General features: G+C 40.8%; 9 protein-coding genes and 1 long non-coding RNA gene across 25 annotated transcripts; 6 read left to right on the top strand and 4 right to left on the bottom strand.

The window, feature by feature from the left end:
- Positions 1-21395: 21395 nt before the first annotated feature.
- On the top strand, positions 21396-24260 carry socs1a (suppressor of cytokine signaling 1a). The gene is made up of 2 exons (XM_085784682.1): positions 21396-21604; positions 22726-24260. Exon 2 carries the CDS (start codon positions 22783-22785, stop codon positions 23509-23511), a length of 729 nt encoding a protein of 242 aa, XP_085640808.1. The 5' UTR covers positions 21396-21604; positions 22726-22782; the 3' UTR covers positions 23512-24260.
- Positions 24261-30210: 5950 nt separating this feature from the next.
- clec16a (C-type lectin domain containing 16A) lies at positions 30211-70317 on the bottom strand. 4 transcript variants are annotated; one of them, XM_085784676.1, is made up of 23 exons: positions 70064-70317; positions 69281-69409; positions 67947-68080; positions 67117-67265; positions 64990-65095; positions 60568-60691; positions 60017-60191; positions 59207-59257; positions 58777-58896; positions 52334-52661; positions 50936-51047; positions 50745-50845; positions 49751-49870; positions 49535-49644; positions 46873-46917; positions 45791-45841; positions 45514-45642; positions 44965-45085; positions 38241-38392; positions 37565-37769; positions 36825-36995; positions 35755-35892; positions 30211-33629 (listed from the first exon to the last, which is right to left on the bottom strand). In XM_085784676.1, exons 1-23 carry the CDS (start codon positions 70135-70137, stop codon positions 33046-33048), a joined length of 3429 nt encoding a protein of 1142 aa, XP_085640802.1. In that variant the 5' UTR covers positions 70138-70317; the 3' UTR covers positions 30211-33045. The 4 variants fall into 4 exon arrangements, with proteins under 4 accessions (XP_085640802.1, XP_085640804.1, XP_085640805.1 ...); XM_085784678.1 differs by having other exon boundaries at positions 52409-52661; XM_085784679.1 differs by lacking the exon at positions 35755-35892.
- A 536-nt stretch (positions 70318-70853) lies between these two features.
- Positions 70854-71394, top strand: dexi (Dexi homolog (mouse)). Its single transcript, XM_085784675.1, has one exon. It carries the CDS (start codon positions 71109-71111, stop codon positions 71376-71378), a length of 270 nt encoding a protein of 89 aa, XP_085640801.1. The 5' UTR covers positions 70854-71108; the 3' UTR covers positions 71379-71394.
- Positions 71395-76337: 4943 nt separating this feature from the next.
- ciita (class II, major histocompatibility complex, transactivator) lies at positions 76338-95425 on the bottom strand. 3 transcript variants are annotated; one of them, XM_085784672.1, is made up of 22 exons: positions 94170-95425; positions 87911-87973; positions 87574-87615; positions 87382-87441; positions 85310-85414; positions 85143-85226; positions 84544-84591; positions 83468-83647; positions 82567-82617; positions 82353-82466; positions 82209-82268; positions 81449-81666; positions 79929-81277; positions 79206-79742; positions 78349-78528; positions 78170-78235; positions 77996-78076; positions 77804-77887; positions 77551-77634; positions 77369-77452; positions 77105-77188; positions 76338-76902 (listed from the first exon to the last, which is right to left on the bottom strand). In XM_085784672.1, the coding sequence occupies exons 1-22, from the start codon at positions 95365-95367 to the stop codon at positions 76827-76829; spliced, it is 4848 nt and encodes a 1615-aa protein (XP_085640798.1). In that variant the 5' UTR covers positions 95368-95425; the 3' UTR covers positions 76338-76826. The 3 variants fall into 3 exon arrangements, with proteins under 3 accessions (XP_085640798.1, XP_085640799.1, XP_085640800.1); XM_085784673.1 differs by lacking the exon at positions 94170-95425 and adding an exon at positions 91964-92151; XM_085784674.1 differs by lacking the exon at positions 94170-95425 and adding an exon at positions 91853-92043.
- Positions 95426-97504: 2079 nt separating this feature from the next.
- On the bottom strand, positions 97505-97994 carry LOC146983205 (uncharacterized). Its single transcript, XR_015036356.1, has 2 exons — positions 97686-97994; positions 97505-97653 (listed from the first exon to the last, which is right to left on the bottom strand). It is a non-coding gene; the product is annotated as an uncharacterized LOC146983205 (long non-coding RNA).
- Positions 97995-98716: 722 nt separating this feature from the next.
- nubp1 (nucleotide binding protein 1 (MinD homolog, E. coli)) lies at positions 98717-109670 on the bottom strand. Its single transcript, XM_085784681.1, has 10 exons — positions 109446-109670; positions 108412-108516; positions 108109-108242; positions 105401-105469; positions 104804-104836; positions 104625-104715; positions 104374-104528; positions 101859-101969; positions 100278-100464; positions 98717-99795 (listed from the first exon to the last, which is right to left on the bottom strand). The coding sequence occupies exons 1-10, from the start codon at positions 109474-109476 to the stop codon at positions 99743-99745; spliced, it is 969 nt and encodes a 322-aa protein (XP_085640807.1). The 5' UTR covers positions 109477-109670; the 3' UTR covers positions 98717-99742.
- Positions 109671-124943: 15273 nt separating this feature from the next.
- Positions 124944-137849, top strand: emp2 (epithelial membrane protein 2). Of its 2 annotated transcripts, none has more exons than XM_085784670.1 (5): positions 124944-125144; positions 133756-134086; positions 134170-134278; positions 134360-134500; positions 135325-137849. In XM_085784670.1, exons 2-5 carry the CDS (start codon positions 134009-134011, stop codon positions 135492-135494), a joined length of 498 nt encoding a protein of 165 aa, XP_085640796.1. In that variant the 5' UTR covers positions 124944-125144; positions 133756-134008; the 3' UTR covers positions 135495-137849. The 2 variants fall into 2 exon arrangements, with proteins under 2 accessions (XP_085640796.1, XP_085640797.1); XM_085784671.1 differs by lacking the exon at positions 124944-125144 and adding an exon at positions 125195-125283 and having other exon boundaries at positions 135325-137224.
- Positions 137850-138885: 1036 nt separating this feature from the next.
- atf7ip2 (activating transcription factor 7 interacting protein 2) lies at positions 138886-146254 on the top strand. Of its 6 annotated transcripts, none has more exons than XM_085784665.1 (13): positions 138890-138940; positions 139668-140023; positions 141859-141931; positions 142099-142230; positions 142592-142660; positions 142894-142931; positions 143047-143087; positions 143167-143222; positions 143733-143778; positions 143968-144032; positions 144482-144640; positions 144726-144913; positions 145985-146254. In XM_085784665.1, the coding sequence occupies exons 2-13, from the start codon at positions 139803-139805 to the stop codon at positions 146193-146195; spliced, it is 1299 nt and encodes a 432-aa protein (XP_085640791.1). In that variant the 5' UTR covers positions 138890-138940; positions 139668-139802; the 3' UTR covers positions 146196-146254. The 6 variants fall into 6 exon arrangements, with proteins under 6 accessions (XP_085640793.1, XP_085640794.1, XP_085640791.1 ...); XM_085784666.1 differs by having other exon boundaries at positions 141856-141931; positions 143170-143222; XM_085784664.1 differs by having other exon boundaries at positions 138897-138940; positions 141856-141931.
- Positions 146255-155576: 9322 nt separating this feature from the next.
- Positions 155577-161326, top strand: LOC146983201 (protein NLRC3-like). Of its 2 annotated transcripts, XM_085784661.1 has the most exons (10): positions 155577-155687; positions 155828-156064; positions 156630-158514; positions 158647-158814; positions 159001-159165; positions 159365-159538; positions 159624-159797; positions 160068-160241; positions 160365-160414; positions 160743-161326. In XM_085784661.1, the coding sequence occupies exons 2-10, from the start codon at positions 155884-155886 to the stop codon at positions 161264-161266; spliced, it is 3495 nt and encodes a 1164-aa protein (XP_085640787.1). In that variant the 5' UTR covers positions 155577-155687; positions 155828-155883; the 3' UTR covers positions 161267-161326. The 2 variants fall into 2 exon arrangements, with proteins under 2 accessions (XP_085640787.1, XP_085640788.1); XM_085784662.1 differs by lacking the exons at positions 158647-158814; positions 159001-159165 and having other exon boundaries at positions 160743-161285.
- A 910-nt stretch (positions 161327-162236) lies between these two features.
- Positions 162237-168870, top strand: LOC146983200 (NACHT, LRR and PYD domains-containing protein 3-like). Of its 4 annotated transcripts, XM_085784658.1 has the most exons (13): positions 162237-162277; positions 162386-162475; positions 162565-162879; positions 163361-163413; positions 163577-163819; positions 164057-165944; positions 166076-166243; positions 166423-166587; positions 166777-166950; positions 167042-167215; positions 167447-167620; positions 167749-167798; positions 168132-168870. In XM_085784658.1, the coding sequence occupies exons 3-13, from the start codon at positions 162623-162625 to the stop codon at positions 168647-168649; spliced, it is 3864 nt and encodes a 1287-aa protein (XP_085640784.1). In that variant the 5' UTR covers positions 162237-162277; positions 162386-162475; positions 162565-162622; the 3' UTR covers positions 168650-168870. The 4 variants fall into 4 exon arrangements, with proteins under 4 accessions (XP_085640784.1, XP_085640786.1, XP_085640783.1 ...); XM_085784657.1 differs by having other exon boundaries at positions 162252-162277; positions 162386-162879; XM_085784660.1 differs by lacking the exon at positions 167749-167798 and having other exon boundaries at positions 162250-162277; positions 162386-162879; positions 168132-168366.
- Positions 168871-209053: the final 40183 nt, after the last annotated feature.

Here is a 209053-nt window from a genome sequence, read left to right as displayed (position 1 = left end):
TACAATTCCTCTGTACTGATTCTTTTTCATGTTAACTTCATAACACCATTACACATTGCTCCTAGGAAATACCCACATATTCATCTTGACAAAATCTCTCACCCTCCACCCACTCAGCTCTTATAGCCTATGTTATCCAACTTCCAGTCTTATAAATGGAAACATACAACCTTAAATAAAGCCTTGAGGATGAATCCATTCAAATGTTTTACAGAGCAGCCACAGTTTGATTACCATTATGTTAAAGAGTTTCTGGGACTGTAATTGAACAGACACAGTGTAGCTAACCAAATGATGATAACTGATAAAGTTATGAACTGCTGCCATTACCTTTGGTTGTTTATTTTAATTTCACATAAAAATTATGTGTTCCTGTTGAGAACAGTTTTTTTCTAGATGTGCTCTTCTCACAGACTCTATGAATGGACTACACTACACATTGTCTGCCATTTTTGTACTGTTAACAGTCATCTTATGAATGGTAAAAGGTGGTACTATTTTGACTTCACACTTGAAAATGTTACCCAACTATTTCATCAGTCCAGTGATCTGGCTGATAAGCTTCCTCATTCAGTTTGGAGAATGATTTTGCACAAAGTGCTGAGAGAAAACCACAAGTGTGTGTAGTGTCAGGAGATACAAACCTTTATCTGGGCCCTTTTAGATGTCGACCTGAGACTGGACCACTCACCTGACCTTGTCGCCAGGTGGCAAAGTTTGTAGCTGTACATTATGCATGTTTAGAATAAGATCACAGTGAAAGATTTAAAAACACAGTTACAGTTAATAATGAATTCACCAGTGGCAGGGCCTGCTGTCTGGAGCTCCACCTGGTTTTAAAAAAAAATGCAAAACACCACAAAGTAAACTACACACTTACACATATCACAAACAGAGGTTCTCCCTTCATTATCATCTCAGACCAGGTTGGGGGTGAGCACAAAGGTTGGAGATAGCTTAGCAGCACATCATCCAGCGGAGGATGGATGACGACTGCATGCAGGGGTGGACAGGTGATGAGATTCTGGAGAGCTGTTTCCACCTGAACACTACATAATGCACTCTGCCTTCTTGCGCGTGAGTGGTGCTTGTGTGTTTATAAATCCAGAAAGGGCAAAGGATTTAACAGGAGAGACTCACGCATCAACATGCACATGTTGCCAGACCGGCTATGAAGACAAAGAACAGAGAAACTCAAGATTACAACATACAGAGAGGACATGTGGCTCACATTTCAGCTCAGGATGGTATCAATCCACTATATCTCCACATAAAAAACAACTGTTTCTGTGATATTGTTGAAAATCTTCTCCATTTCATTTATTTTCTGAGAATATGCAATGGAGAACTGACAAAAACAAAATTAGCTTGGTGCCTCTACTCCACTTTCTTTCTTACAAAATGCATTATGGAACCAACACACTTGACCCACATCTCAGGATCAATGTACAACAATGAGATAATCAGTCTCAACAAAACCTCATCCAACACACACTGATCACAAACAACGAAGCGTTACAATAGTCTGCCATATAAGTCATTGGGGAATGAAATGAGATGCATCCCAGTTCATGCACTTTTTCACCTTTTTCTTTCAGTTCTTTTTAGAAAAAGCAAAATGGGGGAAATCACTGCTGGGTTTAAAACTTAAATTAAGCTGTTTTTCAAAATAGTAAACATGGGAAATTGATTATGTTTTGCTGGTGATTGAGTCTCAGTGAGAAAACAAATCCTGAATCCTGAAATGTGGTCACTTTTGTGTTCACTGAGTAAAAATTTGAAGGACTACTCTAGAAGCTGACTGTACTCAACAAATCAAATGATTTACTGTAAACTTGCTGAGCTCTGCACAGCACTCATGTTATATGATCTCTGTCATAAACATATACATACAGTAGACACAGAGACAGATTTTAACCTTTTTACTATGTTTGCATTCAAATAAATCATTTATGTAATTATGAGGCACATTATAAGAAGAAATAACAGCAGCTGACAAATCAATTTCCTGATACACACATATGCACAGGTGTTATTTGCAAAAGGTAAATGAAGAAACCGACTAAGCTTACAATTAGCTCACTTATGTAACTCTTGTTTATCCCTAATAATTAACCAAGTTCCTCTCTTACTTTCGGTCTCACTCACTATCGCTCCTCCTACTAGTTTTCTCTCTTCCCTTCTCTGCACCCCTCAACCCCCCTCTCTCATTTTTAAATTTGGCAGCTCGAACATCATTCGTCAGAAAAACCACAGAGAGTTCATTCTTCTGCTTTTACGCTGCTGCATTTGCATATACAGTAGCTGCTCTTCACTCCATCTCTTTCTTCTTTTCTTTCTTTAGCTCTGTGTGGTTGCATGAATGTGTTTTTTTTTGCATTACCTTTGAGTTTGAACGTTGTGCGATTGCTTCTGCATGTTTGTTTTATGTTTTAACACCTTCGGTATCACAGGCAGCTTAGGGCTGCTTACAGTAAGTGACTCTAAACTACCAAATAAGGAACCAGCATTTTATCTCTTTGCACTGAACTTTTACTTTTTTCTATTATTTTTTTGTGTGCAAATGTTGGCAACAATAATGCATTATTTAATTGAATTTAATTGAATTCAGTTTATTTGACAGGGACAATGCAGGTTAACATAGTGACACTTCCACTCGTTACAAACAAGTCAATGTGACTGATGTTCTGCATACAGAGATTATAGCTAATGCTAGTTTCCAACTCCCGTCCCTAGTTAGGCTTTTAGTAGAAAAAAAGAAGGTAAGAAGAAAGACATCAAAATTACATAAATATATGTTATACAACCTTCGATGCACTTAAATATTATTAATACTAATCCCTTTTGTCCCATTAACACACTTGGCACTGCAGCTTTGAGGAATGTCATTCATGGTTTCAGAATGAATTTAATGGTTTGGTAAATTATGATTTGCAAAAATGACAGTTGTGCATTCCCCAGTTTAGATGAATTAGCAAAGGATGACGGCTTCATTGCTAATGAGGTCAAAGGAATTCCTAGAATTCTTGCTGGCTCCCTCTGGGCAGCACAAACAGGTCGCTGTGGATCTGTACACAACAATTCTGAAATCACTTCATGTTTCTTGTCAGATAAGGTACAACATGAGGGATGGTCATTCACACACACACACACACACACACACACACACACACACACACACACACACACACGCACGCACACACACACACACACACACACACACACACACACACACACACACACACACGCAGAGAGAGAGAGAGAGTGAGTGTGAGAGAGAGAAACACCCAAACATGTTCATGCAAGCACACATCAAACCCAAGTGAGTGACAGTTCCACTCAGTAAGGACAGGGATGGTTTGTTGCTTATTTAGCTACTTGCATACAGAGTATTAAGTGTAATTATTAAATTGAAAATGTTACCATCTCAGAGAGTGTTTGCTTTTATGGTATAGGAAATTACAAAACTTTTCAAGGCAAATTACAGGAACTGCAAAATTGCAAAACTGGTTTAAAAAAATATCTTACACAAATAAAGTTAAGCACATTAGGCGTGTTTAGGTTATGAGTCATGATATTACCTTTGCTTATATAACAACTGTCTTTATGAGGGTAGGAGCCTGTTTCGAGATACTGAGTGATGCGAAGTGAGTATATTCTTCCATACAGGAGGCGTCATTAACTCTAACCCTCTACAAGAATTACAATGTTGTGCCATGTTTAATTCACTTAAGTTACACCACCCTCCCCATTGTTTTCCAAGCACAACATTTACTACATATAACATCCACAACAACAACTACTAAAAAATACAAAATTATAAATGTTGATCCTGTTACGCTCAGGAACTGAAACCATATTCTGTAAGAAACAAAAAGACAATGGGGATTTGACTGAATAAAATAAAACCAACAGTTAGTGATAGCTATTTGTGAATGTGTGTACATCTTAATGTTTGTGCACACCTTGTTGTTGGCAAACCTGGTAAAGCTAGAAGCAAACAAAGCAGTTTCTTAGAAGAGGAGCACATCTCATGTTTACCGTATTTTTCAGCATGTTTTCCCTTTTTGTCCCACAGTGGAGCAGCCAGTTCCCCTCACACTGTAGCTCATGTTACTGCTGACTCCCACTGTTGGCCCGGGGAGGGTGTAAACACTGTTTTGCTTTCTCTGATGCACATGGACCTCAGCCAGCTGCTTGTTTCACCTGTTGGAGAGAAGCTTCACCGGGAGAAAAATAACATGCACATTGTACTAGTCAAAAGTTTTAGATATTCTTAATTCTTACAGCTGATAGGGACTTTCAACAGCTTGTGACAGAAAAAAATAAAATAATAATAATAATTTTTTGAATTTCATAAACAACAGGCCTTTTTCAAGGATTAAAAAATGTACAGCTTCCCTTCAGAAGTGAAGGTAAATTATGCTTTATAGTTTACACAATTTCCCTCAGTGCAGATGCTCCAATCAACCTGTAGGAGTCGCTACTGTAATGAAGATCATTATCCCTCATTGGCACTTCAGTGTGATACACTGTGACCTTTTACACACCTTGCAGAGCACCCACATAAAATCTAAATGCCAGAATGGTTCATCTGGCCTACAGGGCTGAATAGTTTTACAGGAAGTGATATTTACTTGTTACCTGCAGATCCTGGCGAGTAGATTTCTGGCAGCAGCTAGTTGAAAAGTAGGGATCATAGGCTACTCTGACTCACTGTTTGGTTGGGATGCCTATGTGGAGAGGGGACGTGACTGAGGGAGAAAGTGTGAGCCATGTATGCTTCGTTGTCAGCCTCTGTTGTTGCCAAGCTAGCTAGTGCAATGGTGCAACCTATATGTTACCATAAACTCAGCCTTCTTCAAATTTTCCATCTTAAAATCAAAATGCAGATATTTCAGAAAGACAGTGTTACATTAACTGCTTATCTGACCACTTAACTTAGGAAGAGGTCACTGCACAATGGTGGAAGGCAAATCTTCCATTACATCATTTAAATATATAAATGTGCATGCTAACATAATTACTATGCTGAAGAAATCATTTATCCTGAACATCAAATAAGCAAGAAACCAGGAGAAAAAGACTCATTACACTGTATGCAGCACTGCTATTTATATATGAAAGATTGTATCTCATGGGAGACACAGAAGAAGAGAGTGAGAGCTGTAGATGGAGGGAAATAAAGTAAGAGAGGGGGAGCAGAGGAAGAAAATTGTGAGAGATTTTCTACCTCCAGCCTGGTGGCGATCTCCATTTCTCATCTAGCAAAACACACCCACACAGCACCTTGTTATGACCTCCCTCTCTCTCTCCTCCATACTCACTGTCTCTCACTCATCTACTGCAAGTCCTTTTGCTTTCTCTCTCCAAAAAGCACATGGAGATTGAAGCAAAATGATAAAATGGTGAGCTCTAGTGGCTGTAACTTGAAGTTGTTTTTTTGTTTTTTAAATCTTCAAGTCACTGTTATTTACGTTAATATAAATTTTCATATACTGCAGCTTTTTGGTGTTTTTCCCACCATCTTTCTCTTTCAGTTTCTTTAGTTTCACACTTACACCATGCGCCAACACTTCTTCCTGTTGTCCTATCTGTTATGTATGTATACTGTAGTGTGATTCTCTGAGAAGTGCTGTGGATAAGTCACAGCTGTAAAATTTCATAACAAGAGAGGAAATAAACTTAACTGATAAGTGTGTATATTAATATATGATCTGATAAGAGAGAGCATAATGAGAAGCATAATGCTACATTTTCACATACAATGACTTTTTAATGACTGGATTTGATCATATTTATTGTTTTATCATGTTTATTTTTGATGAATCACAATTTTTGAGACCAGTGCTTAGATTATGAGCTGCCACTAGAGGGTGGCAGAACTATGTTGTTGTCATTCCTGATGCTTCACTGTAAGCTAACACTGACTGTGCTCACTGACCTGCCAGCTGAACTGGCGTATAGAGTTGAGTCTTCTTAACCTTGATGTTGAGGAAACACAGGGGGTTACCCCATAAGCAGACTGACAAACTGACATTTATTTAACAGTGTGATAAGTTTCAGCAGTAACACTCCTGTATAAATCATTGGGGGCTCCCTCCATTATCTTTAACACAATCATATCAGCTGTAACATTAACTTTATAGCTCCATGAAAGACATATAGAAACCAAAGCATCATGGTCTGTAATATAATATGATGAAATAAGAAAAAATGTAAATGAGCAAAATGGCTTTTACCTTTGGCTCTGCAGCTTTTCTATTTATTTATATTTAGCACCAGAAAAAATACTGATGCTTCTTTCCCAGGGCTCCACCCAAACTGTGAAGCATTAGGTGTGAGTTAGTAATTGTTAAGATCTATTTTCTTTTTTCCACCCAGTTCTAATTGAGGTGACTAAACAGAGTAGGTAACACTCCCACTGCACGTGTGCATGTCTGTTCTCAGAAATATCATCAGTATTGGATATCCCCAGTCTGTAATGTTCAAAATATTTTAGAGCTTGTTTTGTCTTTGGCTGTAATTCAGCATCTTTCTCTCAACCTGTTTGTTTACTTTTACTCTATTTGACTTTGGGATTTCCAGCATTAATCAGAGAGCTGTCACTCAGTGTACATCTCAGTATTTTTTTATTTATAAATGCCAGTCTCTTTTTGTCCGCTTCACAGATCATTTCATCACTGAGAACAGTGATGTAACCTTTCCTGCTATTTGACAACTGAAAACACACACACCTATGCACAGATTTCCTTTGTAAAGGATTTTTTAACACACCTCAGTGGGGTTATTCTGCACTGACCAGCAGCACTGACATGTGACCACACGTGAGCAAAGATAAAGAGCCTGATTGTTACAGACCTTGTGTTGTCATTCCAACAAACTAGTAGAGCAGTTTTGATACCGCTGCTCTCAAAATGAAATCAAACCATAAAGGTTTATAAAATGTTAATTTTTATGCCTATTTCATCAAAAAAGAAGGCAAAGGTGGACTACTGGTTGATAGAATAAAACAAAACAAAGTTGAGGCTCCTAAAAGAGCATGTGTTCTGTTCAATCCAGAGCAACAGTGACAGGTGTTCACTTACATACTGTGTCTGTGTCCATGCTGTGGCACCGAATGACATGTAGCTGTATGTGGAGAGGAGAAGTGAGCTTTGTTTTGTTAGGTTGTCAGGTGATTGATACAAATTTGTTCATTATCACGGGACTCTCATTCATTCACCATTAACTGGATCTGTATTGTGTACAGCTGCCATATGCAGTTAATGAGGTACACATTGTAACACAAGTGTTTTGTGCTTTGCTTCGAAGCAACATCTTAGCTAAGCACAAAGCAGATAACCCCAGGGTCATGCAGACTGCCACAGTTTCCATTGGGTTTTCTGGCAACCTCATGGTGACTTCAGGAAACAACTGGACTCAGCCAAGAAATAATGCGACAAAGCTGTCAAAGATGCCCGAGTTTCGTTTTAGTGTTAGTCAGGATAACTCTCAGTATGCTTAGTTGGGAGAGAATAGTCTTGGGAGATTTTAACATTGATTGGTTGACTAAGGCCTCTGATTATTGACTAAGGGGATTTCCCTTAGCCTCAATTTACCTCAAGTGATCAATGAGCCCACCAGGCATGATCTAAAGAACCCTTTATCTACACTAACTATCTAGTCTAATAAATTAAAGTTTCTCTGATACGCGTAATGGAAAATAGATTACACTATTGTGATTTTTTACTGTCATCAACCACTCAACCTGCTTCACACTACAGACACCGCCCATGCTGTGCTCTTCTACCACAAACACCTGTGCTACATAAGGGGCCACCCCGGTAACTCAGGAGGTAGGGTTGACAAAACAATTGTAAACAATGTTTTAGAAATTAGTGATCACACAATTAGGAACACACACACCTGGAAAAAAAAATACATCAAAGGGTATTATTATAAGTAAGCTTTTCTAAACAGGGGCGTTTCTAGACACTGTGGAGGCCCCAGGCAAGAAGCACCTGGGATGGTCTGGGTAAAAGATGATGTGGCTCATTCACTTCCAGTTTCAAAGTAAATGCACATTCCCTGTGTGAAGAAATGTGGTTATTACTACTTGGTCTCTAGCTATTATTATGCAATCCTACAAAATCCAGGAATGTTTTACCAGCCATGAACACCACAAACTCAAAGTTCAGGACCATGTACAACAGTGTCTCTTACCATCTCTTACCATCTTGGTTGTCATTGATACTGTCGTTGCCTAAACAAAACATGGTACTCCCATCCGATACAGTTTTAACTGATGAGGTGAAACTGGGGAAGTGATGTCTTAAAGATGTCATATTTCTATTATAAATTGTAGTTTCTGTGTGTATGTGTGTGTGTGTGTGTGTGTGTGTGTGTGTGTGTGTGTGTGTGTGTGAGAGAGAGAGAGAGAGAGAGAGTCAGCGTCTGTACTTACTGTAAATGGTTTGCATAGATCCTCTTCTTCTGAAATAAAAAATAATTATAGAGAAGTCCCATTTCCTTCTTTCATGGCTCCACAGACCCAAACAAACTCTAACACACTGAGTATGAACAAACATGGACATCAGAAACATGATCACTTTAAAGGGTCATTGTTTTAGTCATTGTTCATTCCCGTTTTTTTCTAACATGACCAGCATTGACGCTGACTTTACTTTCATTTCATCATTTTGTTTCTTTGAAAGTGAAAAGTGTAATTCCAGAAGCATTACATGTAGGTTTCTGTGCAGACTCTTTTTTAGAACAGGACATCAAGTGGGTTCACATGATAAAACCAAAAGTGGGTGTCAAGTCTGACACCATTGTTTAACTATAACCCCACAGTCAGTGACAGTGGTTGACAGGATGACATGAGCTAAAGGCTAAAGCAAGGGAAAAAACCTTCCATGATGTAAATGAGAATATGTATCTGTCTGTCTGTTTTTCTTTTAACAGGCTTGAATGCAGAGATATCTATGAACAAACTGCTAAATATGACCAAATTGACAGGACGTGACTTCATAAAAATGAGCCTCCGAAAGAGGGACAACCACAGATCTGTGGTGTGTGTGTGTGTGTGTGTGTGTGTGTGTGTGTGTGTGTGTGTGTGTGTGTTCGTGTGTGTGCATTAGCTTGTGTTTATTAAGGGTGAACTTATGACTGTTTAGAGGAAAGATTAAACTGACGATTAGGACTGTCTACGGTAAGCATGTAACTTGTGTGTGTTCCTGTAAGTCACTGGGTTTGATAGGTTTGGTCAGAGGCGGCGCTTGTGAATGCTACAAGATAGATCTCTGTCGTTATAAAATAACTTAGGTCATCATCCAGCGATAAACACATAAAACAGTAGTAGTAGGATTCTTAGAAGTATTGTAATAACAGCCTGAGTACATGTGGTTGGTAGTGCACTAATATAAGGAGTAATGTGTAACAAAGTTATCACTTCACATTTACTCATTTGACACTTCTTATCTCGTATAGTACTGGAACTAATAACCTGGTGGAGACTTTGCTACTAGTGATAGCAGCACCACCTCCTGTCACTGATGATGTGACTGACGCGATGCTGGTGGTGTGAGCTGATAATGCTGGTGGTGCACGATGGCACTGACTAACAGTCGCACTTCAGTCTGTGCATCTCGTAGGAATAAATTGCCATGTATTTTGTGTGAATTAAGACTAATTTTAAACTGGGAAACACACAAACCTAATCACCTCCATTTATAGATAGCATGTGTAACAGTCAACGATCGTTGGTGTTACCTTTCCCTCTCAAACATTATTTCACTCACCCACATCTCCATTTTAGTTTTATTGTCTGGACTCCGTGTTTGATAAGCCCCTCCTCCAGTTATCTTTTGTTTATGTCATTAGCTAAGGGATTCACATACTAATTCCAGCCTACATGGTGAATGTATGCCATATTCAGTATGGACAAGAACAGTACAATGATTTGAATGTATCACTTAAACCAACACTAAGTAACTTTTCAACCTTCATATACACTAATATTTTCATAACTTTTATGATACATCGACTTACAACAAGTTGAGTGACACCTTTGTCATGGCCTGAGGGGGTCTGTATCGCTTTCTCTGGCACTAAGCAGCTTTGAGGAGCATGGTAGGACACCAGCTCTCACTTATAAGTTTCACTTTCACTTTCACGACAAGGAGGGAGAAGGCAATGCGGCACGTTCCCGTCGGATTGTGTATGTGTGTTTACTGTGAAATGATCCACTGGAAACAGAAACTTAGTTTGGACATCTTGTGTTAATTTCCATGCACCAGGAGATCAGAATGTTTACAGCGCTGTTCGCTGGTGCTCATGGGAGATGGAGTCTCCCTTCAGGCAAAACACTACCGCTTTGGTCCACTGGCGCCGCCAAACTCAACCATAACTGAAAGTTCTTTAGTACTGCTTTAAAACAGATAGAGTTTTCTGATCATATTTTAAGTAATGGCTGCAGTACAGGCAGCAGTGGTAGATTTCAGTAATAATAGATGATAGTGATGACTGAGGTGGTAGTAATACAGTGCCAATAGCACTGGTATTAAGTAGAAGAAATTGCAGTAGCAACAGTAACAATGGGGTAGTGGTATACTGGTTGCCACTAAGGAGGGTCAGTTCTTCCACTCACAACAAACAAAATTAAAGAGAGTTTATCTCAGCAAATTACATTAGACACTCTTGGCAGGATGTTGACCATGATATTTGCAACTTCAGTGCTGCTATGACATAGCAGAGGTCAGAGCAGCAGCTTACAGCAGCACCCAACACCTCAAGACTGAGGGGCTCAGGAAATCCCCTGACCCCACTGCCATCAACAGCTCGGCCAAAGGAAGTGGCTTATGACCTGGACTAATTTAATCTAAAAAATATTAATTATAAAGTATCTGTATCTCCTCTGTTTGTGCTTCTCCCTTCTTCCATCACACAGACATGCAACCACAGCCGTTACAATGGAATATAACAAAGCACCTCACGGGAAAACAGGAAGAGGGAACTGCAACTGTGGTCTTGGCTTTGTTACATTAATGTAAATCCAATCAAACTGAATTTAATGTGAGCCACTGAATAATACCAAGACAAAAGTGAGGAAACTGATAACATAATAACTCCTGGATTTACCATGTAAGCAGGATAAAGACCACAGAACATGCACCATGGCTTTGGCCACTTATTCTCAGTTTGCTGGAGAAACAGGAACATAGGTCAGGTTCCTGCTATTAATGCATCTACCTCAGTAGGATGGTAGTTCATGTAAAACTAATAATAACCTACATGCAAATTGCTTTCATTTCCATGAGCGAGCCTGAATCAACCAAACAAAAGAAAATTAAAACCAAGACGGCAGACTGTGTTTATGACCGTGCCCTCTTATTACAGATGAAGTACTTCTCTTTCACAAACTCGAATGTCCTCATGATCCATTGGCAATCAGTGGAGCAGATCCAGATTTGATCATGAGTGGGACTGTGTCCTTGTGTGTTTGCATGCATGTGCTTGCACGGCAGGGGACAATGCGTTGCAAAGTGTCTGGCAAGTATCTTATCGTGTTATCATTCAGACAAAGCAATGCAGGCAGCACACACACACACACACACACACACACACACACACACACACACACACACACACACACACACACACACACACACACACACACACACACACACCTGTATACATATACATATTCAATATACTGTATACTATAATGTTGGCAAGTTAAAGCTGACTTAAATGCCACATAGTCAACTGCATCTTGCTTCCTTTTTCTCCAGCAGCGATCATTTGACGCTGATAAACTACTCAGAGGTTGTCATGAGTAGAAATTTCTGCTCCAGAAAGACACTCACTCTTATTTAATTTAATGTGGGTGAAATGGGTAGGAGTAAATAACTTTTCCATTCTTTCCACTCCTTTTCGTACATGTTATTTATTTGAAGTATCATGATTATTTTGAGTATTAGGATTCCAAGAATTGGAAAAGAGGAACTATGTTGTTTGTTTGTGCTAATGAATTTTTTCTTGAAATAATGTTTGATAATGTTTTTTTTCCCCTCATTTAACCTTTTTCTTCTGTTTCCCTTACTCCTGAGTATTTCAAATGAAATGCAGTTTCAGGACAACTTTGCCAAACTGAATTCCCGCCCTGTTCTTTGAACTTTTGCGCAGACGTGACAAATCCCACAAAACTACCTCACTATTCCAGAAAAGACAAAAAGAAAATGGTCTTTTCAATAGAAACAGCATTTCCCTTTGAGTCATGTTCTTAATACCAAATAAACAAACTTACACTGCAGAGGCAAAAGAAATGGCTAATGTCTCACCCCTGAGTCCGTTGTTGCTTTATTATCATGCATATCCTCTGTGCTTTTGAATATTGTATGTAATTTACAACCCTTATGTATTTGCCTGTCTGTTGAAGGCAGCATAAAAAAGGGGGGCCAATCAGTGTCATGTGTCCTCATACGCTCCTGCGCTCCTGCGCATGCTTTCACTTTCACATTCCTAGAAAAGAAGTGTTTCTAAGACAGCGCGGCTACTAAAATCGACACAGGCCATGAAACTGTCTGCAGAATGTGCAGGTGTGTCACATTGTTCTTTAAATATCATGTTTCTATATCATTATTATTTTTATGTTTGGGTGTTTATCCTGGTTAGAAGCTGTAAACAACAACACTCCTCCCAACAGTGCTGCATGGCTCAGTGCCAAAGCTGTCTTCCCAGAAAGTGGAGGGAGTACAGGAAACTACAACTCACTTGTTCTGGGCTCCTTATCACAACAAAGTGACAACCTTTGACCCACAAACTTGTCAGCTAGTTAGTTTTCAGTTTCATTCTGAGCAGCACATTGATTACAGATGTACACACATGTGTATTTTATGACTGTTATGTGGCTTATGTACTGTAGCTATGGGGGAAATATCGCATTTACAGACAAGAAAGGAGGCCAGGTTTTACAAAAATAAAAAACAGCAGTGCTGCTGACTGACCAGCCCAGCAAAACCCTACAGGCTGAGCTGTTAGCAAGAGGATATGACTGCGAATTACTGCTGCTCCAGGCCTTTCAGAATTCCCATTGTGATGTAAAGCGTGAGCTGGATTGAACAGGACATTACGTATAAACCAGAGTCGGACTGGTTTGTTTTGGGATTCATTGCTGCACTCACTGCTAGCCAAACACAGCCTAGTGAGGATTAACCCGTGGTGGAGCAGACTACAGAGCTTTGTTTTTCCACAAGAGCACTGTGCCATCACTAAGGAATCAGATGTTTCAAGTTGCCTTAAACCAATTATAACACCATTTAGCGATAGATTTATTGTTGTGTATTACTGCTAATTTAAAAAAAAAGTTTTCTGGAATTGTTTCGTAAGATTCAAGATGTTTATTTGTCATATACATTGCATTGCCTCCCTTCACATTAGAAAAAGATAAGTAAAAAGCAGATAACCAGAAGTTTTAACAGTAGCGGGAGGATGGATTTAAGAGCTGTGGAGGTGCTGGCACACCGTAGGAGTGGACTAATGATGAGCAAGGAGCTGGCTGAACATTTGGAGGAGTAGGCTACAGGAATAGTACAGTAAGAAACTTGACCAAGTTACAGGGAGTGGTCGACACATTGCTTTAAATAAACTGGAGCATTTGGGTGCCAAAATGTTTCTACCAGGACTGAGAATGAATGTCATCGTTCTATCTTTCCAGAGTTGTACCCTGTTACTTCATACTGTAACTTTATGAGCTGCTTTGTAATGTTTAGCACCTATACTAAGCCTTCAAAAAATATGGATTCATGGCTCAAACCAGGACCATCCAAGCCAAGAAAAGTTAAGGAGAAAATCTCAGTAGCTTTAAGCTGCTAAGGCACCAGCCATGACTGTAGGCCTGGAAGGATTAGCTGTGGACTCATGCCAGTTAACCTGGGTGATTGTCTGAAAGACCTGAAACACTTGATGACCCTCTGTTCTATCACTGCATTGATGCATAGTACATGTAACTGTCCAAGCTCTACAGTCATAATTTGTGATAAGCACAAATGAAACAATCATCATAAACACGGTGGGTGTGGTTTTCACTTCTTCACAATTCATTATGATTGCACTCATAAGGAAAAAGATTTTGCACAATGAGCAAAGGTTAGGTTTAACGCAACACTGCCACAGTATTATGTACTGTAAAGTTAGCAATGTGGCCAGTCACAATGAATCAGATGCCTAATTTATGATCATACCACATGTCATTTCTTGCTATTACGCAGAGAACATAATTTAACCCAACTCAATTAAAATGACATGGAGAGGGTGTCTGTCCCCTGGATACTGGATGATCCAACTGCCACTAAAGTGATGCAATGTTTTAAAGCAGAAGTAAGTGATCCGGTCGTTTTGGCTAATGCTGCGTTCCAGGCAGGCTTTTGAAACCATAAATTACAGCTTCAAGTCACGACTTACGACTTTGTAGCGTTCCAGGCAACCCACTCGTGTTTTTCCGACCTGTTTTACCTGTGAAAGTCACTATAACGGCCACTCGTAACTTCCGACCCGTGAACTTGTACCAGATCGAACTGGTACGACTTCACAGGTCGGAAAAACACGAGTTACGGGTTGCCTTGAACGCACCATAACGTCTTGTCAGCCGATGGAGTTAGCAGCCCCCGTCCTCGTCCCTACGTCACCACATTCAGGCGCATCCCTTGGCCGCACACACAGCCCTGCATGCCATTCTCTCTCCTCATTGGATAAAACTTGTAGGATACGAGAAAAGTTTTCTCTTCGGCTCAGAGCAGAGCAGAGGGACTGAGAGACCCGTGTTTCGGTCCAAACACTCTATGTAAGTGATTGCTGTCGGAAGATAGAACTATTTAAGACTTATATTAACACAAAAATATCGCTTACTTCTGCTTTAACAATATATTTGTTAAATCAGTGTACTGTATATATATCAAAATAACAAGTGTTAATATATTAATATTAACACTTGTTATTTTGATAATACCTCTTTTCTTGGGTATATGGTTTAAAATGTAGAAATTTTTACTAGGAGGGTTTTACAGTATGGTAATGGCACTAACTGTAAGTAAAGACCTGAGCACCCCCTCCACGAGTGCTGTTGTAGAGACCAAAAAGTTCAAAATGAACTGACGAAATAAATTCATGTGTATTTCGGGCAGGATCACAAAGTAAAGTAAAGTGTATTAAAATCTTCAAGCTGCAATGAGATGGTTAATTAAAGTTCCATATCAAACACGTCTTTCCTCTGATTGTGTTCTCCATGATTTGTAATGCTGATGTCAGCCTGTGTGAACCCAAACAAAACACTCAGTGTGTCTCCTCGACAAGTCCAGAGCTGTTCACTTGGTTTTTCTTTTCTTTTCCTTGCCAGATGTGTCGACTGATTCATGCAGATGAACTTGGCAAACACAGCAATTAGATATTCCCAGATCATTGAATGGTAATCTTGAACCTTGCCAGCAGAACCAGTGCATATCTCATAATGTGTGAACCACATTAGAAAAGAAATGAATGAGCTCAGTCAGTGGCTGTGTGGTTCTCAAGTGGATGGTTGATCAGAGGTTTCATATCTTGATGGGGAAGCTCCAGTCAGACCTTTACCAAAACAGCTACTAGACTGGTTTTACAGAGACACTCTGGCTGTTCAAGGAAACATGCTCAATTGTTTTTACTATAAACTGTTTGACATGTTGAATGACCTTTGTATCTTATCGGATAGGCTGCGCACGACAGCTCAGATTTGATTGTTTCAAAAACTTGAATGCACTTATAGTAAAGGATATGTTGTGATTTCATGACAGAGAACCAAACCCAAAAGAGTCTATGGGCAGTTTTCCTGCACAGAAGAGTAGAACAGTAAAATGTCATTGTTCTGTCAGAGAACATAAGAAACAAAGAGCCTTCAGTTACTAAAATGAATGAACAAATGAGAACAAACATAGTTTTTGACTGAATTGGTTTTCAGAACTTGAAATAAATTTGTTTAAATGATAGACATGGTGTTAAAAGCATCTAAAATCACTAAATGAGGCAGAAAAAATATATGTAAATAGCAAATTTTAAACGTTTTTTTCTTTTGTTTTTTTTGTTTTTTTTTTTGTTTTTTTTTTAAACTTTTTTCATGGAAACTACTGAAGCCAAACAGAGTTCCATAGCTAGTAGTAAATCTGAAATTGCTGAAACACTTCCCGTAAACATCAGGGATTCATGCAAGAGGTGTATACTTTCACATTTAGATGTGATTAAATTCAATGGTTCTTATCATACCTGCATATAGTCCAGATTGTACAACAGATAGCAGGTTTATTGGACTGTGTTTTCCCCTCTGTGAATTAGAGATGAGTCATAAGTGCCCCCATGTGTTTCTAGAACCTCCTTATTATAAATCATAAAGATTCAGTGAAACATATTCCTCGTTTCACCTCTACTTCCACTTTCATTCCAGCTCATTGTGTTTTGACAGAAGGAAACAAGAATTACTGGATTAGATTGACTTGGATTGGAAATTAGTCAGGTGCTGCAAAGTTCCTCCTGGTCACACTATATCGTTGAACCATGAGGCTGAATTTGATAGGTTCAGGTGTTTGGGTGGCTTGTCAGGATTTTGGCCCACTTAACAAAGAGACCAGGAAATGGCAAAACAAATAATCATTTACTCTTTCATGAGGCCTATGGAGGTTCCTTATGACAAAAAACACAATATGATAGGGGCACGAGTGGCGCAGTAGGTTGAGCAAGAGCCCCATGTGTAGAGGCTACAGTCCTCGCTGCAGGCGGCCCCGGTTCGAATCCCGCATCTTGCAGCCCTTTCCTGTATGCCATTCCCCCTCTCTCTGCCTCCCCATTTCCTGTCTCTCTTAACTGTCCTATCTAATAAAGGCATGGAAAGCTGAAAATATATATATTTCAAACAAACAGATAAATCTAATGGAGCAAAAGCCTAATTTAACAATAAAAGCACAAAACGTTTTATTACAGATTTATGGTGAGAGATTACACATTATGATCCATTCATGCCTTATCAGCTGCAGTGATCACAGAAGAACCAGAACATAAAAATGAAATGGAAAGTGAAGACAGAAGACATGGCATGATAAAGAAATTCTGGATACATTCCCCTTTTTTTCAGATTGTCGTCAAATTGAAAGTACATTCTGCTATGGAGCAAGGTCTCACGACTGCATGACTGCATGACTGCATTGTGGACTTGAGTGTGTGTGTGTGTGTGTGTGTGTGTGTGTGTGTGTACACCTGTGTCACAGCATGGGAAACTCAGTGGGGGTTCAAAGTGAACAAACACCACAGGCATTACTGTGGGAAACAGAAGACAGACAGAACTATGCAAAGGTTAGCACAGATAAATTGCCATAAAACCATATAGATGTGATGTATTGAAGAACATCAGGTTCCTGTTTTTCATAAAGGGAAATGCAGAAATCTCTTTGCAGACGGTTGTGGGTTGATATCATGCCAAAATATCCAAATTCTTCTGGGATGCAAAAGTTTCAATTTACCTGTAACAAAGTCACACATAAGGGCACGCACACAGACACGCAACCCCTATATGACCACTGGAACTCCTCGACTCTGCCTGCCATTGTTTGCCATATAGCTCCAGCAACCTGCAGTCTCACGGCTGATCACAATGTGGATCTACTGTACTGAGCTTTTGTAACTGAATGTTGAGGTTTCCAATGTAAAGCCAGTCGAGGTGATATCATAGTTCCATTGCATTGGTGCAGCAGAAAACTCACCCTGAAAAAGCCTCTCATCCTTGTATTTCCAATGCATACATGTAGAACCTGCATGACCTGGGTTTTCAGAAGCAACAACAATTGGAGACAATATCTTATCCCTCTTGCGTTTTTCCTCGATAATGTCGTGCGTTAGCTCCTTAGTCCATAAAGGTGTGATAGGGAGTGTTTTCAAAGATTATAAGAGTGAGTAGCAAGAGCCAGGTTGTTAAGTGGAATGTCCCTTTGCATGAATACAGTCTTACCAACCCCCTCTCACCAGAAATGTAATAGTAGCAATAGCTCTGCACATCCCGGAGTATAAATAACCCCATCAAAGCATCAACATGCTGGTGCAGAAACTTATTCAGTGCATGTGTTGTGTTGTGTCATGTTCATGTTGTCAATCATCTATTAAAACTACTGCTAATAATCAACAGTCAAGTCTCAGGATGCTTTCGAAGGAGTAACCATGCAACAATAAAAGAAGTCCAGACAGATTCCAACCAAGTTCATGTGGTTTACTATAAAAAGGACTAGAAACAATAAAAACGGATTTTCCCTGCTCTGCATTCTTCTCCCATCTGTAATCAATTGATTGACCGTGCAACACTGCACACTCTCGTGCAAAAAACAAAGTGAAAAGCATTAAGCAACAGTTACCAAAGTTCTCTGTGGTTATTGCAAAAAATAACCAATAATACCGTAATTGAAACTGACATAGTTAGATGGACATACTTTTGAGTGTTTGACAAATTAAGTGCTGCATTCTCACATGCTCGCACATTCTATCTAACTATCTGCAGCAGCGAGGCACAACAGGCACTCTGTTGGGTTGGCTGAGTCTCTGCTCTCTCTCCCTGTTTCACAGAAATGAAACTCATGGAACGTGCGCACACGTGCAAACAAATACCCAGTGCACAACAAAATGCACACAAGATTCATGTCCACAAACTGCAAGGTACACTGATTCAAACTACAATACGCAGTATATGACGACAATGTTATAGAATATGCACATAAGATATGCATGCACGTAACAAATGTCAGACGCACATGATGCAACACAAGCTGAGACAACAGTGGCAGACATCCAGGGTTACAATTAGTGTGTTGATAACGTAACCACATTTTATTGTTTCTCTGTAAACTGTGCTTTAACATCAGAGTGGAGCCCATCAGAGCAGTAAACATTGTCCTCCACCTCCTGTCATCACTTGGATCAGGCCACACTGATAGAGTTCCATTCATTACTTCAACAGCCAAGTAACAGAAAAAAAGATTATATTATATTATATTTCAAAGCCACCCACAAAATACACAGATTAAAAACCATTTATATAAAAGTATAAACAAAGTGTCAGTATTTAAATGCTCATATGTGACAGATATCCTGCTGCCCAGTCTGCAGGACATTATGATAAAAAAAAAAAAAGCAAACAGTTTGTTCCACATAAACATGACATCAGCTCCTAAAAACAACTGAGTAGCTGAACCAAAATGAAAACACGTTGATGGTTTAGAACATAACACACCTTCAACTCCAGGTCACCACTTGCATACAGCACGTTTACTATCTTAACAATGATCAGTTATGATAAACAATTCTCACACATGCGTACCGCACAACAACCACACCCATGTTTTCAGGCTGGAAATGGGAAGAAAGGATGTTGTGTCTATCAGAAAGTCCAAGTTGGCACAATCAGCACCAGCAGCAAATACACATAATGGAACCATCGGGCTACTCTGAGTACAAATTGAGTCAGACTCGTCCTGCTAAAAATGAAACTAGCATGATACAACCTCTGACCTCAAACAGCTATCACCTGTCTGCCTGTTTGCTACTGCTACTGTTTCCTTAACAGCTGTCACCTGACCTTATGTCTTTCCTTAACTTTCATTTTATCTGTCCAGCCTTGTGTAATCAGGCTCCATCGGTCTCTCTCTAAATATGCTATGCTTTTTTATTTACTTGAGCTGTGATGCCCACACTTGCCGCCAGCAGACTGTTCATAACTTTCATTTCCCCTTTATAAAGCTCTGTAAAGCTCTACTGTTGGCAATGCCAGCACGGTGTGTGTGTGCTCATGATTACAGGGCAGTGAACATGTGCAGATATTTTTAGGATTGGCTCTTTTTGTCTTTCATAACACCTGTTGCACAGCTATGCATCGAATACATGAACATTTGATGCACTGAACGTAGCATAGTCACGCTGCAAACAGAGATGTTGTGGGCATTGTGCACACAGCTTTGTCAAATTCCGATGAAATGTTCTTGCGTCACAACTAATCACAAATCTATGTCACACATATTACAAAAATAAATAAATAAATAAATAAATCAAGCTGAAGTGAGAAAATACCAACTTGAATGAAGCGTGCTAAATTAGTCTGCCGTTGTGACACGACCTGATTCAACTTGATATAATTAGAATTCACCATAATAGACTGGAGTTCATTTGTAAGCGCTACTGACTAACAAAAACAAACCTTCGTTATATTCGTGAATATAGTGAAGATAAGTCATGTAGCCACCACCACACAACCACGGCTTAATAAGAATATGATATATACTATGATTAGTCATCTGAATGCTATTAATATTTCACACTATATCATAAAAATGGGATTCGTGGTGGAAACGGCGGAGATGGAATAAAGTGTCAAAAACCAAAATAGTGAAATGACTGTGAGGAAGTTCTCTGATCTCTGAGATGAATCACCCCCATGAAAAACATTTTCTGCAGAAGAGCAGGCTACTGACAACAAATAAAGAAGTGCCCCTAGAGGCCCGGGCTGATTTCACTCTGATATGCTCACTACTGCTTTTTTTCCCTCTTCTTTAAAAAACAAAACATACATTTACTGTAAATAGAAATTTAACATTTCCATCAAATGCCATTTAATATTATGCATAACTGCTACCTGATAGCAACCATGGCTGATCCTTTCTCAACTTCTGTGTAATTGTTTGGCCACATAATCTCAGATGGAATGAAGATCGTTATCTTAATGGGACTTGCCTGATTAAGTAAAGGGGAATTAATGTGGTGAGGCTGATCTTTATCAGCAACGTTATCTGCTTGTCAATCTGAGACAAAGGTCAGAGGTAAACAAGACAGACATTTAACTTGATGCCATTTGATTAAAAACTGTGAGGTCATCCCACATTAGCCTATAAACTGAGCTCAACCCTGTGCTGTTTTGCAATGACTGACATTTGATTGAACTTTTCAAAATGTTCCATCCATTAACAATGGATGAAAAAAATAATGAAATGAGAGTGAAAGAGTTTCAACTTGAAATGTAAAGAATTCAAAAATAACAACAAAATAATAATATGAAGGATATTTAATAAGTGGCGCTATTACTCGAATCAGCCAGCTATATTTCTGTAAAAGTCCTATTGTCATGTGGCTTTGCGGTTTTCTTGTAATTCTACAAATTATAGATGACTTCAAAGGAAGAAACCAGAGGGGACTCGTCATTGCAGATCTCTCTCTCTCTCTCTCTGCTAAGTTTCACTTTCGATTCATTCATTTATGAGAAACAGCAGCACTGCCGCGCAGCCTAGCTGAGAGGGAGAAAAGGAGGAGGGGAGGAGCTGTAGAAGGCTAACTATAAAAACGGTGTTTACCATGCTCCAGACAACACACAAGAGTATGATCTGACCGGTGGGAGTCACAGACAGCGGGTCCTACAGTCACCTCGGCAGCTGTCAAACACGACCTCACCGCCCTGCACACCGCGCTACGACAAGGATTTATCTGCAGGAGACTCACTGGTCTGAGATCAGCGTCCGCGCTTTGGATTTAACACAGACGCGGATCTTTAAAACGCCGCTGCTGTTAGAACAAAACGGTAAGAGGAAAAGAAAAAGAAAAAAAGCTGCTTTGCAACAGGCATGGCTGTTTTTTTTTTTATGGTTAGCCTAGACCCAGGCCTTGGTGTAGCTGAAAAATAGATTTCTGGATGAACTGTGTTGAATAATGAATAAGGATAAGTGTGCTGTATGTGAGTGCAGGGGCTGTGTTTTTGCACAGGGGGGATTATAGGAGGTGGTGTCCAGCTGATAGCTCAACAGCATCTTGGTTTGATTAGAAGTGAAACTTAAAGAGCCAGTTTGTAAATGGACCCTATGGAGTTGATGTGGTCAGAAAATCAGATTGTATTCTGAATTGTAGGCCTATCCATGACGACCCACATGAAATTGAAAAAAACAAACAAACAAAGAAACAACTTAACAGAAATCAACCCACGTCATCATGACATGTTAATCATGACTGTCTTAGGGGAAGGGGACCACAACTGTTCCTGGAATATAAAGCATTTCTGATAAACTTGTAGAACAAGTGTGAGGTAATTCACACTGAACTACATGAGTGAATCAGCACAAGGACACGCAAGTCTGTTGACATTTCCTCACCTCAGCCTATTCTCTCAGGCTCAGTCAAGACACCGGGGGTCACATCAGTTTAGTATTTCAATCACCTCTCACCCAAAAAGTAAGAGAGCATGGAGTGTGCTTTATACGCTTGTTAACAACCAGGTGCAGCGGTCATTAGAATATTTGCACCATAAACTTCACTGTGTGACTGCGGTACTGATAGTGTGTAGCTGCAGCAATTTGGCTGCGGCTGACATCAGTGCTGAATTCCTGCCAAACCACTGATTCCAGTAACATCAAACAAAGAACCTCTCAGTGGAAACTGAAATGAATTTCTAACGTGCCCACCACAGACATTCTTTTAAATCATGCACACTCACGTACGCAAAACCTTGTTAGCCTCTAATTTTAGACCTACAAGGCCTTACATGGTCCTTCTCTTCCACTTTCATTTCTCGGACAGTGAGGAGATAAGGAGACTGTAAAGTGTGACCTTTGTTGAAGCTGATTTAAAAGTGAAGGCACTGGCTTAAATAGTAGTAAATCGATGGTTGTGTTCCAGGTACTAACGTGTCTTATCTTCTTTGTCTCTCAGGATGACAGTGTGGTGGTTAGAGATGGGAGAGGGTTTGGGGCCTCTCTCCCCTGTAGGATGGTAGCCGACAGCACAGTGGAAGGCAATGGCAACGAGAAGACTTGCCTCTCAAGCACATCGTCAGCGTCGTCATCCTCCTCCTCCTCCTCCTCCTCCTCATCATCATCATCTTCATCCTTCTCCTCATCATCTTCCTTGTCTTCATCATCCTCCCTGTCCTCATCATCGTCACTCCACGCGGAGTCTGAGCGGCTTCAGCAGCGAGCCGCCCCGGAGCCCAACCCGAGGCGGGTGCCCTCCGTCTATCTCACCCACTTTCCCATCTTCTCCTGCAAGGAGGACTGCAAGATCATCACGGAAACAGCAGCCAAGCTCGAGCGCAGCGGCTTCTACTGGGGACCGCTGGTAGTGGAGGACGCCCACCGCATGCTGCGGGACGCTCCTCTGGGCAGCTTCCTCATCCGAGACAGCCGGCAGAAGGACGTGTTCTTCACTCTGTCCTATCACGCCAAGAGCGGTCCGGTCAGCGTGCGCATCGACTACAAGCGGCAAAAGTTCTCACTGGCCGGCAACCAGCGCTCCTTCCCGTCGCTCTTTGCCCTGTTGGAGTATTACAGCACCTCTCCCAAGAAGAGCCTGAGCATCCCGTACAGGAAATGGGAGCCAACGCTGCAGGAACTGTGCAGGAAGCGCATCATGGAGTTGAGTGGCGCAGGAAAGATTTCAGAGCTGCCAGTCACCCATGTTGCCAAAGACTTTCTGATGGAATTCCCTTACAAACTGTGACCGGCTTGCTTTGCGAACTTCTGGCAGTTTTGTTTTTCATATCAGTAGGGCCGTTTTTACCAAGTAACAGCCAATCAGAGCGGTGGTCAAAGTCCGTCCCCAATGTACTGAAGGTTAAAACTGCATTTCCATTGTTGCCTACCACACCAGCTCCTTGTTTTGAGCTGAAACTGGAAGAGGAGGCGGTCTCCAGTTTGACAGGATTCACCCATAGAATTTCAACATACCTTACCTCTAGAGACTCAACTCCCACTTGCACATGGAAGGGGCAGCTATTAGTTTTGAGGACGCATGAAGAGTTGGAAAATGCTGCATTAAGAGAAAACTACAGAAGGAATGGAGCTATTACAGAGAGAAAACTGGAGGGATCTGCTGGTGCCTGCTTGTGGCCACTAAAGGCCCAGAAATATTTAAAAGTGGATTGTGGGACTATGAAAGCATCAACTGAATGGACTTATAGAAATATTAGAGGATGGAGGAGGGTACGGTTGAAACCACCACAATCGCTGGTGCCAGAGGGATTTACTTTTGTAGCAGATTTGAATACTCTAATGTTGTTTAAAGTTTACATCACACATGAATGTTTACCAGCACTGATGGCTCAATACCGGCTTGCATTAGAGAGCTCTGAAGTCATGCAGTCTGGTGTCAAGTTGTACTGTATGTAGACATATGTCACCTCACAGAGTTATAGATTTTTATATTTTATTTTGTGACATTATTTTTTGAATAAAAAGTATTTAACTGAACTCTCTGGATTTGTATGAAGTCACTTTTTTTTTTTTAACTCAGGTGTTTCTGTTTCCCCAAAATCATGACATGGTGGGAGTGTAGGGGTGGAGTGAGGGGGAGGTACAAACACAAACACACACCCTTACAGACAATAGGACAGACAGACAGACAGACAGACAGACAGACAGACAGACAGACAGACAGGAAATGTGACGAGGTAGTACAGTACTGTCGCCACAGTGAGTCATCCGTGTAGGGTAAAGTGAGAGGTGGGTGGGGTTACTTTGGTTGTAAATGGACTGTTACGCTTAGAAACACACACACTTACCAGAAACAGGGGCAGAGATGACACATAATGAAGCATGTGACTGTGTGTGTGTGTAGAGTTCTTATCTTGATGAGGACCCAGCACAGATTAAAATTTCTTAAAGAGGAAGTGGGAAATTCTTTGGGTTCGTGGTTAGACATAGGATTAGAGTCATATTTAACATTTAAATGTTGAGTTTTAAATAATACATGAGGTGTATGTAGCACAGAAATAAAACAGTGATGTAAACAAGCAGAGTGGAATATTACAACAACAAAAAAATCAAGTAAATGGAAAAATTACAGCTTTGTTCATTCATTCATACATTGAACTATCACCTGTCAGTATGGGTGCGGCAAAACTGAATCAGATTTGTATACCTAGTATAAGTGTGTGAGTCACACAGTAGAAATTTGTGTTTGACAAACATGCAGTACACATATTTTCCAAGCTGATGATAGATTTAGTCTTCATTGGTAATGAAGCGATGCTAAAAGTGTTGTAAACAATTACTGAACAGGAACCATACACACCTGTTACATTCTCTGACCGGGCTGGGTGCAGTAACTGCTGTCTTACACTTTCATTTTTGAACCATAAACAAATGAAATAGATTTTAATAACTTGTGAGCTTGGGGCGCTGTTTAGCTCAGTGGATTATAGTGAGGATATGATATATTATATATATATAGTCCTCGCTGCAGCCAACCCCGTATCGAATTCCGACTCGGGCACCCTTTGCTGCATGTCATTCCCCCTCTCTCTGCTTCCCCGTTTCCTGTCTCTCTCTACTAGACTACCAGTTAAAGGAAAATAAGCCCAAAAAATATACTTAAAAACAAAACAAAGAAACGAGCTTTAGATGTTTGGCTCCTCCCAGTCTTCATGGCAAACTAAGCAGTAGCCACTAGCTTCAACAATAACTTAGCACAAAAACATTGGAGTGGTATCGGTCTTTCCATATAAAGAACGGGAACGTGTTTGTGGACTTGGAGAAGTCATTCGACCGTATCCCTCGTGGCATTCTGTGGGAGGTGCTTTGGCGGGAGTATGGGGTCCGAGGGCGCCTGCTAAGGGCTGTACGGTCTCTGTACGACTGGAGCGGGAGCTTGTTTCGCATTGCCGGCTGTAAGTCAGACCTGTTCCCAGTGCATGTTGGATTTCATCTCTGCTTTTCTTTCTTGTGGTCTTGTTCATGAGTGAGGGAAGGATGGAATGTGAGAAGTAGTGAATGTGTGTTTCCTTAATTGTGTCTTTTTAATTCAAACTTATCAGTTTGTATCAGTAAAGATTTGAATGCTGGTAAGGAAATGGTAAAGATAAGAGATTGAAACGACAACAGATAGTACAGAATGTGCAGCAACTGTAAACATAATGGTGACAGATGAGCTGTGACTCTATCTTTAGTGAGCATCATAACTTGGTATAATTTTGCAGTTTCATGACATTTGTGAGAGTATGCGTCACTTTTTCAGGTGGTGTATGGTGCGCTTCATTTCTACTCTGAGGTTGTAACCTGAACTAGCCTCCAACCCCTTCCTCAAACCTAACCAGAACTCCAACGCAAACAAAAACCAAACTTTACCATAAGGCTGTCTGATGTTAGTGGGGATTTTTTAAATTCTCTTGGGTCTAGACACATGTGGCTGCAAACACACAGCCTACTTGTACAGTACTTATATCTTTGCGAGGACACTGGTTGACAAAATGCAATAGCCCCTTACTCTTACCTTAACCATCACAACTGAACATCTAAGCCTACATCTAACTAGAAGCCAATGACAATCCTTAAAGTCTTAAAACCCAAACAGCCCGAGAAGTTAGTCTGTTGGGAAAATACTTGGTTCACACTTGGTAGCATTTACAAGTATACACACGCACACGCACACACACACACACAGAAAATGTTGAGTCATACTGAGTATAATACCCTCATCTTGATTCAAGTAAACCTGACTAGTTAGAGAATATATTTATCTCAGCTAGAGCAAGAAGGTTATGAAGGTGTGGAGAACACACACACACCATACATGACATACCACATGAGTCAGTGATACAAACACTATGATTATAATAACATGTTGGGTGTTATCTATTCTTACTTGGTGAAGTTTTACCTAGAAATTCAGATCAGACAGATGTTGTGTAAGTGTGTGTGTTGAATCATATGTAGCAGTCTCATTCATAGCTTCTCAGTTTTCAGTACATTCCCAACTATTTTGAGAAGTGAAAGGTGAAGTGAGGTGTTTTGTGACTGTGTGCTTATCAGCTGATTTCCATAGAATCCTTAATTTGGAGTTTTCTGTCCTTTGTGTGTGTTGGGGGGTGGAGGGCAACAACACACACACATACACAAGACACAGGATAATCACATAAAAAACTTGCGACTCCTCATGAGAAGGATAAGAAGAGGACATATTTGGTGTTTGGATAGATTCCGTGTTGTTTGGGATTTAAAGTGAAGATGACTGTTTTTGGCATTTTCTTTTATTTTACTACAGTTCATGACTCCTGTGGGGAAGACAATGGATTCTCCTCAGACTACTGGCTTAAATTGCAGCCCAGCTGGTTGCTGGTGTTCTCTTGGACAAGTCTTTCCTGTTACCAAAACTCTGGTTTGTGCGATTCTTGTAAACCAGTTCTCATAGAGATGTGATGTAGTGCACTTCCCTGAATCCTGTCATTAGTCACCATTTCTCTTTGTTTAGTTTTCTCGTTTAATCGCTGGATTTCAATTTCCACCAATTCTTCCCAGTGGGTTTGTCAGAATTTCGATCACAACTGATTTGCAGGAAATTTTGTGGAACTTGGTCATCGCATAAAAAGCCTGTATCAGTTGCCAAATCAGTGCTGCGCCAAGAGGGTTAAAAAAAAAATGTCGCAAAAACATCAAACAGCGTTTCTTTTTCTTCAGTGATGTGGAGGACAATAAAGCCGCCTTTCCGCTTTTGTCCAATCCCTCCAGGATTTCCCCAACTATTTTTAAACTCTGACATCAATATCCCACACATTGTAAAACAGTTCATGTTCAAAGGAATAATTTGACATTTTGGGAATTTTGGTTTGATGTTTGTTGTTTAAAAGGCTATAGCCTGTCAACAAGACTGGATACAACTGGATAACAATTAGCCTAGTAACCTAGCTCTCTGAAATGGCAACAAAATGGGCCCCTCAGCTTTCCCATCTACCTCACACAATTTAACATGTCATTTATTTAAAGCAGAAGTAAGCGATCCGGTCGTTTTGGCTAATGCTGCGTTCCAGGCAGGCTTTTGAAACCGTAAATTACAGCTTCAAGTCACGACTTACGACTTTGTAGCGTTCCAGGCAACCCACTCGTGTTTTTCCGACCTGTTTTACCTGTGAAAGTCACTATAACGACCACTCGTAACTTCCGACCCGTGAACTCGTACCAGATCAAACTGGTACGACTTCACAGGTCAGAAAAACACGAGTTACGGGTTGCCTTGAACGCACCATAACGTCTTGTCAGCCGACGGAGTTAGCAGCCCCCGCCCTCGTCATGGATCTATCGGTCCTCGTCCCTACGTCACCACATTCACGCGCATCCCTTGGCTGCACACACAGCCCTTCATGCCGTTCTCTCTCCTCATTGGATAAAACTTGTAGGATACGAGAAAAGTTTTCTCCTCAGCTCAGAGCAGAGCAGAGTGACTGAGAGACCTGTGTTTCAGTCCAAACACTCTATGTAAGTGATTGCTAGAATAGATATAACTATTTAAGACTTATATTAACACAAAAATATCGCTTACATCTGCTTTAACTAGGCTATTGTGTTCGCCATTTTATTGATGTGCCCCTCTATTACTTGCTGGCAACTGCTCCCAACCAAATCCAAATGAAAAAAAACACAATGGTTCACAACCTTTTTTGGCTCGTGACCCCATCACACATTTCTGGCGACCCTCTCTTCTGGCGGCCGTCAATCAAGATGCGCCAGCTCAGATATTTTTATATGCTGCATTTTATTTGAACTCGATAATAATAATTACAATAATAATAAGGGTCCCGAACCCAAGGTTGAAAACCACTGATCTAACATGATCTTAACATCTTTGTTGACAAGCTTAGAGGCAGTTTAGGCCTATACCCTGCCAGGCAGCTTAGTGCTAGTTGACTCAAGCTACAGTAGTTGTTTTCCTTTATTCAGTGTTTGCCCTAAGCTATTCTAAACTTTGTCTTGTATTTACTTTTTTCTTTTTTCATTTTTCTTATCAAACTGTCTAAAAGTGTATAACTTTTTTTTTTTTTTAAATGTAAGGTCTTCCTAACATATTCCAGGAGATAACAGAGGTAGCCGGTGCAGCTTTCAGCCAGCGGTGTCACTACGGAGTTAGTGTTTTGATCAGTGAACCTCGTTTTGCTTTGTTTGTATCTTTGCTATCACGTGGACCAGGATGCACATGCATATGCACGAGCATTCAAGTGAAGCAGTACACAACCCTGACAAAGGTTTCATACAGGTGGTGGAGTCCACACAGCCAAAAAACAAAACAAATAAAACAAAACATAACAAGCAATGCACATAGGAAAATGTCTAGTCAGTGTGAACATTTACTGCATGTTGCAAAACACAACAAGAACCTCTAACACAACTATAGATTCAAATGTTATGAGTCTAATATGCAGAACTAACACACACTGGTTTTAAAATCTTCAGTGATCGTGACACAACTGCAGAGAGAAATGTTCAAATCCATCTACGATCTGTACCGTCAAAAACTTCAATTTGTTGCTGTGACTGTGGTTTGGTGCAGAAAAAAAACATCACACATACACACAACTATTTCGGTGTCGTTGCAGTACCAGGAACCCATTCACATGTTTACGCACACGCAACCAGACTTCCCTGAAGAGAGGAACCGCGATAAAAGAAACACGTACCGACCACAAGATGACAGAGGGCTCCTGCAGCAGCCACAGGAAAACAACGCAAAGGTAGAAAGTGTAAAGGCAACGTCATGATGATCTTAGCCTTTAGTTCTTCTGACACACACAAAAGAGGCTTTTAGGCCTGAGGCAAAATGCGTGCATCATATTTTACACTTGAGAAGTGCTTTCAAACTCAGGTCTGCACCTGATTGTAGAGCAGTGCAGGAAGTAACACATTCTTCTTCACAGAAATCCTTTATGGTGCAGTTTGAAGGTCACCATGTGGGTGTTTGTTCACCTGAGGCAGCCTCACTGTAGATCAGGGTCTTACTGCTTTCTTCTGTTTCTGTCTTCCATTCAACTTCCATAGAAATGTGAAGGAAAATATAGAAATGACAGCATTTCCAACCCATTTCTATTGTTGATGAAATTCCACCAAGCACCATTATCATCCTTAAAGATCTGTGCAAACCTTGTGAAACTGTGAAACACTGGCCATCGAACACAATCAGTAACAGCCTGCACAACCTGGGTAATAATGAAGTAAACATGAGGCTGTGATGTGGGCCAACATAGCTGGGGCGTAACAATGGGGCTGGCAGCTCTTTTCTAATATTTCCTGTGGTTTTCTTGCTCGAACACTAAGGAGAACCTCCTCTGCTGTTACTACGAGGGCGTGATTCTGTGAAGAAAGGAGAAAAAAAATCACGAGGGGAAGAAAAAAAAAGGTGCAAACACAAGAACAAAGCAAATGCAGAAGTCTCGATGTTGTTATGTAGAATAATTTATTGCAGTTCTTTATTTATTCCTCTGTTTTAGTTCATTAACAATAATTACAGGTTTTAAAAGCCAAAAGCATTTACAGAGCATACAAACATATTACATACACACACACTACAATCAGAGACTTAATAATGGAAGCTTGTGATGGCATGTTTTGGTAGAGGTTGCCATGGTTATCAGGAACACGGTGACATGTCGTCTTGTCATGGCGGCGTGCTCCTCCAAACCATCACTACCAGCTCTACACATTGTGCCAAGCCTCTTCAGCATGTCAGTGATCATCGCTATCATTCTTCTGCTCTTTACAGCAGCAAGATGGAAATACTAAGAGACAGACTCAAAAAAAGAGAGTATTGCTCTGAATTTCTCATTTATAAATGTGTGGATGACTGTACAGAGTTAAAATATAAGAATGACCGAGCATTAAGACTTGAGCTGTGTGGCCAATGGCACAGAAAAGAAGGGAGTGAGTCGGAAAGCAAAGGGAGAAGAGAAAAACAGCAAGAATAAAAGCTTTAAAATTATTATTAGGACATGTGGAGAAATAATGATTTTAACTATCTTTGTGTGTGTGTGTGTGCTTTTTCCTAAATCAAGTTGAGGTTAAAATACACTGATCCCATTTTCTCAAAATGATCAAACATCACGGCTGTTTGGAGTGATAACTTGTCTGTTACATTCGTCTCTCCCCTCATTGGTTAGCTCTTAAGATTATTGCAGCAGTAAAAACTTTACTCAGCTGTTGAAAGGAGGAGGGGGGTGAGGAGGGAGGCTGGCCTCAGGACAGCATCTGGTCTCCAAAAACTCAATAGGGATCCTAATGTTTATTGTTCTTTTGGATTATGACTGTAATAGTTAGAGGTTTCATCTCACTAAGACTAAGATAACACAACTGAAACTTCATGTGTTGCCTTTAAAAAAAATGGTATCAACCACATCACCGTCCTTCTATTCTTTCCTTGTTCCATTGTTGTTTTTTTCATCCAGCTGCTGGTGAGTCACCAGCAGCTGGATGAAGCAGAAAAACAAAAAACAGTAACTTGTCTTTACAGGTATCAGCTTATCAAAACTCAAAGGAAGTTCCCAATAGTTGGGGGGGTGGGTGGGAAACATTTAAGTTCTAGACATAGAGATTAAAACTGAGCTCAGGTACTGACCTGAGCTCAGTTTGGGAAACCACTGTGGTACATTCGACCAAGTGTTGCTGTGGTGATGTGCAGACCTGAAGACACACATGTGTTGTCATATGAATTCTCATCACAGATCACTGTTATTCTGCATTACTATGAAGCAGACAGTTTTGTTTTAACCATGCAAATTAACTTTTTGATCTATTTGTCTAAATATATCAAACAATCTAAAACACCTTTAATTCCTAAACTGGTAAAATAGCATGTTAGGTTTGAGTACAGCTGTGTTGCCATGGGCTGCAATGCTCAATGTGTAAAAAGAGTGAATGAACGGATCAATACATCGATCGACTCAAGATACTCACTTACAAACACTCGGTGAATGCTCTGCATTATGCATAACTGCTACACCCTGCTCGGCAGCCTCTGCTCCATTCAGACCTTTCCAACTGTTTACTCTGTGAAAGGTGAATGACTTCTGTGAATGAACGCACGGGATCTGATCCCCACACACGTCACTGCAAAATGTTTGGGAACTTTGAAACCAGGGACTGATCCGTAACGGAAGCCTGGACTAAAAGCCTGAATTTATTGATTTCTGTTGCATATCTTAAAATAAAACGCCTCTCCACGCTGCATTCAAGTACTGTAATACATTGACCCAACTTTCCTAAACTGTTAGCCCAGGACATTTACAACAACAATGGAGACTATCTGTGTGCTGGTTGTGATTGCAATACTTACTAATATACATTATAAAGCAGCTTTCACACTCCTCATGGATCAACCCCACACCAAGTCATCTAGATATTTACCAGTAGGGAACGAGATGAGAACTTTATAAAAACAAAAGGTTATGATTAAATGAATGTGTATAGTTTGACACCGGGGTGATTTAATACATATTATATTATCAGAAAATGGGAAATGAAGGGATTGTTACTTTAAATGTGGAAGAATGAAAACCAAACCAAATAAACAGAACACACACACACACCCCTACCCAGTGGCAGTTAGATTCGGCAGTAGCTGCTAATGGGACTCACATGCAGTGGTTAAAAGGCTAGTGCAGCTGACTCGGTGTGTGTTTGTGTGTAAGCACAGTAGTGACCACCATTGCAAAACAGTGGTGAACTGTTATGTGAAAGAAAGACACGTAAATAGGGCAGGTCATTTCAAACCTTACAAGAAAGAGCTCACAACAGCAGCATGTGTGCGTGAAGATGTGTGTGTGTGTGTGAGAGCTGAGAAACAATCGATCAGAATGAGTAAAAAACGTTGCTGGTTGTGCGCGTTGACACACACACACACACACACACGTGCTAAAAACACTTGCATACACACATGACCGGACACACTGGAGTGCACAAAAAAACCCAAATGTGCTTTGAGCCTTCCTTGAGTTGGACCAGTGTCTGTCTCGTCCTCTGTCCTCTGTCCTCTGTCCTCTCTGTGCGTGAGAAGAGTCTTTCTTCATGTGCAAACACAAATGTTGAGATGCCTCCAAAAGCCTCTGGGACTATCCACACCACACACACTAACCTACAGCTCGCAACATGAAAATATACTGCAGCCAAGCTGGATAGTTTCACTATCACACTTCACTGTCCTCTGTGTCAGTTAGAGACGACTTTAAGTGCATGAGCATGAATGTGTGTGTGTATATATGTGTGTGTGTGTGTGTGTTGTTTAATCCAGTTCGGGTGAGTCTGGTGTTTCAGTGTGTGTTTCTGTGTTTTCTACAGAGTCGTCTCTCTCCAGCAGGTCAATGTCCGCCTGTGGAGACGCGTCCTCACCCTCTGGCTCGTCTCCTCCCTCTGCTTCCTCCGTTGCCTCGTCGGTGGGCGTGATCAACTCCGTCGTCGTGGTTTCCTCTTTTACCGTCGCATCCGTCTCCGTTTCATCCGTCGGCGACCCGTCCTCCTCCTGCAGTTCCTCCTCTTCTCTTTGTCCCGCTTCCCTGTCTCCCTCCTCCTCCTCCTCTGCGATGGAGGCGTCTGGTCTCTGGAGGGAGCGCGTGGCGGGACTGTGGCTGGCGCAGGGATGCAGGTGCGGCGAGTCGGACGGGGGCAGCAGCGTGAGCGACTCCACGGTGAGGGTGTCGGCGCTGTTGTCGGTGAGGAGGGAGATGGTGGGCTGGGAGGCGGGGGTGAGGCTCGGGGCCAGGGCTGGAGTCGAAGGAGTAGAGGAGACGAGCGTTACTTCTCCACCTCCTCCTTCCCCTTCTCCGCCCGAGGAGGAGGGCGGGGTGTGCTCCAAAAACGTACCGTCATCTAGTGGAAGGAGAGGACAGAGTGAGGCAGGTGAGCCAGCGATCGCCATTGTGGCCTGATGCAGACTTATCTTAAAGGGATAGTTCAACATTTTTGGCAAATTGGCCCATTGCCATAAACCCTATAGTTTTTAGGAGTAGGTTTGTTACCTTTAATTGTCGGTGCAAGCTGTTTTTAGAACGGCGGAGCAGAGCCGCGAGCTGCTCAGAGCTACGCTACGGAGGCTAATGGGATTTCTTGGTTTCCCTCATCAAACTCATCAAATACACAATCCAACAACTCCAAAACACTCTCATGGACAAGTTGTGACCTGCACATTCACGAGTTGTTTTAGAGGTAAATTCATGCAAAACTGTTGATGTGCGTTGCCTTCAGGGGCAGTTTTTCAGCAAGTAGCCTCTGCATTTGCTTAGAAAACAACTCTGTCTCGTAATGTTCACAACTTGTCCACAAGAGTGTTTTGGAGTTGTTGGATTGTGTATTTGATTATTTTGATGAGGGAAACCAAGAAATCCCATGAGCCTCCATAGCGTAGCTCTGAGCAGCTCACGGCTCTGCTCCGCCGTTCTAAAAATAGCTTGCACCGACAAATAAAGGTAACAAACCTACTGCTATGACTAGGGATCATGGCAATGGGCCAATTTGCCAAAATGTTGAACTATCCCTTTAATACAAACCCCCTTTACTGATTTTTCTACACAAACAACATCTTTGAAAAAGGAAAAAAAGTCTGCTTTCCTAATAAATAAATGAAAAATACATAATATTCCCTAAACTCAGTGGCAAATTTTATTACAGGAGAACTTTATGTAATACTAAGGATTTATGCAGGTAGGAGGCGACACACACGTGTTTAGACAGGTACATGCAATGATTGATGAGCAACAGTGCTTTCTATTCTCCGTGTACCTCCCTCTGTTTTTACTAATGACGTAACAAAGCTGAGCTTGTGCCAAATGTCTATTTGCTGCAGAGGGAGGAGAACACAGAGGAGGTAGAGGATGTTCACACCGCACAACTAGCCAGCGAAAACAGCTTCTAACAGTCCAGGGAGAACTACAAACTAACTAATAGTACGTCATACTTACATTGTAAGATTGTAAGAGTGCAGTGTGAAAGATGAAACATGTATGAAAAGTTAGACTGAATCCTGTGCTGTTCATTCTATAGTGGCGTAAAACTGAACTCATACAGTTCAATGTATTCTGAGTCAAATGGATAAAAACTGAGGGAAGAGTTTCAAACAATCCACATCAATTTACCTGTCATCCACAAGTCACACAGGTAATTAAATAAATTACATAGAATTTTGTAATGGGCAGTTATTATCATTGAGGGTGGAGAATAAATGACGGTTACAAAGCCATTCAGATGAGTGACGCTGTGGAAAATCTACACATAGACACAGATAAAACCCTGAGTGAGTCGCAACTTCTCATTTTAAATTAGTTTCTTACGCACTTAGTGCTGCTGGTGTGCAACCATTGAGTATATACATTTGTGCCATTATGTCAAAAGAAGACATGTTAAAACACATGAAACCATAGGAAACCCCTTACATCCTCATCAGAACGATCTGACCGAGAGCTGAACACTCCCTCAATGCACATTCCTTCTGGTGTAGCTTATACCTTCAACAAAGCCTGCTTGGTATACATCCTGCACCAATGATATGTTGTTCCTCTAAAACCAGCTGAACACAACCCTGACACAATGAAACGACCCACCCAGTGACCTCTATGACCTCGTCACAGAAGGAGCACAGGATGCAACCATATATACGTGCCCTATGCTACTTCTTAGATACTCATCTGACACCACTGCACGTCATTGTGGCTTTTGCGGTGTGTGTATACATGTAGTGGCGCTATAGCTGTTTTCAATCCTCTACACACGCATGTACGGTAACTGTAGTGCAGACATCGCTACGGTGATTTCACATGATTTCATGACTTTTTGCCTGGGAGTTTTAACGCTCCGTGTATTACTGATTTATATCACAGTCCAGAATCTGTGTATCATAATGCACAATTATGTACGCTGTTCCTGTTTGTAAGGACTGTAGATGTAGTGAGCGTGCATGTGTGTATGTGTGTGTGTGTGTGTGTGTGTGTGTGTGTGCTACCTGTGGGACTCTGAGCTGATATAGTGCTTGCAGTAACAGAGTCACACCTTCCTGTGCTTCCACTCCCACTGGAGGGAGGCGAGGGGGAGGAGAGGGGTGAGGGACTGTGCTGCGACACACAGTGAGCCACCGCAAAACCTGGGGATGGTGCACACGCACATAGACACACACACACACAAAAACGCACACTTAAGTAAAATGTGTAACAAATTTGTGTTTTTAGAGTCTGCGTTGACCTAATGAAAGCACCTTCATTTATTAACCATTTATAACCTGATGTAATGATGTAAATTCCACCCAAAGAAAGGCAGTTACCATAGAAACTGGATACAAGGAAATACATGGTAATTTTTTAAGTTGCTTTGAATAAATTTCAATAGATAACAGCACAATAAATCCCATGAACATTTTCACTGTGCTGGGACCTGGATTTTGGTGAGTTTCACATGTTAAAGCAACTTTCCAAGGAAACAGTTTCCTTGCTGAGACAAACAAGGAGCTCTATTCAGGAGCTGCAGCAGGTAATATAAACCTGTGACAGACAAGCCAACAGGAATGAACCTAACGTACAGCTATAGCGATACAACAAAGCACCTATTCACATTTAAAGCCTTTAGCATTTAAAAAAAAACAACACCGAGCAGAGTCAGCAGAGTTTTCGGATGTATTCTGACAACGTCTATTCATTTGAATCCCCTGGTAGAAACATGGCTGACTTACTGTCACACTGTCATACTCTCTAGATCAAATCACAAACCCATTTCCACCGCTCAGACTCTATCATGAGTTGGTTTGAAGATAAGGACAACTTTCTCTCTAAATTTTTATCTATTTCACGTTCTCCGACTTTACTATAATATTTCCTCGTAAAGCATCCAGTGTGTGTCAACCAGAACTCAGACCCTTCGGCTACTTTATTATGATCACAACATGGTTTGTGTATTGTTAGGGTGAACCAATGAAAGTACAAAGTATAAAAAATGTGCTTATACAGTAGATCTCTCAAGCAGTGCATGTGCTAAAGCAAAACTGTGTGTGTATGCAGTGGACTCTGGTCAACTCTTTGTTACCTGGAACTTTATCAACGGTGGCAAAGACGGATCTATTTGCGGTTGGGTCGTTGGGAGCCCGCCTTGACTGCTCGTAGAATCTGAAAGGTAGGCCGCTGGGTGACGCGTTGGCTGTCTGACCGAAACCCAAAACCTCTGTTGCACTTGGCTGCACCGGCAGGTCCAGCAAAGCTGCATACACATGAAGCACAGAATTATAGAGAAATGACATAGAAAAATGTCTGCAGTATGTCTACAGTAACTGGGTATCTGGTTTGACTACAGTATGACTGAATTCCATAGAAGAACAATTATTGACTGTAATGCGAATGACTGATGTTTGTGAGTGCAGTGGCTATTTTGGCAAGGTTCACATCCACTTTGACTTGGCCGCATTGACAAGACTCCAGTTATAGTATATCTCATTACTTCTTAGTAATTCTAAGGAATCAGACCAAGAGGAGGGGGAAGTACAATGACTAGTGGGTAAATACATCAGAATTTACAGTAGAAAAGGATTCTCAATTATTTTGGTGTGCAAATGTACATGGGTGGACTGGACTACAGATTCGCCAGAAGTAGCTGTTGAGCTGCAGTTGTGTGTTACACGTCATTGTTATATTTCATATATATTCTGTTGTACATTCTTTCACTTTCTGTGATTTATACCAAATAATAGTTTTGATGTACCGGTAGCTTCTGTAACACTACACACTTAAGGACCAGTGGTCATGTTTACGGTTTCATTCCTCGTCACTCACCGGCGATCCTCTGCATCTTCATGCGTCTAGCCTGGATGCGCCCTTTGGCGAGCCGCTGCTTGGCGATGATGCAGCGGATGTGGTCGGCGAAGATGAAGTTGGCCTGCAGGATGGGCAGGGGCTTGGCGTGGGGGTTGGAGCTGGGCTTATGGATGACGATGTTCAACGCTCTGCTGTCGTCCTCAACGCCAGACACTTGCATGTCCTGTGGAAAGAGGCAAATAGGAAAAAATGGAATGAACGATGCACATGGACTGTAACTGAGTTGAAAGACACATAAATAATACATGAGTTTTAACGTCAGTTATGATCATAAACTTAAACTCAATAACAGCAGTTCACATTACATTCATAAGGAAGAAGGATACCTTATAATTGCATAGTTTCACAAGAACATATTATATTGTATTTTGCAATTCAGATTTCATAATTTCTTCGAAGAACGGAATGTACCACCACTGGAACTAATTTAGACATTGCAGAACACACAGTATCCTGTTCACATCACAACCACAGATGCTTATCTGAATGAAGTAATGGAGTTAAAGAGAACAGGAGAGAAACAGAAAGGAAATAAATGTGGTACTGCAAGGGGGGTGAGGTTAGGAAACATACGGCAGCAGAAAACAAAGAAACACACAGACACAGACACACAAACGTGCAACTTTTCTCTTACTTGCAGAAGTCCAGCAAACTTGACGACACCCCATCCGAGGCGTTTGGTTTCTGGTTCGACCAGACTCATCTGGTACACATCTACAGCGAGGAACCTCTGGGCCTGGCCTCCATCTTTACTGACTACCATACAGGCTATTAGGTCACTGTTATCTGAAAAAGATGAGTAACATGAAGGTGAATGTACTGCTATGTAATGCTATTTAATGCTGGTCAGGCTTTGCCCATAGGGGCATTTCAAGTCGTGTACACACCATGGATGAATGTCATTTTTTGAGCTGTCCTAGTCTGAACATAATCATTGGTTGCAGAGATATACATGGTGTAACTGAGAGAACTTGCAAAGTATAATACATAATCAATATACGATACACAGTACACATAGACAACATATCCAAAACAACATAAAAGGAGGATTAATAGTGTACTTCTTCGTCTGTTACAAACGGAAGACAAATTATTCATCTTCATCAGAAAAACGGTGCAAAACATAAAAGTCCAGTATGACTAATTTAGATGAAGGAGAAAAAGGGACGCCGCGTAGCGGTGTTACAGGCTGTTGGCATCAACCTAGTAGGAAGTTGCATTTATTTTGTGATATAGTGACTGAAACTCCGCTCAGACTACGTGTTAACCAGCAGACACTTCCAAGACACGTTCAAGCTGAGCTGCTGCTCTGTGGCTAAAATTCATGGTTTATATCGTCGGACGAAATCACCCAGCGCCAGGCATCGTGATCTTTATGAAGTTGTTTAGACTGCATTTGTTAGCTGGGTGTTATATAAAGAGTATATATATATAAACATAACACTGTATACAGGCAGACACAAGTCAGACTAGACACTGCAACAGTGATGAAATGCTGAGCTCAGCATTTTCACTTTACTTTACCACAAAACGGAATGGGAAGTAAACATGAAATATGGAAGTGATCATGATCTGATTTGACGTCACCAGTTTTGGTTGAAATTATCTCATAGCCTGAATGACTTCAGTGTAAAGAATTAAAACCACACGGACGTACAACTCTTGCCTAATCCATTAAGTTCACTCTTTCTCTCAATTTTTCTTCTTCTTTGTTCCATAACAATCCAGCTTTAAACCGGTGATCCACGGGGACTGGCTGGATGTGTGTAACTGAGTACACTCAGCTCTTTGTTTGCTTAATCAGCCCCTATAGCAGTGTGTGTGCTTTGAGAGAGCACCATTCTTACTCTACTTTCACTATTCTGCGTTCTTCCTAAGTGTCAGACAGATGTTGGTGTACAGACGGCTGCTCTTGGTAAATCATACATGTGGTTTTCTGTTTACAAGACTTTCTTTCTAACCAATATTAAAAGATCAATGGGGGTTACCAGGAACTTGACTCTACACACTGAAACTGTGAAGAGTGTAAAGTACCTACAGGTGGAAAGGTAGTCCCCAAACCTGTAGCAGCAGTGGGGCGTCAACTGCTAAATGGTCAGAGAAATTAGGGGAACTTTTACAGGCTGAATCCCCAGGCCAGCCGGGAAAAAACCTTCCCACCCCCAACTTCAACTAAACTTCTGATCAACTTGTCTGGTCAAAAAGTGAGACAATAAATAGATAGTGACATCAATCCCACAGCACCTTTCGTGATCACTGGAGCAGTGACAGTTTCAGCCACTGAATTTATTTTCAGACAGACACATTGTAGAGAAACACATTTCTATGAATGATTTGGTTTCAGGATGTAGTGTGTGTTTCTAAGTATTAGTCAGGTTTTTAAGAATCACTCCCTTTCCCAGAGGACGGATGTTGAGAAAAGACATCTTTGTTTAAGCAAACAAATTAACACCAACATAAGAGTGTCAGGAGTCTTATAAGGTCAGCTTCTTTTTAGCTTTCATCATTAAGCATCGTTCATCATTGAGCAAAGTCATTGAATGTTATTTTTATTTCATGAGGTCGTAGAAATAACCTATTAATAAATGTTTGACCTACTACCCCTTCCCCCGCTGTTATCAGCGCCCAAACAAGCCAAGAAGATGAGATACGAACAGTGTTCAGTGACGAGCACCGAACAACAGTGCAGTGAGCGGCTGACTGCTCTACCTGCCTGTGTGCACTCAGCACTACGTGTCCCTGAAAGTATGTGACCAGCAAATTCTCAGGAAAACAACAACAAAGTATCTTGGCCACATGCTGGCTGATGAGTTTTCTCTGTAGGACTAACCGCTTCATAAAATCTTTTATCCCCTCTGTTATTCTTCTCTTAAATTGCTTGTAATCATTCATTCATTTGATCTCCCTTGCTTTTTTTTCTTTCTTCTTTTACTGTATTTATCAGACCCTTGATCCCACTTAACTATATTCCTCGGTATTTTACACTATTTTATTGTTATGGTACTCTTTTTATTGTATGCATCAACTGCTTGAACCAATTGCCCCTGTTGGGATCAATTAAGATGTATTGTATTGTATTCCCTAAAGCTAACAGTGTCCCTTGTTAAGCTGCCGAGTTCCAAATGACTCACTGCTGGTAGACAATGTGCTGACTTTATCCACTGGTATAAGAGAAAAACAAGACCAAGTCAAAACCTGGTTGAGACTGGAACGCTTCCCCGCTCCTTTCTGTCCTCGCATATCCAGTATTTTGATACTCTGCATCAGAATTGAATCTGATTTGCATGTGTGAGTCCAAGGAGGTGCTAATATATTTAATAATGTACACGACAGCCACTGTAAAAAGTTTGTGCTGAAAAATGTCTGTCGTGTAACATCCAATAAATCAACCAATAAATATAAATACAGACTTCTCATGTCAAGGTATCACTGTGCATTACTGTTTCTGCTTCTTTAAATCATGTGTATGCAACCAAGACTTGGTGAACTTGCTCAAGCACACTTTCACAACAGAGGCCAACCACATATTGACTACTCTGTTGAGCCAATGTAGAGGTACAGACATTAGCACATGCTTTGTAATTTAACCATCTTAGTACAGAGGCGTGGTGAAATGGAGGCAGTGAAAGCCCAAGGGTCAGAAATAGGAATTTGTGGGTGGCAGGTGGCAAATTTAAATCCCCCAGCCAATGAGGAAAAACCCTCCCTCTCCCCACAGTTACCCCGTAAGAGTGTGTTCTTAGTCAACCGTCCTTGCTTAAATGAAAGTGACAGTGACTTTGTTAAAAAAGAAAGAAAGGGGGAGTAGGAGCAAGAGGAGCCGTAGTTAAGTGAAATACAGATAATCCTAATTACGAAACACTTTGTTTTAAATGTGCCTTTTTAAGTGGTCTAAAATTACTGGAAGCCCCGTCACGCCTCATATGACAGCTCTCAAAGACTATCATTTCCTCCATCTGCAACAGAGTCTTTCGACTGGCATTTGGAATCATGAAAACAGTCACAGTTTCAACTACTGATTTAGATTTCAGAGTAAAGCTGAAGTGAGACATTTGGTTCCCCTCTCTTTGTCAAGTCATTTCTTTTTACAGATGCCCACTCCCCCTCCTGGAAGAGGGAAATTGAGAAGACACAGGAAACCTTATGTTTTCATTTCATGCAGTCTAATATTTTAGTAAAATATAAAATGAAAAATGAAAGTGCCAATATTCGGATAAAGAAACAAACATCTGGGGGCTCAGACACTAGTTTGTCATGGTTTTGATCAGGTCAAATAACACTGGGTTACATAATCAATTCTTAGGTTTTCAAGAAGTTATGAAACTGCAGCCCAGTCATCACAGATAATATGATAACTTTAAGGCTACGATTACCTAAATTTGCCACTGACTGTACAGTCATCACTGCTACGTTAACAACTCAGTGGAATTTAAAACCAACTCCTCGGTTCATGTGTTATTCTCAGAAGGGGTTTTAAAGGTGGACTACCCCATTTGAAACATTTGAAATGATGCAAGGGATAAAACACATACAGACTCCTACAGTGGCACAAATAAAATCAAGTGTGTGGTTTTAAAGGGATATTCCGGCGTAAGTTTAACCAATGGTCCAACACACCGTGACACCGAGTTAGACCCCTCCCCCCTCGAGACATGAAGTCTGCTAACCGCTAGCTTCTCTAGTTGTAGCAACTTTAGCAAAGACCGCAGCATAACAAACAGCGCCGTCTATTGATCCAAGCGCAACCGATCAAAAAGCCACTCATAGCCACAAATAATGCTCGGTGCGTTGGACCATGGGTTAAACTTACGCCAGAATATCCCTTTAAAATGTTCATCCTGACAATTGTCTCCCTAGTCTATACAAAAGTAGGTGAGATGGTGACAGATGGGGAGCGTCACAAGGGGAGCTAAGATGGTGTGAAAGAGGAAAATAAAACAGACTTTCTTTTCTTCCATCAAAAGATAGGACTATGGCTGTGGGGAATTTGTGGTGAACTTTACTTTCCTTCTTATTAAAGACAAATCTGAAATAAAATTTGGGGAACAAGCTCATTTCAAATAGAAAGGTGAAATTTGGGTCTGCTCTCCAACTCTCTACTCTCAGAGCGAAAGCAGTGTTTAATTTGAATACATTACACTGGAATCATGAAACACTCCAATACAGTAATATAGTGCTGGATCATATCACTTAAATACACAGTCATCCAGTGCAGGGTGATGGGGGCGTTGAAACGTACCCAGGCTGACACTGGGTGGGAGGTGGGGCACTCCGCTGACTGGTTGCCAGGTTGACACATTTAAACTGCAATTCACACACCTACAACCAGGCAATTTAGTCTAACTGGAATCTGGCATCTTTAATCAAAGAACAGCAACCTGACTCCAGAGATCCAGAGACAAAGAAGAAGACACTGTGACTGCTTATTTCATTGTTTTTGATAAACACTACGCTGAATCACACAATGACAGCAGAACATTAGGTCTATGTCTTTCCTCTGTTCCAAGAAAATGCTATCTCTGTATCTGATGATTATTATTTTGAGAGAGTCATAGCAACAGTTGTTTCCTGTTAAATAATCAAACAGTAGTTATGGTTATGTTTTCTAAAAACTAGCAGATATTTCTGTCTTCTAATCCACACAAGATATTGTATCTGCTGTGCTACATCATTCTAAACTTTCAAGTCTGACATGGCTGCTTTAACTTCTTTAACTATTTCTGCTGCTATTTCAGACAAATAAACCTTTGTACACATGTTCCACAAGATCACTGTACAACACATCTCGATATTTAATGTTGATCAATGGATCGGATATCCTCTGCTCCTGCCAGTTCTGAACACAACGTGTTGAGTTTTCATGTTGAAACTGTCTTTACAAATCTTGTTAGGTAACTTAACTTCTTATTCACTGCAGCACTGTGCAGAAACTTCTCATAAATTATGCAGTAATATCAGGAAGGTGTCTGATAAGAGTGCAGTGACCTCAGATTTAAGATCCAATAACCATCTTAGCAACAAGAAGGGTCCTGAAACCTGACACAGCCCAAATTTCAACAACCACTGAGGGAACATGGAACAACCTTCCTGCTTGTGAGCTTGAAAATCTGTATGCATGCTTACTGAGGAGAACTGCTGCTGATGTACAGGTGAATGATTGCCATAGTAGGTACTGATATGATTTTGTTTTTTGGTTCTTTTCTTTACATAAAGCTGACTGAGAATAAAAACTATTCCTGACATTATTTTTGGAAGCATCCTCGTTTTATATTTGGTGCTTAAAACCCCTGCACATTGCTGTATTTAAGCACATGGTGGCACTGGTCATTGTGGCTGTGTCAGTTGTTTCCTCTTAAACCTTCTGCTTTTGCCCAACCCTTGGATGCAGCCCAAATTGTTTGGCAGTGGAGCCGTAAAGCTGTGGTAGACTTGGCCAACAATATAAGCTAATTGGATAGAATCAATGTTAGTTTTGGTGTTTTTGTGGGATTTGTTTGTTTGTCTTCTGTTACAGCAGGAACATAATGCCCTCTTCACCTAAGCACTGCAGCTGATGACACCAAGCTGCTGCAGAGAAGCAGGCGCATGCGTTCACATCAGCTCTACCTCTCTCTACATATACAGCTTGTAAGGTTACTCTATTGTAAGGTTTCTGTTATCTATTTCAGTTCAATGCACCAGGGAGCCAAAACTGCTTACATGCACACGCACACAGATTCAGAGTTTTGCAAAAAATAAAAATTGAGCGCAGCGTTTGTGAGACAGTGTTGACATTACTGTGCAGTTGTACTTGTGATATCCTGCCCGGCAGCAGTAACCACGTGCAAGTTTCCAAAACATCAACACACCTGTGTAGATTAACAGAGGATCGTTCAGGTTATCGTGGTGTGTGGGAAGCTGCGCGCATAGATGCCTGTGAGTGTGTCCATGTGCTCGTCTCGCTGTGGTTGTAGGTGCTTGCATGTGCACATTTCTTGTTTTTTTTTAAGATTGTACTCATAGGTCTGTGTTTTGCACAGAGAGAGAGAGAGACAGAGGGAGAGCGAGTGTGTGAGAGAGAATCCCTAATATGTGTCAGACAACTATGCTGTAATTGTAGACTGATAGACGTTCTTTGTGAGGAATTATGGGAGTGGTTGTTCCTGTTTTCTGTCACTGTCTTTGTTTAACCTTCTTAAGTTACAGTTTTACTGAACTATTCAGATTTATTGTGTAACTCTTTGATGTTGTTCTTACCGATACAAAAGTTGAACTCTATTTCCCATGAGGGTAAAAATGATAGCTCAGCTACAATCTGATTTTGAGACATTGTTTTTATGACAGTGCAGTGCGGCCGTGTTCCTCTGTGTGGGACTTACTGAGGTCTAAGACGTCGTCTGTCTTGATGAGGTCTTCTGGTCTTGTCAGAGGAAGCTGTGTCTCAGGTTCTCCCTGTAGCTGAAGTGACAGCGACCGCAACATGAAGAACACACGGATCGCCTGTGCAGACATTGGAGAGGTCCCACACAAACACACACCAACACAAAAATGATATGTTAAATGGATTTCCTGTCTGAAACTGACAGTTACAGCAAACAATTGAAAAAGAATAAAAGATTGACTGTGCTGCAAAAAATGCAAACACAACATCAACGTTCTTATCAGTGTTAGAAACTGGGGTAATACATTTTGTCTTTCATCTGGAGTTAGGAGTGCTGCAGAGTAAAAAGGCAGAAGATGACACCTGTAGTGTGATTGCATGGGACAGTTATTATTTAAGTAAAAAGTAATTTAGATTTTTTAAATCCCATTAAAACTCAAACTCTCCAAAGGAAGAACACATTTCAGCTACACGATCTAATTTTGCAGGAATCTGATAATCTGTCCTGACATGTGAGGCCTGAGTTCAAGCATGTGAGTGGACGCACCCTGCGTGTCTTCTCCACGTCTCCACACGGCAGTCTCTTGACAAAGTCGATGCCAGTCAAAGGGGTGCCGGTTGGTGGAAGCAGTACCGAGGCATCCATCATTAGATACTCCACATTCAGAGGTTTACTCTGCAACATACACACGTGTGCATGAGTCCAGATACAGCCACCCACAACCACAAACAAATTAGTAGCAACAATTTGCAAGCTCAGGTTGATCATGTTTTTCAAGTTATATGAAGCAGAGAAAAACCAACATCAGATCAAGCCAACTAACCGTCATGCTCCGGTACTCATCTTCAAACATGTCCAGGAAGATCTCCTCCCCCTGTCATGGCATGAGACATGAGAAATGAGTTATAAATAAGCCGAAGAATTGAGCTCTGGCCCCTTTATTCATAAAGCCTACGCCTCAAAATTCAACAGGCCAGACACACTGATAAAAACAATAGTATGTGTGTGTGTGTGTGGTCCAGGTATAATAAAAAACAATATTTCATGGTTATTTTGTCACTATTTTCTAGAGTGAAGACTTTTTAATGTTAGGTTTAATGAATTTAAGTCATTGTAATATCCAATGAAGCAAAGCAAACACATCCTAAGAGCCTTATCATTTATGTTTGTGTTGGGCTAACATCGTACAGCTTCTGCTAAAACAGTCACTACTACAGTAAAATCTATACAATAATGATCTTGTCTGTACATTGTAATGACACATTACAAACTTAACCATCGTCTGCATATGTATATGTTTTTATTGACATCATATATAGGCCGTAGAGAAAGAGAGAGAGAGAAATAAACAGGATTCCATTATTAAGGTTTTTCCTTAATTTTCTCACTTGTCTATACAAGCATGGACCGGAGACTTGCTAAACAAGGACAACTTGTTTACTGGAAATACAAAAATACGACAAGCTTCCTCGTTTGCTTTAAAGCTGTAATTAAAATACGTGACAATGCAGGGATAATTTCCCTAATTGTGAAACTGACCATTTACACAACTGGACAATGAAGAGTCACCTAAACCAAACATCTGTGACTGATTCCAAAACTGATATCCAAACGCACTCAAAGAGAAACAGAAAGCCCAGACTGACCACTAAGCATATGCTTACGCATACAAATCCGACATTGTATAGTCTTATCTGCTTTCAGTTTGACCTGTAACAACTTAAGGGAAATGACTTCATTTATAATTAGTGGATAGTGAGTCAGGGTCTTCCTGCCTATTGAGTTCAAGAAGTTTTTTTTTCAAGGTTTTTCATGCTATGATGCCGTCAATCTGTTTTCCCAGTGTTTTCAGTGTGTTTTAACTTGAAAGGCTAAATGTCAGGTTGTGTTATTGTCTTCACTCACCTTGTAGAATCTCCTCAGTAAATGCAGACTTTCTTCTCTCGCACCCTTCAAGCACAAACAGAATGCAATGACACCAAATACACAGTCTGAACCAACACTCATGTAACAGACACATTCAAACTGAAATCTTCAGAGTATCTTCGCTAAATATTAGCATATTCTCAGCAGAGAAGCAGGAACACATTATCACATCGTCTACGTAAACTTAACTCCCTGCTCATTCTGCTGTTTTTTTATATATATATATGCGCACAAAGGGTTGAAGTTTATGTTCTCCACTGAATGTGAATCACATTGTACTGTTTGATTCCTTAAAACAAAACATCAACTCACTGATTAATGTGTTACGTCTCTTTCGTTACATGTTTTGATTTGGCTCTGACTCGCTGCCAGTCCATAAGTGGCCTCCATGGAAGCTGTGGACTGTTTGTGGACAGAGAGTGATATCGAGCTTCTCTGCTTGAATGTAAATAAACACATTTCCCATCCTGAGGTGCCATTCCTTTAAAGGCGTTCGTAATTCCCATGACAGGAAATAACAGAAAAATGTCTGTGGGCTGTGGTCACAGACTCATTGAGCACCAGGTTCATTCACATTATAGATCCCCTTCGATGGGAATTGTGTCTTTCATGTTGTTCACATTTTCATGTGCCATTTTACTAATGTTACAGGACATATCAGCAGAAAAGTACGTGTGAAATAGCATTTCTGAGTATTTCTGCCTTTAAATTGCTGTGAACCAACAGAAGACGCTAGCTGGCAGTTTCAGGCAGACCGAGGTTGTCGCGGGGGGGTGGGGGTGGGGGGCAGAGCAGCGCCGTCTTCGCCCCCGACTCTGAGGTGCATTGCTAATGAGCTACTGGCGCTCTGCAGAAGGAGAGCCTGAGCAAATGCCACATGTTTTGTGATTTTGGCAAAAAAAACCTTCATAATCACAATTTAAAGACCACTGGGAACTATAATATAACCAACACTAAGGAACTTTTCAACCTTCATATAATATTTTCATAACTTTTGTGATGGTACATCGACTTACAGTACAACAGGTTGAATGACACCTCTGTCATGGCCTGAGGGGGTCTGTACCGCCTTCACTGGCACTAAGCAGCTTTGGGGAGCATGGTGGGACACCAGCTCTCACTTAAGTTTCACTTTCACTTTCGCGAGTCACGACGAGGAGGGAGCAGGCAATGTGGTACGTTCCCGTCGGATTGTGTATGTGTGTTTACTGTGAAATGATCCGCTGGAAACAGAAACTTAGTTTGGATGTCTTCTGTTAATTTCCATGCACCGGGAGATCAGGATGTTTACGGCGCTACGTGCTGGTGCTCATGGGAGATGGAGTCTTCCTTAAGGTTTCATTCCAAATGAATGAGCTGTCGACCAACAGCTATTCCTCAGAAATTCTGACCAGTCATATTTACTACTACTGAATCCTTCACTTAATAGGAAACTGATATGATCTAATTCATGAGTACAATAACGTAATGAGTCACTCCAGTATTTTTATAGGAGACAAGGAAGGCCCAGTTATGTGAAACAAATGTGCTTCCTGCAATGGCCACAGACAGTCAACTAAAGTACTTTTAGATACATTAGTCCTTGAACAGTGATGCAATATGTGATTTCCACCTAACAAGTTGAAACCTGGAAGTACTGGTTTGATTTCCAGTCAGAGGTTAGAAACACAGCATGCCAGTTATTTCCCCTAAGCAGAACAGGAAATAAAATAATCAGTGGCCAGAGCTGTCCTTGTGTTATATTAACATAGCCATTGTTTGACTGAGGCCTTTTGTTTGTGTTGAATATGACAGTGGAGCCGGGAACCAAAGTCACAAGATAACAAAATATTAACAGGATTATCTAAATATATGGGAATACCCTCAATGTCAATATTTATGTTTAATAAGGAGCATTGCGTTAATAGACAGACACTTGTCATTAATATTTAACAGTGTCACAGGTGGGAAATTCTCCCAGCAGAAACTCCCAGCCATGTCAGACCTCTTGCAAGAGATGCTAAACAAAGATCCATGCAAAATAGCCAAGGGAATGTTTTAATTCACTTTACAAATTGTGAATTTCTTTTTAATATTAAATCCTGGAATCACACAAGCATTAGCACAACACCATATTCTTGTAAGTCCGTGGAGTAAGAAAGAGGGAGGGTGTGGGGGGGTTGCCCTGAATTAACGGAAGAGGAAATTATAAATGTTGCAAGTACCATGCAAACCTTGGTGAGTTAGCAGGAGAGGGAGTCAGAGGGAGTAAATGAGGAAGGAGAAGACAGTTAGTGAGTTGCCACGTGTGGTTTGGACAAAGGGGAGGAAAAGGGAGGTCTAACTTGTCAACGTTTTCAAACCATCAACTGAACACCATCTGCTGAAAAAAAAAAAATGTTGTGGTTCATCACCACAAATGAGCACTCACTAAGAAACTGTTTTCCTAAGGATTCTGAGGAAGCGATCGTGTTAAATGGAAAGAAGCTATTTCATGGCAGTGGCAGAAAAAAAATATGTCTGATCCAACTTTCCACCTGCCTGATCTGATACCTGAGATTCTAATTTTTTTCTGAAATGATGGCGTCTCTGAGTGTCACATGTTGACGGGGTGGTATGTACTCTATGAGGGGAATCGTGCACATGTGTGAGTGTGCTGTACCTCCAGGCAGGCCAGATGAACGTCTTTGATTATACAGTGGATTCCAGACAGCACGGACTGCTTTAATAAGAGGCAGCTCAGCTCCAGTGTAGCGAGGCGCACTTTACCGTCTAAACACATACAAGAGAAATACAACACATACATAAATAATGAGTATAACGGTCTAATGGTTCTCTAGTAGTGACTTTACCAAAGCAAAGTGTGTGTGTGTGTTACCTGGCTGTGCTGCCTGACTCATAACTCTGATTAGTCTCTCTACCAGCACTAAGCTGTAGGAACTCCTCTCTTGGTCAGGAACTGGCAGCTGCAGTCGCTCCAGGAGATCACGGTTTATACCTGCAGACAGAACAGAGCTATGGAAGTTGTAGGCACATTTCCTGGCATATACAGTAAAGGTGCATCTCAATAAATAGGAATATCATGGTTTATTTATTTCAGTAATTCAATTCAAAAAGCGAAACTAATACATTACATAGATGATAGATCCATTACATACAGAATGAAACAGTTGTAAATTATTATGGCTTAAATTTAATGAAGCCCTAAAATTCAGTATCTCAAAAAAAATTGAATATTACAAAGAACCAATTAAAAAAAGGCATTTTTATCATGGAAATGTTGGCCTTCTGAAAAGTATGTCCATCTATATGCACTCAATACATGGTTGGGGCTATCTGACTTAAACTACTGGGAATAGACGTTTCCACTATATCCAAATTTATTGAGATGCACCTGCACATAACCATTGTGACACGTTGCACGTTTGCTCATAACTGACGTCAGTGCGATGCACCTCATCTTTAGCCCTGGTGTGTATAGGTTGATTATCATGTCAGTTAACCTGGATTCTTGGAGTTAGCGACCCTAGCTAGCTGGATATTTGAACATATTATATGTTCAAGTTTCAGTTCCTGAAAGGTTGACCTTCAAAAAGGCAAAATGTTTACAACAGTACCACAGTGTGATTACATTAAAAGTGGTGGTTGTTACCAGCAAAGGAAGAAGAAATGAAAATAGAATAGAAATAAGAAAAGCGATACTGCCTTATTTATAGTGCTTCAACTGATCAGAAGATGACCTAGAAATACATGAGGTGCCTGAAACTGCAACTTGAATAAAATCAGTGTCAGTTCTGTTCAGTCACTGAGACCTCTAACACGCCCACTGTGTAGCTTCATTTCAAAATGTGGAGATGAACAGAAGGACTCACCTTTGCTGTGTGAGACAGCATAGAGCAGACAGAGGACGAACAGGGCGTGGTAGTCGTCGCCGGTGCAGTCGAGAGCGCTGTACACCATGTCTAAGAACGGCCTGCAGATAGAGAAAAGGGGTCATCGGTCCAGGCTTGTGTCTTTCCCCGTCCACACTAGGCTGAAGAGTTTAGAAAATGTGCTCATTTACCTGCTCCTCTGTGCGTGTGTGCGGGTGGCTGCAGCAGTCTTCTCCTCATCAGTGATGTTCTGCTCCGTCAGCTCTGACACCATACACTTCTCCATCACCACCATTTCTATCTCTATGTGCGCATGTAACACAAAAGACAAAAGGAAGCATGCATGAATGTGGAGTTTTTTGTTTCCTTATTCTAAACATATTGTTTTTTTATTCTATACATCTCAACGTCACAAAAAGAACGTCAAAAATTAGCTCTTTTCACCCGTGATCGTGAATGTACAGTCTGATGAGTTTCCTTCTCAGCTTTTACTGGTTTTTAAAGTGATGCAAATGTACTAAAGGAGCAAAGACGTGCAAACCATGTGTCTCTTTGTTATTGATTAGAGAACCACACGCTGATTTTCCATGCACAAAACTAACTATTTGATAGCATTATATGTAGATATGTTGATAATGTTTCAACCAACAGCCTGCCGCCAAAGTTAGCAGTTATCATTGATCATAAAAAAAAAGGCTTCTTAATTTATCACCTTTTAATTTATCTGTTGACATCTGTAGGTGTCATTTTTCCACCCTAAAGGGTACATTGCTTATTGTGAAACCATCTGTTCCTCTGCAGCCCACAATGTTTTTGTTAAAAACCCATGCCGTCAAAAACAAGTCTGTGGCTTTGATCCTTCAGATGCATCAGTTTGTGGAGATCATGCACAGAGACTCCTGTGAGTCCATCCAGTCAAAACACAGAAGGAATAATCTTATTTCTACTGAACACACCTACGCCCAGACACAAACAAACACGTATGCACACAGAACAAAGGTGAGAGACAGGCGGAGAGGTGAGGAGCACAGGATGGATGGTGTGTCACCGTGGAAATGGACAGTCAGCTGCCATGGAGATTGTTGGGCATGTGTTTGAAGGTAGCCATGGTGACCATGGGGAAAATTAAAAGGTGCTAAACAAGGGGAGCAGCAAAAAGAGGGAGGCCTCATCTCAAAACTAGCCAAAGAGGAATTTTGAAATTAACTTCCTTAACTTTCACTACCTTCTGCAATCTCTTTTAGCCTCAACTTTAACATGTTTTCCTTTTGACAACTTAAAAAAAAAAAAAACTGTTCATAAAGAGCCAGAATAGCCTAATTTGAATTTGGCAATGCAAGGGAAACGCAAGGCAATGGTCGCACTGGATTTGGATCACTTAAAAAGCAAAAGTGGTAGTAGAGCATTAGGCTTTTATGCTGTTCTGTGAGACTCTCTCTTTTCTGTTTGGAGACGAGGGCTGCTGCTGTGGTGCTGCTGCTGTTGGGTAACCAGGGTGCATCATGGGAGACTGTGTCTGATTGATGGGAGTAAAGGAACACTCACAAACACAGTCCTGTACTGCTGTGTCCAGTGAGACACACACTCACCTTCCGCCGTCTCCCCACTCGCTCTGCTTCCCTTAGAACTCCCACCTCCTCCTCCTCCTCCTACTCCCTCTGTACCTTTTCCCTTCTCTCTCTCCCGGCCTCCCTCCCTCTCTCCTCCTCTGCCGTTGTCATCCCAGCTCTCCTCTTCCCTTCCGAGTCCGCCGCTTCCTCCCCCTCCCCCTGCCCTTTCATCGTCCTCCTCCTCGCCCAGGTTCTTGTAGTTTGGCCTTTTCTGGGTCCTCTTGCGGCCACGGTGGCGGGACAGTTCCAGGGAGCGCTCCAGAGACTCTGGGGGCTTGGTAAACCGACGTACGCCTCCCGCACTGGCCTGGAGGGTTGGAGGAAGACAGAAGACATGATTCAGAGAGGTAAAAAACACTGCATGACTGGAAGTGAGCATCACAGGCTAATCATTTTATCATCTTATCATAAAATCATCAAAGTGTTCAGTCAGTTTGCGCTTTCAAATGTGTTTTGGTGCTGAATACACATAGGAGATAATGGTTAAAAACAGATGAGAGAAAAAAAAGGGATCGTGTTTTTTCACCAGGTAATGAAAAAACGTAGAAGAGACCAACTGTTGTGTTTCCAGAAAGCAGTATCACTGCTAGCCTTAACTGTTAGAAGTGCATACAAAGAGACACACAAAAGAACTTATCGAACACAAGCGACCACAAAAACACAGATATAACTGATGTGCCTATATCTGGTCACACATGACCATAAACACCATGCTTTACAGTAAATCCTTCTTGCATTATCGTGCTGATCAAAGTCACTTCCTCCCCGATACGCTTTATCAGAGTAGAGACTGACCACTTCATACACAACCACACACAGACACTGAGGCAAAGTGTCAACATGACCCAATAAACTGGTGCAGTGTCTCCACTATGCAACTATCGCACAACATCAACTGTGCACACACACACACACGGCTATATATTATAATTAGTAAAAGTGTCAAAGCCTCTCCCCCTTCCAGTCCAGTCTTACCATGGTGACAAGTCTTCACAACTAGTCAGCAGCCGTTTCCTTCACAATAGGTGTGAGCAATTATTGACAAGCTGACAGCTCATTAGTCTGTTTCCACAGCACTGGCTCACAACCTCTGTGGTCCTCACCAAGGAGAAGGAGTTTTTCCTCATTCCTCATTAGAGTGCAGAGACTATAAAGTGCTCTGGGGAAATAATGTACAGCAGAATTAATTGCAAAGTTAATACAAGCAGACCTGGGAGAGGGAGGATGTCTGTTTGAATTTTCCATTGTGGTAAAATATGCTTTAATCCCCACTTGAGATAAAATCTGAACTTAAACAAAGGTGCTAAACCATGAACAAATAATTCCCTCAGACCACGTCTATGCATTAATCATGGAGCTAGATCTTAGAATCATCTGCTCAACTGTTCCTGCAGCTGGAAACTATTTTATAAATGCACCTATGCACCTCTGTGCTGGCTGCCTTGATACCAAGATGGCAAAAAGAAGGTGAACTTCTTTTTCCCAAAATGCTGAATTATTCATTTTAGAGCCTTAAATGGAAAATCTTAACTGCAGCAATTAGGATGAGTGGAAAATCTGACTCAAAGTTCTGGAGGATCATCTGAAGGGCAGAATACAGGAGCTCCTCGGAAAGAGTAGAGTGGCTGAATAATGGAGGGAAAAAAAATACTCCCAGGGTAAGACCGATTCAGGTATGTCACCTTCTGATCTGGAAAAATTACATAGTGGATTGTAACAGCTTGTTCATGGTTGAAACCTGGATTCTAACAGTAACTACTGAATACACAATAGGGTCTAAGACCTCTCAATGGGAACAGGAAAGTGGCCCTACTTCATATTCTGCGTGTTTTTTCAGTAGCTTGTCCAAAAGGTGGACAAAGAGAGGGGTGAAGAGGCAAAAGAAGAGACAGAAAAGAGACTGAGATGAAGAGGAGAGAGACACAGGTGATGGAGCAGAAAAGAGAAAAAAAAAAAACTTTTTAAAAATTGAGTAGGAAAAACTAAAATGAGACGAAAGAAAATGAGTAGAGAGGGGAGATGGATATGAAAAGACAGACAGGGAGGAGAAGAAGAAGAAAGAAGAAACCCTGTTCCTCATTCCACCCTCAAATTTCCTTGAAGTCCCCTCTCTCAACCACAGCAGCTGCTGTCTGATGAACAATGATGTCTGATTGTGACTTAAAAACAAGTGTTACTGTGGCAGTAAAAACTAGTAATCATAATGACACATTATAAGTTCTAGGAATAAAAATACTGATCTGGAGCATGTTAGATCACCAGACAGTTCCTCTGGTTAATTAACTACAGACTGCCATCAACAGCACTGCACTGAGTAATGTCAAAATTTGACTGTTCTACAATTCAAGCTATTTCAGTCTTATCGGACCAAGGCAAGAATCGTGTTAAATGTGGACCAATCAAATAGTTACCATAATGTTCACATCTCAGGTGAGGGTAGACCAGGTGTGAAGCTGGGGTAGACTAGAAATGCTGATGGTCAAATGGTTCACGACAGGGTGACCGATGTGTGTAGTTGGTTGCACTTACCACCCCATAATGACAGCACAAGCCCAGAATTTTAGACATTTTTGTGAATTACCTCTCCAACCAAGGCTCTTCTCCCCTGACTGTTCAGTTTGGCCAGACAGCCAGCTCTAGGAAGAGTCCTGGTTGACCCAAACTTTTTTGCATTAAAGGATGATGGAGGCCACTGTGCTCTTACAAACAATAAGTGCAGCAGATTTTTTTGTAGCCTTGCCCAAATCTTGCTCTGATGAGCTGTGAAGCCTAATTTAGACAGGTGTGTGCCTTTCCAAATCATGTCCAAACTACTTCATTCAACACAGCTGGACTCAAATGAAGGTGTAGAACCATCTCAAAGATGAATAAAAGAAATTGACGGCACCTGAATGACCTGTGTCACAGCATATTAAAATTCTGGGTTTGTGCTGTCATTCTGGGGTGCAGAGTTTAGATTGATGGGGGAAAAAAATAATTTTATTGATTTTAACATAAAGCTGCAACATAAGAAATGGTGAAAAATTGAAGGGGGTCTGAATACTTTCCATATGCAATGTATACATTTATATGCATGTGACACTCCCTTTCCCACTTGTGCAAACCCCTTCATCAGGGACACATACCACTGAATGAACACAGAAATACAGTAGAAAGTCCAGTGGTGTTGCAAAATAGGAGGCGATTGAATTTCTGGATAATCCTGCTTCTGTCTAAGCCTGAACTTTGTTACAGAGAACAAAGAGGAAGAGGATCGGGTCTCTCACACTGAGAAACTAGGTGGCCCTATTTCACTGAACTTCTTACGCTAACACAAACCACTAAATAGACAGATATGCAGGTGAACACGTAGGCACAGACCCATGAACAGCTGATGTACTGTAGTCAGAGGCTTTAGAAACTCGTCCCCCTTTCAAATTCAAATTTTTTTGCCAAGAACAGACCCACTTGCAGTTTCTCAGCATCTGTCCTCACCCTGCTCCAGATGAATCAAAACCAAAAGTTAACATTGAATATTTAACTCAGTTTTTCTTGCTAAAAAGATTTACTGTGTGATGTCTGTGAATATCAAAGTGTGTTTTCCTCAGGAGGAACTAATTTGAAGTTTCAGCTTCAGTCTGTACAAAGGTATTCACAGAAATACTCTTTGATAGGACTGTGAGTAACAAGAATGGTTGGTGGCTCCGATTAAGTCAGTCCTATTTTTTTTTTAGAATTATTCTGTAGCCTACTAGAGCCACAAACTGTACCAACCCCGTTCCACAGAGTAACCAGAAATGTCTTTTTAGCCCTTCTTGTAGCCAGCCACACTTAAAAAGCACAGGTATCTGTATCATCTCTCAGTATCACTAGGAAGAACTGTACTGTAGCTGCTGCTGAAAACACTGTGTGTGTGTATGCTGTCAGGCAGAAACCACAAACTAGTATCAGTCAGATCAGTCTCTGTGTGTATGTGTGTGTGTTGCACCTGTTAGCTGACTATGTTCTGGTAAACCACTCACACTCAGAGCCAATGCTGAGAAATTAATGGAGGTCAGGGAGCACACAAGACAAACCTACACACACACACACACACACACACACGCGCGCTCTGGCAAACTCCAACACACCTGGCAGCAAATCAAAATAGAGCAACATTTTATGGTTGCAGATACATTTATAAATGCACACAACTAAAACAGCTGTATGGAAGAAAAAAAAAAAAGACTGCGGTGCACGCATGCAAATTGACATCATGTCACTAACTGGTGCACTTGCAAGTTAACACGGGTAGGCTAGAGGGAGAGAGAAAGAGAGAAAAAAGACTTCTTTCTTCCAGGAAAGAGATCTGGGTTAGGTGAGCCAGCTCAGTGTTCCATCATGTGACCTAATTTCCTGCCACATCACAGACAAACAGGAAGTGCCATCTGACCACCTGTGCAAAGACAGCACCCATGCCTCATCTGTTTCATCTACAATAAATCAAACAATAACAGAACCATACTTCTATCTGATGTGGCCGACACAAGAAAGCATTCACACCGGAAAAAAAGAAAGAAAGAAAGAAGTCTGTACAACCCCAACAATCTTTTTAAAAACTTCAGTGCTAGAAGTTAAAAATGCAGCTTTTGCAGCTTTAATATCTACAAAACACAGAGTGAATGGATGGCACAAACTAAGTCCGGGTCTGGCTGCGTCCTGTTGTGGTAGACCGACATTGCTAAGACATCACGCCTCAACTAACATTCACTGAAAAGGTAGGCTGCTTCTTACAACAGCTACAGGTCTAGGAAGCACACACACACACACACACACACACACACATACACACACACACACACACACACACACACACACACACTTGCACACAAACACACACACAGCACAGAGAATAACCACAAGGATTCTCAGAAACGCTCACTACCTCACACCCACCTGACTTAACACACAGATGGTCAAAAAAAAAAAAATCAAGCTGTGAGGTGGGAAGAGGAGGGGGTTAGAGGGAAGAGAAACTAAATCATAGGAAGAGTGAAAATGAGATGACAAGACAATTAGGGGACTCAGTTGGGGAAGGTTAGGGGGAGAGGAGGGGAAGAGGAGAGAGAGATAACATGATGATACAGACACAGATGGAAAGGGGTCACTGAGGGGAAGACTTTATAAAACTCTGCGGGATTGTTTCAGTCCAAAGCCTGGACAGTAAAAAAGATGGAGATGAGGAAGAGTGTTTCAAAAATGAAAGATGAAAGAACAATGTTGGTAATTTGCATACTGCTGCCTTGATGTGGGTGAATCATGGAGAAAACCATGACCTTGCCATCTCATAACCACCTACACGCACTTCTGGAACTCCATTGAGTGTGTGTGTGTGTGTGTGTGTGCGCGTGTGTGTGTGTGTGTGTGCACATGCACGCAGACATGTATCCATGCGGTTGCTCGCGTGGGTTTGCTTGTGTGCATTTCTTGTTTATGCGCTCTTCTGCCAACCTGTGTTTGTGTTTAGTCTATATGACAATACACAGTAGACTGTTTACATTAGTGCATAGTGCTTTTTAAATAATGTTTCTCCAAGTGCTGTTCATGTCAGATAATCCAGTGTTTCTTAGCATATTTGTCAGTACAATGTGTTATTAAAGGGATAGTTCACCCTAGAATGATATTTCGCTCATTATCTACTCACCCTCATGTTGACTAAGGGCTGGAAGAAGTTTCAGATTCCTCCGTGGCTTCTCTGAGTTACAGGGGGTCTCGGCATAGCAGTGCATGTCCATATAACGGTTGCAAAGGGACACCGGAGCTCTTCGTAAAAAAACACACACAAAAAAACATCCAAATACCTCCATGATGCTCGTATGTAATGTCCGTCTTGTGCTGAAGCCCCAAATTGCGTAATTGTCCCGAAAAAAATTAAATAAGTCTATATTTTAAGCTTGTTTGTAGCGGAAGCTTCTCGAAGCTCCTCTTCCTGGTCCGTCCAAATCTCGCGTGATTCGCAGTAACCGCACTGACGCATGCTGACGCCGGCGCAAATCACGCGAGATTTGGACTGACCAGGAAGAGGAGCTTCGAGAAGCTTCCGCTACAAACAAGCTTAAAATATAGACTTATTTAATTTTTTTCGGGACAATTACGCAATTTGGGGCTTCAGCACAAGACGGACATTACATACGAGCATCATGGAGGTATTTGGATGTTTTTTTGTGTGTGTTTTTTTACGAAGAGCTCCGGTGTCCCTTTGCAACCGTTATATGGACATGCACTGCTATGCCGAGACCCCCTGTAACTCAGAGAAGCCACGGAGGAATCTGAAACTTCTTCCAGCCCTTAGTCAACATGAGGGTGAGTAGATAATGAGCGAAATATCATTCTAGGGTGAACTATCCCTTTAAGATGATGAAAACATTTTTTTTTTTTTTTCTGAATGTGAGTGTGTATTTTACCGTGCTCTTAAGTGTGCTGCTGTGTATGTCCATCTGTGGGATGAAGACGGACAGGTCCCCGTTCAGAATAACCTCGGCCAGAGCGTTGACCAGTGGCTGATAGTGGATGATCAGGAACACCTGGACAGCACACAGACAAACTGTGCGCTTAGCATTTCTAAAGCAAGGACCGTTAAATGAGAATAAAACTGCACTTAAACAATATGGAAAAAATGCACCGCAGAGTTATCATATGCCAGAAAATGCATTTGAATAATGCAAAACGTTTTCCTCTTCCTCTGCAGCCTCCCATCAGGCATATTAAAAGGTTAGACCACTTGAAAACGTCACTGCACGGCAGTGGTCTACTTGGATTGCCATGTATTCCATCTTCTTAACATTTCCCGAGTGACTAAGCAACAGGCAGCAAGTGTCAGTGTGGTGTGCTTACTTGAGACAGCAGGTAGAGGGACACCTGAGGGTTGATTTTTCGCTCCTCAGACTGAAACACAGGAAAAAATAACAGGCCGGTCAAGGTCAGTCATGTATGTTATGCGATGTTGAGTAACTACAACTATTAGAGACTAATCCAGAAAACAGAGTTTCCAAAGATTACAACAAATGCAACGCTTCAATATGTGAATGCAGCATCAGGAAAGACCCCATGATTTTAACATCCTCAAATCTACATAACTAATGGAAATCACTGTGGACGTGTGTTTCATGATGAATCATGAGCTCTGCTGAGAAAGTTTCGGACACTAAGTTAATATTGATAGTGTGCAAAAATGAAGTGAAACCAGTGGGCCAATGGAAGGTCAGGAGAACACATTCTGGGAAATTGCTGTCAGCAGTGTGTGCAGTAATTGGTTACTAAAAACTGGACAGCTTTCTGCTTCTGTTGTATGTTTGATATCTTTAGAAATGCTGCTGCATCGTAAGAGATAAATTTAGACTGGGCCTTTTTTCACTTTCACTCACTTTTCTGACATTCAACATATTAAACAATTTAGAACTGCAAAAACCACCACCGGATTAATCAACTGTGGATTTATAGTTGGGAAAAAACAGTTGACACATCAGCACACAGTTTCTTTGATGTGTCTTTAACACATTAGCACACATAGGTACCAATGTGTCACAACACCTCATCTACTTAGCATTTAGTGTTAACATGGTTGGCTTCTACACCACAAAGGCTTTCTGCTTGTTCAACTCTGGGTAAACCTAAATTCAATTACTGCGCATCAGGGCAACACACCGTCTCAGGGATGACCAAAGAGTACACATAGAGGGGCAGGAACAGACGGTTGAGGAGGTGGTCCGTCAATACGTCGTTAAGGAATTCACAGTTGATTATGAGGATGTCGTTTAGGTAGTGGAGGTGGTCGAGGTGCTCTGCCACCAGGTCACTTAACTTCCCCCTATTCTTATGTCTGAGGAACAGCAGAGAGAGACAGAGAGATAAGATATTATTAGGTTAGTACAACTGGTTTGTTCTAAATAGAAAGTAACACAATAGGTATCATGATGTACATAGAGATACATAAAATAGATGACTTTTCTTACTATAAATTTACATAAGAAATTAACATTCTACATTGACTGGTTTCATGAATCAAAGAACATCCACGGCCAACAATATAAGCACAACTATGTAATAATACAGTTTATACAATCAATCACGATAGAATTATACATTAGGTCCTTGTATATACCCATAGATGTCATGTACTAGGATAAAACCAGAGACAGCCCTGACCCCTAGAGGCTGAAGGGAGAATTACACTGAAGAAGATAGATGGCACTCACTCCTCATCTGTCTGCACACACTTGTCCAGTTCAATGACATGGCTGCCAATGAACCACACCAAGTTGCTGAAATACGGGACCGCTGTCTTATCTCGGATGTAGTGCAGCATGTGCTGGTTGTCCACTGGAAAAAAGGGAGGGGTAAGGCAGAGAAGTTGTAGCCACCACAATGAATAAACACTCACACTCAAGACATACTCCTGATCCTGGACAATTACCAAAATGTGACACTTAAATATGATTTAAAGAAAAACAAAAAAGCAACAAGCAAATTAAGAGACAAATTAAGATAATCAATAAAGCACAAGGTCAAATTAAACACAGGACTTACTTCACTTAATCAAATTTTGTTGACAAAAAATAAAGGGTAGGCTACTGTGGAGTGGGATTAAGAGCAAAGCCAGTCCAGTTTTTAATTGAAACAACAGCGTGACCAGTGTGACTGGAGCCTCTCATCCTGTATTAGTTAAATAAAAACTACTTTTCTTCTCTGTCCATTTAATCTGCACCGGATATTTCAGCTTTTTTGAAGTGGGGTTGTATGAGCTACAAATGCCCATTAAGTACAATCGATGCAGTAGAAGGGTCTCTGCTGTCCCTCACTGAGAAACGCAGAAGTGCATTGCACCTGTGTCTCAGTGCAGCGCGATGTGCCGGTGTTTCTCAACCCCACTTCAAAAAAGCTGAACTATCCCTTTAAGCAGAGTTGTCCTTAAAACAGAAAGAAGACCTTAGCTATGTTCAGAACAAAAAAAAACTTAACAGGTCACATTACAATTTGTAAGATTGGTTGGAGTGCAAAAAATGGGATAAAAGTTAAAAGATATACAAAGGTCGGCAGTATGAAAAGCCCTAAACTGCAAAAATAGTTACATAAAGGAAGGAAACTACTGAACAGAAAAATCAGACACATGCACAGTTCAGTGCATTTCTGGAATAAAAGCTGACTGAAGCTTAAAGACTCATATCAAAACCAGAAAGTGTTGAAAATCACAGGAGACATCTGAGAGCCAGATTCTGACACTTCTGCTCTGTGTCCCGCGGTTTATCTGACCGGAGCAGTGGCCCTTTTCAACCGCAAATAAAAGCTGGCTGTAATATCACAATGCCAGTCCACGTAGGTCAAACAGAGACGAGTAACAATTGAGCCAAACCAAATTAATGGATTATTTAACAGCAGAAAAACAAATGGTCTCTTAAAAGGAAGAACGGAGGATTGACGCATTGGGAGTTACTGGCTCAGTGACCAAAGCATTAAACCCATCACCAAAATAACAAGCGACGTGTGGGGCTAAAGTCTGTGGGACAATTAACCCAAGAAAAACCAAATTAAAGGGCATGCAGGTTTTTCTCCATGTATGAAGGTGGCTGATACAGAATGGTCAACAAGAACAAGAATCGCAAGGATATTCATACCAGTACACTTAGAACAAATACACCATTAGGAACAAATAGGGCTGGGTATCAACAAACAGACATGTGATGCTTATGCTTATTAATAATGACTCATTTGAAACCAGCTTTTAAATTTGAGGCATTTAAACCAATCCACATGACAGCTCCTCTAATAAGTTAACTTGTATTTTATCAGCCAACTGGGCAAAACGGTGACATCATTTAGGCAAATGTAGATATTGTATTTGCATATAACAACAAAACATGTTTTTTACAATACCAAGCCCTAAGAAAAAGACTGAATGAATGGAACCAACTTACATGAAACTGGAGTTAGGCAGATGGGGCGCGCAGAGGGAGGAGGAGAGAGACAAGGAGAGGGAGAGTAGGAGTGGTTGTTGAAGAGGAAGAGGGAGAGGGGGAAACAGACACAGGGTTAATGTGAGTAAAGGGGGGTGGCTGTGGGGGGTGGAAGGGAGGGAGGGGGTGTGGTGGTTTGGGGGGGGGGGGGACCCTGCAGGTATCTTAACAAATAAACTGCAAACAATTGGCAGACAAGGAAAAAGAACACACATCCTGATCCAGGTCGTCATTTGTTGCAGTGCATGTTCCAAGGAATCAGTGGGAAGCATCAAAACAGTGACATGCTCAACATGATGCTAAAAAAAAGCCACAAATATAGAATAGTTTCCATTGCAACATGCTGATTCATTTTCACTACTGTGATACATGGATCACTGGTAAATTCTAAAATGAGATTTATTTTTCTTCATTATCATAACACTTATGCATTAAATTGAATTAGAAAGGGCTTTCAGTACAATAAATGACATCTCTGATGCTGTTGAGAAGAGCTTCACAAACAAACTTGCCTTTCACTGCATAAGTGTAATTACTATTCAGCATGTTTACAGTATCACCACCAGCCACAGTTGTTCCAGGGAGTTGATGCTTCCCTCTTGGTTAGATTCCTTACTATAGCATAGCCCATGGCCAGCACAGCAGTAATGGTCAGTATTCCCCACACGACTAAAGTTCCTTCATTAATGACTTGTATCTCTAGTGTGGTTCAAAGTCAGCTGAGCCAACTGTAATGACGTCACTTGTGGGAGAAACAGAGTCAAGACTTCATGGACGATGTAAGAAAGCGAAGGTTTTACGGTACAAAGTGTTACATGCAAGACAAAACACAAAAGTACCGACGTAGACGGGGAGCCACGCAGTCGATGCGCTGCAGTGATAGTATGTTGAGACAATGTAATGTTATGTATAGTGAGGAGAAGCGTGATGTGAGAGAAAACCCGTCCGAAGCACCACCCCCCCGCCTCTCCCCTTGAGTGACAGCGACCAGCTCAAGGGGCCCAGAGGCGTGGTGGGAGGGAGCAGCCGAGGCTGACACAGCACAGTAGCACGAAGCAGCGCAGCCATCAGAAACATCCTGTCGCTTACAGTCTGAAAGCTGCACTCTGCAGACATTTAGCCTCAAAAAACCTGCAGTGCTAATGTAAAACAGATTTACTGGTGAGGGGATTTCACCATTTGCATGCTGGGTAGCGCAGCTAAAGAATTACCTCATTTACAGTTAGTAAATACGTCAATATGTCATCAGTGAATGATGCTGAACGTTGTGTGGTTTTGTTGAAATAACAAAACTGAGTTGAACTGCTGATTTATGTCGTTGGATTGTTTTATTAAATGCAGTCTTAGTAAGTAGCGTTGCTGCTCCTGATTTTCTCTATCTGACTTTCACATACTTTATTATTTATTATCAATATCATCTATTATTTATCATCATAACATTTTTATTATTTGATATTGTCATTTTGTTTGGTCATTTGTTTTATGTACTGTCCACCTTTGGGCTAGATTACTGCACATTTTCCACTGTGGGACTAATAAAAGAATAACTAAATCTTAATTTTTTGACATAAATATAAAAGAGAGCAATAATGTTGGTCGTAAATGTGTGTGATGTGTTAATAAACTTAACATATTTAGTACTTCCAAATACCTTTTATGCGTTATATATTTGATTGGGGGAGCATATATTTGATGCTGGCTGAGAATCCTTATGACTGCACTCAGAAACAAAAGCAATGGCAAATTAGTAGATGTTACTAAGCTAACAGCAACTACTATGTAGAATAAAAGTGATTGTTTTCATTGAAATTTGACATTATGGAATAAATAAAAACTTGTTATCCAGAAAATGAATGAATGAACTGTAAATATTTCTGCATATTTTCTGCTTGGGGTTGACAGCTTTCATCGGTTGAGCTATGAGCCAATATTTACTGGATTCCCAGTCTGTGTTATAGACCCGCTGTCTTAGATCTCACTTGAACAGGACCTCTACATTATGACAGACATTTTTTTAAAAGAAAAAAACAAAACAAAAAACTGATTCACTTAAATCAAGGGCAGTTCTTTGACTCTTACCATTTTGCTGTGAATATTTGGTTTAGATAATGGCTAAACAGATCAGTTGCAACACCCCTGGAAAACTAATGAGAGCATGTTAAATGATGCCTTGAAAGGTTGTAATTACACTTCTTTTAAACTGATGTTTTCTCACTAGTAGTAAAAGCCAACAACACATTTTAGGCCAAAGATTCAGCAGACTGTGTATTTGTGTGTGCTTGTCACAGCATTACCTGTTAGTCATGCTCATGCACCAGAAGCAGCAGCGAGAAGAGGGAAGTACAGAGAGAGGCAGCAGGCAGTCTCAGCATCTCGTGAGTAGGTTTGTGTGTGTGTGTGTGTGTGTGTGTGTGTGTGTGTGTGTGTGTGTGCGTGATTCCATCGATATCAAAATAAGCAGACACACGCAGCAACGTGTGCGTGCATGCATGATTAACTTCGTAAATTTTGTTATGCGTGCGTTGTTACATGCAGATTGTATATTTGCGCACAAATTTTGCGACGTATTGACCGGCATAGTGTGTGTGTGTGTGTGTGTAGGTGTGTTTGTGTGTGCGCACGTGTGTGCATGGTTAGCATGTGCGCATGCGAGTTCCTGGCACTCACCTTTGTAGACGTTGAGTGTGATGGTGCGGACTGCGATGCGGACCATGCTTTCAGGGTGGTTGAAAAACTTAATGGCCTCGGTGTACAGGGCAAAGTCATTAGTGTGCTGTGTGTGGGAGACAGAGAGGGGGCGCCGGTGAGCAGGGCACGGCATTGTGCCACCAGGGGCTCAGGCCATAAACAACCAGAGAGAGCGAGAGAGGGAGCAGGTAGCTGGCGCCTCTGGGCAGTATCACATTTTAAAGAGAAAGGGCTTAATCCTTTGGTACAAACATACAGATTGAGCAAATACATACAGGTCAAAATTAAGGAGTTAGAGAATTAGTGTGAGACATATTCATAATTTTAAAAAGCCTGACGGTGTTCACCAACTCAGATCCTAGGGGATTCATCATAAATCTCTTATGATTCTTTAAATCTCATATGGATTTATTGAGCTAATCAACCAATATACTGTCCTAGTGGGTGGACAAGAGAGCATGTCCTGTTCCTGCTGACAAAGAATTGCATATAATAAAAACATTACACACTGTAAGGTAAAGGTGTTAACTAAATAACAGTATTCATTCAAACAGCACTAGGTGGTAAAATCATTCCTAAAGAGCCAGAATAAAGACTTAGTAATCTCCCTTGCTTCCATGCAGCTTTGAAGAGACGTGTTGGCCAAATTAGTGGATGTAAATGTAAAGGGACATTTGTTCCTAACAATCTAACAACACTTAAGGTTGTCTTCACGTATAAACATCGCCCGATGCTGCATCTCTGGCAGCTCTGCATCTAACAGTCATCTCTCTCTGTGCCAGTGCCCAGTCCTCTACACAACCATTCCTCAGTCGCTGCGACCTCCGACCAATCACAGCTGAGGGTCAGTGAGTTGACAGTCACCCAGAGGTTACGGCAAATGAGGAACTCTGACCCTGACACCAAACCCAAACCCACTCCAGTTTGATGTGTACATCTGAAAGCAACTGAAGAGACCAAATTCAGGATTCACCTATCCTATGGCGCCCTCTAGGGGGAAGAATAATAAATCACCAAATATAAATTAATCATAATAAATGAAATGAGAGATGAATTACAAATATAAAAGACACTGACTATTTAAATACCAAGTTACTTTGCTTCCAGTAATTACAGTGTGCACACTGCGAATAAGACATGGAGAAACACATACTATCCTATTTGACCCCATGTCCAGATATATCATCCTGTTTACTCCAAAAAGGCTGAATGTGCTTTTATTTTTGATAAATGACAAACATTCAATTATCAAAATTAATAAAATAAATACTGTTAAAGTTTTTTTCAACAACATGGGTTCTCAGATGTACAAGTTGGGTCTGGTTTTGGCTTCAGGGGGGTTACGCTTCCATCAACAGTACACCAATAACTTTCCCCAGCACACACAGGCCAATAAAAAAAAAACTACAAATACTGCTGAAACAGTGAAGGGCAGAAACATCAGTGATTATACAGGTGTCAAGTACTCTTTGGTATTGTCATCCTTTACCAGAAAAGCACATGATTGATGATGAAGTTATAGGATTATTTTTCAATTAAGAAACACACAGTGGGCATTTTTATGCATAACTATAATAAATAAAACATTCCCTCATGTGAAAGTAACGTCAGCGAGACTTATTTGTTTGTTGCAACTAATGCAGAGAACAATGCCTATCTGCACAATCAACCAATCTTCACAGGAAGCCAAAGTTTTGACACAGGAAGTGTGCAAGCCTGATGAGTATGAGCAAATGTTGCCTTGCACAAAATCCAAGTGACAGATTAACCTGTGGATTTTTTAAAACCAATATAGTGTATGTAGTATTTTTTATGAATGTAATTACATGTAATATGATGTAATAAAGTGATTCTGTATGTCACTTATTAACATATTACAGTTGCACATTTTCAGTAACAGACTTGTCATTTCATTTTTACTTTTACATCTCAGTTCAAACACTAACTTCCTTTGGTCACGCTCTCATCTTATCTTTCGTCTCTTCCTTCATCTTGACTGTCACTGAGTCTGAATGGTAAGTATTGCTGATACTGAATGATAGATTCTCTATGTTTCCCCATCCTTTCCAATTTACAACCCCGCCCCTCCCCTCATAGAGGCCTCACCTCATTGTAGAAGAAGTGCACTGTGTGGTTGTTGAGTTTGAGCGACAGGGTCTTGAGGAAGGAGATGTAATAGGCCATGATCTCCTCGTCTGAGAAGTCAAACTTGTGGACGATGATGGAGTTCACGTGGTTGTTGGACAAGAGGTAATCTGAAGAGAAGAGAAGAGAAGAGAAGAGAAGAGAAGAGAAGAGAAGGGAAGGGAAGAGAAGAGAAGAGAAGAGAAGAGATAAACAACCGGATGATACTTAAGCAGTGCAAGTCATTCAGAAAAAATAAAGTGTCTGAAGCTCAGACTGGATAGCTTCACTGCGCTTGTTTCATTTTTTCTTTAGTGTTGTATCAATAATATAGCTGAGCAGAACCCCTATACAGTATATACTGGAATATTATTTCTGTTGACAGACTATCACAACTGTGGAGTGTGTCGACAATTAATCTAAATGCAAATCTCATTTTACAGAATATATCAGCCCATTGTACTGACAGCAAATCATCTGCTGAGTTGTCTGTTATCCAGCAACAACAAAAAAATGCAGCAGGCTGCTTTGCATTGTATATTTCAACAAAGACAGGCAGTGCAACCCGGCTTGCATTGTTCAGTCTGCAAAACTCATCAAAAAAACATGTACATATATACAGATCTACACACACTGGAAAAACTATATTGGAAACATATAATGGAAGTGGATTACATTGACAAGTGTTCATAATACACAATATACAACAGGTTGACCAGGTAAAGCAGCAGTCTCAAATAAAACCTCTGCATTGCAATATATATCATACCTTCATATTTTTTCTGCCAGTCAGTGTAGAACCAAATACTTACATAAGGATGTCTCATGGCTAATGTTCTCAAACAGGATGTTGAGGGTCTGCAGGAGCTGGACGCAGACATAGCGTCCCGACTTCTGACGCAGGATGTTGAGGAAGAAGGCAAACATGTTCTTCTCCAGGAAGAAGCTGGACACATGCAGGAGTGCACACACAAACACATACAGGCTTCATCATTACTTCATCTTGAAATGTATTATTATGATATATAATTCTCAAAATGAAGATGTTTCTCTTCCACAGCATCACAATGGATTAGTAGTTCAGACAAACACAGTATACACACACACAATGTTCCTTATTTGATTCCAACAAATGAACAATTTCTCATTGTCTTTTTATATCCCTCTGTCACAATCTAGTAAAGGCAATGTGCCAAACACTAATCTAAAAAAAAACTGTAATTACTGTTCATTGGCCTGGCTTAAGGCATGCTAACTCTAGCTACTCTACAGTAAAAACTAAATTTAAGAGACAAGAGATAGTACTTAGACTAAAGAATGAAATGTTTTCTTTTAATGTCAACATCATTATTGTAATGTACCAAATAGGTGGCAGTTCTGAAAAAAATGGCATAGCTCTACAGTGAACACATTACAACATGCCAAACAGCTACTCTCTAAAAAAATATAACTATCCATTAATGTCTATGTTAATTCTATGGGTTTACTGATAACACCGACACATCCTCTGTGGCTTTTCTGCTCTTCAAAGCCTTTTCCGGTTTCAGATTATCAGCCAGACATGGCAACTTCTGATTAAAAATAAAACAGTATAATTTCATGTGTCAGAGTCTGATGTTAAAAAAAAAGTTCAAGAGTGTTGGATGAATCATTTTGTACATTTTGCAGTGCTTTTTGTGGTAGCATGTTATGCCTGCTCAAAACGCAATGTAATGACTGTGTACAGAGTCAGCATGTCGGGAAGCAAATCAGAAATGGCTTTGATACACCCATAGTTTTGTTCAGCTTTGAATGGTTTGCAGTCAGAGGGTAGGGCAGAGTAGTGGCACAGTTGTGGGCGTAGACCTGTAAAATTTCCCTCATGAGTAAATTGGAATATGATTATCTATTTGTCTTGGCTCTAGTATTGAAGAAAAATGTTTCCAAGTCTGTTTGTTCAAAGACATATTCTTTTTAGGAAGAGCAATCTCCCATGGTTGACATCAAGATGCTTTTTGTTCGTTAGTGTGCATCTGTTCAAATGCATAGATGTATAGATTCAATTGGAAGTAAATCCACAGCTGTAAATTTGATTCCCATGCACATCACATCTGCACTTTAGGACAAATCCTAGGGATTTGGCTTGAAGACACTGACTGGGACTTACTCAAACACGGAGCTGTCATTCTGGTCCCCCCAGATGAGGATCTCTGTGATGGAGCGAATTGTTTCCACCAATAGATTTCGGTTGTGGTCTGTCACTGTGGTGTTTTTGGTCAGGACTTGGTACATATACCTGAAACACAGGAACAATGTGTAGAAGAAAGTGTTTAATATGCAATTCAGGTTTAGTTTCTGAATAGGTACAAATCTGTCCTTAGTCTCTCGAAAACAGTGGAAAGACATAGTTCAATCACACATATCTGGAGTGGAAGCTGCTACAAAACAGAATAAAAACCAACTTAGAGGACATTAGCAATTACAGTGATTATTTTGCTGAGCTATGAATTGGTCCTGTAGTAGGCGGTGCGTTCAAGTACCACCATACGAAAGTCACTATACTGTACACCCACACATGTATTTCCCCGTATTCGGCCTGGTTAAACGTGGGAGGGGGGGCGTATGCACGCTAAGCTTTCCTTATATCAACCATTCTCTGTCATTTCTATGATGCACCTGTTGGGGTGGGTCAACACTTCAGTTTTAAGGAGGATTTCCACCGAGAAGCTAACAATTACAAGCTAGCTCACACGCCTATGTTCGTGTCCGGACAGAATAGAGACGCCACTGCCATAAAAAGACATTTTATCTGACTGGACCTGTGGACTGTTACGGTGCTCTCTGCTGTTGTTTTAGCTGTTTATAACAGGACTAATGTTACCGCTGACAGTAGCTCTCAGCCGGGTCATCATACAGGCTAACCTCCGCTAACCTAAAGCTAGCTACTCACTTCAGATGGTCCAAGGAATGGATGTTTTTCGTTCTTCCTTGTCCTCCAACCCAACTCCGTGACCGGCCAAACATGGTTGAGGTTTCAAGGGGGCTGATGTTTTAGCCAGGCACGTTATTTCGCTGTGGTTAGTGTCCGCATCTATCCATTACACCCACTTTCCCGTGCAGATAGCTACTTAGCAAACAGAAGGTGATAGGCGGTGATAGCAGCAGCGACAGGGGCCGTTACGTAACAGCTTCAGTGGGTAGGTTGTGTGGGAGTTGTAGTTTTTTGTAATATATATCCTCAATGGTGGCACACAGGAGCGAGTGGAGAAAAAACTACATTATTTATTTCCTACGTTATTGGTGACGGGTAAATCACGCGACATGTGCTGCGAGCGAAGGGGGCGGGGCTCAGTATGTTGACTGATGGCATTAGGGGCCAATCACAGCGCAGCCTGCCGAGCGGCGAGCCAATCACAGGCTGAGGCTTCAGGTGTCGCTTTGTCGTCAGGACTGTTTTGATGCAGTTGTTGGCAAAATTGTAAGAAGGGACGTTTAACTGTGGGAACATCGCCTGAAGCGTGTATTCATGAACGCTATCCCAGGTGCGGATGAGTATAGAAGAAAACTGCAAATCCTTCTCTTTCGGAGATGTTCGCGTTTGTCTCTGCTAGCACCGCATGTCACTGTTTTTAGCCATAGCCAGCTGGCAAGGCGTGAATTCCGCAAACCCAAGAAACCAATGTCAAGAATGCGTCGAGCTAGCTAACATGATATTTTGATACTGTCCGTCGGTGTTATTAGCTATGAACGTTAACTATTCAAGTCCAGCTTTTCTTTTGTCGTTTTCCTCTGGCCCCGTCAGATAGAAACCACTTATTAGCTGCCACCCCCCAAAACACTGTTTGCAGGACGGGCACAAGGCGAAATGGACGCCCCAGCCCCATCACCCCAGACACATCTCTAGCGGTGACACCAAAAAACAAACAAACTCGAGTCCGCCACATCTTGGCCTCGCACAATCACGAGAACCCAAACCGTGGCTGTCTTTGTTTTCTATGACACACCAAATTTATGCCCAGCTAGATTCGGTGGAATCGCTCCTGGACGATCTCCCATATATGTTTTATCTGGGCTTGTTCTTTGTGAACGTCTTGATCCTCTACTATGCCTTTCTGATGGAGTACATCGTCCTGAATGTGGGGATAGTGTTTCTGCCTGAGGACATGGACCAGGCGCTGGTGGACCTCGGGGTGCTGTCCGACCCTGCCTCTGCCCCGTATGACACGGACATGGAGCTGGATGTGTTTGAGGGCTATCTGGAGTGACACGACGGGCCCGGAGGGAGGGGGGAAAAGACATTTGAGGAGGAGGAGGAGGAGGTGATGATGATGATGCAGAGTTCCAGCACAGGTTGGACCAGCCTGAACACTCCCTGGTCAGTGATGTGGGGGAAACGTCCTTCCAGTTTGATACTATTGTTGCCTTTCTGTCGCACAGACACATCAGTGAAAAAGTAAGAAACAAAGAAGTCTACTTGTTTTCTTCCATGTTCAGAAATTTAAATGTTGCATGCACTAAATAAGTGACATATTTTAAATTTGATCACCTTGTATAAGCCTATCCCCAAAGAAATTTAAGTCAAAAGCAACTGGTTATTTGTCTAGGAAGACGTTTCACCTCTCATCCAAGAGGCTTCATCAGTTCATGCTCGCATCTGACCAGGCTGGGACTGGTCCAACTATCTGATGTGGAGATACAGGTATTTAACCTCTTGTGAGGGCGTTCACAAGGCCGATGATGATGTCACTAGAACCCTTTGTGCTCCATGTGCCAACGACTGTCAGATGCGTACATGAACTGATGAAGCCTCTTGGATGAGAGGTGAAACGTCTTCCTAGACAAATAACCAAGTCCAGTTGCTTTTGACATACATTTCTTTGGGGATAACGATGACCTGGACAAATGAGAATATTCACAGGCCCCTTGTATAAGCCTGTTTTTTGTGACTATATATATTATTTTGTGTCTCCAGGTTGTCTCGGCTCAAAAGAAGGTAGCCTGTGCAAGAGATCCTGCACCACTAGCCGCATGATGAGCGACTCTCCCATGGAAAAAGCACTCTGCACTGGATAAGCTATCAGTCAGTGCGCGGCCAGTCTAATAGCTATTTGACTCTAGTTGGACACCAGGGGATTCACACTGGCATCTTTGTCGTTCACTGACACAGTGGAAGCTATATGGGAAGCACAATGTGCTACAGGTGCAGACTAGAGAGACAGCTGTTCCCTACATGGAAGTTAAAAAAAAAAAAAAAAAAGAATGTTATAAGAGGTGTGGACAGGTTTCAGGTTGTCGGCATTGTAGCCAGTTCAGACACAGCAACCTGGCAAGTACACCCAACAGTTATCCGGATTGTGTAAGATCTGGTGGCTGACTGCAGAAGAAAATGAATAAAACACCCGCCACTGGAGCCCCAGTGTGGCAAGACATCTCAGAAGAACTGGCAAAGTGCAGGAAAACACTGTGCACTGTAGGTCTGTTGCAAACTTAACAACTCACAGAGCAATTTGTTTAACTTTGACGTTTTCAGAATACAGAATGCATCGCTGCTTTGCAGGCTCACTCATCCCTGAGGCAGAATTTGAAATGTCTCTCCTGAGGCCATCCATATTGTGTGTGTGCTTCAGGGATATACACACTCTCAGGAGCACAGTCAGGTACTGGCAGGATGTAACACTGACACTGGACACAGGCTGTGAAACTATAGGATACAGGGGAGAACTAAACTCTTCAAGCTCTCTTATAAATCAGGAACACCATACTGCACTTGTCACACTCTTTCACTGTAATGCAGAAAGTTTTTAAGTATTCCCTCTGTGAATTCATGTCACATTAGATAATTGGGGTCATATGCAAATTCAGTTTCCAAAATAATTAACAGTAATAGATTAGTGATTAAAGCAGGCCAAATGTGCCTAAATCATATCAGTATGAGTTGTGTCAAAGGCTGAGACCTCACACGGAAGAACCTTAAAGGATATTTTACATGTTCACCCTCTGTTTGTCGCATACTTCTTTGTTGTCATAATTCTACAAACATGTGTTAGATACATAGAGGCGACTCAACGCATGATACTGGCTGTGTTGTTGTTGTTTTTAAGTTGTCAAAATTGAGTTTTATCGCACTCCCTTCTGTTTACCTTCTTATGAACTTTGAATTCAGTTCATAAAATGTGTATTCTTGGCAGCAATAATAAACTGTATTTCAGCAGCGGGGCAATTAAATGGTCATAGAATCAGGTAATTATTCCATCCGTCTTCTAGGTTTAGTTAGGTGGTGGAAGAAAACCTCATGTCAGTGACACTTGTTAAGGGATACTTCACTTGATTTACTAAGCTCTGAAAGTTCTGTATGTACTGTTGATCTGAGCACTTCCAGCCCAGCTACTTTGAGCTAGACATTGATTTTTGGAGGCAATACAGACAAACCAGTATTTTTCTCCGAGCAGACTGTACCTGTCTACCAGAATAAGCAACTTGCGCTTCACAGTCATTGCATTGTGGTTGTTCACAAAATAACCAAAGCTGTAGAGATGAAAAAAACATTTCAGAAATATTTTGTTCATGCACGTTTCATACTCTAAACTAGTTTTAGTCCAGAATTTCATTGCCTGACCACCAGTGTTATATGATTATTACACTCCACCATATAACCCTCATAGACATGACACTGCTATAACTGTGCTCAGTGCATCTGCTCATTAGGAACAACACTTTGCCGACTCAGCTCAAATGCTACACTAAACATGGCAAGGTGCTTTTCTTGTGTTGCCACATTAGGTTTTTTTTTGTGTGTATTTGAGAAGAAAAGAAAGATCAAATGCAACAACATCCATGTAGCACAGATTCTCTCCATCTGAATGATCCATTCGTCCATGCAAGATATATTTTGAATTGGTTATGGATTACCGATAGCTGATTACCAAATTCCTTCTTCTTTTTGTATTATGGCTGCCATTCAGCGATATTTCAAGGTACACGTACAATGTTTGAATTTGTCTGAGTCTGTGTAAATCAGTACGTCCATAACTCTATTTTTGGCAAGTTAAAAATTCCTCTGAAACAACATTAAGACCACATGACGCTACAGCTCAGGATACTAATGCTCTATATTATATAAACAAATTTCTATGAAATCTGATCAAATTATCAGAATCAGGTAAGGGCTTCCAGTTGATAAGGTAAACACTGGAGAAGGTATGTTCATCAAGCTGCATCATGCTGGAAATGGACGTTAACAAGCTGATATCTTTTTGACCAAAGCTTTAACATCAGTGGATGAGTTTTGTCATTTCAAAGTCACTCCCTGTAGGCTACTGGTGAAAGAAATATTCCATTTCCCAGGCATGATGCTGCGCTGCTTTGGCCAGGCTGTGGTTATCACTGTAAGCTTCCCACAGCATCTAGATTCATTGAAAAATCCACGAGGACTGTGATAGATTAAAGTCTCTGCTTGTTTTGTTGGGTGTCATCATCATCATCATCACAATCCTCAGCATACAACCTTTACCCAGTGCTTGTGTCCTCCCTCCACAACTGCTCATTTGCAGTCACGCACACACGCTGTAATAAGCTATAGATCATAACAGAGTTTTATTTTCCAATGTGTCTATTTAATAAACTTTGAGCAAATGCCAGCTTTTTTTTTGCATCATTCTTCTTCTTGCTTTAGGTGGATATTTGTCTTTTTAGCTATAACTCTTTGTCCAAAGGAGGGCAGCAGAGCACTAGACATATCACTGATGCTCACTGAAGGAAACGGACCAGACAGGACATCCTCAGATTGTTGGAGGAGATTGCTGAAGACTTACTTTAAATACTATGTCTGTGAATGACACCTGACTCCTGAAATGATGCAGCAACTGTAAGGAAATCTTGGATACAGCTATGAAATGTACAGTGACCAGAGAGGTTGTATTTTATATCCTGTTGATGTGTTTAAAAAAAAAAAATCTATATATTATTAGGCTACTTTTAATATTATTAGCCCGTTTTATTTTGGTATGTCTAACATTCCCCTCTCATTGTAGCTTCACCTTTCCTGTTTTAAGTTTCTTGCTCCTGTGATTGACAACCCTGCTCCTAATGTGTTGCCCTCGTGTCTAATCTACATCCTCCTTCTCTTCCAGTTCTTGTTTCTTTGCTCTTGCTGGTCTTCCAGCACATTCAAGCTTTAGCCTTATCGTGTATATGACCAGTTTCTTTCTTGACCTAGTGTTTTGCCTCACCTCTTGGATTTATTTGCCCATCCTGATAAACTACCTGTGTGCCCAACCAAGTTTGTGTTAAACCCCCTCTCCTTTTCTGAGTTGTGCATATTGAGTCAGTAGGCCTATTGCAAATATATTTTGATTAGATAAAATGACAAGAAAGGAGGTTTACACAACCAAGTGAAAAAAGAAACATGAAAGAGTCGACTGGATTCCTACATCCATGACATGGTGGATGAAAAGCGAAAGTGAACTGTTCAAGCTGTTGAAAGGCAGCCTCATTTTGAAAACAAACATGGACCATTTTAATCTGACTGAATTGCCAAATAAGGTCACTTCATTCAAGCAAGGAGACGATGCTGGAGCACAAGGTCAGTTTAAAGCTGTTTATTAGGGCACCTAATAAACAACTTTAAACTTTAAAGCTGTTTTTTAAGCTTTAACACCTGTGTCTCCTTGCTTGTTGCTCGTCTGTCTCCTCCCCTGACACACCAGTCTGCTATTCAGTTCCTCAAGATGAAGTGCGAAGGTTCTCCCTCAAAGATCAAAGCACTGGCACCTCATTTTTAGTCACCAAACATCGGATCCTTCATTAATAAATTGTAGTATCCAAGCCTAAATTTAATGCTGCTTTCAAAGCCACAGATCATACAATTTGTTTCAAACATTTATTAGCACACTTGACACTCATTTCTAAATACTAATTTAAATACTGTACTGTAGATAAATCTCAACAGACACCAGAGGTCACCATAAGAAAAGTATATGTAATAATCAAATATGCATTATGTCAGTGCAGTTAAGTTTTTTACACGATTTATTTAAAATTAACTTAAGTTCGTCCTAACTGTTTCACGTCAACTCTATGGCTTAAAGGAAATTAATGAATGTCATCATCAACTACGTGTTAAAGAGTTAAAGGTCAGTTGTTATCAAAATAGAGAACAGAAATCCTTTAGAAGGAAGTGAAAAGAAGTTAATAAACAAGTGAAATGATCAGTGAAAAGAACAGACACAAGCCATGTGACTAGTGACAAACATGACACCTTTTATTTATACCAAAGTGTCAGATGACTGTGAGTATATTCAAAAATAACACCCACAGAGAGCATGTAAAAAAAATACATCATTATTTTCACTATACACAAAAATAGAGGTGTATACCATTTAGAGAGAAAAAGCCCACAATTTACAATAAAAAATGTAAAAATACTTGACAAAATGATAGTGCAAATGTGCTTTATAAGTTTGTTCTAGCATTACCACCCCCCCTACACTCTGTGCAGTGCTGTGTGGTGCTGAGGGATTCATTATATCCAGCACTGAGTGAAATCTTAAAAAGAGCAAAAAGCAGCAAATCATTTTCATCCTCTTTTCTAAGTTTGTCCTTGTTGTCTTTTACACATTCATGTCCCAGAGAAGATGCTATGTAGTGTAAATGTGTGCATGAAATTGATGATAAAAACAGTTTGCAGTTGTGTGGTGAAGAGGTTTCGTATTAGTTTAATGCCAGACGATGCGGTTGTCCTGCTGCTGAAGATGCTCAAAGACTCCGTATGGAATACACTGGTTCCACATCCTGGGATGAGATGAGATAAGGCGAGGTGAAATGAGATGAGAAAAGTTATATTTCAACAAAGATAAAACTATACTATTAAGTGGAATGACATGAGAGGGAAGAAATGCGATAACAATACTTTAGTTTGCGTTTTAGTTGTGGAGCAATTGAACATCTTCACTGAAAAAAAGAGGCAGTGATTACAAACTCACAGCTTTCTCACCTTAAAGTCTTGATCTTATTACAATTTCTCAGACTGGCTCCGAGGCTTTGTGCTCCAACATCTGTCAGCTTGTTATACATCACACTGTTAATCAGAGGAAAACAGGTTTAGATTTAAACTGTCTCTTCTGCTACTGATCTCTGTACACACCACTAAAACCCTTCCAAACATCCAGTAGCACTTAAACATATTAGCATAAGCATTACACATTAAGCAATGGATCATTAGGTTAAATGTCAAAAAAGGTGAGATACAAAAACTTACTCAAGCTCAGTGAGAGAGGCCATGTGTGGGAGGACAGCTGCTAAACTGTCTGCCCCTTCATCAGAAATCACATTACTGTACAGGCTGGAAAAAATGGGAGGGAAGTGAAACTTAATTGTGGATTTACAGTGTGCGTCACCGTGGTTATGTAGGCATATGTGGCATATGTCTACTTTATTTACCTCAAGCAGTGTAGTTTGGGCAGGCCACTCAGCATGGTGGTCAGTTTCTTCACCCCATGGTCACCGATACAATTCTGTGATAGACTGGAAACCAGAAGAGAGCAGAGACTTACACGTGGAAATCTTACTGAATAAAAAGCTTAATAATTCTCTTTTTGTAGCGTCAGTTCACACATAATGCACACATTATATCACCACAGCCAAGGAGTACATTAAAAACAGGATGAGATCGGGGTCGAGAAGTTGTACTCACTTGAGAATCTCCAGGGAACAGAGTGAAGCTAAAGCATCAGCCAGTTTCTCTGCACCTTTGTCCCCTATCTTACTGTTCTCCAGACTGTGAGAAAACACACACACACAGATAGAGAGAGCAGCTGTCACTGGAAGCAAATACAAACAGACAGAGACAGATACTGTACACTGAGAAGTAAAGGTGTATATTTACTCTAAGTGCTGTAGATTCTGTAGACCTGGCAGGAGCTCCCATAGTAGAGGAAGACCCAGGAGACCTTTCTCTGGACCAAGTCTATGAGGGCACATCATCATCATTATCATCATCATCATCATCATTGTCATCATAATCGTCATCAAATCAACCAATCTGAAAGCCATGGCTTACTCAAACTCCAGCTTGTGTAGCTCCTTGACAGCTGGTACTCCCTCTGCCAGGATGGAATGTGACTGGCTGCAACAAGTTAACACAACGCACACTTCAATGGCTAGACACACGCTGCTGCAAAGTATCATGGACAAATGAATGCAGGTGTGTTTACAGTATGTGTGTGTGTCTCATATTACCTGTCCGACAGCCTCTTTTGCATATGGATGTTCACCAGCTTTGCCAGGTGCTCCACATGACACACCTGCGTGGCTTTCAGAGGGTGGATATTCAACTTGGACACGGCCACTTGTAGGAGCTCCTCCTCACCACTCTGCTCTAGCTGCTCCCACAGGGTGATAACATCAGCGATGCATGCCCTAGGGGGACAGCCAAGGGTTCAGTTTCATGCATAGATAAAAGAGTGAACAACATTTAATAATGTAGCAAATCAGCTAAAATGAGATTAACATTTGTAAGGCTCCTTCAGCAGCACTCTGGTAGTAACTGTGGCAAATTCACCCCAGGCTTTTAAATCCTTTGCCTGCAATTGTCGGCTAAGCGGAAAACACTGGCAGATTATATCAGATGTAACTAGCTTGCTAAATTTAGCATAATGTAAGCGTCTTGCCCTGTGATAGGGCCTCTTGGCTCCAGCCCCCTACCAACCACAGATTAACAGTAGAGACAATGGATGGATGTTAGCCTTTTTCAAGAAGAAATTTGTCTACTGCACGTCATGCACATAAATTCTGAATGTGGATATGATGTGCCTCATTGGGATTGTTTGGTGCAATAACCAGTGAGGTTATATTTTATTCATGTTTGTTGTATTACTTCCCTTTTTATTTTGTTGTGTTTGCACTTTTCCCTCTCATTGTAGCTTCACACTTCCTGTAAGTTTCCTACTAATGTGTTACACATGTCTCTAATTCTCTACTAGATCTTGTTCCTGCAATCTAGCGGTTCTTTTAGTACATCCCTGATTGACTGGACAATTTACACGTTGGGGGAGGAGCTTTACGTTAGCAAGAAGTTTTGTGAACTATACCATTACCTGTATGTGTTGATGCTGTTGATCCCCACCAGTGCTCTCAGTCCAGAGACCCGTATCCCAGAATCCTCCAGGTCCAAGCAGAAACTTCTGCCCTCCCTTCCACCCCTTTCGAGAACGTTCTGCACAGTGAACACATCCGGCGGGTTGAGTGGGACTCCATGAAATGTCAAGACTTCTGGAAGATTCTCTGCCAGGTGAGTGTCCAATCGCACGCTGGCAATGCCTCTGCTATCATTGCCACGCGTGAAACTTGCTTCACAAACATAGTGACATGCCTCCAGGACCTGGGCCGGAGTCAGGTCGCTGTGAGAAAGACCCTCAAGGTGTTTGGTGACTAAAGCCTGCTTGTTGACCACCATATCTCTAAAGGATGTCTCTGTGGTTGAGTGAAGACTGTGCAGCTCTGTTCTGTCATGGAAAAGGAGGCCGGCTGCGAATCGCTGGGTGAGCTCGAGCTCCTCTCGTTGAGGTCGTCGACGTCCCTTCGGACCGGACTGGAATGGGAGGGTCTGGAGGAAGTTTCGGTCTGATAAAGTCCTAGGGAAACAGAAAATGGGAGCGAGTTAGGGAAATTCAATCTACAACACACACATCTAAGAAAGGACAGAGTTCTCTTTAACAGTCAACCACATTTTATTGACCCTGTTATTCTAATAGAAACATTGTAGAAACTATTTTTTGTCTGATAAAATAAAGTTGAGTTGATAAACTGTTGATTTTTACCTTGACAAAGAGAGATGGAAACCTGCCAAGTAACTCTGTAGGAAAGGGTTGGCCCACAACACAATGTGCTCATCTTTGGCGTCAAAGTTTTCCATTTCCATCCTTTTTTCTTCCTTCCTGTCTTCTATCTCTCTTCCTTCTACTTCATCCTTGTCCTGTCCTCCTCCTTCCTCCTTTTCACCACCCGACACAACCGGTCTTGTCCTCAGAGTGTGAGAGAGGAGGAGCCTTGTTCTGAGGCCAAAAGCTTTAAGTTTGGCAGACAAGGTTCGTCCTGTGGGAAGGACGGACGTGTTGGCTTTGACCCCCTCCCAAGCCAAAGAGCTCAATTGGGTCAGTAACTCTCTCTCTTCCTCATTCATCCCACTACTCTTCATATCCTCTCCATCAACCTGATTTTCCTCTTTCCCCTGCTCTTTTTCCCTCCTTGATCTTTGGCTACGAGAGCGACCACGAACCTGTGCTCTGCCCTTCGCCTGAGAGTTTTTTCTTGTTTGAGTACCATCTGAGGTTTGTGCCTGTGTTTCTTCCTCGGCTTGCAAAGACATTTGTGTTGCATCTTCAGCCTGAGAGTGTGTGCTCTTATTGTCCTTGTCCATTTTCAAACGAAGCACTTGATGGCAAAGCCCGGTTAAAGTTCTTGGTAGGACCTCCACACCTTTGGACTCTTCCAGAACCATGCACACCAACCGACATAGTCCAGGGTTCCAGCAGAGGAGATGGAGATAGCTGCAGTTTTTTAAGCAGTCCAAAGCAGATGCTCTGAGGGAAGGATCAGTGAAGTACTGGGACAAATATGCCTCTATGTCTGTTGGAGTAAAGCCACATACCTCCAGAAAGCTGTCTACCCGCCGCATAAGCTGACTGGCAGTGCCTCTTGGCCGTGTAGCGAGCAGAAGGGTGCATCCTGAAAGAAGGACCCTCTGAAGGATGGCAGAGTATAACTGTCGTACTGTGTAGGTCTGTGCTTTACTGTCTTTCTGCAACATTGTTATCAAGTCTTTTTCTTGGGTCTGTAGGAGACTTTCGTAGTCCCGCAACTCATCAAACCCATCAAAAATAATGAGCACACGCTTAGGGGCTGCAAGGATTTGAGCGTACACTGCTTCAGGGTCCATGCAGGAGGGGGCAGAGGAGGAGAGGTTTAACAGGAGGGTCTGAAGGCTGAACGTGGGCTTGGTTAAAGTGAGTGCTTTGCCGTCTAGTGAGAAGACAAAGTCAAACTGAGGGATGCAGTCTTTGGACCAGTCAAGGCACAGCTTTTTGATGAGGGTGGTTTTCCCCATGCCGGCATTACCAAATAGCAATATGCAGCGTTTGGATTTATCTCCATTTGAGCCTTCAAAGATCTGAGAGGAAGAAGAGCAACATAAAGGTACTTGTGAGTTAAGGCCAGCAATTTCTGGGAGATGAAAATATTCAGCATCACAGTGTTGACTTTGTGTGTGTTGAAAAAAACCTCATCACTCGATGACAAGTTTTTTTTCTCACCCAACTGTTAGCTATCCAGTGATGCTTACCTGACTCCGTCCCAACAAGCTTCTTTGACGATCTGTATCTCCCATGATAATTAGCTCCTTGTCAAGACATTTGTTTGTATTTTTTCCAGAGCGAAGAATCTCTCTCCGGCTCACTGGCACATCTACATAATGGGAGCTTAGTTTAAGGCCCTCCTCCATATCCTGGCAAGTTTGACTCATGTGGGATTTGACTTCCTGAATGTAGTCCTGGACAACCTCTGAAAAAGAAACACAATTAGATAGAATTAGACAAAAAATAGATACAGACTTTCTTTTGTGCCTGTTTCCATTCGAGCACTGAATGCTTCGAAATAATGACTGGTTGTAACCTGTTTAAGTCTGTACTGGCCACCGTACTGTCCCAATCATTTTGCTCTCCTCTGTGTGAGACTGCACTTTATCTGATGCACTTTACTTGACCACTATGTTCTTAATAGTGTTATCTTGGATCTTGTATTCTGTGTTTTAACGGTATTTCCTATATTTATCTCTTATATGATCACAATTAGTGCATATTTTATTTATATTGTTATTTATAATGATGCGCTTCTATGTCACTATATGTCTTTGTGTTGTATGTTTTTTACCTTTATGTGATTCTATGAGCTGCAATCCAAATTGCCCTTTGGGGACATGAAATAAACTGAACTGAACTGAACTGAACTGAACAGTTGAATATCAAGCTGGCCTTCCTCAAAATACAAAAAAGGACTTTTTAGACACAATTAGAAGAGTAGACTTTAAGTAAATGGTAACTTACGTGGAATATCGCGAACAATGGGGGACTGAGGAAGAGGTGATTCTTTACATGGTGACATCTCTGAAATGCAAGAAGTCATGATATTTATAACATGACAGTAACTCTAGTGGGTAATTTATGCACATGGAGTTGACAGGTACACACCATTACTTGGAGAGACAGGTGAGGTACAAAGGGGAGGCATGGCTTTGCTAGCAGTGTCTGACAGAGATCCTGTTGGTGATGAACTCATTTGGACTGGAGCTATTGCCCCGTCAACTACAAACAGAAGAGAAGAAAGAAGATGGCATGTTAACATAACAAGAGTACAGTAATTGTGGTTTATATAGCCTACATTTGTAGAACTTTTATTACTCACCCGGGGATGGTGGTTGCACTTGCCGTTTGCAGGGGGGTGAGGTGGCAGGAACTGTATTAGGGTTAGAGACAGAGTGTACTGTGTACTGTTGCCACATGTGCAATAAATAGACATAAAGGTGTGAAGTAGAGTCACACAGTGTGTACAGTTGATTTCATAGAGTGAGTGCTTATGCAGAGGAGCGATATGAAAAGGGTTCGTACCCATTCAATTTTCAGTCTTATGCTAATGAGCGTTTCTAGCATCGCTACACTAGCTCAACCACAGTGAGCATTGGATTCTTGGTCACCTCTCTTACTGAGGGCCTTTTCTCCTGGTTACTCAGTTTGGCTGGGTGAACCTCTCTAGGAAGAGTCCTGGTTGCTCTACTTTGTCCAAAAAGCCACAACCCTCTGGTAAACTGGTTTTTGCTTAGACATGCAGTGTCAGTTGTAAGACTTTGTCTCAGGTGTGTCCCCATCAAGTGAATCATGTCCAATCAATTGAAATGGCCACTTCCTGGACAATTTCTGAACACAAAATTGGAGGATGAAAACAGACATGAGTGGAACGTGGAAGAAGTTCACATGATGATCTCACTACAACCACTAGGAGTCAGAAAATTTCAAACCCTTTTCCCGGAAAGGGTGTTGGGATATTCATGTTGTTGTTTTGTTATGTCACCAGTTACATGACTGATAGAGACAAAGCTAATACTAAAAGGTGTGTGTGGTACTGGTTACTAATCACAACTCTATCTGAGGCACTCTACAAGAATAACCAAAACATCTCAGCTTCACAAACAGGTTTTGTTTGTGAAGCTTGTTTGTGTGTGTTCTGTGTTGTGTTGTGTGTTTGTATTGGATTGAATAAGAAAAAGTAGGAGGGAAGGGAACCCAGTGTTTGTCAGTGCTTAATTTACCTAATAATGGAAGCAGGACTGGAAGACCAAAAACTGATGGAGAGAACTTCAGAGTCTGAACATATCCTGGATGATCTGGGATGATAATTTGAATGGGGTGAGGGAGGTGTACAATTCTTGGGGGAGTGGTGGTGGGGCCCACTGCCTCCACAGGATTTGGCTCCAATCCTGTGTCGTTGCCTGTCAAATAACAATGCAACAGATAAGGTTGTTAACACACCCTCGTTTTGGTAACCTTGACCTTATCAAGATGGGAGTTTGCACAAAGAAAACAAGTTCATAGTTTTTGTTTCACAACTAACAATATTGAAGTCAAAGACTTTGTGTCTTGAATGAAGCTTTCAAATTTGTGGGCTTTTTGAGTTTGAATTTTACCAAGCAAAGTATCTCAACCCCCTCAGTTGGTCTTTTCAATTATTTACAGTAGACAAAGACTATGCTGGCCGTGTCTGGGAATGTAATTAACCACAAACACCATACTAATATGACTGTCTGTCTTTGTCTGAAAACTCACAACCAAACTGTACTAAAAAAGTACCAAATTAATAAGGAGGAAGTTTGATGTGGTGCTGACAGTTCTTCTTTTGGCTGATCAATGCGCCCACTCTGTCTGATGACTTCAAAATCAAACATCCTGTTTCTTGATCTGCTTTCCAGTGCCAGAAAGGAAACAAGTCAAGCAAGACCAGCCAACATCCCCTTCACCCATCACACTGAAGTCACTGCTGTTACTGCTGTGTGGTTTAACTTGCCTGCATAATGGCACCTGCAGTAAACCCTCATGTTTCAAAACACTAATTTATATATATAAAGTATATATCAACAAAGCACTATCATAGCTACTCAGTTGAAATTCAGTCATTTCAGTAATAACATATTTTGCCAACTTGTTCAGCTTGTAGCCAGATTGATACACCCTTTCTCATTTATTTCTTCTAGGCCCCTTTTGACAGTGACTTGAATTAGTAGATTTTCTCTTCTGAGGCACATGAGTTTTTTCTTTTCTTTTCAAAATGCTCCTTTAAGTGTCTGTTGCTGAGCTGCATCAAGTTGCACAAGGTGTGTTGGACACGTACTTGGAGTGACAGCTGGCTCATCCTCTGCCTCTTCCCTCTGTGGTTTATCTGCAAAAGTTGTAGTATGAACATTAGGCTCTTCAGTGTTAATTGGCTTTTAGCAAACATCACATGAAGACAGGCACACACCTGTGCTATGTTTGCTATGGTTTTTAATTGTTTTTAAACCACAAATCATGTCAGCATATTAGCATTTTTTTTCCAATTTTTCCTACTGGGCCTGGAAGCCATTCTTATTATATGATTTTGTAAACTATGAGATTCTTGACTTTCTAACAACAGGTTCTCACATGAAGGATCACTGTTATGATCTTGCTATGACCCAACAGAGAAATGAATAACATCCACAAAAAGCATGGCTTTCATCATGGGCTGATTTATTAAATTAATCAAACATGGCCCTGGACTCTGTTCTTGAACAATATAACTGACTATAAAAATGAGAAGTGCTGTAACTTTAACTATCTGATGGACAGGTGGCCAGCAGGAGATTGAGCAGGCTTTATATTTCACGGTGATCCAGATATCGTAACTGGATGTGGAAAATGTCATAAATCATCAAAAACCAGTAATGCAAACAAACATGCTGGGTATGTCACCTGCAGTTCTTCGCTTTTTTGGTTTGGATGGTGTGTTTTCATCAGTGCACCGCTGTGACCGGGTAGACCTGGGGGTCGTTGTAGCTGCAATTCCAAAATAAGGTTTTATGTATATGACAAAGGGCAGTTTTCACAAAATTGAGCAGCAGCTGGCACTTGCAATCTACCTCGCTTTCTTTCCCCCCTTCTGTTTGTTTTGCCTTTTACTTTGTTCTCTGGACTCTGCTGGTGGCTGCCTGGGCAGGGCCGCTCTTTTGGCACATCAACATCACCTGAAATGCATAAAAGAGGAAGTAAACAAGTCAGTGAAGCGCTCAGCAGACACAGTAACCAAAAATGATTGCTATTTTAGTGCATTCCAGAACTGAGAAAGAAGATAGTGAAGCTTTTTCTGTAAATGTCTAAAAGATTCAAAGAAAAAGGAAGTGGCACATGGGGTAAAATTTAGATCACTGAAACAATAGTTCCTCTACCCCTTGTGTTTTATGCAGTGTATAGTTTATTTATTTATTTTAAGTTTATTTTTGGGGGCTTTTTCGCAATACAGTCAAGAGAGAGACAGAAAATGGGAGGTAAAAAGAGGGGTAATGACATGCAGCAAAGGGCCACCTGAGTCAGGATTTGATACAGGGCCGGCTGCAGCGAGGACTGTAGCCTCTGAGGCGCCAACAGAGGTAAACAGCACCCCAATGCCGTGTCTAGTTTATAAATGTAATAGAACAAAAGCTTTCTGTTGACAGTCGTCTTTTCTTTTGAACACCATTGCCCCTTGATCTCTTCAACCACCGAGTGTCCCTTTTTTCTTCAAATAAATCACTGCTGCTTTGGGCTAATTATAAAGACAGAGAAATGACGGGTGTGAAATATTATGGTGATACCTAATTTTTTAAGAATATTTACTGTAACATCACGCAGCGGCATAGCCATCATTTTAGAAGTGAGGGGGACAAATTGTTCAAAGGTCTATTGAGTGATTTATCATCCTCTCGCATTCAATTGCACCTCTCCTTAGCAGCTAAAGAACCACACAAACAAACAGAACAGCACCAGGAAACCGACTTTAGCTCTTTAAAAATGATATACAAAGTCAAAATCTAAACTAAAGTTGCCAAACTCTGGTTGAGTTGACATAGAATGACCCTGAAGTGTGGGGGACATGTCCCCCGTGTACCCCGCGCGTCCGCTACGCCCATGACATCACACATATGTTGTCAAAATGAGGCTTCAATCAGGAGAAGTATTTCATCAGTATCTCATTATACTTCCTCATCTCTCTGGTCCCGTAATCAGCTGAACATGTCCTATCACATTTCACCAGGATCCCAATCGTACAGTCATATTGTTGTTAACCCGTTGTTGTTAACCCCACTCATCTAAACACACCGTCAGCAAGCATTTCTTGTTTTAGGACATGAAATGATATTAAAGCTTTGCTCAATCTAACATATCCAAGACTTTCCTAATAAAGTAACTTTAACACCTTTTGAAAATCTGTGTGTTCATTTGTCTTTGTATGATGTCTGGTTTAGGAGTTATGAAAATTGGCGTTTTCGCCATTCGTGCGGACATAAATTCAAAATGACAGGCAAAAAACCCCCATGGAACATTAGTTGACCCGGGCAACAAGCAAAAATCTTAAGTAGACATCTTAAGGGTCCTTAAAAACCAAAAATGTTTGAAACATATCCACAAACACATCCACCAAATGTTGTGCTTCTACCACAAAATAAACAATTCTTGTGATTTGTTGAGCTAATCTGCCCCACAGGGGATGCACATTTTTGGGGTGCGCTACCCACACGTTTAGCCCCGTTACTCATTCCATGAATGCACGATCCTTACAAGCTGCACCTCGTTGTAAAGGTGACTAATCAGGCTTTCCAACAATATACAATACATCACCAGTTGGTATTATTAAAAGGGCAGTTTATATTAATCATTCATTTATTCGCATAACAAATGGCTGCCACGGCCACTAGGGGGCGCTTTTGAGGTGGCCCAATATCCAGATTTGTTTGAAACATATTCACCAACACATCCACCAAATTTCATGCTTTTATCACAAAGTGAACGATTGGTGTAAAATATTGAGCTAATCCGCCCCACTAAGATGGAAATTTAAACTTCTTCTACCGTTTTAAACCAGTCCATTTATGGTGGACATGTTTTCTTTTTCTGCATTAGTTGCCTGCTGATTGATTCAACAATAATTGTAAAATGAAAACGGCGAGATTCTTACTGAAGCTGTTGGATTCCTCGCCAGGATTCAACCATGCATCTCCAAAGAGCACATCTGTGTCTAGGTCAAGAAAAGCATGAAGGGAATCAGACCATATATCACCTTTTCATTGCCTCTTTAATATTTGAATTTTGCCATTAATCATTTGAATGAGAAACTCTGTCAAAATCCAAAAGTGTGTTTGCAACTTACCAATTGTGGGTAGGAAGTCATCTTTCATGTATTCAGCCAAATCTGAAACAAAAATCATCAGCATTATTGGACAAAAAACTAGCTACAGTTTTCATATAACTCATTCAGCTAATTACCCATTCTAATTTAACAAACCTATGGACCTGCATTATTTTTCCGATGCTGCTTTCTTAAATACAGTATTTGTTTGTTATAATGGTTTTATACTGTACTGGCATCAGTATCATTTGAGTCTCTATTCTGCTTCCAAAGGAGATCTCTCCACAGGCCTTTTGTCATGTGTTCCTTCATGCAAATTTACTCTGCAGAGACAGGTCAGTCATATAACAGTACTAACCTGGTAGATCTGAGAGATCTAATGTGGTAAACGGTTCGTGATCTGCCTCATGCATCTTGGCACCTGATAACACACACAAAGAATGAAGAAGAAGAATGAAAAAAAATGAAGCTACTGACAGATGAAAAAACAGATGAATGAAAACATGGTGTAACATGTTGCCTCATATTGAGTTGATGCCTGAGTGCACTGATCCTGTTTGTTTCACAAGCTAAACTCAGGTGCAGATTCAGCAGTGTCATTCCTGCTACCACAAATAGTTGTTATCAAGCTTCACACATGTTCCCACACTAAGTTTGAGAGTTTCCTGGTTATCAAATCTCACTGAAAACATAACACTGATGTCATTGTTCTCTGTGAGAGATGTAACCAGAGAATATAAATACAATAAATAAATGCAATCCTCTGAATCACAAGTGTCAGTCCCACGTACTGCCTTTATTGTGCTGGGTAAAATGTGTTTACATTAGCATGAGATTTTCCCAAAAACCTTGTCCTCCACAAAATCAAAGCTGTCCAACAACCTTCCACAGTCTTACCACACAGGAAATGCCAGACCTGGCAGCTGCACCCAACAAGCTGAGGTGACATGGATCAGTACCATATTGTCATTTTAAAGGCAAGTCATCTCTTGACTTTTCACATTTGTCTAGAGATGACTCAATCAACCACAAAACATGTGAACATGTTGGAGCGGTGTTTAGCTCAATTGGTAGAGCTGCCACCCCTTGTGTTGAGGCTACAGTCCTCACTGCAGACAGCCCCCCCCCGCCTCCCCATTGCCTGTCTCTCTCTCGACTGTGCTTTCAATTAAACAATATAGCTATATTACAAAGGTAGACTGTACAAATGACAGTAATAACAAGAGTTTAATTTGAATGAAATATCTGACATGAATTATACATGTTAAATTATAGGAAACTAGTCAAAATGAACCTACAAAGTTTCTTTCTCTTCCTTTCTTAATTGTTTTCCACCAATACAATAAACATGCAGTGCCTAAATACAGTGCCACATACTCCTTTCCATCACAGTCCAAAATAGAACAAAATGAGTATATATATATATTTTTTTAGATTTCACTCACTACACCGTAAGTGATTTTATGTATCGAGACCCAGTTGGTCTCCCAGTGCCTTGCAGAAGTACCAGAATAGTCATTAAGTCCAGCTTTACTTTCCTTTCTTCTGGACAACCAGGCCAGGAAGCACAGAGAACAAGCTCTGAGGAAGGAAAGTAAGGATGAAGGAAGTAACTGTTGAAAAACTACTGCTTTTACCGTTCAGTGACGTATGGAAAGAAAGACAGAAAGAAAGAAAGAAAGAAAGAAAGAAAGAAAGAAAGATGGAAAGAAAGATGATATTTAACACAGTCTGTAATTTTGTGCAGTTACAAAAAACAGTGCCAATCATATATTTATCTTAACATAATATTTATAACATCAGGACCAACCAAAATAAGTCATGGAGTTATTCCCTGATGTTTATTCATGAATGAATAAGATAGGCAGCAGTGTGACTGTGACTGTGACGTTAGCACTTTCACCTGTTGCTCTGAATGTTTTTGATCAGACGTTTTCCTCGCCTTTCACTGCGCTGCTCAGAAAGCAAGACCCTGAATATTGAGAACACATACACACACACTTGTAGCATCAGGAACTGCAACTCTGTTTTCACAGATACAGGGAGACCAACGTGTGAAGACTGACTTCGAGTGCATCTTGATACAGCGTATAATCAGATTGATGCTCTTTGGAATCATAAGTGCTGGTGCAAACTGGTTTTAAGTCTGCTTGTTTTCATGAGTTGCCATCTTGCAATAAGATGACCTGATTTAAATAAAGTTGGGTTGTCAAGCTGATTTCCAGATAATCGGCTCATCACCAATTAACCCTGGAAAAGGTGCTTCAGAACCAACCATCTTTAGTTGTTTTATGTCAAGATGCAGAGAGAGTGAACCACTCAGTGCTGCTCAGTTCGGCAGAAACTCCTCTGATGGGACAGAGTGAGACCGAGTGTTTGTCTGTCAGCTTTATGGCACACTCTCTACTATCCAACCGATCACACTTTATCATGACGACCAAGCTCAGACTCCACGACACCACTACTATAGCCTCCACCAGATGAATCACCATCAAATATTACTGCAATACAGGTGACCGTTTTGCTTTTGTTTTATTATTATTATTATTATTATTATTATTATTATTATTTACTGTAATAAAATGCAGTTGCGGTAAACACAGGAAATATTTAAAATAAAACACATCTTTCTTCATTTCTAGAACTTTAGAAGATAATCAACCGCCCTCTGGACAGAGGACATTCTGTCTTTGAACGTCGCTGGCGCTGACGGCCTCGGTGGAAATCAGGCGATAGGCAAATGTTCTGAGAGCAAAAATGAATAGACTACAGAACAGTTTTTATGGCAGTACCATTTTATTTGTTGCTTTGTTTATTATCGTTTTTTATGGCAGGACTATTATTGCACTAAACACAGCAATTAAAACCATCCCAGTAACATTACAGAAAGTAGATGTTTGTGAGTTGCGTGCTTATTATAACCTTGTTGAAATATTCACTCATTATTCATTTCTACATAATTTTGGTAGATAAATGATCTTTTGTGGTCACAACAAGGATTGCATTCCAATTTTGTTGTTTCATACAATGACAATAAAGGTATTCTTTCTACTCTATTTAAAAACATGGACCTAATATAAGACCAGCATCTTCTGCCTCATCTTTATATAACAGCATCATCACGCCACGTTTAGACTGAGCAATAACAACAGCAGTGTGAGAGTTGGCTGTGAAGTTTATGGTCTGCAAGTAAAACATTAATTCACATATTAAGAGCTTTGCTTCAAATGTAGAAGTAAAATATTTGTCTTGTAAGTGCATAACTGTATGTGCAGTACGGTTTTACTATCCAACCCTGAAAATAGACAGAGGGACAGAGTTCCTATACTTTTCTTGGCAATAGCAGGCAGGTCACATTACATCACACTGAATCACATCACATTGCATCATCAGGTAACATTAGCAGCAGGTCATGATAAGATAAGTGACTTGCTGCATGTAACCATCGAAATAAACTCATCAGAAGTCTGTCCGACAGCCAGGACACAGACATCAACTGTGAACTTTCAACTCTATTGTTCATCTCTACTTTTGCTCAAACAATACATTTCAAATGTCATACACTTGTTTCCTGTCCCCACTGTATCATCCTGCTGTGTAATGCTGAAAGATTGTTCACCAGGTGTTAATGCTATTTTAATCTACTTAATGAGAAATAGCTGGTTTAACGCTTGACAACACACACAATAGCAGCCTGGCTATGAGGAACATACCAACCAAAATACACACCATGCTTCATACTCTCACAACCACACTTGACTAGCAAAAAAGCAGCCCCATAACACATGCCCTGCTAAAGAACAAGATGGAAAAGGAAATAAAGAAAATCCTTAAATATGATTAAATCTTCTTATCAAAGACTGGAATTTCTTGGTTTCTCCAGTTTCCACACATGATGACCAAAGCAGTAGTGATTTAAGGAAATCGTATAACTTTCATTTAGTTCCTTGGTAATCCCCTACATTAGGCTACCATGTTTCCACTACTTTGCCTAACAACAACTTTGGAAAAAGGGGGGCCATGTTGTGGCAAGACCCTGATGGAAGTCATGTTTCACACGTGCGTAATGGAGTTTAGCCGCCTTATGATTTAAGGACACAAAGAACCCAATCAAAACTGATATGTACAAATCTCGATATTGGCATAATTTAGACAATTTAAAAGCAGGAATGCAGGATGCGTCTTTAGACTTCATTTTAATGCTCCTCGCCCAATAATGCAAGTTATATGGACCATAAACTTTAACATCGCACAAAATTCAACAAAACAATTTAAAATGACAACAAAATGACTCATATACCTGAAACAAGTGCGGTTAAAAGGGAGAGTCCCGACGCATGGTCAGAGTCAAGTCTGCGCACTTTGGATAAACGTACCCAAACTGCTCCATCAGAGCCGGGATAACATTTACCTGTTGGGGCGGCCTCACTGGGTGATGCTGCGGTCCTCTGACCTCGGGTTATATATTCCCTGCGTGATTAATTCCCGACTGTAGTGAATTACATCAACTGCGGTATAGACTGTGTGTCCTCAAACGACCTGCATCTCTCGGTGCGCACCAACCTGCCGCCCAACAATAAACTCTTTTACTTTCACTTTGGCCCTATAGACGCCAAGCTGAGTTTTGGTATAAGGTGGGCGGGGGTCTGTTTCTGGAACGAGCAACAGTTTTGATTCAGTTTGTACAAATCCATCACTGCACCTTCAGTGAAACAGAACAAGGCAGATGGTGAAAGAGCTCAAAGTAGCCAGAGATGGAACTTATCTTAACACCATCACATTAACTTAACTTAAAACAGTGGTGCAAGGATGTGTGAATGTGAGTTTGAAACAAACTCTAGACTTCCTCATCAATCAGTCCAATTTTCTATAAAAATCATCCTCTCCTCTCCTCTCCTCTCATGTCTGTCTCTCCCCTGGGCTCTGGGACCTTTAAAATGATCAGAATCTTAATTGATCATTAATATTTCCATATATTCCTCCCATACAGTTACAGGAAACATACCTCTTGTAGACCCCCAGGGATCAACCTGCAGCTGCCAAATGCATTAACACATTTTCTCACCTAACTCAAATAGCTGACATCATATTAGGATAACTTTACCTGTGTTCCCATCAAGTCTTTCCTTTCTATCTAACCGTGCCCAAGGAACCACCTGTTTACCCTCCTGCCTTCCGGAAAGCGCTACAGATGGTTACATAAATCTTGGACAAACAAACTAAAGAACAGTTTCTTCCGCACAGCAATACACACCCTAAATAGACAATGACACACTCACCTGTGCAACTATCCCTACTTCATGGGCAATGTGCAAACTAACCAAAACAGAATAGCACTTTGACTCTTGTATAATTTTTTCTGTTAAAACTATTTATTAACATGTGCATGATGTCTGCATGTGTGTGTGAGCGGCTGCTGCAGTATTTATTTGTATGTTTTTCTTTCATAAGCACCTTACACGAGAAGCACTTGTAAATTTTGTTGTATATTTCTGTGATACCATGACAAGACTTGAAAAGCACTGATCTCTTCCTAAGTGCATGCCACGGGCTGCACAGTACATTCATGTTTATTTTTCAGAAGCCTCCTGCATCTGTCTTTGATACTGGGTCCTTAATTACATCGTGAACATGATCATCTTTAGTTTTATTAAACAACTTATGTTGTTAATACTGCAGCTACTGTTTATTTTATAATGAACTATGGGTTACAGTAGTGAAGCTCATTTTGCTCAGCTAAGTTACTAAGCCACTAACTGCCCTCACCACCACAATGTGTGAAAAACAACATGAAAAACCTGTGACCCACTGGCATGGAGGAGGAAATTACAGTAAGTTTTGGTGACGCAGTGGAAAGTACCTGTATTACCTGTTCATCAATCAACAACTGATAAAACCCTTATTAAGTGCTGAATATTTCACCAGACAGGCTCATGCCTTTAATACCAGGCACTCCATCCTGGTTATTTACCGGCAGAGTTATTTCCTTTAGAAACACTGAATGTGCATGCGCACGCAGTTGGGGAAAAACTGAAACTGGACCTAGCAAAAATGCTGGCAGATTAACTGCAAATGCAGCCCAGACGTGTTGCTCTAGCTCCACCCTTTTAATTGAGAGATAACCATTCATTAGGTCAGACATCCTCTGCCAAAAATCTGTGGTATGCAACGACAGCAGAGGTTTATCGTGCCTAGTAATGACCACATAAATTATACAGAGACTGTGTGGCTTTCGGACAATTTTAAACCCAATCCGATCTTTAAAAGATTACCTTGGAAATCACATCAAAATGAAACTGAAAGCAAACCCTCCCAAACCAAACCCAGTTTTGGCATTAGCCAACAAAAGGAGCCACATAAGGGCTGTGTTGACTTGTTGAATGGCATAACCTATCCTATTAACAAGAGATGTTGCCTTCCTTTTTGTTTTGGTATTTGTAATGGAAAGCACCTAGAAATTATGAGCAGAAAAAAAGTGATGCCCAGGTGCACATGAAAAGAAGGTTTTGACAGTATTCCTGTAAACCCACAAGTTTCCTGCGAAGAGAAAATAGAAGACCAGACAACAGTGAAAGTATCAATATATAATATGTGTGATGCATGTGGTGTAAACTTACCCCAGTGTGGATCCACTCTCTCCTCATCCTCTTTACTCTCATGGAAGTCTGATGAGCCGTCGATGCTGCATCTTGCAGTGCCATAAGCAGTCCTGAAAACATTTTCTAAGTTGTCTTGAACACCTAATGTAATGCTATGATCAGTTTGTGAGTAAAGTGAGTCATCATGTGTGTTAGTGTCTGTTGGAGTGCAAGGTGACAACAAATCTGCCACATCTCTAAATCCAGCATCTACGTAACCTGTCAGACGCATCAGGTCATCAGTAGTGTCAACTGTCCCGTCAGCTACACAACAGACACTGAGGTGACCCCCTAGGCAGGTGTCTGTGATGTTGTTGTTAGTGTCCGTCGCTGTGCACGCCTCAACAGGTGAGACATTTCCTGCTGCCGCTCCACAGTAATTGAAACGATCCGCGATCAATCCAGTCATCGCCAAGCTGTCGAACGCAGAGAGGCAGAGGCCTTTCAGGGAGTCGGCGGCTACTCTTGTATCCAAACCGAAGCCTGTGTCTGTGGCCTCTACGTCCGTCAACTCCAACTTGTCAGTGTACAAACCCAGAGACCTGCAAGCCACTGTGAGCTCCATTTCCTCTTCCAAATTCAGTTCAGGGCATTGTGCCTCACGGTATGGTGCTGTGCTTTCACTTGTTGCACAGTCAGTTGTTATACAAGAAACCAGAGGCAGTAACATCCTCTGTCCTCTGTCCCAGTGCTGCCATAGAGGAACAGCTATCCTCCTGGCCACCTCCTCTACTCTCTCTAACCACTCCCTTTCACCCTCCAAATTCCCCCAATCAGTTCTTTCACTATCACTTATCAGCTTCTGCACTGATTCTGCACTTGTCAGCAACTCTGTGATTTCATTGCTGAATTTAAAACTGTACTGATCATCACAGGCGATGGTAGTAGATCCCCTCGAATTTAATGAACCACATTTCCACACCTGGTTGAGGTGACTCTGATGGGTGATGGGTCCTTGAGGAATGATCTGACCAGGTCTCGCTTCCCAAGCTGGATTGCCGTGGACAGACGCGGCGGTGATCCCCTCAATGAGGCGATGCAGACTCAGGCTCTTGCTGTAGGCTTCTGAGACGATCCGCTCCTCCACCAAACCCTGCAGCAGAGCCTGGATCTCAGCAGGACAGGCGCAGGTCAGAACCAGCCGCACACCCCCCAGAACCTCTTCGAACTGGGTCATGGTGACAATGATGTCTGATCCCGGCGGGACATTGACATCTGACAAAGGATTCAGCAGCTTGTAGGGGTGATCGAGTTAATACTTTAAAGGGACACAATAGTTTTACTCAAGAGGCGTTCACATCAATAGAAGGAGGTGTTTGTGCAGTTTAATGGGCGGTCCGTTTGAAGAATTCTTCACTTTTTTTGCGTGTGGGAATGAATCTGGGAGAGGCTTTTACTTCCTGTGAGCAGTGATATCATAATTATAAAGAATGTTTCATGTTCACACTAGGAGAAAGGGAAATGGACTGTCTTTCAGTTTTGCATTCTTGTCACTATACAACTTACCAAACTTACTTAATCCATCTTCAGACTTTTTATTCGCACTTAATTTCGTTGGAAGGTACCTAATTTTTGATCGCAGAAAACAAACACACATTACTGAGTCCGCTATCACACAGTCTCTGTGCAACAGAAAACCACAGCAGAGGAAATACACTTTCTCATGTCGCTTATAAAACCACAGTTTCAGTTTAATTGGGTGAGACAGGATCTAACATTTTCTTATTCCTTGTTTGCGATCATAAACACCCAATACACACCCACATCGTTGACAAGTAACAAAGTGTCGTTATAAGCTTTGTCTTTAATTTGTTATTCAAACGCTAAAGTGCAAACCTGTGTTTCTATGAGCAGTGCATGAGTCAACTCAAGTATCTACAGTATTTAGGGCATTAGAACTGGTTGGGTGAAAAAGCTTAGGCCTTCCTGTTAAGACCAGGATTTATAAAGAAACTCGATACCTTAGTACAGTGTTTTTCAACCTTGGGGTTGGGACCCCACGTGTGGTCGCCCGAAATGTCTAATAATTCATTAAAAAAATTACTGATGAAAATATTTTTTTAACTAATTATTATTCTTTTTAAAATTATGATTAAAAATGCCATACACAATCTTAAGTGTATTCTATACTTTCACTTTCTCTAATATAAATCGAGTTCGAGCGAAAATCTGAGCTGGCGCATCTTGATTGACGGGGTCGTCAGAAATTTGTGATGGGTCATAAACCATAAAAGGTTGGGAACCACTGCCTTAGTATCATCACACGTCCTGCAAGTGACAAATATGGACACTGAGGTAATGGGGAGACACAGCTGCCTTTATAAAGATGAAATATTATTTCAGTTTTTGATGGGTGAGAAACCCATTTTGTAGCCTCTATGTATTAACTCCTTCAGACACACTGCCTTTTTAGAAGTGAGCCTCAAACATTCAGGTCCTTATTGTCCTCTTGGTGAAGATTACACATGAACTTGCCCGATTTTTTTGAGAATATGGTGATGGATGACTCATCTGACCATATGACATTTCTCCCCCATAGGTTGAACCAGTGACACTGATCTCTCATTCATATCCCTCTCTTGGACGGATGGACTGCTGATACAGTCTGAAGAGTTGCTTCTGTTTTTACACAATGCACAAAGACCAGAGTCATCAAATGTGCTGTCCATCAAAACCTCTGACCCTATTTACATCTTTCCCACAGATCTGCAACTTTTGTCACTGTCTCTATTTCAATACTGGACAGTTAACAGTGTTAAAGGGATAGTTCAACATTTTGGCAAATTGGCCCATTGCCATAATCCCTGTAGTCTTAAGAGTAGGTTCGTTACCTTTAATTGTCAGTGCAAGCTATTTTTAGAACGGCGGAGCAGAGCTGCGAGCTGCTCAGAGCTATGCTACGGAGGCTGATGGGATTTCTTGGTTTCCCTCATCAAACTCAAATCAAATACACAATCCAACAACTCTAAAACACTCTCATGGACAAGTTGTGACCTGCACATTCACCGCACTATGAGATAATAACGGAATGTTACGAGACGGAGTTGTTTTCGAGGTAAATTCATGCAAAACTGCTGATGCGCGTTCCTGTCGGCGGTAGTTTTTCGGCAAGCAGTCTCTGCATTTGCCTAAAAAAAAAAACTGTCTCTTAACGTTCCGTTATTATCTCATAGCGTGGTGAATGTGCAGGTCTCAACTTGTCCAAGAGAGTGTTTTGTAGTTGTTGGATTGTGTATTTGATGAGTTTGATGAGGGAGACCAAGAAATTCCATTAGCCTCCGTAGCGTAGCTCTGAGCCACTCGTGGCTCTGCTCTAGCCTGGCTCTCGCCAGACCCTTGTAGTTCCGCAAAGCTCCACCAGAGGCGCTACGCTCAGCTTCACACAAGGGTCTGGACTCGAGGCCAATGCAAACTTCTTCCCCGGAGCAAAAAATAATGAACCAATCAGGATCGCCGGGCGGGACTTTCTGAGGTGTGATGTAGCGCTGAAGCGACTGTTTGAGTCAAACAACAATGGCGGCTCGCAGTGAGGAGTCGTGCGTTGGCATTGATTCTGCTATTTCAACTGTTTTGTCGAATCTATCGAATATTAATTCTTTGAAAGATGAACAGAGAACGGTTTTGAAGGCATTTATTTACGATGTGAGTGGCTGAAGTAGCACGTCATTCAAGATAACGGACAAGTGGTTTATCCAATCACATACAAGATTTTTTTACAAGGCCCCGCCTTCTGAAATGAATCGCCTATGGAGCAGTCCCAGACCCTTGTGTGAAGCTGAGCGTAGCGCCTCTGGTGGAGCTTTGCGGAACTACAAGGGTCTGGCGAGAGCCAGGCTAGCTCTGCTCCGCCGTTCTAAAAAATAGCTTGCACCAACATTTAAAGGTAACAAACCTACTCCTAAAACTATAGGGATTATGGCAATGGGCCAATTTGCCAAAATGTTGAACTATCTCTTTAATGACTGAAGCTATTATCAACTGTGCCAACACACTTCTTTTGCTCTTTCCATCTTAATACAAAATCATGCTCAGCATTTTTATATCCGTCACAGACGTTACATGATAACTATGTTGGTGGTTGCTGGGGGAAGCACCTGCTTTCATTATGGTTCTCCAGTTGTTTTTTCTAGCTTTTCCTTTCTTTCTTTCTTTAAAATTAAAGTTGTGTTTCTATAGTGGACTTAAGTTATCTATTACTATCGTAAAAAAAAACAACACCTAGAGCTTCATGTCTGAAATGTGTGAAACTGTCTGTTTTTGGCCACTGTTGTTTGTCTGTTAGCAGGATACAGATGGAGTTTCACATGTGTTTTTTAGTGAACCCTGAAGGAACTGCCATGTACAGCAAGTACACGAGAGCACATACACAATTGTGTTTCTGTCATTTCAGGGGACATTACATATACTTGCCTTTAGTTCCTCTAGACCTCAGTTAACCCTTTCACTACACTAGCTATCACAGCTGAGGCCCCCCCCCCCCCCCCCACACACACACACACACTTCAGGTAATTAAACAGAAAAAATGTTCATTATTGGTAATTTATTTTATAAATCAGTTAACATATATACATTATTATTTTTTAACATATAAGCAAATCATCAGACCAGAGACAACAGTAATTCCAAAAAAAGGGAATCCACATTCACAGAGTATATTGTTGCTGGTGTATTTATTCTAAATGAGAAACAACATAGTCATTTGATGATGTGATGGCAACTCTAAAGAAAACTATCCTTATTTGAGAGGTGGAATGATAACAATAACAGAGAGAATGTTTAAAGAATTGGTGAACTGGTCATCTCTTGGGTTAAATTTCAGTCAAACTGGTGCAACATTTAGCTTCCTGCACAATTAATTAACTACAACCAGGGTCAATGAGGGCCAGTGGATCCAAAATCACAATTGAGACTCAAAACCTCTCTTTGTAGGAAATGGTTAATGTCTCTACTGCTTGGGTTTTAACTTCCTCTAATACTTGTTTGTATGCATGATTACCCGATTGAGCTTCTCATAGTGCATTTAGTTTGACATAAGGATGAGCCTGTTATATGTCTATATTTCTCATGTTGTCAACAAATACCATAAAAGACCCAAACTAACAGTGAGGGCTGTGTGTGTCACCCAGGGTTGATCTTATCCACTGTGCCGTCGAGCTTTGTTTTCCATTGTGGTGTTGGCTATTTTAAACATCAAGAAGTGGTGCTGTATGGTAAATCCCTTTACTTTCATTACCATGTGCACTGAAGTTTATCTTGAGTCAATCCCAAAAACACTGTTCTGCTGCTGTAAATATTCACTTTCACAGCTGTTTTAGGAACTCACCTACTCCATCAGTGAATAATATATTATGTACGGTAAATATATATTCTAACATGTGTCTAAAAATCAACATCTTCAGCAGGGGAAAAATGTACCTAAGTGCTTAATAGGCCTGTTCACCAAACTAATACTAAAAAATACTGCTGATATGGGCTTTCATATGTGTGTTTAATATCTACTACACTGCCATCATGTGATCTGTCTCAGTGCTGTGGTTCAGTGTGGCCACCTTCAAGTGGAGCTCTGCTCCTCTGTCACACGGTTGGAGCAGTAGTCCTGGATACCTGATGGAGGACAGAAGAGTGGGGCTGGTGTAAATGAAATGATAGTTTGGTTAACTCAGTGATGATCTCCATGCTCACAAATTGACCTATGTTGTTTGTGTCTTTTCTGTATGCGTCTACCAGGCAAACTCCCTGACAGACATCATCAGTTACACAAACATTTGATCTTGAACTTTAATCTCTTGCAGCACATTTATCCAATTTCGATACAAACCTCCTTCTTCCCCTTTGGTCGACTGGTTCCCATTTGTAAAGTCATCACTTCTTCTTTCATTGAATTCAATCAGGAATCGGGATGTCATGTAAACCATGTAGTCATCAAAAACAATGAGGGACTTCGATGGAAGTCAAATTATATCTTTGCGTCAAACTTCCCTTACTCAAGAATCCAGTGAAATCCACAATATGATGAAAGAGGTAGTCAGGTCGGCAGTGACATGTATGTGCATGAGTGTGTTGTTGTAAGTATTGTAAACACTCACTCTGTACAATGTTCTGGTAGACTTGAGCAGCAGGAGAGTCGGGTACTACATTGAGGAAAGATCTGCCTTCATCACAGCTTCGTGCTATCCTCGGGTCCAGTGGCACCTTTCCTAACAGAGGCAGGTTCAGATCCGCACACATTCGCTCAGCACCTCCGCTCGTAGGAGGGAAGATCTGTGATGTGTTCTGTAAGAGAGAGGACAAAGGAAAGTTATTGGTTCATTATTAGATTCTGTGGAGCCTAAATTACATTAGATCTGAGCCTCTCTTTAACATGTTGAGTCCAGGAATGGAAAAGAAATGGTTCAGTGGCAGAAACTGGTCACTATAATACAGGTACAATGCATACAACAACTGTATACTTTAGAATTACATCACTGAATGTATATTTGACTGAAACATGTTTATTTAATGACTACTGCACTTTACAGTACAATGTACTGCTACATGCACTTTATTAAGACTGATTGCACTTTGTTATTAATTGCACTTGAGGCATGTCTGCACTTCACCAGACGTCTCTACTGAATTTACTGTTCCTTTGTTTTAAGAATGTGATTACCTGTTTTTATTTGTCTCTACTCTACTCAGGGAACATCTGCTAGGGACAACAGATGGAAATTAGCCAATGGCTACAAACTGTCATGTTTACATAATCGTACACGGTGATGTCAATTAACTTGCACTGTCCCTTTCAAATAAATATTAAATGAAATGAAAAATGAAATAAAATCCTTTTTCTGACAGGCACATTCAAACAGTCTCTCTAGAGTGTTTGCTCCTAAAATGACTCCTTCTTTCACAGCACTATTGAAATCAGTCACCATGGATTCTTGCTGACTACAGATTGAAAGCTTTTTATACACATGATTTTTTCTCTCTTTTCTCCTTTGTTGTTTGTAGTCTCCCTCCACCTCATGTTTGTAGATGTGTGCTTGATACAAGTTCAACATTTCTCTATCTGGGTCAAGTGGATAGTACAAGCGACAGAGCAAGAAAAAATAATTCAAAATCAGGGCAGTGTAAGCTAGGATATCCCAACTTTGAATCTTTAGTGCAAATTAAGATACAGGAATACATCTTGCATGCAACTTTGTGGTGTCTTTTGTTGGATCTTTTCTGTCTGGTAAACACCAGGGCAACACCCCAAGTTTGGCCTTCCTACTTTTCTTCTTTCCTGTCTGTAACCCAGGTCCAAGACGACCCTAATGACATCACTATGACATCATCAGGGTTATTTTTCCAGACTTGACAAAACTCACTCTAAAGACTCACAGGCAGTACACCTCATGAGAAATAAACTGACCTCAATGTGTGAAATTAAAGAAACTATGAAGTGACTTTTTGTGACGGGTGGGGAAGAGAATCATTATAATCTATATATATATATATACATATATGTACATATATATATATATATATATATATATATAAGATCATTATTAAATATTCAATAATAATTAATATCATTTTGTATGATTCCCTGGTTGCTTGCTCAGTTTATGTTCTCTCCAGTTTCATGCTTTTTATCTAGTTTTATTGTGTTTGTACATATGTGTGTGTCTGAGTCTGTCAGTGACCTTGCATTTGGGACAGACAAAGCCGCTCATGTTCTCCACCACTCCGATGATGGGCAGCTTGACCTTCTGGCAAAACCTGATCTCCTTTCGCACATCCTGCAGCGACACCTCCTACAGGAAGAAAATCATAAAAAAAGAAATGGACATAAAGAGCCAATAAAGGAAGATGGGGAGGGTGGGGGAGGACCAGTGGAAAGAGAGAAAGCGAAAGGATTAGTTTTAATAGTTTTTCCTTCCTCCACGACTGCTTTCAGTGCTTCGTTAGAAAACCTTTTAGTTAAGCTCCCTGATTTCAGTGTGCTGACATGTTTGAGTATGAGAAAATACTGTTTGATATGAAGAGTCAGACTACTTGTTTCTTGAGATCAAACAGATTTCACTTGCTTCCATGGGCGATTGCCACCCCGGAGGCGGTCACTGTTTGGTCAAGTAAGAGTTGATGGAATGAGGAAATGACTCCTCTGCTGGCTGGCATGACTTGATTTAAAGGGACAACGAGGAGTTTTGGGAAAGCGAAGCGTTTTCACACTACATTTATGAGCCTCCGCGTGCACCGTAGAATTCTTCGACTGGCGCAAGACAGACTCATGTTTTCATTCATCACGAATTAAAGTCAGAGGTTCAAAGAGGTTCACATACCGTCGTAGTTCCGACCATAAACAGCGATTCGGCGGCGTTATTCTCCTAACTCGCTGCGAAAGGAAACGCTGGTCGGCTCGACCAGCATTTCCGCCACCACTAATAATAACAAAATAACGATAGAGACAAAACGATATATTTATCGAAAATGGAGCCATTAACAAGTGTGGGTAACGGAGATTCATCCACATTAACATGAGACTTTTTTATAACCAAATAGAAACTCCTCGTTGTCCCTTTAAGTATCTAGATGTGTTTTCAGGACAAAAACAACTTAATTAGAAGCGGAAGAATAGATCAGTTTTAAAAGTCTGCTCCAAGACATTGTAGATGAACAAGTTATCCAGTCACCTACACACACAAGGGACAGAAAAAATCTTTTTCATTTAATTATTTATTTATTCTTTTAATTATTTATTTTTTTAGTTAGTTTGGTTGGTTATAATTTGTGTATCTATGAAGACCTTATCAGATGTAAAAACCTGTGAAGTCAGCAACTAGAGCTTCACAGTATTGTGTTGCATGGACGTGTCTGTTAATCCACATCGATTATTTTTCCTTCTGCTTCACTGTTCTGTATTTATGTTGCTATGGTTTTGAAGCTTTTATTATTTTAAGAGTAAATGAATAACAGTGGCTCTGTATGGTGTCATGATAGTTGGTGTGGGCACCCTGTGGTCACTGGAGCATAGGCTTTAATTAGTTTATGATAAAATCCTGCCCTGTATTCGTTGCGATTTTGTGAAAAGCTAAATTTCACCGGAGACGGCTCCATGTTTGTGGCTGCTTCAATAGACTGCACAGACCCCGTTTTAAAAAGTCCCTTATCAGTCTCATGTCAGTACCAACAACTGCTGCGTCTCAGCCTTCGTACAGCTGCCTCACAGTCATATGGGGCTCTTGTTTTGCCTTTCCGCACAGCAGATGTGCAGTCTTATTTTCTGAGTGTTCTTGGGCTGTTGGATCGTGTCTAGACTTGCACAATACCCCTCAACTGCCATCTCATCAAAGTGGCCACCTCAAACTGGAAGTGCTATGGGTGTCTTTTTATAGCCTCTGCTCCTTTACAGGAGTCAGCTAGCATCTTTTTCAGATCCTCCATTGCCTAGAGGAGCCACTGTTTGTTGAGTGTTACCATCAGTTTTAAGGAGTCAAAGACGTTATCAAGTCTGGAAATGTTGTCAACCGACAGCTTCCAATGAAGACTCTTGGCTTTCCTCACAAGCTGTGACAGGACAACTGGGGGTACTAGTAGGAAGCTGTACACTCTTTTGCTCATGTCACAATTATTTTACTGTACTGAAACAAACAATGCCTTCATGTTTTTTTCATGCCTGTTTACTAAAGAGGTATACTTCCTCTCACTTCAACAAACATATGCAAATAGTCATTTTGAAGGCTGTTCCACTGTATCACAGTCTTTGTAGAATTACTTTCTATTTGCCCCCCAACACTGGCGGCTTACCGTAATTAGCTGTGGGTTAATCGTGTAGGCTGAGAAAGAACTGGTGGCAGTTACAGCAGTATGGGGAGTAAGGGGTTTTCCAGTTGAGACAAAAATTATATCCTCATCCCATCCTCCACAACTTCACCATATCATGGTCAGCCATTGTACAGTCACCCTTCTCTGCTTCTTTTTTGTCGTGTGGCTTGTAGTGTCACTATCGCTATTAGTTGAATTACATAAAAATCAACAGCTAAACCAACACCTCCAATTGTTCATCCTGTGAAACATCACCAAAGCATCACCAACTGAAGCACAAGTAGTATTGAAAGTAGACTAGCGATGGGATTTCCCTTTACAGTTGCTACTTAAGCAATTAATGTTAGTGTAGTAAGTGTCATGGGTCTTATGCATGTGCATGTAACTGCATACCTGTGGTGTGGTGATGATGACAGCTCCATCAACGTGAGTGGAGCTAAGGTACTGGACAATCGACAGGTGCTCATCAGAGGTGCCAGGGGGCGTGTCCACGATGAGGTAATCCAGGTCACCCCAGTCCACATCCCTCAAAAACTGCTTGATCATCCCTGATCGGAGACAAACACCACTCAAGTTAGCAGTGTAACGAGAAATAGAACTCACACTCTCTGTGTCCCCTCTCTCTCTTACACACACATACTCACCATTCTTCTTGGGTCCTCTCCAGATCACAGCATCATCTGGGCTGCCAAGCAGGAAACCAATAGACATGACTGCCAGGTTGTCATCTACATACTGCAACAGACACACACACAAATCATATATAGGTGTGTACAAAAAATTGACATTAAAAATGTAGGCAGCACTGTTTGAATTGACTCACCACAGGAGACCAGCCTGAACCACTCTGGTGAACCTGCACATAAAACAACAGATCATAGTCCAAGGTTAAATCTTGATATGTATTTTTTTAAAAAGGGACAACAAGTTTTGGAAAGCAAGGTGTTTTCACACTACATTTCCCATGAGCCTCTGCGCGCATGGTGATGTCTTGCCTTGGTTTATTTATGAACACGAAACTCATGAAACGCGCTCTCTGGTTGGCTGGATTTTCCGTTTGGGCTGCCGTACAAACACGGCGCCGCAAGATGGAGACACTCTCTAAAGGAAGACCCTTGCTATATGTAAAAGAATAATTATAAGGCTATGAAAACCAAACAAATTCTATTTTATAGCGATTATACACTTATACAAATACATTCATGGGTAGTCAGATTTTGCCAATAAAACGTATTATTTTTGCAATTATTACACACTGGACCTTTAAAATGTCACAGAAAATAAGTTTACTGAGTGTTTTATGTGGAAAAAATGTCAATCCTGGAATCCTGGACACTATTCAACTTTTTGTTGAACTCAGTTATTTGTTGTGTTGCACTTTTTCTTATTAATCCATATACTGCTGTAAACCTAAACTTACTTGCTCTCCCTCCAGGCCCATGATCCGTGGAATGGATGGACCACAGATGTCGACATCCAGCAGGGCAACCTAAAAACAGAACCCCCTTTAGTCTCTGATGTGGTTGAGTCTGTGACAGACTCTGATGTTAAACCTTGCAAACCAGTACAAATGTGTACAGTGAGAATTGAGGATAAGGTCAGAGACCTCTTGACATTTGTCAAAGGCTAAACCAAAGGCATCAGGAAGAAGAGGAAGAAGAGGAAGAGGAGGAGGAGGAAGAGGAGAACTCATGAGGTTGTTTCCACAGTCTTTGCACTAGAGCAGTATTTGTGCAGCTTAAATTGATTTTGGACACAAGTAGTTTTAACATAGATGATGTCAAATGTTCACTTCTATTGTTATGTAGTAACACATCCCACAGACTAATATATAAGGCAATATGGTAAACATCAGGATTCAGGACAGTAGAGTCTGAAAACACACAGGAGTAATCCAGCAATGTTCCATTCGCAATAAGAACCACCACTAACACTAAATCTGTTAACTTCCTGGGCACCAAGCTGTTAATATGTTAGACAAACATTATCCTAAGTTAAACACTGAATGGAATGGTGTTACTGCTGTTTGGCTGATTAACTTATCTGCAATTTCGCTAAAGTCTAACTTGTAGGGGTGTAAAATGTGTGTTCCCTGTGTCAAAAACAAACTGGACCACAGATTAACAGCAGCTAATCTGGCTACATAAAGAAGTTACCATGCAACACAACTCATTGCCCAGTTGCATCAAAAACATGAACTTGAAACAGACAAGGTAGTGAGAAACAATCTAAGGATATTGTAGAATATAAGGAGCACGACATGTACTCTGGGATGATTCAATCAAAATCAATCAAAATAAACTTTATTGTCCCCGGAGGGAAATTTGTCTTGGACAATCAGTGCTGTGCGTCCAGCAAAACAGTTTAAAAACCGTACACACACGCACAACCAACAGACCACACTTACAGACAGTACGACTAAGTTCACAATTCATCAGGAGTAAATAAATAACTATTGCACTTCTCGTATATTGCATCTTGCCTCAATATTCCCACAGTCTCTAGGTCTTATTGCACCATGTTCGTATGTGTGGACTCCACCCAACATTGATTTCCTTTTGGAGAATTTGTTGGTTCACTTGGCTGAACTGTACTGGTTATATTATATGTTGTGTGATGTCTGTCAGTTGTGCCATTTTATGACTTTACTGTTAAGCTGTTTGTGTACATGTTTGTGTTACAGTGACCTGTAGCGCATCGTTATACATGGGATGTGCATGAGTGTCTGTGTTAAATGTATACAGGTGCGATATGTCAATAACTATGATTATGTATTAACATAAATGTGAGTCTTGGTTTGAATTGCACTGGGGACCCCAGGAAGAATAGCTGATGACACGACATCAGCTAATGGGGATCTAAAAAATAAATAAATAGACAGTAATGTTATACATTAACCTGGGAAATGTTAATTGAGGAAACCAGTTTTATAATTTTGCAGTTCAGAGAGCAGATTGGTCAGTGCTACAGAGACCACCACTGGAACAACAGACCCTGTTGTGACTTTATCAATGAGCTCATGGCCTGGTTGCACATTCACTCATTCTATTATGCATGATAAGTCATTCATTATCAAAAAGACATGTCTTTGTGACAAAAAAATGTGAACCATATGATAGAAAACATTTCTTCTAAAGATTACTGCAGTATCCATTTAACTATCTCAGTAATATATATATTTCCCACCATCTATAATATTGTTCCCCTCATATGATTTAAGAATACACATTTGCCTGTCTACGGTACTGTCCTTCCATGACATCTGCTGGTGCAATCTTTCATATGGTATGTGGGTTAGGTTAGGTGGTTATCTCAATATTTCTTGATGCATATTTGGCATCTAAATGTAATAACACAATACTGTAAGTAGATTCACACACATGAGAGGCTTTAATATAGTAATCTGAGGTTAAGGATTTCTTCATAGAGATTATTAATCAAATAAGAATCTGGTCTGAAATCTTATGCTCAATTTGATGATCTCGCACCATGTCAGCAGTGACCTCTAGTGGTGTTCTGTGAGTTCTGCAGACCACAGTGACTGAGTTTAGGCTAAACGTTAGACCAGGCAAGCTATTCCACAAAGGGGCCGGTGTGGCTGCAGGTTTTTGTTCCAACCAACCAACCAAGAGCACACAGTTTGACCAATCAACTGTCTGAAGATTGAGATTGGTTGATTAAATGAGTCTAGTCTGGTGTGCTGCTGCTTGGTTGGAAAGAAAACCCACAGCCCTGTGTGGAATAGGTTGCCCATGCCTGCCTTAGACTGTGTGGAATAGGTTGTCCATGCCTGCCTTAGACTGTGTGGAATAGGTTGCCCATGCCTGCCTTAGACTGTGTGAACAGCTTTAAAAAGCATAGAAGAAGTTAAACAGTTCACGTGACTTTGACCCAGACAACACAGGTTTAAACTCCTGTTAAAGGTCCCATAACCCAGACAGTGAAAATCTGTGCCTTTCTGATCACACAGTAAGTCTAGGTTCTATAATAATACTGCAAAATTATCTTATTATTGCAAATGCACAGAGAAAGGATCTATCAGGACCTACAACTTAGTGATGTCACAACAAAACTGCCACCACCTTCAGCTATTCTCCCCGTTTGGACAGATATAATGTAAAACATTACCTCCTTTGTGCTGTCACTTGCCAGAGCGTGGGCCAGGTGGGCACTGAAGGTGCTCTTCCCCACTCCTCCTTTTCCAGACAACACAAGGATCTTGTGTTTGACTGTCGCTAGCTTTTCTCCTATTTCTGCTATGGCTGAGATGAGAGACAAGGGGAGGAGAGTTTAAGGATGGAGATGTGTAAAGCAGCAGAATGAGACTCTCCAGCTGGTTGGTTGTGACTTTTCCTGCTGAGTTATATCAGCTTGGATATAAATCACTAGGCTCAAATTTAGGTCAGATTTAAAGTGAGGTAACAGTCTTACCTGGGTCTGGGGCCTTGGTGGCTCCAGAGGCACACAGCTTCTGGTTGGGGCAGCCCTGACATGATGACGTCTTTCCTGCTAGCTCACTAGTTGTACCTGGACAATCTGAAAGAATTAAAGAGTTCAGTTACTAGTGTGTCACCCATGACACATTTTAAAACCAAATGAAACCTGGTCTGGGTGGCTAAAACCCAATTCTTTGAGCTACTTTTCTGAAACCCCACATGACACTGGGGCATTATATTGAACTCCCACTGTGCAGAAGAAAAATCCACACAACTTTATTTCGCATTGTGGATTCTTTAGTTTCAAAATATAGATAATAAACAACTCAAACAATAGCCTAGTTGAGAACATTTGCATTTGATTGACTGGTGTCACCGTCTAAAACATGAGACTTCAGCTTTGAATATTTCACCCTGAGCAATATTACAATGTACCCAAGCTAAATAAATTGAGAAGATCGCGATTTCATTTATTATCAACCAATAAAACTGTATTTCTAACAATTTAGCAGAGCAAAGGTGTCATGATATCTTGACATGTAAGGTGGTCGACCCCTTAAAGACTGTGTCACAGTGACTCAGCACAATTTAAGGCAGCAATGTGGCGTTTCGATACAAACGCATCAAATATTCTTCAACTGTCTTCATCAAATTTGTTCTGAGAAATTTCTGCTTTAGCAATAATATATTTGCGTTTCTCTCACACTTTAATAAGTGCGTCACTGAACTTCACACAAGAAGACAAGCAAACTGTTACTCGCTTTACATAAAAAGGCACCAGCCCTCCACGGCCAGGTGCAGATATTTTAACTGATTAACGTTAACGTGACAGGACGTTAAAAAAAACCTGTAAAAATACAGGAATATTTCAAGTGTAGTTTGTGTTGTCAACAGCGACAGATGTTTATAAAACACAACGCGGTCTTACAGTGAGACAGCATCACAAAAAGCCAAGGTGAACCATCACTACAGTTATGGAGAGAAAAAAGAGAGAAAAAAATAACATTATTGTCAGTTTTTAAAACTTACGTTCATTTGCGTTGTCTGGTACGTCCGACATCTTTGAACGAGTGTCCGTCGTGTAAAGTCGTCCCTCCTCTATGGTTCCGGTTACGCGCAGCAAGAAGATCCAGTGGGGTCGTTTCTTCACCTCATTCACCGGTAACTTAACAGCTATGTGAGACTTTGTGAGACAACACGTTGTATAAAACAGTAAAGGTGTCAAGCTTCATTACATTTCTGATTCTGCCGGACTTTTTAAAGGAAATATATGTTCAATGACACGCCCCGTCCTCAATATTACAGGATGATTACAACCGGTAACAAATGCGTCATGTCAGTTATACAAGCTACACGTGATGACATTTTGTAGCATTTTTATCGTAGCCTATTAGTGACTAAAATAATTATTGTGCTCTGTTTCTGAAACTACAATTTAATCAGTTTGATGTATTACATTTAGTATTTATTGTTACACACTGAGAGTATTTGACAGTAGCCTATTAGGTATTCTGTATTCAGTATTTCTCAACATGGTGTTCAGTGCATAATCATTATTATCAAACAGAATTAGGAGTATGGAGCTGATGCAAAGTCGGGGTTGTTGCTGTAACTGTGCTCAAGATGAAATACTCTTCCCACTAGAGGGTGCTGGCGATTCAACATGCCAGCAAGAGTTTGGTCACATAGAAAGAATGAAGGAAAAGGAGGTTGTATAATTGTACATGTTCAACTTTTATAAGTAAATTCAAGTCAATGAATGCAAGCTCCTAAAATGAACAATGTTTTAATGCTGATATATTTGGTAACCTATTTAACATAATTAATTAGGCTATGGAAATATGATGATGATTTTATTTTGTACATTTAGGAATTCAGCAATTTGGGGGAAACATAACTTGGGGGACATTTCTAAGGTTAAAAAAATTATTAATGTCCTCAGGTAGCAATTAAAAATGCATTTTTAACCTTTTCTTGCTCACATGATGTGTGTGCCTCTGAGTATTGCATGTTTTGTCATGTTTGTAAGTCTTTGTAGTTGGAAAGTGACTCTATTCAAAAACATTAAACTTTGTGAACAAGTTGTTTTACTGGCTCGTTGGCATTTCAGTAAAAGGTGATTGGCTGGAGGAGTATCAACTGTCTAGCAATCAGAGAACAAAGAGAGGTGAGATGCACCTGTGTGTGCGTCTCTGTCCGAGAACATCTGTGTGTGTGTGTGTGTGTGTGTGTGTGTGTGTGTGTGTGTGTGTGTGTGTGTGTGTAGTAAGTAAAACATTCATTGATCCACTGGGGGCATGTGCAGCTTTCTGAATCATCAATACTATCACTATCAGTATGTTTCTACATAAACATTTCATAGGGTTTTACTTGTGCATACATAAGTGCCTGTGTGTGTGTGTGTGTGTGTGTGTGTGTGTGTGTGTGTGTGTGTGTGCCTGCCCTCTCCTCCCCCAACCATTTGCCTTGTCAAGGCTGTGTAATGTGATATTTTCTTTGTGTCAGCCCATCTATCTCTAACTGGCAAACATATTCACACCACGAAGAAGCTTTATTCACTGCTTACCATTGTTTTCAGATTTGTGGTAGCTTGTTTGAGCACAGCATGTTAAAACTGGATCATCTCATTGTGTTTCTGAGCACTGATTATGGCTGGAGACAGTGGTAAAGATTATAAATGGCATTCAGAACACAGGTAGCAAATATTAGTTAGATTTGCATTGGTAAGTTTCCATAAAGCATGCCTGATATGTCATGGCTATGGACCTGTCCTTGTTTGTAGTTACAGATGTGTCTCCCGTAGATTGAGTCACTGTTATAGGTTGAGTTGACACCAAGGACAAAGACAAAAAAAAAGAGGATATGTGTCATTATGTGTAATTCACTCCTCGATACTGCATAAAAGTCTGAGCAAATAAAAGCAACAGTGCAGCTAGGGGCTGTAGTTAGGAGTGGTTTGTAAAATAGCTATGATATCCTTCCTCTTTCCCTTTCACTAATTTGTCCTCTGCCTCTCAACACCCATTAATGGGAGTGTTAAAAAGGTTGAACTGGCTCTTAGAGAGTGTGTGTAATGTTCAAGACAGTAGGAAAAAGAAAAAAAAACCTGAAATATTTCACTGACTTTATTTATGTCACTTAGTGGCTAGCTGACCATACGTACAGAACACATTGATCTATGTACAATACAAGATGAAAGTATACTGCAACTAAATGATTGATAATAACAAGACTGTGGTTGAAAAGAGACTTTCCACCTGAACTTTAAATGCCAAACCTAATGATTAGGTGCATGTAATAAACTGGTAGATCAGTGTTGACAATATACACAACTAACACCAAAAGTTTCACATAATGAAACAGAAAGTGAGATGAGAAGATACATATGGGCAGCCCTATGTCTTTAGAAAATAAAACATTTTAATTCAATTCAAGTACAACATACAGTATCTTTTTAAATTCACACAAAAATGAAGTACTGTATGCCATTTCTAGGAGGCTGCTATGTGTTGAACAATTTATTACACTAAAATCAATAGTTTCCCTCAGTCCTTGTTGGTTGGAAACAGCTCAATAATAAATTCACCACTGTTTTCAACCTTTTTCTTTTTTCGTAAAGCTAATCAATCAATCAATCAATCAATTTATTATTTAAAGTGCAAAATCACCATGGTCTCAATACACTTTCCAATAAAAACAAGTACAATAATAACAACAGATAAATAAAAAACCATTCGAAGAAACACCAGAGGAAAAGGATAAAACAGTTAAAAGTTTGTTTACAATAATGACAGTCAATAAAACAATAGTAAAACACCAGAGGAAAATGCTAAAATAAGTTAGTTTAATCAAAGTATTGGGTAAAAAGGTACGTTTTAAGACGGGATTTAAAAATTGCGATGGATGTGGCGTTTCTGATATCTTGTGGGAGGCCGTTCCATAAAAAAGGAGCGCGGTAGGAGAAGGCCCTGCCACCAGCTGTTTTTTTATTGATAAATGGAATGACCAGGAGGTTTGAACCAAGGGAACAAAGAGGACGTGACGGAGTGTAGGGAGTGAGCAGTTGAGACAGATACAGAGGTGCAAGACCATTCAAGGCTTTATAAGTGAAAAGAAGAACTTTAAAATCCGCTCTAGCCTGAATGGGCAGCCAATGTAGTGATGCTAGGACAGGTGTTATGTGATAAAGCTGAAGGCTCCTGGAAGTAGAGATGGGAAGGCCGGAAAAAAGGACATTACAATTATCAAGTCGGGAGGACACAAGGGCATGGAGAACCACCTCAGCGCTACGCAGGGACAGAGAAGGGCAGATTTTGGCAATGTTCCGCCGGTGAAAGAAAGCTGTCTTAGTGATATCCTTTATATGGGACTGGAAAGTCAAGGTCGGGTCAAAAGTAACACCAAGGTTTCTAATGAGAGTACTTTCAGAAATAAAACAACCATCAATATTCAGACCAAGACCCTCAGATAAATATTTATAATTAGTAGGCTTGATCACCAGCAGATCAGTCTTAGCAGTATTAAGCATGAGGAAATTGTGACTCATCCAGCTCTTGATTCGGTTTACACATGTTTCAAGATTTTGAATTTGAGAGGGGTCATTAGGCTGCAGTGGAATGTATAATTATGTATCGTCAGCATAGAAATGGAACTGAATACCGTATTCAGCAATTATCCTACCCAGAGGAAGCATGTAAATACAAAATAGCAAAGGGCCCAGGACAGACCCCTGGGGCACACCAGAGACAACTGCAGAACATTTAGACAAAGAGTTATTAAAACTAACACATTGGGTTCTGCTAGATAAGTAGGACTGGAACCATGAGAGCGCCAGCCCATGAACACCAACACAATGCTCCAGTCGGTGTAGAAGCACACAGTGATCTACAGTATCGAAAGCCGAACTTAAATCAAGAAGCAATAGTAGAGAAGCTGATCTGGAGTCAGCAGTAACAAGTAGGTCATTAACTACTCTAGTTAGGGCAGTCTCAGTAGAGTGACAGGATCGGAAACCAGATTGAAAGTTGTTGCTTTAGTAGTCTTATATTTAACGGACAATTATGAGATTTGTACTGTGTTCCCATCCGAGTCTTTACCACAAAGCAAACAAGTTGTGTGTGTTACAGGATTGATTATCAAAACACCCAACGTAAACAAACATGTAGATAGTGCAGGAGGAGGACAGAGACCAGTGGTTAGTTAAATCTAATGACTGATTGAATAAATTAATTTTGAAATGATTCAGTGATTTCTGGCAACATGTCAGTGTCCGTGGACCAGATGGTTTGGGGGAGCTGATCATTGAGTCCTTCTGACCTCAGTTTGTTTTGATACTACATGTTTTAACCAGTTTTGCTGTGTCCACCACTATCCTTCGCCACGTTGAGGGAGGTTTGTTTATAGGGGCGTGTCCCAGGGCAACGTGACGTAAACGCATACCCTCTATAGTCCGAAAATTACCCATTGTTCCAAAATCTCAATGTTTCGACATCCTATTGTTCCGATCATATTAAACCCATTGTTCCGAGGCTCCGTTGTTCTGAAATCTCATGTTTCTAAACCTAACCCTAACCCTAAATCTAATATTCCTGAGAGCCATCTAATAAAAGTGAAGACCTGTGCCTGTGCATGTTGTGTATTACACAGCTTCCATCCCCAAAACCTAACCCACCTGCCGGGGGCCGGTCAGCACCGCGGAGAGCTCCCAAACAACCCTAACCCCAGCGCGTCATTTGCACACAACTTGCACCAGAGTTGATAACAGGAAGTCTATCTATGACACCTAGTAGCCTATCACATATCAGAACAACGGGATGTCATAACATGGGTTTAATACGGTTGGAACAATTGGATGTTGAAACATTGAGATTTCGGAACACTGGGTGATTTTCGGAATAATGGGATGTCGGAATTATGAGCGGACCCCCATGGCAATGTATGGTCACAATGACAACTAACAATGTTTAGTAGAGTATCTTTAGATTAGTGTGTTAGCATGCTAACATTTGCTAATGAAATACAGCTGAGGTGGATGGGAATGCATTTGGGTTTGCCAGGGAATCACTGAAGTCATGGATTCACCACTGTGTGTCCAACATTTCATGGCAGTCAATGTAACATTTGCTGAGATATTTTAGTTTGAACCAATATGGTGGACTGACCAACAGGCCAAAATTACGGTGGAAAAGTGGTGTATGTGTAATAAGTACTGAATTTGTGTTTTCCTTGATAAAACTGTGGGCTACACTCATCAGTAACTCTAACTGCTGTGGGCTTTTCTGTTTGCACATGAGCAATGACATCACTTGTCAGATCTCTCTCTCTCTCTCTCTCTCTCTCTCTCTCTCTCTCTCTCTCTCTCTCTCTCTCACACACACACACACACACACACACACAAAGTATTTAGTTGAGCAGATATCCCATCATGAAGTCAGACACATTCTGTCCATTCAGCAAGTGATCTACACACACACACACACACACACACACACACACACACACTAATGGACTCAGGTCAGATTTTGGTCACAGAGTTACTCAGCACAAAAGTTAAGCCTTGACTGCAGTCATCACACTGGGAACAATGCCACACACACACACGTGTGCGTGTGCGCGCACACACATACACACAAAACTCGTTCTGTTAATTCTTACAGGGAAAGTGAGAGTTATGTTAAGGTTATGCATGCGTGTGTGTATGTGCGGGAGAATGAGTGTGGCAGGGAAGAGAAGTCCCACGACTGAAGAGGGAAGGGGAAGTAAGTCGTTTATGGAAAAAAGATGGGTGTGATCAGGACATGCTGCTGTTAATGAGCTGTGTTCACCCTTCCCTTTCTGTCTCTCATCAATAGATCAAGTACAAAACAAACCATCACAAAACTTTTGGATGGAAATTTGAACCAAATAAATTTGGAACTTAGCTATGTGGTTGTGTTAGAAAGATCTAGTGAGAATTGACTTCATGTTTTAATCCACTCTTTAGTCCAAGCCAGTATAAGCCGTATTGATACAATCAGTTATATTGCCTATAGTGTCACTCAGATATATTATGAAACCCAGTAAAAGAAAAAAGACTCTCTACAGTCCTACAGACAAAAACCTGGAAAAACAACAGGGACTGCCTTTGAGTGTGTGTGTGTGTGTGTGTGTGTGTTTTGGTAGTATGCAATGTGCTGTTAGCATATATCCCTGAAATATGCCCCCCCCCCCCCCCCCCCCCCCCCCCTCTTTATTGAGATGGTCTTTTTTTTTTTTTTAAATTACGGCAGAATTTTCTATTTTTTTCCAGTTAGCACTCGAAGCATATTTTAATATTCAAGACAAAGCTCAATTCTCGCCCATCAGGAGAAAAGGATGAAGTTGGGTGACGTTACTTTAGTGCCTCAAATTCAGCAGATGGTCAGGGTGGATGAATTGCACATCAAAAGTTCAACATGGGAGGTCACTGTTTCCCTCCAGTCATCAATTAATTATTGTAACCAAGATATTTCATAACTTGATTATCTTTCCATCAACCCAACAGAGTTGTTTTTGTGCTAAAACCAAACAAACCTAGACCACAGTCATGATGTCATCCTGCTGACACAAGTATCAAATCAGAATATACTCATATTGATCTGAGGGGCCAATACAGTGTATATTTTCTTTCTTTTTTTTCCCCCAAATCTTTTTATTGAGATTTTCCAACAATATCTGACACAGTATCTAACAGTGTGGAAAAAAGACATTAACAACAGTAGGCTATGCCGTGTATATTTTCATTTTAATTGTCTGGATGAGCTCTCAACAACAGCAACGCCTCAGTGGGAGTGAAGGTGGCCTGTTAGTCAGAGGGCAGGTTTTTAGTTCCCCCTACATCGTTCTTCTGTCTCATCCCTCCATCCTCTTTCCCATCCTCTGTTGTGAAATTCTCAGCTGTTGCGGTCATGTCGGGTCATCACCTTGGAGACTGTTTTACATTTTTCTCTGCATCTTGTTGGCATCCAGTCTGACGTGTCTATAGAGGGTGTCAAAGATTTTAACATTTTAATCTAATAAACTGCAAGCTGTTCACCCTGTCTTTGTTTAAACTCTCTATTGCACTCTAGAAACATTTGTTTTTCTGTCTGCACCTAACGAAAATGCAAAGTTAACCTGCACCCACAAGCATATGCAAAAGCATTGCTCAGTATCATAGGGAGCACATTGTGTCGATGGATACATTTTTGTTTATGTGAGCGTGTCTGGGTGTGTATATTAATCACCCAACTGGATCTACTTAATCGTGGTGTGCTTTAGGCCATATATTTTCCAAAGTGGAGTCTCAGAGAGAGTTCCTGGGTGGGTACTGTAGAGATGAAACAAATGAGACGTGTTTAATTTAAAAGTATAAAGTAAATACTTTTCTCCTACTGTCCAGTCTTAAATGCTAAAGTAAGCTCACATGATCCCTCACCAGGTTCCCACAAACACCAGAGGCACTGCTGCCCCAGTGTCCCTCCCCAAACTCTAATACCTTGGCACACTATCCAATAAAGGCAGGTAGAAGCAGTTGCAGTTATTCGACATCTCGAAATGACAATTTACACTCGTAAAGCTCACACACACACACACACACACACACACACACACACACACACGCACACACACACAGACACACACACACACACACACACACACACGCACACACACACAGACACACACACACACACACACACACACACACGCACGCACAGCTCAAGTGGAAAAGGAATTTCAGATGCTTCTTGCAGTTATTCTGGTCAGCCTGCAGCCAAAGGAATCCCAGACATCAACTCTATTTTCATGCCTCCATCCCCCAGCCTCCATCTCACCAGCCCGCAACTTGAACCATGTGACCACATACAGCCCCACACTGCGGAGACAAAACTCATCAAACAGCCCCCCTTCACCCTAAACAGCTAAAACCAGATCTCAAGATTTCACAACTCAAGCTCAGAATGCTGAATGCTGCTGTGGTCGATGTTCATGGATGAACATTTTTAACATCTGGTAGATGCTCCTAATGTGGCTCGATGTTCAGTATTACAGTAAGACAACACTGTCTTGTGAGGAAGAGATCAGTCAGTGTCAACATGTGAAGCCCTTGAGAAGCACTCCTTTTGATGTTGGAGGAGTGCGTGTTGTTTGTGTGTGTAAATATGAGAAGGTGGTGCATTATGGCCGGGGGGTAGCACCCTTATTTGACGTTTGACCTGCCTCAACCTTCACACTTTGACCACTCATCATCACAATGCTGTGGGCAGAAAGTCCTGGGTACATGAGAAAACACACACACACATGCGCGCATACACACACACAATCTAAAGAGGTCAAAGGTCAGTTGGTTGATGGGCCACCAGGTGATGTCCTCTGCTCCCTTTCAGCTGTCCTGACTCACTGCCTGAATAGAATAACCCCAGAATAACTACTGTTATCTCCCTGTCATGGCTATATTTGAGTGTGTGTGTGTATGTGTGTGAGAGGGGACTGAACTCAACAGTTTAGGGGCCAGTTGTGATGACAATGAAAATATCTTGGTCCCAAGGAAAGGAGGCCAGTTATGTGTGTGTGTGTGTGTGTGTTCGCGCACGTCAGAGTGTTTATGTAAAGGAAGGAAGATTAGCTGGGCTAGCAGCTTCATGGTCACAGTGTTAGATAGATGTGTTTCCCGCCATAGAAATGAAAAACACAATATGGCCTTGTGAATAGAAATATACATAATCACAAGTGGGAGGTGATTCTCTGGGGCTTTATTTAGGCCTATTTATTTACTAAACCTATTTTACATTTGCCAAGTGGAAACATCAACACACTAAGGAGATGCTCTGTGTATAAGGGCGTGCCATGTTTGAATCAGATACAGGGATACACTGCAAGTTATTCAACTGTCCAATCAAGACTGTGCACATTCAAATACAACATAAATGAACCCGGAACAAGCAAAGTGCATTAGTGTTATACTTTATAAGTTAATTAAAAAAAAGACTTTATACGTAGGAACCTCAAAACAGAGGGAAAATCTTTCAGGGTAAAAGTGAAAGTTCAACATTTTGAAAAGTATTCTCCCCATTAACAAAACAAAAAAACAAAATACCTAATGTTAAATGATTGATGATAAATGATAATATGTAAATGATTATAGAAATAGTCCTATTGTGTGAACTTTACAGGTGTTGATACACAGACTGTAGCATGAGCATGGTTAGCAGTTCCCTCTGGTTTTCAGTCTTTATGCTAAACAGAGCGAACTGGCACTTGGCTGGTAGTGGTACTGTAGAACTATTCTTCAACGGTCAGTGAGTCTAATGGCTCTAATCATTAATTTCACAAATTCATTTTTACTGCAGATAATTATTTTTATAAGCGAGCTAATTAATGTCAGTTTATTATGAGCAATGCCATCACTTACAGTAGCAGGTCTCTTTCTCTCTCTCCCTCTCCCACTGTCTGTCTGTCTCACTCAATTTCAATTTAAATAGCTTTACTGGCATGACAAGACAGTGCTTATATTGCCAAAGCATATAACAATGAAATAATATGAATAAAAAAATAATCTCTCTCATCTCTCTCTCACACACACACATACGGTTGCTAATAGCAACTTGATAATATAATATATAATATTTGGTTTTGACAGAAACTTATGATTTATTAATTAAACTGCGTGTCTCCATTGTGAACATGCCGGGTCTTTGTGTGTGAGTGTTTCTGTGGGTGTGCCTGTGTTTGTGTGTTCATCAGCTGGGAGAGAAAGTGCTGATAGTCCATGAAGACTGTGTAAATTACAGATCCTTAATGGCAGCCTTCTTATCAGTGTAGTACTTGTGCCTGTGTCCACTTCCTTGTTGACTTGTAGGGTTTGGGTCGCTCTGCCCTTTTTTCTTGTGTGTGTGTGTAGAGGCAAAGGAACAAGCCCTGATTCTGTTGTCCTCATGACCTGAAATATCACAGTCACTGCCAATGTCTATACTTTCTCCATTTTCAGTTTTCAAGATTTTTATTTTCCAGTGTTTGTTCATTGGCTCTTTCTGTGTCCAACATTGCCTCCTGTGGGCCAGGTGTTTAAGCAAATGAGTGGAAATAATGGGGATGCAAATACAATGGAAAGTAGCGTGTGTTGTGTGTGCAACCTTTAATCTTTACCAGACTGGTTTGGTTACACACTCATACACACACACACACACACACACACACACACACACACACACTTGATCATGAATGGGAATGCAGAAAGACAGAGAAAGGGAAGGTGGAGGTTGAAGAGGTGACAGGTGTGTGTAGCTGCTGAATTTTGAATTTTTATGTTTACTTATTGTAACATTACGTCTCCCCCAGGCTATTGATGCAAACACAAACGTGTTCCCCGTCATTTCATCTTTCTTTTTTTCTGTCGCCTGAGACTGTATCCACTCTGAAATAAACCATCTTTAGGGCATTTCCTCTTTTCATTTTAGCCAACAATCCACACTCTGACAGATGTTTTGAGCGCCAAAACAGGATCATTAAAGTGGACAGACATATATCTTGTGCAGACATGTGCAGGGGAGCACTCTCTTGTATGACTGCTGTAGTATTTATGACCCTCCATAAAGCCAACATGTCAGTCTCATGCAGCTGTTTGACATCTGCAGAAAAGGTTTTGCCAGGACAATGCCTGTATTTCTTGTTCTGCATGTCAGTGTTCGTCAAGAGATTCAACATGTTTAAAAATTGTTGTATTCCTCGCTATAACAATGGAAGACTTTCAGAAACTGTTTGAAAAATGTGTGTTTTCACATTATCTGCATCAGTGTGAACATGGCAGAAGCCTAAAGCCCTCCTCCACCCACCATTGGAGAGGAAGGGAGGGAGGATAGAGGTGTAGAAAACATTTTGACCGCCAGCATTGTTCCATAATCACATCTTTCTAACTTCACTATCTCTGTTTCTTTCTCACTGTATAATCTTCTGTATATGTTTTCCTCTCCAGTAATAACGCTTCTGCCCCCCCGCCTCCCTATCTTCTATCTCATGTCTTTGTATAGTTTTTTTCCTGTGCTGTTCAATCTGCCTCCTGCCGATTGCCTGCGGTAGCGGGCCTCGAGTGGACACTCACACTCAAACACACACACACACACACACTGTGAGAAACAGGAACAGGGGAGGTGGGGGGTGCTTCCTGTCTGGCTGTAGATCTCTGTGTGTGTTTTCGTGCGTATTTGTGTGTGTGTTTCTGGCACATATCCAGGTGGTAGAAGTGCCGAGGAAGGAGAGACTGTAGGTTTTAGTATGAATGGTCACACAGGAGGCGCTACTGCAGATGAAAGAAGCAGCAGCAGCTGGTTCCAGTGTTTGTATAAGATCCATGAAAATATGTACGTTTTAAACCTTTTAAAAATCTGGAGCAACTCATTGTCAGAGACAAAACACCTTAGAGGTCTCATATTCACTCAAGATTAATCTCCCCCTTTACTGCACTGCTGCTCTACACAGGACATCACTATAAAAACCAATGCAGCACTCATAAAAGAAAGGTAAGGATGGGTGTTACCATAATCAAGGCCCAGTACTCTGCACACAGTTCTCTGAAAAATAAATACTAGGAAATATTTGAAATATCAATAAGATGTAGAATACTCTTTTTCTTCTGAAGGTAAATGACAACACCATTTTGCTCTTTTAACGCAATCCCTGTTTTTTTCTTTAAAAAATTGGGTGTATACAGCATCTCTTTGACTACATCCAATGCACAAACTGGGGCTAAGGTTGGAGGACTGTCTGTAGAGCCAATGCCCTTCCATCTTTTGAAGTGATGTGCTTTTCACATCACCACATTTATTTGGCAATAATAAATTTATTAGCTTCAATTCAGATTTCAGATTGCATACAGCATAGAACTACTATTATTGCTTTAATGCATTGTTACAGATTAAACTATCCAATGTTGATTAGAATATCTCTTCACCAGCTGCAGAATGAAAATGTGACTCTGTTATTTTTATCTCTAATATAATCATACAGCACCCTCGAGGAGGGCATTTTGCATGAGAAGCTCTTTTCTCTGATAATGAGTAAATATTTGAGAACAATGTGGTATTTTTAGGTTTTGAAGACTTCCTCCACTGCTGATAATGTTTAATGGGTGCATGCCTTTTGCACTGTTATTATGCAATATTTATCATCTCTGGGTCATATACAACATTTCCAAAACACGGTATTTCACAATCTGGGCTGAGTTTGTTTTCCCCCTTGAAACAAAGATTGCATTTTATAATGTCTATGCTAAAATGATGCATGTATTTGCACAAAGTGAGTTAAGTTTTTGAAAAGAGAAAGGCCCCACTTTTTATTTGCGAGATGCAGACAAAACCATGGAGTGAGAACATTCTTACCAGAAATATATTTTCACATACATCTTACAAATTCATCTGTAGGAATGTCTTCAACTTGAAAACTATACACGGGAAATCACAAGGCAGTAATGATTTATTTCCACCCCAGGTGAGATAATATGCTGACCTACAAAGCCTTATTATAGAGTTATTGGGTGGTGATGTGCTCACCTTATTATTCACCTACACTGAGCACAAAGAGAAAGAGGATCAGGTCTCTCACACTGAAACTAGGTGGCTTCACTTCATTTCTCTTCAGTTCACTTGACTTAATGCTAACACAAAGCACCAAATATACAGGTGAACACATAGATACAGTACAGACACATGAACACATGATGTACAGAGTCAGAGGTTGTAGATCCGTCCCTTTTATCCACATTTTTTGCCAAGAACAGCCTCACTAGGAGTTTCTCAGCATCTGCATTTACTATGTTCCACATGAATCAAATCATCGGTGCTGTAGTGTAGTCTCTCTGTGTGTGGGTCTCTTCTGTTTGCAGTGTGTTTACCCTTGTGTTGGACACTTGACACCTGGCAGAGAGGTTATACCTGTTCCCACCACTCACCACTGTGTGTGTGTGTGTCTGTCAATGTGGGTGAGAGCGGTGTCGGGGAAGTTAAAGTTGCTTGAGGAGCTGAGGATGATATGATTCATTGTTGTTTAAACAGAGACTCGCTATGGGCCTATGTGTGTGTGTGAGTGCTGTTGCATGCATCAATGTGACACTAAAATGATGAAACAACGAGCGTGCAGCAGGCTGACACTCAAATTCAAGATCTAGTTTTAGATTTTCAGATATCCCATCCTGAGAGAGAAAATACGAGCATCCAGACAATAGAATGGATAAGCAAAAAGGTGTGTGTTTGAACCGATACCCACTGGCATTGAGTAATGACAGAGAGCTCAATTGTATTGAGTGTTACAATGTTGTATTATCAACTCAACATACAGATTCCATCCATTCCTCCTCATCCCTCCACAACACATTATAGGTGTGTATGTCTAAAACTATGCGTATTATGTGTTCCCTCTAATAGATGTGAATAAGTGTGTGCACGCTGCCTGTGTCTGCAGACATGAACTAGGGCAAATATTCTGAGAGCAATTTGTGGTCTAACTGGAAGTTTTGACCTTGGTAACCTGCCATTTATACACAGCAACATGAACAGGGAGTGCCTATTAAGCTTTTCTTTCTTTTTTTTTTTTTTTTTTTTAAAGATTCCTAATAACCCTCCCTCCTGCTGTCTGCTCTGAGAATGTGTGCACACGCTGGGGTTGAGCAGAATCAAACTTTTTAAAGCCCTCAAAAATCTTTTAATCCAACACTTGAATTTAACTGTTAAACGAAGTGATCACATTCTACATTTTGCTTCACTTCTTGTGTAAAGACTCAGGCCAAAACACTCACTCATTCTCAGTGGCAGTCCCATGTTGTGGCTGGCAGAATTATTGGCTGCATAACCCTTAACAATACCCTCTTCATTTCCTCATGACAGTTGTAACTAACCATTTCCATATGACCTTACAAAAGATTCCTATCCTGTCATAGTGGTGAGACCAGCACTGAGGACACAGAACCTGACGTCCCAAGGGCACATAGCATAAACTTACCAAGGTATTAAACTGGTAACAGCAAACGTTTGCAATGCTTGATAATTGTTGAGATCTCATTTAAGAGATCTTTCAGTTATCAATTATGTGTAAATTACCAGTCTTGATTGGAGAGTTATTTGCTGACTGAGCCCCACAGCTGGTGTGCCTTTAGAGACGGGTGTGGCATTAGGTAAACACAGGCTTTTCCACCCTGAGTGGTAAATTAATGCAAGCTTTATTGCTACAATGGAAATGAAGTCTGACGATTACTTAGCTGGAACTGGATCTGTTCACTGCGCTTAAGCTAACAAAAATAAACACCTTTGGAATTCACTTGTTACTCATGTGAAATAATAAATGGGAGTTGATTGTAGAAAATAATAAGGAGAAAGATGATGGAACTTAATTGTATCAGTCATCTTATCTATTTTTTTTTTATACCATCTATCCACTATATTTTAAAATGACTAAACAATTTCCAGTGTTGCAGATCCTTATAAAAACATGAGTGTTGTCAAAATCCACATAGATCTCACAACATACAAGAAATACAAAATGATAGAAAGCATGATTAAGAAAATATAGTGCAACAAGTGATAGCCTACTATAGTGCTTTACAGTGAGAGGGCAGGGGGAAGGACTATGACTACAGAATAGGAGGGAGATGGAAGCAGAATATAGGGACAGTAAACTCTCTCTTCCATTAATACTTCATTTCCTAGACTTGAGTGAACCAGGAAGTGATGTTTAAATATCTCAGTGCTGCATCCTATTCTGAGAGGTGCAGCACAGAAATATAACAGCATTCCCAGGAGAATCAGAATAGGGTGGAGCACAAACACAAGTGTCAAGGGTTATACAAACACAAGACAGTGGATGACTACATCACTTTGATCTGAGAAAATGTTTAAGAAAGGCGCCCACACCGGGGAAACTTTGTATAAAATGACACTAGTGTAAAACAAACAGAGACGAGTGTGCACATGCAGAAGTGTGAGAGGTTACTGAAAAAAAGAAAAGTTCAAAACCTTATTATCATTGCTCATTTTCACCTCTCCACTCCATCTCTCCACATCTCCTCCCTCGCTCCTCTTCCTCTTCTGTCCCCATTTTCAGCATTTGTTCCACTCTGCATGCCTCACCCTTCACTTCTCATCCCTTTTTATCTTTTTCATTTCCTTCTGTCTCCCACTCTGTCTGATCCCTGTCGTTTGTTTTCTTTTCTCCCTCTCAGTCTGTCTGCCATGTGAGGAAACAGACTTTTAAAACCTCCCCTCTGACTTCCATAATGACTTCTTCATAGACACTTCAACACAAACAAACTTACACGCTGACATAATGCATTTCCCCAGGTCATTAATTTAACGTTATTTACCCACAAGGCATTAAGCCGACCTCACAGCTATAGTGTAGACCTGAGGTTAGTACACACAACTGTTGACATACACACACAAACACGCACTCGCACGTACACGCGCAGACTAGGCTACCATATGAAATCCTAAACCACACCCAGCTCCGCCCCTCGAGCATCCCCTCCCACGCGCGCTCACGACAGCCGGGGGGCCCCGAGAACGTGCGCTTCTAACTTTTTATTTTGGCGCTGCTCGTCAAGTCCCCAGCTCCCGTTGTGTCAAGGTTTTTTGAGGCTGTTAACTTGAACTGTATTTTCAATTTACAACATCCCATAACTTCACGTATTAGAGCCACCCACGGTCACGTCTGGAGCTCAGCACTGCTTCCATCTGCCTCCAAACCCCGGTGAGTAAACTTTGCATATAGTTTGAATGCTTCACGGAAATTTGTGAGTGGGATTCATGTCCCATTCAAATCCAGTCTGGTTGTCAGGTGACTCTATGATTTAACGATACGTTTTATATTGACTCCGAATGTGTTATTGGTGAGTTTAACAGCCTTGATCTCTTGTTGTCATCATATTTTTATTTTAAATTATGATGTTAAGTGAAGTTAAATTCATTTGAATCACTGCAGTTGTATTAGCCTATATGTGATTGTGACCACTGAGTAGTTTTCAGGAGCCCTCGCTGCTGCTGTGTTTTCCTATGTGGGTATTTTTATACAGCTTTATAACTCAGCTTCTGGCTCCCAAGTTTGAGACGCTGGAAATGAAAGGGGCGTTGTCAGTCACCAGTGTGTGTGTGTGTGTGTGTGTGTGTGTGTGTGTGTGTGTGTGTGTGAGTGATAGACAAAGTTGAATTTAGTTGTCTGTCTGAAAGTCTGAAGGGAAGATAATTGGTAATTTTTTTTGAGTGAACACAGGAAGTATGACTGTGTGTGTGCTTGTGCGTGTGCGTTTAAAATATATCTGCTGTGGGCTATTATTAGTCCCCTGTAGACCTACCCATATGGTTACACCAATTTCATATAATATTTTATGGATTTCTCTGTTCTAGTCTGCTGTGGACTAATTATATTGCATTCGTTTTCGTCTTATGTCTCCCTATAGTGTGTTTTCTTTAGTTTTGGAGTAATGTCACTGTTGGATTAGTCTGTGGCTACTACCAAACTGATTCTTTCAGATGATCAAACTGCCATGATCTAAGATTAATATTATTTGCACAAACAGTGAATATAGTTGCCCTTATCTTGCTTTGTTTACTGAGTTGCATTTTAAGTGTTGATGAGGCAGTATAAAGAGTAGCCTACACTCTCAGTGTCCTTTCATAGTGGGCGCCCCCTTGTGTTTGAAAACAACAACTTGTACTGGTTGTTCATACTAGATTGCAGAGGTTGAAACAATGTATAAATTGTCTGATGATGATAATGACATGGAATTTGAGGGAGGATGAGCTGTGTGCAAAGCCACAGAAAAATTAAATGCCAGATGAAATGGGAAGGTCAAGTTATGAATCTGCAACAATCTGCTGGGGACTAATTTGCATCTTCGCAGTCTGGCACACACTTTAAAACTGTTGCACAGGAAGTAAAAGGCAGGGATGGAGGAAAAGATAATCAAAAGAAGATATGAAACCTGAGTCTTCTAAAGCAGGTAGCGGCATGCTGTAGGAGACAAGTGTCTGACTTGACAGCGTAATCATAATCTCCAACGTCACTGTCACACACGATATTTTTGTGACGCTGGTGTTTTGAATCTACAAGAAAAGCTTTATGTAAACTGGAAATGAAAAACAAACATTCAATTTATTCAGAAGAACTGTGTTTTTTTAGATAACCACTGGAGAAAAATGAAGCTTTTAGGTGGACACTATTGCTCATTCAAACACCATGACAGGAAAGAGTGTCTGGAGTGCAGCTGATGACGCATTACTGGTCCTAAGAAGGTCATTTACAAAGATGTTGTGTTGGAGTCCCAGCTGAGCCAAGTAGCAGGAAGTAGCAAAGCTCCATAAGTATTTGGGCATGCACGCCACTATTTGTTCTTTGCCTTCTTGCTCTTACTGTTTTGATGCGATGTGACAGAGGGCCTGCAAGCCCCGGTGCTAATTCAAAGGTATGTTCAGTCATAGCACATGCAGCGAGAGGGAGGGAGGTGTGTGATACTCGATAGGAGGAGGATTAGTTGTGGGCTTAGTGTGAAGTTTTAAAAGATACTGACAGATGAAAACTATCAGCGAGCAAGCGTGAAGTGACTGAGGGAATAACAGACGAAAGGAAGAGAATGAGGGGAGGATGAAGATATGAGTGGAGTTCTCTCCTTTGTCCCACGATAAGGAGGTCCCTGACTCCTATATGTGCCTTGTGGGAGTCATTAGTCAGAACTGTCACATCATCAATGTGTGAAACACTCGCACTTAAAAACAATGTCTGTGCTCAACGTGAAAGAATTTGTCAGGGATAATGATTTTAATCCAGCATGGGAACACCTGTGTGTGGATGTGTTTGTATGTATTTGTCCATTTTCTATGTTCCTTATTCCTGGAGGAAGCATGTTGTACACATACGCCCACGCCCTCACACGCACAGACACACTTACTCAGCGTATGCCTTAGCAAACATGTAGGCTTCATTGTTTAGAACAATGTCTGCTGTGTGGACTCTCCCTTTTCTCGTGATATTTAACAAATCTCAACATAGTTAAAATATTTTATTTTTGAGCCTCACTGGAGCCAGTGTTGTCTAACATTTTATGAACAATGCAGATGGATTCGAGGAACAATATCAAGAGAATGTTGAGTTGTTAACTTTCACCACCTCCACTTTTCTATGACACACCTCAGCTGCTCTTACTTGCTGTAGATTGGAAAACAAGCTTATGGCATGCTAAATATTAGCACTTGAGCATGGAAAACATATAGCTACAATAATGGCGTCAATGTGAGCCATGATTCCTTCAAGCTCAGACTGAAGAAACGAGAAAGAAAGAATACAGAGATGAATCTTGTCATAAAAAAGTACTGGTGTTATTGTTACAACAGCTGTGTCTCAGTTTTTGGGCTGGAACCTCCAATGAGCTTCGCCCCCACATGACATGGACTTGCCTCGTGGCCACCATCAACACCGCTGTGTTTGTGATTCACTGTTTGTGTCCATGCATAAAAGTCAGTCAAAGGAAAGCTGCGTTTCTGGTTTGCATGAGAATTGTGACCGTTTGCTGATGTGATTGGCAGTATAAATGTGACCCGTCCTCTGAGGATGATGCCCTCAGGCCTAACTGTAATTGTTTTGTCTCACTTATGGTAATGATATGTAAATAGCAAAGTTGCCGCAGCGTCTTTGATCCAGTTTTGCTTGCTAGACAGACAGTTCCTGTGTATCAGAGACCTCTTGTGAATCCACAATGTAAAGAATTACAGCTGTCTCACTGGGAAATCTGTTTATTCACAAACTCTGTATTTACTCCTCTACTACTCAGAAAACCGCTCATACATGCTACAACCGAAATGTGTGCGAAGCTGTGTACACTTCTGCTTGTGTTTATCTGATGAATGTTTTGTGTGCTCTTCTTAAACAAAGCTTTGTTTGGTTACTATGGCTCCACGCCAGTGAAGATGTGCCTTTTGTGTTTTCTCTAAAAATAAACCGTAGCTCGGCTATTCTCGGTCTCTGTACACACACACAACACACATATGCAAACACCACAAGGTGCTACAAATAAAGACAATTTAGATTCCGTAAGGTCATGTGTGGGAAGATGGAAAGTGAAAATGCACATGAGGGTTACCATGGACATAACTGACATGTCCTTGCTAGCTTTTTCAGTGGCACCTCATGGGCATCATAAGTGGATGGTGTTTGTTGAGTCAACAACGCTTGACACACCTAAAAAACTCAAAGGATGGAGGGGTCAGGGGCCACGTTCGGCGCAGTTTGATCTCACATGGAGACAGGTAAAATAAGAGCATAATAACATAACAAGAACTCTAAACTTTTCTCTTTGTTTTAGTGCAAAGAAGTACATTATTAAGATGTTTACATGAAATTAATTATCCTTTTACAAAACACACATTATGAACAATCTGAAATTTCTTGACAAAAACACATGCAATTTCAACAATATTATTCATCTTCTGTCTTTAATGTAATTTTCACAATTGGCACATTCATCCCGCGGGCCGGATTGGAGCCTCTGGCGGGCCGGTTTTGGCCCACGGGCCGCATGTTTGACACCCCTGGATTAGACCAGTTTATTAGCTGTATTAAATATTTTTCATCACAGCATCTTCCACTTATCATACTTTCTATCTGTATTATACTATGCTGCAAATAGAGTAGAAGGGACCATGCAAAACAATATCCAGCGCTCAACTCTGAGTATAGCCCCAGACAGCGAATCCAAACGTCCTGATGAGAGGAAATTTTTCATTTCAGTCTCAACAGCACGACCTCATAAGGGGCCAGACGTCTCCACTGGAAGCCTTCTTGCCTTCTCTCCTCCTCAATCAGTTTTTCCATGGCCAAAGACAGACAGAAAGAGAGAGAGAGAGAGAGAGAGAGACAGACAGACAGAGATACAGAGAAAGGGAGAGAGACAGTGAGAGAGATGGGGGAGTGAGATCCGGAGGCCCAGTTAAGTCTGTGGCTTTGTGTTTTATGAAAAGAGTAAAAAAGGACGTTAAAAGTCAGCATTTTCCACCAGGCAAGGGAATCAGTCAGCACACACACACATGCATACACTTGCACTCTTGCACCGAGTCCCCCAGCCTCCTATTATAAGGCTGAGTGGAGAGGAGGAATGGCAGCATTTGTGCCTGTTTGTCAGTGTGTGCAGTGTGTATGTGTCAAGCGAGGTGGCTGGAGTCTGACAGAATTTGTCAACCCACCTATGTGATTACACAAAACTAAAGTAACCTTGTTAGTTTCCTTTTTTTTGCATTTGTAATTTGTATCCACTTAGTGCCAGAGTTTCCAAAAGTCAAACAGAAAGCAACACTGTGACACCGAGGGCAAGGAAAACAGGTTCATTTGCTTCCAGCAGTGACACGGGATGTACTGTACTGTACCGCTTTTTGCTGCTGCGATAGTCATTGTTACGTGTTGAGAGAGTTCCATGGGCCTGAAACCCTGGAAATTAGAAATAAACCCACCCATGACAAAAAGCCTCTTTACAGCTTCTGTATTTGACCTTATATCTTGTCCTATGACCATAATAGATTTGTCTTTTTCTGATTAGACATCAGCTAATGGCCTGAGTGATGAATGGTGAAAACATAGTCATGGCTAACTTGGTTTGTGAATACTTTTTCATCCACTTGTTTTGCTGATTGACACACCACAGCTGAAGGAAGTAGCTCCATCTGTCAGTCATGATGGATCAGGCATGAAGATCTGGGAAATGTCAATGCTATGCATACCAGACTAGCAGGGCTAATTTATACAGCATGTGCATATGTGTCCTGTGTGTGTGTGTCTGTGTGTGTGTGTGTGTGTGTGTGTGTGTGTGTGTGTAATTGTGTATGTGCAGCTGTTGCATGGTGTCAGAGGTGAGTATCATTGCTTTCACACTTTACATGTACCATCAGTGCTGAGTGAAAGCCCTGCAAGGCAAGACCATTCCCAAGGATCTGGATCCCTGGAGCTCTACGTTTAGGTAAATGTGTGTGTGTGTGTGTGTGTGTGTGTGTGTGTGTGTGTGTGTGTGTGTGTGTGTGTGTGTGTTATTTGTAAGGGTTATTTGTGTTGAATGAATGAGAGATAAAGAGAGATATATGGAGAATGGTGAGAATGGTAATGGATTAATGTTTGGTTTAGTAGATTATTAGTGGACATACAGAAAGTGAACTGTACAGTAGTATTTCTATTTGAAAGAGGGTCACAAACAATTCAAATAAATAAGTGTAGCTGCAGTTTTCGGATAATTACAGTTGGGGTCGTAAATCTCATCTTTATATTACTTCTAAAGCGACAGATCCTTTACGACGCACTCACACAAAGCAGCATGTAAACATATCATTTACACAAACAGTAAACAGTCGTCTGCCGTCTACATGGTTTCAATTGACTGTAACTCTGAACTGTGTATGAGAGCTTCTCATTTTATGTGAGTAACTTGGCAGGCTACATACGTATCTGCGGTTTCGCACACTCTATGTATGTGTGTGCGCGTTTACACTCGTGTGTTTTTGTTTTTCTCTCTTCCCTCCATTTCCCTCCAATGGGGTTCCCTTCTTTCACTCCTCCTCTCCTCACTGAGGCGAGAAGGCAGCTGCAGCTGGAATCAGATCCAGCTGTGTGTGTGTGTGTGTCTGTGTGTACCTGTCTAGCAGATTATTTGCTGCAGAATATTCCCGCAGGTCAGATTAAACTCAAATACCAAAGAGATGCATTTGTAATGGATGTAGTGAGTGATTATGTTTTTTTTAATATAAAATATTGAATTTCTGGGAACTCAGCTCTTGAGCTTTTGCAGTGCATACAGACTGTACATTCTGTATTGTATTTATAATTACTGATGATGCTTAAATTAATGCAGATTTCATAGCACAGTGAGTTTTGAGGGCAGGTTAGCAAACTGCTGGATACAACTGAAGTACCATGTATAAAACATATGGTGAATTAAACAACCATATGCTATGAACTGTGTTTTGTCATGACATATATCAATTTCATATCCACTTGCCCATTTGTTATTTCTTGTCCAGGTTCAGGTGAAGGTTAAAGTGTGTGTTTCCACATCATTGTCTCCTTTGGTGTCATCCTCAGCATTTTAATTGGAGAGACTGGAAGAATCTGGCTGCTGCTGCTGCTGTTGTTTGCATCCCTATCCAAACACTAAACACAGAGTATATTATATAGCTTACTTTTGATGTTTTGACACCTTATTTTTTACTATTTACCCCCATGTTCCCCCTTTCCCCAACTCAGACAGGGAGGGTCTATCCTCTGGCACACCCCACAGCCACATGCTCACACACAAAAACTGTGGCCTGCTTCCTGTCGGCAGGGAGAGGCTGTTTTTACTGTGACTCCATTTTGGCAGAGAGGGCTAATTCCTCTGCTGTCTGGCTCTGTGTATGTGTGTGCGTGTGTTCCTGCACACACATGTTTTTTTAAATTTTCTTTTACATGTTTGTGTCTCTGCCTCATTAGCTTCAAAAGCACTGGTGGGAGCTGTGGTGGTTCCAGAAATTAAAATCACGTGTGTATGTGTGTACACATGTGTAATTTTTATGTGCATTATCCCCAAGGGACAGTTAGACTGATTTTGACGTGTACACTGAAGGACAGACTGCAAGTGTGCTGGTGTCAGAGATTTAGTTTGAGCTGGACAGTTAAATTAAGATGTTAAACAGCGTCTGCTGGGCCGTAAAGTATACCCCCGCAGCCCCCGCGAGGCGGGGGGGCCCCGCATGCCGTGGGGGCCCCGCCCCCGCCCGTTAAGCCGAGTTTCCACCGAATCAACGGTCCTTTTTTTTTTTTTTTTTACACCACAACATGGTTCACGTCATGATAACTTCTGTATTTTGGCCATTCAAGCTTCCACAGTCCATAGTTCTCTTCTTTGTTTGATATTTCAAGAGACTTTTGGTTAAGTAACCATGGACAGCTCCTAGGCAGGATTGTTCTGCTGTGTTGTCGCCGCCGTCAACCCCCGGCCCGCCCCCCGTCATCGCGGCCATCGCCTCGCCGCCGCACCCCCCCCCCCCCCGCCCCGCCGTCACCGCTGTCATCCGCGGCGAACGGCCGCGGGGGGGCCCCGCACGGTTACGTTACGGCGCTGAGCGTCTGAAACAGTGCTGTAAAAAGTTTGGTTGGAAAGAAATGATAGATTTAGAATCCTGTCTTGTGTGATTATTTATAGCAGTATGAATGTTAAGCAGAACGATGCTGACAAAGCATTTTAGATGCTGGGCAAAAATCCTTCCCAGATAAACACACACGTGGATTTCTGATTTTTTTTTTTTTTGGCCATTTCTAATGGAATTTTCCCCTTTGAGACTGTTCATAGTAGAACATATGAACAAAACGCACAGTAGAAGAACTTGCATAAAGGAGGTTATTCAGAAACAGAAAATTACACAAACCAAATCCAGGTGTCAACAGATGATCTTTTCTGAAGCAGAAACACGTACTTGTTATGACTGTCAACAGTGTTTTCTAAAGCCATACACCTCCGGGCATTTAGTTGCTGTCTTACAGAGAAATACTTTGTGTCATTTTGCTACAAATATCAAGGTGACATTGTAAGAACAAAGGGATAAGCTACTAATTTGACCCACACCTGTGTTAAATGTCTATTCTAGAAAATATTATGGGTTTATGAGCAGAACATTTACCCTTAACCCTGTACTGTAATGTATTTTGGCTCATCCTGAAGACTGAACAGAGCACAGATGTCAACAAGTCCTAGTCAGGATTACTGCCTTCAATCACAGCAAAGTAAACACCACACTCCCACATGCTGTAACTGTGCATACACTCACACACTCTCCTTGTGGCACACGTGCAGACACAACTTTATCGCAGTAGTATTCTCTGTAATTTGAGGGAAGACTTGGAAGTTTCAAATATTTCTCTGGCTGTTTCATTAACCCTGCGTTTTTCCCGGCCATTGGATATTGCGTTGTATTTGTGGTATGCAGATGTAGCAGTTTCATGAACTCTCCATGGATTGCCTTTATGCTATTTCCTTTTCCTCTCAGTTATTTTGAATTTGACACAATTCAATACTGCATATTCTTACATAATCAACTTACATTCAGTACTGTGGGGTCATAAATACTCCATAAGATGTTAAAACTGTGCAAAGATGTGTGATTCTTAACTGACAGTTAGGAAAGCATGTACAGATTCAAAATATCTGCAGATTTTTAAAACAGAACAGTGACTTTTTTTAAGCAGGACCTCAGGAGTACTTGTACCTGTGTGCTTAATGTAACTTGACAGTAAACAAGGGTTTTCTCATGCACTTGTATGCATTATTAAAGTGTTGCCTGTGTGTTGTTTCTAACAGACTCGTTTCATGTGAGAGACTTTGATCCATCCCTGACCATCAGCCTGCAAGACCAGCCTGTCCACCCACCAGCATAAACACACAGCAACAGTTATCGAGCAGGGCCACGACCTGCAAAGGCTGAAAACGTACATTCCACACAGTCAACCAGTGAGAGGCGCGTACGTCAGCTGAGGCATCCCTGCAAAACGCTAAAGCAGCCTGACCGACGGGCAACCAGCAGCAGACAAGTTAGCCGGATAGAAGGGCAGCCATGTTGATCATCTTAGCCTTCATCATCCTCTTCCATCTGGCTGCGGCCATTGTGCTCTTTGTTGCAACCATTCACAATGTGAGTATAAAGCAAGTGTGCATACAGTCTCATGGCAACGCAAGGCCACTTTGTTGCTTTAACTATCTGTCCCTCTGTCGTAGGCATGGTGGGTGGTGTCACCAGTTGGACGTGAGGTGATCTACACTGACCTGTGGTACTCCTGTAACTCCACCTGCTACCCTGTGGAGCACAGCCACACTGCTGAGGCAGGTAAGGTGGTGTACAACTCTAGGAAGCATTTGTGTGTCTACATTTGTACTGTATTTCACCTCTTCTCCGCTCCCTCCTCAGCGTACCTGCAGGCGGTCCAGGCCACTATGATCCTGGCTTCCATTTTGTGTTGCGTCAGCTTCTTCGTCTTCATCCTTCAGCTCTTCAGGATCAAACAGGGAGAGAGATTTGTTTTCACTGCTATTATCCAGCTATTGGCCTGTGAGTTGCACACAAACACGTTAAATATTTCATTTAAGCTTTTGTCACTGTCTTTCCATTGCGTTTGAGTCAAATTCCAGGATAAATATGACCCTTAAAGGGATAGGTCAACATTTTGCCATAATTGCCATAATCCTTATAGTTTTAGGAATAGGTTTGTTACCTTTAATCGTCGGTGGAGCTATCTTTAGAACGGTGGAGCAGAGCCGCGAGCTGCTCAGAGCTACACTACAGAGACTAATGGCATTTCTTGGTTTTCGTCATCAAACTCATCAAATACACAATCCAACAACTCCAAAACACTCTATGAGGCAGAGTTGTTTTCGAGGTAAATTCATGCAAAACCATTGATGTGCGTTCCTGTCGCCCTGTGTCCAGTTTTTCAGCAAGCAGTCTCTGCATTCTGTCTTGTAACGTTCCGTTATTATCTCATAGCGTGATGAATGTGCAGGTCACAACTTGTCCACGAGAGCGTTTTGGAGTTGTTTAATTGTGTATTTGATAAGGGAAACCAAGAAATCCCATTAGCCTCTGTAGCGTAGATCTGAGCAGCTTGCAGCTCTGCTCCACCGTTCTAAAAACAGCTTGCACCGGCAATTAAAGGTAACGAACCTACTCCCTACTCCTAAAACCATAGGGATCAATTTGCCAAAATGTTGAATTATCCCTTTAACTGTCCCCTTGATGGCATAGATAGTTGCGCATTTAGTGCTTTATTGACTGAGTAAAATGGCACTGACTCACAAAAAGACCTGATATCAAATATGTTAGTGTTTTTTTTACTTAATAATTCTCGTCCCCCTCCTCTTCTCTCCTTCTCCCAGCTCTATGTGTAATGATCGCAGCTTCCATCTACACAGCTCAGAAACAGACTTTTCATGTGCCAAGTCTTCAGGAAGGCTCCTATGGCTCTTCTTATGTCCTGGCCTGGATCTGCTTCCCCATGACTCTCATCAGCGGCCTCATGTACCTGGTGCTCAGGAAGCGCAAATAGATGTGACAGGCTTGACACAAAAGCCCGCCAATATTCAATTGTATAAATAGGAACACTTGGACAAAAATGCATAAAGATGTACACACTTTTCCTCAACAAACATGGCTGCACACACTCTTTCTAACCCTTAGAATTTTTCAATACCATAGAAAATAAGAAAATATCCCAAAAATGTCAAATCCAATCCAAGTTTTCTTTCTGTTCAGTCACACATTTGTCTCACCTTACACACCTAACACCACTAAATAATCACACACCTTTCTCCTTCCTGATGGTACATTGTTCTTATAGAATGTGGTAAATTAGTGCTTCCCAGACTGCCAGTGTGTTCAGTATGGGCTATGTATTGCAAACAAGTGCCTCAGAAACATGGCTGACTGACCCACTGTCTATGTTTTTGTGTTCTCATGCATCTCTGCAATGTGTTTGTCAAACATTTAAGGTGAAATTACACCATGATTTATATTTAGTTGTCAAGGTGTAAACTAACTCCAAATGCCTTTCATAGGCTTTTTTGGCATAAAACTTAGAGGAAATCTACTCCATGCAAATTCACTCATTCTGTTGTTGTTCTACATACAGTAGATAATACATGACATGGTCAGCTGAGACTTTACTGGTCTGCATTTGGTGAGAACATAGCCTACTCTAGACTATCTTCCCTCTTCCCCCTCAGTCATCACACATGACACAAGCTCTGTCTTGATTTGTCTCCTATTCTTGTCTTATTGTGTGTCGATTCCCTTCTACTCACACTGTTCATAGGAACTTGTGTAACATATCTGATCACAAAGGAGAAAGGTTGAAGAAGATACGTGGGGAGGTTCGCCCCCGGGCTTTCCCAAGGGTCCATACATGTACTTTGTTGTGAAGCTATAGTCCGCTGAATTTATTTTGTACATATTTGCTGTGTATGTATAGTGCAGGTAATTGCCAAAATCCTATTTTAAGGAATGAACCACAGTGGGGTCTAAAAGCCTGAGACCTGAGGGCACCTCTCAGACATTTGGACCCCACTGTACACATGAAAAAACATAGAATCTTATGTTAACCATAGCATATAGGAAGAAGTGAAGAAGTAGATGAGGTCTAATATGTAGGATTTTAACCCATTGTTTGTATTCTTACGTTACTGACTTGTATTTTATTGGTGGAAAAAGGAACCAATGATGTGCTGTGATATTTGGGATTTAAAATGACAAAACAGACACATGCAAACTTGAAGTAAGAATGAATATTTCTTTATTATTGTGCCTTTTTTGTTCACAGCTTCACTGAAAATAGACAAACGCTATTTATTGTTGAAAACCACTGTTGTTTATTTTAGCATGTGACTAAGTATGTATGGAATAATTCAGTCTTCCCTCTCTGGCCAAGCTACTGTTTATCTGGTCCATTGCCCAAACATCTCCACCTATATGGACATATGATCTGGTGTTTATTGACAATAAATTCATTACTGTTGTTAATACCACCAGGTCCTGGAGATACTTATGCCTACAGCATTTATTGAGATAATGTCTGATCCCACATTAGCACTGTCTAAACTAGTTTTATTTTCTTCTTTATTGGCATTGGCTTCGGTGTGGCACAGTTAAGGGAGATCAGCTTGGTATTAATATGGTAGCTGCTAGGACCTGAAACATAGAAAACGAGCACTGGGTTGTTGTCAAGTGATAGAATGTTGGACAAACTTTGGACCACAGAGCCTGGTAACACACCAGCTCACCAAAAAAAGAAAAGAAAGAAGATTCAGGGAAGAACAATTAAGAATTTGCTCTGCTATCTCAAGATGATACTTGATTGAGATTTTGATGTTTGTTGCTCTTGTTTATTGTTTTTGTGAAGTTGTTATCTTAAAAGTGTTTCACTAAATAATACGCCTCCTGTTTGCATGCAAGTTTTTGTCTTTGAGCAAGTCTGTTAAACTGGAGTTGAGAAGTAGTTTGTTGAAGTTACGTAGGCTGGAGAAGGAGATGTTTTTTTGTTGTTTGTTTTTAATTATCTATTTTAGATTATGTAAAGTTCGGATCAATTTACTTTGAAGGTATCAAAACCAGTCTACATTATGAATAAACCAACAACTTCAACATAAATTCTGCGCATAACCTGTTGCAGATGATCAACAGAAATCACAGCTATCTCTCTTAAGAGTTGACTTATTAGAGCTACTCTTGATTTAGGATTTAAGATGTTTCTTGTTTTTGATGTGCCTATTTTCCTGTAGTGTGTTTTATGTTATTGCAAATGAACTGTATCTTAGTTATTGTAGATCTATACAAATAACCACAGGGCCATACTGACAAATAATCATACAGCTTGTTGAAGCCAAAACTGTATTTATGGATATTTGTTTTTTAAACATTGTTTGCAGTTAAATTGTTTCAAATGCTTTCAAATGAAGTATTAATCAGATATTGATTGAGAGTCTCATGTTGCTTCTTAATAGAGGCATGTTGAAATGGTCAATGTTTTAGAACAGTAGTTTGCTGTAGTGCATACGATTAATCTAAATGTGTTTGAGATCTGACACAGCTAGGCTTTTACTGAATGTCATGGCAAACCAGAGTGTTTCTGCTTCTTACAAGCTCTTTTGCTTCTACACTTTTAGGCAAATTCAATTATAGCTTGTTATTTATTTTGACCTCTGTGGCAGTGTCAGTGGCAGCTTTTATTATCAGTACAAAATGTCTCTTAGTCTTCCTGTCTTGGACTAAAATGTCTGTCTGCTACTGACACCTAGTGGACTGACACCATAACTACACCACGTGTAGTTGTTTTTTTTTGTTTTTTAAAGCTCCAGGCTACATAATATAATAGACTCCTGCAGCTTGTGCAAAGAATGAACTGTTTCTGCTCAGTACATCCGGCTGCTCTAATCCCAGAAACACAGATTGGGCAAACTACCAGCAGATTCTGAAACAAAGACTCATCTCCCCTGCAAAAGTTTATTGGTGCTTAATTTTTTCCCTGTGTCCCCCACCCATCAGATGTAGATCTCAATAAATGTATTTTGCAATAAATAAAATTTCTTTGTGCCAATTTGTCAATGTTGGGTATAGTCATTATCCACTGATAACCAATGATAATAAGAACAGAATATTATTTTTTGTGTGGACAAACAAGTCTGTCACGATCGGCTTTTTATTTATTCTATTTCACATTTGATTTTTCTGTTGATAAAAAGTTTAACCACCATCGCAACATCTTAATTTGTGGCACTAAAAGTCTTGGGGATTTAATGAATCTGAAAATGATACTTTTGTATTTTAGTAAAGTATTTTGACATTCATGTGCACAATATTTGTGCAAAACATTCTTAAATGTATTTTACGTTTTTGAAATTAGGCTTTTATTTTGAAGTGAAGTTGCAATAAAATGTAACGGAAGTGAGCAGACACATGACTTCCTGTCTAATAAGAGAACTTCTGCTGCACGTTGTGAAGGTATTGTTTTTTATTGTAAAGTACACTTTAACTGCGATTTAATTGACTTCTAAACACTCTATTTTATACACAGGAGCTGAGTGATAGATACACGTCTTCGACAACGTTAGTTATGGTAGGCTACTTGTCGGTCATTTCTTTGCAAGTTTTAAAGTCAGCTAACAACTTGCAGATGTAGCCTAGTTGCTGACTAGCGTGTTGCTCTGGTGGAAGAAACATTAATTATAGCAACAATCTTTAAGTTGCTCCTATCAGTTTCATTTGTATCCCCCCGTATGCTGTGCATCTGTTGATAGAGAGTTTTAAAATAGACGAAAGTAAGGACTAAGAACAGCACGGGAACAGTAGGTCTGTGTGATTTGGGGAGCTATTGTATTTTCTAGCACAATTAGTTTGTGATTTACCTTTGTTGTTGTGTAGGTATTGTTATAAAAAGTCCTTAAAGCTTATTGTTTTAATGTTTATTAAAAATAACAACAACCATATAGATATAGAAGAGTAGTACTTAAGAGTGTTTTCTGTATTTTTTTCCATTCCAGAGGTGGTTTACCTTGTTACACACATATCTCTATAGTTACTTACCCTCTTACAAAAATGAAATGTATTGCAACATTATGTGGAAGATGCTTGTTGGAATATATTATATGACTATATGGTTATACTGGAAAATAGATTCATGCAGTCCAGAGAGTAAGACCAAATTAACTATAGATGTTGTTATTGCCAGGTGTTTATGACAACATCAGGCCATTGAAGACAGCATCAGCCGCCTCCCTCACCCCGTGCAGTCTCTGATGATCTCCCACCCAACCGAACCATCTGCATTGCATGCTATCTTGACAGTGTATTGCAGGGTTGTGAGATGGCAGGGGTTCAAGAAGATGCTCAAGGTTGTGGAGGCCTTACAGCTCAAGACAGAGTTAATGATTCCACTAAACCCAAGAAACGCAAGAAAAAGAAGTGTTTGTCTCAGAGAGTGAGAGTTCGGGTGGACATTGGATCGGCTTTTAAAAGTTGGCGTGCACTGAAAACAACAAAAGGAATCAAAACAGATGCAGAGGTGGCCTTGTATCTTCTGGATGAGTGAGTTCACCTCCAACAGCCACATAATGCCAGAGCTGCTTCACATATTATTTCTAGCTTGCCAAAGCTGATTGTAGCTTCATAATAGTGATTTGCAGCTTGATATGATATTCTACAGAGCAGTTTTGCTGCTCTAGCTTCAGCATGCTAAGTTTGTTTATAATCAAGCAACGGATTTTGAAGTTGCACAAAAGACTGATTTGAGTAAGAATAGAGTAATTTAAAAAAAAAAAAAAAAAAAGGTTCTGCTATCATAGTTAAACTTTTTTTTTCTTTCCTGAGGGAAAAAATGGCTTGTTACCTGAATTCATTTGGAGGCTGTCTACACCATCCTCATGCTAACAGATGGAGTAAATTGGGGTTGCTGTCGACAAGGGATAATTAGATATCAGGCTGTTTTACTGCCACATCAAATCTGCCCTGACATTGCTCTGCAGTATAAGAATAAACCCATAGGCTAGTGATGCAGCTAATTGGCTTGATATGCATTTTGCTAACTTTACTGGGAGCACCATTTGTAAATCATCCACTCTTTTGTATCTTCACAGATGGAGCAATATTTTTGAAATAATAATAATAATAATGATTTTAAAAAAAATCTAAGCTCACATTCAAGCTTTTTAGATGAGCTGCGTATGGATTTTCTTGTGCAGACATTGGACAGCTGTTTCTGAGTTTGGGAGTATGTCTAGGTAGGGGTTGGTCACTCATTACTCCAGTTCCTGCTTTGCGTTTTGTCTTTTCTGCTGTTTATTTCTACATTTTGCTTTGAGTCATTGGTAAAGGCTGGATTGCTCATGTTGTTATGTGTGGTGCTCTCTGGCCCTGTTTTTCTTGCTCAAACTTGTGCACTTCTCTGCACTACAGATGTGGCCAACAGTTTTGAGAATGACACAAGTATTGGTTTGCACAACATTTGCTGCTTCACTGTTTTTAGCTCTTTTTGACAGATGTTACTGTGGTATACTGAAGAATAATTACAAGCACTTTGTAAGTGTCAAAGGCTTTTATTGACAAATACACCAAGTTTATTAAGTTTCTTAGATGGTTGGGATGGTTGCTCTTGGAGGAAATGTTGGTACCATTCTTTATTCATGGCTGTGTTCTTTGCAGCCATTCTTGAGCTAGCCTTGCACTGGTGGTGCCCCCGATCCCGCAGCTGAATCAACATTAGGAGATGGTCCTGGCACCTGCTGGACTTTCTTGGGCACACCACAATTCACAACAATTGAACCTTTCTCCTTAAGTTCATTTTCATGGCAAAGACAAACTTTGCAGTTATTGCAATTCATCTGATCACTCTTTACATTCTGGAGTAGGCTATATGCAAATTACCATCATAAAAACCGAGGCAGCAGACTTTGTGAAAATTAATATTTGTGTCATTCTCAAAAACTTTTGGCCATGGCTGTAGATTTTCTTGTTGACAGTTTGTTGCTGAAATGGGGCTAGTATTAGGTTGACAGTTCTTGTATAACTCCTGTAGCTTCAAGGCAAGCTGTGATTGCTTGATTCTACACTGTGTGATTCCGTTGAGCTTCTTGTTGTTGAGTGTTTATGCTTACATTTCACATTTTAGTGTGACAATGATGTCAAATGGTTACTTCTGGCTCTGTTTGAAGCAGACTTACGATATGTTAACATGTACATGTAATGAGTCACTTTTCCTACAAGTTTAAATTGGACCTGTTGTTGGAATATTTTTGTCCACTTTGTCCTGGAATTAAGTGTTTGCATGGATGGAGTCATGATAGAAGAGCAAACATCTATCGATACCTGGTGAATCCTGACATTCTGCCTTTGTGCTTGTTTGTCTGTATGAATTTTGCCAGCAGAATGAAGAAAATGCCCTCCAAGCCACCTCCATCTGCAGCCAGTAATACAACGATGAAGTTCTCCCAGTCTGAAGTAAGAGACAAGATGAAAAACTGTGACTGTCAAATGTTTTTCTATGCACGTTTACATTTTCAAATGCATATAGCTGCTGCACATCTGAGGTGACTGAATGAAGCTCTACAAAATACATACAGTACATGTGTGTTGTGTTCATGTCATGTGTGCTGGTGTGCCCACAGGTGCAGACACTGATCAATGAGGAGGTTTGCAGTGCAATGAAGAAGAATGAAACCAGGCTGCAGCATATCATGGAAACTATTGAAAAGCAGGTTCATGGATTTGACTTTGAAAGGTCCATCCAAACACTAGAGGTTGGTGGAAGTGGTGGTGTGCCATTTCACGCCTTGTGACTCACCATCTTTCTTTATTATTTAACCTATTTTTTTCCTCTTTTAATTTCTTCAATACCTTACAATCAGGGGGTGGGCGGTGGGCTTGAGCCAGTCCCATGTCAGCAGTCCATCACAGATGTAGAGAGAAACAACCTCACACACATTCACACCCATGGGCTATTTAGAGTACCACCAGTCAACAAGCTGGAGAACCTGGAGCGAACCTGAAACAGAAAGTCCCCAGGCCTGGGGCCAAAGCCTAGTGATGTTTATGTTTCAAAAATGCAGTGCTGTTAAAAACAAACAAACAAAATAAACCCAACAAATCTCTTTTCCTCAGGCTCGAATCAACACGGTGACGAAGAGAGCAGAAGCAGCTCTTACCCACCTGACATTGACACAGACAAAGGTTTGAGGCAGATAAACTTAAACTGTGTGTGGACTGATGTGCATGTTCATTGTGAAAGCCATAACAGCTACATCAAAATGAAAGGATGTGCTTCTTCTTCTTCTTATTAATAATAATAATAATGATCTTTTTGTCTAATTGTATTTTAGCTTATAATAGAAAACGTGATGATAAATACCATGTGCCCCCACACACAATCATTTACACAGTCTCTCTAAATGTTTACCTTTCAGAGTCTGAATCCATCACCTGCTCCCATGGACATCAGGGGGTATGTTGAACCTCATTATTTATTCATGAATCTGTGAGGTGAATTAAAGTCCTTGATGTCAAACTGTATTTTACATTTCTTTGGATTTATTACATTGTAAGACCATTTGTTGCAGGACAGAGTCTGAGGGCAACACAATAGAATCCGCGTCACACGGTAAGGGCCAGGCAAGCATCTCTGCACCAGGTACTTGTTGAATTGCTGACCATGTATTAAATCAAATTTTATTTTTCAGTAGACAAAAACACCATGGATTTCATGGACAAGAACGAAGAGCTCTTTCAAATGGTGGTACGTATTCAGTTTTTGACATGTAAAAATAGTAAAATAAATCAATCAAAACAAAACATTGAAGCCAAGAATGCTACAGTGTTCACTGAGGAAAGGTGAAAAGTTATGACTAGGTTTCCCAAAACGTTAATGCTGTGTAAAATGTACATGAAAACAGAATGCAATACTTTGCAAAACTTTGAAACCCCATGGTTTATTGAAAAAAGCACAAACACATATTAAACATTGAAACTAAGCAATGCCATTATTTTGTGAAAATCTTATGCCATCTTGAATATGATGCCAGTAAAGTTGCGACAGTTGTGTTCACCACCCGCAACACTAAAGAATTTGCAAATTGAGGGATTGAATTCCTGTAATTTTGAGATCCCATTCTTGCTTGATTTGTGATTTCAGCTGCCCAACAGTTCAGGGGAAACGACAAACTAAAAATAAAGGTTATTGATGTTTTGAAGAACTCAAAAACAGTGAAAACACTGAAGTTTAAATTGATTAATCCTTTCTGCACAGGAAACCACAAAAAAGTCACTAAAGCGGATGGGTGCAGATAATGACGGTAAGATGATTTCATAATAGCTCAAGCCTTAAATAAGTAGCTCATATTAATGCTTTTTCTTCATGCAGTGGTAAAACTGACTCAATTCAATAATGTGAGACAGTTGGTACATAAATAACCACATCCATTTTTTCTACTGTGTCCTGTCCCTTCTTCTGCTACATGTGATTGTACATAATCCCTATTAAGCTTTGACGGCTGCCGTAGCAGATTTAAGAGAGAAGTCATCTCTTCCAGTTCCCACTGAGAGTGAGGTAGGATGTGTCATCATTAGATATATTATTTTCAAAACATACCACGCATAAATATGTTATGTGTAACTAATGACAAGCTTACAGAAACCTAAAAGGCAAGTGAATTTTTTTTCCCACTGTTATTTTCCCATTTTTTCCCCATTTCTAGTACCCTGAAAGGAAAGATTTTTTTTCAGGATGTCTTTTTTTGTCTTTGTAGAAAAATGATCACTTCCCCCAATTTTTTTTTTATGTGCCTCTTGTAGGTTGTTGCCACAGAGTGTTTCCTTTTCTAATACTACTAACTAAAGCCACAAGGGGGTGAAATGCACAATTGCTGAATCGTGCACGAACATATGTTGCATAATGTGCATAAACTAGTTTTGTGATGTTTGTTTGTGAGGAATATTTTGGGGTCAGGACAGGCATCTTTCACTTGGTCATCTTTCTTTTTGGTGTGTGTAATTCAGGGACACGTCTTAGTCAAGAAAGAACCAGAAGACAAGCAGCATGAAGAAATCAACAATGAGGAAAGCAAGAACGTAAAAAAGCCAAAGACAGAGACGGTGGATGCTGAATATCTCTCTTCTGGTGATGGTCGCACTCCCAAACACACAGTTTCAAAGCAGGTAATATACAGTCTCCCACCCATATCAGTAATAAGCTTGATGTTTTGAGGTCACCTGAACTCCTGCTCTCTTTTCTGACACCAAGGACAAGCTCTTGTATCCTCCTCTTCCTCCTATTGTTTCCTCCTCCAACTTGAAAACTGAAGCCGCCTCATACAACATCCCACAGAAAGTAGAGGTACATCTGGCCCTCATCAGACAGCCTCCTGGCCTCTCTGTGCTTTGGAAAATAGAGGAGGCAGACCCCTGTGCACCGCCCATGAATAGCTACAGGTGAGGAGCAGTACAGGGTATCCTATCCCTGGTGATAGCCTATTTTAGGGGACAAAAAAAAGAAGAAAAAATTATAACAACATATTGGCCATGGCCCCTTTCCCTGTTTGGCTTTGTACAACCAACAAAAAGGGCTTGATCATAATATGTTCATGCTCAGATTTCATGTTTTAGTGGAATAATGTAAGTGATGGGTTCCAAATCTATAAATATTTGTGGTGATCATGCAGTAAAGAATCTGGGATTTGGGATTATATTGATCAAATTTAGTGATTTATCATTTGGTCTATAAAATGTCCCAAAAAAACTGATATATATTTATTTTTTATTGATCTGTGTTGGTGTATTTGTACAGAAGCTCGCAGGCAGAGCTGTTGTTAAACTGTCCAGCAAACCATGTATTTATTCAGCTTAATTTTCTCAGAGTACCGGACAGAAACAAAATTATTTCAAGTCAGATCAAATTTTACCTTCCAGAGAGAGTTTGTTTAAGCTGATATTGAAACTCTACAGGCACAAAGCTACCAGTAAATCAACAAAAGGCTGAAGCCATAACATCACAAAATTTTCTCCCAGTCAGTTGTATTGGGATCTGGGCAGAGAGCTGCAGATGTGACACATTTGGAGACTCCACCTCAATAGTTTGTACTCAGATGTCTGTGAATTTGCTCTGTTTTACTTTATTAACATACGATGTTTTGCTAGACATTTGAAGCTGGAAGTTTAAAGTATTCAAGTGGTTAATCAATCAATTGTTAAGCATTTCCAATAATTGTCTAATTGATTGACTAATTAATTGATCAACAGCTCTAGAGTAGTCCCATGATTTTAAATGGTAACATTAACATCATTAGGACTACCAGTGCTAGGAGAGCAGTGTGCCAGATGGTTGGCTGGTGTCTGAATTTCACAGTGCATTTTTCAAAAACAAAAAAAAGATTCCTGCACAAAAGTCCTTATGCAAGTTTTATCATTAGTTTGTTAGTATTTATATTGTTGATGTGAACTGGATGAGACATTTATCGATGGTCAACCAGGTTTTTTCTGTTCTCTCTCTCCCACATGCTGCAGCATCTACATGACTACAGAAAAGGTTAAGGGCAGTGGCATCTTCCCACACTGGAAAATGCTTAGTGAAGTGAGGGCCATCAACCTGCCCATGTGTGTCATAATCAATAACTACAAGCCTGGACACAAGGTATATGTCACTGTCATTGGCAAAGACATTTTTGACCGGTGCGGGCCCTACAGCGAGGTTGTAGCTGCAATCATACCTGACTAGACGAGAGGGTATGAGGTCAAAGGAGAGACAATACAAGCACAAACCTCAAGCCTTAATGTTCAATTTTTACACATTTTTTTTGTATTTGTAATTAGAATTTTCAATAAACACATGAACAAGCCTAAAGTTGCCTTTTTTGTTATTTATACAGTAAGAAACTCAAAAGTTGGCTGTCAGAGCTTCCTTTGTCTCACATAATGAATTGAAGTCGACTTTGCTCTGTTTTCCAGTTAAACACAATCTGAACTTTTGGCCGTTCCTCTCTGTCGCTACCCTCATGCCAAATTTACATGCGCTTCCTCCTCTTCTGGTTAAGGACCTAAAATAAGCATGCAAATCAGAACTGCACTCCTACTTCATGCTTCCTCCTTTTTGCACAACAGACCTTAACTTTTTTGCCACGGTTTAGACAAAATAGACACACAAACAAAATATAGTCACCAACCTATCCAGAATATATTGTATCTGTTCCTACAAGACATAGCCCTATGTAGTGCACTTATCTCCATCACTGTATGTATCAGAAGTTGGAGTTAATGTGAAGTGGATCAAGTTTGATTTGTTATTAACTCAACTTCAACTTATTGTCCCCAAAGGGAAATTTGCATTGCAGGCAGGTAAAAACATAAAACATATAGAGCACATTCACACAAGTTCGGTACAACATTGAAAAAAAAAAATAAAAAAAGTGTGTCATAACTGTTAATTTTTTAAAATTTGAATGAAGTTGAGTAATGGCTTGTGTTATGAATGAGTTTTTCAATCTGTTTGATTTAGCCTTTGGCAATCTGAATCTCCTGCCAGAGGGTAGGAGCTCAAATGAAATGAAGGAAGCAGATTCAAGCAAGTCCAGACTGGGTATAATTCACTGTCAGTTTAGACAAGAGACAGGAGAGAATGTGACACTAAACATAACATGTATAATGCTCATTCCTCTTTTCAGAAGACTGAGCTCAGTCTGTCCACTAAATGACATCACAATAAAATGAGCTGACTTTTGATAAGTTTAAATATTTAAGAGAATATTGTTTCATTTATGTTTTACACAACTTCTCCAATTGACATCATTTATTTTCTGATTATTAATTTATTTAACATTAAACAGTTTGAATCCTCACTGTAGAGTAACAATAAACAGGACTTTACTTATTTAAAATTGACCATACTGAAACACTAAAACCAGTTGGGGACTGTGTTTTCAACTGAGCTGCTTTCATAATGAGTGTAACTGCCGCTGATAAAGCACCAGTTGTCTATCCACTGTAAGGAAATAGAGCGGGACAACTCAACCGCCACAAACTACACCCACTGCAGAAATTGTCATAAAGTTGCAGTGTGATTTCTGTCCAACTGTCATAAAAGTGACGAAACTAATTACCAGGAAGAGTTTCCAAGACAAAGTTACAAAGAAAGCCAAGAGGGTAGACCTGGGGTGGTTGTAACAGCATCACTTTCACCAATAAGGGATAACATTAGAGTTATGTGATCAATATCATGTGTACCCACTCACTCCCTGACATTGCATGTAAATTTGCATGGTTGTGTCAATAAGTGTGTAGGTTTTACAGTTTGACTAGTATCAATACCGTTGAAGTTTGAATTAGGTAACTTGTATAAGATGAAAGAGCGGGTTCTTAGGTAAAATATGAATCATTTCATCAATGTTTATTTCAATCCACCATGCTGGTATAGCTAGTCAAACAATGGCTGACAGGGGTGGGGATGGTTGTAATACCTTTTATCTTTGTTGTTTTATTAGAATAGAATAGTATTCCTTTATTGTCCCATAGGGAAATTCATCTTCACACTCAGTCACTGATCAACATCCAACACTGAGCCACATGAATACATAACCAAAAACAGAAACATCACCAACACTAAGCAACATGTAAAACCATGAACCATGAAACAAAGTGTCATTAAGTGTCAACCAACTTTCCTGGAATTTTACATGGACTATGAGCTGCTTCTGACCTCCTGCTGAAGGTTTCCATTCATACACGTACAACATTCACTAGTATTATCAGAAAATGTTCTTTAATACAGCTTTCTAATGTTAGGATAAACACCACTGTCACTGTTCTTCATTTAACCATCAGTGATGACTTCTTTTTGTTCATACTGAACCACAGAAAGATGCTTTAGTGTTGGAACATACACAATAAACTTACATGCAAGTTTTTTTGGTTTGGTCTCAGTTTTTAGTTTTTAATCTCACTGTTACAATTTACCCCAGGTTGTGTCGCAACCTACCCCTGTAACAGTGGCACTCCTTGCATTTGATATCAAATAGGGAATTCTGTGACATAGTTTGAGAAGTTTAAGGCACTGCTGTTTGTAGAGAACAAATGAGGGTACTCTGTGTCAAACTGTGTGTCAAAATCTGGGAGCCCTACCATGAACCCTCTGTAAGTTATGGGAGCTGAGACAAAAAGTGTAACAACCATCCCCGGTCTCCCCTACCTGCCTATAAACTAACATTAGCCATTTTTACATTTTGTTGTGTGCCATATGTTAAAATGTCTAATCAACATTAAAGCATGGATAGCCCTTAATTTTCAAAATTTTAACAAAAGCAAGACATCTAAAGCCCCTCTTGATTTGGTTTCTCTTGCTCCGTATCTCAAAACTACCGTGTCAAATCTTGGGGTTAAAATTGACAACAATCTCAAAATGGATCAGCAGATAATTCTGTTGTAAAATCCTTTTTTTTTTTTCCCAGGTAAGGACTTTATCAAAGGTTATGCCCTTCATTTCTTTTAATGATTTTGAGAGGTTTATCCATGCATTTGTCTCCAGAAGACCGGATTATTGTAATGCCCTTCTTGTTGGTGTCTCTCATGTATGATGGGGTATGATGTAAGAATAGATGCTACAATTTGTTACTACAGTATTTAGGCTCAGGAGTTTCAAAGCCTGCTTTAGTGCTTGTGCTGCTGGTCGGGCATAGTGACATAATGCCTTGTATGAATGAATGAGTGGGAGTGTAACTGCAGAGGGAGTTATTAGACCCTCATCTGCTCCTAGCATCAGCAATAGTCTGTGTAAAGTGTCTCCCCTCATCTAGTGGGGAATCACAGCAGAGTGATAGACCTCCAAAGACAACTTAAAATCACACACACGCATGATCCGCACTGATGACACATGGAGGCCTAATTAGAGCTGACAGCAGTGGAGAGGGAGCCTATGAAAAAGAAAAAGCTGAGGTGGAGAACGGAGAGTGATCAAAGAATTCATCCTTTAAACTTTTAAAGTGAAGTGTTGGCAGAATGGTGACCTGCTTCTTTGGTCCCTTTCCACCTTTAAAATGCATGACGTGTATGGAACATCATACCTGTCGTAAGTGTTCTCTTGAAAACACGGGTACTCTTTGAAATTTGAGTTTGTACCTCTAATCTCTTGAGTAGTTTTCAGGTTACACTGGAAAAATTATTTGCTGTTTTAAAGCAGAATTAAGCGGAATATTTGTGTTAATGTAAGTCTTAAATAGTTATATCTTCCGACAGCAATCACTTACATAGAGTGTTTGGTCTGAAACACGGGTCTGTCAGTCTGCTCTGCTGTAAGCCGAGGAGAAAACGTCTTGTATACTTCCTTGTATCCTACAACCTTTATCCAATGAGGAGAGAGAACGGCATGAAGGGCTGTGTGTGCAGCCAAGGGATGCGCGTGAATGTGGTGACGTAGGGATGAGGACCAATAGATCCATGACGAGGGCGGGGGCTGCTAACTAACGAAGTTAGCCAAAACGACCAGATCGCTTACTTCTGCTTTAATTACCACAAGTTGGTTGTGGGCCTTATCTGAAACGTCCTGATCGCTGTGAAAGCATGCAATTAGTAAGTCAGCAAAAATGAGTATTTAAGTTGTAGTGTGTTAATTGTTACATACAAGCCATTGCTGGATTAGATAACATCTCCACAAATCTTTCATGGTATTATTCACTATTTGCCTCTCTCAGCAGTGCCTACACTCACCCACAATTTACCAAAATATGACTGGCTAAGAAACCTGTCAAAATCAATTTCATATCCACATTCACTTGAGTTCATGGATGTATTACAAAAAGGTCCTCGTACATCCATGCTTAAATTACACAGACCTTCGTTACAGCTACTGAAGGTCCTGCCTGTCGGGAGGTGTTACTGATTCAACCAGATGCCACCAGAAGTAAATTGTGATTGGTCCATTTCCCCATTATTTTGTATTAACCCACTTTTTGCCAAGAGAAGTTTATATTTTGAGATCATACACCACATTGTTGCAGAACTCTTTGCACTGCAAGGGTCAGTGAACTTCAGTCTAATTATTATCAAAGGAGAGCTGTCAGCTACTTTTATTGCAGGCTATCAGGTTTATTTCTATCAGACAATGGGCTGACTATAAACTTAAATTTTTCTAATCCGTCATTACAAATCACCATCCAAATTCAGCTAAAAGTGCAGCCTGGGGTTGATTAACACTTAAAGGGGACATATTATGCTCCTTTTCCACAAATTAAAATACTTCCTCTTGAGTGTCTTAAAGACATGTCTGTGACATGCTTCGGTCAAAATACCCCAAGGATCAAACATCAAATAGCCCTGTGCAAAATGGTCGGTTTCAGTGCCTGTTAAATGCAAAATATCTCCAGTATGCATCTGACCATTGTGTACATTGTGTACTGTATCCCACAATGCAATGTGCCCATGACCTCTAACCCTAACCAAAGACGGTTTAGACTAGTGAAGTATTTTTGCCATGTACCTAATTAAATAGAATGAAATGCAATGCAGACAGATTGGTTCATTGTAAAACATTTATTTATTGATGTAAATGTGGTGATTTCTGTACATAGGCTACAGAGCCCCCCGCACACGCACACAAGACACACCCATTCTACCTCTCTCTCTCTCTCTGTCTGCCAAAAACTTGCTTTCGGTTTGTTCTCTTTCACTTTACAAGTTGACACCCATTCGGTATATGACACCTGCAGTTTACCACAGGACCTCAGACGCGAAGGTAAAATAATATTGTGTGTGTGTGTGTAACATCACTTCTCTAAACCTTTTGGCCTTCAATCAATGTAACAGAGAATGAGAAAGACATAGAAGTTTGAGAGGATGACATGCAGCCAACGACAGGGACTGGATTCACACACAGGTCACTGTGGTAAGGAGTATCTGCAAGTTTTTTTGGTTAGTTTTTTTCACAGCATTTTTGCGTTTCGTTTTCTGTGATTTCGTGTACGTTGACATTTCTTGAAATGATACCATTACGGAAAAAGAACAAGAAACACTTAACTTGAAAGTTTACTTAAAATTTTAATGTGTGCATGTGTCTGTAGGAGATTAGCCTAACTGGGAATCCTGGAAATCCTTGGATGACCCTGAAGAAATACCATGGGGTGGAAGAGGAAGCGTAAGAAACCTAAGAAAAAGAAAAATGAGATTTCCACATCTGTGAAAAGTGGAGAAACGTCTCCTCTCCACCAGGAGCTGGGAGCCATAGAGCAGACAAAAGGGGAGGATGCTTTCCAGCCGGAAGAGTCCTCCACTGAAAAACAAGCTTGTGGTTACACAATCGTTCAACTTGACTCAGCAAGGTGAAGCCTCATAATTATGGAAGCAGAGAATGGCCACGTATAAGCCTTCATGTATTTTTTTTATTTGTTTATTGTTTTATTATTTTGTTATCTCCATAAGACAAAGACCGTTTTCTAGTGATAATGAAATCATTTATTGTAGAATGTGTGGACATGGGTACCTAGCAACAGGGTTCACAGGTGGAATCACTTCTGCTTAACTCTTTCGCGACCACACTAATTGTTGCTCAGCACATCCGCTCTGGACCGCATGTTTTTGGCTATTTGTTTACCTTAAAACAGAAGTAAGTGGTCCGGTCGTTTTCGCTAATGCTGCGTTCCAGGCAGGCTTTTGAAATCGTAAATTACAGCTTCAAGTCACAACTTACGACTTTGTAACGTTCCAGGCAACCCACTCGTGTTTTTCCGACCTGTTTTACCGGTGAAAGTCACTATAACGGCCACTCGTAACTTCCGACCGGTGAACTCGTACCAGATCGAACTGGTACCACTTCACGGTCGGAAAAATACGAGTTTCCTTGAACGCACCATAACAGTCCTCATCCCTACGTCGCCACATTCACGGCGTTCCTTGGCTGCACACACAGCCCTGCATGCCGTTCTCTCTCCTCATTGGATAAAAACTGTAGGATACGATAAATGTTTTCTCTTCGGCTCAGAGCAGAGCAGAGGGACTGGGAGACCCGTGTTTCAGTCCAAACACTCTATGTAAGTGATTGCTGTCGGAAGATATAACTATTTAAGACTTATATTAACACAAATATATCACTTACTTCTGCTTTAATTCTCACGTCGAAGCAAATTCTGTACATCACCTAGAAACAAACGGTTTTCACGTGGTTGAAGAGTGACTTTCCAACGTGCTCCTCGAAAAACGGCGAGTTTTTCCGCCGTTTCGTTCGTGAGTAGGAAGGAGAAGAAGAGAGCTCGGTTTTTCCAAAAACGGAGCTCCCGCTCTAGTTTCAGAGAAAAATGCACTTTCGTGTCAAGTGGCAATCCGCTCATTTTACCGGTTCTCTACAGTGTGGCATGTCTCCCATATAAGTGTTTTTGTGGGGAAATCTGGGGGGTGCGGCGGCGTGGAGAGCAGCGGTGCGGGTCTCTGGCCGCAGCGGAGCAGCTCTGTGACACTACTGTGTGACTGACCGCTGCTGAGTGCTTTGGGACGGGGCGGCAGCTCACAGCACCCGCTGCACAGCACCCGCTGCACGGTGAAAACAGCAGTGATAACGGGCTTTCAGGTCCGAATCTCCAAACCAGAAATGTTTGTGACAGCACCGGGAAAAGTCACTAGATTTGTCGCTGGTCGCTTTTGACAAAAAAAGGTCGCCAAGAGGGTTTGGAAAGTCGCCAGATTCGCCAAGTTGGCAGCATGGTGTAGCGACAGCCATACAGCACGCTACACTGTGTCCCCAGAGCAGCATTCACGGAGACCGATTACTCAAAACAAAACCAAGATCACACAGTTTATAAAAACCATTATGTTTCGATTGTAGTTTAAAACAGTTTTACATATCAGAGCCAGAGGACTACCATATTCACACACAGGGTACCTGAGTGTCTATTACATAATCTGTAAAAAAAAGTTAAAGCAGAAGTAAGTGATATATTTGTGTTAATATAAGTCTTAAATAGTTATATCTTCCGACAGCAATCACTTACATGGAGTGTTTGGACTCTGCTCTGCTCTGAGCCGAGGAGAAAACATTTATCGTATCCTACAGTTTTTATCCAATGAGGAGAGAGAACGGTATGCAGGGCTGTGTGTGCAGCCAAGGGATGCGCCTGAATGTGGCGACGTAGGGACGAGGACTGTTATGGTGCGTTCAAGGCAACTCGTATTTTTCCGACCTGTGAAGTCGTATCAGTTCGATCTGGTACATAGACTGTAAAAAAAGACGTACTGGTACGAGTGCATGGGTCGGAAGTTACGAGTGGCCGTTATAGTGACTTTCACAGGTAAAACAGGTCGGGAAAACACGAGTAGGTTGCCTGGAACGCTACAAAGTCGTAAATTGTGACTTGAAGCTGTAATTTACGGTTTCAAAAGCCTGCCTGGAACGCAGCATTAGCCAAAACGACCGGATCGCTTACTTCTGCTTTAACTCGTCAATGGTCCTGAATGTTCGGCACGCTGTGACGAGTTAACTCGTCAATGGTCGCGAAAGAGTTAAGGTGTGTTCACACCGGACCTTTTATTTGTGTCGCTGGCGACAAGTTTACATATTAAATCAATGCAAATGAGCGACTGAGCGATTAATCGCTCAGGCGAGATGAGAAGTCCCATGTCTCTGGCTGTCAGTCGCTTGTCGCTCCGCTGATTGGCTGCCGTAATCTATGCGTAACTATGACAACTACTGAAATCATGGAAACATAATAGGTACAACTCCAGCAAAGCCAGCTTGACGTTGTATGGCGCTTGTGGGACTTCCACAACTGGTAAACGGCGGCAGGTACAATGTCAGCCATGCTGGACCAATAGAAAAGAGCGACTCTGAGCGAGGTGAAATTCACTGGAATCGCTTGAATGACAAGCGACTGCAGCTGAGTGACAGAGCGAGTGAGACAAGCGATAGCGACAAAAATAAAAGGTCCGGTGTGAACGCAACTTTACAGGAAGTTAACAGTTGCCCAGGGGTTCCCAAACCTTTCAGCCCGCGACCCCCAAAATAATGGTGCCATAGACTGTGACCTCCACTATCCCTGGAGGGCATAATGACTACACAAAAAACAGAACAGCCTTACAACAAGGATGTGATTTTACATAAAGCTATTTACTCTAAGATAAAAGCAGAATACCTCAGTTATCTAATCCATGTAATTTATGAGTAGCCTGTATCGTTGCTGTCATGTGCAAAGTTGCAAACTTAATTTTGACACATTAAGAAGAAGAATATCTCAGTCAAAGTAATATCCACAAACCATAGTACTGAGTAAACATGTGAACATTGTTGTTGTGCAAATTTACATTTTGGGAATTACTTTGTTTCAGCGTTAAATCTCACCTAATGAGATGGTTTAACTTTGAAGACAGTCACTTGGAGATCATCAATGTTTCGCACAATAGCCTATAGGCATCTAAAGATTAGAAGAAAAATTTGTTGCATCGTTTTATTTTTGATTTTAACTAGCCTACTTACTAGCCTTTTTCTTTTTTTTTTTTTACAATTACAGCTAAAATGCAGTATTTCTAATAATTTTCAAACATTATTTTATTTCTGGAAATCATCTTGCGACCCCACTCTTGGTGCCTCGTGACACAATGCCCCACTTTGGGAACCCCTGGGTTAGCCTCTGTATGTTGGTACAGTAGCAAGCAGGTCTAGTGCAAGTTAACTCAACTAACCGCATCTACGGATATAACAGAAGACTTTTGTTTTCGTGGGATAATTATCCAGAACCATGTGTAGATCTCAGACAATTGCAAGCTGGTTCATGTTATCAGTCACGTTGTCATTATTTCCGCTGCACTGAGCAGTCAACAGTGGAGGAGTACACAGACAGCTTGTATGCAATAAGTAAGGAGTTTTTTTTTATTGACCAGAGCTCTCAATAGTGATCCACTGAGGCCTAATATCACATTAAAATCCCCTGAAATTAACATAAGGTCCCCTTTAAGGAGCTACCGGTTAGCCTAAACAGAGGTTGGCCAACTCCAATCTAGCCGGCTGCTTCAGCTAAGGTAATGTTAGTAGTTACTTGCTGCTCAATCTATACGTGGCCGTTCTGTATAAACAAGTAGCCTATTTTATCTGTGTACATTTGATAAATACAATAAAATATGAAAATACTAATGGTAACAAGCATTGTCAACTGTTCATACTGTGAAACATGACTGACTTTTTCATTTGTTAGTCGGTGCAGCTCTGAAACACAAGATCTTGATCCAGTCAGCACAGAGGAGAAAGGTGAGTGAAAGTTAAACAAACATTGTAAAATGACACGTTGCAAGAAAATTAAGTGCATGTTTCAGACATTGTAATAGGTACTCACCTCCAAAATTTGATGCCATTAAAATGTGCCATTATGCGTTATTGTCTTTGTTAAGATGCTAACTGGGTGGACGACAACAGGGCTGACCTTATTCAGAACGTCACCTTGGTAATGCTAATAGCAGATAGGATGCACCAACAAGGTGTACTCCATAAAGAGATGTACGCCAACATCCGTGCTGCTGGAACCAGTATGGAGCAGATGAGGGTGCTCTTAGGAGCTCTCAGTACAATAAAGGCCAAATCAACCTTCTTCAGGATTCTCCAAGACATTGAGCCAGCAACATGTGAAAGTACGTGAGTAGTGAGTATGTGATTTTTGATGTTTATTGTTTATTATTATTGTTTATTATTAAGATCCCCATTAGCTGCAGGCTGCAGCAAAGCCACAGCTATTCTTCATGGGGTCCAACAGTATCAAATATACAGTTGAAAACACAAAACATAAACATTATAAAAATTAAAAACAAAAAAACAAGTGAGCGATATGCTTAACATAACAAAACGAGTTAGCTTCATTCATTCTTCATTCATTCATTCTTCCTTCGTTATATTAATTGTTCACATACTAATCACATTACCCACATTTCTACATATCATATATGTATACATCATTACACATCACACATCATACTTGTATATACATTCATTCTACAGAATATACATTATTCTACAGAATATGTGTTCATTTAAAACATAATGCAACATAATTTCAGATACTAACCAGCCATAAAACACTGACATAAGCATTAACACATTTGCCAATGTAGGACACAGTTCAACATATTGTTGTATTTATCAAGAAACAACTTATAGTTTTGATGGCATTGTTTTCTTACTCTTTTTTGGTAATTGTAGCAGAAGACGTCATCAGAGAAGTCATCAAACAACACAAAAAATATCTGAGGAAAAAGCTTAACTGTGAGTCTGAAGGGGCACAAAAAGACAATGCGATTGATAACCCACTGGACAAAATTTACACAGAGCTTCACATTATACAGGGAGAAAGTGAACGTGTCAATGCACAACATGAAATCTGGGAGATTGAAGACAAGGCAAGGATTCACACAACAAAGTGTACAAAAATCAATTGCAATGACATCTTTAAAAGTACACCAGACGATAGTGTTTCTTCGGGGCAGAACAAAGGAGAAGTGAGAGATTTCAGAACTGTGATGACAAAAGGAATTGCTGGCATTGGAAAAACGGTCTCTGTGAAGAAGTTTATCCTTGACTGGGCAGATGGGATAGCCAATCAGGACTTGAACTTCATCTTTGTACTCCCATTCAGGGAGCTAAATCTGGTCATGGAGAAGACATTTACCCTTGTGACACTTGTGAAAGAATTCCACCCAGAACTAAAAAACCTAGCAATTGTAAGAGTTTTTGCTAATTACAAAGTTTTGTTCATTTTCGATGGTCTCGATGAAAGCCAACTTAAACTGGATTTCAAAAAAACCACAAGATTGACAAGCGACACTGAGGAATCATCGGTGGACGCACTTGTGACCAACCTCATTAGGGAACATCTTCTTCCCTCTGCACTTATCTGGATAACGTCAAGACCAAGAGCAGTTCATCGTATCCCTCGTCAGTACGTATACCAGTGGACTGAAGTCAGAGGATTTAATGATTCACAAAAAGAAGAGTACTTTAGGAAGAGAATTGATGACGCAGCAGTTGCTGAAAAAATTGTCAACTACATCACAAGGTCCCGGAGCTTGTACATCATGTGTCACATACCCATCTTTTGTTGGATTGCAGCAACAGTTTTTGAGTATCTGGTGCCAAAAGAAGGCAACATTCAAGATGAGAGCATAAAGATACCTGCTACACTGACTGAGATGTACACACACTTCCTTACAATCCAGATGAGAATAGCCACCGAAAAATATGACACCCTTGTTGAGTCAGACACAGATGAGATCTTCAAATCAAATGAAGAATTCCTTTTCAAATTAGGCAGGATGGCATTTGAATGTCTGCATGACAGCAAAATCATTTTCACTGTCAATGATCTGGAAAAATATGGCATCAACATAGACAAAGCTGGAGTGCATTGTGGGTTGTGCACAGAGGTATTCAAAGAAGAAAGTGTGTTCAACAGAAAGAAACTCTACTGCTTTGTGCATCTGACAGTTCAGGAGTATTTTGCTGCTCTCTTTGTGTACCGCAGTTTTGCAAGTAAAAAAATAGATTCTCCAATCCTGAAGGATTTCCTGCTGAAAGACTCTGAGCCAGAGTTGAGGTCCATCCTGGATGCAGATCCAGTTGATCTACCTTTGGATGAGCTGATAGAAATCACAATAACTGCCTCAACTATGAGAGAGTCAGGAGAAATGGACATGTTCCTAAGGTTCCTCATTGGCATGTCCCTCCAATCAACACAGGAGCTGCTTCAAGGCCTGATTCAGCAGACAGAAGAACACTCTGTAGTTGTTGAGGAAGTTAGGAAAAGTCTACTAGAAGTAGATGTAGATGCCTGCTCAGCTGAAAGATGCCTGAACCATGTACAGTGCCTGATGGAGCTGAAAGACAACTCTCTACATGACACTGTGCGGCACTGTGTTGTACCAGATCCTTGTCCAGAAAGACAGCTCTCCCCTGTTCAATGCTCAGCTTTGGCCGACTCAATTCTGATGTCAAGGACACCTCTCGATGAATTCAGCCTGAAGAAATACAGACCATCAGTGAAAGGTATTTTTAGGCTTGTCCCAGCTGTGAGGAACTGCAGAAAAGCAAGGTAATTTGTTTTATTTCTTTTTTTTAATATTGTAAAATATACAGATACACAGTATTATTCTAGCATAGATTAATTCAACCCCAAACTTGATTTAATCCTGTAAAATTGTCCTTTTTTTTAAATCATCTGCAGAATTTCAGGGGTGCATCTCAATCATTGGATGTTGGGAACGATCGCCTCAGCTCTTCAAATGCCAAACTCTGTCTTAACTGAACTGCACCTGAGGAATAGTGTTTGGTATCATACAAGCATCTTCACTGAAGGTCTTATGAACACTCAGGCTAAACTGGAGGCACTTACGTTAGTAAAACTATTATTTCTAATATGTCTGTTTTTGTGTTTTTCTGTCAAGCACCTCTTACTGTAGTTTAACCCTTAGTATGAACATTGCAACTCATACAATCAATGGTAGTTTTAATTCAAGTTCCTTGAAATCACTGCAATTTTGAGGTCTCTTGAGCTGCTTTTTGTCTTCTGTATTTGTAGTCTCTCAGGTCAAACCAGTCCAGAAGACCGTGAAAACTTGGCTTCAGCTGTCAAATCAGTCATCTCAAATCTGAGAGAATTGGAGCTGAGTGGCAACATCCTGCATGGCTCACTATGCTCTGTGGTTTCTGTCGGGCTTTGCCAGCCAAAACTGAAGAAGCTCAGGTTAGTCTCAGTATGATGATTTCTTGACTAAGGCATGGAAAAAATGAAATACATTGTATGTTTTTCAGATAGATGTATCATTAAAGCTTTATTACTATTACAATAATACATACTAGAGCTGACATTGTTTCATATAACTGCAAAACACGGTTCACATACCTTTCTATTTAAATGTTATTTCTTGTAATTTTTGCAAAAGGCTGAACCGAAATTTGGGGATTACAAACATCTGTAAGGAGTTAGTGACAAGATTCACATCTGACCCATGCTTTCTCAAAGAGTTGGAACTAAGTTACTGCTGTTTTGAAGACTCAGAAATGGACATCCTCTCAGCAGGGTTAATGAGCAAGCACTGTACACTGGAGGTATTGAGGTAATGTTATCATATTTATACAAGCAAAACTAAATTTCTATTTGATGTTAAATGATTGAGTTATATTGCTACATTTGTCATTTAGTCTCAGTCACAACAGACTCAGTGAGAAAGGCTGTCAGACGCTGGCTTCAACACTCAGCTCCAACTCATCACACTTGAGAGAGGTGGACCTGAGCTACAACGACCTGCACGACTCAGGAGTTACGGCACTCTGTAATCCACTGAGAAACCCACACTGTGGTTTGAAAACACTGAGGTCAGTGTCACAAAGATCTCCAAATATTTGACTTCATTAATTGTTATCACAAGTTCATTTGGAGTCAGCCTATTGCTTCACACAGTGTACTTCATTTGGTCTGCCTCCATCTCTCAAAATGTCAACTTGTGTGATGGTGCTTCATGTCAGCAAGTCCAAAGGGACATCCTTATCAATGACTAATAAAATAGGAACCATGTCATGTTAATAAGAGAGAAATAAGGGCATGTATAGCACACACCTAAAATGTCAGTTGTTTGATTTCTTTAGGCTGTCATTCTGTAAAGTGACAGGAGATGGATGTGCCTCCCTGGCCTCAGCTCTGAGGTCTGACCACTGCAGCCTCAGGGAGCTGGACCTGAGCTTTAATCACCTCACAGATCAAGGAGTCAAGCTGCTGACTGAAATACGGAGGGATTCACGCTACAGTCTGGAGGAACTCAAGTATGCTCCGACAGGCATATTTTTTAAAATCACTATTCCAAGAATAATCAACTAGATTCACTAGATTTGTTACAGTATTTTTTTTTTTTTTACTTCACCTTCTGTTTCTCTATTTGCCATTAGTGTGGACCAAAATGAAGAACACTGGTTTGACTGGAAGCTCCTGAGACAGTGTAAGAAGAATATGATTATTATTCTTTTTTAAGTTATTTATTTATTTATTACATTTTTGATACTTTATTTGATAAGACAGTGAAGAGTTGTACAGTTAAACTTTTCACAAGTATTACACCAGAGAAAGAGCTAATGAAATGTAAAAAAAAAAAAATCAAATACTACTTAAAACCATCATGTTTGAAGTTAGATGAAAGAACATTTTCACATTGTCCATCATACTTTTACAGGAATATGATGTATCCTGAATGTAATGATAAAAAAAGTGACAAAGACAGTCAGAGGTCAAAAACCTCACTCACGCATTTTCCTCTGTCTTGATTGCAGATGCCTGTGATTTAACTCTGGATGTCAATACAGTAGGTATGAAGATTATTTTGAGCGAAGATAACAAAAAGGCATCATATGTCACGGAGAAACAGCCATATCCCAATCATCCGGAACGATTTAAGGAAATTACCGTGCTGTGTGAAGAAGGTTTGACAAGTCGCCATTACTGGGAGGTTGAATGCATCTCAACAGATGTTGGAGTGGCATACAAAAGTATTGACAGGGTGGCAGACTGTTCAAGTGAAACTAGTTTGGGACAAAATGAAAAGTCTTGGTGCTGGGTTCACAACGGTTCATTTTATCACAACAATTCCTGTCTAAAGTTTATTGAATGCTCTACGTCTCAAAGTGCAATAGGAGTGTTCCTGGACTGGCCAGCAGGTATTTTGTCCTTTTTTCAGGTGTTTCCTGACAGAATGACTCACCTGTACACTGCCCGCGCAACATTCACTGAGCCACTCTATCCTGGTTTCAGTCTGGAGCAAACGGATCCATCATCAGTTTACCTCTGTAAAATATAGTAACCTAACATGTCCATGAAACAGTCATTCTGACATAATGTCTTATGACTACATTCAAAAACAGTGTGCTGCCATTTTCTAATCATTGTTAAAATAGTTTTTTTTTTTGTAGTTTGGGAGTTTATTCTTTGGATTTTTATTTGTTGGGCTTTTTTTTAGATTGTGTTGCTGTAATGGAAATTGTATTTTGAAGTGCTGGAATTTCTGCACTTGCATCCTGTTGCAATGTGTAAATGTGAACTTTTCTGTGCCATCATGGCGATGCAATTCATACTATGATCTTTAACATTTTCTTTTCAATATACTGTATATTCTATAATTATTTGTCAGTGACACTCCTACACTGTATGAAACATACTGAACTCAGATTGTACAGGCAGGTCTCCATTCTTTCTTCCCAACAGTTCTGTCTTGTTTCATTTATCTTACTTACTGTATCTAGGCGGTTTCATTTCATTTGTAAACTGACCTGCCAGAACTTGTTTTTCTGCAAGTTTATTGTTTTAGTGTGATTCTTTTTAAATTTACTTTTTAGAGCGAGAGCGTAATCTTTCCAGAGATCAATAACAAAGAAATCCATAAAGCATGTGCACAAGATGTTGCTCATACTGTATATGTCACTTCCACAGAATGAGGAGACTGGACTGTTCATATATCCAGTGTGCCAATGTATTATAGAACTGCAGAAAATACTTGAAAATGGATGAGAATGAATATCTGTATATTTGGTAGTTGTTGATGTGCTTCAACACTAATGTTCCTTGAGATAAAATGTCAACTGTACCTTTCAATTTTCTGTGGAGTAAAAGTTAGTTTGTCACCCTATCTTCCGCATTTTTGTGATTCTTCTATGAATGTTCCCAGAGCGCCCCCTCCTCCCATTCTCTCTCTCTCTCTCTCTCTCTCAGGCTGCCTGCCAAATACTTGCTTCCTGTCATGAGAAACGTTTTCACTTTCTAAGTTGATACAGTACACCCAGCTGCAGCTTACCACAGGACCTCAGACACAAAGGTAAAATAGCATGTGTGAACGTGTGTGTGTGTGTGTGTGTGTGAGAGAGAGAAGCATCACTTCCGTATTACTTACTTAAACTTATTTTTGTGGTCTTTAATGTAACAGAGAATGAGAAAGACATGGAAGTTTGGGTAGAAGAAGAGAGGATGACATGCAGCCACGGACAGGGGTTGGATTCACATACAGGCCACAGCGGTAAAGACCAAGCTTAAGTGATATGTGTCCCACAGGGTGAGCCAGCGACTCACTTTACTTGAAAGTTTAATGTGTGCATGTGTCTGCAGGCGATCACTATTAAAACTACAAACCCTGGACATCCTGAGTTGACACTGAAGAAATATCATGGGGTGCAATTTCTCTGCACTAAGGAGGGTTAAAACAAGGAAAGAGGAGTGTAACAAACCCGAAAAAAAGAAAAATGAGATTTCCACAAATTTAAAAATTGGAGAAATATCTCCTCTCCACCAAAGATTACCCTGGCAGGAGGAGTTGAGAGCCTCACAGGAAACGATAAGGGAGGGGACTTCCTGCCAACAAGGAGAGACTTCAGCTGAAAAACAGTCTTGTGGAAACACTATTGTTCAAGTTAACTCTGCAAGGTGAGACATCATTATGATTTTACATAAACAAGTATCTATACAATATTATATATACATTTGATAAAAACAATCATGAAAATGTTAACTCTACAAGATTTCTTTATTTCTAATTTCTCATGTGCAAATTAAATTAATTAAATACTGTTCCCCCAACAAGTACCAGTAAAGAATTATTTAAATATATGAATAAATAAAAGGATGAGGATAGTAAACACTGTTTTTTTAAGTATACTTTTTGGCGTTTTTGCCTTTATTTGACAGCACATAGTGAGATAGTCAGGAAAGGGGGTTGGCAGAGAGAGGGGTAATGACATACAGGAAAGGTCTGCCCGATGCAGGAATCGAACCGGGGACGCCTGCGTTGAGGACTGTAGCCTCTACATGGGGCGACCGCCTTAACCAATGCGCCACGCACCGCCCCGATAGTTAACATTGTTAACTATTCATACTGTAAAACAAGTCTGATTTTGTCATTTGTTAGTCTGTCCTGCTCTGAAACACAAGATCTTGATCCAGTCAGCACAGAGGAGAAAGGTGAGTGAAAGTTAACAATTTAAGAAGCAAACATGATTCTATTGTAAAATTACACATTGCAAGAAAATTAAGTGCATGTTTTGTACTTGAACTAGGTACTCATTTCCAAAATTAAATGCTGTTAAAATACCATGTGCCATAATGCGTTATTGTCTTTGTTAAGAAGCTAACTGGGTGGACGACAACTGGGCTGACCTCATTCAGAACGTCACCTTAGTAAAGACAATAGCAGATAGGATGTGGAAGCAAAAACAAGGTGTACTCCATAAAGAGATGTACAAAAACATCTGTGCTGCTGGAACCAGTATGGAGCAGATGAGGGTGCTCTTAGGCGCTCTCAGGACAATAAAGGCCAAATCAACCTTCTTCAGGATTCTCCAGGAAATTGAGCCAGCAACATGTGAAAGTACGTGAGTAGTGAGTAGGGTGATTTTTGATGTGTTGACCTATGTTTGAGTTTTTGTTTAAAACATAATGCAACATTAACGATTACTGTAAAATTTAACATACTAACCAGCCATAAAACACTGACATAAGCATAACACATTTGCCAATGTAGGACACAGTTCAACATGTTGTTGTATTTATCAAGAACTTTAAGTTTTGACGGCATTGTTTTCTTACTCTTTTTTGGTATTTGTAGCAGAAGACGTCATCAGAGAAGTCATCAAACAACACAAAAAATATCTGAGGAAAAAGCTTAACTGTGAGTCTGAAGGGGCACAAAAAGACAATGCGATTAAAAACCCACTGGACAAAATTTACACAGAGCTTCACATTATACAGGGAGAAAGTGAACGTGTCAATGCAGAACATGAAGTCTGGGAGATTGAAGACAAGGCAAGGATTCACACAACAGAGTGTACAAAAATCAATTGCAATGACATCTTTAAAAGTACACCAGACGATAGTGTTTCTTCGGGGCAGAACAAAGGAGAAGTGAGAGATTTCAGAACTGTGATGACAAAAGGAATTGCTGGCATTGGAAAAACGGTCTCTGTGAAGAAGTTTATCCTTGACTGGGCAGATGGGATAGCCAATCAGGACTTGGACTTCATCTTTGTACTCCCATTCAGGGAGCTAAATCTGGTCATGGAGAAGACATTTACCCTTGTGACACTTGTGAAAGAATTCCACCCAGAACTAAAAAACCTAGCAATTGTAAGAGTTTTTGCTAATTACAAAGTTTTGTTCATTTTCGATGGTCTCGATGAAAGCCAACTTAAACTGGATTTCAAAAAAACCACAAGATTGACAAGCGAAACTGAGGAATCATCAGTGGACGCACTTGTGACCAACCTCATTAGAGTAGAACATCTTCTTCCCTCTGCACTTATCTGGATAACGTCAAGACCAAGAGCAGTTCATCGTATCCCTTGTCAGTACGTATATCAGTGGACTGAAGTCAGAGGATTTAATGATTCACAAAAAGAAGAGTACTTTAGGAAGAGAATTGATGACACAGCAGTTGCTGAAAAAATTGTCAACTACATCACAAGGTCCCGGAGCTTGTACATCATGTGTCACATACCCATCTTTTGTTGGATTGCAGCAACAGTTTTTGAGTATCTGGTGCCAAAAGAAGGCGACATTCAAGATGAGAGCATAAAGATACCTGCTACACTGACTGAGATGTACACACACTTCCTTACAATCCAGATGAGAATAGCCACCGAAAAATATGACACCCTTGTTGAGTCAGACACAGACGAGATCTTCAAATCAAATGAAGAATTCCTTTTCAAATTAGGCAGGATGGCATTTGAATGTCTGCATGACAGCAAAATCATTTTCACTGTCAATGATCTGGAAAAATATGGCATCAACATAGACAAAGCTGGAGTGCATTGTGGGTTGTGCACAGAGGTATTCAAAGAAGAAAGTGTGTTCAACAGAAAGAAACTCTACTGCTTTGTGCATCTGACAGTTCAGGAGTATTTTGCTGCTCTCTTTGTGTACCGCAGTTTTGCAAATAAAAAAATAGATTCTCCAATCCTGAAGGATTTCCTGCTGAAAGACTCTGAGCCAGAGTTGAGGTCCATCCTGGATGCAGACCCAGTTGATCTACCTTTGGATGAGCTGATAGAAATCACAATAACTGCCTCAACTATGAGAGAGTCAGGAGAAATGGACATGTTCCTAAGGTTCCTCATTGGCATGTCCCTCCAATCAACACAGGAGCTGCTTCAAGGCCTGATTCAGCAGACAGAAGAACACTCTGTAGTTGTTGAGGAAGTTAGGAAAAGTCTACTAGAAATAGATGCAGGTGACTGCTCAGCTGAAAGATGCCTGAACCATGTACAGTGCCTGATGGAGCTGAAAGACAACTCTCTACATGACACTGTGCGGCACTGTGTTGTACCAGATCCTTGTCCAGAAAGACAGCTCTCCCCTGTTCAATGCTCAGCTTTGGCCGACTCAATTCTGATGTCAAGGACACCTCTCGATGAATTCAGCCTGAAGAAATACAGACCATCAGTGAAAGGCATTTTTAGGCTTGTCCCAGCTGTGAGGAACTGCAGAAAAGCAAGGTCATTTGTTTTCTTTCTTTTTTTAATATTGTAAAATATACAGATACACAGTATTATTCTAGCATAGATTAATTCAACCCTAAACTTGATTTAATCCTGTAAAATTGTCCTTTTTTTTTTATCATCTGCAGAATTTCAGGGGTGCATCTCAGTCATTGGATGTTGGGAACGATCGCCTCAGCTCTTCAAATGCCAAACTCTGTCTTAACTGAACTGCACCTGAGGAATAGTGTTTGGTATCATACAAGCATCTTCACTGAAGGTCTTATGAACACTCAGGCTAAACTGGAGGCACTTACGTTAGTAAAACTATTATTTCTAATATGTTCTGTTTTTCTGTCAAGCACCTCTTACTGTAGTTTAACCCTTAGTATGAACATTGCAACTCATACAACCAATGGTAGTTTTGATTCAAGTTCCTTGAAATCACTGCAATTGTGAGGTCTCTTGAGCTGCTTTTTGTCTTCTGTATTTGTAGTCTCTCAGGTCGAACCAGTCCAGAAGACCATGAAAACTTGGCTTCAGCTGTCAAATCAGTCATCTCAAATCTGAGAGAACTGGAGCTGAGTGGCAACATCCTGCATGGCTCACTATGCTCTGTGGTTTCTGTCGGGCTTTGCCAGCCAAAACTGAAGAAGCTCAGGTTAGTCTCAGTATGATGATTTCTTGACTAAGGCATGGAAAAAATGAAATACATTGTATGTTTTTCAGAGATAGATGTATCATTAAAGCTTTATTACTATTACAATAATACATACTATAGCTGACATTGTTTCACATTGGTTCACATACATTTCTATTTAAATGTTATTTCTTGTCATTTTTGTAAAAGGCTGAACCGAAATTTGGGGATTACAAACATCTGTAAGGAGTTAGTGACAAGATTTACATCTGACCCATGCTTCCTCAAAGAGTTGGAACTAAGTTACTGCTGTTTTGAAGACTCAGAAATGGACATCCTCTCAGAAGGGTTAATGAGCAAGCACTGTACACTGGAGGTATTGAGGTAATGTTATCATATCTTTATATTTACAAGCAAAACTAAATTTCTATTTGATGTTAAATGATTGAGTTATATTGCTACATTTGTCATTTAGTGTCAGTCACAACAGACTCAGTGAGAAAGGCTGTCAGATGCTGGCTTCAACACTCAGCTCCAACTCATCACACTTGAGAGAGGTGGACCTGAGCTACAACGACCTGCACGACTCAGGAGTTACGGCACTCTGTAATCCACTGAGAAACCCACACTGTGGTTTGAAAACACTGAGGTCAGTGTCACAAAGATCTCCAAATATATCTGACAGTGTGCTTCATTTGGTTTTTCCTCCATCTCTCAAAATGTTAACTTGTGTGATATACGGTGCTTCATTTCAGCAAGTCAGCAGATCCTGATCAACGACTGATCGAATGGGGCTAATCTCATGTTAACAGGATAAAAATTCTGATGATAAGGGCATGTATAGCACACACCTAAAATGTCAGTCATTTGATTTCTTTAGGCTGTCATTCTGTAAAGTGACAGGAGATGGATGTGCCTCCCTGGCCTCAGCTCTGAGGTCTGACCACTGCAGCCTCAGGGAGCTGGACCTGAGCTTTAATCACCTCACAGATCAAGGAGTCAAGCTGCTGACTGAAATACAGACGGATTCACGCTACAGTCTGGAGGAGCTCAAGTATGCTCCAACAAGCATATTTTTTAAATCACTATTCCAAGAATAATCAACTAGATTCACTAGATTTGTTGCAGTATTTATTTATTTATTTTTTTTACTTTACCTTCTCTTTCTCTATTCGCCATTAGTGTGGACCAAAATGAAGAATACTGGTTTGACTGGAAGCTCCTGAGACAGTGTAAGAATATGATTATTATTTTTTTGGGGGGCGGGTATTTTTTTGGTACTTTATTTGATAGGACATGAAGAGTCCTACAGTTCAACCTTTCACAAGTATTACACCATGGAAAGAGCTAATGACATTTTCAAATGATTGAACAGCATGTCACATCAATAATCATAGTTACAAACTAATTTAAACAGTCCTGTTTTAAGTTTGTTTAAAGAATATTTTCACAGTTTTACATGAATGTTGATATATCCGTAATTTAATGATAAAAAACAAAGAAAAAATACAGACAATCAGAGATCAAGAACCTCACTCACACATTTTCCTCTGTCTTGATTATAGATGCCTGTGATTTGACTCTGGATGTCAATACAGTAGGTATGAAGATTATTTTGAGCGAAGATAACAAAAAGGCATCATATGTCACGGAGAAACAGCTATATCCTGATCATCCAGAGCGATTTGAGGGAAATGTGGTGCTGTGTAAAGAAGGTTTGACAAGTCGCCATTACTGGGAGGTTGAATGCATCTCAACAGATGTTGGAGTGGCATACAAAAGTATTGACAGGGTGGCAGACTGTTCAAGTGAAACTAGTTTGGGAGAAAATGAAAAGTCTTGGTGCTGGGTTCACAACGGTTCATTTTATCACAACAATTCCTGTCTAAAGTTTATTGACTGTTGTACGTATCAAAGTGCAATAGGAGTGTTCCTGGACTGGCCAGCAGGTATTTTGTCCTTTTTTCAGGTGTTTCCTGATAGAATGACTCACCTGTACACTGCCCACGCAACATTCACAGAGCCACTCTATCCTGGTTTCTGGCTGGAGCCAACAGATCCATCATCAGTTTACCTCCGTTAAATATGGTAACCTGCCTCTGACTACATGACTACATGCAAAGACAATGTGCAGTCATTTTCTAATAATTACTATCATAGTTTTCTGTAGTTTGTGAGTTTATGCTTCAAATTCGTTTGGCTTTTTTTTTTAGATTGTGTTGCTGTGATGTAAATTGTATTTTAAAGTGCTGGAGTTTCTGCACTGACATCCTGTTGCAAATGTGTTCATGTAAACTTCTGTGACATCCTGGTGATGCAATTCATATATGATCTTTTAGATTTTCTTTTCAGTATAAGAGAATACTAGTTTTATTCCATAAATATTTGTCAGTGATACTGAGTCCGAGTCATACACTGACACATACTGAACTCAGATTGTACGGGCAGGTCTAAATTCTTTCTTTCCCACAGGTATGTCTTATTTTATTTATGTTGGGTGCTTTCATTTCATTTTTAAACTGACCTGCCAGAACTTGTTTATCTGTAAGTTTTTTTTTTTGTTTTTTTTACTGTGATTTTTTTCTTTTAAATTTACCTTACTGGAAACTCTCCTGGTTTCTCATGATTCTGGCCTCCTTGTGCATTTATCTCCTCTCAAATAATTTTAAGTTGATTTCAATTATATCAATGTATGTTTCTGAATTGAGATATGTTTAACTTTGATTATTGACCTGAGATGTTTTGATGAATTTTTGATTGAATATAAGAAAAGTTAACTGCATTGATTGGTTATGTTTTCCTGTTGTGTATTTTTTGTAGCTACCGAGTTGCTGGGTTTACTTACTACTGATTTACAATAGAATATTTTAAATCATTTGAGAGGGTGAGGTTTTTGAGCATTCTCCTGTCTGGTGCCAAACATTATTTTGGTGTTTGGAGAGGCCTCTATGCTACAAAATGTTGTTCAAATATGTCACTTTCACAGAATGAGACTTGACTGCTCATATATCTAGTGTACCAAAGTAAGGTATAGATGTGACCGCGTAAAATGACTGAATGAATGAATGAGAAAGAATATCTGTATCTTGATGTTGATGTGCTTTGACACTAATGTTGTCTGAGTTTTCAGCAAAGTAGGAGCTTTGGTAGTTTACCTCTGAGTTGCACATTTTTGTGATTCCTCTACGCCCAAGCAATGTAATGTGACAGCCTTTTGTCACAGAATGATAAAGGAAGTTGCATTACTTAATTAAACAAATATAGCCTATAAAGAATATATCAATCTTAGAATTGCCTGCTGTGTCTCAGGTTTTCACAACATGAGGAAAAACCTCTCCCAGAATTAATTATTAATTATTATTATTATTATTATTATTATTATTGGAATGCATCGATATGACCCTCATCTTTATTGACAATTTACACCTGTGGAGGGGCTGCAACGCACAGATTCTCCTTTCTTATCTGACAATTTACAAGCTTTGCACATTCACCAGAGCACATGTATCAACCCAGATATGTAAGAGTGATGTCATGTCATCTATCTAGTTGGATGGACAAATAGACAAGACAGCCAGGATACAGCTGATCACAAATGGCACCTACTGCACATATCTGCATTGCTGTCACTGCATTTCAACACTAGAGGGGGATACATGACAGGATATGACAAACCAGACCAGCTGATGGTGCAGGCATGTTGTTTTATTGAGTGTGTGTGTGCATATATCTGTTTCTCTCTCTCTCTCTGTGAGTGTGTGTAAAAAATATTTTAAGGCATATCCATGTCTTGCATTTGCATCTTGATAATAAGGAAATATGTGCACTTGTGATGCCCTGCCTTCATTCTCCTTTGAAATTTCAGGGTTTCTTACAGTAATGCAGAGATTTGCAGCTTTTACAAGTTATTATTCATTCTTTGTATATATATTTATTTGTTATTTATTTAGTAGAAAACAGACACACACACACACACACACACACACACACACACACACACACACACACACACACACACACACACACACACACACACACACACACACACACACACACACACACACACACACAGGCAAAAAAATGAACCTAAACACCCTTTTAGAAAAGAAAGGACAGACTCCTTCACGCATGAGTCACCTTCTGTTTGAGATTATTTATGCTTATTATTTATTCATATTCTCATCTTGACTTACCCATATGTTGTAAAGGTCAGGGCATAACAACAGTTTTAGAAGCCTGAAAAGTTAGCGGATCACCAAATTTATTCAGATTGTCTGGGGATCGTATATGGCCTTCAGAGGATGTGACTGTCCAAGCACAACCTTAGCTGCTGCAACAGGGCACATCAGGACTGTCAACCTGTGGACTTCTTAACTTGTCAAAGCTGTGTGAATGAGGATGTAGCAACTAAAAACAAATAGAGTAAGTGTAAGGAATGAACTGAACTGTAGCCTATTTGTCCATGATGTAAATTACAAATGATTGCATTCCAGGCTAACTAGCTTATTACCAACTGGGTGTTACTTTCAAAGCCAAAGAACACATTATCAACAAATTAAGGTTACATTCACAATTAGCACATGCACTATAATGTTTCCCCACATGGAGTCTACTCTAATTCACTGTTAGCTTACAGTAATTAGCTCTGTACCTATGTTATAAAATCTGCCAGGCTATTAGCTAATGATTGTTTTCATGATTGATTAGGCTAATCAGTCAAACATGGTCCATAAACTTCCAAAGTAGGCTACAGCATGATATTTTGAAACTGCATTTTGGTACAAAGTTCAATATAAGAAAATAAGCACATCGACATGACTAAAACCACCATATCTGTGTAAATATTGCTTGTTAAAGGACTAAACCCTCTAATTCATTATTGAAATGTAGGCTACATCAGTTTCAGATTCAACTTATAACTCCAGCTCATAACATAGCCTAGCTGCCCTACAAAGCAAAAAGGCAGTTCTACGCAGAGTGCAGAACTGAGAAAAATGACTTTAAAGTTATCCTGTTGTCCAGCCTAAGTAGTAGCAGGTAGATTAAAGTTTAATTACCATTTTTTACATTCTGGACCTTATTTCTAGCATAAAATACAATCATTTAGCCTACTCACCCAGATAACTTTGGTGTCATTACAAGTCGTTCTGACGAATCAACATACAGACCACGGAGGTCAACATACAGACCACGGATGTTGATAACATGCCACCACGGGCTTGGAAGGGAATAGCACATAGCTTATCATAACAAAATATTGGTGAACTGAACAAGTTTTGCGGCAGATAATGTGTTATTTAGAGGCTGCATTGTGTGCCCTGCATTATATACGCGGCTCTCGGCTGGATCTAATTTCGTCGGAACGACTTGTAATGACACCAAAGTTATCTAGGTGAGTAAATGATCGGATTTTATGCTAGACATAAGGTCCAGAATGTAAAAATGGTAATTATCCTTTAATGGACATGTGGCAGTTTTGTTACTTTATATTATCTTATTCTTTGTACATATTAATCCTCATATTTGATTTGATGTTTTACCCCTATTTTGCAGTTACTGTATTCTTGCTTTGTAGTTTGCCAAAAATGTGGCGGGGAGCATAGCCTACATCAGTCCGACTGCCCATAAGTCCGACGGCTCATTTCTCCGACTACCCATTCTACAGTGTTAAGGTTAGGTTTAGGGTAAGGTTAAGGGTTGGGGCTACTTAAGTCGGAGAAATGGGAGGTCGGACTAATGGAGGCAAAAATAAAGAAATGTATGGTCGGAGAAATGGGTAGTCGGACGGACGTCATGCGCCCAAATGTGGCGTCATAGGATACCAAGAAAAAAAGCTGCCACCTATGTATTTGTAAACAACTCATTCTAAGCTACAAGGAAGCTTTGATTTGTATGCGATTGTGATTAGACTTCGGTAAGCAATATTTGACTTACTCTAATAAAAAGCCAAATAAGTTACACACTGTACCTTTTATACTAGTTCTCAATGCCTATTGCGGTAAATGGACATTGACTGACTGACACACGCACACCGGTTAATATGTCTCAAAACTTGTGCGCAACGTTTAACTGAATGCGTCACATGCACGTTATTTGATGCCTGTGCAGCAAAGCAGCGCATGGTGTGTCATAGTTTCCCCCATGGTTCCCCCGTTCACGCGCGCATTCACGCGTGATGACTGCTGCACGATGGTAATCAGTTCACACAACGTGGAATGACTACACTTAACATTTCTGTGTTTTTTTGGCGAACGCAGCATAAACGCACACAAAGGTAATTGAACATTTTTGTCATGCGCTCACACATGCGAAAATGGTGTGCACAAACTACGTCACGTAACAAGAAGCTGCTTATGTACCTACTTAAAGCATGTGCACATCTGTCTTTCACTGTTTGACAAATGTTGCGTTCACACACACGCTCGCATTTTCTAACACTACGCAACCGGAAGTTTATGTACATCACGCGCACGAGTCCGCGTACACGAACGCCTCTAGCTGTTCTGTGTTCAATTTTCATCCAATCCCAGATGGTGCAGTCATCCTAACTCAACTCAACTAAGTTTGTCTACGTGGAGTTGCCGTAGTACGTAGCTGTCCAAGATGGTGGGGGGCTGTGACACAAATCGGACACGCGTATGCAGGGATAAGGCCCCTATAGCTCCAACATACCGGAACTCCCAACAGGAAGTTGCTATTCTATATTCTATGTAGATACAAAATAACTCAGTAACTCAACAGTCCATGATTTTTTTTTTTCCCTGTGGATATCTTAAAGAGGAACTAAACCCCTAAACCACTTTTTTCTGCTGAAAACAAATGTATTTGGGTATAAGGTAAGTGTTGTCAGTTGATTCTGGTCCAACTTTTGACATTTTAGTCAAAATATTTCAATTTGGTGTATTTTGTAGTAAAAATGTAGAGTGACTGCCCTCTATGGGTTGAAACACGGCTATTACAATCAAATTTTTCTATTGGCTGAGATGGAGGCAGATGACGTTTTGGAGGCAGCTTTCGTCACCGGCCACTAGCTCCCCGGCCAATCAGCACCGGCTGCTGCCTGCCGCTAACGGTTGCTAGGCACTCTAGCTGCTCTGCTGCAGCTAACGGCTGCTAACAGCTGCCTGAATGGGAATCGTTAGTGCGGCCGTCCACGCTACTAGTGCTGTTAGAGTAGCTCGTTAGTAGCTCGTTAGCGCTAGCAGAAGTGTCGATGTGTGTTTATTACTTTTTTTTCTGTTTTGTGTGATTTCGCGGGTGTGAATGGGGCGCAAGGGGGAGGGGGGATCGGAGAGTGCTCCTGGAGTCCCGCCCATAATCAAGGCATTTTTTGAATTTCAAGCTTAGAGCACGTCATCCAAAACTGAGGGGTTTAGTTCCCCTTTAAAGGTACATTGTGTAAGTTCTCCTGTTATCTATTCACGAAAATCGATTATTTCGTTCAAAAGTACGTTTTTCATTCATCAATAATCACCCCCATCAACAAACTGAAGTGTTCCGAAAAGCTCTGAATTTGCCGTTCATATCATTCATATCGAGCGGGCAAGCTCGGTTGGTAGCTGCCATGTTGTTTCGCCATGTTTTTACGTTAAGTGGCAGCTGATGGTAGGAAACCACAGGCGCATGACGTCTGTCCGACTACCCATTTCTCCGACCATACATTTCTTTATTTTTGCGTCCATTAGTCCAACCTCCCGTTTCTCCGACTTAAGTAGCCCTAACCCTTAACCTTACCCTAAACCTAACCTTAACACTGTAGAATGGGTAGTCGGAGAAATGAGCTGTCGGACTTTTGGGCAGTCGGACTGATGTATGCTCCCCGGAAAACCCCCCCGGAAACCACGGGAACTCAGCGGAGACACCGGAGCTGTCGGCTCAGGTCGAGGTGGCGTCTGTGAAAAGTCACTGCGGTGCAGGGAGGACTGTGAGGACTTGGAAAAACGGCTGTCGGTAACAAACCAGATGTCATTTTAGTCACAGAAGTCCAGAGAAAGCCGGTAAAACGTGGGTCAGGTCAACAATACGACATCGCCATGACAACATTTTGTCACTGTTTTGCCTCGTGCTGACGGGCCACTTGTTTAAATAGACGCTTGTTTATGCAGTTACGTGCAGCGGCTGTTAGCCCGATTTCACGTGAATGCAGCATGAAAAATACGACTGAGTCTTACACAGTGTACCTTTAAAGAAACATTGCAGAGTTTATCAGTTATCAGAAACAGCACTACGTAACTTCCCTGCGTGGGTAGAAAGGTTGTCGATCGAGGAGGTTACTAACTTTGGTGGCAGATGAAAACATACAGCGTGAGTTAGATGGGGCAACACGCAATGAGAGAGTTTATCAGCAGAACAGATGATAGCACACGGTTACCAAAGGAACTTTGTGCAGTGCCGGGAGAAGCTGAAGAAATTAAAAATAAATTATAGTTCCATAAAAGACCACAATGACAGCAGTGGGTCGAACAGAAAAAAGTGGAAATGGTACGATATGATGGATTCCATATATGGCCACAGACCAGCGAACAACGGGAGGGAGGGTGGCGTAGACTCCGCCACTGCCTTATTAAATTCCCTGATGGAGGATGGTGAGTTTTTTTTTTCCTAAAACATAGCATTACTACCACGGCAGTAACCAAAAAAGAGAAAAAAAACATGTTTGTGTAGGACATGTATGAAAAGAGAGCTGCTAACGGAACATAAAATAATGTATGTAACCCAGGGCGACAGTTAAAAACTGTTGGGACACTGATGACGTAGAGGAAGGACGCTACAAAGAAACAAAACTTTACAGTGTGCCTTGAGTGCCGGTGTTTTTGTTGCCTCGCAACCCCAGCTCTTCCACCCCTGGACTAGACCCGTGTCCTCCGTCCCATCGGCCCCCTATATGCCTTTTGTACACGTGCTTTATTTACACTAGATTATACAAAGTTTTGAGGTTATGCAGAGCACAGTTGGTCAGTGTCATAGGTTTTTCCAGTATGATATCACAGTCATTTTTTTTCAAGAGGCAACGCCACCTTCCCCTCAGTCTACCAAAGGCATTTTCAACCACTACCCGTGCTCTGCATTTTTTCATGTTGTAGATCTGCTGTTCTGCTGTCAGGTGTCCAGTGTCAGGGAATGGATTCAAAAAACAATTCTGCAAGGGGTAGGCAGAGTCTCCCAGGATGAAGTTCCTTGTGAATGCTGCAAAGTGGTTGCCACAGCTGGCCAACTCCCACAGAGTGGACAGTCTCAGGACCCGAGCATCATGCAAGCTCCCAGGAAGGCCCACAAACACATTTCAGAAAAGCCCCTTTCCATCAACAACACCTTGAAAGATGATGGCGTGCCAGCCTTTACGATTGAAATAATCACAGTGGTACTCCTGTGGTGCCAAGATGGGAATGTTTGAGCCATCAATAGCACCAACACACTACCGGAGCCCCCACCTGTTCTCACTGTAGGCAGCCATTACCATGGTAACTTACTCTGAATGGCTAACCTGCTCCTGGTCAGTGTTGCCAACTCCTCAGTAAGCAAAGTCGCTATTGGCTGTCGTAAAAGTCGCTAAATGACGTCATTACCTTGGGCCAGCATTACCTTGGGCCAGCTGCAAGCGGCGGCGCTCTTTATGTCTGTGGCGTGGAGCAGTGCGTCTCTGAATGCAGCGGAGACAGCTCTGTGACACTACTGTGTAGGCTGACTACCAGTGAGTGCTCGTTGAAAACAGCTGTGATAATGTGATTTCAGGTCCAGAAACGTTTGTAATATCACTGGAAAAAGTCGCTTGATTTGTCGCTAGTCGCTTTTGACAAAAAAAGAAGGCAAGAGGGTTTGGAAAGTCGCCAGATTTAGCGAGAAAGTCGCCAAGTTGGCAACACTGGTCAGGGTAGCTTACAGGATTGATCTGAATCCAGTAAAGGGAGCGTGCCTATGTTCCCACAGCCCTATGTTCCCTCAGCCCTATGTTCCCTCTGGACTCTCTCTACCTATCTGGACTCTATGTATCTGGCCTGTCTAGCCTCTACCTGGTCTTTTTACTAAACTTAACCAACTCCTTTCTTCATTGCCTAAACCCAACCAATGGTGGGACCGAAGGGCTGTGGGAACATAGGGCCTAATTTTCAGTGACAACAAAAGTTAGAAATGAGGGAACATAGGGCTGAGGGAACATAGGGCTGTGGGAACATAGGAATGACCCCCCAGTGGAAAGGCTCCACCCACCGGCCAGTCACCTGTTCGGGAAAAATTACGTGTCCTCTCACCGATAACCCAGAGCCTAGAGATAGTGAAAGGTGTTAACTGTGCAGACTTCCTCTCGTGCTTTCAGTCATATTTCGCAACAGGTTTCATAGTCGAGCGTACGGTGTCACATTTAAAACAGGTCGATGAGAAGATTTACCGCCGAGCTGTCTGTTGTGTGGCACTGAGTACGTGTACTCGGAGTCCACGCGTTGTAAAAATTGAGCTTTGCGTGGATGGGTCCGGTGGACGTCCGCTTTGGGTCCGCATTGAGTCTGCCTCGAGTGCGCGGACATCCGCGGAGTCAAGTATGCCCGAGTATGTGGGGGCCTTTATGCAGCGCAGTCCCCATGATGGACATCTGAAAGGACGGTGCCGGTTAAAAAGAAAAAAGTCTGTCACTCCGCTCTCTCGCCAGCCGTTCACCTGCTGCTCACCTGCGGATCAAGCTGTCAGAGGAGCTCTGCTGCTCCTCTTTCTTCAACATATGAAGATCTAACCTCCATCTGAGCACCATCAGCTGAGCGAGAGCTCAATGGATGTGGACCTGCTCAGCTGCAGCAGTGGCGTGTTTTATAACGGCAAGAAAAAAAAGAAAGAAAGAAAAACACATCGTCGATCATCTTCTCAATTGAGACTCAGGTTGCTGGGCGGCACAAGTCTAGTCACAGACATTGAATAGAGCATTATAATCTTATCAGTTAAATGGTTATTGTCATTGTGGTCAACGTGTATCAGAGGCGGCTGGTGGTCAAATTAGTTGGGTGGGCTAATAAATAAATTATACCCATTAAATGGTTAACACAGCTAAAAGTTAGGGTTATCCCATCTCACAAAAGTATAGCAACTAACTAGGCCTACACACTGCATTAAGTAGAAGGGTCTAGTCCAAAAAAAAAACTTCACCTGGTTATCTCACACATACACACACAGTCTCTCTCTCTCTCTCTCACGCACGCACGCACGCACGCACACACACACACACACACACACGCACGCACGCACACACACACACACCCGACGATATTGCTCAATTTAAAAAAAAAAAAAAAAAAAAGACGATATATGCAGCTCATATCGACAGCCTTTCTGGTCTGTTATCGCCATGTCATGAGTTTAGAAACTAGATTCTCTTAGCAAAGATAATTTAGAGCAGTAAAGTATGCTGCTACCTGTGATGCTAGCGCCTAGCGCCGCTGTTTCTGTCTTCTCCCTCCCAAAACAACACAACTTTTCCTCCGGTTCCTGTCATTGGTTTGAAAACAGCGGTGTTGGGCTAAATGAAATTAGCCCAATTAGCCCCAATGACAAGTTAACCAAGGGGGCGGGACATGGCACCTGTCAATCATTGACCCTGCGTCAGCCCGCTGCTGATTGGTCAGAACCGATCGGCCTGTGGGCTGAATGAAATTAGCCATGGATGTATTATATTAACTGGATACCGGACCGGAAAATGGCCGCCGTTCATTTCAATGGAAGTTGCTCGCCTGGCGCATACGCCGAAAAAGTTTCTGACTTCCGGGTTTACTTCCGCGTTATGCGGCCCATAGAGCATGCGCAGTTGAGTCACCCCCCATAATGCTCTGCGGCCTCCCATCATGCCCTGGGGCAATGAGAACGAGCAACCGCCGTTCTAGTTTTGGCGCTGCGCGTTCATGTATGTGTTACTTGTGGAGTTAAGGAATGAGTATTAAGACTTTTACAGACTCACACGGACTTTAAAACAAAGATAATGATTTAAAAAGTAAGACGGCTGATCGTAGGTTTACTACGGTCGTTTATATGATCGTTAAATCGTTTTGACAGTTAATTAATATAAGATGTTACACTGAAAAACAAGTTAGTCCGAACCTGTAAGCTTTAAATCACAATGGAAAATAAATCATAATTAACTGTATTTTTGTTAAACATGACAGAGATGACCACAGAACACCTCAAATAATGTAATGAGGCTTTACTCTTACCTTTTTTATATTGAATAGTATATTTAACTTGCTGCACAGTTCACCAGTTATCTACAGGATGTTGGTGGAGGTATTATAAACGTAGTCACACGTGTTTTGTTTTTAATCAACCATGCTGTGATTAAAGAAAATTAGAACTCTTTGGCAAAAACATCTTCCTTTTAATAATTGTCTGTACTGGCTGTGTTCATAGTTTCATCATCATCATTAAGCCTTCAGGTGGATGAGACTCTTTGTAATTCAACAGTTTAACTTACAATTTAGCTATACAATATTTCCACAACACGCAGAATATCAGTGTCCACTAAATACAGCTGTTACAGAACCAGACATTTTTAATTAAACACGATGCCCCAGACACAGTTGCAGATGTTGGATTTGGTAGAAGCAGAAAAAAGTCACAAGCATGTTTGTTTTTTTCCGAACAATTTAATAATATGATGATGAGTTTAAGTGATCATTTAGCATACTGACACTGAACAAACACACACTGACGACGGTGAGGAGGATGAGGAGGACGTCCACGGTTCTTCCTCCGGCCCCGGTGAAGACGGGGAGCAGCTGCACCGTCAGGACACACACACGACACACCGACCATGGAGGAAAAGTCTCGGTTCCTACATTTTACCACCGTGGCATTAATTAAGCCGTAAAATAAATTAACGTGAACGGAGCAACAGGTGTTGAACATCAGCCGCGATGAGACACTGTTGACACACACAAACACATACAGCATAAATGACTTATCAAGCTGAAATTACTGAAAAATATGGGTTTTACAGGGAAAGTAATGTAAAACAGTCCGGTTTCACGTCAGTAAATGCAGTCACTACGAGGCGATCTCATCAATTAAAACGTTACGTTTAAGAATACGAGTTGACAAGAGACTAATAACAGACATTAACTATCATAAAGTTAAATTAACTCGATGTGACCAAACAAAAACTCACCTTTGAGCCGTGTTTTCCACTTTTCTGAGTGATTTTAGCACCGGACAGCGTCTCATTAGTTCAGGCATCCTCGGTCCCGAGACACACGACCGCGCACTGCTGGTGCACGGACACAGCCGTGACGTCACGGCCAGAAATGAGACTTTTCTGTGGCTTTTCTGACCGTTAGAAAACATTTTGACGGATAAAAAGTCCATGACTTAAAAATATAGAATACAAAGATTAGTGATTAACGGAGGTTACAGCTGGAGGTGTCCTTTGAACAGTTTTACAGGCTTCTCTTTTACTATTGCGGTCTATGGGAAAAATCCTTTCTGGGCCGCATGGGATTTTTTGTTGCAGTACCACGGGTGGCCACTGGGAAAAATCGGCGTGCCTGCTGAGAGGATTACAGGGGGGCTGGAAATTAGCCCAAACAGTCGGTCAATGGCGAGGGCGGGACATGGCACCTGTCAATCATCCACAGTGGGAAAATGAATGAGAGCAGACTCGGTGAGCTGGGGCTGATTAAAATTAGCCCATTTAGAGATATCCTGTGTTTTTCTTGAAACTATTTAATACTGTTGCCAGTTCCGATTTTACTAAGACTTAGAAAAATGTTTTGTATGTTATTTAGAGAATATAATATACAGTGGAGGAAATAATTATTTGATCCCTCGCTGATTTTGTAAGTTTGCCCATTCACAAAGACACAAACAGTCTATAATTTTAATGGTAGGTGTATTACAATAGTGAGAGATGGAATATCAAAAAGAAAATCCAGGAAATCACTTTAAATAAAAGATATAGACAGACTTGCATTTTATCGAGTGAAATAAGTATTTGATCCCCTGCCAACCATCAACAATTCTGGCTCCCACAGACTGGTTAAATACTCCTACTCCTTAGATACACTGACAAAAACTTGTTACCTGCAGCAAAGACACCTGTGTGTCAATCAGTCACCAATCACCTGTATAAAAGACACCTGTACATGCATTCATCAGTCAGACTCCAAACTCTCCACCATGGGCAAGACCAAAGAGTTGTCTAAGGACATCAGGGACAAGATTGTAGACCTGCACAAGGCTGGATTGGGCTACAAGACCATAGGCAAGAAGCTGGGTGAGAAGGAGACAACTGTTGGTGCGATCGTTCGAAAATGGAAGATGCACAAAACAACCATCAATCGTCCTCGTTCTGGGGCTCCTTGCAAAATCTCACCTCGTGGGGTATCACTGATGATGAGGAAGGTGAGAAATGATCCAAGAACTACACGCGAGGAGCTTGCTAATGATCTCAAGGCAGCTGGGACCACAGTCTCAAAGAAAACCATTAGTAACACACTACGCCGTCATGGATTAAAATCCTGCAGCGCACGCAAGGTCCCCCTGCTCAAGAATTGCACATGTACAGGGCCGTCCTGAAGTTCGCCATATGATCACCTGAATGATTCAGAGAAGTCTTGGGAGCAAGTGCTGTGGTCAGATGAAACCAAAATTGAGCTCTTTGGCATCAACTCCACTCGCCGTGTTTGGAGGAGGAAAAATACTGACTATGACCCCAAGAACACCATCCCAACCGTGAAGCATGGAGGTGGAAACATCATTCTTTGGGGATGCTTTTCTGCAAAGGGGACAGGACGACTGCACCGTATTGAGGGGAGGATGGATGGGGCCATGTACCGTAAAATCCTGAGTGACAACCTTCTTCCCTCCGCCAGAGCATTGAAGATGGGTCGTGGCTGGGTCTTCCAGCATGACAACGACCCGAAACAACATACGGCCAAGGCAACAAAGGAGTGGCTCAAAAGGAAAACACATTAAGGTCATGGAGTGGCCAAAAGTCAGTCTCCGGACCTTAATCCATCGAAAAATCTGTGGAGGGAGCTGAAGCTTCGAGTTGCGAAGCGACAGCCTCGAAACCTTAAGGATTTGGAGATGATTTGCAAAGAGGAGTGGACCAAGATTCCTCCTGATACGTGCACAAACCTGGTAATTAACTACAAGAAACGTCTGACCTCTGTGCTTGCCAACAAGGGTTTTGCCACCAAGTACTAAGCCATTTATTACCAGGGATCAAATACTTATTTCACTCGATAAAATGCAAGTCTGTCTATATCTTTTATTTAAAGTGATTTCCTGGATTTTCTTTTTGATATTCCATCTCTCACTATTGTAATAAACCTACCATTAAAATTATAGACTGTTTGTGTCTTTGTGAATGGGCAAACTTACAAAATCAGCGAGGGATCAAATAATTATTTCCTCCACTGTATATATATAATATTTTTTCCTCATCTTTTGTTGTGTAATGCAGGGAGGGCTTAGCCCCACTAGCCCATTGATACCAGCCGTCACTGCGTGTATCCACTTGTGAACAATGTCTGCTGTGCGTCGTTTGCGTAAATTGCGTAACCGACGGTATGTTGTAAGCGTTGACGTATTTACGAAATAAACGTAATCGATTACAACGATTAATCGGGAAAGCCCTAATTTTCTCCAGCTTATGATACATTATCAAAACATATTGTAAGTGTCTACTGTATCACAACAATGGAATGAAAGGATTTTCCAGGATCGATCAAATCATTAGATTTTTTTTTTGAAGGTGTGTGTGTTTTGGAGCTTCCCTGTAGTAATGTATTGACCCAACCAGCCCTGATTGGGCCGATTTGGCCTAACTCTTGGTCCTATTTAAGCACACCTCATTCAGCTCCATAGAGAGAGTTGCGAGGCCACGCTGTATGTGATGCCAGGCTAAAGGCTAGTTGCTTTTGTTGTCGCTTTTCTATCTGTTTCCCTCTGAAAGTGACAATTTTTGGAAGTGGTTCCTCTATTGTTTTATTTTTCTACAAAGTAAAATATCTGTCCATTGTTTGGAAAATGGATGCTTCCTGCGCTCGTGTTTTTCTCACTCCATCACCGAGATCCAGATCCTGATCCCTGTACTCGCTGAGGCCGCTCTGGTCCCTCACAGCCAGGTTATGTCTGAGACACTGAGCTAACTAGCTAGACTGACCTTCAACTGCCAAGTCCACACAAGAGGGTCAAGTGATTTATCATTTCCTTGTAGAAACTGCAATGCAGCTTAAGTAAATCTTGTGTGCGGAAATAAACAAAACAATGGCTCATAAGTTGCACTTCAAATCAAAGCTAAATTGATTTTTTTGCCCTGATATCTTTATTTACCTATCATGTTTTGTTCTTTATCAATGTTGGTATCCTCTCTGCTGGGGTGTCATTTCTGTATCAGTACAGTATTTTTAAAAAAAAGGAGCTCTTGAGATGCCATTTTAATCCTGCCATACAGTAGCTGTGTTGGAAAAACAAAACACAAGCACGGGTGGGGGGGAGAAGGATAGCGGGCAGCAGCAGGCTATGAAGGTGACTCACTTAAGAATGTTAATGCAACATTCTTGTTTGACAAGATTTTGCATTAATAATTCAAGAAGCGTGCTTTCAAAAGTAAAATGTTAAAGCCTAATTTTTTTCAGCTACTCTGTTCAGAGAGGCGTGGGCGTGGAAATCAGAAGGTAGACAGAAATTTACACAGTACACAAACCAATGATTGACTTGTGTAGTTTCACTAAGTAAACAAAGCTTGACACCCGAAAGTAAAAACACGTGCATCATAAATCCAAACTATCTTTAGTTTCACTTGACTTCATTATGCACAGAGTGAGAAAATATATTTATTTTCAAATAGTTAAACTCACATACAAATTGATATTTAAGACTTAAAAACCATAGTCAATATCTGAGACTAATCAGATCACACCATTAGGGCTTAAACTCATGGATCATACAGTGGTATAAGCACATTTCATTCCTCCTTTTCTCTGTTCCCCACCACACAGTTGGTGTGTGTGCACACTGTTGTGCTGGGAGTGGGCTTGTAGAGTTTGATGTTTCCTTTCTTTGCTATCATGAATATTTGATTCAGCTCACCATCCCCAGAAGGTTGTATCCAAATGAAAGCTAAAATAACAGCATCAAAAACTACACAAGCTGCTACAGCAGCAGCCACTATGGGAACATGCAGCCTATCACCTATATCCTGACATGGCTGATGTGTGTGTTTGGTAGATTCCATTGCTTTCTCCTTCACTCACCTTGTCTTTAGTCTTTATATAGACTGAAATATAAATTAAATTAATCAATCCAGAGTAGGATCTGTTTTCATGGACACACACACACACACACACACACACGCACACACACACACACACACACACACACACACACACACACACACACACACACACACACACACACACACACACACACACACACACACACAGCAAATGGAGGAAAAGTGAAGTAAAAGAGGGAGTTGAGCGCAGGCTGGATAATGACATAAGATGAAAGGGAGAAAGAAGGAAAAAGATGGTCATTAGGAGGCAGTGCTGTACCTCCTATAGTAGTGCATGGGTGGGTGCACAGCTGCATGATGCGTGTTGGTGTGTAAGAGACACTGTGAATTCAGTATGTGGAGTCATGCTTGAATATATGTTCAGCTGCTATTTGTGCAAGCTATGTGTGTAACTTGGTTTATAGGTTTCCTGTCCTTGGTGATGATGAGACCTAAAAATCTCTATACAGAGCATAGATCACAAGGATGTGGACAAGAATGGCTTCGCGAATGTTGAAGAAGATATAGGACGAGGGAAGGAGTGGTAGGAAATGCAGAAATGAAGCGAGGAAGGACATAAGGAAGGAGTGATGGAGGGATTCTCATTTCAGACATTTTCACTGTGGTCTCATCCCAAGCCAACAACCATCATGTTCATCCAAGTGACAACTGATCTGAATATCATCAGCTGTAATCAGCCAACCTACAAAATGCACAATTTACATTTGGCAAAGAACAATTTACTAGAGAATTGAAACTTTGTATCTTTCTTATAAACTAAATAGTAAACAATAACACGTCATAGCTCAAAATCCATCTCTAAGATCCACTACTCCATATGTAAATGCATACAATGGCTGTATTCGAAACCGCATACTATACTGCTAGTACGTACTGATTTGGCCAAAATGTAGTATGTAGTATGCAGTATGCGATCAAAAGCAAAATCTGCAGTATGTGAAAAGTTCCCGGATGTCGTACTGATTCGGAAAATATCTCCAGTATGCATCTGACCAGTCTACATCGCCTACTGTATCCCACAATGCAATGCTCCCCTGACGTCTAACCGTAACCAGAGCGTAACCAAAGACGGTAGTGTAGCCGTGTACCGTAACTATAGTTTAATAAAATAAAACTTAATGCAGACTGATCGGTTCATTGTAAAATATTTATTTATTTTTTGTAAATGTGGTGATTTCTGTACATAACGTTAGGCTCCAGAGCCCCGAGGCAGCGCTGCTTACACACAAGAAGCTTCACTTTACATTCAAACAAACTAATGCTACTGCCACAATTGAGATTTCATCAATGAGACCGACATTTATCTCCTTAAAATAATTTAACCAGCCGGTGGTAAACCTTTAAAAACCTACGGGTAAGTTAATTAGCGACCGTTTTCTCCTCCGGAACGACGTCGTAGTGCTGGCCGGCCGAGCACGTCAGGAGCCGGGCTGCTGCCTCTGTGATGTCCCGGTCGCTGCGGAGCTTCACTTCTCCGAAAAACATCGGAGCAAACTTTTAAACAGCCGTCATTTGGATAAACTGGCCGTATATTTGGGGTCTTAACAGTTACTTTCTCGCATGAAAAAATATTAAAACTTAATAAAGTTACATAATTACAGCGCTAGAGCGAGAAATAAAACAGCTTTTAGCCTGTTTACAGCTACTGCTACCGGTTGCCGTGAAATGCATTCTGGGAAACTCGTATACTGCATACTGCGATGATAACGGCGTCGTTCTGCTGAAGTGGTATACTGAATCCCACATTCAGTATGCAGTATACAGTACATATAACGCAGTATGTAGTAGGCAGTACGGTAGTATGCGGTTTCGAAAACAGCCATTAACTTTGTTACAAATCTGTATCTGTTTTTTGTTGTTGTTGTTTTTAAAGAAGACTGCATTCACAGTACTTTGACCTTTTATGTGTATAAAATGCATTGAATTTCAGTCCCTCTCAAAAGCACCTTGGTTGCAGACCAGGGAAGACCCTCTTCTGTTTCACCATGACAGCAACCCCCTCCACAAAGCAAGGACCATGAATACATGTTTTATCAGTTTTCTATAGAGGAAGTTGACAACAAAATGGAGCTAAGGGAAAGTTCATACAGGAAGACTATCTCTATAAGCACACATCCACGCCTCTTCCTAGTTCTCCCGCTATCCTCTCGCTCCACCCCTCTTCACCTAATTTATCCAATCACAGACTGCCATCTCCTCTCTCCTACCAATCAGTCATTAGCTGTCAAATTTAAAGGCGTTCTCCTTCTCTGCTGTCATCCCACTGTCATCCAGCAAAACTCTCAGCCCACCTCCACCTCTTCACCACCTCCATCAAGATACCGACCTTCATCGGGATCTTCAACCAGAAGTTTCCTCGACAGGCGGCCCCATGCTCCTTACCACCACCAGTAGGCCTGGGTGGGAATATCTTCTTCAGGTGCAAGCTTCTCATCCGTAGATCAGTCCACTACGGTAATCTACTCCCTGGCATCTAAGCGCCAAAGTTTATTTTTTGTGCACAATACATATTAGGCTATTTCATTTTTTCAGCCTGACTCTCTTCATCCTTATTAGTCTGTCCTGATTGAACTGACCTCAACTCCATCCAACTCCCTGGGGGCTAACACTCGTGTAGCTGAATGGGAGCAAATCAAAGAGACCAGATTTCAAAATTTGGTGGGGAGCCTTCATGTGAGAGAGTTGGCCCTGTTGGTCCTCCCATGACTTTGGAATGACAAGTTGACCATTCACATTGTAATAAGCTTAATCTAGGTGTTCTCATGATTTTGGCCATGTGTGCTTATGGAAATCGAGTCAAACAAGTAGGTGATGGTGCATTTAACTGTAAACATTCAACAATCTCCTTGTAAAAATTTGAACAAGGATTAAAATTGATTTGTGTTACTCCAACAAGCTAGCTCAAGAGAGGAGCTGTCAAAAGGATATTTTTACTCAGATGAAGCTGGTAATGTCTCATTTGGATAAGTGGACAAATGTGACGCTGTCATGCTCCCATTCTGTAAATATAAGACCACTTTTCAGTGAAGTTGTAGGTATTGGTTACAGTTTACAGACAGCTTATTCTACTAAATCAGAGCAAATTGGCCAGCTTGTTTCTCCACATTAGCTACAGGTCAGTGTTGTGGTAATAAACATTTGAGACTTGTGTTGTGGTAATAAACATTTGAGACTTGTGTGTGTGTGTCGAAACATCAAGAAAAACAGGCTTAATGGAATATGAGCCTCCACAGATGGATTTCTTGACCTTGTTGGTGCTCATTGTTCACCCTACATCTTTAAACAAACACCAATCTGTGCTTATTTTCACATACAAAATACATTCAACATGTTTCTCTGGGCTTTAACCAGCTTGATATGAATCTGCTGAGTGTGTGTGTGGGTTTGTGTGTGTGTGAGCACTAATGTGTACTTACACTGGTGTCCTAGTTCTTGCCTTGCAGTCTTTGAGGTCAAATGAGGAGCAAACTTTCCACATTGTGTAAGGAAGAATCATATCCACAGGCATGCAAGCACTGCACGCACACACACACACACACACACACACACACACATGCATACACAGTTTCAGCCCTAAATTCAGATTGGTCATGCTGTCAGGATACATTTTCATAGATGCAATTAGAGCAACATCATCGTCCACATAATCAATGACAACTACAGAACAAACAGACTGCCAGTTATCAGAGGTCCTGCAGGCTGGAAAACACACAGACACAAAGACACACACGGACCACACTGATACTTCCGTTTTAAGTTTTTTTTTTCCTACCGTGCACATGCACATGAAACCTAAATCAGTGTTGATTTCACATAAAACACACACAGACGCACACACATAGGCTGAGGACAGAGGGGTGTCACATACCATCACCGCAGACAGGTCAGCATACGATGACACAGCCAAGATGGACACCACAGCCAACAGGCATGTTGTTACCCGACACACACACGCACATGCACGCACACACTCACAAAAAAAATCTTTATTGCAAGCAAAGTGCAGACATCATGGAACCTGACGTGGGCCAGGGGGTTTTCATCTGATTGGCCGTCACATGCGCTCTGGTTGTCGGGACAACGGCTGTCCCTGCAGGACATTGGCAGCCTGAGCTCGGCATGGGACTGAGCTGTGACACTGATGAGGGAGTTGGAAACTTTTTAAGCCTCCACGTGGATTTCACTCACTGAAATTCATCTGCAGCCAAAGCTGTAGCTTTTCTTTCTTTCTTTCTTTCTTTCTTTCTTTCTTTCTTTCTTTCTTTCTTTCTTTCTTTCTTTCTTTCTTTCTTTCTTTCTTTCTTTCTTTCTTTCTTTCGAATGAGACAGACATTTAGCAGGGTGAAGACACACTGGTTTAATTCTTTTAAAATTTAACTGACAACAAAGAAACATTTCATTAAAAGAAATGATAGATAAGCAGTGTCAGTGTCTTTTCAGTCGATAGAACACACCAGGAAGTATAATTGGGATTTTTCTTCAATAGAAGGTAATCCCAGTGAAAAATTGCAGTTTAATTGCAGTGGTACTGAAACAGATATTCATGACTCATTACCAATCTATTATTAATTTGGATATAATACTGAATGTTCTTAGAGTGGTATGATATGGAGATGAGTCATTAAGTTAAAGGCCTGATGCAGTTTTTTCCACTTGCCTCCTCAGAGGATTATGGGTATCAGTGCTCCCCCACCTTCCTGTTAGTTTTGCTACTACTACCTGTGGGTGGGACAACACAACTATGAGGCAACCCTCTTATTTACAGGCCATCAATTATATAGTAATTATGTTGTAATGTGAAGAAATAGCCTTGTGAGGTCAAGTGAAGTCAGAATAATGCCAAGCTGTCATAGATAGCCTTGTGCAGTCCACAGCGCTCAGGTGAAAGTGACCTCTCGAAAAAAATCCCTTCTCTGTAGAAACTATGTTTTTTGGCTGTAAAGACCTCAAACAAAGAAACAGATAAAGCAGAGCACAGGTAGACAGGCCATACATGGTACCATCTTAAATCCTGTTTAAGATGTCTACATTTTCCAGCTAGTTGGTCATATAGAGTTCCTGCTGCGTCCTCTGCTTCTTGTGCCAATGCCTCGATGTAATTCTGTTTGTCATGTTTAGCACTTTTCCTCACCTCCTTGTTTGCTGTCGTTCTTTGGTAACTGACTGACTGACTGCCTGTGATTGAAGATGCTACTTGTTTGTAACTCAATTTTGGAGATTTAAATATGAAAAATACCACTTAACTGTGGATAGTTTAAAGCAGAAGTAAGCGATCCGGTCGTTTTGGCTAATGCTGCGTTCCAGGCAGGCTTTTGAAACCGTAAATTACAGCTTCAAGTCACAACTTACGACTTTGTAGCGTTCCAGGCAACCCACTCGTGTTTTTCCGACCTGTTTTACCTGTGAAAGTCACTATAACGGCCACTCGTAACTTCCGACCCGTGAACTCGTACCAGATCGAACTGGTACGACTTCACAGGTCGGAAAAACACGAGTTACGGGTTGCCTTGAACGCACCATAACAGTCCTCGTCCCTAAGTCACAACATTCACACGCATCCCTTGGCTGCACACACAGCCCTTCATGCCGTTCTCTCTCCTCATTGGATAAAACTTGTAGGATACGAGAAAAGTTTTCTCCTCGGCTCAGAGCAGAGCAGAGTGACTGACAGACCCGTGTTTCAGACCAAACACTCTATGTAAGTGATTGCTGTCGGAAGATATAACTATTTAAGACTTATATTAACACAAAAATATTGCTTACTTCTGCTTTAAGCAGCTGGGGATAAAAACTATGTCCCCAAATGGGAAAAGCAGACCAGTGGCTAAGGTCAGGGTTAAGGTGAGGTCAAGGCTAAGGTTAGGGCAAGGGCAGGGTTAGATTTTGGATAATGCTTGTGGTTAAGTTTAGGTCTCATGTCGCAGAAACTATGTAAATTCCACAACATTGAGAAAAGTAAACATGCTTGTGTGTGTGTGTGTTGGCTTATCTCATTTCTTTCCATTTTACTGAAAACAGTCCTATTAAAGGGTGATTCTGCTGCCTTAGTGTGTGTTTCTCCAGCTTGGATAATGAAGCCACAGGAGACACACATTCAGAACGGAGTTAAATCATTTCTCTCTCTCTCTCTCTCTCTCTCTCTCTCTCTCTCTCTCACACACACACACACACACACACACACACACACACACACACACACTCTCTCTTTCTCTCTCTCTCTCTCTCTCTCTCTCTCACACACACACACACTTTCTCATACATACATGCGCTCACACATAGGAGACACATAGTCTGCAATTGGAGTTAAATCACTTGACCTCTGACCTCTCTCAGGACCAATAAGAACATTCTCGACACTTAGGTGCAGACCCAACGACAGCCTATAAATAGCAGGCAATTTAGAGCATGAGAGGAAGGGGCATCTCTAAGATTAATGACTGCTCTCTGCATGCATTTTACCACTTTTTGTTCTATCATTCTTATCTCTCCTCTTTCCTCCCACCTGCTCCACTTTGCTATCTCACTCGCTCTTTTTGTGCTCCTCCGGCGCTTTCACTGGCTTTTTCCCCTATTGTCTTTTGTGTATTTTAACTGCTTTGTGAGTGTGTGTGTGTGTGTGTGTGTGTGTGTGTGTGTGTGTATTGGTCTCATGGTAAGTGCATTTACTCTGAGGTATATGCTATAAGGTTGCATCTGTGAAGCTGCTGACGCTGACTGCAGGACGTTAATCCCAGCAGCCAGGTTTGTTAAAATAAGACGTTAATCTTCTACTACCTACATATTTCCCCAATGGATTTTGTTTTTCTAAAATTTGATTTACTCGGGCAAGGTTTGCTGAGCATGTAGCCTGTTTTTCACACTCATAGACACACATTCACACCTGGGACCTGCACCTCACTGTTAATAACAAGCTGCTCAGCTGGAGCAGTTCAGTAAGTGCTTCACTCAAAGGACCTAAACAAAATAGGGGCAGGGAGAGAAGGGACAGGACATTTATCCGGAAACACAGTGAAGTTAGGAGCCGTTGGTTTTATTTATTTTCACACATTGTGATTGGATGAGAGATATTGTTGCAATGATTTCTGGTTTCTTTCTCAATGTGTGAAGACTGTACAGATTTTACCTGAGAATCTTCTGTACACAGTCCTCTCAGTCTTTTTCCTAATCAAAGGAAATCTGTTTTTGCTGTGTCACTGAAAGAGAATTAGCCAGAGGTGCAAAATTTATAACTCAGTAATAAGAATGGAAACATGTGATGGGACACAAATAGAAGCCAAGAGCACAGGAAACAAGGTGGGAAAATGAAACAGCGTCAGATCTGACAAGGCGTGTTTCAGGTGTGAACATTTAATTTCATATATAACGTGTTTTTCTTTTGTGGGTTTTGAAAACAAAACAGTTGCTTTTAACACTGATGGTTGAGACAGACTATATGATTATTCTCTATGAACGGGGTTGGTTCATCACTCTATCTAATTTATCTATATGTCCTCTGTTTTTTTAATAGATCCTTTTCTATCAATATGATGTAATGCTTCTCACTTGGCAGCATCGCATATTAGGAAAGGAAAAACCTGTTGGGTCATGTAGTGATTAGCCTAGCCTACAGTAGCTGAATCACCCAAGATAACAATTTATTGTGCATTAACAAAGTTTTTTTTATGTGCCCCATCAATCACTCGCCTGAGTTGTCATATAATATAAAATTAATATTATAAAAGAACATCTACACAGAGAACATACTGTATCTGCATTAAAGAGCGTGTATATAACACAAAAAGATTTCTGAGAGATATTTCAGTGGTTTCATAGTCTGTGTGTGAGTGTGTGTATTGGAGGGTTATTATGATCAAAGCCTGCTTCAGGTTGTGGACTATATTGCCCCTAAAATATGGTGCTTAGGGTTAGGTTATTAGTCTACTGTTGTCATTGTCATTATAATGTTATATCAAACTTAATTACATGATAACTATTGCTACTATTTTAATTCAAATTTTGAGTTGGTTAACAAGCCAGTCTCTGTTAAGATGGTCAGAATGTAAAAAAAAACAAACAAACATTAGAATAGCTCTCTGTGGTCTCAAAGACCTGATTTGCAGACCAGTGCTTCAGACAAACCAGAGGTAGCACAGAGTGTCAGCTGTTCTACACAAACCACAGAGCTCTAACCCTGTGTGAAAGGCTAAATGCAGCCCAATCTGCAAGCTAAAAGAATGCATTCAAATTGAAGAGGCTCAGAATGTTTTGTAGAACTTGTAAATATAGTTTTGGTTTGTGAATCCTTAGAAATGCACTACCTCTGCATCAATTTTATGGCGGGGCATAGATTTTTAATTTGTGGAGCTCAAAATGTTGGAAAATGACATTCGATGAAACTTAAAGGGATAGTTCACTCAAAATTACTCACCCTCATGTCGACTAAGGGCTGGGAGAAGTTTCAGAGTCCTCCATGGCTTCTCTGAGTTACAGGGGGTCTCGGCGTAGCAGTGCATGTCAATATAACGGTTGCAAATGGATACCAGATTTGCGAGATTTGCACTGACGCCGGTGCAAATCGCGCGAGATTTGGACAGACCAGGAAGAGGAGCTTCCGCTACAAACAAGCTTGAAATATAGACTTATTTAATTTTTTTCAGAACAGTTTCACATTTCGGGGCTTCAATACAAGACGGACATTACATACGAGCAGCATGGAGGTATTTGGATGTTTTTTGGTGTGTCTTTTTGTTACGAAGACAGTTGGTATCCATTTGCAACCGTGCACTGCTACGCCTGAGACCCCCTGTAACTCAGAGAAGCCACGGAGGACTCTGAAACTTCTCCCAGCCCTTAGTCGACATGAGGGTGAGTGGATAATGAGTGCAATTTGAATTCTGGGTGAACTATTATCTAGAAACAAGTTAATTTTTAGGTGATGGTTCTTATTTTGAGTGAAAAGAGATTAGTTTAGACTAGAAATGAGACATTTTGACAAGAAATAATAGGGCAGAAAACACATGAACACAGCCGTGCAAGTTTTAAAGCAAACCAATGTTCTTGTTTTTCTGTTTGGGACAGTCTCAGAATGGAGGGATGGTGGAAGGGATGTCAGAGATGGTGGTTTCTGTCACCTTTGGTTAGTGTGACAGGGACCTTTTGTGATGCTGTTGTGCGTGTGCATGGTGTATGTATGTGCATATGTATGCTTGCATGTTGACATGCACGTAAGAATGCAAGGACGTGTCTGTGTACGTGTTCTCATATCCATCTTTATGTGTGTTGTATTTGTGCATGTAGGTGTGTGGGTAAGTGTGCGTGCATTTGTGCATGTGGCTCCCTGCAACTACCCTCTGGCCATGGATTCATTAAATATTTCATTAACGTCAAACATCATTTGGATCGTCAGATTAAATTAACCCACACTCACATAAACACCAACAACATCAGGAGAAACAGAAGAAACACAGTCACAATAGGATGATAACGGTGGTGCTGTGCCCTGTAAATTACAATATCATACATGTTCACAAAAAGACACAGTGTGATCCACACATTTTGTAGAGTAACAAGTGAAAAAGAGATGAGTGTTTGCTTGTATGTAAATTTCTGTAGATGATGTAGTCAGATTTGTATGAATGAGGGAATGAGAAATAAGAGATGCAGTACTGATGGATGGGTGGGGCAGAGGTTAAGTGTACTCTTAGATAGCATCTCAAACAAAGCAGTGATTCATATCCCAATAAATAGAAAGGAAGGAACAGACCAGGCAGCAGAGACAGAGTTTCAAATAACATGCAGAGAGAGAATAAAGTGTCTGTTTGTTTGGTGGTTATATTACAATGACTGTTTTGCTTTTGTTGTCCAACTACTATAGGTTATTTTAACCTGCTACAATCAATATTTTTTTAAGTTTACAATTGACCACATGACCTCATGAAAGGGGTCACTTGCTGTAATGAACCCATTGTCTCTGCTTGTATCAGCCACATCTTGCGGCCCATTTCTGGCCACAGTTTGACTCTCACTTCAAAGGGGAACTATACAAGTTTTGCGCCCCCTCCACCCCCCTTTTGCTTTTTGTAAGTTTTAATATTCCACAGAGATGGAAAAGTCTGACTAGGGTATAGGCCTTTAGTGTCGTATTTACACCTTTCATACTCACATGATGAAGAGAGTAGGGCAAGTCAGATGTATGAATTGTAATTCATCTCCATGTAAAAATAAAAGCCTCACCATGTCCGTGTAGGTACTGAGTTGCATGTAAAATCCTGGAGTGGTTCACAAATGCCAAACTTCACCCATAAATCATTCAAATAAGCAAGTCTTTTACAAGCAAGTCTACTAAAACCAGAAACGATGCAAAGTGGCAGGAAGCCCTAATGAGGACACTGGTGGCAAAAGTGAGTCCATGTGTGAGTGAGTGTGTGTGCGTGTGTGTAAGAGTGAGAGACTTGCTTCTTGCTACTTAGCTTTCATCAGTGAGATGGAATAAAGCAACGACTTAAGTATCTTAAGCCTCAACACACATCATTTTTGGAGCTCCCGTCTTGCTTTCAAAATCCTTGAAGGAGGACACCTTTGTAATGATAGAAACAAAATGTATACAGGCAGAACAAGATGTCGGCTAATCTACAAATACAGTTTAGTTAGCAGTTTTTGTTTATTCAGTTCATGGGGAAAAAAGGAGAGTAAAAGAGAGCAGAGCAGGATGGGATGTTAGTAGAGGAGGCTTAATGTGGGAAAGAGAGAGCTTGCAAAATGTGTGATTTCTATCTAGGGCTGATGCTGCAGTGCATACAAATAACAGGAGCGATGAAGCGTCTCTGTTTGATGGACCCACAACTTGTCCTTGCTCCATCTTTGTCAGGTGTCTATAAAGAGGTTAATTTTCCACGCCAGTAACAAGCTTAACTGATGACAGACCATCTCCCTGGGATTTTTTCGCCCCCGCGGCCCCTCACACCCCCCCAGGCTTTATTTAATATTTAGCATTAGAGAAAAGTGCCGTGATTAAAAGGAAGTTAGGGTGGATTTGATTAAAGGGGACATGTAGTGGACCTGACTCAAGGGTTTATTTTTCTTTTTTCGCCCCTTTACTGATTAATTGGGATATTTCTCATCCCACTCCTGTGACCATGGCAGAATGCAGTGTCAGAGTTTTTTTTTTTTTTTTTTTCATTTTAAAAACCACAACCCACAGAAGTGAGCTTTCTGAAGCGTTTAAATGTGGCCTAAATGCAATGTTGAGCAGATGAAAGACAATCAATAGTGGAAAGGGGGTGGTAGGGGTGAGACTGGGAGAGATCCAGAGTGAATGAAGGGTAAGTTCTTAAAAGTACTGCAGTGTAACGATGAAGATGCAAAACCATGGAGATCACCATCATAGGAACAAGCAGTCACATGATTTGGATATAATGACAATACAAAGTTATTGTACCTGATGACCCTGTCACACATCACATTGAACTGCACTTGCCACTCATCAGTTATATATGAGTCCTAAGTGCAAAAGTGCTCCAAAATATCATGGCTGAGCTGTAGTGTAATATTTTTCTGCCTCATCCTCCACCTCTGGATCCAACAACACTGCTGAGGGGAGGTTTGGGTGGAGGCCAGTTGTCCTGCTAAGCCCTGTATCACTCTGTTACTGTACCCTAAACCATGCCCACACAGGAATTAATGTATATTCCCCTCATAACTAAACTCTGTGCTCACTGAAACAATGGAAATTGAATCTTCCAATAGATTTGCTATTCATAGAGATATGATGCTGTTATTTTCACAAAAAACACCCACCTTTTCTCTTGTATTTTATAGATCTTATTTTTGGATGGTCTGTTCTGCAGCAGTTTATCATGTCCTGCATGTCTCTATATTTCTGATGATTGTGAGGGAAGTTAAAAGGTCAAGCACAACAGACTACTGCACAGCCAAGCCTAAGCTCATCCTTACCATGCCAGAGTCAAACAGTCCATTAGAGCCTTAAATATCAGAGGGCTAAGCTAACATTTAGAGGGCCGTATTTATGCATGAGCGTGAATGAAATGACCTTCAGTGGGCGCAAACAAATCAGTGAGTCAATACCTGTCATAGAAGACGCAACACAAAACTATCCAGCCTTTGAAAAACAGTTGAAATTACCAAATGTTAACTCTGTTAAGGCCTTATATAAATGTTTCTATGACATTTTAACTGTCGCAGCTTATGCTGTGTAGTGTATTTCTATTTTTTAAAGCTGTACAGAAAAGAAAATTGAATTTGAGCCCACTGTGGGTCCTAACATTAGTGTAATAACTCATCTATCAGACGATGTAGCCCAAACTTTGTGCAAAATTCTATTTTCGAGTAAATCCGGGATGAAAGTGGGGTATTTTTTTTCCGCGTTGGATAATGCAGGCACATAAATTATGCGTCACGTTGCTCACGATTCATCAGCCACTGATATTGGATCTGTCATCCGTCAATCAAACGTCTGAGACACACACACACAGAGCTTGGTCTCGCCCCAAGCATTGAATATCCCATCGATAACGACCAATCAAATTCGTTTTCCTTACTCGGGTAAACTCGTCCGGCAACTTGTGGAAACTCGGCGCGACAAACAGGACAAACGGCCATTTCTGAACACCTTTAAGCAAAAGAAAGTAGGGTTCAATTTCCTCATGAAACTATCCAGGAGCCTTTAACAAAGTTAAACATGTAATTATTATAGTAACAAAGATAGCCCCTCTCAAATATTGTGTGATGGCCCTAACAGAGACATATGAATTCACATCAACACTTGAACACATCCATCTCGACTTCAGCTTACAGTGAGTCCACAACTTCACATCAATTTATTTAAACCTGAGCACTGAGCCAAACTGAATTAGGCTAATGAGGCAGCTAATCTCATTGGTTTAGAAACCAAATTAGATGGATGAAATCAAACTGGTTTAGTCTGAGGATGGAAAATGAGCTTTTGGAAAAGTCTGACACACACTGGGGTGAGTTATGAGTGTCAGAGGCTGTTTTAATGGTAGAGCCCGCAGGATAAAACACCAAGTAAATACACAGTAAAAGCTAATAACTGAGAATTAGAAACCAGTGTAAATAATAGGTTTTCACTGACAGAACCCAAGACGGCCAATTAGAAGAAAACACTAGAGAGAGCAGGAAATAAGAGAGTCAGAGGGATAGAAAGGGGGACCTAAATGGTGAATCCCTAATTGGTCTGAAGTAGGGAGATGTGTGGTGGCGTGCATGTACCAGCCTGCATGTGCAACAGTAAAGCCAAGTAATTAGGTCTGAGAGAGCCCCTCATTATAAAAGGCTCCAGCAGCTGTTGTTAATTAAAAGCAGCGGTCTTCCAGAAAGTGCCGTGCAACAGTAATGTCACCAAACTCTGGCTCTCACTACATATAAAGTTCAGATGCAGATGCAGTACAGCGAGTGGACAGCATCCTTGATCTTTCAGAGAATGCCATCTAACATTACTGTCACCAAAGACCGCACACACACAAACACACACACACGCACACACGATCAGCACGTTCTTCAACAAAAAGGACACACTTTAAATGGCAAAACAATTTGGGGTGATATTTCTGGTGCTAATTACAATGGTGTTTCTGCTCCCTCAGGTGATCATTTATTATTCAAACGGTGTGGGGGGTAGGTTACCATTGCAATAACTTTCTGAAAAAACATTATACATGTCACAGCAGGAAAAGCACAGGTGTGAATTGTAAAATTGATGATCGCTGAATTCCATTTAGCTGCCTCATTTTCAGGGTCCCGATATCGTTCATGCTTGAATGCAACAGAGCCATTGTTAATGTTATTAACTTTTCTTACCCTGACAAGTCAGCAGAAGAAGATTATGATACAATGTTGTTTTGTCTTGTGAAGGTATTTTTTAAATTATTATTATCCTTTTAATCTAAAAAATCTATTAAGCTGCTGTAATAAATGTTTTTCATATAAAAAATGATCAAATGACACGTGGAATGTGAAAGGAATCACTAAAGCCGCAGAGAATGATCAATGCAGTTCCCCTCAACTTTTACTGTGTTGTGCTTTTATGGTTGGACCAGCTCGAATAACCAGGAACACTGTGGGGGTATTTAGCAGAACCAGATTGCCCTCAGGATTTGGTAGAGACTGAACCAGAGGTAACTTTATAGGCAACAGTGCATTTATTGTCGTTTGATGCATCATATCATGTTCCTGAATTCTTCTTGTTGCTTACTTTTGAGAATTGCAGGGATAGCTCACTTGTGTGTTTAACCAGTCAGTGACAGATCATCATAACTGACATTCATAAAATATCCAGGATTTATATTTCCTTTACTTCATGTTCATTTCATATTTTTACCCAAGGCGACCAATGATAATTCAATTTTTCTGCTGTAGGACAATGGGCTAAGTGTAATCAAAATTGAACATATTTGTCAAAACAATCTGTTAGGATCTACTGCAAGTGCCAACTGTGCCACACTGTATGAATGGACATATTGAGACATTATTAGATGTAAACATTCAGGTTGATGACTGCTGTCCTCATCCACTGGACACTAAGTGCTGTTGTTCTGGTACAATGTGTCAGTGACATTCGCTGTGACTTGTCATATTTTTCCTGCAGCAATGCCACCAACACATGTTCCTGAGTGTTTATTATACTTGGCAGATAGTGAGGCCCTGGTCTCCAAATTGCTACAGCAGCTTGTACCATATTTAGATATACAGTATTTTGCCTCAAATCCCCTTAAGCAATGCAAAATCCTGAGCCTGTGTGATTTTTACTGAACTCTCACTGCTGACAATGGGATGTTGTTCTTGTTTCAAATATTGCACAAAAGATGCTGTTGCATAATAAGCAAATCCATCCTTATTGAATGGTGGACATCCAGTAAACATCAGCAAAACCATTGGACAAAATAATGACAGCTTAATTTACACAATTTGTCTTGTTCAACTACAAAAAATTGTAACGTGTGGCACCATTTCTATCTACATCTACTTGCCTATACGCTGGCTAGAAGCCAATGTTGTGTGTATAAATATTGTAAAACAATGTGATCATTGGGTCCCCTGCCATAAGGAAACATTTTGCACTTTTGTCACTTATGATTTCAGCTTCCATGCCAATCTTAAATTCATGAGTATGCATACTGTATAATAAAATGGGCACACACACAAATGCAATTAAACGTGCACCATGAGACTCACACACTTCTTTTAACATTGTGGGAGTGTGGCGTAGTGACATCCAGTTGTAGAGTGACCGAAGAGTTTTGGGAATGGTCTGTGTAACTACAACTGTGAACGGTGGCAAATGCTGCATGCATGATTTAATGTATGTAAGCTGAAGGTAAACTGATGCATAAGAGTGATGTCGTACTATAAAAGCAATATGCAACATGTGACCCTGCTGCTCAATAATATATCAACATGTGCAAAGCATTTGATATTCAGGTTAAGGCAAGGCCAAGTGTAAATAGTTAACCAGATTTTATGCAACAACTTCTTTAAAGTGATTTTGAGAATACGCGTAAAGAAGGAAAAGACATGAGAGTAGCTGGGGATTCAGAGAGATAAACGAAGACTGAAAAGAAGAACGAAGCATAAAGAAAGACTGTGAATGGGGATAGATGGAAAAGGTGAAAAAGAGGAAAATAGATGAAAGAAGACAGACTAAACGAATAAGATAAAAATGATAAAGGGGGGGAACTGTAATTACAGCAATATTTATGTTTTACAGTGACTGCAAGGTGGAAGAAACTGTGATACACACACACACACTGCATGCAGTCACTGAGCTACAGCACATGTTCCTTCTTGCCCTCTGATAGTCCCCTGTGAACTCTTAGATGATACATTACAAAGTGCACTCGACCTAGACTTTGTGTGTGTGTGTGTGTGTGTGTGTGTGTGTGTGTGTGTGCGTGTGCGTGTGCGTGAATGTGTGTGTTGTCCCAAATATAAGCCACAAGGGTGTGGTTAATGTAGGATGAGTAGAAGGTTATGTCAACATTCTGTCTATTGATTTCTCCTCAGGCTCCCTCCCTCTGTAACCTTTTAACTTACATCCTTTTTAGGCTCCATCATATGTATTTGTCTGATCCTTCTCTTCTCTTCTCTTCTCTCCTCTCCTCTCCTCTCCTCTCCTCTCCTCTCCTCTCCTCTCCTCTCCTCTCCTCTCCTCTCCTCTCACCCTCATATTTAGAGCTGGGTTTGTGAGTTTATCAGACAGTAAATGCGCCATTAATTAAAATCACCGTCAAATACATAAGCAACCCTGTTATCACTCCCTCTTAATTAAACTGATTTGATCATTCAATTAACGGTCATGAACTATAGACACATCTTGTGCAGTGTTTGGGGACGTGTTACCCAGTTTGAATGGTCATAATTTTATTTTTCAGATAAGTGTGTGTCTTTGTGTGTATGGTTATTTATGCATGCAGTGATACTCCATTGATAATTTATTGCAGTGGAATAACACCATGATACATGTTGACACATTTCATAGATGATTAAAATTAATCAGGGAGACAGAATGAAAAATCAGCTCAAACAGAGTCATTCCCATAAGCTGACACTATTCTGTCATAAATCTAATGCTATGAAACAATCAGTTGGATCATTCAGGGTATGCTGTAAATGTCTGTTTAATGGAAATAACATAAACTAACTGAGCAATCTGAATTTTGATTGATGTATTCTCCTCTCTGTGATTGTAAATAATCCACTGACAGACCACCTTCACAGCATCCACACATAAACGTTTATCTAGACATAAAGATAAAGACTTAAATGACAAAATGCATGTGGTTTATTGTCACTATTACAGTAAAAATCACATTGCTAGGGCTAAAAATGCAACAATCATCAAGAGAAACTGACATTGACTGTCAAAATTGGAAACAGATAGGCAAAGTCCTACTTTCTATTGGCCAATCCATCCACTACTACTATTATCTGATCACATACTTTGACAACATGCAGACTTAATTAATCATGAACCTGATGAAGCTTCATAGTGTTCTAAGACTGTAGTTCTCAAATATTAGGGAAAACAATTAAAGCCCATATAAATTGGGGAGGTTTTGTATTAGTATTTCTTCAGCACAGTTGGCTATAAATAACACAGATTTTGTAAAAAAAAAAAAGAAAAAGAAAAAAAGTATTGCCTGATTCTGTTCTCCACAATGACAACGGATCATAGGTTGGATCAGACGATGCATGGGCTGGAATTAGTTGCAATGAATTATGTGTCAATTCAAATTTGTTCAAAGCTGACTATTTGGAACAGTGACAGCCTGAAGGGATTTCCTTGAAGCTGGTTTAGGCAGGAAGTCTGTTTAATCATCTCTTCATGTCAAGCTCATTGAATGAGAATATAGTAGAGATGTGTAGATGTGTTGGATGTACATCAATCAGTCATCACTGCTTCCATCTAGAGAAATAATATTGTAACTACCTTAAGCAAGTCAGGCCATCAATGAGACACTAGACAGTGTCTGGGTTTCTTTCTGTTTTTGAATTAGATTGAGTGGCGGGTGCTTCCATCCATGCAGAGCTAATCGGTGAGTGTGGCAAAGGAGAAAACAAAACAGGCGTCAAAATTACTAAAAAAGAAAATACGAAAAAAACAACAACACTGTGCTGAAGAACTTATATTACAAAGAAATCTGACTTACTTTCCTAACTACCTTAAAGGGACAACAAGGAGTTTCTCCGTCGGCAGAACGAAAAATTCTGCGACAATAAAAAAAAGTCTCATATTAATGTGGATGAATCTACGTTACCCACACTTGGTAATGGGTCCATTTTCGATAAATATATCATTTTGTCTCTATCATTATTTTGTTATTATTAGTGGTGGTGGAAATGCTGGTCGAGCCGACCAGCGTTTCCTTACTTTTGTTTTTGTGGACGCTGCCCGGCGGGTCATGGTAATAACGCTGCCGAATCGCCGTTTATGGTCGGAACTAGGACGGTATCTGATCGTCTTCGAACCTCTGACTTTCATTCTTGAAGAATGAAAAAAATCTTGGCAAGACATCCGTCTTGTGCCGGTCCAAGAATTTCACCGTGTGCGTGGAGGCTCATGGTAAATGTAGTGTGAGAACACTTTGCTTTCCAAAACTCCTCGTTGTCCCTTTAACTCCCTCCTGCAACGCCACCCAGCACTTTACCAGAAAGCTCATGCCAATACTGGGTAGGCCCTCCCTTCGCCTCAGTTCATTGACGTTGGAAACATTGCTTTGATATTCCGGAGGAGTCTTGCCATGTCATAATGCATTATCATCCTGAGAGTAACTATTAAAATGGATTTGAATGATGATTGATTGGTATTTAGTGTGCCAAGACAACACTCCTCACACCAGCAGCAGCAGCAGCAGCAGTCTGGACTTGATTTATTTGTTAATATCTGACCCTATACCATCTACTTCCTCAGCAAAAGATTGATCAGACCAGGCCATGTTTTCCCAGTCTTCACCAGTTCAGTTTTTGGTGAGTCTGTGCCCACCGCAGCCTTTCTGTTCTTGACTGACAGCAGAGGAACCTGACATGGTCTTCTGTTGTTGTAGTTCATCCACCTTAAGGTTGGACATGTTGTTCATACTCACCGCACTCATTAAGCATTTCTTACTGCAGAGCTGCTGCTCACTGGATGTCTTTTTGTTTTTGGCATGACTCTGACTGAACTCTAGAGACTGTTGTGTGTAAGAAAAATCCCTGAAGATCAGAAGTGTCAAAACTCAAACCAGCCTGTCTGGCACCAACAATGCCTCAGTCACAGATACAAAGATCATGTGTTTCATGTGAACATTAACTGAAGCTCCTGGCTTGTATAGTATTTTATGCGCTGCACTGCTGGTACGTGATTGGCTGATTGGATAATTGCACCAATGGGCAGGTCTACAGTTCCAAATTAATTTCTTTGTATCTGTTCGTCTGCCTGTTTGCGTATTTACTGCAAGTGTTCAATCCACAGGGGAGCAGCACATTGTAATTCTGAACATTCACTTTATCCGCCTTCTCATTTCATTGTGTGTGCATGCATCCTGAGCTCTCCAAAACAATTACTTCTAGGAGCGATGAGAGATCTTGTCTCAGAGGACAACAGAAAATACAATAATGGATGCGAAAGACACAGAGAACTACATAACAGTTCATCAACGAGTCTTATGAGATTTATGTTTTGACGATGCAAATGCCCTCAAAACAAGAGAAAACAAGGAAGAGGTCAACCCTGAGGGTTCACATCATTTGAGAACTTACAGTACTATTAATGACAATCAGCAAACGAAAATAAACTATGTAAAGAAAAAATTATGTCGGGAATTGAATGAATACAATTCCCTCATGCTAAGCTACACAAGTGTTTGCTGTGTGAGTTTGTGTGTGTGTGTGCACGCACGCGTGTGTAAGTGAATCTTTCACCCCAAAGGCTTAGATGGAAACTGATGGACAAGATAACGGGAGCGATGGGAGAATGAGGGGGAAGCATCAGGGTGTGAATGCTAATAGTCTCCTAGCGAAGACATCCACAGCATCTCTCCATCTCATCTCTTAACCTTGCCTGACTCCTCTTATTCCTCCCTCCCTCCTTTCCTCCTTGCCTTCTTTCTGTTCTCTCCCTTCATTTCACTTACTCGCTCTCTCTTCAACTTATCAGGTTTTTCTTCTCTTCCCTTTTCCCCTTCTTTCTCCCTCTTACTGTGCCCAAATTCTACCCCTTTTTTCTCTCTCTCCTCTTATCTACCTCATCTGCTCTCTTATTCCCGTGCCTCTCACACTTTTCTTTATCTCTCTCCAGAAACAAACACATTAGCAGAGATCAGAGAGGGAATCACATCATCTTTAAGTCCTGCACCCCCTACTGCTGCCCAGCAGGGCACTTTGCTGCACAATATTTGAATGTACATTTGCATTTGTGTGCATTTTAAGCATGTGCACGTTTATTTGTACCCCAAAATGCAGAGGCCACACATGCAAATGTGTGGGTTATATACAATCCTGTGCAGTGAGTGTGTGTGTGTGTGTGTGTGTGTGTGTGTGTGTGTGTGTGTGTGTGTGTGTGTGTGTGCCCTGAGAGGAGGCTGTACAGTACTCTCCCATGCTGCAGGCATTGAGTGGAGAGTGCAGGAATGTGCTTGCCACTGCAGTAAATGAGAAAAAAAGAGAAGAGAGTGAGAAAAAGAAGTGCTGTAAAAGTTGCTGAGGCACACAAAAGAAAGGAGAGAGACAGAAAGAATCTCTTATCCTTAATTAGAGTTTCCGCCTCTCCCTCTTCTTTCGGAGAACCAAAGCATGAACACCCCCCTCCCCCACCAGCACCCGCCTTCTACCCTTTTTAAAAACATTTTCTTTTTGCTCCCATCACAATTTTTTCATCGGTTCTAACCCCTTTTGTTTTTTCATCTCTTATGTTCCCTCTGTCATCCAATTTGTCTCTCAGAAGGACGGAGAGGCATAGCAGCTCTCTAACTATCTAACTGCTTTTTTTTTAATTAGCCTCCTCTGCATTTGTGTCTAAACTGAGCTTAACTGATAGCAGTTTCTAAATGTAATCCTTACAGTTATCTGTGTGATCCTTATCACACACTTGTGAGGATATTCTGTCTTCAATGTAGAAAGGAATAACTTGAACACAACACACATGCACACACACACACGCATTCTATGGCGGTCAATACTGTATGTCTCAAAATTTGTGTGCAACTATTAACTGAATGTGTCACACGCGCGTGCTTTGACGCCTGTGCAGCAAAGCAGCGCCTGATGTGTCATGTAGTTTCCCCATTGATTTATAATGGTCCCCATTCATGCACATGTTCATGCGTGATGACTGATGCACACTGGTAATCACACGATGCGGAGTGACTACATGTAACATTTATGCGTTTTTTTAGAATGCACGCATAAACGCACGCATGAAGACAATTGAACATTTTTGTCACGCCCTCACACGCACGCGAAAATGACGTGCACAAACTACGTCACGCGTAACAAGAAGCTGTGTACTGTAAGCGTGTGCACGTCCGTCTGTCACTGTTTGACAAATGTTGTTAAGCGTTCAAACCTACAGTCTATGGTTCAAACACACGTGTTCACATTTTCTGATAGACAACCGGAAGTTTATGTGCATCACGCACACCAGTCCGCGTACATGAACGCCTCACGTAGTTGTTATGTGTTCCATTTTCATCCAGTAGATGGTGCAATCGATCCAGTACAAGATACAGATATAGAATGAACCCCCCCCCCCCACACACACACACACACACACGTCATGACTCTGACATTGAATCTACGCCCCAGCTCTTGTCTGTGGAGCGTGGCAGCTGATGGCTCATTATGGTGGAGATATATAGGATCCTTTGGCACTTAGAGATTAACCTTGGAATGTTTTATTCTAAAAATCTTCAATGCATTGCTGCACATTTGATACATGCACACTCAATCATACACACATGCACACACATGGAATCAAAAACAAACAAAAGAAAACTTGGATGCACACAATATACTACCATTAAAAGTAATTGAAAAAAAGCATTTGAATTCCATTAAAACAACATGAACAAGTAGAGTAATATTAGCCTATAGCAGAGATAGCCATGTGACCAGAAGGTGAATGAATTGCGTTCAACCCAGCAAATGTGTTAAGTACACAAGCGTCAAAGAATACTACGGTAAATCTACTTTTTGATGATACTCACCCTCTGTAAATTGGTGGGAGGCTCTGAATATGTTTGCAACTGCATCTTAATGGAGGGCAGCACCTGTTGTCAGCTGCTATGGATTCCAACTGACACAGCAGTCGGGGTATGGCAGAAAATGTGAAAAATACCTACTCTGCATGCTCAGTATGTTTGAAACATCCCTACATGTTTTCCCACAGCATATAAATGCATTATTCTGTCTTAGTGCTCCCTCCTATGTCAAAAGTAGCAGTAGTGAATTTATTTACAGTATATAAACTGTGAAAGTTAAGAATAATTTGAACCTATAGTACATCAATGGAGAGCAGTGGATTATGCTGCGGAAAAGGGTTTAAATTTGCTATTTTGTAGATTTTTTTTATATATATAATGCATTATTATCTGAGCTTTAGAGGCACTGGAGTATTTTATCGCTATCTGGCTGCTGACTTAGCACATCTATTATACAGACAAAGCATGATCTTCTCATTCTCATTGGAAATAAACCAAATAAGGGTATTTTTGCAATCCCTTGTGGAATTTCTTTTACTTTACAACACTTTTTTTTTGTCTCACTGGGCCTTGACAGCTTAGGCTGTTAAGTACAGGTTTATTTCATTTAGCGTGTGACCCAAAGTGTAACCTTTCTGTAGTGTTGTGAAGTGGGAATAACTTTTTTGGTCCCAGTTGGTAAAAGAAAGTGTTCGACACGAAACAGCCATGACACTCACTGAGCTTAAAGGGATAGTTTGAATGTTTGACACGTTTGGGGGTTTGTATGAGGTAATCTTGTATACTCATATACCTGCAGTATATGTTGCCAGTTACTAGAAGCAGAGCGATGTGTTTCTGTGCACAGACCTTTTTAAAGACACCCACTGAAATTATCAAATATCCATGCAATATGCATTACATTTGGAATAGTTATCATTGCTTCATTAACATTGTAGTAATTAAACTGTTACTGACCTGACGAAGAGCTTATTGCTTGAAACGTTGTCATTGTCTCGTTTTTATGTAGTCCTCCAATAGATTTTTGTATACTTTGGGAGCATAATGTACAGTGTGGCGAGTCCCCGTCTTCTTCATGTCGTTTACCTCCCTGGACTCAGCACCTGGCTACACTCTGGATGTGTGTGAGCCTTTTTCTTTGTTCAAGTAATTAAACCTGTGCCAAAATAGTAAATCATCATTACTTAGTAACAAAACTGAAATATTCAAATGGTCATAACATGTTACCTGCTGCCCCTCCTGTTTCTAAACTTCACAGTAAGTGACAGTTAAGTCACTCACCATTAAATTGGCTCAGTAATGTCTTGAATGATTTACACTCCTCAGATTGTCTGATGTCACAAATCTAACAGTCTAACCCTTTAATTTACAGGTTGTTAATAATGAAGTAATTATGTAGTAACTATGTCATGATGTAAATAAATTACCAAGACATAACAGTTGATTGGGCTTTTAATTATGTAGAAATTGTGTTGTAATGTGATGAAACTTGTCAAGCAATAACAGTCCAGTTAAGTCTGAATAAATCCAATATGTGGTTGTTCTGAGAATTACTGTAAAAAGTGAAGTGGAATAATGAGGGTTGGTGGGTAATTATATTGGAATTGCTATATTAAGGTTAATGGAATAAGGATCAGGAAAGTTATTGGATAAGATTGTATGCACCATAGTAACCATGCTTTCTGGTCTATGACATCATACACCCAACTGGAAGAAGCTATTAAAGCAGCAGCTGAAAACAGAAAGGAAGCTGATAGATGTCAAGCCAGACAGTCTCAGGAAACCTCTGCAGTCAACACTGCACTTACCCAGGCCAAGGACAACCTGGAAAAATCACAATGCCAGTGAGAAGGAGAGAGATCCTATCTCCTGGGAGAAGAATACCAAGTAAAGTCCAGCCTCTGAGCAGCAATGATCCAGGTGAAAAAGAGGACCAGGACAAGAAAGGCTCCAGTGGCAAATGGAACAATCCTGCCTCCTGGAGTCTCTCAGGAGCATCAAGCAGTGCTTTGGACAGCAAGAACGGAGAGAGATGAAAATGTAGGGCAGTCAAGAAAGTCAGCTGAATGAGGTTCCCCAAAATAAAGAACAAGAGGAAATCCATGTAGAAATGATTCCTCCAGCTCTGTAGAAAAACCAGAAGAACCAGACATTATGCTGACTCCTCAAGGTGACTCCTAACCCTCTGTCTACAGTCTTCTCACCCAACACCCTCAACCCCTTTTCTGATTATTTTCTCCAAACTCCCCTCCCCATTTATGTACCCCCACCCCTTTGCCATTAGCCTCTGTTGTTACCCTCCTTATAAATGAATGAAAATATCTACAGTACCAATGTTTTCCCTTAACTGTCCTCCCCATTTATGTTGTTTTAAAAAAATCACAGCTACAATATTATATTTCAACATTTCTTTAAATGTGCTTCTTACTGATTTCTTTTTTATATATTTAGTTATTTCATCTTAAAATCTTACTCCTAAGAAAGCAATTAAAAGGTCTCTTTGAGTCTTGAAAAGATTTTCTATTGTCTCTCTAATGACAGGCAGCATTCAGTGGTTCTAAGTGAAGGCCTTGGAAAGTTCAGCTAAGCTTTACTTGAGAAACAGTGTGTTTGGAGCATGGAGTCCCGCTGCAAAGTTTGCACAGCTCCTCTGTGTAACTGTGACACTGACCCCTCAGTGCTGCTGCTGTCAATGCAGAATTGACGACCTCAGCCTCTGTGTTTATCTGAGAAGACATATGGCTGGGCCCATGTTCAGGTCACCTCTGTCTCCCTTGTTGGTTTTTGCGTTTGTGTGTGTGGGTGTGTATTTGACAGGTGCAATCACCTCTAATCACCACTTTTGAACCCAACTGTGGACCTAAGGTCTCTATTAATCACCATGACAACCAAGCAAGACAGGGGTGAACACGGTGGGACGAAGCCAGAGGGACAGACAGAGAGGCTGGCTGTTTCTGTTCCTCTGTCTGTCCCTTTGATTACCAAGGTCGTGTGTCTGTCTCTTTGAAAAGAAAATAATGACACATTTTACTCACTGTCTGTAAATGAATTACTCACTGATTGCTGATTAAAAAAATGTTTGGACACTCAACCATCAGTTTTTGTAACCCTGTGAGTAACAACGCAGACTTAATTAACAGTTTCTGTAGTAGATTACACTCAATCTAATGGACTAATGGCAGGTGTGGGGAACCACTGAGAGAAAGGGCAGGACAGATAAAAAAAGAAGGGGGAGGGAGAGGAAAGGCAGGGTTGCAGACAGAGAGGACAGGGTGGGTGTTAATAACTTGTCAAGTGTAATACGTCCGTAAGTGTTGAAGGCCTTTGTCGAAATCACATATTTTAGAGGCAGCAATTGAACTCTTCCCTACAATTACATTTATCAGCAATGTGTGAATCACTCTCCCTCTCTCTGCGTGAGTGGTTTCATTAACTCCCTATTTTCACTGTGCAAGATGTGTCACTATACTGTAGACTGAGTGCTTATTGAGTAGACCTGCCAGACTCTCTGTCTCCACTGAAATTG

Source organism: Trachurus japonicus, chromosome 8, assembly GCF_045865225.1.
Source record: "Trachurus japonicus isolate A0001 chromosome 8, Traja_1.0".
NCBI lineage: Eukaryota > Metazoa > Chordata > Actinopteri > Carangiformes > Carangidae > Trachurus > Trachurus japonicus.
The sequence above is the reverse complement of the archived record's forward strand: the minus strand, read 5'-3'. Positions and strand labels throughout refer to the sequence as shown.

Excerpts from the sequence above, each read along its gene's own strand:
- socs1a (XM_085784682.1), top strand. The coding sequence starts at position 22,783 with ATGGTAGCCGACAGCACAGTGGAAGGCAATGGCAACGAGAAGACTTGC.
- clec16a (XM_085784676.1), bottom strand. The coding sequence starts at position 70,137 with ATGTTTGGCCGGTCACGGAGTTGGGTTGGAGGACAAGGAAGAACGAAA. Across the intron at positions 59,258-60,016 it reads CTTTGGTCATCCCTGAGACG|TCTGAGGAGCGAAAAATCAA; the intron begins GTGTGTTGCCCT and ends CCTGTGTTTCAG. Across the intron at positions 45,086-45,513 it reads ACGTGGAGAAGACACGCAGG|GCGATCCGTGTGTTCTTCAT; the intron begins GTGCGTCCACTC and ends ATGTCTGCACAG.
- dexi (XM_085784675.1), top strand. The coding sequence starts at position 71,109 with ATGACACACCAAATTTATGCCCAGCTAGATTCGGTGGAATCGCTCCTG.
- ciita (XM_085784672.1), bottom strand. The coding sequence starts at position 95,367 with ATGACCCAGTTCGAAGAGGTTCTGGGGGGTGTGCGGCTGGTTCTGACC. Across the intron at positions 87,616-87,910 it reads AGATCTCTCAGATCTACCAG|ATTTGGCTGAATACATGAAA; the intron begins GTTAGTACTGTT and ends TTTTTGTTTCAG. Across the intron at positions 85,415-87,381 it reads CGAGGAATCCAACAGCTTCA|GTGATGTTGATGTGCCAAAA; the intron begins GTAAGAATCTCG and ends TATGCATTTCAG.
- nubp1 (XM_085784681.1), bottom strand. The coding sequence starts at position 109,476 with ATGTCGGACGTACCAGACAACGCAAATGAAC. Across the intron at positions 108,243-108,411 it reads CACCAAGGCCCCAGACCCAG|CCATAGCAGAAATAGGAGAA; the intron begins GTAAGACTGTTA and ends CTCTCATCTCAG. Across the intron at positions 104,529-104,624 it reads GAGAGGACCCAAGAAGAATG|GGATGATCAAGCAGTTTTTG; the intron begins GTGAGTATGTGT and ends GTCTCCGATCAG.
- emp2 (XM_085784670.1), top strand. The coding sequence starts at position 134,009 with ATGTTGATCATCTTAGCCTTCATCATCCTCTTCCATCTGGCTGCGGCC. Across the intron at positions 134,087-134,169 it reads TTGTTGCAACCATTCACAAT|GCATGGTGGGTGGTGTCACC; the intron begins GTGAGTATAAAG and ends CCTCTGTCGTAG. Across the intron at positions 134,279-134,359 it reads CAGCCACACTGCTGAGGCAG|CGTACCTGCAGGCGGTCCAG; the intron begins GTAAGGTGGTGT and ends CTCCCTCCTCAG.
- atf7ip2 (XM_085784664.1), top strand. The coding sequence starts at position 139,803 with ATGGCAGGGGTTCAAGAAGATGCTCAAGGTTGTGGAGGCCTTACAGCT. Across the intron at positions 142,661-142,893 it reads TGACATTGACACAGACAAAG|AGTCTGAATCCATCACCTGC; the intron begins GTTTGAGGCAGA and ends TTTACCTTTCAG. Across the intron at positions 144,914-145,984 it reads CCGCCCATGAATAGCTACAG|CATCTACATGACTACAGAAA; the intron begins GTGAGGAGCAGT and ends CACATGCTGCAG.
- LOC146983201 (XM_085784661.1), top strand. The coding sequence starts at position 155,884 with ATGCTAATAGCAGATAGGATGCACCAACAAGGTGTACTCCATAAAGAG. Across the intron at positions 158,515-158,646 it reads AGGAACTGCAGAAAAGCAAG|AATTTCAGGGGTGCATCTCA; the intron begins GTAATTTGTTTT and ends AATCATCTGCAG. Across the intron at positions 158,815-159,000 it reads GCTAAACTGGAGGCACTTAC|TCTCTCAGGTCAAACCAGTC; the intron begins GTTAGTAAAACT and ends CTGTATTTGTAG.
- LOC146983200 (XM_085784658.1), top strand. The coding sequence starts at position 162,623 with ATGGGGTGCAATTTCTCTGCACTAAGGAGGGTTAAAACAAGGAAAGAG. Across the intron at positions 166,244-166,422 it reads GCTAAACTGGAGGCACTTAC|TCTCTCAGGTCGAACCAGTC; the intron begins GTTAGTAAAACT and ends CTGTATTTGTAG. Across the intron at positions 167,216-167,446 it reads TGTGGTTTGAAAACACTGAG|GCTGTCATTCTGTAAAGTGA; the intron begins GTCAGTGTCACA and ends TGATTTCTTTAG.